Raw genomic sequence first — 288,358 nt, forward strand, 5'->3', positions numbered from 1 at the left:
AGAGGATAAGGGAGATTTTGAATCTCTGCACACACTTTTGGACACTGGACTCTTTTGGATTGTGTGAGGCCCAATGAATATCTGAGCGCTATGTGACAGGCTCGATGGCACAGCTGTGACAAGGGATAAGGGAGATTTTGAATCTCTGCACACACTTTTGGACACTGGACACTTTTGGATTGTGTGAGGCCCACTGATATCTGAGCGCTATGTGACAGGCTCGATGGCACAGCTGTGACCTAAGTGACTAGAGGATAAGGGAGATTTTGAATCTCTGCACACACTTTTGGACACTGGACTCTTTTGGATTGTGTGAGGCCCAATGAATATCTGAGCGCTATGTGACAGGCTCGATGGCACAGCTGTGACAAGGGATAAGGGAGATTTTGAATCTCTGCACACACTTTTGGACACTGGACACTTTTGGATTGTGTGAGGCCCACTGATATCTGAGCGCTATGTGACAGGCTCGATGGCACAGCTGTGACCTAAGTGACTAGAGGATAAGGGAGATTTTGAATCTCTGCACACACTTTTGGACACTGGACACTTTTGGATTGTGTGAGGCCCACTGATATCTGAGTGCTATGTGACAGGCTCGATGGCACAGCTGTGACCTAAGTGACTAGAGGATAAGGGAGATTTTGAATCTCTGCACACACTTTTGGACACTGGACACTTTTGGATTGTGTGAAGCCCAATGAATATCTGAGCGCTATGTGACAGGCTCGATGGCACAGCTGTGACAAAAGTGACTAGAGGATAAGGGAGATTTTGAATCTCTGCACACACTTTTGGACACTGGACACTTTTGGATTGTGTGAGGCCCAATGAATATCTGAGCGCTATGTGACAGGCTCGATGGCACAGCTGTGACAAAAGTGACTAGAGGATAAGGGAGATTTTGAATCTCTGCACACACTTTTGGACACTGGACACTTTTGGATTGTGTGAGGTCCACTGATATCTGAGCGCTATGTGACAGGCTCGATGGCACAGCTGTGACCTAAGTGACTAGAGGATAAGGGAGATTTTGAATCTCTGCACACACTTTTGGACACTGGACACTTTTGGATTGTGTGAGGCCCAATGAATATCTGAGCGCTATGTGACAGGCTCGATGGCACAGCTGTGACAAAAGTGACTAGAGGATAAGGGAGATTTTGAATCTCTGCACACACTTTTGGACACTGGACACTTTTGGATTGTGTGAGGCCCAATGAATATCTGAGCGCTATGTGACAGGCTCGATGGCACAGCTGTGACAAAAGTGACTAGAGGATAAGGGAGATTTTGAATCTCTGCACACACTTTTGGACACTGGACACTTTTGGATTGTGTGAGGCCCAATGAATATCTGAGCGCTATGTGACAGGCTCGATGGCACAGCTGTGACAAAAGTGACTAGAGGATAAGGGAGATTTTGAATCTCTGCACACACTTTTGGACACTGGACACTTTTGGATTGTGTGAGGCCCAATGAATATCTGAGCGCTATGTGACAGGCTCGATGGCACAGCTGTGACCTAAGTGACTAGAGGATAAGGGAGATTTTGAATCTCTGCACACACTTTTGGACACTGGACACTTTTGGATTGTGTGAGGCCCACTGATATCTGAGCGCTATGTGACAGGCTCGATGGCACAGCTGTGACCTAAGTGACTAGAGGATAAGGGAGATTTTGAATCTCTGCACACACTTTTGGACACTGGACACTTTTGGATTATGTGAAGCCCAATGAATATCTGAGCGCTATGTGACAGGCTCGATGGCACAGCTGTGACAAAAGTGACTAGAGGATAAGGGAGATTTTGAATCTCTGCACACACTTTTGGACACTGGACACTTTTGGATTGTGTGAGGCCCAATGAATATCTGAGCGCTATGTGACAGGCTCGATGGCACAGCTGTGACAAAAGTGACTAGAGGATAAGGGTGATTTTGAATCTCTGCACACACTTTTGGACACTGGACACTTTTGGATTGTGTGAGGTCCACTGATATCTGAGCGCTATCTGACAGGCTCGATGGCACAGCTGTGACCTAAGTGACTAGAGGATAAGGGAGATTTTGAATCTCTGCACACACTTTTGGACACTGGACACTTTTGGATTGTGTGAGGCCCAATGAATATCTGAGCGCTATGTGACAGGCTCGATGGCACAGCTGTGACAAAAGTGACTAAAGGATAAGGGAGATTTTGAATCTCTGCACACACTTTTGGACACTGGACACTTTTGGATTGTGTGAGGCCCAATGAATATCTGAGCGCTATGTGACAGGCTCGATGGCACAGCTGTGACAAAAGTGACTAGAGGATAAGGGAGATTTTGAATCTCTGCACACACTTTTGGACACTGGACACTTTTGGATTGTGTGAGGCCCACTGATATCTGCGCGCTATGTGACAGGCTCGATGGCACAGCTGTGACCTAAGTGACTAGAGGATAAGGGAGATTTTGAATCTCTGCACACACTTTTGGACACTGGACACTTTTGGATTGTGTGAGGCCCACTGATATCTGAGCGCTATGTGACAGGCTCGATGGCACAGCTGTGACCTAAGTGACTAGAGCAGTGGTCCCCAACCTTTTTTGCACCAGGGACCGGCTTGAACCAAGACCATTCTTCCATGGCCCAGCAGGGCGGGGATGGAGGTGTGACAGGGGCGGGGCTTTGGTCATAAGGGGGTGGGGCTATGGACGCGGTTGTAGTTTAGCAGTGCATATTTATCATTTAATTATAACATTTTTAATGTGACTCAACTCACCATAGGTTTTGAATGAGTGGGAGCACCTGGTTTGTTTCTCTGTTTCAGTGGGAGCACTGGGCTACTTCTACTGATGACCGTCACTGCTAATGATGATTGGAACCTACAAGGAAATGGAGCATTGAGCACTTAAGAACAATTGTACTGGAGTACTGTACATGCTGATTATTTTCTAATCATCAGAAAATGTATGTGTGGTCCCCCCCGTCCAGCTCTGTGTGGCTCCCCCTGTTGTATGCATGGCTCCCCTGTCCCATCCTGTATACATGGCTCTGCTTCCACTCTCCCATCCTGTATACATGGCTCCGCTCCCATCCTCCCATCCTGTATGCATGGCTCTGCTCCCATCCTGTATACATGGCTCCCCTGTCCCATCCTGTATGCATGGCTCCGCTCCCACTCTCCCTCCCTTGTATATATGGCTCCGCTCCCACTCTCCCGGCCTCCCTTGTATATATGGCTCCGCTCCCACTCTCCCGGCCTCCCTTGTATATATGGCTCCACTCCCACTCTCCCTCCCTTGTATATATGGCTCTGCTTCCACTCTCCCTCCCTTGTATATATGGCTCCGCTCCCACTCTCCCTCCCTTGTATATATGGCTCTGCTTCCACTCTCCCTCCCTTGTATATATGGCTCCGCTCCCACTCTCCCTCCCTTGTATATATGGTTCGGCTTCCACTCTCCCTCCCTTGTATATATGGCTCCGCTCCCACTCTCCCTCCCTTATATATATGGCTCCGCTCCCATTCTCCCTCCCCTGTGTATATGGCTCCGCTCCCACTCTCCCTCCCTTGTATATATGGCTCCGCTCCCACTCTCCCTCCCTTATATATATGGCTCCGCTCCCACTCTCCCTCCCTTATATATATGGCTCCGCTCCCATTCTCCCTCCCCTGTGTATATGGCTCCGCTCCCACTCTCCCTCCCTTGTACATATGGCTCCGCTCCCAGTCTCCCTCCCCTGTATATATGGCTCCGCTCCCACTCTCCCTCCCTTGTATATATGGCTCCGCTCCCAGTCTCCCTCCCCTGTATATATGGCTCCTCTCCCATTCTCCCTCCCCTGTATATATGGCTCTGCTCCCATTCTCCCTCCCCTGTGTATATGGCTCCGCTCCCACTCTCCCTCCCCTGTATATATGGCTCCGCTCCCACTCTCCCTCCCTTGTATATATGGCTCGGCTTCCACTCTCCCTCCCTTGTATATATGGCTCCGCTCCCACTCTCCCTCCCTTGTATATATGGCTCGGCTTCCACTCTCCCTCCCTTGTATATATGGCTCCGCTCCCACTCTCCCTCCCTTATATATATGGCTCCGCTCCCATTCTCCCTCCCCTGTGTATATGGCTCCGCTCCCACTCTTCCTCCCTTGTATATATGGCTCCGCTCCCACTCTCCCTCCCTTATATATATGGCTCCGCTCCCACTCTCCCTCCCTTATATATATGGCTCCGCTCCCATTCTCCCTCCCCTGTGTATATGGCTCCGCTCCCACTCTCCCTCCCTTGTATATATGGCTCCGCTCCCAGTCTCCCTCCCCTGTATATATGGCTCCGCTCCCACTCTCCCTCCCTTGTATATATGGCTCCGCTCCCAGTCTCCCTCCCCTGTATATATGGCTCCTCTCCCATTCTCCCTCCCCTGTATATATGGCTCTGCTCCCATTCTCCCTCCCCTGTGTATATGGCTCCGCTCCCACTCTCCCTCCCCTGTATATATGGCTCCGCTCCCACTCTCCCTCCCTTGTATATATGGCTCCGCTCCCACTCTCCCTCCCTTGTATATATGGCTCTGCTTCCACTCTCCCTCCCTTGTATATATGGCTCCGCTCCCACTCTCCCTCCCCTGTATATATGGCTCCGCTCCCACTCTCCCTCCCTTGTATATATGGCTCTGCTTCCACTCTCCCTCCTTTGTATATATGGCTCCGCTCCCACTCTCCCTCCCCTGTATATATGGCTCCGCTCCCACTCTCCCTCCCTTGTATATATGGCTCCGCTCCCACTCTCCCTCCCCTGTATATATGGCTCCGCTCCCACTCTCCCTCCCTTGTATATATGGCTCCGCTCCCATTCTCCCTCCCCTGTATATATGGCTCTGCTCCCACTCTCCCTCCCCTGTATATATGGCTCCTCTCCCATTCTCCCTCCCCTGTATATATGGCTCTGCTCCCATTCTCCCTCCCCTGTGTATATGGCTCCGCTCCCATTCTCCCTCCCCTGTGTATAAGGCTCCGCTCCCATTCTCCCTCCCCTGTGTATATGGCTCCGCTCCCACTCTCTCTCCCTTATATTTATGGCTCCGCTTGGCTCCCCCATCCTCCCCATCATACTTACCCTCACGTCGCTCAACTTCCTTCCCGTCGCTGCACGTCCCTGCATCTCGCGGCGCTTCAGCTTCTTCCTGTGCGGAGCGGTCACGTGATACCGCTCATTAAGTTCCATGAATATGGACGCCACGCCTATGGGAGATGAGTGGCGTCCATATTCATGACCTTAAATGAGCGGTAGCACGTGACCGCTCAGCGCTGGATGAAGCCGCCGCGGGATGAAGCCGCCGTGGGATGCAGGGTGAGTATCAGCTGCTGCACCGCCCCCCGGCTCCCCTTGTGTCCGCGGACCGGCAAGGGCACTGCAACGGCCCGGTGCTGGGCCGCGGACCGGCGGTTGGGGACCCCTGGACTAGAGGATAAGGGAGATTTTGAATCTCTGCACACACTTTTGGACACTGGACACTTTTGGATTGTGTGAGGCCCACTGATATCTGAGCGCTATGTGACAGGCTCGATGGCACAGCTGTGACCTAAGTGACTAGAGGATAAGGGAGATTTTGAATCTCTGCACACACTTTTGGACACTGGACACTTTTGGATTGTGTGAGGCCCAATGAATATCTGAGCGCTATGTGACAGGCTCGATGGCACAGCTGTGACAAAAGTGACTAGAGGATAAGGGAGATTTTGAATCTCTGCACACACTTTTGGACACTGGACACTTTTGGATTGTGTGAGGCCCAATGAATATCTGAGCGCTATGTGACAGGCTCGATGGCACAGCTGTGACAAAAGTGACTAGAGGATAAGGGAGATTTTGAATCTCTGCACACACTTTTGGACACTGGACACTTTTGGATTGTGTGAGGCCCAATGAATATCTGAGCGCTATGTGACAGGCTCGATGGCACAGCTGTGACCAAAGTGACTAGAGGATAAGGGAGATTGGATTGCTTTTAAAAAAGCAGTTTGCGGAGCAGTGGGTAAACAGCAATGCCAGCCTGTCAGGAAGCCTTAAAAGGCAGCCCAACAACCAACACCACTGATACACCACAATATAGCCTCCCCTTGCACTGCACACACAGTGACTGGTGTGTTGTGCAGGCCAAATTGCTATCAGCAGCAGAAGCAGTTTTTTTTTCTTCTCAGCAGGACAAAAAAAAAATTGGGATTGCTTTTAAAAAAGCAGTTTGAGGCCCAATGAATATCTGAGCGCTATGTGACAGGCTCGATGGCACAGCTGTGACCAAAGTGACTAGAGGATAAGGGAGATTGGATTGCTTTTAAAAAAGCAGTTTGCGGAGCAGTGGGTAAACAGCAATGCCAGCCTGTGAGGAAGCCTTAGAAGGCAGCCCAACAACCAACACCACTGATACACCACTATATAGCCTAACCTTGCACTGCACACACAGTGACTGGTGTGTTGTGCAGGCCAAATCGCTAGCAGCAGAAGCAGTTTTTTTGTCTTCTTCCCTGCCTAACGCTCTCCCTACAGAATCAGCAGCAACCTCTCCCTATGCTAAGATCGGCAGAAGTAAGATGGCGGTCGGCGTGCACGCCCTTTTATACCCCCTGTGACGCCCACCAAAGCAAGCCAATCACTTGCATGCCCTTCTGAAAGATGGTGGTGACCCCTGCCTATGTCATCACGTTGCCCACAGTGTCCGTGGATCCTGATTGGCTGAAAAAGAGCGCAAAACAAACTTTTGAAACGCGACTTTGGCGCGTAAGTCGCCGACCTCGTGGCCGACCTCATCCTAGGGTCGGGTTTCGTTTCATGAAACCCGACTTTGCCAAAAGTCGGCGACTTTTGAAATTGTTCGACCCGTTTCGCTCAACTCTAGTAACGGGTTCAGAGCACAGACATACAGCAGCACATAGCAAAAGGTTCAGCAAGGATGGTAAGTTATTAAGAGTCACTGGGTACGGAATATAACTGGGTATTGCAGGCAAAGTCCAGAGTATGACATATGTCCAGCAGGATAATGTTCAGCGGGCACCGGGTAACAGCTACTAACCAGTATAGAAAACAGAAGTCCAGTTGTAGCGAGCCTCAGGTATGATGAGTCCGGTGGAGATCCAGTATGGGGACCTTCAGTGGGCACAAACACTAACCGGATATGGTAGCCAGAAGTCCAGCGGTATCCAGGGGTCCAGAGAGGTGAAGTTTCAAGCAGGAAGCAGGGTTGTTCCAGAGTCACAAGATCTGGGAGAGTGGCAGGGCAGGAGCACACCAGGAATCAATATGCTCAAGCGATTTGCTTGTGCTTAGGGGCGGGTCTTTATGCAGCTGGGGAGGAAGTGATGTAAACGAAAACTCCATCTTAACTAAGGGCAGCTAAGAGGAAGTGATGCGACAGGACCGAAAACTCCATCTTAACCAAGGGCAAAGTTCATTCAAAACAGACCGGAAAGTCCTAGGATCCTGACAGTACATCCCCCCCAAAAAACGGCCTCAGGACGGAACAGGACCGGGCTTGTCCGGGTACCTCCAATGGAACTGAGCAATCTTCCTAGATGCGTTGATGTTGTCAACGGGTTCCCAGGAGTCGTCCTCGGGTGAATAGCCTTGCCAGCGAACCAGGTATTGCAGCCGTCGCCGATGGAGACGGGAGTCGAGAATGGCCTCAACGACGAATTCTTCTTGGCCATCTACCATAACCGGGGGAGGAGGTGGTACAACACGTCCCTGAAAGGTATTAGGAGTTACCGGATTGAGCAGAGAAACATGAAAGACCGGGTGTACCTTCATAGTCCGTGGTAACTTCAGCCGACAGGCCACGGAGTTCACAATCCCGGAGATCCTGAATGGGCCGATGTATTTTTGCCCCAGCTTCTGTGAAGGGACACCAAGCTTCAGGTTTTTGGTGGACAACCAAACAGAGTCCCCTACCTGGTACGAGGGTGCCGGTCGCCTGTGAGCGTCTGCCGAGTCCTTGTAACGTCGCTGAGCAGTTGTCAAGGTGTCTTTCAGGACCTCCTGAACTCGTTGCAACTCCGTCACCCTGTCTCCAACCGTGGGTACCGGGACTGCGACCGGTGACCTAGGCAGAATACTTGGATGGTAACCCAGGTTTGCAAAAAAGGGTGTTACCTTCGTGGAACTACTCTGGGTGTTGTTGTAGGAGAATTCTGCCAGAGGAAGGAGCTTCACCCAATCGTCCTGTAGATGGCTCACGTAACATCTCAGGTATTGTTCCAGGGTCTGGTTGGTCCGTTCCGTCTGTCCAGTCGTCTGGGGATGGTAGGCAGAAGATAGACACACATTAATTTGGAGTGCAGAACAAAACCCCTTCCAGAACCTAGAGGTGAATTGAACACCTCGGTCAGAGATGATCTGATCCGGGACCCCGTGTAAACGAAATACGTTCCGTACTACCAGGTCAACAGTCTCTGCGGCCGAGGGGAGGCCAGTACAGGGGATGAAATGGGCGGCTTTGGTCAACCGATCTACCACTACAAGGATAGTAGTGCTGCCACTTGATGGAGGCAGATCCACAATAAAATCCATGGAGATGGACCCCCAGGGGTGAGACGGCACGGGTAAAGGCTGGAGGAGGCCTGTAGGAGCCATACGAGGGACCTTGCACCGGGCACAGATCACACATGATGTGACGTAGTTTTTCACGTCTTTCATACAGGTAGGCCACCAGAAGAACCGGGTCAAGAACTCCTGAGTTTTTTGTACCCCCCTATGTCCTGCCACCGTGGAGTCATGAACCAATTTAAGGACTCGAAGTCTTACAGCCTCCGGGACATACAGGCGACGTTCTCGTAACCACACACCATTCCGAAGAAAAAGTGCCACGTCGCTCGGGGGGGCAGCAAGGAATACATCACCATCATAGGCCTGCTTGATGTCCTTCCGTAAGTCCTGGATCACTCCGATGAAGTTGGAATCAGACAACACGGTTTGAGATGATGATGAAGGCACAGGGTCCGAGGTGTGGAGACGGAATAAGGCATCAGCCTTTCCGTTACGGGAACCTGGTCGATATGTGACAACAAAATTAAATTGATTAAGAAAAAGGCTCCACCTGGCTTGCCGTGGGGACAGACATCTGGCAGATTTCAGAAATTCCAGGTTGCGGTGATCTGTGAGTACCACCACTTGTTGTGCCACTCCCTGTAAGTGGTGCCGCCATTCTTTGAAAGCAGACACGATCGCCAGCAACTCCTTGTCTGCAACATCATAATTCCTCTCCGCAGGGGACAACCGTCGAGAAAAGAAAGCACATGGGTGCAGTAAAGCTTTGTCCCCAGTTCTCTGGGACAGAACTGCTCCTAGAGCATAATCAGAGGCATCGACTTCTACAAGGAAAGGAAGTGAGGGGTCTGGGTGAACCAGAATTGGTGCTGATGTAAAACAAACCTTGAGATGGTCAAAAGCCTCCTGAGCCTGGACGGACCACACAAACCTCTGACCCTTCTTGGTTAATGCGGTAATAGGGCGGACAATTTCTGAGAAATTACGGATGAAACGCCTGTAGAAGTTGGCAAATCCGACGAATCGTTGCACCTCTTTGATGGTACCCGGTACCGGCCATTCCAGTATTGCTTTTATCTTGCTGGTTTCCATATTTAGACCCTGTGGAGAAATGACATACCCTAGAAATTGAATATTAGTGCAATGAAATTCACACTTCTCAAGCTTGATGTACAGGCGGTTATCACGTAGGCGAGCAAGGACCGTCTTGACATGCTCTTGATGTTCCTGTAAAGAATTAGAATAAATCAAAATATCGTCCAGGTAGATGACCATGAACTGGTCCATAATGTCCCTGAATATATCGTTCACCAAGTGTTGGAATGTTGCGGGGGCGTTGCAAAGGCCGAAGGGCATGACTAAATACTCAAAATGTCCGTATCTACACCTGAATGCTGTCTTCCATTCGTCTCCTGGACGGATACGGAGCAGGTTATACGCCCCTCGGAGATCTAACTTGGTGAAAATTGTAGCCTGTTGGACCCTTTCTAATAATTCGGGGATCAGGGGCAATGGGTACCGGTTCCGGATGGTGATCTTGTTGAGCTCCCGGTAATCTATGCAAGGGCGCAGGGTTCCTTCCTTCTTCTTTACAAAGAAGATGGGTGCCCCTGCGGGTGAGGTAGAGGGACGAATGAAACCCTTGGCAAGATTCTCATCAATATATTCTTTTAGGGCGTGTAGTTCAGGGGCCGCCAACGGGTACACATGTCCAAACGGTATCTCCGCTCCGGGTAATAAGTCTATAGGACAATCGTAAGGTCTATGTGGGGGGAGCTGATCAGCATTCTGTTTATTGCAGATGTCAAGAAAGTCATGATAGACCGGGGGCAGAACGGGTACCAGTACATTGTCCTCCATAGCATGCGTTGTTGGAGCCGGTTCAGTTGGTTTTACGGCAGGAGCAATCTGGGATGGGAAGGAAATCTCTTTTGTCTCCCAGTTGATGACTGGATTGGTAGCCCGAAGCCAGGGGATTCCTAAAATGACTGGAAAATGTGGAGACGAAATTAACATAAAGACAAGGGTCTGCTGCTGACCTGGTTTGATCATACATTCGAGGGGTACAGTCTCTTTATCCATGGGTCCGGAAGTCAATGGGGACCCGTCCACGGTTTCCATGGTAACTGGTGATGCTCTCTGTTGAGACGGGATACCGTGTTTCCTAGCAAAAGAGAGATCCATGAAATTCCCCCCAGCCCCAGAGTCAATCATTGCAGCCGTAGGAATTAGCTGTTTCTTCCATCTTATTTGTATAGGGAGCGAGCAATGGGTGGATCTCCCCTCAGAGTTCTTAGCTGCAGTGGATAGTACTGTGGAGGGAAATACCGCATCCAGGTGGGAACTAGCTTCGGAGGCTTCGGATTCTATGTCGGTATTATCATATTCGGCTACAGCCGCCAAGATCTTATTGGAACGATTAGGACACCTTGGACAGTCAATAAGGAAATGGTCTGATTTGCCGCAATAAAAACATAGCCGTTCACGGAGCCGATGTTCGCGGCGTTCCTGGTTCTCTCGGTTTTGTACAGAGTCCACTTGCATGGGAACCTCCGCAGGCTCTCGTGGTGTCTTAGGAACAGGTTCCCTGGTAGGTGACGGAAAGTCAGGTACCCGGTTAAGTGCTGCCCATTTTTCCTGTCTGCGCTCTGTTAAACGGGTATCAATGCGCACACAGTGTTGAAGGAACAGGTCAAGATCATTGGGTGATTCGGCACGGGCTAACTCGTCCTTGATGGCACCGGACAGTCCCTTTTTAAATACCGACAACAACGCATTGTTACCCCAGTCAGTGTCCACCACCAGTCTTTTGAAGTCGGTGACATATTCAATCACAGGCCGCTTGCCTTGCCGTAAAGAAAGGAGAGCCGTTTCAGCAGTATTACGGCGGTTCGGATCGTCGAACATCAGTGCCATAGCTGTTAGAAAATCCTCTAAGCAGTTCAACCGCACGTCCCTGGTCTCAATCATCGGGTTAGCCCAGGCCAGGGCACGTGAAGTCAGCATCATGATTATGCATAATACTTTAGATCGATCCGATCGGTAATAGTCAGTATTCACATCAAAGAATAGCATGCACTGATTAATGAAGCCACGGAACTGACTGCGCTCACCATTAAAGCGGAAGGGAGGTAATTTAGGCATACTGGGAGCAAATCCGGGCGAGGTACGGTCGGCCACCTGAGCCTCCATCTTGCCTTGTAGCTACTGCATAGCTGTACCCAGGAACTGGTGGTCATGATTCAGCCGTCCCTCGATATCTCCAAGCCTGGCCTGCACAGCATCCATGTCCTGCTGTAAGGAGTGGATCATGGAGTATAGCTGATCTAATCGTGCCTCTGACATTGCCCCAGCGAAGTCCTCTAAAAATGGCTTGAGTATAATATAATACTTATGTATGGTATAAGGACTTCAATGGCGTAGGGCAATGACGGCAGAGACACACTTAGTGAAGCAAGTGATTTATATACAATTGTGCACAACAAACGTGGAAATACGTAACGGGTTCAGAGCACAGACATACAGCAGCACATAGCAAAAGGTTCAGCAAGGATGGTAAGTTATTAAGAGTCACTGGGTACGGAATATAACTGGGTATTGCAGGCAAAGTCCAGAGTATGACATATGTCCAGCAGGATAATGTTCAGCGGGCACCGGGTAACAGCTACTAACCAGTATAGAAAACAGAAGTCCAGTTGTAGCGAGCCTCAGGTATGATGAGTCCGGTGGAGATCCAGTAAGGGGACCTTCAGTGGGCACAAACACTAACCGGGTACGGTAGCCAGAAGTCCAGCGGTATCCAGGGGTCCAGAGAGGTGAAGTTTCAAGCAGGAAGCAGGGTTGTTCCAGAGTCACAAGATCTGGGAGAGTGGCAGGGCAGGAGCACACCAGGAATCAATATACTCAAGCGATTTGCTTGTGCTTAGGGGCGGGTTTTTATGCAGCTGGGGAGGAAGTGATGTAAACGAAAACTCCATCTTAACTAAGGGCAGCTAAGAGGAAGTGATGCGACAGGACCGAAAACTCCATCTTAACCAAGGGCAAAGTTCATTCAAAACAGACCAGAAAGTCCTAGGATCCTGACAGTAGTTATGTACCTTCCTGGTTCAAGTCTCTCGATCAGCTCATTGACGCGCAGCATCGGATATGGGTCGAACTTAGATAATTATTGCAGAACCTCCATTCGACATCAGGTTTTGGAACAAGGACAATCATGCTAGACCACCAGCTCTTGGATTCCTCAATGACTTAGAGATTTAGCGTACGCTTTACTTCTTTGGAGATCAGCTCTTACCGGGCCTTGGAAATTCAATAGGGCCTTAAGTTCACCCGCACATATCCTCATGTTCTATAGCCTGTGTACACCTCAGCAAATCTGAGAACAGGTCCCTGTTCTGCTGCAGCAATTCCCGGCATTGTTGTTTTTTGGCCTTCTACAGGGTCTCTGCTACTGTAGACCTCAATATCTGCTTCTGGCTTGACTTGCAAACATGGAGTTTCAACAGGCTCTCTGTCCTGCTATTGCTTGTTAAGATTGACATGGTACATATGATACAGTTTACATCTTCCTGGTTGATGAACCTTATGGTTCACTTCACAAAGCTTCTCTACCACCTCAAACCATTTGGTCAGAAACTTTCTCTCTACATTTTGTCCATGGAGCTGAACTGCCTCACCCTGGTTGACAGGTTGTAGCCCCAGCTATAGCCTGTTGTGCCTTGAGGAGATACCCATTTACGAAGATATAAATAAACTGGAGCAGTGGGCAGCAACTAACAGAATGGTTTTTAACGGAAAAATGCAAAGTGCTACATCTGGGCTGTGCAATAAAAATGAAAAAAGCATATACAGAATGAGAGGAATAGGGCTAAGCAACAGCACATGTGAAAAAGACTTGGGTATACTAATAGATCACAGACTTAATATGAGTCAACAGTGTGATGCAGCAGCAAAAAAGGCAAATGCAATTCTAGGATGTATTAACAGAAGCATACAGTCTAGATCACGTGAAGTCATTAGTGCCCTCTACTCCTCTTTGGTCAGACCTCATATGGATTACTGTGTCCAGTTTTGGGCACCACATTTAAAAAAAGACATCAACAAACTGGAGCAAGTTCAGAAAAGAGCGACCAGAATGGTGACCGGTCTGCAAACCCTGTCTTATGAGGAAAGGTTGCAGGATTTGGGAATGTTTAGCTTGCAGAAGAGAAGACTGAGAGGAGACTTAATAGCTGTCTACAAATATCTCAAGGGCTGTCACATTGTAGAAGGATCATCTTTATTCTCATTTGTACAAGGAAAGAATAGAAGCAATGGGATGAAACTGAATGAGAGGATACACAGATTAGATATTAGAAAAAACTTTTTGACAGTTAGAGTGATCAATGAGTGGAACAGGCTGCCACGATAGGTGGTGAGTTCTCCTTCAATAGAAGTCCTCAAACAGAGGCAGGACAGACATCTGTCTGGGATGATTTAGCGAATCCTGCTTTGAGCAGGGAGTTGGACCAGATGACCCAGGAGGTCCCTTCCAATTCTACAATTCTATGATTCTATGACAATGGGCATTACTTTCACAATTCTTTCCTGCATCTGGGTGACGTGCTCGATGATACACCAGTGGGGCGTGACTTAGGCTTCCCAGGTTTCCTTTGTTATATCAAGCAGCCCCCGCAGATGTCGTCCATTCTCAAATGTTGAGAATCTTCTAGTAGATACTCACGGAGAGAAAACAGATGCAGGAGGAGACAGTCCCATTCTTGACCATCCTTTTCTATGACCTTCTTAAGCGTACTCTTTAAGGTATTGTTGAACCTTTCCATAAGGCCATCCATCTGGGGATGTTAAACTTTAGTCTTCAGTTGTGTAATTTGCAGGGCATTACACAGTTCCCTCATCACCGAACTCATAAAGGGTGTTCCTTGGTTGGTCAGGATTTCTCTTGTTAATCCTGTCTTGGATAAAATGTGGACCAACTCGTGGGCTATGCTTTTCGAAGAGGAGTTTTTCAGGGGAACCGCTTCAGGTTACTGGGTAGCATAGTCAAGGATGATCAATATGTATTGATACACACAAGTAGATTTAACTAGGAGGTCGACCAAGTCCATGGCAATTCGCTGAAACGACACCTCCATGATGGGTAATGGAATGAAGGGACTTTGGAAGTGAAAGGTGTGGGCAGTTAGCTGGCAAGTGGGACAGGACCTGCAATACTTTAAGATTTCTTGGTGACATCTAGGTCAATAGAACCTCTGAATGACCCATTCTTCAGTTTTGTCCACACCTAGATGGCCACCCAAGACATGTTAATGGGCCATCTTCAACACACTCCATCTATAGAGTCCTGGTACCAACAATTGTTCCACTATCTCCTCTCTCACATTAGTAACCCGATACAACCAGCCCCACTCGTCATAAAATAGGGAAACCTGGTGTCAGCCCCCGGCTTCTGCACTATACCGTTTATGATAGTTAGACTATTGAACATATCCCTTTGATTTAGGTCCCTATGTTGGGCGGCCCAAAATTTTCCACCCGGTCACCCCTAACTCAAGTATGTCAGCCTCGGGTACAACCTCCTAATCCCCCACAGGGACACAGAAAGGAAACTATCAGAATCTGGGCGCAGTGAGACCTTCTTAAGCGCCACCTGTCTCTTATTGAAGCTGAACTGAGCCCTGTCCTGTCTCCCCATAAGTTCCAAAACAAACCAAAGTCCTGGCCTATGATAACTCGGTGCAATAAATTCTGGACCATGCCATCCTCAAGGGATTCAGTACCTTGGGCAGTCTCAATGTCCACTCTGGTCTGGTCTTTAGCATCCTTGTGAATACAGCTGACACTAACCTTCTTCCCAGGTCAGCTGGAGAGGAAGCGTGGCCCTCACAGGGGTCACGAAACTCCTTAAGTCTAGCAGTCCAGTCATATGCATAGTATAGTCATACGCATAGTATTAACACGGCATCCCAGGCTACAATCCATCTGCTCGGAGGTCAGGGGACAATAGGCGGCTGTATGACCTGTGACATTTCCAGCATAAAGTATCCCCAGCTGGGACCTTCTGTATTACCACCGCCACCACTTTGGACCTTAGATGCCCCACCCCTGTTGGGGAATCCACCCCCTGTTGGGATCCCCAGTATGGGGAGGAGGGTTGCCTTCCCAAGGAACCCTCGACCCCATGATGCCTTTAGTCTAGTCTGACCAGATCATCAGTGCTTCACGGATCTCCCTGGGGTACACAAACTGGTCCATTACCACTCGCTCTAACATTGGCACTGGGAAAGAGGACTCCAGTTGCAACCATTTTTGGACCAAGTGCAGCAAGCCAAACATTTGGAAGTGAGGGGGGTTTGTTGCGGTGATACGCTCAGCAGTGGACCCGTTGTTCTTTGACAGTCATTGTAAACCCAAAGCGGGCCAAAATTTCAGTTTTCAGTTTTGCATATTCTTTGGTGTCTTGTAAGGTTAAATCATAGTAGGCCTTCTGGGGATCCCCCGTTAAGTATGGCACCAGCACTTCCGCCCTTTGCTCTGGCGGGAGTTTCTCCCTTTCAGCGACCCTTTTAAAAACGGTTAAAAAGGCCTCTTTGTCATCACCCGCTTTCTGCAATGTTCTGCAACCCTTCTGGATACAAAAATCATCAGCTGACCTTGGAGTCAGAGCTGACACCATGCCACGGACGGCTTCTGAGATTCTTCTGAGAGGTGTTCCATTTGCCGCATAAGCACCTCCTGTTGCTGCCACTGCTGTTGCTGGAGCTGCTGCACCAATAGGTTATTCTTTTCCTATTGTGCTAGCTGCTACTGCTGGGCTTGGTGCTTTTGGTGCCGCTACTAATGTCGTTGGACTTGGACCAGGTTCTTGATCAGCTACTCCATGCTGTCTGACGTTGCTTTCCTGCTTTAGACAGAACATGCAGTACCTCTGTAGCAGTCACACATGTTTTCTGGAAATATTGCCAGGAGTTCTAACTCCAAATGTGGTAATACTACTCACATGAGTGTGGGATGAGGTAACACAAGAACCGGTTCTACTTAAATGTCCAGGCTGGTTTATTGTTGCTTCATAAATTATGCCACAAGCAAAGGAAAATAAACTGCTTTTGAGTGCATGTATCACTCCGCGATACATACCTCCCATCAACTATGTGTCCGGCAACCATCTTAATCTGAATATATAGTAACCATTATGATGGAAAGCACTGTTCACTATAACTGCAACAATGCCATACTCGTACAAAGGTGGACTTGGTAGGTAGTGATATCCAGATTTTTATTTTTGGGATCGGACAGACAGGTAAAGTATACTCTGCCTTTATTATGCATTCATTTTTTTTCTGTGCTGAAATGTAACGACAGAAAAGCTTTGAGGAACCACAGTTCATTGTGAATGGAATTCATCATTTGTCCCAATTCTCATTTAAATTATGGTAATATTATTTCAAAGATTGCTATTAATATCATGATTGTACTCAATTAGGCAGAGTGCTACATTCAAGGTATTTTAGTGAATTGAAAAACAAAGCTCATTTCGCTGCAGTGGTAACTAGATCATTGTTGGATTTATTGTCTGAATTAGCAAACCTTTTTTAACTATTCTTGTGATTGGAAACATCATTGGATCAGATATGCACAGTAGATTGTAAAAGCCTTTTTATTTAGCTTTAAAAAGTTGGTAAACACTAAACATGCCAGGAATAATGCCAGAGATAATAATAATATTAATATCTGTGACATTTTTTCATGTAAGTTATAATAGCTCCCAAGGCACAAGACATTTCACTACAAATCTAGGTTGTTTGCCATTGTTTACTCTATTCACCGTTGCCGATTCTAAGGGTATTTGCACACACTGCGGATTCCGCTGCGTTTCCGCAGCGTTTTTGGCCGCTGCGGACCCGCAGCAGTTTTAGCTGCGGTGTACAGTACCATTCAAATGAATGGTAACAAAAAAACGCTGTGTAGACGTTGCGGAAAAATCCGCGCGGATTTGCTGCGGTTTTGAAACCGCAGAAAGAAGTGACATGTCAATTCTTTCTGCGGAATCCGCAGCGGGTTCCTATCTCCACCATTGTGGAGATGGTGAATCCGCAGGACCAAACCGCAGGCAAAACCGCAGATAATCCGCAGGTCTTTTGACCTGCGGTTTATCTGCGGTTTTTGCAAAATCCGTGCGGATTCCACAGCGTATGCACACACCCTAAGTTGTCCTGCACTTTGCACTTTGATTTTGCATGTTTTCCTCTTTTAGTCTATGATAATTAAAAGTTAAATTTTATCCCAAACGTTGCATATTTGACTACATTTTTTTGGTACCACCGCTCGCTATATACTTCTTATACCTGAATATGGCAGGTTTCCTTTCAACAGGCAATAATACTAATATATGGATATCTGAAGCTAAATAGGTATTTTTGGATAGGGTGTTCACACAGAAGTGGTATACCCCATCATAATACGGCTTTTAAAGAGCTCACTAAATAAGGACCAAATGGCATCCTGGTGGGAGGTACAAAATGGCAAAATGGGTGAAGGAGGCAACCGATAATTCACAGATTGATGAAATAACTAGTAGGGGAAGAGAAAGTATCCCTTAATAACCTAAACGAGTTGCTAAAATAACATTGAAATTTCAAAAAAGTTTGTAACTGTACCAGACTTCTCCCATAAAGAAACCGGTCTCCACAATAGCCTGGAAAGGATTCCGTTTCATTTGAAGGAATGCAAACACAAATTTTTCATTAGAGACTTGCAAGAGTTTATGGAGAATAAGGCCTACTCTGCGTCAATAGGTCATAACTCTAGAATCCCTGAGACCGACATCTCATACTCAGAGATTGAACTTTTTGACTCAGACATAATATCCAGTCATCAGAGAGGAAAAGGCAGAGGTGGGGGTGTAGCCTTAGGGCCCCGTCACACATAGCGACTCACCAGCGATCCCGACAACGATATGAACTTGTCAGGATCGCTGGTGTGTCGCTACATGATCGCTGGTGAGCTGCCAAACAGGCAGATCTCAGCAGCGATCAGGACAGCGACAGGCGGGTAACAAGCGACGCACGTCGCTTAGTTGCCCGCAGTGTACGTTAAGATACCAGCGCGCTGGTGCAGGGAGCTGGTAACCAAGGTAAACATCGGGTTTCTAAGCGGCGCTTAGAAACCCGCTCTTTACCTTGGTTACCAGCTCCATGCACCAGCGCGCTGGTATCTAACGTACACATCGGGTTTCTAAGCGCCACGCGGCGCTTAGAAACCCGATGTTTACCTTGGTTACCAGCTCAAGCTCGCTGATCGCTGGTCTCCCGCCTGCCACACGCAGCAATGCGTGCTGGCCAGAGGGAGACCAACGATCAAAAAAATGTCCAGGCCATTCAAGCACGATCAGCGATACCCGGCAGGGGGGGCCGGTCGCTGATAAGTGTCACACACAGCGATCTCGCTGGTGAGATCGCTGTTGTGTCACAAAACTTGTGACTCAGCAGCGATCTCGCTAGTGAGATCGCTGTGTGTGATGGGGGCTTTAGAGGTGGTAGAGTTAACAACAGGAGGTCACCACAATGGGATATTTTATTTAGTGTTCAACTACCCGACTCAGGAACCGGCTTAACCCTTTCAACGCACCTTAGAACCAAAAGTGATAAATCTCTCCTCAAGATTTTTATCTAGTGACAAAATGTGTCCTAAGCAAAGGATTATCTTTTGTCATTACCACGGACTATGATTGTTTCAAAACAGTTAAAGATCTCCATCTATTTGTTCACAGACAAAGATGGCAGAAGCATTTCACTGGAGAAACCAATAAACATCTTTGGAATTAGGAATACCAGAGGATCTCTTGCAAGATGTCATATTCCTATTCCACTTGGGAGATCCCGATCTTAATCTTAGGGGAGATGGTCCATTTACAGACTTGAAGAAAAAAGTACTAACATGCCCCCCCAGGTCAGGTATCTGAGCTGTATTTATGTTTTCCTTAATCTGGTCTCCAATGACCTTACGAACATGTTGGTATGTAGTGGGAAGAATGTGTTTTTGTTTGATAACAAGTACTTCCACCAGCTCAGCGGCACAGCGATAGGGAGCCCATATGCCCCCACCTATGAAAATCTTCTCCTGGGCTGGTGGGAAGAAACAGTTGTATTCAATGAATCATCTTCCACTCCAGGTGAAAAGATAGCATTGTGGCTACATTATATAGACAATATTTTCGTCATCTGGAAGGGGACCGAGACTGTGTTTGGCAATTTTGTGCTAAGGTTGAATACGAACAACCTGTGACTCCACTTTTCACATGAGGTCAATCTATCTAATCTTGCTTTCCTTGACGTCTGCATAAAAAGAAATAATGGTGAAATTGTCACAAACAACTATCGTAAGGCAACAGCCACAAATTCCCTCCTGAGTTGGGAAAGTAACCACCCAGTAACCCTCAAGAGGGCCATCTCTAAGGGACAATAACTTAGGGTGCGTAGGAATTGCTCTGAGCTTGGATTTAAGGAACAGGCTGATGATCTACAATGATGTTTTGTAGAGAGAGTTTACCACAAAAATGTTTTAAGGGAGGTTTACAGAGAATCTCTCTGCAAAGATTGAAAAGAACTACTTACCCCCTTCTCTACCAAAAAATGGAATGATATATCCCATTTTATCACTAGGTTTTCATATACAGCAGAGGAAATAAGGAATATACTTAAACACTATTGGCCTATACTTCTTATGGATGGAGACGTCAGGGACACAGTGAGTCCAATCCCTCAAATCACTTAAAGGGACAGTTTGGTCTACAGCCATTATCTAACACATATAGATCCATCTTGGTTGGGCACACAACCTAAGGAATGTTTTAAACATGGGAGATGTAAGTCCTGCCAGTCTATATCACAAGCAAAAGTTTTTAAGAGCAACCTCACAGGCTGAATCTACTCTATTAGACAATTCATTAATTGTCAGACCACAGGGGTAATTTATAAGGCCACATGTGAGTGTGAAAATAAAGTAGATAGGTAAAACAAGAAGAGAGTTCTGGAAAAGAGTGGGGGAACACATTTGAGATATTGTCAATAAAAGGGAGACGGCGGTGGCAAATCATATCAACAACTGTCATCAGGGCAATCCTAAAAAGACTACCTTTGTGGAGACTGACTAAATTAGCCCTCATTTGAGAGGAGGAAACTGGGACAAGATGATCCTTCAAAAAGAGTCCAAATGGATCTTCTGGTTGCAGACTATGCACCCCGCTTGTCTGAATGAGCAACTTTCCTTCTCTTCCTTCTTGTAGATCAGATGGATCTAGGGATAGTTAGACTAAGGAAAGCCACCGTTGAGTGGGGGTGCCAACTATGCAGGCTTTTAGGGTGCCAGCCTCCACGTTAGGTAGGGTACCAGCCAGCAGAGATGGATCTAGGGATGTCTGGCCCACAACTTCCTTTTTTCCTTCTCCCTCTCCTGCCCCCTTGTGGGATCGGTTGTCTTAGCACATGCGAGTTAGGCGAGTACCCCATATATCTATCTCATATTTCATTGATCAGATACCTTATCCTATAATAAAATATGCCTGTTGGCCTTCACCCCTATGTGTGCCTCTTCTGCATGACACCATTTCGTCTGTCTTTTTTCAGTATCAGTCAATACAGCTCCCGTGATTAGGAGCCTACATATTAATCCTGTGGTTTATATTGTGTAAGTAGCAGCTATACACTGTTACGACTTTCACAATCTCCTTGGATGCCCACAGTCTGGGGGCCTGTATGTTAGCGCTTCTAGGTAGGGATATATCCTGTAATGTCCTGGCCCATATTCATGCAAAAATTCTTATAAACTGCATCTATGTGGACAATTGTGCTTCGTGACATTCACCTACCAAGTAGCGCAGACGCTGTGATGCGCACTTTCGTTCCACCATGGCTGATGCATTCACATACCGGATGTCCGCGCTTCCTTGTGGTTCAAATGCCGGAAGTACATCAGCCGCGCACATGAAGTACGCCGTGCACTAGATGGAAGGCGCGCATATATGGACTTACAGCCAGAGACACCATACACATGACGGTAATTGCTCTGGCGACAGGGTCGCATTTATCCTGCAACACTCCCCTGATGGGGGAGTACGTGGGAAAGCGTCCACCATTTTAGACTTTCAGGAATGATTAACTTGAAGAATGATGTGTATTGCCTTCGTTGTCTAGTAAGACCATGGGTCTCAAACTGCATTCCTCGAGGGTCGCAAACCATGCGTGTTTTCAAGATTTCCTTAGCATTGCACAATCAGATCATTATCTGTGCAGGTGATTAAATTATCACCTGTGCAATACAAGGAAATCCTGAAAACATTACCTGTTTGCGGCCCTTGAGGAATGCAGTTTGAGACCTCTGGATAAGACCATTCCATTTTTTCTTATGCAAAATCATGGCAGTAGCTTCTATATGGTAATATTGTGTGGTGGTCATAGGCTTTAGACACACCACTCACGGTACACTACAAATGTGGTATGTATTTCTAACTATATAAATACATTAGGCAGTGTTTGGTCCTATTAGGCACACTACCTAGTTTGCAAGTATATTTAATCACTGTATCTGCCTCTGTGTAAATAAGGGGAACTGAGATATTTTCTCTCTTGCCGCATGCACAACTGAGTCTCTTAATTAGTTTGCAGGTACTTTGTTACTTTTTGCACACAGTGTGGTAATCTACAAGGTGCTATTTTAGACACCTAGGCTTGTCTCTGATCTGGGTGCCATCTTGGGTGTTCTTCAATCCCTGCATCGGGGTGTCACGTGTTGAGTATACTGTTTGACAGGAGAATAGAATTTTGTAAGCACAAGGTAGACTGGCAGCCCAGGTCCGTCCTACCACTGATGAAAAGTATTAGTACCACATAACCTACCGTGTAGACCACGTGTCTGTTCATGTTTGTCCTGCACTTTGCACTTGTTTTTTGCTTGTTTTTATCTTTTAGTCTATTATAATTAAAAGTTAAATTTTATCCCAAACTTTGCATATCTGATTCTAAGTTATACCTATGCTTATGTATCAAGGGATTACAGTACAAATTTCTTTTTCCGCAGGGTTGATCCAACAATAAAACAGAAAACAATAAGGATTTCAAATTCTCAGTAACATAGGTTGTGTTACAACAACCTGCAGCTCAAATGGCAAAATTCAGGCATCCTTTATGTTTTTGGACAGCTATACAAAGCAACAACAGAAGCAAAGATCTGTAAGGACATGCTTTTTACTAATTTTGAAAATAGAAGTCTAATAGTGAATTGCTATTTATGCAGCTCCTAAATATGAAAATGTATGTTTACCTTACATTACATAAAGTTGAATCTATGGTTTAAAGAATATAGGGTATATTTATCATTTCTGTCTAATGATGCATTTACACTGGCCAATTATCAGGATCAAGCGTTCCCATTGTAAGAAAGTGGGCAAGAGAGATGAGTATAATAGAGGTGGGAATCTATTTTCCGACAGAGTTTAAAGATGACACCAAGTCAGGTGACACCTGTGTCGCAGTTACTAATTATAAAAGGTATTGTCGGGCTAAGAAGAAGCAGTTGGTGCCAGAACCTGTACAGCCACCAGAAGTGGACTCATCGTGACATTGGGAATGAATATCCTGAAGGAAGTAGGGCCGTTACTGCCAAACAGTTATGCCCCGCTCATCATGAACGTTGGAGAAGAGAAAGGGCCCGAAGATTTGCTCAGTTCTCCGACAGGTACGCCTACTGAAGGGAGTGCAGTGCCTGGAAGATTTGGTCGGTGGTGAGGAATGCCTGCCCCTGTAGGCCGTTGTGGAGAGACACGGGCCGACCATGGCAGAGTGATCACAGAGGATGAGCAGAGGCCTGGAGGAAACGGGATGGTGAGCCAAGAAGACCCTTACCCAATGCAAGATGGAGCCGTGATGCAGAACACCGAAGGGTGATAAAGATGGTGTCAGTTGCCTGCAGGAAGACATCTGCATTACCCTGGTTTCTGAAAGTGACTCGGTGGAGCTGGTATGCACCATGGAAGTTGAAAATGACGACATTCCTAGAGAAGAAGCAGAGGTAGGACTCAAAAGTAATGTACAGGCCGGTTTATGGAGACGTGACGCTGACGCAACACAGGTTGCGGGAATAAGTTAGACAGATGAAAGATGAGGGACCTGGCAACATACAGTTGCACAACCCTAACAAAAGCCTATAGTGGTTGCTAAAGCACCTCCCTATTGGGGAGGGTGCTTTATATACAAGATGCCTCCCAGTTATTGGCTGGGAAACACCTTTCAGGTGTTCACATTAACCAAATGCCTCCCAACTGATAGCTAGGCGCATTTTACCATGTGCACAAGCTGCTCCTTTAAGAACAGGGGAGCATGAAGGCTGCCTAGACACAGTGCGATGTGCACAGAAGGAGAAGGGAACATCGTGCAGGGGAGCCGGCAATAGCACTAGTGTCAACTTATCCCAGTGACTTTTACACTTTTTTTTCATGACATATTGTACTTGATGCTTATGGTAAATTTAGGTTGATATGTTTTGCATTATCCCTTCAACCCTTTCGGCCCTGAACTGGATGTCACCTTTCTGACCAGGCCAAATTTTACTTTTTTTTTATTTTGAATAACATATCTAGATGTTACTTTGGCATGGCCTACTCAAAGTCCTGTCCAACATCTGTTCCTGGCAAACCAACAACGACGGTTACATGTGGCCTGCATGGGCGTAGAGCCTTCATGGCATGGATCCACACACCCAGCCAGAAACCCCACCTTCATGTAATGTGCTGGGGCGCAATAGATAAGTAAATCTCCCATGGCTACCGCCCGCACCACGTTATATTGACACCATATGTACCTCACAGAATTTTATACCATTGAAGAAAGAATAATCACATTTTTACCACTAAAATGTTGTTTTAGCCCCAAATTTTTAATTTTTATAAGGGTTAATAAGGAAAAATGGACCTCAAAGTTTATTGTGCAATTTCTTTGGATTGTGCCAATGCCCTACATGTAATTGGGAAATACTTTTCAAGATCAGTGGAAAGCTCAGAAGAGATGAGGCGCCATATTGTAGTGCTAATTTTGTTATTTGGTTTGCGGGTGCCATGACCCAGCGAAAGAGCCCTCAATGTGCCAGAAAAGCAGATCCCCCCATAAGTGGCCCCATTTAACAAATTACATGTCTCATTGAATTCATCTAAAGGTGCAGTGATTATATTGACACCACGGATGTGTCACAAGACTTTATACCATTAGGCAGTGAAGAAAAAATAATTATATTTTTACTAATTTTGTTTTGGCCCCAGATTTTCCATTTTCACACATTGAAATGGGTAAAAATGGCACAAAACTTTTCAATACAATCTTTGCTGAACGTGGCAAAATATGTGGCTGTACAATACTGCTTAGAAACATGGTGAGTCTCTGGAGAAAAGGGGTGCTATTTGACTCTTGGAGAACAAATTTTCATAGAAATGTTTGCAGGCTCCATATACAGAGCCCTTAAGTGCCAGAAAAGCAGAATTCCCTTTCAAGTGACCTAATTTTGGAAATTACTCCTCTCTGGAAATTTATCTACAGGTGTAGTGATGATTTTGACTCTATGGGTGTATTCCAGAAACAAGCAGTATTCGATGTTGCTGAGTGAAAACTGCAAATCCACCGTTGTATTGCCCAGTATGCTGTAGTGCCCTTACATTGTAGTGCCCATACATTGCAGTGCCAAGTAAGTTCTCATGCCCGTATATTATGGTGAGCTCATGCTTCTGGAGCCATGAACTCCGTAAATTAAACGGGCTCTCATCGCTACAGAAATGCCAAACATGTGGACGCTAAATGTGGTTTAGGCACACTGTAAGGCCCAGAAAGACAGGGAGAAATTTGTTGAATTTCATTTGGGAGGGCGAGGAGCTGTGAGAAGTTACGCGGGATGCAGTGACGGATAGGAGGCAGTGCAAGGGTTATCAGATTTATTAACAGGGGAATACTTCATGCAGGGAGGTATTTGGTTTAAAAGGGATGTGGCAAATGATACTAGCACAGAATGGGTGCGGGATGAAGTAATAATTGTAATACGTAAAGCAACTGTTCATGAAAGAGTTAACTTATCAGTCCGTCGGCTTCCTGACTGCAGAGTCTTAGGTTCCTATGGTGGCACTTACTCAACTGGCACGTGATGATTCCAAAGTGGAGGGTCGGGCGATGGCGATGAGTCCTTGTTAACTTGTGTAGGGTTCTAGGTTCGTCAGGCGGCGTACAGCGCAGTCTGTAACACTGCGAGAGAGAGACTCAGCTCGACAGTAGCATGCGGGTGAAAAAGGGCACAGTTCAGCATGAGCCGGTCTGTATTAGGCGGCGACCGCGCAGTAACAACTGGTCTGGAGCGCTTGGCACTTTCGGTTGCAGGAGCCAACGGGCCCACGGCAAATCTCTGTCCACAGTCACTGTACCTGGACACAGGGCCCGCGCTGTAACAGTGCTCAGAGGATGGAGCACCAGACTCCCCCTGCGGCGCGCTCTGTCTTCCCGCTAAGTCTCTCCCTCCTTTCCCGTGCACTGGCCCTTTTATCTCAGTCATACCCACCGCTGTCAGGAGCAAAGGTTGGTCCGGGTAGGAAAGCTTTCCCAGGGACAACAATCGTGACAGCCCCAACAGTTCCGGAACCATATTAAACACAGAAAAAAGGAATAGGCCATACAGAAGGCGATCACCGCAAGTGAGAAATTAGCGTTTTAGGAAAAGATTTTTATTGGACATAAATAAACCAACACAGACATTTAAAAACATTAAAAAGTCACCTATGTGACATAGCTATAACAGTCATAGGCTCATAATAAAGCCAACAACCTATGGTAGTACGCCAGATTGGTTATAAAGATGATGTAACAGCCAGATAATCATATAAACAGCATACCAAATGACTGCTAAAAATGTAAAAAGTGCCTCCAAGGAATACAGATATTAATATATTATACTTTTTTGAACCAGACAGAAATACCCAAAAAAGGCCACATGGTCCAGATGGCATAAATATTGAAAGGGTTAAATGATAAAAATGGCGATCAAACAAAACAACCACATAGACGCCATGACTACCCTCTAGTATGACGTGCTTCCGGTATCGGGATGGTCAGTGTGCGCGCTGTGGTATCCTGGCGCATGCGCATTTTGTTTGTTGTGTGATCACCATGACAACCTTGCGTCACGACTTGCTTCCAGATATGCGATGGATAGCGCATGAGCAGTGTATCTAGCTCTGTTCCGGCATCACTACATGCTTCCTTCGGGGTTAATTACCCCCCACGCTAGCCTGGTAAGTGGCGCAGCTGTGTGCTATTGCTCAATTATTGATTATATATAAGGACATGGATAAACTGTATTCACTACCCCTGACGAAGCCACTGCGAGTGGCGACACGCGTCGGGTATCTACTTCACCTGGCTCCACTCCACATGGGTCTCTCTATTTGGCATTACCACTCCATGCTTTAATACATGAGTGGTCTTTTCAGCCTGCAATTTTAACGCTTGCGTGCCTAAAACTGTTGTTCTAGGGTTTGAACACATATATTGATTCCTCTTTGAACCTATATGTACTCTATGTGACCATTTTTTTCTTCTTGGTTATCATTTAACCCTTTCAATATTTATGCCATCTGGACCATGTGGCCTTTTTTTGGTATTTCTGTCTGGTTCAAAAAAGTATAATATATTCATATCTGTATTCCTTGGAGGCACTTTTTACATTTTTAGCAGTCATTTGGTATGCTGTTTATATGATTATCTGGCTGTTACATCATCTTTATAGCCAATCTGGAGTGCTGCCATAAGTTGTTGGCTTTATTATGAGCCTATGACTGTTATAACTATGTCACATAGGTGACTTTTTAATGTTTTTAAATGTCTGTGTTGGTTTATTTATGTCCAATAAAAATCTTTTCCTAAAACGCTAATTTCTCGCTTGCGGTGATCCCCTTCTGTATGGCCCATTCATTTTTTACTGTGTTTAATATAATTCCTCAATATAGGCCCGGGTTGGATCCCGCCATTGTGATTTGACTGTGGTGCCCCCGCCTCTGGTTTCTTGTCAACAGTTCCGGAACCGGCGCAAGAGAGGTACCCCCAGTCCGGTCCATCTTCTTAGAGAACCATAGCGCTTTTCCAGAATCTTTGTGCTACTAGCAACATGTCCAGCATAATAATATTATTATTATTATTGCACCTACTATATATTGGGATAGGATCTTCTAGATGGGAATACCCCTTTAGGGTAAGTTCACACTGGGCGTTTTCGCTGCTTTTTTTTCAGCAAAACCTGATTTCTTGGCAAAAAAGAAGCTGCAGCAAAAACGCAGGTTTAGGTGCGCTTTTGGTGCAGATTTGGTGTGTTTTTTTGTGTCTCTTTGTCCATGCTAATGTCCATGACTTTTCTGGAGAACAAACGCTGCAAATAATGATACCTAAATTTTTGTAGCGTTTTTTCAACATCCATTCAAGCCAATGGGTGAAAAACGCTGTAAAAACGCTGAAAGAATTGACATGCTCTATGTCCAAAAAAAGCAGTAAAGCACAAAATCCTGATCACATAAAAAAAACAATGCGTGTGTATAAGGGGGTGAAGCACAAGAAGAATCAGAAGTGGGTTACCTCCTCTGCTCCGTGCCCGGAACCATATAGCCGGCAGCAGGGTTGCCGGGGGGGGGGGGGGGGGGAAACTACCCATTGATTACCGTTGTCCTGCTTGACTGTTTGATAACCTTGTCTAGTGTTTCATAAACTACATAAGCTACATAAAGATAAGAAAGTTCTATCGGCTCCGACTGAATGGAATGAATGAACAAAAAATAAATCCACAGGTCTCAACTTGAGATGAGCAGGATGCACAGATGACATCGCCCAAGCCCTGAATTATCAAAAACCACGCCGGGGATGCCATAAGGTTTGATATTCTCAGCCTCTGGTCCAGCTGGCAGGTAGCACTGACAATGGACCAGAGTCCCCTGGATACAGTGGACAGTCCCAGATTTGGGTCTACGCCCTGTAGTCTCAGGCCTCTGCTGAATGTCCCTCACTGCCAGTGCCCCTCTGACATTTCCTCTTGCCAGGGAAGGATGAAATAGTAAATGGGTGTGGATTGGGTGTGCCCAGGGGCATGGGCAAAATTTGTCCCGACACGTTTATTAAGTTCCATCCAAGTACTTCATGTTTTGTCTGAAGTATCTCTTTTTAACACAACATGATTGCTTCAGATGTTCAGTTTTATGGATACATTTATTTTTTTAATAGATAAATTATATTTATTTATTAACCCCTTTCCGACAAGGATATTTTCCATTTTTGGCATTTTTGTTTAAAATTTAATTATTTAAAAATCATTGAATTTAGTTATTTAAAAATCATATAATGTGATTTTCGGGATTTTTTTCTTAGATTCTGTCTTTTACAGTTGAAGTCCATCTACGATAAAAATTACAGCTCTCTCTATTCTTTATAGGTGGGAAAACTTGGAAAATCGTGAGTGTATCAAGTACTTATTTTGCAAACTGGAAGTATCATGATATTTCTTTTCTTGTATTAAATATGTTTTTTTTCACATATTCTGCATTGCTTGTAGTTACTCTTTGAGACAAAGCTGGTGGGATAAAAAAGCCCAATACTGCGTTATCCAGACAACAGCGTTATATGGTGTTGCAGCAGTGCTCACCTGTTATTGTTGTGAAAAAAAACCACATCACTTTAGAGGCTCAAGATACAAATCCAGCTGCTGCTGCTCCACGGGTTGGGGGATCCAACGTAGAAATCAACTGTAGGAGATGCGGGTGTGCTTCGCTGCTGGTTGCTATAAAATAAGAAATATCCAGAGACTCCAGGGTCTTTAAGAAATGACTGAGGTGAATGCATTTAGATAAAGCTGCCATCATTTCACAAACTCTCGGGACTCTCTGGATATTTCTTATTCCATACTGACCAGCAGTGCAGCACACCCACAGCGCCTACAATCGTAGACATTCTTTGACATCATAGAAGTGAATATATTACATCTACTATATAATTGTCTAATTCTGTCTGTCTGTAATGGAAATCCCGCCTCGCTGATTAGTTGCGGCTTAACTGCCGCGACCAATCAGCGACAGTTGCTTAGTCGTCGCGGCAACACGGCCGCATCGCTTATTGTACAGGCACATTACAGCCGTTAAAGGCATCACCGCTGCGTCGCTCATTACACATGCAAAGTCCTGTACATATTCTGGAGTACAATACATTAGGTAACAGCAGAACAGTGACTGCAGCTCTGGGTGTAACTTGCGTACAATACATTCGGTAAGAGCAGAACAGTGACTGCAGCTCTGGGTGTAACAGGAGTATAATACATTAGGTAAGAGCAGAACGGTTACTGCAGCTCTGGGTGTAACTGGAGTACAATACATTAGGTAAAAGCAGAACAGTGACTGCAGCTCTGGGAGTAACTAGAGTACAATACATTAGATAACAGCAGAACAGTGACAGCAGCTCTGGGTGTAACTGGAGTACAATACATTAGGTAACAGCAGAACAGTGACAGCAGCTCCGGGTGTAACAGGAGTATAATACACTAGATGGTGGCCCGATTCTATCGCATAGGGAATTCTAGAGTCTCTGTTAAAATAAAAAATAGTTATAAAAATAGTCATATACTCATCTTCCTACGGCCCCCGGACTCTTTTCCGCCTCTCACCATGCTCTTCCGGTCCCAGTAATGCTTAGCGAGAAGGGCCAGAGATGACGTCACTCTCACGAGAGCACGACGTCATCAGAGGTGTTTCACGCAAAGCATTACTGGGACCGGAAGATGCCGGGCGCATGGTGAGAGGAGAAAAAGAGTCCAGGGGCCGTCGGGAGGTGAGTATATCACTATTTTTTATTTTAACAGAGACTCTAGAATACCCGATGCGATAGAATCGGGCCACCGTCTAGTCATTTTATAAGAGGCAAGTTATGTCAATCCCTAATGGTGTGTGGCAGAAAAAGAAGCCCCATGAGTATCTACAGTAAGTCTCTGATGAGCCCTTAACTGCCTCAGCTTTCCCTGGCCACATACAGTGCCTCAACTGTCCAACACAGTTTCAGTCACATAAGTCCTGAAAAACCCAATCCATGCTGGTCTGCTTCACAAAGTTAGAGGCATGTCACATGTGAAGTTCTCAGCAAGCGACCAAGTGATCATCAAGTGGTAGCTAGGGGTCCTGAATCCTAGTTTATAGGGATGGTAATCTTTGTGATGTCTCTATCTACCATAACCTTACTTGTGACATCAACATTTTTATTAATAGCAGGTGAAATATAAGAAAAAAATCACAGTACCATTTATAACGCGCTCCTGGCATCATTAATTACATATGCACACGAAAAGACCATCCATGTGCCTGACATGCCTCTATGAGTAATAAAATAACTGAGATAGTGACAGCCGCCCCAAAAAGAAACTATTACCCAAGGCATCTTCACAGCCCCTGCATCAACACATGAGGTCTTCCTTTTTTCTCCTACTCTCTGATATTGTCAGTTGCAAAACCACCAGCAGTCATTCACACGGGCATTATTAAAGGGAAGATTTTATTTTTAAGATGTGGAAAAAAATGTAAAGAATTAATGTTTACATTTTTGTTAAAAAATATCATTTGTTTATAATTTAGTAAAATAAGAAAAAAAAATTAAAAGGTTTGGTATTTCCACTTTTAAACAATAGGGGGGCAGCTACTGAAATTTGACACAAAAACCTAGTGTACAACTTGCTCACATTATGTCATGATCCAGACCGAGTTGTGGGTCTTGTCTCTCCTTTCCCCGTCTGGTCATTCAGGGGTTAACTTTCTCTGCCTCGTTCCGGGGTCAGGTCTATTGCACTGTGCCAGGTATATTTCCTGCCTTTGGCGTGTGTAGCTGACTCTGGTGAGACCCTGATTTGCCCTGCTGCGTTTAGCTGACTTTGCCCATGTCTGTGTACCCCTCTCCTTCCTGTCCCGACTCTGTGTGTCCCTGTGTTTGTATTCCCTGGTACTTGACTCTGCTTTGGCTCTGACCTGATTCTATCCCTTCCTTCTGGTACTTCTGCTACGACCGGTACTGACCTTTTTGCACTCCTCTGACTCTGTGTGGGATTCCACTTGGTACTGCGCTACTCTCTGGTATCGACCCGGCTTGTCTGCCTATTCTGCTGCCACCTGGTGATAGCCTCGCTGCAGTGCTGCTGGTCTGCTCTGAGCAGGATTCCAGCCCTCTCTCCACTCTGCTGCCATCTAGTGGAGTTTGCGTTAGTCTGCATTTACCTGCAGTGCTGCAGTGTGACACATTATGACTGCAGTAAATATGGGCTGAATCTGCTCACGTGTGTGATGTCACTCCTCTGCTCCCCTTCTGGGTGTTTGCTAAAGGATAAGAGAGGATGAGATTTAGGATCACAGTACGGAGCCATTTTGTTGGTGACTGCAAAGTTATACTGACAAGTAGACGGTCACCGAGGTTGGCAGGCAGCAAGGATTCTATTAGTTGGTGCTGCTCGCTGTATCCTAAACTGGGAAATAAACATGAACGCTCACACACAGCAAAATACACATGCTCGCTCATACACACATACACTGGAAAATACACTCACATACACGCTCACACAGAAAACTACACACTCACACACATGAAAATACACATGCACGCTCACACACACATACACGGTTACACACAGGAAAATACACGCTCACACACACGAAAATACACAAGCATGCTCACACACAGGAAAATACACAAGCACGCTCACACACAGGAAAATACACATGCACGCTCACACACACATACACGTTCATGCACAAGAAAATACACACTTGCGCTCACACACAGGAAAATACACATGCACGTTCACACACACATACACGCTCACACACGAAAATACACACTCGCACTCACACACATTAAAATACACATGCACGCTCGCACACAGGAAAATACACATGCATGCTGACACACACATACACACTCACACACAGGAAATTACATGCTCATACACATGAAAATACATGCTTACACACACGAAAATACAAACGTGCTCACACGCTCATGCTCACATGCTCACACACTTACGCTCACTCTCACGCTCAGCCCGACACCCTCATTACTAAGCCGATCAGTAAACACAAACAAACACAAACCTACACACACATTGTCACCAGCCTATGTAGGAGTGTTAACCGAACAAACGTACATAGGCTGTAACCAGACAGCAACTGTTACTTTTAAAGAAAAATGATAATTGCGTGATTTTAACAACCAGCGGTGGGAAAGGGGCAGATGTTTATCGCCTGGGAAAATAGTAATACCTATGGAGCTTCCTAGGCTATTAATTTCAACTCACAGCTGTATGCTTAGCCTTTACTGGCTATTAAAGTGGGTTAACCCCAAAAAATGACATGGGGTACCCCTATAATTAATAACCAGCAAAGGCTATACAGACAGCTGCAGGCTGATATTAATAGCCTAGGAAGGGGCCATGGATATTGCCCCCCAGGCTAAATACATCAGCTCTCAACCACCCCAGAAAAGGCCATCTATAAGATGCACCAAATCTGGCGCTTATACTCGCTCTTCCCACTTGTCCTGTAGCGGTGGCAAGTGGGGTTTATATTTGTGGGGTTGATGTCACCTTTGTAATGTCAATTGACATCAAGCCCACAGGTTAGTAATAGAGAGGCGTCTATAAGATACCTATCCATTACTAACCCCATAGTGATATTGTATAAAGCACAGACACCCAGAATAAAGTCCTTTATTTGAAATAATGACACAGACTCCTTTAATAATCTTAATTAAACCATACTTACTCAACGCCTAATCCACCGACAGCAATGTCTCCTGCAACAAAAATAAAATAATAAACCACAATATTCCTCACCTGTCCGCCAAGAAGATCCATAATGTCCCATGATGATCCTGATCACCTTGAGAGCAATCACATCAGTGATGTGACTGCTCTCAAAGACAGCTGGCGATACATTGACAGCAGGTAATCGCTCCCGCAGTGTATCACTGAGCTGCTGTGAGAATTCACCGGAGTTCATCAGCTGATCAGCTCCAGTGATCTCCCTTACGGCACCACTGCTGCGTGAGAAAGTTCTCACACAGTGGTGCCGTAAGTCAGAGCCCAGGAGCTGATGTACTCCGGTGAACTCACACGGCAGCGCAGTGATACACTATGGGAGAGATTAGCTCCTGTCAGTGCATCGCCGGCGGCCGGGTAGAGCGGTGGGAGATGTGACTGTTCTACATGTGAGATCGCTGTGGGACACTCAAACTACCTGGACTATGGTGGACAGGGAGTATATGGTGGTTTATTATTTTATATTATTTCTAGGAGACGAGGGCATCAGTTTACCTCAGGTCAGCCAGGGGACTCCGCGCAGCATCACTGATGTCAGTGGTAGTCAGTGAGGCTGCGCGGAGTCCCCTGGCTGATCTGGGGTGAACTGATGAGCATGGGAAAAAGTTCAGAAACATGCCCATTAGTTCATCTCCAGTCAGCCGGGGAAGCTGCGAAGAGATGAACTAATTTATTCTGCAGTGGTTTACAGCGGGGTCGGTCGCATTAGCACCACTCCCCATTGAAAACCAGTTAATCCCTTCTGATGGATTGCAGCGGGGGGACCTGACTGAACAGCAGAGAGGTATGTATATTGTTGCTTTTTTGTTTTATTTTTTTACAGATCCATGTTTTTTTGGATTAGCAGATGAATAAATTTGGTCAAAAACTTGGTGTCATTATTTCATTAAAAGAATTTTAAATTAACGTCTGTGTGTATTTTTTAACCCTTTCCTATTCTAGGGTTAATAATGGAGAGGTGTCTTATTGACACCTCTCCATTATTAACCTGGCTTAATGTCACCTTCTAATAGCAAGGTGACATTAACCCATTATTATTAATCCATTAGCCACCGCTACAGGGCAAAGGGAATAGAGAGGCTAAGTGACAAAAAAGGCGCATCTTATAGATGCGCCTTTTCTGGGGTGTCCGGGGGCAGATTTTTGTAGCGAGGGGGGGCAAAAACAATGTTCCCTCTCAAGGCTATTAATATCTGCCCTCACTCACTGGCTTTCCCTCTCTGGTGGAGAAATTACCGCGGGAGCCCACGCAATTTTTTTCAAAGAATTAACCCCTTAATTTAACACCTACATGTCCCAAATTTTACACACATACCCTAATCTAATTATTAGTCAGGGACATATATAAATCATACTGACATGCAATGGTTTACTGTCTGTAAACCATGTCTCATATCTCGTCGGGTTTTGCAATTATTTTACAAAAGCCGGCAAATGAATTAACGGCTATTCTGCTATCTATCTTTCTCTCAAATATATATATATATATATATATATATATATATATATATATAATGTGTGTGTGTGTGTGTGTCTCTTATATACAGTCATATGTTAAAATTTGGGCACCCCTATTAATGTTTACCTTTTTTCTTTATAACAATTTTGGTTTTTGCAACAGCTATTTCAGTTTCATATATCTAATAACTGATGGACTCAGTTATATTTCTGGATTCAAATTAGGTTTATTGTACTAACAGAAAATGTGCAATCTGCATTTTAACAAAATTTGACGGGTGCAAAAGTATGGGCACCCTTATCATTTTCTTGATTTGAACACTCCTAACTACTTTTTACTGACTTCCTGAAGCACTAAATTGGTTTTGTAACCTCATTGAGCTTTGAACTTCATAGCCAGGTGTATCAAATCATGAGAAAAGGTATTTAAGGTGGCCACTTGCAAGTAGTTCTCCTGTTTGATTCTCCTATGAAGAGTGGCATCATGGGCTCCTCAAAACAACTCTCAAATGATCTGAAAACAAAGATTATTCAATATAGCTTTTCAGGGGAAGGATACAAAAAGTTGTCTCAGAGATTTAACCTGTCAGTTTCCACTGTGAAGAACATACTAAGGAAATGGAAGAACATAGGTACAGTTCTTGTTAAGCCCAGAAGTGGCAGGCTAAGAAAAATATCAGAAAGGCAGAGAAGAAGAATGGTGAGAACAGTCAAGGACAATCCACAGACCACCTCCAAAGACCTGCAGCATCATCTTGCTGCAGATGGTGTCACTGTGCATCGGTCAACAATACAGCGCACTTTGCACCAGGAGAAGCTGTATGGGAGAGTGATGTGAAAGAAGCCGTTTCTGCAAGTACGCCACAACCAGAGTCGCCTGAGTTATGCAAAAGCACATTTGGACAAGCTAGTTACATTTTGGAAGAAGGTCCTGTGGACTGATGAAACAAAGATTGAGTTGTTTGGTCATACAAAAAGGCATGCATGGAGGCTAAAAAACACAGCATTCCAAGAAAAACACTTGCTACCCACAGTAAAATTTGGTGGAGGTTCCATCATGCTTTGGGGCTGTGTGGCCAATGCCGGCACCGGGAATCTTGTTAAAGTTGAGGGTCGCATGGATTTATCTCAGTATCAGCAGATTCTTGACAATAATGTGCAAGAATCAGTGACGAAGTTGAAGTTACGCAGGGGATGGATATTTCAGCAAGACAATGATCCAAAACACCGCTCCAAATCTATTCAGGCATTCATGCAGAGGAACAATTACAATGTTCTGGAATGGCCATCCCAGTCCCCTGACCTGAATATCATTGAACATCTGTGGGATGACTTGAAGCGGGCTGTCCATGCTCGGCGACCATCAAACTTAACTGAACTGGAATTGTTTTGTAAACAGGAATGGTCACAAATACCTTCATCCAGGATCCAGGAACTCATTAATAGCTACAGGAAGCGACTAGAGGCTGTTATTTTTGCAAAAGGAGGATCTACGAAATATTAATGTCACTTTTATGTTGAGGTGGCCATACTTTTGCACCGGTCAAATTTTGTTAAAATGCAGATTGCACATTTTCTGTTAGTACAATAAACCTCATTTGAATCCAGAAATATAACTGAGTCCATCAGTTATTAGATATATGAAACTGAAATAGCTGTTGCAAAAACCAAAATTGTTATAAAGAAAAAAGGTTAACATTAATAGGGGTGCCCAAACTTTAACATATGACTGTATATATATATATATATATATATATATATATAGTGATGCAGTGACCCCTGTGACAGCCAGGGGGCGCTGTATGGGCTGCGCGGGACATGCATGCAGGCATTCTCTTTGTTATGATGGGAAAATGGTGAGCGGCAGGATTATAAATGGCCGACATGTATCACAGGGGTGGGTGCCTTGTGATGGAAGCTGGAATATGTATTAATCAGTAGAGATATACTGCTGAGGATTTGTTGCTGTGTATCAGGGAAGCTTCCAGGTGACTTGGTGTGATGGGTGGGACCAGTCACCTACAAACCCACCCAGGGGCATGTGTCTGAATGCCCAATGTAAAGCCTGTGTGTGTATGCCTGGGTGTGTTGAAAGGACCTGCAATGAGGTCATGAGCCATGTGATTCATACCTCACTTGTGGGTGAGGCTGCAGACCATATAATGTGCCTGAGGTCTGGTCACATGGGAAAGAGTGTGTACCTGAATGATTCAGGGTGCAAGGTCCTGGAGGGTTAGTGTTGGGAGATTCTGGGAGAAGAATCGGATCCCTGGAGCACGTGCTGCGACCTTAGACCTGGTGAGGCGTGAGTGTTGGACGGTCTTAATTGGGGAAGGATGTCCTGAATAGCACCTGCTGATGCCCTGGACCTGGTGGCCGGTGTGTTGGGAGACCCTGTGAGGAGGGTTGGATCCCTGAATAGCACCCAGTGAGGCTTGAGTGTTGGACGGTTCCAAAGTGGGGATGGACGTCCTGAATAGCACACAGACAGGCCACGTGTGTTTGCAGAATCAGTGACGGCACTGCATTAGGGGAGCTACTGTCCGTCTGTGGATCTAGACTGTCAGGTGGCCTGGTGAGCAAGGTGTTTTCTGGGATGGTGATCCCAGTTCGGCAGCTTCCCTGAGAGAGAGGACTACCAAAGAGTCGGCATCTGGAGCAGGAGTTCCTGCGAGGTAACCCCGGACATGGGGATATAACTGTTGGTGCCTGTGATATTCTATGGACATTAATTAACTTTACGGCGTGCGGTCGCCCACGGTAACTGGACAAAGAGGTCCAGCATGTTTAGTGACAGCGTATTAAAGCTGTGTACCAAGGATTGTGATGGCCTATGTGTAAGCATGTGACGTGTAACATGTTCCTCAGCGGTTTATGAAGGCATAATAAACTGCACTAGACTATTTAAGTGGAAAGTGTTCCTGTGTTCATCAATATCGCAGCCAAGTGAGTGTCCCCAACACGAACAATAAGCGCTACCTTACTATATATATATATATATTAATATATATATATATATACCTTGTCATGGTTAGGACATGGTTAATGTCCTGTTCACACAGGGTTAACTTTTGCCGGCCTCTCTTTGGATCTGGGAGGGGTATTTATACTCACTCCAGACTAGGATTCCCTGTCAGCTATACTGTTATTCTGGCTGTGTGTCTGACCCCCCTGGTGTGCGTGGATACGGCATTGCTTGTTTGATTCCCGTGTATGACCCGGTCTGTCCCCTCACTCTGAACTCCGTCTCTCGTTTTGGTACTATTGTCTTCTCCAGTTCTGACCTCCTGGCTTGGCTATTGTTACTCCGTTACAATTTGTCCCTATTGTATCGTCCATTGCCCCTTCTGGTTTTCTGATCTATTGCTACGTTCTGACTATTCGCTCTGTCTAACCCTTTGGTACTGTCCTGCTATCTCGTGCTTTGACCCCGGCTTGATCTGGTTTCCGTCCCTGTCTATGCCCCTTGGTAACTTGTCCCATAGTTACCTTTCTAGGAGTTTCCCTTGCAGCTCCTAGCTCTGTGGAGCTTAGGCCACGCACCCAGCAGTCACGTGCTTCAGGTCCTGATAGTCTGAAGCACACATCGTCACCGCTGCTGCCCTGCTCCACAGGTATCTTTGAGCACTGTTTTTGTACTCAGGACACGCGCACTGGCTCAGTGAGCCACTGCAGTGCAGTGTTCCTGACATTATAGCTCACCATTTCAGTTTTTTTTTTTCTCTGGAAGAAAAAAAAAAGTGTGTTATCCTCATGGATCCCATACAAGCTTTGGCTGATCAGGTCAAGCACCTGACCCAAATGTTCCACAAACTTAATGTGGAACAGCACACGATGGCCCATACCCAACAACAGTTGGTGGATACTGTGCAGGGGGCTGTCGCTGCAGGGGCTCCTAGTGCTGGGGATAGAGATGTGTCATTGGCATCCCCTGAATCTCCGGTCAAATTGCCAGACCCTTTCTCAGGGGATAAAAGGGAGTTCAGGTCGTTCAGAGAAGGATGCAAGCTTTTTTTTTTCTGTGAGGCCCCTCCGGTGATGAGCTCCAGAGGGTGGGGGTCGTCATTTCCCTACTTCGGGGGGCTCCACAGGCATGGGCTTTCTCTCTCTCTTCCTCTGCTCCTGAAAGTATGTCTGTGAATTTGTTCTTTGAGGCTCTGGGGCACATTTATGATGAGCCTGATAGAGTGCCTCTGGCAGAGGATATGGTGATGTGTGTGACACAGGGGAGGCACTCTGCTGAATGGTTCTGCTCAGAGTTTAGATGTTGGATGTCCGAAGTATCATGGAACGATGACGCCCTGAGGGGGTTGTTCCGCAGGGGCCTGTCTGACCATCTGCAGGATGCTCTGGCATTGCATCCTCCTCCTGATACCCTGGAGGACGCCATGATGCAGGTGGTCCGTATGGACCGGAGACTCCGCGCTAGAGGAATGATGCAACAAGAGTCTCCCTTGTACCTCAAATTGTGTGACACTGCACCTGTATCTGAGCCCATGGAGGTTGGGTCAGTCTCGGTTAAGGAGAAAGAGAGAAGGCACCGTAGAGACAATCTACTATGCTTTTACTGTGGAGCCTCTGGACATTGGAAAAGGAATTGCCCCTCCTGTCCTTCTTCAGAGAAACGACTGAGTCTGGGCAACAATCGAGGAGGTTGTCCAGACTCCCAGGTACATTTTTTCTCACGTACAAAAATGGTGCTCCAGGTTGAATTGGAACTTGCTGGCGGTCCTGTTATGACCATCGCCTTTGTTGACTGTGGTTCCTCCATTAATCTGATTGATGCCCAAGTTGTGACTCTTAATAAGATAGGGACAGTCAGGTTAAAATTGTGGCTGTGGATTCATCCCCTCTTACCCGGGATGGAATTTGTTTTATGTCTGAAGTTTTTTCTATGAAAGTGGGTTCCACTCACGTAGAAAATTTAAGTTGTTTCATTATGAATAATCTGTCTGTAGGACTGGTATTGGGAATGCCTTGGTTGCAACGCCACAATCCTCTTATTGATTGGGTGAAGGGGGAGATCACCCGATGGGGATGTAATGATAATGGTCTGTGTTGTAACCCGGTTCCTTTTGTCAATCCAATAAAATCTGTATCTGTGTCATCTGTCAGTCTGGAGGGTATTCTGGAGTACCTGAGAGACTTTGAAGATGTGTTTTCCGAAAGCGGGGCTGAGGCGCTCCCACCACATAGACCATATGATTGTGCTATCGATTTAGTACCTGGAGCCAAATTACCCAAGGCTCGTTTGTTTAATTTGTCTGGGCCTGAGCGCCAAGCTATGAAAGAGTACATCAAAGAAAGCCTTCGCAAGGAGCATATTCGGCCCTCGGTCTCACCCGTGGGGTGGGGTTTTTCTTTGTAAAGAAAAAAGATGGTGGGTTGCGACCGTGCCTCGACTTTCGGGAACTGAACAAAATTACTGTTAAGAACACGTACCCTCTCCCATTGATTCCTGATCTATGCAACCAACTCACGGGGGCCAAATGGTTTTCTAAGCTCGATCTACGAGGGGCTTATAACCTTATAAGGATCCGGGAGGGGGACGAATGGAAAACAGCGTTCCTGACAACTGAGGGGCTGTTTGAAAACCTGGTTATGCCCTTCGGCCTCACTAACACTCCTGCTGTTTTTCAGAACTTTATTAATGTTGCTTTTTCTGACTTGATGGGATGTTATGTAGTCATTTACCTGGATGACGTCTTGATTTACTCTGAAGACAGTCAGTCACACACCATCTACGTATTGTTCTTATGAGACTCCGGGAGAACCATTTGTATGCTAAGCTGGAGAAGTGCTCATTTTTTATGCAAGAACTATCTTTTCTGGGTGTAATTGTATCCGGGGAGGGATTCCGCATGGATCCAGGGAAGGTTCAGGCCATTACAGATTGGGTGCAGCCTCATGACCTGAAGGGGTTGCAGCGATTTCTGGGCTTCGCTAATTGTTATAGGAAGTTCATTAAAGGGTTCTCGCAGGTGGTGAAACCTTTGACGGACCTCACTCTTAAAGGGGCAGATGTAAAAAATTGGTCCGTGGCCGCAAAAAATTCCTTCCTTACATTGATGAAGTGTTTTACTACAGCCCCTGTGTTGGTACAACCAGATTCGTCAAGACCTTTTATCGTCGAGGTCGACGCTTTGGAGGTGGGGGTGGGGGAAGTATTGTCACAGGGCCCCCCTACCCTGACTAACCTCAAACCCTGTGCCTTTTTCTCTAAGAAGTTCTCTTCGGCCGAGAGAAACTATGATGTCGGTAACAGGGAATTGTTAGCAGTTAAATTGGCCTTCGAGGAATGGAGGCATTTTTTGGAGGGGGCCACTCATCCCATTACGGTCATCACTGATCATAAAAACCTGGCCTATATCGAGTCTGCTAAGAGGTTGACCCCCAGACAGGCTCGGTGGGCACTTTTTTTTTCTCGATTTCATTTTACCATCACGTTCTGACCAGGGTCTAAAAATGTAAAGGCGGATGCCTTATCCCGAAGTTCTGATTCTGTGTCCCCTCCAGAACCTCCTTCCTCCATTCTTCAACCGGGAGTGGTTGTAGCCGAAATCTCCTCTGAGGTACAGAGAGAGATTCTGGAAGCACAAGCACAAGCTCCCAGGAATAAACCCCCAGGGAAATTGTTTGTACTTGAACAATTCCGTCTCACACTCCTTCAAGAATTTCATGATTCTGTGTTAAGTGCACACCCTGGTATTGCAGCTACCCGGGGGGCAGTAGCTAGGGGTTTTTGGTGGCCCTCTATGGGTACTGATATAAAAATGTTTGTGAATATTTGTGGGATGTGCGCTCGCTTTAAAAGCTCTCAGGTCCGTCCGGCCGGGGAATTGGTGCCTTTGCAAATTCCGAATTAACCATGGACACACCTGTCCATGGACTTAATCACAAATCTTCCATCTTCCAAGGGCAACTCAGTGGCATGGGTAGTGGTTGATAGATTTTCTAAGCAAGCCCACTTTGTGCCATTACCTGCATTACCATCTGCTGAAACCTTGGCCCGCTTGTTTATACAGCATATTGTTCGGCTGCATGGAGTGCCTGTGAACGTGGTGTCGGACAGGGGTGTGCAATTTGTGGCAGGTTTTGGAGAGCGTTTTGTATGAAGTTGGGGGTCATGTTGTCATTCTCCTCTGCCTATCACCCGGAATCCAACGGACAAACTGAACGCACCAACCAGTCAATTGGAGCAGATTCTGAGATGCCTGGCCTCCTCCAGACAGGAAGACTGGTGTGAGGTATTACCCATGGCAGAATTTGCATTCAACTGTCGGATTAATCAGTCTACCGGAAAGTCTCAATTTCAGGTCAATTATGGGTTTGTGCCGCAGTTTGGGGAATTTTCCCATATGGATTCGGATTGCCCTGGTGCTGAGGGGACGGTACAACAGTTAAAAACCCTCTGGAAGGAGGTGCAGGGGAATATCTCCAAAGCCCAGAAGAAGTTCAAACATTTTGCGGACAGGAGGAGGGAGGTGGTTCCTGCGTTGACAGTGGGGGAAAAAGTCTGGTTGTCCACCCGTAACATCAAACTTAAAATACCCTTTATGAAGTTGGGCCCCAAATTTATTGGCCCTTACAAGATTGTAGAGGTGATCAACCCGGTGGCATACAGATTACAGCTGCCCACCTCCTTCAAAATCTCTAACATCTTCCACAGGTCCCTATTAAAACCTGTGGGGACAGTTAGAGAAGATCCCTCATCCGTGGCTTCACCAGTGTTGGTAGAGGGTCAGCTGGAGTATGAGGTAGGGCGTATCGTTGATTCACGGTGGGTGCGCCGGATACTTCAGTACCTTATTCATTGGAAGGGATATTCCGTTGAGGATCGGTCATGGGTTCCGGCCAGTTCGGTGCACGCTGATCGCATGGTGCGGGCTTTTCATGCTAGATACCCTGAGAAACCTGGGGGTCCAGTGGCCCCCCATTAAGAGGGGGGTACTGTCATTGTTAGGACATGGTTAATGTCCTGTTCTCACAGGGTTAACTTTTGCCGGCCTTCTTTGGATCTGAGAGGGGTATTTATACTCACTCCAGACTAGGATTCCCTGTCAGCTATACTATTATTCTGACTGTGTGTCTGACCCCCCTGGTGTGCGTGGATACGGCATTGCTTGTTTGATTCCCGTGTATGACCCGGTCTGTCCCCTCACTCTGAACTCCGTCTCTCGTTTTGGTACTATTGTCTTCTCCGGTTCTGACCTTCTGGCTTGGCTATTGTTACTCCTTTACAGTTTGTCCCTATTGTACCGTCCATTGCCCGTTCTGGTTTTCTGATCTATTGCTATGTCCTGGCTATTCGCTCTGATTAACCCTTTGGTACTGTCCTGCTATCTCGTGCTTTGGCCCCGGCTTGATCTGGTTTCTGTCTCTGTCTATGCCCCTTGGTAACTTGTCCCGTAGTTACCTTTCTAGGAGTTTCCCTGCAGCTCCTAGCTCTGTGGAGCTTAGGCCACACCCCCAGCAGTCACATGCTTCAGGTCCTGATAGTCTGAAGCACGCATCATCATCGCTGCTGTCAGGTACACAGGTATCTTTGAGCATTGTTTTTGTACTCAGGACACGCGCACTGGCTCAGTGAGAAAGTGCGGTGTTCCTGACACACCTATTCTACGTGTATATATCTATTCTATCTATTCTATTCCAACCTATTTCTGCTCTTTACTGTACGTGTATCTGCCGGCTTTTACTATATCTATCTATATACACACACGCATATATATGTATGTTTTGAAGATTATTTTGTTTTAAAACGATGTGAACAGTTTTTTTTTACAATGCTATTTTAACATAAGTTTTTACATGGAGAGAACTGCTCTATGTAAAACCTCATGTTAAAATCGCTTTGCATACGGATTGCATACACATGTCATACGCATTTCATACGGAAAAATCGCACGAAATCCCATTACATTCGCATGACACTCGCATAGCACTCGTTTTTTTGTCCTGAAATCGAACCGTTTTTTGTTATCGCAAATGGGTATGAGCCCTAAATATGTGATTCTTCAGATGTATTAGTCTAGCCTGATGATGAGACCTGAGTAGTCTGGAAAGCTTGCAATGTGTTACTATCTTTTCAGTTAGCCATTAAAAGGTGTCAACCACTGAGGACTCTCAATTCTAAATATTTTTCTATCTACTGGCTAACACCGTATAAAGATATATATCTTTCCTGTTTGTGAGTTGAAAGAGAGATTTAGAAACTTTTAAGTTATCCAGTTCAGGACCGGGTCATTTTACCCCGTTCCTTAAAAGGCGCAGTTTTAGGTTATTTCAGACATGCCCTTTTAACTGCTTTAAAAAAAAAATCTAATTTGGATATTCAAATACTTTTTACTTCTTTTTTTCACAATGAATTTGTATGTAATTTTTATATGCTTTTTTTGCTGATATTGGGGGAAAATGTAAAGAAAAATTTTTTATCTGTCACATTTTTTATAATTACAAAGGACAGCTAACATTTTAAATAGTGTTCCCTTTTTAAAAAATATATATATATTTTTATATACTGGCCATATTTTTTTTAGATGGGAGTGAGTCTACAAACAGCTATTCAGACTGGCAGTATCCCTATTTTTTTTAATTTTGTTTAATTTATTTATGTTTTTTATGCAAGTTCTACAGCAAATTTGACCTGACCTGTACATGTGACTCACTTTTCTAAGAAATTCTCTGTTAAGACAATGATTAATGTGTTATCTAAGAGCAACTGGGTGAAAAATATGGTACAAGTCACTAAGGTCTTTCACTGACAACACATTGATAAAACTGCCCCAACATGTTTTGCATAGTTACTTTAGTATTCTTCTATGTGAGGTTTTGTCTTCATTTTATGGTAACCATATTCGGTGTATGCCGAATAGACTAAAAAAAATAATAATTTTTTCGACATTTAGCGCCATACTCTCTGAAATGGTATATTATTTCCTGCTATACGCTTTTTTCCTATTCCTCTATACGCCTCTTTCCAGATCAAAGATGTAATATGTGGCACGCATACACAATATACATTTATGTGAATAGAGACAGCGAATGCTTTTATGAGGCTGCACTGACTACAAGGAGACCATCAGACTGTAGAGGGAGTTATTGGATAATATTCCGCGCTGCCGACAGAATGGAGACGCATATCCCAGTATGGTACAGTAAAGTGGTGGTTTATTTCAACGCGTTTCGAAGTATATAACTTCTTCTTCAGGAAAACCACAGGCATCTCATAAGGAGACCATGAGAGTGATAGAGTACGTATATGGAGTGAAATAATATTCCTGTCTCTATGCAAATATAATGGATTTAAATGCTTACAAATACCATGGCACACTTTTAATTCTGGAACAGGCATAGATGCTGATGACAACTACAAAGTTTTGCTTCTATAGAAGTCACTAGTGCGGCCACACTTAGAATACTGTGTATAATTTTGGACTCCAGTGTATACGAAGGACATAGCTGAACTAACTACGGTGGGTGTAGAGAAGAGTGATCAAGGTGTGCACTTGAATATCAAGAAAAGTTATCAAACTTGGGGTTACTGCGTGCCCATGATCTAGTGTTCTGGACGCAGCATATTTTTACTGCGTCCAAAACGCTGCGTTATATATTTCAAGTACAGTGTATAGGATTAATAGAAATCCCATGCCCATTGTGCTTCTTTTTTAGGCTGCATAAAATCACCTGCGGTAAGGGTTTCCGAACCACAAAATATCAATCTCTCTTGCGGAGAAACTGAATCTTATATGCAGAATTTGTCCATAGACTTGCATTAGATGCAGCAAATCTGCAGTTAAAATAAAGCACATGAGTTGGAAGTGCATACATAAGTGTTTTTAGCCTGATTTAACTTAATAAATAAAAGATTTTAAAAAATGATGTGCTTTCCCTCAATTTTTTGATAACCAGTCAAGGTAAAGCAGACAGCTGTGGGCTTATAATGTGGACCATGGCTACTGAGCCCTTTCAAGCCTAAAAATAAAAGCCTGCAGCCACCCCAGAATTGGCACATCACATGAGATGCCTGTCTCTCTCCGATTGCCCTGGTGCAGTGGCAATCGGGGTATTGGTTGCTGCAGTTGATGACAGCTATGATTTGTCAAAAATCACAGCTGCCATCAACACTTGGAGTGTCTATCAGACACCCCTATTACTAACCCAGTAATAAAAATACATACAAAGAAAAAAATACTTTATTTGAATAAAGACTCCACCACACTATCCCTCGTTCACCAATTTATTGAAAAAAATAAAAAAGTCATGCAGGTCTGCAGTAATTAATTGAATCCGATGAAATCCAGAAAAGGATACTTGAAAAACATAAAAACACAGAAATAAAACAAGAGACAGTCCCTCGTTCAAAAACGTATTACCCAAAATCTTCAAACGAAGCTCTACCGTAGTCCATGTTGCCTGAATCTTGCTCTGGCAACTGTAAATAGCAGTAAACTGACTTTCTGGAGTAGCTGTGGGCTTGAATTTTTAGCCTTTCCAGCCTGATAATATAAGCCCACAGCTGTCTGCTTTACCTTGGCTGGATATCAAAACTAGGGGGCCCCATGTCATTTTCTAAATTATTTATTTATTAGGTTAAATCAGGCTAAAAATCTGGCGTAAACACACTTACAATGCATGTGCTTTTTTAAACTGCAGATTTACCACATCTGATGCAAGTCTATGGAGAAATTTAACACAGAAGATTCAGCATCTCCACAAGAGAAATTGACATGCTGCGGCTTGGAAACCTGCACTGCAGTTGATTTTATGCAGCACAAAAAAGAAGCACAGTGGGCATGGGATTTCCATCAATCCTATTCCATCCTATCAAATACTCTGTCCAGAACGCTAATATTACTGATCATGGGCACGTAGCCTATGGGGGAAATCTAATTACAATGAACAAATGAATTAGAGGACAATACAGAGATAGTAAAAACACAAGAATGGTACACTGGCGCTCGAAACCCTGTTAGAGCATTCAATCCTCAGCTGCTGGAAACACAACAAGGATAGTGCCAGAACCTGTCAATTGTATAAAAAACAAATATAGCTAGAAGTGATGCCACGATTAAGGATAAGTGTCTGAATGCACCTTATACAAGCAAATGAGCAACGGTGCTATATACATGCAGAGTAGGCTACATCAATACAAAGTCCATGCGATCTGACTGTGGGGGAAGAAAAGATTACCATATGATAAAAATCATGTGGAGGAAAAAAGGTTTCTCCATGATCACAGTTGAAGCTTTGAGACTCTGAAACTCCCTGCCACATGCTGATGTAATGATCAGTTCACTAAACAAGTCCCAGGAGGTTGCAGGTTATTCTACTATATGCAAGACACAGGACAGTGATCCTGGGAACTAGTCTGATTTCCCTATCTGGAGTTGGAAAGCAATTTTCCCCCTACTTTGCATTTGCTTTGTGTTTTTTTTCCTTCTAGATCAATTTGTTAAGATTGTAGGTTGAACTTTTTGAACGTATGTCTTCTTTCAACTAACCATGAAACTATTCATTTGTATTTTTTTTAGGTTTTCTAACTACACACAGAAGTGAATCTTAAAAGCAAGAAAAATAAGAAATATATCTTTATACCCATACTTTTCCAGTTTAAATTTGCATTACATCTGAAGTGTGTTTAAGTTTAAAGACGTATACATTTTCCTAGACGGTTATGTCCAGATACGTAGATAATATTGGGAAACTTGTGTTCCTGGGGGTCAGATTCAAATTTTTAACACATTCTCTATCCTGGCAACACAGATATGTATTCAATACATGATACAGTTGAGTTGTTAGCATGTTGTCACTGTAAGGGAGGGACAGAACTGTAGTCGTGACACGGATAACCGCAATATCGAAGTCCAGTTATTCCCCTACAGAAAACTGAACTCCTCTCTAGCATACCTGCATCTCCAGATTCAGCGTCCTCTGGGCACTTCCCAGGCAACGACGGTCCCTCTCTCAGGCGACCCCCATCTCTTGATAAACAATAAAAATGTTCGCCTGGTGACAGGTTGCTTAAAAATTTTAATTCTTGGCGGTACAAAGTCCTGCTGAGAACAATGATATTTTATGTGCAAAGAATGATTGTGTCGATGATTGTTCTGTGCTAGAGTTAATGCGACACGAGTTTCTTTTCTTCTTTAATACAGTAAAATAAAGGAGACAGCTCAAAGTTATACTAATAATATTGTGCATTTTATTGATTCTTCATTTACTATACTTATATACTTGAGGTTCTTAGTGCACATTTTGATCAAATTGTGCAAGCCCATCTGCCAACGACAAGGTGACCTCATCAGATGGGGCCCTACACTAACAGACTAACCTATTTATTGTGTTTATACTATTCTTATTATCACCACAATCTATTCATTATTATTACATTATTATTACAGTTATTATTACTTTAGTACTATGAGATCCCTAGAATTAAAGTTGTTGATCCAGAAGAAGGCAAAAACTCCTGGACACATTAAGCCAATTTGTGTCAAGGGGAAAAATTCCTTCTTGACCCTGGGAAAAAGCGATCAGTCCTAAAACCCTGGATCAATCTGCTGATGCCTATTAATGTACTATGCTATTATGCTATTTCGGATATTATACGTACTATAAGAATTTATAATACTATATTACTATAATTATTAAAAAATATATATTTTTTTTAACTCATTATTTCTAAAATTAAGAATATTATTGCTAATATTTCTTTATTTAGTAATAATTAGATCCTATTCCTAATGCTATTGATCCAGAAGAAGGCAAAAAAAAACCCTGGGCACATTCAGCCAATTCAGGCCACAGGCGAAAAATTCCTTCTTGACCCCGAGAAAAGGCAATCAGTCCTAGAACCCTGGATCATACTCGCTAATACCTATTAATTGTGTACTAATTATTGTAATCATTGCCCTAGATACTGTTATTATACTAATATTACTATTATTTATTTTATTTTTAGCTTGTTGCTATTTTACTATTATTACTATTATATTAATAATATTCTATTCTAGATATTTTTAAATTATTGATATTTAATTACCATTATTACTTTCATTTCTTTTGATATTTTACTAAAACTGTAAATTAGATCCCTAATCCTAAAGTTGTTGATCCAGAAGAAGCCAAAAAACCCTGGACACATTCGGCCACTTGGTGTCGCAAGGGGAAAAATTCCTTCCTGACCCCGGGAAAAGGCGATCAGTCAAAAACCCTGGATCAAATCTCCCCTAATATCTATTAAAAATGTACTAAATATTATTAATATTTTACCTCTAATATTATAGTATAATTTATTTATTACTTTGCTAGTGAAATTATTACTGTTATTATCACTAATATTACACTTTATACTATATTATAATACTATTCATCTAGTGCTAATCCTATATAATCTTATTAATACCTTGCACCTTATTCCTAAAGCCGTTGATCCAGAAAAAGGCAAAAACTCCTGGACACATTCAGCCAATTGGTGTCACAGGGGGAAAATTCCTTCTTGACCCCGAGAAAAGGCGATCAGTCCTAGAACCCAGGATCAAACCTGCTCCGGTTACTTTTATGTCTCTAGCATTATTACACAATTAATATTATAGTTTTTACTCTTATTATAATACTACATACTAAATTACCGCTCCTAACATTATAAAAGTCTTTACAATATTTTAATCTAATAATTACTATTTTATGCCTATTGTTTTTATTATTTTTAGATCTAAAGCTGTCGATGTTACTACAGCTGGAATGCTGATTCCATACAGTCCATAAGCACCTCATTGATTTGAGGAGGATGGTCCAGATGATATTCCTCCTTTCTCTGAGGTTGGTGTTGACGTATTAGAGGATGGACTGCTGGCGGATCTTCAGTCCTCGTGCTGGCTGGTTCTGAACTTTTCTGACCCAGTTTGCTGGTTCTTTGCACAAGTCGTTCTTTATCTTCTGAAGCCTTCTTATCATCTTCCTCTTTTTTTCCCTTGGTGTCTTCTGCCTCATCTTCTTCCTTTTCTTTTCCCTTGGTGTCTTTTGCCTCATCTTCTTCCTCTTCTTCTCTCTCTGTGTCTTCTGCCTCATCTTCGTCCAGCTCTTTTACCTCCCGATATTCCATTAATGCTTTGGACATCTTCATCTCCTCTTCATTTGGCTGCTCTAGTGCCATTGATGTCGGCTCAGGTTTATCTTCATCCAAAGGAAAAGGTAAATATTTCTTCTGAGCTGGGCGGTTGGTCGGCATGAGGCGCTGGAAAAGAACAGATTCAGTCAGTTGTCTATCGAGATGTTCCTTCACATCTTTGGACAGAACATGGATGGCATAATATACAATATGATCAGTGACCTCCATCTTGAAGATCGGAGATGGTAGAAATCTGGTGCAGTAAATCAGAAGTTGTTCTCTTACTTCTTTTGTGCTGGGACAAACTGGAAAACACAAGCAGATAATGGAATCAATAACTCAGTGTCCAGAGGCAACAAATCCTTAAAATAACAGGAAAATTCCTTTAACCCAACATCAACGTGACCTGATAGCATAGAAAAGCATACAATCTACCATTGAAAAGTATTTTCTGACTTTCTGCTCAAATTACATTGTGTTGCAATGCAGTGCTGGATTAATGGATGTTCTGGATTATTAAATGCTGGATTAAAAGAATTGTACTTTTTTTTCAGATTAACGGGGAATTATTTTTATTGAAAAAATAATCTCACATGAGAAATGTCCAGGTCCGAAGACACATTCCTGGCTGAGGTAGATATCCTAAAGAAAACCGAATCCAATAAGTGTCCACTTATCACTCATCAGGGATGGAGAATAGGACAAGGGTCCGGTTATAATGAAGATACTGACCCCCAGAGATCTGCGGCTCGATGCCATCCTGTATATATCCTCTGCTGTACAATCCATAGGGAGCACAGTGAATCCAAAAAAGATTTAGTCACAGATCTGATAAAGACACAAACACCGCAGCTTTCCACACATATTCATAGTGAATGTCCCCCTGGTATCGGACCCCATTACTCTCATCCATGTAGGCAATTTGACCACATGGAGCATAGCATTTACTAGGTGTTTGTAGAGTCCCCTCATAGTAGAGGCACCAGTATAGGAAACTGCACATACAAAACATATGGAGCCAAAGTGACTTTATTAACAACACAAAAAGCCTAACCCCACTAACAGTGCCTCAATAATTAATACTGGCAGCAGTGTCCTGTGTAACCGAATAATACAATTCTGCTTTCCTGCGGCCACTAGGGGGAGTGCAGTGCACCAATAATTGTATATTATACTAATAGCTCCCCCTAGTGGCGGTAGATAACAGCCGTTGTGGCAGATTTGCCAACTCTGCCTGGCGTTCTCTCCTATTTTTAGCTGGGGTGAAATCATAAATCTGGATTGTAGGTAACGTAAATGACTCTTCAGAGAGATGAGATCAATCAGTGTCAGTTCCATCAGGTGATGGGATGGGAGCACTAACCGACATCCATCTTCACTGCTCACTGTCCTGTAACAGACTGAGGGTGATTGACAGTTTGCTTTTTTCAAATTCAAATGTAGCGATCCTATTGGCTGCTGACCTTTGTCATGTAACACAGAATTTAAAGGGACAGGACACTGATTTCTCTGCATTTCATGTATGCTATAATTCTGCTTATATTTGCAGCTGTGGAGATAATTTGGGGGCACAGCTTTACTTTTCTATACAGAGTAATTGAAAGTTCGCTATCAATATAATATCAGCACATTATATTCTACATATTGTTATAGAATCAATGTGTCAGGAATGAGTTAATTATAAATTATTTTCAATAACTTCGTATTGAACAGGTTATTTTTCTAAATTTTCCATCTTTTTTATTACACAACAGATGGTATATTCCTACAGTACATCTTTATTACACAGAATCTCCAGTTCTTCCATAGACCTCATTATCTACAAATATAAATTGTAGCTGCTGTTGGCCAAAGCCAGGAGCCCGGCAGAAAAGGACTGTGTATAACTGTAGTATCAGGACCCTGAGTGCGGCGGCTTCTCCACAGGGATGTGTTTCCCATCCACGGCCCTAACACATACACACAGTATAATGCAGCCTTCCCATAGAGTACAATGCGGCCCCAAATAGAGTAAATTCAGCCCCCACATAGAGTATAATACAGCGTCACCTCATAGAGTATAATGCAGCTCCCCAATGCAGCAGACCCTCAAAGTGTAATTCAACAACCCCACACACAGTATAATGCAGACCCCCTACACACAGTATAATTCAGTCTTCCCATAGAGAACAATGTGGCCCCCAATAGAGTATAATGCAGCCCCACCATAGAGAATAATGCAGTGTCCCCTCATACAGTATAATACAGTGCCCCCCAGAGTACAATGCAGTGGCCCCTCAAAGTATAATTCAGTACCCCCAAACACACACAGTATAATGCAACCCCCTCCCATATACACAGTATAATGCAGCCCCCCCTACACACATACAGTATAATGCAGCCCACCCTACACACACACTAATGCAGCCCAACAGTCCAGAAGTATTACATACACTATAATACACTTCCCCTGACGAAGCTGCAGGTTGCAGCGACACGCGTTGGGTGCTGGCGGGCAGTGTGATCTCCCTCGGTAAATATCATGTGATTCTCATTGATTCCTTTTTGTTCTCTTTTTTTTTTTTTTTTTTACATGGATGGAATGATTTTTGTTCATTACAAGGCTCTGTCTGAATACATCATTACTATGTAAAATTGACATTGTCTCTTTTCACCCACATATGTGTATCAGGCACATTGCCTCTTGTGTATTAAGATTCAGGTCCACCTGGCATAATTGTTCACTTTATTGTGAAATCATATATTATATATTGGCTATAGTTTGGACCTTCTTTTGGAGATAAGAGACAAATAAATAAATTAAGTAATCCAATATATCAACTTTCACACTTGCTGGGAGAAAAGAGCATTGTTGAGATTTAATATTACTTGTTACATCATGTCTTGTATGTTTTATTTATATATGCATGCTCTTATTTCACCTGCCCACCCTCTCCATTTTGGTGTTTTTTCATTGTTTTTATCATGTATTCGGCCTTCCTGGCATTTGTTTGATTAATAAAAGTCCTTTTTGCATATCCACATCTGGCTGTGAGTGCGCTTTTTCTGTGCTTCTTTTTTTTTCCTTGGTATCTTTGGCACTGTGCTGCACCCAGCTAAGTCATTCATGTGTTAAATATTGTGGTGCCCACCTAACACACATAACACTATAATACAGACTGTGGTGCAGTGACCGCTGTGTCCGCTAGGGGGCGCTGTGTGGGTGTTCTAGGACAGCCGTATAAGCATTTCCATTGCCCTGATAGGTGTAGGATACTGAAAGATCATAATGATCAGCAGAGGTACTGCTGAGTAGTACGTTCCGTTACAAAGTATCATGGAAGCCTGTGTGTGGCTGTGTGCAATAGGACCTTGGGTGAGGTCATAGCCATGTGATCACCTGTGGGTGTGGTAATGGACCATATAAGGTACCTGAGGTCTGGTCACATGTGGTGAATGCAGGGACCCGATTGGTCCGTTTGGAAGGTCTCGTGCAAAGAGATGTCTGTCTGCCTAACAGCACGTGTGGACGCTGTGACTAATGGCGATGTGTGCCTGACAGTTCCCAGGGAGAGGGAATGAATGTTAGCAGTGTAAAGAAGCATGCAAGGTAACCCGGAGACGGGACTGCAACTGAGAGACTGTATAGCCTGTTGGCTAGATGAAACACAGCCTGTGTGACTAGGAGGGCTATAGGGGAGCAGAGCTCCAGTGTGAAGATACCCTGCTGTCTGCTATGAGACTGTTGCATATCGTTTTGGTTTATGATAATAAATAAACCTCATGGACTGTGATACTGCTTTATGAAAACCTGTGCTGGACGTGATTACTCGCTGCCAAGCGAGTGTCCCCCAACCCTGAATGACAGCGCTACCTCACAAGACACACACACAAAATATTTATCTCCCCCCATTCTCCCACTACTCTGGCTTCTGCAGCACAGAGGCATGGCGCACGATGAAGTGACGTCATCGCGCACCCGCAGAGTCAGAAGCAGAGGGGGAATGATAGGAAAGGGAGCGTCATCTGACGCTCTCTCCATCATTGCTTTCAGCTGTATCAGCATCTATGACACCGATAAGTTGAACGCGGGGGGGAGGGAACCGGCAATACACCATGCCCCATAGCGGCCGTATGGTGTGCCGCTATTAGCGCACATCGCTGGTTGAAGAGTGGGGGCTGATTATAAAAACCCATCAGCGTCCCTGCGTCGTGATTGTAGGGTGCCGATGGGTTGCTGAGACAACCAGGGGTCTGTTGAAGAACCCCATGCCTTTCATGACAGTACTACTGTGAAAGCCAGCTCATGGCTGGCGTTCATAGGAGACTGTGATTTTTGCTGTTTACAGCAATACTGTGATATTGCTTTATATATCACAAGCGATCAAATGATCACAGATTCAAGTCCCCTAAGGAGACTACAAAATACAATTAAAAAAAGTTTTAAAAAATATGGCAAAAATAAAAAAGTATAAAAGTTCAAATTACACCTCCCTTTTCCCCCATTAAAAAAACAACAAAAAATACACATATGGTATTGCTACGTCCGGAAAAGTCTGATCAATCAAACTATAAAAATGAATTTTAACTTTTAAACAACGTAATTAGAAAAAAATAAAGAATGCCAGAATTGTGATTTCTCGGCCACCGCAACAGCGGAAAAAATTCTACAAGGGGTGATCAAAAAACTGCATCTACCCCAAAATGATATCAATAAAAATGTCAGTTCAGGGCGCAAGTAAACTCCTCACACAGCTCCATCACCAAAAATACATTATGTAAAGGTTACAGCTCCCAGAAAAAGGTGAGATAAGCATAAAATGTTTTCTTACATAGTTATATAACTTGAAAAAAGACACAGGTCCATCAAGCTCAAATTACCTCCACCAGTTATGCATTCTCTATTGCAATTATAACTCACATTGCCATTTGTTGTAAGAAAAGAATCCAGCCCTTTTTTTAAATGCTGTTAGAGCATCTGCCATTACTATCTCTTGTGGTCAGGAATTCCACAGTCTGACTGCTCTAACTGTAAAGAACCCTTTGCTATTTAGCTGCTGGAAACGTCTTGCTTCCACATGTGCCCCCAGGTAGTTTGGAAGGTCTTTGGAAGGAATTAAACATGTGCCAATTGTTACACCCCGGGCCGCGCAGCATCGACATACTGACCTCACTTCAGCTTCGTGGCACGTCTCTGGATGAGGGGCACGCCGCTCAGTGTTCCGGCTTCACGGTCGGTCTCTGAACCCGGTGACTCACGCGCGCTCCTTCCTCGGCTTAGGCCGCGCGCATCTCTCGCCTCTTATTCATAATGAAGCTCTTGACCCGGAAGTCTTTCCTGACCTACAGCAGCCATTAATATATCAGGCTTCTTCCTGCTAGGGGAGGCGCCTGATTATCACTTTACTTCCCTGCTAAGTCAGCTAGGTTCCTGCATGGTCGCTCTTTGTACTCAGGTCCCTGTGTGGTAGGGGGCCGGGCTAGGGGGGTGGGCCACTGCTTACCAGATGAGGCAAAGATGAGACGGAGACAGCTTCCACTTGTAACAGTTCTGGATTTATTTGTCGTCCTCCTGACGACCACCAAACACGCACCGCAGCTTCTTTACACCATTGTATCGCCAGGCCCGGGTACCTATTCTTCAGCTCCAGTCACAGTAACGCACCTCGCGGATCTTTCACTGGGGGCTGTCCTAGACCAATCTACCCCCAGCGCTTCACCTGCCCGAGATCGTCTTCCAATCGGTACCCCCGGGGCCTCGTCTGTCTTGCGGTACGTCGAGTCAGGGTCTCCCCCCTGGCTGCCTCTTCTCCTTGCCTGTCCTGCAGTCTGTCGGGTCAGGGCCACCCCCCTGACTGTCTCTCCTTTGTCCGTCCCCCTGGCCGAGCTCTTCTCACTTTCTCCGTCTTCTTCTGAGCTCCTCCCGGGACTAAAACTCTCCTGGAGCCCCGCCTTCTATTTATCCCCTCTCTCACGGGAATTTCCCACCCGGGCTCCTATCTCCCCGCCCCCATGAATAAGCGGATTCCTAAGCCCTAAGCTGCTGTTAAGTCCTGTACTACTCTCCCCTGCCATCTTGTGGTCATTTCACGGTACTGCACTCCCTTTTCTGTCTTTCCCTGCTGTTACCTTTCTAACTTGTCAATCTCTGTCACTAGTGCACAAACCGTCCCCTCCTTCTACCAGTCACGTCTGTCCGTCAAGTCACCTTCCCCACACCTGTGTGTACCCAGGCATGCTTTCCAGTGCACGCTCTGCACTCTCTTGTACTCAGGCGTGCTTTTCAGTATGCGCTCTGCACTCTATTGTGTCCAGGCGTGCCTCCCAATACACACTCTGCGTTCTCTCGTACCCTGCGCGCTTCCGAGCACGCGCTCTGAGCCGTCCTGTACCCAGCGTGACCACGTATTCACCCTGCTAGACACGATCTCTCGCGCCTCCTTGGAGTCGGCCACCTGGTTCTAGCAGTCGTGGTACTTAATTCCCCTTGGTCTGCCCCTGACACTCCCTGTATAGGGGGTGGTCCTCAAAAGGTCAGCTCACCCAGGGTGGGTTGGTATCAACCAGGGTCCACTCCTATCAGGATTCTGTCAGCGCCGGCGGACTGCTGCGGCTGAACAGGATAACTCACCCAGACTACGGGGGGACCCAGGGTCCGATACCGCAGGGAAAATTCTGACACCAGGACCTGCGACACTGAAAGTAGTTTAGCAGCACCAGGACCTACGATCATGTGACCACAGGGGGCGTGGCTTAGCGTCCTGCTGCTGGAGATGGCAATAGAGTTCTATAACAGGAATCCTGGAGTACAGGCTAGGGAAACTGAGATCAGACAAACGGAGGGTCATTCACAGAGAGGGCGGCGCGGTACCAGGGGGACAAGCAGAGAACAGTTAAAACGTAAGCAATGAATCATGCACAGATGTTATGAATGAGTCACCGTAGGAGGCAAAAACAGAAATACTAGCTAAGTCCAGAAAACCAGATTGCAGACCCCTGAACCTATCAACAACAACTAGCAGTAGCCGTGGGGGGTTCCTACGGTGCCCTAGACCCCTCGATCACAGCCGGAGAACTAAATAGCCTAAAGACAGAAAGGGAAATCTAAACTGCCCCAGAGCAGACCCCAAAGCAATAGGCAGCCCCCAACATATGACGGTGAAGCAAGATGAAAAAACACTCACACAGATAGATAGATAGGCTGAGCAAATGATGGGGCCCAAGCTAACTAAATAGGACAGGATAGAAAAGCTGCTGTCTGCAATCCGCCAAAACCCTATCAAAACAAGAGCCAACAGACTGATAGGGAAAAAAGCCCTGAAGACGCTAGGCTTCAAAAAGACTATATCAGTACTCAGGCATTTTCTGAAGACAGAGCAAAAAGGAATTGAGCTCACCCCAGCAGGGAATGGCAGAAATCCAGAAAAACAAGGCAAAACAAAACCAAAACACAAATGCAAAAAGCAGAGCAGAAAACTTAGCTTTTGAGGAGCAGGAATCAGACTGGTCTCCTAGAATACCTCTGAGAAAGAACCAGCAAGGCAGAAGGGCGTCGGCTGCCTTATATCCAGTCAGCAATTCCAGTCACCCAGTCATCATCATCCTGCTCAGGTGCTTGGTAATCAGCCTCACTACCTTCCTTCACCAGAAGAGGGAGTTCATCAGACCTCAATGGTGAAGGGGAAAATGAACTCACAACAGTACCTCCCCCTTGAGAAGGGGTCACCGAATCCTCATCCACGCCACCAGGGCGATCAGGGTGAGCCCGATGAAAGGCACACACCAATCATTTGGCATGAATATCAGAGGCAGAGACCCAGGAATTATCCTCCTGACCATAACCCTTCCACTTAACCAAATACTGGAGTCTCCGTCTAGCCAGACGGGAATCCAATATCTTCTCTACCTCATATTCCATGTTACCTTCAACCAATACAGGGTCCGGAGGTGCCACCCCAGTAACAACTGGTTCAACAAACCTCTTCAACAAGGACTTATGAAACACATTATGGATTTTAAATGTGACAGGAAGAGCCAAACGAAAAGAGACCGGATTAAATCTTGTAAGGTCCAATAAATCTAGGCTTAAACTTAGGAGAAGCCACCTTCATAGCGATATTTTTTGATGATAACCAAACCATATCACCAACCTTAAACTGGGGACCAATGGTCCTATGTCGGTTGGAAAACCGCTGGGCCTTTTCCTGGGAGAGAGATAACTTATCCACCACTTGGTCCCAGATCTGGTGCATTCTCTCCACCACAGTGTCAACACCTGGGCAGGCAGAAGGCTCCACCTGCCCTGAAGAAAATCGAGGATGAAACCCAAAGTTACAAAAAAAAGGTGACATCAAAGTGGCAGAACTAGCTCTATTATTTAAAGCAAATTCGGCCAAGGGCAAAAATGAAACCTAATCATCCTGATCAGCGGAAATAAAACATCTCAAATACGACTCCAAGGTCTGGTTTGTTCTCTCCGTCTGCCCATTGGTCTGAGGGTGAAAAGCAGAGGAGAAGGACAACTGAATTCCCAGCTTGGAACAGAAAGTCCTCCAAAATCTAGACACAAACTGAACTCCTCTGTCAGATACAATGTTCTCAGGAATCCCGTGCAAGCGAACCACCTGTTGCAAAAACAGGGGCACCAACTCAGAGGAAGATGGCAACTTAGGGAGTGGTACAAGATGAACCATCTTAGAGAACCTATCACAAATCACCCAAATAACAGTCATTCTCTGAGAGACAGGCATATCAGAGATGAAATCCATTGAAATATGGGTCCATGGCCTCCTGGGGACCGGCAAAGGCATCAACAACCCACTAGAGCGAAAACAAGGTTTAGACCGGGAGCAAGTCCCACAGGACTGCACAAAATTCCTGACATCACGAGACAAGGCGGGCCACCAAAAAGACCGACTCACCAGATCTCTAGTACCAAAAATACCTGGATGACCAGCCAATGCAGAGCAATGAACTTCAGACATCACTCTCTTCTTCCACTGGTCAGGAACATACAACTTTCCACTGGGACAACGCTCAGGTTTGTCCTCCTGGAACTCTTCCAGAGCACGTCTCAAATCGGGCGAGATGGCAGAAAGAACTACCCCTTCGCCTAAGATGGTAGCAGGCTTGGTCACCACAGGAGAATCAGCAAAGAAGCTCCTAGAGAGAGCGTCAGCCTTGACATTCTTAGTGCCAGGAAGAAAAGAGACCACAAAATCAAAACGTGTAAAAAACAAGGCCCACCTAGCCTGTCTAGGGTTCAAGCGTTTGGCCGACTCCAGGTAAATCAAATTCTTGTGGTCAGTGAGGACCACGACTTGATGTTTAGCTCCCTCCAACCAATGTCTCCACTCCTCAAATGCCCATTTCATGGCTAATAGTTCCCGATTCCCCACATCATAGTTACGTTCAGATGGAGAGAACTTTCGGGAAAAGAAAGCACAGGGATTCATTTTAGATGTTACAGGATCCTTTTGGGACAAAACAGCTCCTGCACCAATCTCAGAAGCGTCCACCTCTACCTGGAACGGGAGTGAGACATCAGGTTGCCGCAAAACCAGGTCAGAAGTGAATCTTCGCTTCAGCTCCTGAAAGGAAGAAACAGCCTCCGGAGACCAATTCAACACATCAGCACCCTTCTTAGTCAGATCAGTCAATGGCTTGGCAATACTAGAAAATTTTGCTATAAATTTCTGATAAAAATTAGCAAAACCCAAAAACTTCTGGAGGGCCTTCAAAGAAGTGGGCTGAACCCAATCATAAATGGCCTGTACCTTGGCCGGGTCCATTTCAATAGTTGACGGAGACAAAATAAATCCCAAAAATGAAATCCTCTGTACCCCAAAAAGGCATTTCGATCCTTTGACATACAGGGAATTCTCCCTCAAGATCCGGAACACAGTCCGAACATGTTCCACATGAGAATCCCAATCCTTGGAGAATATCAAAATATCATCCAGATAGATAATCAAAAATTTATCCACAAAGTCCCGGAAAATGTCGTTCATGAAGCACTGGAAGACAGAAGGGGCATTAGTGAGCCCAAAAGGCATCACCAGGTACTCAAAATGTCCCTCCGGAGTATTAAACGCCGTCTTCCATTCATCCCCATGCTTAATGCGGATAAGATTATACGCCCCCCTGAGGTCAAGCTTGGTAAACCAGCAAGCACCTTTAACTCTGGAGAATAGATCCGAAATCAGGGGTAATGGATACTGATATTTAATAGTAATTTTGTTGAGGGCACGATAATCAATACAAGGCCTTAATGAACCATCCTTTTTGGCCACAAAAAAAACCCGGCACCTAAGGGTGAAGAGGATGGTCTAATATGACCCTTCTCCAACGCCTCCTTAATATAGGATCGCATAGCCTAGTGCTCGGGTACAGATAAATTGAAAAGCCGACCCTTCGGAAATTTACACCCCGGGCTCAGTTCAATTGCACAGTCATAACTCCTATGAGGAGGCAAAGACGCGGACCCATTTTCACTAAATACATCATAAAAGTCCGCCAAATAGTCAGGAACATCATGCGACTGAGGAGAGGTGGAAAAAACCGGAGCCTCACTAAGGGCACACCGACAACCCTAACTCACCACAGACACAGATTTCCAATCCAAAACTGGATTATGAATTTGCAACCAGGGAAACCCCAGAACAATGGTATCATGCAAATTATGCAACACCAAAAATCTGCAATTTTCTTGATGGTCTGGGGCGACCTGCATTACCACCTGGGTCCAAAACTGAGGTTTATTTTTCACCAAAGGAGTAGCATCAATCCCCCTCAAAGGGATAGGCGTCTGCAGAGGTGTCATCGGAAATCCACAACGTTTAGCAAAATCCAAGTCCATTAGGTTCAGGGCTGCTCCCGAATCCACAAAAGCCTTGGCGGAAAATGTGGACAGGGAGCAGATCAGAGTAATTGCCAGAAGAAACTTAGGTTGAACACCACCCACAGAAAACGTGTGTGCACAACGTTTCTCTCGTTTAGGGCAGACAGAAATAATATGCGAGGCATCTCCACAAAAAAAACACAGCTTATTACGCCTTCTGAACTCCTGACGTTGCTCCCTGGACAAAACTCTATCACATTGCATAGGTTCAGACACTTGTTCAACAGGTGGCAACACCTCTCGTGCAGTCCTGCGTTCACGTAAACGCCGATCAACCTGAATGGCTAATGACATAGAATCGTCAAGACCAGAGGGAACAGGAAATCCCACCATAGTATCTTTTACGGCTTCTGATAAACCCTTCCGAAAGAGAGCTGCCAAGGCATTATCATTCCAGGCAGTAAGGACCGCCCACTTTCGGAATTTTTGACAGTACAATTCTGCAGAATCTCGACCCTGGCTCAATGCCAACAGGGTCTTTTCAGCCTGATCAATAGCATTAGGTTCGTCATACAACAACCCCAAGGCTTGAAAAAATGCGTTCACAGTAGTCACAATAGGATCATCTGGTTTCAAAGAAAACGCCCAATCCTGGGGATTGTCACACAGCAAAGAGATGACAATTTTAACCCGCTGCGCGGAGCTCCCTGACGAGTTAGGCTTTAAGGCAAAAAATAATTTCAATTATTTTTGAAATTCAAAAATTTAGACCGATCCCCAAAAAACACATCAGGAGTAGGGATCTTTGGTTCAACAGCATGTGAATGAGCAAGGTAGGTGGAAATTCCCCGCACTTCCGCAGCGAGCTGCTCTACACGATCAGAGATCGTCAGAGATATAGAGGAAAAAATATACACACTTTTTTTTTTACAATTCTTTCCTGCTATTGAGTACCCTAGGATCTGTGGTATGGCTGGTGATTCTGTTATGAATGAGTCACCGTAGGAGGCAAAAACAGAAATACTAGCTAAGTCCAGAAAACCAGAGAAGTTGGCAGCTATCGGATTGCAGACCCCTGAACCTATCAACAACAACTAGCAGTAGCCGTGGGGGGTTCCTACGGTGCCCTAGACCCCTCGATCACAGCCGGAGAACTAAATAGCCTAAAGACAGAAAGGGAAATCTAAACTGCCCAAGAGCAGACCCCAAAGCAATAGGCAGCCCCCAACATATAATGACGGTGAAGCAAGATGAAAAAACACACAGATAGAAAGATAGGCTGAGCAAATGATGGGGCCCAAGCTAACTAAATAGGACAGGATAGAAAAGCTGCTGTCTGCAATCCGCCAAAACCCTATCAAAACAAGAGCCAACAGACTGATAGGGAAAAAAGCCCTGAAGACGCTAGGCTTCAAAAAGACTATATCAGTACTCAGGTACTTTCTGAAGACAGAGCAAAAAGGAATTCAGCTCACCCCAGCAGGGAATGGCAGAAATCCAGAAAAACAAGGCAAAACAAAACCAAAACACAAATGCAAAAAGCAGAGCAGAAAACTTAGCTTTTGAGGAGCAGGGATCAGACTGGTCTCCTAAAATCCCTCTGAGAAATCACGAGCAAGGCAGAAGGGCGTCGGCTGCCTTATATCCAGTCAGCAATTCCAGTCACCCAGTCATCATCATCCTGCTCAGGTGCTTGGTAATCAGCCTCACTACCTTCCTTCACCAGAAGAGGGAGTTCATCAGACCTCAATGGTGAAGGGGAAAATGAACTCACAACACACAGAGATAGCAACGCAGTACAAGGGGCAGTCAGAGAATAGTCAGGTCCAAAGCAAAAGAGTCATACACGGGAATATCAGAGCAGTACAAAAGGAACATGCAGAACCCGTAACAGGGACAGAACCGGATCAAAACCAAGCAAGCACAAAGTATCACAGTCACAAAGCACACTAGGGTCACACACTCGGCCAAGGGTCTGAGTATAAGCGACAAGGAGTGAGCCCACAATGAGGCTATAAAAAGCCTCCCAGAGTCTCAGAGTGAGGCTGTCCAGATTAACCTTTGAACTACCTGATCACACAAACACGGCAGATCATGACAACTCGAGGAGTCGTTACACCAGTCCTTTGTATTAAGCACGCATGTTTTCATACATATGAGATCTCCTCTGAGACGTGTTTTTTTCTAAACTAAGTTAATTAGAATTTTTTTTCACCATTTAAATAAAAAAAAAATTATGCAGTTTCAGGCTGGTGAAGGAGAGCCCAGAAAAAGAATGACCATATGCATTTCTGTCTAAAGCTGGAGTCACATTAGCGTATCACATATGATGCACAGACCCACCCCTATGACTGAAAGAACCTTAGTTGCAGGAAGAACCAGCGCCGACCTACCTCTGAGTGAACGCCCCTAGTTGCAGGGAGAGCCCGCGCCGACCCACTCCTATTACTGAACACCCTTTTTTGCAGGGAGAGCCGGCACTGACCCACCCAAATGACTGAACGCCCTTAGTTGCAGAGAGAGCCAGGGCAGACCCACCCCAATGACTGAACGCCCTTAGTTGCAGAAAGAGCCAGGGCAGACCCACCTCTATGACTTAAAACCCTTAGCTGCAGGGAGAGCTAGCGCCAACCCACCCCTATAACTGAAAACCCTTAGTTGCAAGGAGAGCCAGCGCTGACCCACTCCTATTACTGAACACTCTTTTTCGCAGGGAGAGCCGGCGCTGACCCACCCAAATGACTGAACGCCCTTAGTTGCAGAGAGAGCCAGGGTAGACCCACCCCAATGACTGAACGCCGTTAGATGCAGAGAGAGCCAGGGCAGACCCACCTCTATGACTTAAAACCCTTAGCTGCAGGGAGAGCCAGCGCCAATCCACCCCTATAACTGAAAGCCCTTAACTGCAGGGAGAACCAGCACCAACCCACACCCCTATGACTGAAAGCCTGAGGCTGCTTAGCTGCAGGGAGAGCCAGCACCAACCCACCTCTATGACTGAAAGCCCTTAGCTGCAGGGAGAGCAAGTGGCAATACACCCCTATGACTAAAAGCCGGAGGCTGCTTAGCTGCAGGTGGAGCCAGCGCTGACCTACCTCTATGACTAAACACCCTTAGCTGCAGGGAGAGCTGGCACCGACCCACCCATATGACTGAAAGCCGGAGGCTGCTTAGCTGCAGGGAGAGTCAGCGCAGACCCACCTCTATAACTGAAAGCCCTTAGCTGCAGAGAGAGGCAGCGCCAACTCACCCCTATGACTGAGCGCCCTTAGTTGCAGGGAGAGCTGGCAGAGACCTACCCCTATGACTGAAAGCTGGAGACTGCTTAGCTGGAGGAAGAGCCAGCACCGACCCACTCCTATGACAGAAAGCCTTTAGCTGGAGGGAGAGCCAGAGGTGACCCACCCCTATGACTGAACCCCCTTAGTAGCAGGGAGAGCTGGCGTCGACCCACCTCTATGACTGAATGCCCTTAGTTGCAGGGAGAGCTAGCGCCGACCCACCCCTATGACTGAATGCCCTTATTAGCAGGGAGAGCTGGCCTGGACACTGCTGAAACAGTGCCTGCACCGGAGGTGAGTATAGGTGCTATTTAATTAGGGGGAAACATAGTGATTGAGAAGGGGTTGTCCAAGTAGTGGCCAATGCCCTTAAACGTGACCTAACCATTTCTTCAGATGTTTTCGGTTCTGAACTTTACACGTCGATAAAAAAGTTAAAAAGGCACCTGGTGTCTGTTTTGAATGATTTACTTGAAAACACACTAGCGGATTCTTCATTATTGAATAGTTAAAAAATAAAAGATGCCACATAAATTTAAAAAAAGCACTGCCTGTTTAGGGTTGCGGATCGCACTAAATATAAAATATAAGGAAGTGCAATCGCAACCCGGGGTCCACCGTGCAGAGATGGAAAACTGCTGTTTAGTAATGGCGGAGTAGTAAGTGAACACCGGCGGGTTACCCACTGACCCGGTGTGCACTAGGGCGAACTCTATTACTCCACAGAGCCGCTGAAAGAAACGCCAGAGCCTGTTAACACCACAGGACTTGGCAGAAGGAGTGCATAGCGTAAGGTCACAGGACTCGGCCTTTAGACCACGGGACTGGAGTCCGTCTAGACCGCTAGCGCTCGGCGCCGCGACTGTGGTGCCAGCAAGAGTCACTATAATACCTAACGCGTGCGAGTGTGCCGTCACTTGCCGCGGTTCGATAGGACGCTAGTGTGCGAGTGCTAGGAGCACGGTGGCGGAAGCAAAGCCACCTGTTGGCGCTGACTCAAATACCCTAACTCATGCGTATCAAAGGAGGGGGTAATTTAATGAGTCATTCACCAGACTCATGCATCCATCATCACACATACCAACATTATGAGTCTATACTAGAGCATGGCCAAGCGGCCATGCGAACCTTTTATAGCGGCTTCCTTCCGGGACCTTCCTAGGGGTCCAATTGGAGTAGCTATAGGACCTGAGCACGTGACCTCAGAGCTCCAATGAAAGGACTTCCCATGGGCATGCTCAGTGGGCCAAAATAAGGACTTAGTCCCAAGAGCTGCTCGCTGCTGGCTATTGCAGGTTACCATAGCTGAACCCTGTTTGGCAGCAGTAACCAAGCCAGCAGAAGTAGACTGAGCAAGACACTGGGAACGACGTCTCTGCTGACCAGGCTCCTCTGTGGCTGGAGAGGAATGAGAGACCACAGAAAGCAAGGCCCGGGATTTCTGCTGTGTAGAGGCAGGAACCCGACACCTAATATTACCCCCCTCCTAGGGCCCACTCCCCCCTGTGCCTCGCTATGCTCAAAGGCCGCAATGAGTAAGGGAGCACGAATATTCTCCACAGGTTCCCAAGTCCTATCCTCTGGGCCATGACCTTTCCAGTCCACCAGATATTTTTTGCCCTGTACCACCTTACACCCCACGATGGCGTTCACCTCGTACTCGTCCGAGGACAAGCTTGATGCCCTGGTAGGTGACTCCGAAAACGGGACATGTGAACTGGCTTAAGGAGGGACACGTTGAAGGTGTCAGTGATACCCAGGTGTGGAGGAAGAGCCAGACGGTAGACCACAGGGTTAACCTGCTCGAGGACCTTGAAGCTACCAATAAAGCGAGGCGCGAACTTAGTGGACTCAACCCGCAGCCTGATGTTACGTGCGAATAGCCACACCAAGTCGCCGGGAGCAAAGGACGGAGCGGGGTGCCGGTGAGCGTCAGCGGAAACCCTCATTCTCTCCTTGGAGGCCCGGATGGCATCCTGAGTGCGATCCCAAATGTCACGTGCCTCCACCGCTCAGTCTGCCACCCTAGAGTCAGTGGACGACACGGGTATGGGCACAGGAACGCGCGGATGCTGGCCGTAATTAAGGAGGAATGGGGTCTGACTGGTGGAGTCAGCCACAGCGTTGATCAAAGCAAACTCCGCCCACGGCAGCAAGGATGCCCAGTCATCCTGCCTGGCCGAGACAAAATGTCGTAGATATGTGACCAGGGTCTGGTTGGCTCTCTCTACCAACCCGTTCGTCTCGGGGTGATAGGCTGAGGAGAGATTCAGCTCAATACTGAGCAGATGACATAGCTCTCTACAAAACCGAGATGCGAACTGGGGACTCCGGTCGCTGACAATCTTGTCCGGCATGCCGTGTAGGCGGAAGACATGCTTAATGAACAACGCTGCCAGGCCCCGTGCAGAAAGTAACCGAGAGTGGTACCAGATGCACCATCTTGGAGAAGTGGTCGGTGACAACCCAAATGACCGTGCTGCCACTGGACTTGGGCAGTCCCACCACAAAGTCCATACCTACCATCTCCCAGGGCCTGTCCGCTACTGGCAGGGGGTAGAGTAGCCCAGCGGGCCGCTGCCGAGGGCACCGATTCTGGGCGCAAGAGATGCACGCCTGAATATAATCCCTGACGTCACGAGCCATATGTGGCCACCAGTACGTCCTCACCAGAAGCTCAGAGGTCCGTTTCGTCCCAAAATCTCCACCCACCCTGGAAGAATGAGCCAAAGAGAGGACCTCCGGTCACAGATGCGCAGTTACAAAAGTCTTGCCCGGAGGTACAGACTCAAGGGCGACTGGAGCCACGGTCCTCAGATGGGACTATCAGCCAGGCTCCTCCTCCTCCGATGACACCACGGAGCAGGAGAGAGCATCGGCCCGGACGTTCTTCCCGAAGAAAAAATGCAGGGTGAAGTGGAACTGGGACCATCTGGCCTGGCAAGAATTTAGCAGCTGGGCTGTTTGTAAATAAACCAAGTTCTTGTGGTTGGTGAACACCTGGAAAGGGTGGCGAACCCCCTCCAAGAAGTGTCTCCACTCTGAAAAGGCCAACTTCATTGCTAGCAACTCCCTGTCCCCGATGGAATAATTCCTCTCCGCTGGTGTGAAGGTCTTGGAGAAGAAGCATGGGTGCTTCTGACCTTGCGAGTCCTTCTGGAACAGGACCGCTCAAGCACCGACGGAAGAGGCATCCACCTCCAGAATGAAGGGTTTATCCACATCGGGGCGATGTAGAATGGGAGCGCTAGCAAAATGGGACTTAATAGAGGAGAAGGACTTGGAGACAGGTTCCGACCACAACTTGGGATTTGCACCCTTCTTGGTGAGGGCCACCAAGGGGGCTACCAAAGTCGAGAAGTGGGGGATGAATTGGCGATAGTAATTTATGAACCCCATAGAGCGCTGCACCGCTTTGAGAGAATGAGGTTCCTGCCAATCCATCACCGCCTGTAGCTTGGCAGGATCCATGGCCAATCCCTGGGCAGAGATGATATAGCCCAGGAAAGGCAAGGACTCCTGCTCAAACACACACTTCTCCAATTTGGCATAGAGGGAGTTTGCCCGCAAGAGGTCGAAAACTTTGCAAACATCTCTCCGGTGGGAGTCAATATCTGGAGAGTAGATGAGGATATCATCCAGATAGACTACTACCGAGGTAGTAAGCAGATCCCGGAAGATATCGTTCACAAAGTCTTGGAAGATGGCCGGGGCATTACAGAGCCCGAAGGGCATCACCAGGTATTCATAGTGCCCGTCCCTGGTGTTAAATGCCATAATCCATTCGTCCCCCTCAGGGATGCGAATCAGGTTGTAAGCCCCCCGCAAACACTCTTGCTCCCCGTTGCCTATCAAACAGCTCCGATATCAGGGGCAGAGGATACTTATTCTTAACGGTTATGGCATTAAGTCCCCTGTAATCGATGCAGGGACGTAGTTCCCCACTCTTCTTTTGTACAAAGAAGAATCCCGCCCCCGCTGGTGACACTGACTTCCTAATGAATCCTCTTGCCAGATTCTCCCTGAGGTGGCCTCTGTCTCTGGGAGAGATAGGGGATAGACTCGACCCCGGGGAGGCTCAGCACCAGGCAAGAGGTCAATAGGACAGTCATAGGGGCGGTCTGGCGGAAGGGTCTCCGCCGCCTTCTTGGAGAACACGTCTGCGTACTGTTGATAGTGTTTGGGGAGAGAGGAAAGATCTGCGGGGACTTCGGTGGAAGCAACCTGAACGCACTCCCTCTGACATCTACCCTCACAGTCTTTACCCCAACCGAGAATCCTCCCCGAGGACCACTCTATATGGGGAGAGTGGAACCGCAACCAGGGAACCCCTAAAAGGACCTGATCGATGCCCTAGGGCACGACGAGGAGGGATATCGTCTTCTGATGAGATGGAGACACTGAGAGTATCAATGGGGCAGTCTGGTGGGTAATTTGTGAGGGTAGAGTTGCGCCGTTCACCACCCTGACGGTGACTGGCTTGGCCATCATAACCAGAGGTATTGCATGCCGTTGAACGAAGGCAGAAGACATGAAATTGCCCTCCACCGCCAGAGTGGATGAACCGACCTCAAGCGTTCCCTTAAAGGTCAGCTTGGAGGAAAACGCTGCTGAATCTAGTGAACCCCCTCCTATGTCCACTGCTGAGCAGGCTCCTCTGTGGCTGGTGAGGAATAGGAGACCGCAGAAAGCAAGGCCCGGGATTCCTGCTGTATAGAGGCAGGAACCCGACACCTAACACTGCCAGAGGTAAAAAAAGAAAAGGAGGAAAGAAATCATTTAAAAGTATACTTTTGGGAAAAAAAACCTCTGGCTTGAAGTGTCGACCTCTCGAAAAACACGGAGGGATCGCCCGCTTGAAAAAAAAAGTCGAGTGCACGTAACCTTTGAGCAAGTTTTCAGGCATCTTTTGAAAAGACTCCTAAAACCTGGTAAATAGAGTGTTTTTGTGTCACACAGGCAGTCACTAACTGCATGAGAAAAGGGTACAGTGGCCCTTTAAGAGGAGCAGCACTCCCCCAGCCGCTCCATATTCCGCCTCAGTATGCAGCGCTCGTCCTGCATATATTATGTTCATGACGCAGCTGCAAAAAAATGTTCATGTAAAAACTGCATTCAACTTTATAAGCGGAGACGGCGGATTTGTGTATTTCCGTGTGTAACATTAGAGCGCCGGAGCCTCCTCCTGCCGCCGCCGGTGCCCGCACCAGACCGGGAGGGATGATTACATATTAATAAGCGGCGGCGTCCCTGCACCGAGCCCTCGTTATTCATGCAAATGCCCCATTGTGCGGAGCCCCGGCTACAAGTGCGCCGCTGTGACAGGAATTTATAATGAGCCGTCCCGGGTCACCGGAGCTGTGAGCCCGCCACAAAGGCAGACGAGTAATAACCCCGCCGCCCGGAGCCGCCTGACGGGTGAGTCCTTCTCTACCACACAGGGGTTGGCGGCTTATTACCGGTGCGCTGCAAACGGTCTTCTCAGAAATTGGGGCTTTTTAGTTGCGTTTTTATTAATATGCAATGTTGTTAATTAGCATAATTTATATATTTATGATAAGGGGGGGCGGGGAGCACAGGCCGCCGTTTTGCATGGGTCGTGTTGTGACTGCAGGACACGGGGGAGAAGTGATGAGGGAGGGGCGGGGGATAGAACACAAGTAATGGAAAAAAGAGCGGCCGGCAGCCGAGGCGCGGAGGGATACTCGTGTTATGTGGCGCACTATTTTCTCTCCCGTTAGCAGTGTGTTGCTTGCATTTCTAGCACGCTGTCCTGCAGAGCAGCTATAAGGAGGTCTCCACTGTTAACTCTTTTCGTCCTGGTTGACATTTTAGTTCACATTTTGTTAGATTACATTGGAATTTGGGTATGCAGTAATACGTGCCCTCTGTAGTCCTGGCCCATCAGACTTCTTTCGATTAGTGCATCTCAGTAGTGTAGTAGAATACAACTTAGGCCTCATTAATACCATGTATTTTTGCTGTATGTTTGCTGCTAAACACCCGTTGGGCTCTGCTGCCAGAGAGAGGCCACAAAATTCCGTTTTGGCTTTAGTAATCCATTACCAAAAAAAGTACGGGATACCAGACTAGACTATGATATTTAATTCTGCAAGATCCAGTTAAAAAAAGGGATTTGTTATATATGTTTAAGGGCTCATTCAGACAGTCGCGAGTCATGAAAGGATCTGTCCAGCAGCGGAGATATCACTGGTGCAACCAGGGCCGGACTGGCCTCTGGCAATTTTGGGAAATGCCAGAAGGCCTGTCTGGTCATGGGCCGCCTTGTCTGCTCTGTTAGCAGAATCGGTGTTCTCAAGACACCCATACTGTTAAGAGCTGTGACGGAGGAATCATTAGAAATATTGGTCTTGTAGTAAATCTTGCTTTCCTCCATCCATGGTAATATTAGTAATATATCCCATCTGGAGCTTGGGGACAGGGACAGCACGGGCCTGTGTGATTTCAAATGCCAGGGCTGAATTTTAGCATACATTATTCTGCACAGGGGCCCCTTCTGCCTGTGTCCGCCACTGGATCTATTGGTGCTTCTCGCAAATGGACCCATTATAGTCTACGGTGCTGTTCACATGTCTGTGGTTTGTTATTTTTTGTATACCGGCTAGTATGCGGCAAATTTGTTATTGATTAGGCTCACGGATCAGAATTACAATGATGATATCTGTGTGCAGTCCGTGAGGAACATTTTAAGGCCTTGTTCACACATGAGTATTTGGTCAGGATTTTACATCAGTGTTAGTCATAATCAGGAGTAGAAACAATCAGAAAAGGTATGACAGAAACACGTCACCACTTGTGCATTTTTGGCGAACAAATACTGATATTAAGTACATGCCAAATAATGACCGTGTGAACATGGTCTCATGGATAGGAGAAGCTTTACAGTTTGTTTTCATCATCAGTGAAAAACACTGATGGTAAAATCTGACACATGAACCAAACACGTGAAATTTGGATCCAAAACACTGATGACTAATGGAACATGTTTTTATGCACAAGAAAAATCACTGTTGTCTAAATGAGGCCTTGCATTGAAGTCCATCGGTGACTGATGACTTGAGAGTTGGTTCTCTTCGAGTCGTAGGACCCTTTCCAGCAGTCGTGTACCTGTGGTTGCTGGACAGGAGTCTTGAGAATCGCTTCCTACCTCCTGGCATCCACAACCCTTCTTTTGATTAACCGGTCTGGTGCAACATTGCATGTGCATCATACCACAATGATGATGTCACACCAGGCGGGCTAATCAGAAGAAGAGCCGTAGATGCCATCTGGTAAAAGGTGGCTCTCGGGATTCCCGTCTAGGGACCACAGATTATTGACGTGGCTGATGGACCTAACTCTAATAACCTTGTACATAACCCAAAGAAAGCAAACGTGAAATGTATTTGTTCACAACACACTGTGGGACTCACAGTTTGGCCTTCAGAGCTAAGGTACACACAAAGGCAATGTGTCTACACCCAGGACTTCCATCTGAATCCCCAAGAACCAATCCAGTTGTGCCCCTGACAAAGCCATTAAATAAGGCAAACTGAATCCAAGGGATGAAACTGTTCTGTGAACGTATTTTGCATGGTCCATCTGTTCACAAAAAATGGCAGACTACATTTTCAGGGATTTAGGTGGAAGCCCCAGACAGACATGAATGCGCTGCCGAATTTAGCATGAAAAACCCCAAATACCATGGCAATGGCAAACCAGCTTGCTGGCATCCCCATGCATGTTCCCCAGATACTCCTCCTTAGCTGTGCCCCTGTGCTAGGGCCAATATTTTCATATCCTCCCTGTGTTTTTGGAATATGAGGTGAGCGTACAATCCTTAAAATGTTGCAATGTCCTTGTAGAGTTTGAACCAAGAGCACAATGCTTGTAAACACTAAGTCGCCAATGTACATAAAGAGAAATACCCCAGTGACTTGTACACTGGGAATCAGATTCTGGAAGTCTCTCCGTAGCCAGATATTAAGGATGTCTAGGTTGTTGTTGGCACCCTTACATGTGGAGCATTATGCATGGAAGCAGGAGTTAACACTGAGGGGGAGTGGTGGTGGAGGATGCAGGGAGAGGTCTGCAAAGTGAGCTATAAATTATGTGCTCTTGGGCGGTTGGGAGGGTGAGAGGAGTCCTCTGCTGTGTGTCTGAGGTCTGATTATGTATTCCTGAAGGGCTGAGCTATCATTAGCATGCTACTTACAAGTCTCACACTGTAACCATGCTTGACAGACAACTTGGAGTCTGCTCTGTGAAATGCAGATGTGCGCTGGCCCTGTGCATGCCTATACTGCTTTACAACTCGCTCGCGCTGACATTACAGCACGTCTTTAATGTATACTGTTGTCTACGCAGATGATGAGATTTTCCACAATGATTTTAAAAAGATGTTTACAAGCCCCATTTCAATTAATTAAAGTCTTGGCATTTGGTCTTTTATGATGTCTGTGTGTGAGCTCTGGATTAGGTGTAGCTTTTATAGGACGTAATAAAAAAGGCTGGACTCTTTCTGCTGTAATTATTAAAACCTTCAAGGTTTGTGGCAAATAGCAAACCAGGTTTTCTTTGTCTATGGACCGTTTATTACTTTGCAGTCTGATTATAATTTTAAAATAGAGTAAAAGTGAGACGTGGTTCTTGTGATATTAATGATGTCATAATTAGAGAATTTTTCCAGAAAATTTGATGTTGTAGGGAAAACATAATCTTGCTTAATTTTTTTTATTTTACTGTCCGCATAAAAATACTGCCACTTGTTTCCAGGGTATTTCCTCTTTTCTGCAGGTCAGATGTCAGGTTTGTTGTGTGGCTTGGGACAAAGTCAGCAGAGTCACCTCACCCTATAATAACAAGGTAAATGCAACTTTACTGTATTAGTAGTGGCCTATATACGACAGTGTAATAACCTGCAGGTACGGAGGATGTCGCCACGGATCTGAGACCGACCAAGAGTTAAAGGTTTATTTACAGGGATTTTTCTCTCCACGCAGGGAGGAGCAGTAGGGGGTTAAATGAGAGTGAAACAGTAAAGCAGAACAATGGAGCTGAAGAAAGCAATTAAACGGTAATGCAGCATTAAAACGGTTAAACTCAGATAATTATAACTTATCAGTTCAGGAAAGCTTGATTGAAGGGTCTACTCCCATGTTGACACCGGCAACAGCGGCGCATGCAGCCTCTACAGTCTCTGCTCAAGTTGAAGTTGGGACCTCCAAGGGTTAAACCAGGAAGCTGGGAGCTGATGCGGAACCTGGGTCTCCCTGCTCTGAGTCTCTGTATGATACCTCGCCTGTCTCACCGCAGGAGTGATGCTGCACACACTGTTAAGTCTCTTCACCACAATCAGGGGCTCTGGCTCATCACGGTCCCCGGACTGCGCGCTCGTGTCACTGTCTCAATACTGTCGGGGGGGGGTTTCCTCTGGTCACGGAGGCTACCAGGTCCACGTACTCACATACGGCACCCACAACGCTTTGTCCTTCAGACTCAGTCCTCAGACGGGGAACTCTCCCTCTCTGGGTGCGCGGTTTAGCAGCCTGCTCTCTGTCCTGCGCGCCCTGCTTTCCCGCCCTGACTCTGCCCAGTTTCCTCCTGTCCGTCCTCACTTCTTTCCGGTCACCGCCTCCCACGGTCACATGGTCGGTCCAGGTCAGAAAGTCTTGCGCCCCCCCCCCCCCCGGCAACCCTGCTGTCTGACTAGGTGGTTCTGGACAGGGAGCAGGAGAGGTAACCCCTTTTGTGCTTTTCTTCCTCTTCACCCCCTTACAACAGGATAGTGACACAAAATAATTAGGTAAAGCCACATCTTCTGACATGGCTTGCGTTCTGGAACATAGATCTACAGTATACTCCCTCTCTTGCTACTGTGGTCATGTCCAGCCACCACCATATTGGCCAATTAATTTGTTATAAACTTGCCTACATCCATTACTTTTTTCCTTTAAAATTCTCTTAACCTTCTGGCTCTTATTGACACCTTGTTCCTCCACTTCTGTTGCTTCTCTCGAACGGTGGCTTACATTTTTCATATACCCCTAGACCTGAGAACAGTCAAGGTGGAGATGTTGGTCTGCTTCTTTCATTAAAATGCGCTTTCGGGTCATCACCCCTGTACCCTCAATTATCTTCCTTTATTTTGAGGTCCACACTGTCACATCAGACTTTTCTACCCTTTCTCCCTGCAAGAGGCGGGGGTATACCACACCCTGAGCCCCTCCACCGGTTTCTGGATCACTTTGCCACCTGGCTTCCTCACTTTCTATCTGTGATATTCCCAATCTCATCATGTAGGACTTTAACATTCCAATTGATAATCCATTCTCCTCATCTGCCACACTTATCTTCTATCTCTAAACTCCTCTTTCAGCCTTTCACAGCTTTCTAACTCTCCTATACATAAGGATGGGAATACGCTGGAACTGCTCTTCTCCCACATGTGAATTCTTAGTGCATGATTTTACTAACTGTGCTCTTCTGCTTTCTGACCACAACCTTCTTTCTTTCTCTGTCAAGAACTGTCACCCTGCTCAGAAAAGCCCTACTTACCACATTTTTATAGAAATATACGTGAAACTGAAGAATTTGCATTCGTCGTTTGCCGCAATCTCCTCCGTCTCATGCCCTTACTCAGCGCCCTTGATGAAGCTGAACCCCCTACAGTGCGTACGGAAAGTATTCAAACCCTGGGGGCCTGCAGGGAGGAGGCCCTTGGAGCAACGTGAGCACATTGCGTTGCTTTGAAGGTCTCAGGGAAGCACTCAGAGAGGGGGCAGGATTCTTCGCTATGCCCCCCATACGCTGCGATCATGTTTGATCGCAATGTGCCAGGGGTTAATGTGCCTGCCGGGAGCGTGAGCGGTCCCTGACCGCTCCTGGTACATAATGCCGGGTGTCAACTGACGCAATCAGCAGCTCTCCCCCATGTGTGCCGCTGATCTATGATGACGTTCTATCCTGTCCTTGAGAATGAAGTCCCAGGGCACATGGATGGGATAGTAATGAAAATAAAATGAACTTTTTTGAATTTACCAAATGGCTGCAATGAAACAGAGTGAAAAATTTTCAAGGGGTCTGAATACTTTCCGTACCCACTGTATACACAGAACAACCCAGCACAGAGAGCGGCAACCCTGGCACACACACTTTTCTCCAGCAATGCTGTAGATGTGCCTAACGTTTGTGGAGAATATCCGTTTTTGCTAAAGAAAGTACACATTATATAAGTTTATGCTTAAAACCTACAACTTTGCTCTTCACCTCTCCAAACAAGCCTACTTCTCCACCTCACTATCCTAAAACTTTTTTTTTAGCATTGAGGTGGAAGTAAAATGTGTCAGATTGCGGGCCTCTATCCCCAACCTCAGCGCTGACGATCTGGCAAGTTATTTCAGAGAAAACAATTGACCATATCTGACAGGAAATTTTCTTCTATTTGAAGATTGTTTACTACCATGCACCCAGGGCTGTGGAGTCGGTATAAAATGGATAGCCTCCTAAAATATATAATACTGCACTGTACCCAATGTGTGTGCTGTAAATGTTTTCATACGAATTTGGGAAAGTTATGAAATGTCCTATAAATGTCTGTTCTGTTCCTGATCTTGGCTTTTAGTTGAGATGAATGTGTTCTGACCTTTATGTACATTCTCTGTATTGAGGCAGTGCTGTGGGGTCGGAAGTCAGGGAAATTGAGGAGTCAAAGGTTGGGCTTACCGACTCTACAGCCCTGCATGCACCACTCCGTGATCCGTGCTTTTTTTTAGTGCAACTCGACTCAATATAGCCAGATCGTTAAAACTCAAAGAAAAACTCAAGGCACCGGACGTTATCCAAGTAACCTCTTTATTGGTTGCCACATAGAAAAGTAAGACGTTTTGAACGCATCGGGCCTTTTTAATCCAGATATAGTAAGAGGTGTACACATAAGAACATACCCCGTACATGGAAACACAGTGGACACCTACTCCTCATAACTTCTCCCATGAGTCTAACCTTCCTTGACACAGAAGCACTCTACAAAGATTAAAAAGAGAACAGAAATTAAAACCTAGGAATAATAACATCCAGAATAACTGATAGACCAAAAGTTCACCATTATAATAAAACTGCAAAAAACATATGAGTGTCATAGGTGTAGGTATAGAGATCAATGGATCATTAACATGGTTATTAGCATAGACCGCCATAACTTTGGCAACACACATTTTGGGTTTAAGGCAGTGATCCTCATTACAGGGAGTAAGGAGGCCAGTCATTTGCCAAATCCTTATCTCACGGTAGAGATAGAAAGGGTATACCTAATTTGAATTCTGCACCAAGAGTGTTGATAGGGTGCCGGGGAGAGATCCCTGTGTATGCCCTCTGGCTATCAATAGTATGGTTATGTGACCCATATGACATCCTGGATACATCCACCACACCATCATGATGTATCCAATCACATGATTGGAATGGTGCTGAGACACTCCTACATTGGTGCTGTCATAGGATAGGCCCTTACTCCCGAGAGACATGGGTGTCACTGAGTGCCAGAATACCATCAATTGTTGGGCCAAAAGGTTAATTAATATTTGGCCAGGGAGAAGATTGCATGGCTATAAACAAAAAATGTGCTGTCATATTAATTGTGCTAAAGCTCAAAACAGACATGAAAAAAATAAATTATGGGACAGAAAAAAAGGAATAATATGAAAAAGAAAAGTGAAAGGGGAGAGAAAAGCAGGAATGGGAATGGAATATGTATGAAAAAAGTACTAGAAGAGGATGAAAGACTAGGGAAAATAAAAAGGATAAGGGGAAGCGAGAAGAGGAAAAAAGGAGGCAAAAGAAATGGAAATAGAAGAGGAAAATAAGGAGGAAGAAAAGGGAGGGATGCATTTCATTGACTATATGGTTCATATTATAGATGGCAGAATCTCATATCAATATGAATAGTGCTCTGAGGACAATCGCTTAAATACAAGATGGTCCCATACTTAAATATGCAAATTTCCTCTTCAGAGAGGAAGAGGACTAGAACCCTAGTGCCACCTACTGGAAGTAGCCATCCTAAAAGGTAATATTGACCCTTAAACCCCTTTGAGACAAAGCCTGTTTTCACCTTAAAGGGAACCTGTCAGCAGGATTGTGCTCAGTAACCTACACACAGTGTCTTCTGGTAGTTCTTTATCTTTATTTTCAGTTTTGTGTTAATGATATGCTCGTGCCCTAAGGCGGGGTTGGTGTTATGTGGTGTCTGATTAGGTATTCATAATGCAGACTGCTGATAGGTCACTGATCGCTCACTGACCTGCCCCCTAGTTTGCATAATGAATTGAATATCTGTACATGCTGAATAAAGAAAACAAAACCTTTCTGCAGGCAGGTGCCGTCCGTGGCTCCTCTGCTGCAGTATAATCACATGGTTACTGTGCACTTAATCCCTTTTTCAGATTTACTTGAGCGAAGAAAAAAAAAAGGCATTTTGAAAATGGCACCCGAGTCTCCCGCGCATTAGCAGCTATCGGTTTGTATAGAAATCCGATAGCTGCTGTTGCGCAGGTGTCGGCAGCGCCATCTTGCTGGAGAAGGAAAAAAAATGTCCTACACCGAGATTGCGTCGCCGGCGCCTTCGCAACAGCAGCTATTTCATCTCTATAAGCGGATAGCTGCTACTGTACCAGTGCCCTGGGCGCCATTTTCAAAATATTTTTTTTCCTCGCTCAAGTAAATCTGGAAAACGGATTAAATTAAATGCACAGTAACCATGCGATTATACTGCAGCACAGGTGCCGCGACGGGCACCTGCCTGCAGAATCTTTTTTTTTTTTATTCAGTATGTACAGGTATTCGTTATGCAAACTAGTGGGCAGTTCAGTGACAGGTCAGCAGTCTGCATAATGAATATATAATCAGAGCCCCACATATATGAATCCCGCCTTAGGACACGAACATATCATTAACACAAAACTGAAAATAAAGATTAAAGAACAACCAGAAGACGGATTATTTCAACCAAGGTATCATTGTTAGGGCTCATACTCACTTGCGAGAGACTCTCGCATGAAAACCTGGCACAGCCGCCGGCACTCGGACCGGAGCGTGTGGCTACATGTATTTCTATGCAGCCGTACGCTCCGGTCCGAGTGCCGGCGGCAGTGCCGCGTATACATTCTTTCGCAAGTGAGTATGAGCCCTAATCAGTATAATGGCGCCGACCTGACACTGAGTAGGTTACTGTGCACTTGTAATAAACTGGAGGTACTGAGGATGTCGCCACGGATGCGAGACCAAGAGTTAAAGGTTTATTTACAGGGATTTTTCTTTCCACGCAGGGAGGAGCAGTAGGGGGTTAAATGTGACAGTGTAAAACAGTAAAGCAGCACTGTGGAACTGAAGAAAGCAATAAAACAATTATGCAGCGTTGAAATGGTTAAACTCAGATAATTATAACTTATCAGTCTGGGGAAAGCTTGATTGAAGAGTCTACTTCTCCCTTCTCCCACTTTGGCACCGACAACAGCGGTGCTTGCAGTCTCTAAAGTCTCTACTCTGAATGAAGTAGGGACCTCCAGGGGTTAAAGCAAGGAGCAGGGAGACTATGCAAACCTGAGTCTCCCCTGCTCTGAGTCTCTGTATGATACCCCGTCTGTCTCTCCGCAGGAACGATGCTGCGCACACTATGAAGTCTCTTTACTGCACTCAAGGGCTCCGGCTTGTCACTGCGGTCCCCGGGACTGCGTGCTCGTGTCACTGTCTCTGCATTGTCAGGGGGGAAGTCTCCTCTAGTCACGGAGGCTACCGAGTCCACGTACTCACATACGGCACTCTCAACGCCTTGTCCTTCAGTCTCAGTCCTTGGACGGGGAGTTCTCTCTCTCTCTGGGAACGCGGTGCTGCAGCCTACTCTCTGTCCCTCACGCTCTGCTTTCGCGCCCTCGCCCTGCACATTTTCCTGTCCACCACCCCTTTTCTTTGGTCACTGCCCCCCACGGTCACATGGTTCAGTCGGTCCGGGCCAGAAAGTCTTCCCCCCGGCAACCCCTTTTAGTCTCTTCTTCCTCTTCACCCCCTTACAGACAATCCTGCTGACAGGTTCCCTTTAACCCCTTAGAGACCATGCCCATTTTCGTTTTTGTGTTTGTCTCCCTCCCCTTCTTCCCAGAGCCATAACTTTTTTTCACTTTTCTGTCAATATGGCCTTATGAGGGCTTGTTTTTTGCGGGACGAGTTGTAATTTTGAATGACACCATTGGTTTGACCATATCGTGTACTCAAAAATAATCCAAGTGTGGTGAAATTGTGAAAAAAAAAAAAAAATCCACAAGGGTTTTTTTTTTATTTTTATTTTTTACCATGTTCACCAAATGCTAAAACTGACATGCCATTATGATTCTCCAGGTCATTACGAGTTCATAGACACCAAACACGTCTAGGTTCTTTTTTAATTAATTTTGGAACCAAATTTTTTTTTTGTTAGGAAGTTAAGTGTTAAAAGTTGACCAGCAATTTTTCATTGTTTCAACAAATTTTACAAAACCATATTTTTTAGGGACCACATCACATTTCAAGTGACTTTGAGGGGTCTATATGAAAGAAAATTCCAAAAAGTGAAACCATTCTAAAAACTGCACCCCTCAAGGTACGTAAAATCCCATTCAAGAAGTTTATTAACTCTTCAGGTGCTTCACAGGAATTTTTGGAATGTGGAAGGAAAAAAAATCAACATTTTCTTTTTCTTTCACAAAAATTTTCCTTTAGACCTATTTTTTAACTTTTGCAAGGGTAATAGAAGAAAATGGACCATACATTTTGTTGTGCAATTTCTCCTGAGCATGCAGATATCCAATATGTGGGGGAAATCTACTGTTTGAGCACACAGTAGGGCTTGGGAGGGAAGGCGTGCCATTTGACTTGAATGCAAAATTTGATGGAATAATTAGGGGACGCCATGTCGCGTTTGAAGAGCCTCTAATGTGCCTAAGCAGTAGAAACCCCCACAAGTGACACGATTTTGGAAACTAGACCCCTTATGGAACGTATCTAGATGTGTATTGAGCACCTTGAACCCCCAGGTGCTTCACAGAAGTTTATAATGTTAAGCCGTGAAAATAAAAAAAAAAATCACATTTTTCCCACAAAAATCTTTTTTAGCTACAAATTTTGTATTTTCACAAGGGCAAAAGGATAAAATGGACCCCAAAGTTTGTTGTGCATTTTCTCCTGAGTTCATCGATGCCACATATGTGGTCGAAAACTACTTTCGAGTCACAGTGAAAATCTCAGAAGGGACGTAGCACCATATTACAGTGCAGATTTTGCTGCACTTGTTTGAGGGTGAAATGTTAAATTGACAGAGCCCCTGAGGTGCCAACACAGCAGAACCTCCCCATTCGTGACCCCATTTTACCAATTAAACGTCTCAATGAATTCATCCACGGGTGCAGTGATTATATTGACACCACAGGTATGTCACAAATTTTTAGACCATTGGGCAGTGAAGAAAAAATAATTTACATTTTTAACTCCAAGATTGTGTGTTAGCTCCAAGTTTTACATTTTCACACTGGAAAATAGGTAAAAATGGCACAAGAATTTGTCCAACAATTTCTGCTGAATGTAGAAATACCCCATATGTGGATGTACATTACTACTTTGCCATACGGAGTGACTCAGAAGGGACAGATCGCTGTTTGCCTCCTGGAGCACAGATTTTCATAGACTAGTTTATGGATTACACATAAAGAGCCCCTAAGTGCTAGAAAAAGAGAATCCTCCCTCAAGTGTTCCAGCAAATTCAGCAAATTTTCCGCTCTCAAATCCAAATGACCCCCCCCCCCCCCTTCTGAGCCCCAGTGTGTCTAAACATAAAGCTCCCACATGTTTGGCATTTCTGTAGTGATGAGAGCCCGCCTAATTTACAGGTGCGTGTCTCCAGGAGCATGAGCTGGGCATAATGTACTGGTGACTGCAACGTACTAGTCACTACAACGGCAGTTTGCAATTTTCACTCCGCAACATCCACTGCTGCCTGTTTCTGGTAAACACCCATGGAGTCAAAATCGTCACTGCACCTGTTAATAAATTCCCAAAGGGTTATAATTTCCAAAATTAGGTCATTTAGCTTTTCCAGAGCCTTTGAGGTACCAATAACGTGGAAGCCCCCAATATTTCCGTTAACAGATGACAGATCTGAGTGTGGACTTGCTTTTTTTGTGGATTGAGTTGAAGCTTTTATTGGGAACATTTTACATAATGTTTGGGATCACATTTATGTGGTGCTCTATGCTGAGCATTTACCGTATATACTCGTGTATAAGCCGACCCGTGTATAAGCCGACCCCCTTAATTTTGCCACAAAAAACTGGGAAAACTTATTAACTCGCGTATAAGCCTAGGGTGGAAAATGCAGCAGCTACTGGTAAATTTCAAAAATAAAAATAGATACCAATAAAAGTAACATTAATTGAGACATCAGTAGGTTAAATGTTTTTGAATAGCCATATTGAATCAGGAGCCCCATATAATGCTCCATACAATTCATGATGGCCCCATAAGATGCTCCATACAAAATACACCCCATATAATGCTGCATAAAGGTTAATAATGGCTCCATAGAATAATATGCTCCATAAAGGTTATGGCCCCATAAGATGTTCCATAGATTATGCCCCATATGCTGCCCCATAAGATGCTCCAGAGAATAGGCCCCATAAGATGCTCCATAGATTACGCCCCATATGCTGCCCCATAAGATGCTCCATAGAATATCCCCCCATTTGCTGCACCCATAGGATGCTACATTGAATATGCCCCCATATGCTGCCCCTATAAGATGCTCCATTGAATATGCCCCCATAAGATGCTCCATTGAATATGCCACCATATGCTGCCCCCATAAGATGCTCCATTGAATATCCCCCCATATGCTGCCCCATAAGATGCTCCATTGAATATCCCCCATATGCTGCCCCTTCAGATGCTCCAGAGAATAGGCCCCATAAGATGCTCCATAGATTATGCCCCATATGCTGCCCCATAAGACGCTCCATAGAATATCCCCCATATGCTGCCCCCATAAGATGCTCCATTGAATATGCCCCCATATGCTGCCCCCATAAGATGCTCCATTGAATATGCCCCCATATGCTGCCCCCATAAGATGCTCCATTGAATATGCCCCCATAAGATGCTGCATTGACTATGCCTCCATATGCTGCCCCCATTAGATGCTCCATTAATATGCTCCCTGTTAGAGACTGCGGAACACACCAAATAATATGAAAGGAAATATGAGGTGCGTTCGCAGCCTGGGGTCCACCGTGCAGAGAAGAAACCTGCTGCTGAGTATTGGCAGAACAAAATGGTGGCTAAACGCTTACTTACACGTGGGTTGACTTCACCCAGTGTGAATAGAGGCAAACTCTGTTGCTCCACAGAGCCACTACAACAAAACACCGGAGCCTGTTGAACTCAGAGCTCGGCTGAGTGAGCGCTAATTAGGGTCACAGAGCCCTGTCCTAGAGACACCGGACTAGAGCTCCTCTAGACCATCAGCGCTCGGCGCTGCGGTGCCAGCAAGAGTTAATAATCTATTTAATTGCACCAAGTGCATACAGTGCCGCTTCGGCGGACGCCACTAACCACCCAGGACGGGGAGGAAAGCGCTAGAGGTGCGCACGGCGGTTACAGCTACCTGGTGTGGTACAACAGTGCCCGTGCGGCCATGTGGCTCTTTATAGCCGCATCCTTCCGGGACCTTCCTGACCTTTTCAGATGATCCAATCTGAGCTGGAGAAGGACCTGAGCATGTGACCTCCGATCTCCAATGAGAGATCGTCCCACGGGCATGCTCAGTGGAGCGAAAGGAGGACTTAGTCCCTGGAGTGGCTCGTTGCTGGCCAGCATGCGTTGCTATAGGTGGACCAGAGGTGGCAGCAGCAACCAAGCCCACAGTGCTGGTCTGAGCAGAGCGCCGGGATCGACGAGTCTGCTGAGCAGGCTCCTCTGCGGCTGGAGAGGAATGGGATTCCCGCTGTGCAGCGACAGGAACCCGACGCCTAACACTCCCATAAGATGCTCCATTGAATATGCCCCCATAAGATGCCCCATAGATTATGCCCCCATATATTGCTGCTGCCGCTACTACAGGTATTAAAAAAAAAAAAAAGACATACTCACCTCTTGTCCCTGGGGGCCAGGTGCCGGTGTGCTGAGGAAGCGGAGACCTATGGGGGCCAGGTGTCGCTGCTGGCTCAGGACTCGGCACCTGAGATATTAACCTGTCCCGGTTCCAAAGCTGCTCGCCGCTGTCTGCCCGCCGGGTCCCTCTGTCAGTGACGTCAGGCAGCAGAGGGCGCGCACTGACTACGTCATCGCGCCATCTGCTGCCTGAACGTCACTGACAGGGACCCGGCGGGCAGACAGCGGTGAGCAGCGTTGGAACTGGGACAGGTGAATATAGCATGTACTTACCTCCCCCTGGCGCGTCTCAGCAGCCACGTTCTCCCACTGTCTCCCTTCCTTCAGCGGTCACGTGGTACCGCTCATTAAAGTCATAAATATGCGCATATTCATTACTTTAATGAGCGGTACCATGTGACCGCTGTAGGAAGGAAGGGAGACAGTAGGACAAGCAGGGGAGCTGCAGAAACGCACCAGGGGGGTCAGTATGATCTGACACCCCCGCTCCCCCTCCCCCACCTACCCCCTGACAGCCTGACTATATGACTCGCGTATAAGCCGAGAGGGGGACTTTCAGCCCCCAAAAATTGGCTGAAAATCTCGGTTTATACGCCAGTATATACGGTACTTTGCGGTTTCAATCTAAATCTGAGTGACATGATTCAGATGAAACCCCCGATGGATCCATTCAGTATAGTGAGGCAGCTGAGTTTCTCTGGACTCAGTCTGGCCTCTGTTCCGCAGTGTCGTTTTTTTGTTTTTTTTTCAGAAGTGCGCAAAACTGTGTCCGAAGCCACTTTTATGCAATTCTAAAAAGATGGCCGCCAACGGACCGCAGGTCAGACGGCGTCCACAGTGCCTCCATCTGCCTCATTATAGGGAATCTTCATCTAGAGGTTCTGTCTGAATCATGTATTTCAAAGATTTACACGGCAACCCTGGTGTAAGCGCTCAGCACAGAATGCAGGATAAATGTGTGCTGAGCCTTACTGTGATCTTTGGGCAGAATGAAAAAAATCAATGTGAAGAATTGGTTTTATTTATTTTTTATGCCATTCCTCGTGCGGTATAAGTGATTAGGCGATTTTATTCTTCGGGTCGGTGTGATTACAGCGATACCAGATTTACAGTATGTCGTGTTTTTTGTTTGGCTGCTGTCACACACTAAAAAGCTCTTTTTATTGTGAAAACTAGTTTTGCGTCACCATATTTTGAGAGCTATAATTTTTTTATACAGTTAGGTCCGTATATATTTGGACAGAGACAACATTTTTCTAATTTTGGTTCTAGACATTACCACAATGAATTTTAAACAAAACAATTCAGATGTAGTTGAAGTTCAGACTTTCAGCTTTCATTTGAGGGTATCAACATTAAAAATGGATGAAGGGTTTAGGAGTTTCAGCTCCTTAACATGTGCCACCCTGTTTTTAAAGGGGCCAAAAGTAATTGGAAAATGTACTCCAAGGCTATTTCATGGACAGGTGTGGGCAATCCCTTCGTTATGTCATTCTCAATTAACCCCTTAACGACCAGGGGTATTTTTGGTTTTGCATTTTCATTTTTTCCCTCCCCTTCTTTCCAGAGCCATAACTTTTTTTATTTTTCCGTCTATATGGCCATGTGAGGGCTTATTTTTTGCGGGACGAGTTGTACTTTTAAATGACACCGTTGGTTTTACCATGTCGTGTACTCGAAAACGGGAAAAAAATTCCAAGTGCGGTGAAATTGCAAAAAAAGTGCAATCCCACACTTGTTTTTTGCTTGGCTTTTTTGCTAGGTTCACTAGATGCTAAATCTGACCTGCTATTATGATTCTCCAGGTCATTACGAGTTCATAGACACCAAACATGTCTATGTCCTCTTTTATCTAAGTGGTGAAAAAAAATTCCAAAGTTTGCTAAAAAAAAAAAGAAAATTTGCTCCGTTTTCCGAGACCCGTAGCGTCTCCATTTTTCATGATCTGGGGTCGGGTGAGGGCTTATTTTTTCCGTGCCGGGCTGTTGTTTTTATAGATACGTTCTTTTGATCGTCCGTTATTGCATTTTAATGCAATGTCTTGGCGAACAAAAAAGCGTAATTTTGGCGTTTTGAATTTTTTTCTCGCTACGCCATTTAGCGATCGGGTTAATGCTTTTCTTTATTGATAAATCAGGCGATTCTGAACACGGCGATACCTAATATGTGTATGTGGGATTTTTTTTTACTGTTTTATTTTGAATGGGGTGAAAGGGGGGTGATTTGAATTTTTAGGTTTTTTTTAATTTTTTTTAATTTTTAAACATTTTTTTTTTTTTTTTTTTACTTTTGGCATGCTTCAATAGCCTCCATGCGCAACCTGATCGGCTCTGCTACATATGGGCGATGAGCAGATCGCCCATATGTAGCAGATTTACTGCTGTGCTTTCAGCGCCGTCCACCGGGTGGCGCTGAAAGCCATATGCCTGGAACAACCATAGAGGTCTCATAGAGACCTCAGGTTGTCCAGGCAACATGACGCCGACCCCCGATCACGTGATGGGGGTCGGCGATGAGGACATTTCCGGCCCGGCGGCCGGAAATGCTATTTAAGTGTCCGCTGTCAGCTTTGACAGCGGGATTTAACTAGTTAATAGGCGCGGGAGGACGGCGATTCCGCTCGCGCCTATTGCGGGCACATGTCAACTGTTCATAACAGCTGACATGTCCCGGAGCCCTCATCAAAGCAGTGGAGATGTCTGATGACGGACTGTGTCCGTCATTGGACATTAAGGGGTTAAGCAGATAAAAGGCCTGGTGTTGATTTGAGGTGTGGTGCTTGCATTTGGAAGGTTTTGCTGTGAAGGAAACATCGGTCAAAGGATATATGTGCGCTTTTATTTTTTTTTTATTTACATAAATGTATTTATTGGAAAAATATATATATTTCCTTATTTAAGGATTTTTAAAAAAATATTTTTACACTTTATAACCCGGCAACAGAGGGGTTAAATGCCCACGACCGGTGCTAGCACTGATCGTAGGCGTTGCTGCGGGGTGTCAGCTGTCGCATGCAGCTGACACTTGCATGTGATCGCCGCGGCACTCAGCGTGAGACCTCATGATCGTGTCGCTGTACTAATACTGCTCTTGGCACAATCGTACCTCCCGCAGATCAGTACTAGTACGGCGAAGGTCGCGAAGAAGTTAACAAGCCTTGCCACATATCTTTGGATAGAAGTCAAACCAGAATCTCAATTTGCAAGCACGTGTTTCGACTTGTTAAAGGGTCATTATTGACTTTTAGTATATATACTTTCAGTTGGTGGCACTAGAATTCTAGTCCTCTTCCTCTCTGAAGAGGCAATTTGCATATTTAATTTCCCAGAGTAGCATTGCATGGCCTATAAGTTCCTTACCCTGGCATATGGGGCGTGTAACTTACACTGTTGGGGGGCAACACATATATGCAAATTAAGATTCTGTTTGACTTTTATCCTGAGTCATGTGGCACGGAACCTTCAGAATTTGAAGAGTGTTTGTGTGGAAGAATGGGCCAAAATCACACCTGAGCAATACATGCGACTAGTTTCTCCATAGAGGAGGCGTCTTGTCCTCGCCAACAAAGGCTTGTGTACTAAGTATTAAATAAATTTCAGTAAGCTTGTTCAATACTTTTCCTCTTTATCATTTCTCATTATTACACATAAGTTAATTTATGGACAGCTATGGTTTGATTTCTTTGCCTGCGTGGATTGGATGGGTTGTTACCAGCATCTGGTGAGAATTTAATGTCCATAGCATTTCTAAAAATATATTAACTTAGAAAATTGTTGACTTGTTCAATACTTATTTCACCCGCTGTATATAACCACTATTATCGGCCTCTCTGCAAAGCCATTTACACCCTAATATCACTAACTTTGCAAGACAAGAACACATGAGTGCAGCCAGACATACTATGGTCTGGATATTTTGACGATATTATGAAGTAGGCTATCAAGAAAATCTTGCGTTGCATAGTAGTTTCTGATATCGTTGTTGTACAAAGCCTCCAAGAGACACCGTCAAGATTTTGAGAGGCTGGAGTAGTATATGGGGTCCAGAGTATCAGGCATATCTATCTTTCTTGGACTCCTCAATGTCCCTTTTTTGTCAGTTCATGGTTACTTTTCTCAGAAAGGTGAAGCACTAGGCGCAAAGAACAGCAAATTTAGAACAGCAAATTTAAATGACTGCACAAGTCTAATTTGTGGCCAGCTCTTCTGCAGGACAAAACGGAAACCCTGTAGGACTGCAGAAATTTTAAGGCATGAATCCCAAAAATGTAATACTACCTGGCAGTACTTCTCCCTTCATTTTAAAATATTCTTATGTGATATACAGTATATACATATACACAGTGCTTTGAAAATGTTTTAATATCCTGTGAACCTTTCCACATTGTCTCACGTTACACCTACAAACTTTAAATGTGCTTTTTGTGATATACAAACACAAAGTAGTATTTGTGAAATGCAAAGGAAATGATATATAGTTTTGTCACAACTCTGCCTTGGACTGGGCTTACACTACATGGATGTAACTGAGCGGCTCCCTGGTCTTTACTAGAGCAGGATGGTGAGGTTAGGCTTGAGCCGCAAGTAGCTGCCAGGTACTACTCCAGGGCAGTTCCTGGTACTGCAGAAGCTGACCCCCGGTGTCAGGCAGGACAGGAACTGGATCCCTGGTAGTTTGGACTTTGGTTATGTTTAGATGATACTGGTGTTGGTTCTGACAGAATGGGTTCAAGATCAGGTTCAGGCACAGACTGTACTGGTTCGGGTTATGGTTAGCAGGTGTCACAGACGTGGTTTGTGGAACCATTGTGCCACAGACCGTGGAGAGCCTGGAGGGGTATGACTAAGCAATCACCTGACTGTTCACTAGAGCCTCTGATGGTGAGTTTAGACTTGGCTCTCAATGAACGCCAGGTTCCACTCCAAGACAGATCAACAGTCGCGCAGCAGCTGAACCCAGAAGGACAGACTGGATGGAGCAGCAGGCTGAGGTTGTACCAGAGTGCAACTGACCAAGTTCATATCCAAGTGAAACAGATTGGGTCTGCATCAGAGTGCAACAGGCAGGAATTACACTAGAGTGCAACATTCATGATTTGCACCTGAGTGCAGTGGGGACTGGTATGCAACCTTACACAACTTAGACTGCAAAACAGGAAGGTTGCTCAGGCACCTCCCCAGTGGAGAGGAAGCAATGTGTACATAATGTCCCACAGCCATTGGCTGGGGAGGAAATAGCAAGTGCATGCACTGACCCTTTAAGAGGGTGGGAGTGCACGCGCGTGTGCCCTAAGGACATGGCCAGAGGGCATGGGGAGAACTGACCGCAGCATGGGTGAGTGAAGAGACACACCGGAGACCCTGTCTATCAGAGCAGGACTCCGGCATGGTGCTAACAGCAGGGACGATTCAGGAATACGAGAGACTCAGGTACAGGGTCACAGAACAAATTCAGGATCAGGAAGTTGACAACTAGCTAGTAAGCTGAAGACACCCTTGGAACTGAAGTTGCTCAGGCACCTCCCTACAGGGGAGGGTACCTTAAATACCCAATACCTCCCAGCTATAAGCTGGGGACATTTCTGAAGTACTAGTGCTGCCCATTTAAGAAACAGGGACTACGTGCTCCCTAAGCGCATTGTCAAGAGACCTGCAAGACGAGCGCGGGCACTGGGACTTAGGAGCAACGGCTGGAGAAGTGTTATGAATGAGTCACCGGAGAAGGAAAAAACAAAAATGCAAGCTAAGTCCAAAAAACTGGAGAGGTTGGTAGCTAGCGGATTGCAGACCCCTGATCCTATTCACAACAGCTAACAGTAGCCGTGGAGCGTTCATACGGTGGTCCTAGACGCCTCTTCACAGACGGAGAACTAAATAAGCCTAAAGAAAGAAAGGGGAAATCTAAACTGCCCCAGAGCAGACCCCAAAGCAATAGACAGCCCCCAACTTGTATTGTCAGTGAAAACAGATGAAAACACAAACACAGACAGAAAGACAGGCAGAACAAACGATGGGGCCCAACTAACTAGATAGGAAAGGACAGAAAAGATGCTGGCTGCAATCCGCAAAAACCCTACCAAAAATGTCAAAACACGTCTGATAGGAAAAACGGCCCTGAAGTCACTAGACTTCAAAATCCCTATATCAGCACTCCGATATATTCTGAAGACAGAGCAAAAGAGATTTAACCGATCAGGGACAAAAATGGAAATTCAGCAGAGCCCCAGCCGGGGCTGGCAGAACAGAAAACTAAGCAAATCAGACAAAATCTCATGGAAAAATAACAGAGCAAAACTTAGCTTTAGAAGACAGGAACTGAACTGGAGGCCAGAGCTCAGAGCAGAGAAATCACCAGCAACCCTACAGGGCGTTGGCTGCCTTATATCCACTCAGAGATTCCGGCTGTCCAATCGCAATCCACCTGTTCAGGTGACAGGTTTCTCCCATCCAAATCATTTTCACCACCTCCTTTCACCAGCAGAGGGAGTTCATCGGACATCAAAGGTGAACGAGAAAATGAGCTCACAACAGAGAAGCCACCGAGTGTCAGCGAGCATATCTCAGTCAATGCCGAGGGAAGGAAGGGGAAGCATGTAGGTACACCAGCGTTACAGGTTTTCTAATTATTTTTAAAGCTATAAATCTAAAAATTGTGACGTGCATTTGTATTCAGCCCCTGTAGTCTGATACCTCTTAATATAATCCTGAGTGAGCAATTGTCTCCAGAAGTCAAATAGTAAATTGAGTGCCCCTGTGTGAAATGTATTCTCTGTATAACTACAGTTGTTCTGTGAAAGCCTTGGTTTGAGAACATTAGTGATCAAACAGCATCATGAAAACCAAGGGACACACCAGACAGGTTAGGGAGAAAGTTGTTGAGAACATTATAGCAGAGTTAGTTCATTAAAAAAAATAAAAATAGCCCAGACTTTGAACATTTCATGGAGAAAATTCAATTCATCATCCAAAAATGGATGTAGCAGGGCATAATTGTAAACTAATCAAGACATGCCTTCCACCTAAACTGACATACCAAACAAGTAGCTCACTAATTATAGAAGCAGCCAAGAGACTGGTCTCTGTCGAGGAGCTACAGAGATCCATAGCTTAGTTGGGAGAATCTGTCGACAGGATGGCTATAAGTTGTATACTCCACAAATCTGTCCTTTTTATAAGTGTTGTAGAAGAAAGGCATTTTGGAAAGCAAGCCATGAGAAGTCCTGTTTGCAGTTTGCAAAAAAAGGCATATAGGAGGCACAAATAACGTGAAAGAAGGTGCTCTGCTCAAATGATACCAAAGTAGAACTTTTTGGATTAAATGTAAAACTCTGTGTTGCGGAAAACAAACACTGCACATCACCCTGATAACATCATGCCCACCATCATATATGGTGGTGGCATCATGCTGTGGGCATACTTTTCTTCAGCAGGGACAGGGAAGCTTGTCAGAGTTGATGGGAAGATGAATGGTGTGAAATACAGGACAAATTTAGAGACTGCAAAAGATTTGAGACTGGGGCCTTGGTTCACATTCCAGCAGGACAATGACCCTAAACATACAGCCAGAGGCTACAAATGAAGTGTTTTAGATCAAAGCGTATTCATGTGAGTGAATGGCCCAGTCAAAGTCCAGACCTAACTGCCACTGAGAATCTGTGGCAAGACTTGAAATTGCTGTTCACAAACGCTCACCATCAAATCTCACTGAGCTAGAGCTAGTTTGCAAATAAAAATGGGCAAAGATTTCAGCCTCTAGATGTGCAAAGCTGGTAGAGATATACAAAACTGATGTGGAAATGGGTGCAGGCCTCAGCGTACCTACCCAGTATCCTCCATATACATACAGCAAACTGTGAGCCTCATTCATGGCTTGAGAAGCGTTCATAGTTTGAAGTGCTGAAATGTTGCACATACATTGGTGAATAAAGACCACAGTTTTTACACTATCCCGCGTCTAGAGTGCTGCCGTTTTTTTTTGTGTACAAATGATATGCATACACACAAACAGTCATGAACAAAAGTGTTGGCATCCTTGAAAGTGTTCCAGAAAATTAAGTATTTCTCCCAGAAAATTGCAATTACACACTTTTCATTATAAGCACGTTTATTTCCTTTTTGTGTATTGGAAAAACACAAAAAAACAGCGGGGAAAAAAAAAGCTAAATTTGTCATAATTTCACACACAACCCCAGAAATGGTCTGGACAAATTTGTTAGCACTCGCAGCTTAATATTTGATTGCACACCCTTTGGAATAATTAACTGCAATCAATCGCTTCCTATAACCATCAACAAGTTTTTAACACCTCTCAAGTGGAATTATGGATCATTTTTTATTTTCCAAGTCTCTCATATTTGAAGGGTGCCTTCTTCTAACAGAAATTTTAAGTACTCTCCAAAGGTGTTCAATGGGATTTAGGTCCGGACTCATTACTGGCCATTTCAGCACTATCCAGCACTTTGTTTCCATCTATTTCTGGGTACTTCTTAAAGTATGTTGGTGTCATTGTCCTGCTGGAAGACCCATGACCTAGGATGCAAACCCAGCTTTCTGACACTGGACACTACATTGCAACCTAAAATCCGTTGGTAATCTTCAGATTTCATGATGCCTTACACAGAGTCAAGCGACTTGGGGCCAGAGACAGCAAAACAACCACAAAACTTCTCTGAACCTCCACCATATTTTACTGTAGGGACTGTTATTTTTTATTTTTTTGCAGGCCTCATTTAGTTTTCAGTAAACAGTAGAATGATGTGCTTTACTAGAAAGCTTTATCTTGGTGTCATCTGTCCACAAGACACATTCCCAGAAGGATTTAGGCAAACTACAGTCTACCTTTGTTATGTCTGTGTGTAAGCAGTGGGGTCCTCCTGGGTCTCCTGGTTTAGTGGTTCACTTCATTCAAAATGTCAACGGATAGTTTACGCTGACACTGGTGCGCTGAACCTGCAGGACAGCTTGAATTTCTTTGGAACTTGACTGGGGCTGCTTATCTACCATCATGCATTGCAACCTTTGATCAATTTTTCTCTGCTGTCCACGTTCAAAGAGATTAGCTCCAGTCATATGGGTTGTAAAGACCTTGATTATGTTGTGCACCATGGACAAAAGAATAGATCTCTGGAAATGATCTTATAACCTTGAGATTGTTAGTATTTTATTAAATCTTATTCACATAAAAGCCTTCTTTAATCTGCCATGCCCCATGCTGAATAATATGAAAACTAGTGGGACACTATGTCGTGTTGAGACCAAGATATTTTTTTTCTTGTCAAACTGATGGTTTCAAAACTGTATGGTGTCGCAAAAGTTCAGGAGTACAAAGAATTCACACAGCTCTTGAAAGAGAAGAGGTTACTCTGTGCCCTTAGTAGACATACACATTTCTAACATGACAATTGTTGTACAGAAAAATTGTAAAATCCATAAAGACATCTCCAGGGAGAGTACATATCATTCTCACATTGGACATATGAGATTAAAGGGGTTATCCGGTCCAAATCAATAAGTCTGCAGACAATCTCTTTGCAGACATATGAATCCCCTGAGCGCACACACCATGCGCTCTGGGGAATCTATGGTATCTGAGGCGGGATCGGAGGGTATATATGAATTATAAATATTTCAAGCCAGTGTATATGGCCTCGATTTCACACACTTGTATGAGGCGAGGCTGCACCCTCTTGACGGGCTCTGGCCTGTAGTGTATATATAACGCATTCATAATGTCCGGTCCTGGCTGAGAAATCGTCGATTCCCCGCAGCGCACAGTGTGTGCGCTGAGGGGATTCATAAGATGACTGCAGACTTAGCGATTTTGGACCGGACTACCAATTTAGTTATAACTAGCTGAAGAGCCCGGCGCTGCCCGGGCATAGTAACTAACTGTGGTTAGTTATAACAAATTATAATTATCCTCCATCTCATAGTCCCGTGCCCATGTACCCATCACACATCTTCCATCCCATAGTCCCATGCCCATATACCCATCATACATATTCGCCATCCCATAGTCGAGTGCCCATATACCCATCATACATATCCGCCATCCCATAGTCCCGTGCCCATATAAACGTCAAACATATCCTCCATCCCATAGTCCAGTGCCCATATACCCATCACACATCCTAAATCCCATAGTCCCGTACCCATATACCCGTCATACATATCGTCCATAATTGGGTAAGTGAGAAATAGGTGACACTTCAACTTCCATTGAAGTAGGGCCTCGTGTTGTGAACAGGTAATTACAACAAGGAATCTGATGAAAACCAGCTGTGGTAGATCGGCTCACTCAGCTGTGTTTGGAGGTAGACACGGTAACACTGTATCTTTAAGATCTTTACTGGTTTATTATATATGCTTCATAAACCATGGTGAAGTAAAAATAAAATAAAAATGGCCCTTTAAGCAAATACAGGAAAGCAAAACAAAGTGGTAGCAAAAAGCATAGTTCTTGTGATAGCAGGAATCCGCACGCACAGGATTAGCAAAAAAAACACAGGTCCCCCATTTTGCCTGGCGTCGTTTGTGGCCGCCATCACCCATGACATGCAGTACCTCGTGTAGCATTCACACGAGTTTCCTGGGACCGCTGCCCGCACTTCCCCTGTTCTCAGGGTTAGCACAAAAAACACACTGTTCAGGATAGCGCAGACACGAACACTTCTCTGGCATTAGCCTCTCCAGACACACTGAACACTGCCTCAGGAGGCTGACTATTTAAACTCCAGATCACACTCTGGGGGTAGAAATAACGTGGACAACCTCGCACCTGCTCTATGGTTGTCCACAAAAACCCAGTCCTTAAAATGTCTGATTAACCCCTCTCAACACTTAGTGTGCTGGAGCAAACTTCAGAGTTTTAAATGACAGAAGCTCAGTGAAACGTATCTCCCCTCCAGCACTTTGCCAGCGACTTTGTCATGCAGCCAAAAAGGCTAGGATTCATATACTCGGAGGCAGAGAAGTACATTTCTAGGTCAAAAACTCCTTTGAACAGAGGCAGCATCTCAGACTTTCTGGAGCTAGTAGTCAATGATGATGATTATAAGAGATATATTTTCGACGTTGTAGAGAAGGGATGAATATAATGTATTCACTCACATCACCGTAACGCCATTCTAACACCTCCAACTTAATACCGTTCAGATGGAAGATGCTATCCATACCATGTTACATCTCTATAAAAAGGTAAAATTGTGATAGGAAACATGACAATAATATCACCCGCCTGGAATCTCCAGGAGCGAAGATATCCTGAAAGTTGGGTATCTCATAATCTTTTAAAAGACCTAGCACATCCCACAACCAACCCTCATATGAACTCACCAAGGGGAGGTATGTGGGTGTAACCTTGATCTAATAAAAAGCAGAGTTGGTGTTTCTGTCATTTCTCAGTCCTGGAAGGTTGAGCTTGCTGTAGTTTGTCTGTTTTCAAAATGAATACCATGCTCTGCTAAGCTCTGATCCATGTCTGTGACACAGGTTTAGTACATTTCTTTTGTTATTCCCTGTACAGTGATCTGGTTTTACAATAGGACCCATGCTACAATGTAAGGGCTTCCATAGGATAAGAATGGTCGCCAAGCAGGGACAGAGCCGAAAGGTCACATCAAGGTCAAAATCAGGATCCCTAAGAATAGTTAGAAGCAAGCTGGGGTGAAAACAAGAATACCTTAACCAAAACAGTAGCAGAAGATACACACTTAGCCAGGGGAACACTAAGCTATATCTGGCAGCTTCCAACAGCAACCTGAAAGCCTTAGTAGGTCCACTAAAACTCAGTCCAAGCAAGGAGGGCATTAACAGAGAGACAGCACAGAGACCAACAACCCTGAAGGAGCTGCACAGTTCCCAAGCAGAGACTGGAGTATCTGTCCATACGACCAAAATTCATAGAGGTAGCCTTTATGGAAGACTGGGCAGAAAAAAGCCTTTACTTACAATTTTTGTGTGTAAGGCTTGTTTTGAGTTTGCCAAAAGACATGTGGGAGACAAAAATGTATGGAGGAAGGTAACATGGTCAGATGAGACCAAAATTGAACTTTTTGGCCACCAAGGTAAACGTTATATCTAGTGCCAACCCAACACAGCTTATCAACCCAAGAACACCATCTCTGAGTGAAGCATGGTGGTGGCAGCCTCATGCTGTGGGGATGTTTTTTGGCAGCAAGGACAGGAAAAGTGGTCAGAGTCGAGAGGAAGATGGATGGTAGGAAATACAGGGATATTCTTGAGCCAAACCTGTTTCAGTCTGTCAGTGATTTGAGACATGGACGGAGGTTCACGTTCCAACAAGACGATGACCCAAAGCATACTGCTAAAGCAACACTTGAGTGGTTAAAGGGGAAACGTGTAAATGTTCTGGAGTGGCCTAGTCAATGCCCAGACCTTAATCCAATTGAGAATCTGTGGTCAAACTTGAAGATTGATGTTCACCAGAGGAAACCATCTAAGCTAAACAAGCTAGAACAGTTTTTCCTTGAGGAATGGGCAAAAATCCCAGTGGAAAGCGCATAGACTTATCCAAAGCGACTTTCAAATGTAATTGCCACAAAAAGAGGCTCTACAAAGTACTGACTTTAAGGGGGTGAATAGAGATACACACTGAAGTTTTCAGTTATATTGTAATATTTGTTTGCTTCACAATAAAAAGAAAACCAAATGTTCACAGTTGTAGGCATATTCTTTACACGAACTGATGCAAACCCTAAAAAAAACAATGAAATTCCAGGTTGTGAGGCAGCAAAACACAAAAAATGCCAAGAGTGTAAATAGATTATGGGATAAATGTGATCCAAAATGTTCCCAATAAAACATTCAACTCAATCCACAAAGATTTCCATTGGAAATATAGGGGGCTTCCACGTTACTGGTACCACAAAGGCTCTGGAAAAGCGCTATGGCTCCTCACCCACTGTGATGACACGGCATTTAATCTTAATTAGTCAGACATCTATTTTCAGTAAGCCAGCAGGCATAGACTTTTATCTTTATGTTGACTTGCTTTATTTTTCAGTTGATCAGATGGAAGATGAAAATCTTAGGCCCTATTTACACTGCATTTCTGTAGTACGCTCGGGGGTTGCTCCTGAATCTCCCTAAAAATGGAATTCAGACAAACGCTCAACAGGGCCATCAACTGCAATTACGCAAATGGATTGCAAATTATCTCCATTTTTTGTGTTTTGAAAGCGAACCTGTCAGCAGGATTTTTCTAAGTAAACTACAGACACTGTCAGGTTGGCGCTGTTAAACAGATTAAAATGATACCCGGGGTGAAGAAATCAGTCTTGTGTAATCAGTGTTAGAAGTTTTCATTTAATTAGATGTCCATGCTTCGGGGCTGGACTGTAGGCAGAGTCTTATCTTAATGCTCTAAGCCAGAGAAACCAAGGAAAGACCTGCCCACAGGCCAACCCAAAGCGCAGTCTGTCTCTCTCTTTGGCTCTATGATGATGAACATGTTTGTAATTCAGGGCGGCTTCTTTGCAGGTCTCTCCTTGGTTTCTCTGGCTTAGAGCATTAAGTGCACGGGCATCTCACTAAGGCCAGGTTCATACTGTGTTAATGCAGTCCGTTCAACGCATAGCGTTGACGTACTGCGTTAACGCTACTGCATAACGTTATGCTATACCGCTATTGCAGATGCTTCATCTGCGCTAGCAGTGACGAACCCTCGGACGCTGCAGACCGCGTCCGAGGGTCCGTCACAGAATGACGGCACATCACTAACGCATGCCGCTTATGACATGTGTTAGCAATGCGCTCGTTAATGGCAGCTTATGGCAGCGTTAACAGATGCGTTACATCGCGTTATGCCGCGGTGTAACGCAATCCATTAAACTGACTGCCTAAACGCAGTATGAACCCAGCCTAACTGAAAACTTCTAACACTGATTACACAAAAGCCACAAGAAGGATTTTTTCACCCCGGGTATCATTTTAATCAGTTCACCACTGCCAACCTGACAATGCCTGTAGTTTACTTAGCAAAATCCTGCTGAAAATGTCTGTGTTTTCAGACAAGCAAAGAAACTTTTCAGACCACAATTCTGTGTCAGTCAGCAAAGACGACACTTTCAGAGAAAAACAAAACACGAACATGAGTTCCCTAGAACTGTTTTTGTCACTGCTGTCAGGGGTTCACCAGCCATATTTAGGATGATTCAGGCATAAACCCAGATGCATCATAAAAATACAGTTTGAACAAGGCCTTACATATGTGACAGAAATTATTATTCTTCTTAAACGTATTTGGGCAGATATTAACAGATGGCATATTCTGTTTTGTGCATTGCTATTATAATAGAAGATAAACACCCCTTAGTCTAATATATGCTGGGGAAAAGTAACATCCTTTAGAGCAGTTCCCTAGGTAACGTCGTACATGTGCTGCTACAGTATACAATAGGTGAAATGTATGCATGCAATAATTAGGATCTGAATGACATCCAAGCTGGTGATTCAGGATGCCAATGAAGTAAAAATAACACAAGTGCAGCACTAATGGAATTAACAGCTTCAGGAACACAGAAGATGAGCAAATTTCACAATGAACACTTTTACTTTGCAGTATTTAAAATATTTATTCTACAAAATCAATATACACCTAACAAATGACTATGTATATTGATGCAGTGATGACAGCTAGTCGCCACCTTAGATGCTTTCCTCATTGATGTGGATGTGAATACTTAAATATTAAAGAAGCCCTCCCATCAAAATTGTTATCCTCTTAATATATTGCAATCATCATATTATATAGCACTGTTTGCTTACAGTTGCTCATTTTGCCTTTCTACCCAGCAATTTCTACTCTTCTTCATTAGGTCTATGACATCACGTGATTAAATACTGACTAGCTGAATCCTTCTAAGCTCTTTGTAGAAACAAAAGGTCAATTTTGTTTGCACAAATCATGAGTCACTGCCAAAGTCTATGAGGAAGAGGAGCAACTGAGTCTCTGGTCCCTTTATGACTCATTACCAGGGCCGGATTAAGGTTGGTGGGGGCCCCTGGGCAGAAAATCTGGTGGGGGCCCCCATATCATTAACATTTTAGCCATAACAGTAGAGCGCGAACTGTAGCACTTAGATGTACAATCTAATCTTATCCTCTTGTTCTGCCACATTTCAACCACCACCATCATTGCATTCTCACCCACCACCCCATCATTGCCCTCTCGACCATCACCCCATCATTGTCTTCTCCCCATCACTGCCTTCTCCATCACCCATCACTGCTTTCTCCCCATCACTCCCATCATTGCCTGCTCCATCACCCCATCACTCCCATCATTGTCTGCTCCATCACCCCCATCATTGCCTGCTCCATCACGCCATCACTCCCATCATTGCCTTCTCCATCACCCCATCACTGCGTTCTCCATCACCCCATCACTGCCTTCCCCCATCACTCCCATCATTGCCTGCTCCATCACTCCCATCATTGCCTGCTCCATCACCCCATCATTGCCTGCTCCATCACCCCATCATTGCCTGCTCCATCACCCCCATCATTGTCTGCTCCATCACCCCATAATTGCCTGCTCCATCACCCCATAATTGCCTGCTCCATCACCCCATAATTGCCTGCTCCATCACCCCATCATTGCCTGCTCCATCACCCCCATCATTGTCTGCTCCATCACCCCATCATTGTCTGCTCCATCACCCCATCATTGTCTGCTCCATCACCCCATAATTGCCTGCTCCATCACCCCATCACTCCCATCATTGCCTTCTCCATCACCCCATCACTGCGTTCTCCATCACCCCATCACTGCCTTCCCCCATCACTCCCATCATTGCCTGCTCCATCACCCCCATCATTTTCTGCTCCATCACCCCATCACTGCCTGCTCCATCACCCCCATCACTGCCTGCTCCATCACCCCCATCACTGCCTGCTCCATCACCCCCATCATTGCCTGCTCCATCACCCCATAACTCCCATCATTGTCTGCTCCATCACCCCATCACTGCCTGCTCCATCACTCCCATAATTGTCTGCTCCATCACCCCATCATTGCCTGCTCCATCACCCCCATCACTCCCCTCATTGCCTGCTCCATCACCCCATCACTGCCTTCTCCATCACCCCCATCATTGTCTGCTCCATCACCCCATCACTGCCTGCACCATCACCCCCATCATTGCCTGCTCCATCACCCCATCACTGCCTTCTCCATCACCCCCATCATTGTCTGCTCCATCACCCCATCACTGCCTGCTCCATCACCCCCATCATTGTCTGCTCCATCACCCCATCACTGCCTGCTCCATCACCCCCATCATTGCCTGCTCCATCACCCCCATCATTGTCTGCTCCATCACCCCATCACTGCCTGCTCCATCACCCCCATCATTGCCTGCTCCATCACCCCATCACTGCCTTCTCCATCACCCCCATCATTGTCTGCTCCATCACCCCATCACTGCCTGCTCCATCACCCCATCACTGCCTGCTCCATCACCCGGCCCCATCACTGCCTGCTCCATCACCCCCATCATTGCCTGCTCCTTCACCCCATCACTGCCTTCTAGACCATCACTCCCATGTCCCATCACTGCCTCTGCCTGCTCCATCATACACACAGATATACACACACACAGACACAGACATACATACATACATACATACACTGATACACACATACATACACACACAAGACACCACCTCTCTCCTCTCACCTGTCCTCCGCAGCATCGCCAGCGCTTCCTCCCTCACACAGCAGCGGCCGCTGAATGATGACGTGTGAAAACAGGAAGCGCGGCCTCCGGGCAGGAAGCAGGACGGACCCTTGCCGGCCGCTCCGTTCCTGCTATTCACTGACGGCGTCTAATATTTATCCTCGCGCTGCGTTGGCGGTCGCTGCCCAGTGGTGGGGGCCCCCTTAGAAGCTCTTGTGGTGGGGGCCCCGGGGCTGAAGCCCCGCCTGCCCCTCCTATAATCCGGCCCATTACGCTCTTCAGCTCCTGAATATCTGTTTCTACATAGAGGAGAGAAAAGAGAATAACTAACTGGGTAGAAAGGCAAAATGAGCAATTGTAAATACACAGTGGTATTTAATATGATGAATGCAATATATTAAAGGGAATCTGTCACCAAAATTTACCCATTTAACCCCTTCACGACATGCGCCATACTAGTGCTGCACATGTCGTGTCTCCCCTTTTGATGTGGGCTCCGGTGATGAGCTCATATTTTTTCCACAAAAAAAACAAGCCTCTCGTGAAGGCCTCTGCATGGCGTTACTCACATGGTCAGATTTGTCAGATTTGAAGAATAGAAAAAAACTAGGAGAAAAAGACAGCGCAATAGGGTTTTATCTAAGGGAGATAAAGCTATTTAAATAAGGTTATACTAACGTTGTGTATACACAACTTTCCAATCTCTTATACATCCAGCTGCTGCAGATCCGACTGGTCTTGAGATCAGGAAAACACACTTGTTAGTCCATTTTGTATTTTTGTTTTTTTTTTTCACTTGAGACTATGAATTCTTCTTTTAACTTCATTTAACAGGACACTGAGTTCGGTGTAACATAAGATTAGAACATTTTCAGGTCCTAAATTCAAATCCATTTTACCTACACACAAATATTTATTTTTACCTTTTAACCCCTTCCCGACCTGTGACGTCACGTAGGCGTCATGAAAGTCGGTGCCAATCCGACCTGTGACGCCTATGTGGCGTCATGGCGAGATCGCGTTCCTGCGGATCGGGTGACCGGGGTAACTGAAATGTCACCCAACCCGCAGGTACAGGAGGACCTGTACTTGACCCTGGGGGGGTGGCTTTGCCCCTCCTTGGCTATGATCGCTCTGATTAACTGTTGAAAGTAAAAGAGCCAATCAGAGCAATTGTAATATTTCACCAATGAAATTTGGTGAAATATTACAATTCAGCCATGGCCGATGCAGCAATATCATCGGCCATGGCTGGAGACCACGATCTGCCCCCACAACCGACTAACAGCGGAGATCATAGTAACATAGTAACATAGTAACATAGTAATTAAGGTTGAAGGGAGACTTTAAGTCCATCTAGTTCAACCCATATCCTATCCTAACTTGCCCTAACATGTTGATCCAGAGGAAGGCAAAAAAAACCCATGTGGCAACAGTAAGCTTCACATTGGGGAAAAAAATTCCTTCCCGACTCCACATACGGCAATCAGACTAGCTCCCTGGATCAACGCAATATTAAGGAGACTAGTGTATATACCCTGTAATATTATACTTTTCAAGAAAGGCATCCAGTCCCTTCTTAAATTTTAGTAGTGAATCACTCATTACAACATCATATGGCAGAGAGTTCCATAGTCTCACTGCTCTTACAGTAAAGAATCCGCGTCTGTGAGTATGCTTAAACCTTCTTTCCTCCAGACGTAGAGGATGCCCCCTTGTCCCCGTCACAGGTCTAAGAGTAAAAAGATCATTAGAAAGGTCTTTGTATTGTCCCCACATATATTTATACATTGTAATAAGATCACCCCTAAGCCTTCGATTCTCCAAACTAAATAACCCCAAGTGTAATAACCTGTCTTGGTATTGCAGACCCCCTAGTTCCCTAATAACCTTGGTCGCTCTTCTCTGCACCCGCTCCAGTTCAGCTATGTCTTTCTTATACACCGGAGACCAGAACTGTACACAGTATTCTAAGTGTGGTCGCACTAGTGACTTATATAGAGGTAAAATTATGTTCTCCTCATGAGCATCTATGCCTCTTTTAATGCATCCCATTATTTTATTTGCCTTTGCAGCAGCTGCTTGACTCTGGCCACTAAATGTGAGTTTGTCGTCCACCCATACACCCAGGTCTTTTTCAGTGACTGTTTTGCCCAGTGTTTTACAATTAAGCACATAATTATACAACTTGTTCATTCTACCCAAGTGCATGACCTTACATTTATCCCCATTAAAGCTCATTTGCCATTTATCAGCCCAAGCTTCTAGTTTACATAAATCCTCCTGTAATATAAAATTGTCCTCCTCTGTATTAATTACCCTGCAGAGTTTAGTGTCATCTGCAAATATTGAAATTCTACTCTCTATGCCCCCTACAAGGTCATTAATAAATATGTTAAAAAGAAGCGGGCCCAAAACTGACCCCTGTGGTACCCCACTGCTAACCGTGACCCAGTCCGAGTGTGCTCCATTAATAACCACCCTTTGTTTCCTATCCCTGAGCCAGCTCTTAACCCACCTACACATATTTTCCCCTATCCCCATTGTTCTCATTTTATGTATCAACCTTTTGTGTGGCACCGTATCAAAAGCTTTTGAAAAGTCCATGTACACCACGTCCACTGCATTCCCTTGGTCCAGTCCGGAACTTACCTCTTCATAAAAGCTTATCAGATTAGTCTGACAGGAACGGTCTCTTGTAAACCCATGTTGATATTGGGTCAGAAGGTTATTCTTCTCCAGATACTCCAGTATAGTATCTCTTAGAAAACCCTCCAGGATTTTACCCACAGTTGAGGTTAAACTTACAGGCCTATAATTTCCAAGTTCAGTTTTTGTCCCCTTTTTGAATATTGGCACCACATTTGCTATACGCCAGTCCTGTGGCACAGACCCTGTTATTATGGAATCTTTAAAGATTAAAAATAGTGGTCTATCAATGACTGTGCTTAATTCCTGCAGTACTCGGGGGTGTATCCCATCCGGGCCCGGGGATTTGTCAATTTTAGTGATTTGTAGACGCCGCCGTACTTCCTGCTGGGTTAAGCAGGTGACATTTAATGGAGAATTTTTATCCCTGATCATGTTATCCATCATGGGATTTTCTTGTGTAAATACTGTTGAAAAAAAGTCATTTAGCATATTGGCTTTTTCCTCATCCTCATCCACCATTTCACCCAGACTATTTTTAAGGGGACCAACACTATCATTTTTTAGCTTCTTACTATTTATGTAGTTAAAGAATATTTTGGGATTATTTTTACTTTCTCTGGCAATGAGTCTCTCTGTCTCAATCTTTGCTGTCTTGATTTGCTTTTTACAGAATTTATTTAATCTTCTGTATTTATTTAATGCCTCATCACTACCTACTTGCTTTAATTCTCTAAATGCTTTATTTTTATCTCTTATTGCGCCCCTTACAGCTCTATTTAGCCATAGTGGTTTCCTCCTATTTCTCGCATGTTTATTCCCATACGGTATATATTGTGCACAGATCCTATTCAGGATGCTAATAAACGTCTCCCATTTTCTTTGTGTATTTTTATGTCTCAGGATATCGTCCCAGTTAATTGCACCAAGATCATCTCTCATCCGTTGGAAATTTGCCTTCCTGAAGTTTAGTGTCCTTGTAACCCCTCTACTACACATCTTATTAAAGGATACATGAAAACTTATTAATTTGTGATCACTATTACCCAAGTGACCCCCAACCCTTACATTTGATATGCGGTCTGGCCTGTTGGATAATATTAGGTCTAGCAGTGCCCCCCCTCTTGTTGGGTCCTGAACCAGTTGTGAAAGGTAATGGTCTCTCATAGTAGTCAAAAACCTATTACCTTTGCTGGAACTGCAGGTTTCGGTTCCCCAATGTATTTCAGGGTAGTTGAAGTCCCCCATAATAATGACTTCTCCTTGAGTCGCTGCTTCATCTATTTGCTTTATGAGGATATTCTCTGTAGCTTCCATTATTTTTGGAGATTTATAACAAACCCCTATCAGTAATTTATTATTTTTCCCCCCTCCCCTTATCTCTACCCACAGGGACTCTACATTTTCATTAGATTCATATATATTATCACGAAGGATGGGTTTTAAGGATGATTTTACATATAAACACACGCCTCCCCCTCGCTTATTTGTACGGTCATTTCTGAACAGACTATAGCCCTGTAAATTAACCGCCCAGTCATGGCTCTCGTCCAGCCATGTCTCAGATATCCCCACCATGTCATAATTATGTTCCAACAACATTAACTCCAATTCCTCCATTTTGTTGGCGAGACTTCTGGCATTAGTATACATGCACTTTATGTATCTCTCTGTACCTCTATTCTTTCTTAAATTATTAACTGTTCTAACCCCACCCCCCATGCCACCCCCACCCCCAATGTCATTATTTGTGCCCAGGTCTCTATCTGCACTGTCTTCCCCTCCTATAAAAGGAATACCCTCCCCCCCGTCCCTAGTTTAAACACTCCTCCAACCTTCTAGCCATTTTCTCCCCCAGCACAGCTGCACCCTCCCCATTGAGGTGCAGCCCGTCCCTAGCGTAGAACCTGTAGCCAACTGAGAAGTCGGCCCAGTTCTGCAGGAACCCAAACCCCTCCTTCCTACACCAATTCCTGAGCCACTTATTAACCTCCCTAATCTCCCGTTGCCTCTCTGGCGTGGCACGTGGTACAGGAAGTATTTCCGAAAATACCACCTTGGAGGTCCTTGCTTTAAGCTTACAGCCTAATTCCCTGAAATCATCTTTAAGGACCTTCCACCTACCTCTAACTTTGTCATTTGTGCCAATGTGCACCATGACCGCTGGATCCTCACCAGCCCCTCCCAGTAATCTGTCAACCCGATCAGCGATGTGTCGGACTCGAGCGCCAGGTAGGCAGCACACCGTTCGACGATCCCTGTCTTTGTGACAGATTGCCCTATCTGTTCCCCTAATAATTGAGTCTCCCACTACCAGAACCTGTCTGGCCTGCCCTGCTCTCCTTTTTCCCCCCTTACTGGAGAAGACACTCCTCCGGCTTTCAGAGGACATGCCTTGCTGCAGCAGTGCTACTCCTGCACTAACACTCCCCTCATCTGCCAACTTTGCAAACTTATTGGGGTGTGCCAGATCAGGACTAGCCTCCCTGGTGCTCTTCCCTCTACCCCGCCTTCTAACTGTCACCCAGCTAGCTGCTTCATTGTCCTGCAGCTCCAACCTAGCATCCCCCCCTCATCTATCCCATTGAGCGTCTGCTCAGTGAGCAGAAGACTCCTTTCCATATTGTCTATGGATCTCAGTGTTGCCAGCTGTACATTTAGATCCAGTATCTGGGCTTCCAAATGCACAACGTGCTCACATCTTGCACAGCAGTATGCACCCTCGACCGGCTGTTCAAGGACTGCATACATGCGGCAAGACGTGCACTGGATGGCATTGGCAATAGTGGAGCACATCCTAATGGGGATTGCACCAGACAATAAGATAAGCAAAAATAAATTAAAAAAAAAAAAAAAAAAAGTATTACTATAACAGCAATTCAGTAAGACCTCCCTTGGAAACTCTCTGAATCTAAATTCACTGAATTTCAAGTCACACACTTACCACAGTTCGCACTTACGCTCAGGTCACACTCAGCTCGTTCACACTCGCTCAGGAAGAAGATTTAAAAGAGTTTTTTTTTTTTTTTGTTTTGTTTTTTTCCCCTTTCACCAGCACACCACCTTGCTGCTCAATGCACTTCCAAAAGGAGTTGAGCCCCAACCAGCTGCCCCTTATAAACCCTTAATTACTGTATGAACTCCCACCCTTAATTAACCCCTTGTGAATATAGTTACACCTCTAGATTTAAATGCAATATAGTTTACCCTTAAAAACACAGATAGTAAAAGAAGAGATTAACCCTGAAGAGAGAAAATATAGGTTAAACAAGCCCCCAAAGCCCCCCAAAAATTGAACAGGTAGAAAGCACTCAGCAACCTACAATTCAGCAACTCACACAGGTATTTGTTATAGGTTTTCCAAATACCTCTTCACTGAATTTCAAGTCACACACTTACCACAGTTCGCACTTACGCTCAGGTCACACTCAGCTCGTTCACACTCGCTCAGGAAGAAGATTTAAAAGAGGTTTTTTTTTTTTTTTTCCCCTTTCACCAGCACACCACCTTGCTGCTCAATGCACTTCCAAAAGGAGTTGAGCCCCAACCAGCTGCCCCTTATAAACCCTTAATTACTGTATGAACTCCCACCCTTAATTAACCCCTTGTGAATATAGTTACACCTCTAGATTTAAATGCAATATAGTTTACCCTTAAAAACACAGATAGTAAAAGAAGAGATTAACCCTGAAGAGAGAAAATATAGGTTAAACAAACCCCCAAAGCCCCCCAAAAATTGAACAGGTAGAAAGCACTCAGCAACCTACAATTCAGCAACTCACACAGGTATTTGTTATAGGTTTTCCAAATACCTCTTCACTGAATTTCAAGTCACACACTTACCACAGTTCGCACTTACGCTCAGGTCACACTCAGCTCGTTCACACTCGCTCAGGAAGAAGATTTAAAAGAGTTTTTTTTTTTTTCCCCTTTCACCAGCACACCACCTTGCTGCTCAATGCACTTCCGCCGTCAGTATTTCCTCCTTTCCGTCCTGTCCTCCACTCCCTTCTTCGGCCCTCCACTCCCCCTTCTGTCCTCCGCTCCCCCGCTGTCCGATTCCACTCCCTCCTTCCCCCCCGATACCTCCCGGTGTCGCTCCCGGAGTCCCTCCATCTCCAGACCTTCCCCCATGGGCGCCACCATCTTCCGGTAAAAAAATGGCGGGCGCATGCGCAGTGCGCCCGCCGAGATCTGCTGACCGGCACCTGGCAGATTCCATTCATTCCAGGTACATTTTAATCACTGTGATAGGGTCTATCACAGTGATCAAAATAAAAAAAAATAGTAAATAAACCCCCTCTTTATCACCCCCTTAGATAGGGAAACATAATAAAATAAAAAAAAGGATTTTCATTTTTCCATTAGGTTTGGAGTTAGGGTTAGAGTTGGAATTGGGGTAAGCGGTGTGTTGGGGTTAGGGATGGGATTAGGGTTAGGCTTGTGTTGTGGTTAGGGTTATGGTTAGGGTTGGGATTAGGGTTAGGGGTGTGTTGGGGTTAGGGTTGGGATTAGGGTTAAGCTTGTGGTTATGGTTAGGGGTGTGTTGGGGTTAGGGTTATGGTTAGGGATTAGGGTTAGGTGTATGTTGGGGTTAGGGTTGGAATTAGGGTTAGGGGTATGTTGGGGTTAGGGTTGGAATTAGGGTTAGGCTTGTGGTTAGGGTTATGGTTAGGGTTGGGATTAGAGTTAGGGGTGTTGTTGTGAGTTCATTTTTCCCCTCACCATTGAGGTCTGATGAACTCCCTCCTCTAGTGAAAGAAGGTAGTGAGACTGATTACCAAACACCTGGGCAGCTGGTTGATGACTGGGTGGCTGGAATTGAGGACTGGATATAAGGCTGCCGACGCCCTTCTTCCTGGCTGGTGATTTTCCTGCTGGATTCCTGGAGACCAGTCTGATTCCTGCATCTCAAAGCTAAGTTTTTCTGCTCTGCTTTGTACTCTTCAGTTTTGTTTTTGTTTTGCCTTGTTTTTTGGGAATTCTGCCCTCTCCGGCCAGGGGTGAGCTGGATTCCATTTTTGTCTCTGATCTGTTGATATTTTGCTCTGTCTTCAGAATATACCTGAGTGCTGATATAGTCTTTTGAAGCCTAGCGACTTCAGGGCCTGTTTTTCCTATCAGTCGGTTGGCTCATTTTGATAGGGTTTTTGAGGATGGCAGACAGCAGCTTTCCTATCCTGTCCTATACAGTTAGCTTGGGCCCCATCATTTGCTCAACCTATCTTTCTATCTGTGTTAGTGTTTTCATCTTGCTTCACCGTCATATGTTGGGGGCTGCCTATTGCTTTGGGGTCTGCTCTGGGGCAGTTTAGTTTTTCCCCTTTCTGTCTTTAGGCTATATAGTTCTCCGGCTGTGATCGAGGGGTCTAGGGCACCGTAGGAACCCCCCACGGCTACTGCTAGTTGTTGTGGATAGGTTCAGGGGTCTGCAATCCGATAGCTGCCAACCTCTTTGGTTTTTCTGGACTTAGCTGGTATTTTGTTTTTTCCCCCTTCGGTGACTCATCATAACAGAATCACCAGCCATACCGCAGATCCTAGGGTACTCAATAGCAGGAGAGAATTGTAAAAAAGAAAAAAAAAAAAAAAAAAAAAAAAAGTGTGTCAGAATTTTTTTTTTTTTTTTTTTTTGTGCATATTTTTTTCTCTATATCTCTGAGGCCGTAGGGGGAATTTTTCTCTCAATGGAGATGAAGCAATTGTCTGATCGTGTGGAGCAGCTCGCTGCTGAAGTGCGGGGAATTTCCGCCTATCTTGCTCATTCACATGCTGCTGAACCAAAGATTCCTTCTCCTGATGTATTTTTGGGGGATCGGTCTAAATTCTTGAATTTCAAGAATAATTGTAAATTAATTTTTGCCTTGAAGCCTAACTCGTCGGAGAACTCCGCGCAGCAGGTTAAAATTGTCATCTCTTTGCTGCGCGGCGATCCCCAGGATTGGGCGTTTTCTTTGAAACCTGATGATCCTATTCTGAATAATGTGAATGCATTTTTTCAAGCCTTGGGGTTGTTGTATGATGAACCTAATGCTATTGAGTCTGGCTCTAGGAGTTTCCTTGCTGATTCTCCTGTTGTGACTAAGCCTGCTACCATCTTAGGCGAGGGGGTAGTTCTTTCTGCCATCTCTCCCGATTTGAGACGTGCTCTCGAAGAGTTTCAGGAGGACAAACCTGAGCGTTGTCCCAGTGGAAAGTTGTATGTTCCTGACCAGTGGAGCAAGAGAGTGATGTCTGAAGTTCATTGCTCTGCATTGGCTGATCATCCAGGTACTTTTGGTACTAGAGATCTGGTGGGTCGATCTTTTTGGTGGCCTGCCTTGTCTCGTGATGTCAGGAATTTTGTGCAGTCCTGTGGGACTTGCTCCCGGTCTAAACCTTGTTCTCGCTCTAGTGGCTTGTTGATGCCTTTGCCGGTGCCCAGGAGGCCATGGACCCATATTTCAATGGATTTTATCTCTGATATGCCTGTCTCTCAGAGAATGACTGTTATTTGGGTGATTTGTGATAGATTCTCTAAGATGGTCCATCTTGTACCACTCCCTAAGTTGCCATCTTCCTCTGAGTTGGTGCCCTTGTTTTTGCAACAGGTGGTTCGCTTGCACGGGATTCCTGAGAACATTGTATCTGACAGAGGAGTTCAGTTTGTGTCTAGATTTTGGAGGACTTTCTGTTCCAAGCTGGGAATTCAGTTGTCCTTCTCCTCTGCGTTTCACCCTCAGACCAATGGGCAGACTGAGAGAACAAACCAGACTTTGGAGTCGTATTTGAGACGTTTTATTTCTGCCGATCAGGATGATTGGGTTTCATTTTTGCCCTTGGCCGAATTTGCTTTAAATAATAGAGCTAGTTCTGCCACTTTGATGTCACCTTTTTTTTGTAACTTTGGTTTTCACCCTCGATTTTCTTCAGGGCAGGTGGAGCGTTCTGCCTGCCCAGGTGTTGACTCTGTGGTGGAGAGAATGCACCAGATCTGGGACCAAGTAGTGGATAAGTTGTCTCTCTCCCAGGAAAAGGCCCAGTGGTTTTCCAACCGGCGTAGGACCGTTGGTCCCCAGTTTAAGGTGGGTGATATGGTTTGGTTGTCATCAAAAAATATCGCTATGAAGGTGGCTTCTCCTAAGTTTAAGCCTAGATTTATTGGACCTTACAAGATTTTGGAGATTATTAATCCGGTCTCTTTTCGGTTGGCTCTTCCTGTCACATTTAAAATTCATAATGTGTTTTATAAGTCCTTGTTGAAGAGGTTTGTTGAACCAGTAGTTCCTGTGGTGGCACCTCCTGACCCTATATTGGTTGAAGGTAACATGGAATATGAGGTAGAGAAGATACTGGATTCCCGTCTGGCTAGACGGAGACTCCAGTATTTGGTTAAGTGGAAGGGTTATGGTCAGGAGGATAATTCCTGGGTCTCTGCCTCTGATATTCATGCCGAAAGATTGGTGCGTGCCTTTCATCGGGCTCACCCGGATCGCCCTGGTGGCTTGGATGAGGGTTCGGTGACCCCTCCTCAAGGGGTAGGTACTGTTGTGAGTTCATTTTTCCCCTCACCATTGAGGTCTGATGAACTCCCTGCTCTAGTGAAAGAAGGTAGTGAGACTGATTACCAAACACCTGGGCAGCTGGTTGATGACTGGGTGGCTGGAATTGAGGACTGGATATAAGGCTGCCGACGCCCTTCTTCCTGGCTGGTGATTTTCCTGCTGGATTCCTGGAGACCAGTCTGATTTCTGCATCTCAAAGCTAAGTTTTTCTGCTCTGCTTTGTACTCTTCAGTTTTGTTTTTGTTTTGCCTTGTTTTTTGGGAATTCTGCCCTCCCCGGCCGGGGGTGAGCTGGATTCCATTTTTGTCTCTGATCTGTTGATATTTTGCTCTGTCTTCAGAATATACCTGAGTGCTGATATAGTCTTTTGAAGCCTAGCGACTTCAGGGCCTGTTTTTCCTATCAGTCGGTTGGCTCATTTTGATAGGGTTTTTGAGGATGGCAGACAGCAGCTTATTGACAGGGGGCTGCCTATTGCTTTGGGGTCTGCTCTGGGGCAGTTTAGTTTTTCCCCTTTCTGTCTTTAGGCTATATAGTTCTCCGGCTGTGATCGAGGGGTCTAGGGCACCGTAGGAACCCCCCACGGCTACTGCTAGTTGTTGTGGATAGGTTCAGGGGTCTGCAATCTGATAGCTGCTAACCTCTTTGGTTTTTCTGGACTTAGCTGTTATTTTGTTTTTTCCCCCTTCGGTGACTGATCATAACAGGGTGTGTTGAGATTAGGGTTGTGGTTAGGGTTATGATTAGGGTTAGGGGTGGGTTGGGGTTAGGGTTATGGCTAGGGGTGGGATTAGGGTTAGGGGTGTGTTGGGGTTGGAGTTAGAATTGAGGGGTTTCCACTATTTAGGCACATCATGAGGTCTCCAAACGTGACATGGTACCACCATTGATTCCAGCCAATTTTGCGTTCAAAAAGTCAAATGGTGCTCCCTCCTTTCTGAGCCCCGACATGTGCCCAAACAGTGGTTTACCCCAACATATGGGGGATCAGCGTACTCAGGAAAAATTGCACAACAACTTTGGGGATCTAATTTCTCCTGTTACCCTTGGGAAAATAAAAAATAGGGGCTAAAAAATCATTTTTGTGGAAACAAAAATGATTTGTTATTTTTACAACTCTGCGTTATAAACTTCTGTGAAGCACATAGGGGTTCAAAGTGCTCACCACACATCTAGATAAGCTCCTTGGGGGTTCTAGTTTCCATAATAGGGTCACTTGTGGGGGGTTTCTACTGTTAAGGCACATCAGGGGCTCTGCAAACGCAACATGATGCCTGCAGACCATTCCATCAAAGTCTGCATTCCAAACCTGTACTACTTCCCTTTCGAGCCCTGACATGTGCCCAAACAATGGTTCCCCCTCACTAGGGTACTCAGGACAAATTGGACAACAACTTTTGGGGTCCAATTTCTCTTGTTACCCTTGTGAAAATAAAACATTACGGGCTAAAAATCATTTTTTGGGGGGGGAAAAAATGATTTTTTATTTTCACGGCTCTGCGTTATAAACTTCTGTGAAGCAATTAGGGGTTCAAAGTGCTCACCACACATCTAGATAAACTCTTTGGGGTCTAGTTTCCAAAATGGGGTCACTTGTGGGGGAGCTCCAATGTTTATGCACACGGGCTCTCCATACGCGACATGGTGTCCGCTAACGATTGTAGCTAATTTTCCATTCAAAAAGTCAAATGGCACTCCTTCCCTTCCGAGCCTTGCCGTGCGCCCAGACAGTGGTTTATGACCACATATGAGGTATCGGTGTACTCAGGAGAAATTGCCCATCAAATTTTAGGATCCATTTTATCTTGTTGCCCATGTGAAAATGAAAAAATTGATGGTAAATGAACATTTTTGTTGGAAAAATTAAAATGTCCATTTTTACCTTCCACGTTGCTTTAGTTCCTGTGAAGCACCTGAAGGGTTAATAATCTTCTTGAATGTAGTTTTGAGTAGCTTGAGGGGTGCAGTTTTTAGAATGGTGTCACTTTTGGGTATTTTCTGCCATATAGACCCCTCAAAGTGACGTCAAATGTGAGGTGGTCCCTAAAAATATGGTTTTGTAAATTTTGTTGTAAAAAGGAGAAATTGCTGGTCAACTTTTAACCCTTATAACTTCCTAACAAAAAAATGTTTTCAAAATTGTGCTGATGTAAAGTAGACATGTGGGAAATGTTATTTATGAGCTATTTTGTGTCACATAACTCTCTGGTTTAACAGAATAAAAATTCAAAATTTGTAATATTCTTTTTTCTCTTTTTTTTTCTCCCTGGTAAATTTTGACACATCAGGTGTCTATTTGTCTTGATGTTCCTTTGTCCACGGTGTACAACAAAATCAAGAAGATTACAACCTATGGCACTGTAGCTAATCTCCCTGGATGTTGATGCCAGAGTAAAATTCATGAAATTCTATGGGGTATTGTTAAGAGGAAGATGAGACACCAGACCCAACGATGCAGACGAGCTGAAGGCTGCTATCAAAGCAACCTGGGCTTCCATAACACCTCAGCAGTGCCACAGGCTGATCGCCTCCAAGCCACGCTGCATTGATGCAAAAGGAGCCCCGACCAAGTATTGAGTGCATTTACTGAACATACATTTCAGTAGGCCAATATATTGGATTTTAAAATCATTCTTCAAGCTGGTGTTATAAATTATTCTAAATTACTGAGATCATGACTTTTGGGTTTTCAAATTTCCAAACTTTTGAATGGCCTTTTCTTAACAATCCTTTCAAGGCTGCGGTTATCCCGGTTGCTTGTGCACTTTTTTCTACCACACATTTTCCTTCCACTCAACCTTCTAATAATATGCTTGGATAGAGCACTCTGTGAATAGCCAGCTTCTTTAGCAATGACCTTTTGTGGCATACCCACCTTGTGGAGTGTGGCAATGACAGGACATCTGTCAAGTCAGCAGTCTTCTCCATGATTGTGGAGCCTACTGAAACAGACAAAGGGACCTTTTTAAACACTTAGGAAGCCTTTGCAGGTGTTTTTTGTTAATTATTCTAATTTACTGAGATAATGACTTTTGGGTTTTTTATTGGCTCTAAGCCATAATCATCAACATTAACAGAAATAAATACTCGAAATAGATCACTCTGTAATGACTTTTATATTGAATAACTGAAATAAATTAACTTTTTGATGTTTTCAAATTTTGTGAGAAGCACTGGTATATAATTTCACAACTCTCCTACATATTCTAAACTTGCACCTTTAAATACCTTTCATGTAGAGTTTATTGCTGAGCTTGTTTAACCTAATAAATAAAAAGAATTAGCAACGTGACCCCATTTTACTTTTTTAAATTATTCATTTATTAGGTTAAACAAAAATAAAAAGCTCAAAAGTGAACTCCACTAAAGGTTACAAGTTTATTATATGTAGGGCTATTGTGAAATTATATATCTGCAGGATATCTATCACCTATCTATGTCCTTATATAAGATTGCTTTATTATTTGTGACAACTAGATTTAATTTACATAGAGTATTCTTATACTGTATAAAAGATGATGTTAAAAACGCATTACATACGGACGCTAAGCAAGAAAAAAACGCACACTCCCATGATATACGGAATCAAATGCGCATGATACTTGCTAACTTTTCTGGCTGAGAATTTGAGCGATATTATATACGCAGCTGTGAGTGAACCATTATTCATAGCATTACATACCAAAAAGAGAAAAACAAGCGTCAAATATATAATAAAAACGCATGTAAAACATGCACGTAACCTAATTTATCAAATGAGTACTGAAATGCTTCAAAAAAATCTGTAACATCTGAAGTCTCCAAATATTCGTATCGGGAACATAGCCTAAGAACGTGTAAGACAATGTGCTGATGGAATGAGGCACTAAATTGCATTTTATAGAAGGTTATAAAAGTTTGACACAACACGTATGCTCTTCATGTAATAAACGGTTACAGCCGCCTAAGTAATGATTGTGATTACTATGTTTTACTATCAAGTAGGATTGTTCCACTTGGAAATTGGTTCAGTATTAATTTAGTGTTGGTTAGGCCTCATTCAGACTTCAGGTTTTTATTTCACGTACGAGAAAAACGGACCAGGTTTCAAAAATTTTCATCAGATGGACATCCAAGTTTCATCAATTTTTCTCTGTTGGGGAGAAAAAAGGTTTCTCCTATCAGTGTGTAAAAAATGGTCAGCACACACATAGCATCCAACTGCTGTCCGATTATTTTTTTCTTTATTTCACAGACTCATGTACTTGCATTTCCAATTTTCATCTCACACAGGGACTATTATTGGATATGTCTGAGATTTTGCACGGACCACTCAGTCTGACTAAAAAAAAAAAATCTGACGTGAACAGCCGCATAGAGTTTCATAGGTATGAGTACTATCCTTGAGAAACAATAGTAGCACTCGTACGAGAGGAACGGACGTCTGAATGAGGTCTTATTCTAAACAAAATGACTGAAAGTAGACACCGTTTCTTAATTTCGCAGTTTTTTGGGTTGAGAATAGACATACAATTGTCCTCAAAAGTTTACACACCCTGGTGATTTTGACCTGATAACATGCACAGAAGTTGACACAAATGGGTTTGAATGGCTACTAAAGGTAACATCCTCATCTGTGACCTGTAACAAATGCCAGGAAAATTGTTCGGGATGCAAAGAAAAACACACAAATAACCTTAGCTGAAATACTGGACTCTCTGAAAACTAGTGGTGTGGCTGTTTCAAGGTGGACAATAAGGAGGCACTTGAAGAATAATAGGCAGCATGGTTGAGTCACCAGAAGAAAGCCAAATGACCCTGATCAAAAGTTCACATACCCCATTTCTTCATACCGTGTATTGCCCCTTCTAACATCAATGACAGCTTGAAGTATTTTGTGGCAGTTGTGGATGAGATTCTTTATTTTCTCAGATGGTAAAGCTGCCAACTCTTCTTGGCAAAAATCCTCGGCAGTCTAGAATTAACTGCACACTTGAGATCTACCCAGAGTGGCTCAATGATATTGAGGTGAGGAGACTGAGATGGTCACTCCAGAACCTTCACTTTGTTCTGCTGTAGGCAATGACGGGTCCACTTGGCCTTGTGTTTTGGATCGATGTCATGTTGGAACTTCCAAGTACGTCTCATGCACAGCTTCCAGGCTGATGATTGCAAATTTGCCACCAGTATTTGCTGAAAACATGCTGCATTCATCTTTCCTTCAACTTTGACCAAGTTTCCTGTGGCTTTGTAGCTCACACATCCCCAAAGCATCAGCGATCCACCTCCATGCTTTACAGTAGGAATGTTGTTCCTTTACAGTAGGAATGGTGTTCATAGGCCTTGTTGACCTCTCTCCAAATGTAACGTTTATGGTTGTGGCCAAAAAGTTCAATTTTGGTCTCATCACTCCAGATCACCTTTTCCCAGAAGTTTTGAGTCTTGTCTCTGTGCTGTTTTGCATATTGTAGGTGAGATTTTTTTGTGGCATTTGCACAGTAATGGCTTTCTTCTGGTGACTCGACCATGCAGCCCATTTTTCTTCAAGTGCCTCCTTATTGTGCATCTTAAAACAGCCACACCTGTTGTGAATACTTTTGACTAGGCTTCTGAGTTTGGGCTCCCTCTGGTGGTTGCTGCTGGTAATAGAGCTGGTCTGGCTGACAGAAGTCAATCACCTGATTGGAGGTCAGGTGTTACAGGCTGGAGTGATTTAAGTGAGCAACCTTCCCTCAGCTCTTGCCATTGATTTAGTTTTCTTCCTGAGCATTTTGGAAGTCTGCTTGCCTCCTTGTTGTGAGTTCATTTTCCCTTTCACCGTCGATGTCTGATGAACTCCCTCTTCTGGTGAAGGAAGGTAGTGAGGCTGATTACCAAACACCTGATCTGGTAGATGATGACTGGGTAACAGGAACTGCTGACTGGATATAAGGCAGCCGACGCCCTTCTGAATCGCTGGTGATTTCTCTGCTGGATTCTTGGAGACCAGTCTGATTCCTGCTTCCCAAAGATAAGTTTTTGCTCTGCTATTGAACTTATTAGTTTTGTTTACCTTGTTTTTTGGAGTTCAGCCATCCCCGGTCGGGGGTGTGCTGAGTTCCATTTTTGTCTCTGTTCAGTTTGTCTCTTTGCTCTGTCTTCAGAATTTACCTGAGTGCTGATATAGTCTTTTTTAAGTCCTAGCGACTTCAGGGCCTGTTTTTCCTATCAGACGGTTGGGACATTTTTTGGTAGGGTTTTTTACGGATTGCAGACAGCAGCTTTTCTATCCTGTCCTTTTTAGTTAGCTTGGGCCCCATCGTTTGCTCAACCTATCTTTCTATCTGTGTTAGTGTTTTCATCTTGCTTCACCGTCATTATATGTTGGGGGCTGCCTATTGCTTTGGGGTCTGCTCTGGGGCAGTTTAGATTTCCCCTTTCTTTCTTTAGGCCTATTTAGTTCTCCGGCTGTGATTGAGGGGTCTAAGGCATCGTAGGAACCCTCCACGGCTACTGTTAGTTGTTGTGGATAGGATCAGGGGTCTGCAATCCGATAGCTATCAACCTCTCCGGTTTTCTGGACTTAGCTTGTATTTTTGTTTTTTCCTCCTTCGATGACTCAATCATAACAGAATCACCAGCCATACCGCAGATCCTAGGGTACTTAATAGCAGGAAAGAATTGTAAAAAAAAAAAAAAAGAGTTTGTCAGTATATATATATATTTTTTTTTGTGTAGATTTTTTCCTCTATGTCTCTGAGGCCGCAGGGGGAATTTTATTTTCTCTCTCAATGGAGATGAAGCATGTTATGATCGAGTCACCGTAGGAGGCAAAAACAGAAATGCTAGCTAAGTCCTGAAAACCAGAGAAGTTGGCAACTATCAGATTGCAGACCCCTGAACCTATCAACACAACTAGCAGTAGCCGTGGGGGGTTCCTACGATGACCTAGACCCCTCGATCACAGCCGGAGAGATACATAGGCCTAAAGAAGGAAAGGGGAAATCTAACTGCCCCAGAGCAGACCCCAAAGCAATAGGCAGCACCCACATATAATGACGGTGAAGCAAGATGAAAACACTTACACAGACAGAAAGACCGGCTGAGCAAAGACGGGGCCCAAAAACTACCTAGATAGGAACGGATAGGAAAGCTGCTGTCTGCAATCTGCCAAAACCCTATCAGAGACAAAAGCCAACAAGCTGATATAAAAATGGCCCTGAAGCAACTGAGCTTCAAAAACTAAATCAGCACTCAGGTACATTCAGAAGACAGAGCTCACGGAACACTGCACACTCCAGCAGGGAGTGGAAGAATCCAAAAAGCAAGAAAAACAAAAACAAATCTTAGATGCAAAAGGCAAAACAGAAAACTTAGCTTTAGGAGAGCAGGAATCAGACTGGGGTCCAAGAGTCCACAGAGAATTCACCCGCAGGGCAGAAAGGGCGTAGGCTGCCTTAAATCCAGTCAGTGACTCCACTCAGCCAATCGTCCTCATCAGTCCCAGGTGTCTGATAATCAGGCTCACTACCTTCCTTCACTAGAATAGGGAGTTCACCAGGCCTCAGTGACGGAGGGGAAAATGAACTCACAACAGAAGCAATTGTCTGATCGTGTGGAGCAGCTCACTGCTGAAGTGCGGGGAATTTCCGCCTATCTTGCTCATTCACATGCTGCTGAACCAAAGATCCCTGCTCCTGATGTGTTTTTTGGGGATCGGTCTAAATTTTTGAATTTTAAGAATAATTGTAAATTATTTTTTTCCTTGAAGCCTAACTCGTCGGGGAGCTCCGCGCAGCAGGTTAAAATTGTCATCTCTTTGCTGCGCGGCGATCCCCAGGATTGGGCGTTTTCTTTGAAACCTGATGATCCTATTCTTACTAATTTGAACGCATTTTTTCAAGCCTTGGGGTTGTTGTGTGATGAACCTAATGCTATTGATCAGGCTGAAAAGGCCCTGTTGGCATTGAGCCAGGGTCAGGATTCTGCAGAGTTGTACTGTCAAAAATTCCGAAAGTGGGCGGTCCTTACTACCTGGAATGATGGTGCCTTGGCAGCTCTCTTTCGGAGAGGTTTGTCAGAAACCGTAAAAGATACTATGGTGGGATTTCCTGTTCCCTCTGGTCTTGACGATTCTATGTCATTAGCCATTCAGGTTGATCGGCGTTTGCGTGAACGCAAAACCGCACGAGAGGTGTTGCCACCTGTTGAACAAATGTCTGAACCTATGCAATGTGATAGAGTTTTGTCTGGGGCGCAGCGTCAGGAGTTCAGAAGGCATAATAAGCTGTGTTTCTTCTGTGGTGATGCCTCGCATATCATTTCTGTCTGCCCTAAACAAGAGAAACGTTTTGCACACACATTTGCTGTGGGTGGTGTTCAACCTAAGTTTCTTCTGGCAATTACTCTGATCTGCTCCCTGTCCACATTTTCCGCCAAGGCTTTTGTGGATTCAGGAGCAGCTCTGAACCTGATGGACTTGGATTTTGCTAAACGTTGTGGATTTCCTATGACACCTCTGCGGACGCCTATCCCTTTGAGGGGTATTGATGCTACTCCTTTGGCGAAGAATAAACCTCAGTTTTGGACCCAGGTGGTAATGCGGGTCGCCCCAGACCATCAAGAAAATTGCAGATTTTTGGTGTTGCATAATTTGCATGATACCATTGTTCAGGGGTTTCCCTGGTTGCAAATCCATAATCCAGTTCTGGATTGGAAATCTTTGTCTGTGGTGAGTTGGGGTTGTCGGTGTGCCCTTAGTGATGCTCCTGTTTTCTCCACCTCTCCCCAGTCACATGATGTTCCTGACTATTTGGCTGACTTTTATGATGTATTTAGTGAGAATGAGTCTGCATCTTTGCCTCCTCATAGGAGTTATGACTGTGCTATTGAGCTGAACCCGGGGTGTAAATTCCCCAAGGGTCGGCTTTTCAATTTATCTGTATCCGAGCACGAGGCTATGCGATCCTATATTAAGGAGGCAATGGAGAAGGGTCATATTAGACCATCCTCTTCACCCTTAGGTGCTGGGTTTTTTTTCGTGGCTAAAAAGGATGGTTCATTAAGGCCTTGTATTGACTATCGTGCCCTCAACAAAATTACTGTTAAATATCAGTATCCGTTACCCCTGATTTCCGATCTATTCTCCAGAGTTAAAGGTGCTTGCTGGTTTACCAAGCTTGACCTCAGGGGGCGTATAATCTTATTCGCATTAAGCATGGGGATGAATGGAAGACGGCGTTTAATACTCCGGAGGGACATTTTGAGTACCTGGTGATGCCTTTTGGGCTCACTAATGCCTCTTCTGTCTTCCAGTGCTTCATGAACGATATATTCCGAGACTTTGTGGATACATTTTTGATTATCTATCTGGATGATATTTTGATCTTCTCCAAGAATTGGGACTCTCATGTGGAACATGTTCGGACTGTGTTCCGGCTTTTGAGGGAGAATTCCCTGTATGTCAAGGGATCGAAATGCCTTTTTGGGGTACAGAGGATTTCATTTTTGGGATTTATTTTGTCTCCGTCAACTATTGAAATGGACCCGGCCAAGGTACAGGCCATTTATGATTGGGTTCAGCCCACTTATTTGAAGGCCCTTCAGAAGTTTTTGGGTTTTGCTAATTTTTATCGGAAATTTATAGCTAGTTTTTCTGGTATTGCCAAGCCATTGACGGATTTGACTAGGAAGGGTGCTGATGTGCTGAATTGGTCTCCGGAGGCTGTTTCTTCCTTTCAGGAGCTGAAGCGAAGATTCACTTCTGCTCCGGTTTTGCGGCAACCTGATGTCTCACTCCCGTTTCTGGTGGAGGTGGACGCTTCTGAGATTGGTGCAGGAGCGGTGTTGTCCCAAAAAGATCCTGTGACATCTAAAATGAATCCTTGTGCTTTCTTTTCCCGAAAGTTCTCCCCATCCGAATGTAACTATGATGTGGGGAATCGGGAACTGTTGGCCATGAAATGGGCATTTGAGGAGTGGAGACATTGGTTGGAGGGAGCCAAACACCAAGTCGTTGTCCTTACTGACCACAAGAATTTGATTTACCTGGAGTCGGCCAAGTGCTTGAATCCTAGACAGGCTAGGTGTCACGTCACCGCCAGACTCAGGGCCTGCTGTCCCGGCCTCGGCCAGTAGGAGGCGCCGGACTATCACATCGCCGTCAGACTCAGGGCCTGCTGTCCTGGCCTCGACCACTAGGAGGCGCCGGACTGTCCTATCACCGTCTGACCCGTGGCCTGCAGTCCCGGCCTTGGTCTCTGGGAGGCGATGTGCTTCAACCCCGAGTGGTGGCGGCGATAGTCATGAGGCTCCTGCGCAGGCGTCCGCTGGACGCAGGCTTCGCTCCTCGGTCAGTCATGAAGGGGCTGGTGCATCACCATCCAGCCTGGTCCTGGGGGCGGTCCGGATGACATCATCAGCCCACGGGCCTGTGAGGGATGACCTGATCCCTCAAATACCTTGGGACTGCTCTTGCAGGCCGCCGGATATATTCTTGGTTCCCCTGCGTGTTACTGTGTGTATTACTGTTGACTGACTCTGACTTTTGCCTGGACTTCTGACCCTTCTTCTGCCTAACGATTCTGTACCTCTGCGACTCTCCTGGTTTATGACACTGACTTCGGCCTGGATTCTGACTCTGCTTCTGCCTAACGATTCTGTACCTCTGCGACTCTCCTGGTTTATGACACTGACTTCGGCCTGGATTCTGACTCTGCTTCTGCCTAACGATTCTGTACCTCTGCGACTCCCCTGGTTTATGACTCTGGCTTCGACCTGGTATCTGTCTTTGCTGCTGTCTACCGTTTTTATACCTTTTCTGCCTGACTGGTTTAGTCTCGGATATCATTGCCTTTTTGTCCTGTGTTGGAACACCTGTCTGGCGACCGTCCTGCTCTGGTCATTGCTCCTATTCAGACAGCACCTCCTGGGCTCTGCTATAAATCCAGATCCCTGTATAGGGGTAAAGGGTATCAGTGTTTCTCGGGGTGTTGTCTGGCTGCAGCCCAGACCGCAGGCAGACGTCACACTAGGTGGGCCTTGTTTTTCACATGTTTTGATTTTGTGGTCTCTTTTCTTCCGGGCACTAAGAATGTCAAGGCAGACGCCCTCTCTAGGAGTTTCCTTGCTGATTCTCCTGTTGTGACTAAGCCTGCCTACCATCTTAGGCGAGGGGGTAGTTCTTTCTGCCATCTCTCCCGATTTGAGACGTGCTCTGGAAGAGTTTCAGGAGGACAAACCTGAGCGTTGTCCCAGTGGAAAGTTGTATGTTCCTGACCAGTGGAGGAAGAGAGTGATGTCTGAAGTTCATTGCTCTGCATTGGCTGGTCATCCAGGTATTTTTGGTACTAGAGATCTGGTGAGTCGATCTTTTTGGTGGCCTGCCTTGTCTCGTGATGTCAGGAATTTTGTGCAGTCCTGTGGGACTTGCTCCCGGTCTAAACCTTGTTCTCGCTCTAGTGGCTTGTTGATGCCTTTGCCGGTGCCCAGGAGGCCATGGACCCATATTTCAATGGATTTTAACTCTGATATGCCTGTCTCTCAGAGAATGACTGTTATTTGGGTGATTTGTGATAGATTCTCTAAGATGGTCCATCTTGTACCACTCCCTAAGTTGCCATCTTCCTCTGAGTTGGTGCCCTTGTTTTTGCAACAGGTGGTTCGCTTGCACGGGATTCCTGAGAACATTGTATCTGACAGAGGAGTTCAGTTTGTGTCTAGATTTTGGAGGACTTTCTGTTCCAAGCTGGGAATTCAGTTGTCCTTCTCCTCTGCGTTTCACCCTCAGACCAATGGGCAGACTGAGAGAACAAACCAGACTTTGGAGTCGTATTTGAGATGTTTTATTTCTGCCGATCAGGATGATTGGGTTTCATTTTTGCCCTTGCCCGAATTTGCTTTAAATAATAGAGCTAGTTCTGCCACTTTGATGTCACCTTTTTTTTGTAACTTTGGTTTTCACCCTCGATTTTCTTCAGGGCAGGTGGAGCGTTCTGCCTGCCCAGGTGTTGACACTGTGGTGGAGAGAATGCACCAGATCTGGGACCAAGTAGTGGATAAGTTGTCTCTCTCCCAGGAAAAGGCCCAACGGTTTTCCAACCGGCGTAGGACCGTTGGTCCCCAGTTTAAGGTGGGTGATATGGTTTGGTTGTCATAAAAAAATAACGCTATGAAGGTGGCTTCTCCTAAGTTTAAGCCTAGGTTTATTGGACCTTACAAGATTTTGGAGATTATTAAGCCGGTCTCTTTTCGGTTGGCTCTTCCTGTTGTCACATTTAAAATTCATAATGTGATCCATAAGTCCTTGTTGAAGCGGTTTGTTGAACCAGTAGTTCCTGTGGTGGCACCTCCTGACCCTATATTGGTTGAAGGTAACATGGAATATGAGGTAGAGAAGATACTGGATTCCCGACTGGCTAGACGGAGACTCCAGTATTTGGTTAAGTGGAAGGGTTATGGTCAGGAGGATAATTCCTGGGTCTCTGCCTCTGATATTCATGCCGAAAGATTGGTGCGTGCCTTTCATCGGGCTCACCCGGATCGCCCTGGTGGCATGGATGAGGGTTCGGTGACCCCTCCTCAAGGGGGAGGTACTGTTGTGAGTTCATTTTTCCCTTCACCATTGAGGTCTGATGAACTTCCTCCTCTAGTGAAGGAAGGTAGTGAGACTGATTACCAAACACCTGGGCAGCTAGATGATGACTGGGTGGCTGGAATTGAGGACTGGATATAAGGCTGCCGACGCCCTTCTTCCTGGCTGGTGATTTTCCTGCTGGATTCTTGGAGACCAGTCTGATTCCTGCATCTCAAAGCTAAGTTTTTCTGCTCTCTTTGTACTCTTCAGTTTTGTTTTGCCTTGTTTTTTGGGAGTTCTGCCATCCCCGGCCGGGGGGTGAGCTGAATTCCATTTTTGGCTCTTATCTGTTGATATTTTGCTCTGTCTTCAGAATATACCTGAGTGCTGATATAGTCTTTTGAAGCCTAGCGACTTCAGGGCCTGTTTTTCCTATCAGTCGGTTGGCTCATTTTGATAGGGTTTTTGCGGATGGCAGACAGCAGCTTTCCTATCCTGTCCTATGTAGTTAGCTTGGGCCCCATCGTTTGCTCAGCCTATCTTTCTATCTGTGTTGGTGTTTTCATCTTGCTTCACCGTCATTATATGTTGGGGGCTGCCTATTGCTTTGGGGTCTGCTCTGGGGCAGTTTAGTTTTTCCCCTTTCTGTCTTTGGGCTATATAGTTCTCCGGCTGTGATTGAGGGGTCTGGGGCACCGTAGGAACCGCCCACGGCTACTGCTAGTTGTTGTGGATGGGTTCAGGGGTCTGCAATCCGATAGCTGCCAACCTCTCTGGTTTTTCTGGACTTAGCTGGTATTTTGTTTTTTCCTCCTTCGGTGACTCATCATAACAGTAGGGTTTTTTACGGATTGCAGACAGCAGCTTTTCTATCCTGTTCTTTTTAGTTGGCTTGGGCCCCATTATTTGCTCAACCTATCTTTCTATCTGTGTTAGTGTTTTCATCTTGCTTCACCGTCATTATATATTGGGGGCTACCTATTGCTTTGGGGTCTGCTCTGGGGCAGTTTAGATTTCCCCTTTCTTTCTTTAGGCCTATTTAGTTCTCCGGCTGTGATCGAGGGGTCTAGGGCATCGTAGGAACCCCCCACAGCTACTGTTAGTTGTTGTGGATTGGATCAGGGGTCTGCAATCCGATAGCTACCAACCTCTCCGGTTTTCTGGACTTAACTTGTATTTTTGTTTTTTCCTCCCTCGGTGACTCAATCATAACACCTCCTGCTTCGTCCTGCACCTTTCAGATAAGTTATTTGTCTGCCTGAATCTTTTTGAATTTGCTCCATCTTTTGCTTTTCTTTGATTTCTGCCTTGCTGGTGTGAGTCCAGCCTGGTTCCCTGCTGGGACCTGTGCTGGACTCTGTTCCATATGCCATAGCTCATGTCAGTCTTGCAGTATTTCTAATCCCCTGTTATATCAGTATCTTTTGTTTGCGTCCAGTTACACCAGAGTTCTGATTTAGTGGGGGAGAGGTTGTGTGGCCTCAGTATTTTTGCATATCAGACGTGTTGGAATTTTTCTTAGGTTTTTTTGCGTGATTACAGACAGTATCCTTTCCTGTCCTATTCTATCTAGACTGTTTGGCCCCCATCATTTTCTTACTCTAATTTCCGCCTGTGTTTTGTGCCTCATCTTGTCTCACCGGCAATATATGTTCGGGGGTTATCTATTTGTAATGGTCAACGTGTGACTGGACACACCGCCTCCAGCAGGGCGAATTTATATGACACACGCGACCCTGGATACACCGCCTCCAGTAAGGCGAATTTAAATAATAACACATGCAGCCGGATACACCGCCTCCAGCAGGCGAATTTCAGAAATATACGTGAAACCGGATACACCGCTTCCAGCAGGGCGAATTTAAATAATAAGGGGAAACAATTACAATGGTGGGCCCTGCGATAGGGAACGGGGACGTGGAGACCTCCTGCACTCCCCTGAGTCAGTGTTTCTACACTCCTATCGATCCCTAGGCCGGTTCCGCACCGGGCGCCTCTCAGGATACCTTTAAACCCTAGCTCACCCTGCACCTATCCCTCACTAGTGAAATGGCCGATGCAGAGACTAATCCCACCACTGCACTGAAACACACATAAAGGAAAGGCACAAACAGGGAAACACCACTTGGCTTTGCTCTGTTGCTCTTGCTCCCAGCAACAGAGTTCACCACCAGAATGCAGCTTTCCTCCTGAATAGCTGCCACTAAGCTCTGTCAGAGCTGCAAGGAAATCTCCTCTGACTCCTTCCACACCAGGACTCTGACTGTGCTGCAAGGAACTCTCTCTAGCTCCTTTCTCCACCAAGGATGGTTGGAAATGAACACTATCACCAACACCAGTGAGAGCACATGACACATCTTTATAGTTAAGCCAGAGGAATCACACCTGTTAGTGATTCCCGTGTAATAACGCTAACCACCACCGGGGGCAAACTAGAACAAAAGACACCACTGTGTAATAATCCTAATGGCCACCGGGGGCAAAACCAAGCTTAAGCACACAGCTTAAGGGAAAAAAGGTTACATGTGCTTTTAACTGTCATCATCCAACCTGGATCATGACACTATTCCTTTGGGGGTCTACTCCGGGGCAGTTTAGCTTTCCCCTTTCTCTCTTTAGGCTTAGTTAATTCTTTGGCTGTGCCGAGGCGTCTAGGGCATCGTAGGTACGTCCCACTGCTAATTCTAGTTGTGTTGTCAGTTTAGGGGTCTGCAATCCGCTGAGTTACCAACCTCTCTGGTTATCTGGTTGCCTCACCTATTCAACTGTTATCCTCCTCGGTTACCTAATAACACAAACCCTCTAGTTTTCAGAGAGTCCTGTATTTCAGCTGATGTTATTTGTGGGTATTTATTTGCATCCCGAACAATTTTCCTGGCATTTGTCACAGGTCACCGGTGAGGATATTACCTTTAGTAGCCAGTCAAACCCGTTTGTGTGAACTTCTGTGCACATTATCAGGCCAAAATCACCAGGGTATGTAAACTTTTGATCAGGGACATTTGGATGTTTTGGGTTGTCAATATGATTTAAAAAGAGAAAACACAGTAGTTTGACAATATATGGCTTCACCCAACCACTAACCATGAGTGGAGAAAAAGTTTTGTTGTTATCATTCATATTCTCTTGAAAAAAGGCCAAAAAAGCAAAAATTCTGTCGGGTTATGTAAACTTTTGAGCACAACTGTAAGTACATTAAGGTCAACCTTTAACCTAACATGTTGATCCAGATGAAGGCAAAGCCTCATGAGGCAGAAGCCAATTCCTTCACAACTCCTCATATGACAATCAGACTAGTGATCTCTAACCACTGATTCTGTTGATATTTTAGTAACTTTTTTTAACTTTTTTATGTTTATTTGCAGTTGTGATATTCAATTCTTTGCAGTGAAATGGATATTACAGAATCCGTTCATCAACAGGAGACTGCACAAGTTACATCAAGCACTGAGTAAGGGTAACTTGTCATGTTCTCTTCATTGTTAGTGAAGAAGTACACATCTGATTGATACATCTTGTGCATTGTTTTCCATAAATACTGCAACTCTTTTGTGGGATCCATCTTGGGTTTTGTTAAAGGTAATCTGTCACCCCATTTTAGCCCAATAAGCTGCGGCCACCGCCATCAGGGGATTATCTACAGCATTCTGTAATGCTGTAGTTAAGCCCCCGTTGTAACCTGAAAGATAAGAAAAACACGTTAGATTATACTCACCAGGGGGCGGGGACGAATGCGGTGGGTGTTGCCGTCCTGTCCGGCGCCTCCCATCTTCATACGATGATGTCCTCCTCCTTGCTTCTCCCTCGGCTCCTGCACAGGCGTACTTTATCTGCCCTGTTGAGGGCAGAGTAAAGTACTGCAATGCGCAGGCGCTGGGAAAGGTCAGAGAGCTCCACAGTACTCTGCCCTCAACAGGGCAGATAGAGTATGCCAGCGCAAGAGCCGAAGGAGAAGCAAGGAGGAGGACATCATCATATGAAGATGGGAGGCGCCGGAAGGGACCGCGACACGCATCGGACCGAACGCCGGGGTGAGTATAATCTAACTCTTTTTTTCTTATCTTTCAGGTTACATCGGTGCTTAGCTACAGCATTACAGAATGCTGTAGATAAGCCCCTGATGGCAGTGCCGGCAGCTGATAGGGCTAAAAAGGGGTGCCAGATCCCCTTTAACACTTACCATGTGCTTTTCCCTCCAGGACTCCACTTGGTAGTGACAGGGACAGTCACACTAGTTTGTTAGGCACCTCACCACTGCAGGGCCTGTGGACTTAACGGATAACACTAATTTTATATATCCTTTCCTACTGCTTTATATCTATTTGACTCCCCTGATGAATCCCCACCATTGGGGAAGAAACGTGTAGGGAGCTTTTCTGTCTATTTTTCCCCTTATCAGTGGGGGTGTCCACTACAGGATCCACTTGGGGCCTGTCCTTGTTAGGACAGGAGTAACGCTGGGGCACGACAGGGAGTGTAGGGGAATACACTAACACTGGTTTTCCCATGTCTCAGCTCCCCATGAGTGGATCATCTCTCCAGCAGGATACGCCCTGATGCTGGAATGCTATATCTAATACCAATGGTGAGACCAAACCATTTTTTATTGAGCACTGGTTCACATGAGCACTTTTTTGTAATGTTTTTGTGTGTTATGTCCTTATAATGGTTCATTAAAGGTTAGGTTTTAATTTACTTTATGTGGGATACTCTCTAGGCTGTGTGCAACTTTTATATAGGTCGCAAGTTTCATCTTGAAAGCATCAAGAAACTCGATCTAGTGATATTTTAACCAATCATATTGATCGTTTTGATTTCTGGGTCATTTTGACCTTTCCTGACAGAATACTACACTAGTTTAATCTTGCGTGTTGGGAAAACATTACCTGCTGATATTTTATGAGACATTACAGGATTAGTTTCAACATTGTGTAATATTACAACATGGCATTTTCTAATCTGAAAGTGGTTTTCCACTATAATTGTGATAACCTAGCCTTAGGCCAGTTTTCCGATATCACCTCTGGTGGCGGGATGTAAACTGTGCACAGAGCTGGATCACCAAAGCTTCGCACACTCTGTAGTGATCGGAAACCGCAACTCCGATTCCATTCACTTTAATAGGAGCAGAGCTGCAGGACACAAGAATGGCTACTACACAATGCATGGAGCTGTGCAATTCCACCTTTTACGTTCGACTGCCAGAGCTGATGACAGATGATCACGGGGGTACCAGGTATCATCAATATTGTAACGGTGAACAACCCCTTTAAGCTAGGTTCATACTGGTGTTGGGGCATTTACTTTAATTAGATCCTTGACCGATTCTAAAGTTTCTTTTACTCCTCAAAGAATCTGTGGCAGAAGTACAAGGCGTATTCTGCCAGATCTGTATCAGTAGATCCTCTTGCAGATTGCCTCCACTGTCATTCATTTTTGTGTGGATTCCACTTTAAACCGTGAGTGTTCTGCAGATTCTAAAAGCCTTAGTGCTCAGATTTGTTTTCCTCTGTATGTGAAATGTCAGGTAATTTGATGAGGACTTGGGTGTGTGAACGCACACCTAATCCATCCTTCAATCCAGTGAACATACCCAAGATGTAACCATGGGGCCTGAACCAACCTTAGTGGGTTTTTCTATAGAAATCTTTTTTGTCATTGATCGTAAGGGTGTGCTCACAGTTTTAGGGGCTTTTTTTCTGAGTTTTTGGAGTGCAAGCTCTCCAAAAAGCAAGAGGAGTTAAAAAACATGAGTTTTGGAGAGTTTCTTCTCTGAGAACTCAGTGTAAACACATTCTAATACTTTGTTGTCAGCTGCTGAAAGTTATTTTGCTTCTTTTAATCTGTTGAATGCAGGCGTGTGCACCCTGCAGTGGGGAAACAAATACGATATATGCCCTTTTACTCGCCTTTGAAAATTACTGTTCTTTGTTAATGTTGTACTCTGATTAATACATACATTTGTTTCTCAGCATGCGGGAGGCGTGAGGGACTCCAATAACCACAATGGATACTGCTACTGTCAAAAAACATGATTCGCCACCTACAGTCAATGAACAGGTAATAATATTACATTCATAATAAATAGCAATTTCACACCTTCTGGATCATTACATACGCCTTGGCTGCTATCAATGAGGCTATTAATGGTTGACGAATATTCTGCCATATTCTGAAGGCACTTTAGTACGCAAATAATCGAAATCGATGACGTTCCCTGATATACATGATGGGAGACAAGTCCAGGGACGCTGCAGATTATGGTGACATGTTTAGGTCACGCAGACTGCTTACGGTAACATGAACAACATGCTGCCAGGCATTGCAGACGGCAGACTTTGGAGAAATAACTTTGGAGGCCATACCCGTGTGTCCACAACCAAATTAATATAACGCCAATTTGTTTGAGTACCTGGAATGAAGACAAAAGAGGTCCAGGTACCATATATTAGGCCACACCATAATCCCAGTAGTAGGACCGATGTGATGTTTGCTCATGAAGGCCTCATTAAATTGATGCTCAAGTGGTCTTCAGACTAATCTCCGGCTATCATTGTGTCCAAGTCAAAAGCGGGACTCCTCACTGACGACGATAGCCCTCCATTGGCGTTTTGCTCTGCACCGTGATCACCTTTGAAATCAGTTGCATGAACTCAATGGAACACCTGCATCTGAATGTTTGGCTCGTAACCCAATGTCGTGCAACCACCTTTTGATGGTTTGTGTAGATGCTTTAGTCTTAGCATGTGATGTCCAATTTCACTTAAAGTACAGAATGGATCAATCTTGGAACAAACAGGTGGTATAGCCATTTCACCAAAATGTCCCAGGAGCAGTGCACATCTGGAATGTCATTGATCAGCAATTGCAAATGGAGCTGCCAGCAGTGGATCTTAATGAATTGCCCAAGTGCATTCAACATGGCAGGACATTTCTTAAACAACCATTAATAACCTCATTGATAGCAGCCAAGGCAAGTGTGTGTATTTCTGCACTTGTCGCCCATACTCAATACTGAATAAATCAAGATGTTTGGAAAATTTTGTTACCATTTTTTAATTCTTAGTAAATCACTAACGTCAATAAATCCTGTGTATTCCATAATTCCACAACATTTCCTTCTTGGTGTTGTAATTGTAATCTTCAGCTGTGTAAGGTGTTGTTTTTAGTCATACTTATAACTTAAAGGGTTGCTTTACTATTATTTTAACCCCTTCCTGACATCTGACGTACTGTCCCGTCCATGGGACCCGGGCCCCTATGCCCATGGACGGGATAGTACATCATAGCGATCAGCTGATTATCACAGCTGACACCCGGCACTATGTGTCAGGGGCAGTCACGGACTGCGCCCGGCACGTTAACCCCTGGCACACTGCGCTCAAACACGATCGCAGTGTACCGGGGGGTTTAGGGAAGCATCGGCAGGGAGACCCCCGCAGCAGCGCGATGTGCGATCCAATATGGTGGCGGGCACCTTCGGGGGCCTGCCGGGAGGAAGCATGCTGCAGCGCCTGTCACATCGCTGATCTGTCACAGCGCTGTGTGACAGTCAGATCGGCGATCTGATACATGACAGTGATGTCCCCCCTGGGACAGTGTAATAAAGTAAAAAAAGTGTAAAAATAATTTATTAAAAAAATCGCTAAATAAATTTTAAAAAAAATAATAAATTCATTTTTTGGAAATAAAAAAAACCAATAAAAGTACACATATTTAGTATCGCCGCGTCCGTAGCGATCCCCTTAAAAAAAATAAAAATAAAAACAAAGCAAAAAATAATGCTTTATTATCATACCGCCGAACAAAAAGTGCAATAACGCGCAATCAAAAAAGACGGATATAAATAACCATGGTACCGCTGAAAACGTCATCTTGTCCCGCAAAAAACGAGCCGCCACACAGCGTCATCAGTGAAAAAATAAAAACGTTATAGCTCGCAGAATACAGCGATGCAAAAATAATTATTTTTTTATATAAAATTGTTTTCATTGCATAAAAGCGCCAAAACATTAAAAAATGACATAATTGAGGCATCGCTGTAACCGTACTGACCCGAAGAATAAAACCGCTTTATCAATTTTACCACACGCGGAACGGTGTAAACGCAACCCCCAACAGAAATTCATGAAACGCTGGTTTCTGTTCATTCTGCGACCCAAAAATCGGAATAAAAAGCGATCAAAAAATGTCACATGCTCGAAAATGGTACCAATAAAAACGTCAACTCGTCCCGCAAAAAACAAGACCTCACATGAGTCAGTGGGTCAAAATGTGGAAAAATTATAGCTCTCAAAATGTGGTGATGCAAAAACTATTTTTACAATAAAAAGCGTCTTTTAGCATATGACAGCTGCCAAATATAAATGCCGCCGTAAATAGTAAATCAAACCCCCCCGTTATCACCCCCTTAGTTAGGGAAAAATAATAAAATAAATAAAAATGTATTTATTTCCATTTTCCCATTAGGATTAGGGCTAGGGTTAGGGCTGAGATTAGGGTTAGCGGAGTGTTGGGGTTAGGGTTGGAGTTAAAATTGGGGGGTTTCTACAGTTTGGGCACATCTGGTGCTCTTCAAAAGCAGCATGGCGTCTGATCCCAATTCCAGCCAATTCTGCGTTGAATAAGTCAAATGGTGCTCCTTCCCTTCCAAGCTCTGCCATGCGCCCAAAAAGTGTTTTACCCCACATATGGGGTATCAGCCTACACAGGACAAATTGCAAAACAACTTTTGGGGTCCAATTTCTCCTGTTACCCTTGGGAAAATAAAAAAATTGGGGACTAAAAGATCATGTTTGTGGAAAAAATATGATTTTTTTATTTTCACGCCCGGGCATTATAAACTTCTGTGAAGCCTTTAAGGGTTCAAAGTGCTCACCACACATCTAGATAAGTTCCTTGGGGGGGTCTAGTTTCCTAAATGGTGTCATTTGTGGGGGGATTTCCACTGTTTAGGCACATCAGGAGCTCTCCAAATGTGACATGGCGTCCGTTCTGAATTCCAGCCAATTTTGCATTGAAAAAGTCAAACGGCGCTCCTTCCCTTCTGAGCTCTGCCATGCGCCAAAACAGTGGTCCCTCCCCACATATCAGGTATCAGCATACTCAGGACAAGTTGCACAATAACTTTTGCAGTCCAACTTCTCCTGATACCCTTGGTAAAATTAAAAAAAATTGGACCTGAAGTAATTTTTTTTGTGAAAAAAAGATAAATGTTCATTTTTTTTTTAAACATTCAAAAAATTCCAGTGAAGCACCTGAAGGGTTAATAAACTTCTTGAATATGGTTTTGAGCACCTTGAGGGGTGCAGTTTTTAGAATGGTGTCACTTTTGAGTATTTTCTATCATATAGACTCCTCAAAGTGACTTCAAATGTGATGTGGTCTGTAAAAATAAAATGGTGTTGCAAAAATGAGAAATCGCTGGTCAACTTTTAACCCTTATAACTTCCAAAATTGGTTACAAAATTGTGCTGATGTAAAGTAAACATGTGGGAAATGTTACTTATTAAGTTTTTTGTGTGCCATATGGCTACTTTCACACTTGCTTTTTTTTGCAGCGCGTTTTTTTCGCAAAAAAAGCATGGAAAAAACGCATACAAGCGCAAACAAATGCTGCGTTTTTTTCAAGCATTTTTATGCGCATGCAGGAAAAAAACTCAGCGTTTTTATGCCTTTGCATGCGTTTTTAGTGCGTTTGAGTTTTTTTCCACATTGTTTGTCTTCACCCAAATAAGGATTTGGGGTAGGGTTAGGGTTTATGGTTAGTAGGGTAAGGGTTAGGATTAGGGGTAGGGGTTATGGTTATGTTTAGTAGGGTTAGGGTTATGCTTAGAGTTAGTAGGGTTAGTGTTAGGGTTAGTAGGGTTAGTGTTATGCTTAGAGTTAGTAGTGTTAGGGTTAGTAGGGTTAGGGTTAGTGGTAGGGTTAGGGTTAGTAGGGTTAGGGTTAGTAGGGTTAGGGTTATGCTTAGAGTCAATAGGGTTAGGGTTAGTAGGGTTAGTGTTATGCTTAGAGTTAGTAGGGTTAGTGTTAGGGTTAGTAGGGTTAGGGTTAGTAGGGTTAGGGTTAGTGGTAGGGTTAGGGGTAGGGTTAGGGTTAGTAGGGTTAGGGTTATGGTTTAGGGTTAGTAGTCAATATAGTAAAGCTCATCCCTAATGTTGACTTAAAAAAACGCATGCTTAAAAAAACAATAGACTGTAATGTTAATTTATCGGCAAAAACGTGTGCATACGTGCGCATGCGTTTTTTTTAAGCAGTCGGCGGACCAAAAAATGCAACATGTAGCGTCTGGACTTTATGGACGCACACCTTAAAAAAACGCAGCGCATGAAAAACGCATACGTGCGCATGCCAACGTGTACGTATGCGCACCCATGTTAAATATAGGGTGAAAAACGCATGCGCACGTATGCGCAAAAATGCAGCGCAAAAAAACGCAAATGTGAAACCAGCCTATCTCTGTAATTTAAGAGCATAAAAATTCAAAGTTGGAAAATTGCGAATTTTCAAAACTTTCACCAAATTTCCGTTTTTTTTTTTCACAAATAAACGCAAGTTATATCAATGAAATTTTACCACTAACATGAAGTACAATATGTCACGAGAAAACAATGTCAGAATTACCGGGATCCATGGAAGCGTTCCAGAGTTATTACCTCATAAATGGACAGTGGTCAGAATTGTAAAAATTGGCCGGGTCATGAACGTGCAAACCACCCTTGGGGGGTAAAGGGGTTAATGATTATCTTTCCTTTAAAATAGCTCAATGATTATATAAATGTTGATAACACAAAGTCCCAATGTATACATGTCTCTCATTCTAGGAGCTCACAAAAGGTGATATAATTTCGGTTCACTATTTTGCAAATTCAAATTTTAATCATGCAATATATAGAAAGTGACATTGGAAACATATTTTTATGGCCTATGAATGCACAAGATGTTAGCTGTCAGGAAGGCTGCCTGCATGATATATGAGAATTATCCCATTATTAATAGTTTGTTGCGTTAGGTTATGTCTGTTTGAGCATTTGTCACCACGCTCCTCTTTACCTTGCAGGTGATTGTGATGTCCGGTCATGAGACTATTAGGGTGTTAGAAGTAGGTGTGGATAACCCAACACAACCTGAAGAGTCTGGAAAGGCCTTGGACCCTCCAGTAACTGAAACTTCAGTCACTAATAATTTGACAAGGGAAACGGTGCTATGCCAAGCGGAGAATTCAAGTGCAGAGTCTGTAGGTATGGATCTAGGGTGTCAATCTAAGAACGTCACTTCTACAGTAGTATATTACAGTTTCCTAATTATGTAGAAGACCACAAGAAGACATATGCACTCATCCGGATTTGCAGAGGATCACCATGTGAGACTCTGAAGAATAGCTATCGCCCTGTTCGTGGGTTTAAAAAAAATAAACGATAATAAAGCACAGTGTTTACAATGGAGGGAGGAACCTTCATAGCCACAGAACTATGTTTGCAATTTGCAGAATAGGAGGTCAGGTACAGAGTGACAAACCCCACACTACACATCGGTGGGCAGGTAGAACATGACAGACCCTGCACTACACATCGGTGGGCAGGTAGAACGTGACAGACCCTGCACTACACATCGATGGGCAGGTAGAGTGACATACCCCACACAATACATAGGTGGGCAGGTAGACAGTGACAAACCCTGCACTACACGTGGAGGACAGGTAGAGTGGAAAACCCTACATTATACATGGCGGGCAGGTAGAACATGACAGACCCCACAGTACACAAGGAGGGCAGGTATAGTGACGTACCCCACATTATACATAGCTGGACAGGTAACATAGTAACATAGTTTTGAAGGCTGAAGGAAGACCTTATGTCCATCTAGTTCAGCCTATTTTAATGCAGCTGTTTTGCATTGTTGATCCTGGGGAAGGCAAAAAACCCACAGAGTAAAAGCCAATTTTCTCCATAGGGAAAAAAATTCCTTCCCCCTAAGCTGGGTCAACTATCTACCTATAATATTATGTTATTCGTAACCTTCTATACTGTTACTCACAAGAAAAGCTTCCATTCCTTTCTTAAATTCATTCAGTGAGTTGGCCATCACCACTTCCTCAGGAAGAGAATTCCAGAGCCTCACTGCTCTTACTGTGAAGAACCCTCTTCTATGCCGGTGCAGAAATTGTCTTTTCTCCAAACGAAGAGAATGCCCCCTTGTTCTTGTCACAGTCTTTGGTACAAACAGTTCATTGAAGAGATCTCTGTATTGCCCTCTGATATACTTGTACATATATATTAGGTCTCCCCTAAGTCTTCTCTTTTCTAGAGTAAATAGACCTAATTTTGATAACCTTTCTGGGTATTTTAGTGAACCAACTCCATTTATCATTTTAGTAGCCCGCCTTTGAACCCTTTCAAGTTCAGTAATGTCTTTCTTGAGCACCGGCGTCCAAAATTGCACACAATACTCCAAGTGTGGTCTGACGAGTGATTTGTACAGAGGGAGAATTACTATATGTTATCATCTCGTGTCCCCAGACCTCTTCTAATGCATCCCATGACCCTATTTGCTTTGGTGGCAGCTGCCTGACATTGGGCACTCCAATTTAGCTTCTTATTGACTAAGATGCCAAAGTCTTTTTCCATGTCTGATTTCCCCAGCAGTTTCCCATTTAGTAAGTAATTGTAGCATCTATTTCTCCTTCCCATGTGCATAACCTTACACTTATCTGTGTTAAGCCTCATTTGCCATTTTTCAGCAAAATTCTCCAATTTACTCAAATCTGTCTGTAGTTGCAAACTGTCCTCCTTTGTGTTAACTACCTTACATAGTTTTGTATCATCTGCAAATACTGATATTTTACTGTGTAAGCCATCCACTAGATCATTAATAAATATATTAAATAGTAGGGGGCCCAATACAGAGCCCTGTGGTACCCCACTAGTAACCCTGGCCCAATCTGAGTATGCACCATTAATAACCACTCTGTTTTCTATCACTAAGCCAGCTACCTACCCATCTACACACATTTTCCCCTAGCCCAAGATTTCTCATCTTACTTACCAATCTTTTATGTGGGACAGTGTCAAATGCTTTAGAAAAGTCGAGATAAATGACATCCAATGATTCTCCTTGGTCCATTTGAGAGCTTACATCCTCATAGAAGCTGATCAGGTTAGTTTGACAGGAGCGATCCTTCATAAATCCATGTTGATATGGAGTTAAACATTTATTAACATTGAGATATTCCATAATGGTATCCCTTAGAAACCCTTCAAAAATTTTACCCACAACAGATGTTAAGCTTACCGGCCTATAGTTTCCAGGTTCCCTTTTACACCCCTTTTTAAATATTGGTACCACATTTGCTTGCCGCCAATCAAAAGGAACAGACCCTGTTTCTATAGAGTCTTTAAATATAAGGAATAGAGGCCTGTCTATCACATTACTTAACTCCCTTAATACCTGAGGGTGAATGCCATCAGGGCCTGGTGACTTGTCAATTTTAATCTTACTAAGGCGGTTCTGCATTTCTTCCTGGGTTAGGCAGGTAATACTTAATGGGGAATTTACATTATCACTCTGCATTTCCCCTGGCAAATCCTTTTCCTGTGTGAACACTGTTGAGAAAAAAGTATTTAAAACATTTGCTTTTCCCACATCGCTCTCTATGATTTCACCCTCATTGTTCTTTAAAGGGCCGACACCATCAATTTTAATCATTTTACTGTTTATATAATTAAAGAATAGTTTGGGGTTTGTTTTACTTTCCTTAGCAATGAGTCTCTGAGTTTCCACTTTTGCGGAATGTATTTGTTTTTTACATATTTTATTTTTTTCTCTATAACTTTTTAATGCTTCTTCATTGCCTTTTTGTTTTAGCTTCTCAAATGCCTTGTTCTTGTTATTTATTGCCCTTTTTACATCCTTATTTAGCCACATTGGTGTTCTCCTGTTCCTAGCCCTTTTATTTCTGTATGGTATGGCTAGCTCGCAGTGGGTGTGTAAAACTGATAAATATTTCCCATTTATTTTCTGTGCTCCTATTTTTGAGGACATTGTCCCAATCAATTCGGCGAAGGTCCTCTCTAAGCTGATCAAACTTTGCTTTCCTGAAATTCAGCGTTTTTGTAACCCCCTTCCAGGGCACCTTACTGAAGGACAAGTGGAATTGTATTATATTGTGGTCACTGTTCCCTAGGTTCCCATGGACTCATACTTCTGTTATTCTATCTGGCCTGTTGCTTAAAATTAAGTCCAGAAGGGCTGTCCCTCTAGTTGGGCCTTGCACAAGTTGTGACGGATAATTATCCTTGGTCACTGACAGAAATTGGTTTCCTTTCTGAGATACGCAGGTTTCAGTTTCCCAGTCTATGTCGGGGTAGTTGAAGTCCCCCATAATAATCACTTCATTGTGATTTGCTGCTTTGTCTATTTGTTTCAATAATACATTTTCAGTGGTTTCTGTTATATTTGGTGGCTTATAACAAACCCCTATGAGGATTTTATTACTTTTCCCTCCTTGTATCCCCACCCATAGAGACTCCACCTCTTCATTTCCCTCTTGTATATCTTCTCTTAGTGTGGGCTTTAAAGTGGACTTTATATATAGACAGACTCCACCCCCTTTCCTTTTTTTACGATCCCTCCTAAACAAATCATATCCTTGCAAGTTAGCCGCCCAGTCATAGCTGTCGTCTAACCATGTCTCAGTTATTCCTACTATGTCGTATTTTTCCTCATATGTTACCAACTCCAGATCTTCAATCTTATTGGTCAGGCTCCTTGCGTTGGTCAGCATGCAGGAAAGAAGTTTTGCTTCCTTTTTCTTAGCTTCCTTCTGAGTACCCTGTAGAGGTAGAGAGTGACACACCCCGCACTACACATGGGTGGGCAGGTAGAGAGTGAGAGACCCACACACTACACATGATTGAGCATGTAGAGAGTGACACACCCTACACTACACATGGACATGGTTGCGCATGTAGAGAGTGACACACCCTACACTACAGGAAAGATATATATCTTTGTACCGTGTTAACCGTGTTGTAATAGTCTAGCCTGATGAAGAGACCTGAGTAGTCTGGAAAGCTTGCAATGTGTTACCATCTTTTCAGTTAGCCATTAAAAGGTATCAACCACTGAGGACTCTCAATTTTAAATATTCTTACACCCTACACTACACATGGTTGAGCATGTAGAGAGTGACACACCCTACACTACACATGGTTGAACTTGTAGAGAGGGACACACCCTACACTACACATGGTTGAGCATGTACAGAGTGATACACCCCACATTACACATGGAAGGCAGGTAGAGACTGACGGACCACTCACTATACATGGAGGGAAGATAGAGAGTGACAGACTCTGTTGCACTATACGTGGAGGGATGCAATATTCGTACACTAACAAAGTGTTTTTGCTGTGCCGGAGTGTGACCTTGGGAAAAGTTGTGGTGAGCAATCATCTATGTCAAACTGTTCGGTAGGGTCAAATTTAGATTTTCTTTTAAACATTGCAGATTCACTAGGCGGTTTTTTTTTTGGCAGAAAAAAAGCAGCGTAAAAAAACGTTGGCTTTGGTGCGTTTTTTGCTGCATTTTTTATGTGTTTTTCAGGGTTCCAAAGTATAGCTTTGCTTCCACCACAGAAGCATGAACACAGGTCACCAATGCAAGACATGTGTTCATGAAAAAATGCACATACAAATGTAACATCTGTGGGTGGTGAGTTAGTCTGGAATAATTTGTCTACGGGCTCTTTCAGACTTCAGGGTGTCCAGTACGTGGGGTGACAGTTTTCACACGTACCGTTGACACTTACAGTGAAGGAAATAATTATTTGATCCCTTGCTGATTTTGTAAGTTTGCCCGCTGACAAAGACGTTTCCAGTCTATAATTTTAAGGGTAGGTAAATTTTAACATTGAGAGACAGAATATCAAAAATAAAATCCAGAAAATCACATTGTATAAATTATATAAATTTATTTGATTTTGCAGTGAGAAACAAGTATTTGATGACCTACCAACCATTAATAGTTCTGGCTCCTACAGACCAGTTAGATGCTCCTAGTCAACTCGTTACCTGCATTAAAGACAGCTATCTTACATAGTCACCTTTATAAAAGACTCCTGTCCACAGACTCAATTAATCAGTCGCACTCTAACCTCTACAACAAGACCAAAGAGCTTTCTAAGGCTATCCGAGACAAGATCATAGACCTGCACAAAGCTGGAATGGGCTACAAAACCATAAATAAGACGCTGGGTGAGAAGTAGACAACTGTTGGTGCAATAGTAATAAAATGGAAGAAATACAAAATGACTGTCAATCGACATCAATCTGGGGCACCATGCAAAATCTCACCTCGTGGGGTATACTTGATCATGAGGAAGGTGAGAGATCAGCCTAAAACTACACAGGGGGAACTTGTTAATGATCTCAAGGCAGATGGGACCACAGTCACCAAGAAAACCATTGCTAACACATTACGCCGTAAAGTTTTATAATCCTGCAGTGCCCGCAAGGTCCCCCTGCTCAAGAAGGCACATGTTCAGGCCCGTATGAAGTTTGCCAATGAACACCTGGATGATTCTGTGAGTGATTGAGAGAAGGTGCTGTGGTCAGATGAGACAAAAATTGAGCTCTTTGGCATCAACTCATCTCGCCTTGTTTGGAGGAAGAGAAGTCCTGCCTATGACCCTGTGACATCGGCGGCCGTGCCCGCCGATGCCCCTTCAGCGGCGGTGCCCGCCGCAGCTTCCTCTCACCTGCGTCCCCCTGTCCGCGCGCTCTTCCGCGCTGCTCACCGCTCTGCTACGGGTAACCGCGCCGGCCTTAGGCCGCGCACGCGCGTTCCCCCGGCCTCTTCTGTTGGTAGGGGGCGTCGCTAAGGGGAGGGTCTGTAGGGCGCACTTCCGGTCTCCGCATATATCAGGCGTCTGCTCTATTCTGAGGGCGCCTGGTGATTGTTTGTGACTTTCAGCACCCATCGGCCATACCTTTTCTAGTGTACCCTGCCTATCCTTGCTGTTCTCATTGTCTGCCCTTTTCCTGGTCCATTTCCGTCTGTCTGTCTCCTCCCCGTGGTCCCCGCTGAACCTTTCCTGTAGTCTCCTAGCCATTACCTTCCGCCTTTCCACCCCGCTATTCCTGCTCTGTCTGCCTGTCCTCCGAGTCGTCCCTGCTGGCTCCGGCTGTCGCGGTTCCGCCCCCTGCGGTCCTGCCCCTAACGATCCCTGTACAGGGGTCGGTCTTCACCAGGTGCGCTCGGCCCAGGGGCTCCGGATCCGCGACCCAGAGGGTCCACTCTTGGACGTATTAGCCAGAGGCGTCACAGTATCACCAGGCCATGGATCCCGCCGGTGCCGCAGCCGCCACACAAAAGGAATTGCTTTTTCTTCGTGAAAATCAGACCCGGATAATGTCCTTTATGAAGTCTATGGACACCCTGTTGTCCGCCCTGCAGACCTCTGACCCCGGGCACGCTCCCCTCTTAGTCAGCCTCCAGCAGGAGCTCGCGCAGCAGCGCGACGCTCAATCCCACATCTTAGGTTACATGGCATCCGTGGATGATCGATTGCTTGCTCTGCAATCCTCTGCTGCCGCTGCAACTTCCTCCCCGGACGTAGTCTCTACTCCGGCTCCCCGTCTGGGTAAACCCCCCAGGTACAGCGGAGATCCCAAGTTATGCCGGGGTTTTCTAAATCAATGCAGGCTACATTTTGAGCTGGCCCCCCTTCAGTACCCCACTGACCGCGCCAAGGTGGCGTTCATTGTGTCCCATCTCGAGGGTGAGGCCCTGTCCTGGGTGAACCCCTTGTGGGAGAGAGATGACCCCGTAGTGTTAAGTATACAGACCTTCTTGGAAACCTTTCGCAAGGTATTCGATGAACCGGGTCGCTTAGCATCCTCCACGGAGGCCCTTTTTAACCTCCGCCAGGGTTCCCTCACAGTGGGGCAATACGCCATCCGCTTCCGGACCCTCTCTTCAGAGTTGGGGTGGAACAATGAGGCTCTTGTGGGAGCCTTTTGGAGAGGCCTCTCCAGTAAGATCAAGGATGAGCTTGCCGGGCGAGACACCCCCACCACTCTGGAGGACCTTATTTCGCTGGCCACTCGCATTGATCTACGCTTTCAGGAGCGCGCTCGAGAGGCAGTCGGAGAGAGAAGGTCCTTTAGGCTGTATCAGGCTCCTGTCCCCCGTTTCCCCGTATCTCCTGAGCCTATGCAGATTGATCGTGTCAGACTGTCCGAGCAACGCCGCAGGGAGAGGATGACCAAGGGTCTCTGCCTGTACTGTGGAGGTGCCAACCATTTTGTGCGTTCTTGTCCGGAGAAGCCAGAGAGGTCGGGAAATGCCTCCACCTAGGTCAGGTAAGAGAGGACCCCCTAGGTGATCAAAATTCCTCTCTTCCCCTTACCCTTTCAGCTTTGCTAATTACAGGTCGGGAGCGTGGATCTGTGGAGGCGTATGTGGACTCGGGTGCTGCCGGTAATTTCATCCGCCAGGAGGAGGTTGACAAACTCCAGATTCCGGTGTTGGTATTGAAGAACCCTCACGCTATTTCCTCCGTTGATGGTAAACCTTTACCCGGACTCATCACCATGGTTACCGTCGAAGTAGACCTCCAAATCGGAGCTCTCCACCTCGAAAAGATAGCCTTTTATGTCCTGCCACAACTAGCCCATGCTGTTCTTCTAGGGCTACCCTGGCTCAGACGGCACGAGCCGGTGATTGACTGGCGCTCTGGGGAAGTTCTCCGTTGGGGGCACTCCTGCCAGGAGCACTGCCTACGGGCTCTCACTCGTCCCCGTCCATGCTCGAAGCCTGCCGACCTTCCGGGCCTACCCGCACCCTATCACACGTTTGCCGATGTGTTCAGCAAAAAGGAGGTGAACTCCTTACCCCCTCATCGCTCCTATGACTGCCCTATCGACCTGGTTCCCGGAGCCACTCCTCCCAGAGGGAGAACTTATCCTTTGTCCCCAGCAGAGACCTCGGCTATGTCGGAATATATACAGGAGAATCTGGCCAAGGGGTTCATCCGGAAGTCCTCGTCCCCTGCGGGCGCAGGTTTCTTCTTCGTCCGGAAGAAAGATGGGTCCCTGCGACCCTGTATTGATTACCGGGGCCTGAACAACATCACTGTTAAAAACCGGTACCCGCTCCCGCTGATTCCTGAACTCTTCGACCGGCTGAGGGGGGCCAGAATCTTCACGAAGTTGGATCTGCGGGGAGCTTACAACTTAATCCGAATCCGAGCGGGGGAGGAGTGGAAGACGGCCTTCAATACCCGGGACGGTCATTATGAATACTTGGTCATGCCGTTCGGTCTCTGCAATGCTCCGGCGGTGTTTCAGGAATTCGTAAATGAGGTGTTCCGGGACCTACTCTATTCCTGCGTGGTGGTGTATTTGGATGATATCCTCATTTTCTCGACCGACCTCTCCTCCCATCGGAGAAGTGTACGCATGGTCCTGCAGCGCCTTCGAGAAAATCGTCTTTACGCCAAAATCGAGAAGTGCCTCTTCGAGCAAACAGCGTTACCCTTCTTGGGGTATATCATCACGGATTCCGGTCTTAAGATGGATCCGGAGAAGCTGTCCGCGGTACTCCAGTGGCCTCGTCCAGTTGGCATAAAGGCCATCCAGCGTTTCCTCGGCTTCGCTAACTATTACCGACAGTTTGTACCCCACTTCTCTACAGTCACCAAGCCCATCACGGTCCTGACCCGTAAGGGGACGAAGTCTAACGTCTGGTCTTCCGAAGCCGAGGACGCCTTTCTTGCTCTGAAACGCTCGTTTGCCTCTGCTCCGATCTTACACCGTCCAGTGGCTAGTAGGCCCTTCATCCTGGAAGTTGATGCCTCCTCCACTGGAGCTGGGGCGGTTCTCTCCCAACAGGCTCCATCTGGACGTCTAGTCCCCTGCGGGTTCTTCTCCAAATCCTTTTCTCCGGCGGAGTGCAACTACTCCATTGGGGACCGGGAATTATTGGCCATTAAGATGGCGCTGGAGGAATGGCGATATCTGCTCGAGGGGGCAGTGCATCCCTTTACTATCTTCACGGACCACAAGAACCTGGCCTACCTGCAATCTGCCCAGAGACTCAACTCCAGACAAGCCAGGTGGGCTCTGTATTTTTCCCGTTTTGAGTTTAAGCTCCACTTCCGGCCCGGCAGTAAGAACATCAAAGCTGATGCGCTTTCCAGGTCTTTGCAGCCACCGGAGAAGGAGGAGGATCCATCATATATTATCGAGCCGGCCAAAGTTATCTCCGTGGCCCCCGTGAGATTCTCTACCCTTCCGCCTGGCAAGACCTTCGTCCCTTCAAACAAACGTCTGGAAGTACTGCGCTGGGGACATTCTTCCAAGGTTGCTGGGCACGTTGGGATTAAGAAGACTCTTTTGCTTCTTTCCCGGTATTACTGGTGGCCCTCTCTCCACCAGGATACAAAGGACTTTGTAGCCTCCTGCAGGACTTGTGCTCAGAACAAGGTTCCAAGGACTCTGCCCTCCGGTCTCCTTCATCCGTTGCCTGTGCCAGAGGCCCCTTGGCAGCAAATCGCCATGGATTTCGTGACTGATCTGCCTCGCTCTGCTGGATGTACTACCATCTTAGTCGTCGCAGACCGCTTTTCCAAGATGGCCCACTTTATTCCCTTGGTCGGACTGCCATCTGCTCCAAAGTTGGCCGAGATCTTTATCCACCACGTGTTCAGGCTACATGGTCTTCCTCTGCGAATCGTGACCGATCGAGGGGTCCAGTTTACTTCCCGATTCTGGAGGGCCCTCTGTCGGCTCCTGGGCACGTCTCTCGACTTCTCCTCAGCGTATCATCCTCAAACCAACGGCCAAGTGGAACGGATTAATCAAATTCTGACCACCTACTTACGCCACTTTTCTAACGCCCATCAGGATAATTGGGTCTCTCTTCTACCTTGGGCGGAATTCGCTCATAATAATCATTCCAGCGAATCAACGTCCAAGACACCGTTCTTTGTGGTAACTGGGCTAAATCCTGGGGTTCCATTGCCCTTTTCCGCATCGTCTGGAGTTCCTGCAGCAGACACTCTCGCCAAGGAGTTTTCGCAAATTTGGAAGGAGACCAGAGAGGCGCTCGAGGTAGCCAACATCCGAATTAAGAAACACGCGGACAAGAGACGAAGGGATCTACCCCCGTACCATCCCGGGGACAAAGTCTGGCTTTCTACCAAACATATCCGCCTGAAAGTCCCTGCTTACAAATTAAGTCCTCGGTACATCGGGCCTTTTGAAGTACTTGGGCGCATTAACAAAGTAGCCTACAAATTGAGGTTGCCGGCATCACTCCGGGTCCCTAACGCCTTCCATATCTCGCTCCTTAAACCTGTGGTCTTGAATCGGTTCCAACCAACCTCCATGTCCCCTCCCTCGCCAATTTGTTCTAACAATGTCTTTGAGGTAAAGGACATTCTGGCTATGAAAAGGGTCAAGGGTAAGACTCTTTTTCTTATCGACTGGAAGGGTTTTGGCCCAGAGGAGAGGTCCTGGGAGCCCCGAGAGAATGTCGATGCCCCCCTTATCATGAAAAGATTTCTGACCAACCTCAGAAGGAGAGGACATATGGGAGGGGGTACTGTGACATCGGCGGCCGTGCCCGCCGATGCCCCTTCAGCGGCGGTGCCCGCCGCAGCTTCCTCTCACCTGCGTCCCCCTGTCCGCGCGCTCTTCCGCGCTGCTCACCGCTCTGCTACGGGTAACCGCGCCGGCCTTAGGCCGCGCACGCGCGTTCCCCCGGCCTCTTCTGTTGGTAGGGGGCGTCGCTAAGGGGAGGGTCTGTAGGGCGCACTTCCGGTCTCCGCATATATCAGGCGTCCGCTCTATTCTGAGGGCGCCTGGTGATTGTTTGTGACTTTCAGCACCCATCGGCCATACCTTTTCTAGTGTACCCTGCCTATCCTTGCTGTTCTCATTGTCTGCCCTTTTCCTGGTCCATTTCCGTCTGTCTGTCTCCTCCCCGTGGTCCCCGCTGAACCTTTCCTGTAGTCTCCTAGCCATTACCTTCCGCCTTTCCACCCCGCTATTCCTGCTCTGTCTGCCTGTCCTCCGAGTCGTCCCTGCTGGCTCCGGCTGTCGCGGTTCCGCCCCCTGCGGTCCTGCCCCTAACGATCCCTGTACAGGGGTCGGTCTTCACCAGGTGCGCTCGGCCCAGGGGCTCCGGATCCGCGACCCAGAGGGTCCACTCTTGGACGTATTAGCCAGAGGCGTCACAGACCCAAAGAACACCGTCCCCACTGTCAAGCATTGAGGTGGAAACATTATGTTTGGGGGGTGTTTTTTTTCTGCTAATGGCACAGGACTACTTCACCATATCAATGGGAGAATGGTTGGAGCCATGTACCGTAAAATCCTGAGTGACAACCTCCTTCCCTCTGCCACGACATTAAAAATGGGTCGTGGCAGGGTCTTCCAGCAAGACAATGACCCAAAACATACATACAGCCAAGGCAACAAAGCAGTGGCTCAAAAAGAAGCACATTAAGGTCATGGAGTGGCCTAGCCAGTCTCCAGACCTTAATCCCATAGAAAACTTATGGAGGGAGTTGAAGCTTCGAATTGCGACAGCCACAAAATCTTAATGATTTAGAGATGATCTGCAAAGAGGAGTGGACCAAAATTCCTCCTGACGTGCACAAACCTCATCATCAGCTACAAAAACGTCTGACTGCTGTGCTTGCCAACAAGGGTTTTGCCACCAAGTATTAAGTCTTGTTTGCCAGAGGGATTAAATACTTATTTCTCATTGCAAAATGCAAGTAGATTTATATAATGATTTTCTGAATTTTATTTTTGATATTCTATCTCTCAATGTTAAAATTAACCAACCCTTAAAATTATAGACTGTTCATGTCTTTGTCAGTGTGAAAACTTACAAAATCAGCAAGGGATCAAATAATTATTTCCTTCACTGTACATAGATCCATTCAGCTGCAAAATGTCCCGCACACTGATAACATATGAATGACATCAGTGTGACACGTATCGGCGCCTGGGAATCAGCGGTACAGTTTGTGCTGTTCCCTGGCGCCGGGTGCTGAAGACAACCCGCATCACTGTCCCCTGCTCGCGCTGCAGTCAGTGCTAGCAGGGGGAAATGGTGAGAGTTGTATTCAACTGTTAACAGCAAGAACAGGCGGCCATACTATAAATAAATACTTTTTTTTTTTTTTTTATGATGTGGGGTTCCCATGTATTTTTGATAACCAGACAGTCAAAACTGCAACTCTCAGCTGTCAGCTTTAGCAAGGTTGGTTATCAAGAATAGAGGGTTCCCCACACCATATTTTTTAATTATTTAAATAAATAATTTTCTAAAACGGCATGGAGTTCTCCCCCATTTTTAACAACCAACCAAGCTAAAGCAAACAGCTTGCCCCCCATCAGCCTAAAAATAGCAGCCCCTAGCCACCCTGAAAAGGTGCTTCGATTAGATGCACCAATTTGGCGTTTTGCCTGGCTCTTCCCACTTGCCCTGTGGAGGTGGCAAGTGGGATTCATATTTGTGGGGTTAATGTCACAGTGAACTGCGGTGAACTCAGTGACTTTTTCTCACAATGAGGGTTGCAGCCCACAGCTGTGAGGTTTGCCTGAATAGTTATCAAAAATACAGGGTAACCCCATGTCACTTAAAAAAAATGTATTTATTTATAACTCAGACGGTGGCTGTTGAATACTCCTATCAGCTGCCGCCTGCTCTCGCTGTTTACAGTTGAATACAACTCTCAACATTGTCCCCTACTCGCGCTGATTGCAGCACAAGCAGAGGACAGTGATATGAGTTGTCTTCAGCACCCGGCGCCTGGGAACAGCGCAAACTGTACTGCTGATTCCCAGGCTGCTGTACATGTGAATCTGTTGCAGGACACTGTTGCTACACGCATTAAACACATGTACCCAGACACTTTTTTTCCAGTACTGGAAATATCAGGACATGTGAAAGAGCCCTATGACACTGGCAATGCATTGAGTTTGTAGGACACTGTTCACTTTTGCACTTTGGTCTGCAATTGAGTTGCTCAGGCATTGTTCAATCTCACACCTTGGTTGGCCAATGTTAACTTTATACACATCACTAATTTAATAAAACTGTACTAATCCAAACTGCCATCTCAGGTAACCAAGACAGGATGTTAAACCGCCATCCATTACTTCCAATGGGTGAAAAATGCTTAAAAATTGCTGAAAGAAGTGACATGCTCTATTGTGCAACAAAACAATTAAATCACAAAAAACAAGCTGTGTGCATGAGATTTCTGAAATCGCATAGACTTTGCTGGTACTGTTAAACACAGCTGAAAATTAACATAAAAAAACACCTTTGTGTGAATATAGCCTTATTCGGGTATATTGTGATTTGGTGTTCCCTCCCGGTCACACTCAGACCCCTGATAATATTTCTGTATCATCAAACTTGTTAGTGGAACAATATTGCAGGCCAAGGCATTTCCACTTGAATTTTAAATGGAGACCTGACAACAGATTCATGTTGCCCGAACTTCTGGCAGCATAAATCCGAGTCAAGCTTCTGGGAAGGACTAAACATTTCTGATGACTAATCCAAGGGGCTGGTCCATGATTGTTTCTCCATTCCCTGCTCACCTAGACTGATAGGTTTCTCTATGTGTGTGTGTATATAGGGAGAGACCTCTCAGTGTTGGGAAGCGAGGAGGTGAGAAGATCTTCAGGACTGGTCAGCCGAGACACATAGTCTCCAGCGGCTATTCTGATCAACAGTCTTTTGTCTTCTAGCTCCACTTTTTCTAAATATAAATCTATCATCAGATTGCTAATGTTTGTTTTTCCTTTTTTTTTTTTTTCTTTTTTGTTTCCCTCTTTGGACGTGAAGTGAAATCTTCAGCCGGACTGGTCGCTCCTTCTGTGCCAACACTTTTCACTCATGCCGCAAACCATCCTCAGGCGACCCTTGCATCTTTTGCTTTACAGACTGCCCCCCAGGTGAGATGTAAACCTTTCCCCCTAGTAGTTTATAATGGGACATGTTTATTGTGTATGTGGTAACAGTGCGGCCTGATATTGGTGGGTCATAAACATTCTTAGGGAACATAGCATCTTTATATATTGATGCACCAAGAGAGGGATTTTATGGACATTATTATTATTAAATAGGTTTTCCCACAAGCGGCCGTTTTTTGAGGAACCCACTGTACCCCTTTATAGTTAGTTGTGTATTTTAGGTAAATAATAAGGGTCCGGGGAGCCTCTTCAGCCACTTTATTATGTATGAGTAAACAGGTCAGTGTATCATTTCTTCACCATTTTTAAGTCTTCTATTAGGGGGAATGCCTCTATTTGTTTGATGAAAATACTAATTGTTTGATGAAAGTACATGAGACTATTCAGATTGGTTGTTTTTCTTTAATCTAAAATCTAAAAACATATACAGAGCTTAGAAAAATGTTTTACTCTGTCGCCTTATTGGGGGACACAGAACCGTGGGTGTTATGCTGCTGTCCACTAGGAGGCGACACTATGCATAATCTGAAAAAGATTAACTTTGGCTCCTCCTCTGCAGTATACACCCCTGGACGGCGTCAGCCTTCTCCAGTTTTTGCTTAGTGTCGCAAGGAGGCACACCTAAGATTTTTTTCTCTCTTCCGTTTTTTTCCTTAATTTTTTTCAACGGATTACAGATGAAGAAAAGCGGGTCTCCAGTGAGACCCCCGGCATGCCTCCCTCCTCGGTCCCCTATTAAGGGGTACCCGGTTGAGGTCGAGATGGCTCTTCCCCATGTCGCTCCTTCCCCAGTCCCTCGGGTACTGGTTTGAAGTCGAGAACCCCCCCCCTCCTTCCCCAGTTTCCTTGGGCTCTGGGTTGAGGTCGAGGGTAGGACGAAGCCCCCTGACGGTGACAGCAGCACCCTCCCTAATCCCCCTCTGGGGGCATTAGGTCGAGACACCGCAGGTAGAGCCTGTACCAGGCACCATTCGGCCACTTACATGTCCAGGGACCCCGGCCCAGCTGCGGGCTCCTGTTTGGACCGGGGGAGGTGCAGGCAGGCATGGCACTTGTCAGAGACAGGGCTCCCGACACCCCTGTCTCTGCGGCAGCACCAGCTGCATAGCGCCTCAAAGGGACCCCCCACAGGGCCCAGGTGGCGCTCATGTCCCCACTGCTAGCCTACCGTTCAATCCGGGGGGGTCTGGTTGGAATCCGACCCTCCCCCAGACAACCGCGCCGTCCTGGAGCCCTTCTGGGCATGAGCTATCAAATTTAGGCCGCGGCTTCGGCCTAGCCGAAGTCGCCGCCTTATTCCCGCCCCCCGGCCCGCCCCCCGGCCCGCCCCCGGATGATGAAAAATGACACTACAGTGTCATAGAAGGGGTGGATCGAGACAGGAAGGGCGCGCTTTTACATAGCTCCGCGCGCCCTTTTCAGCTCTCCGCCCCCTTCCCCCTCCACCTCAGAATCCGGTGGCCATCTTGCTGCACCTGAAGAAACTGAAGGCAGCACAGCAGTCTCTGGGGGGCACAAGAGGATTTATCAGCGCTGGACCTAGGGGGAGCACCGGTGGGGTAAGATCACAGCTGGGTTCTTTGTACTCAGCTGTGAGTTCCTGTAACCTATAACGCTCCCCTACTCCTCTGCGTAGATACACCTGTAGGGCCTCTGCGAATAGTTACTATGTCGGGCTCAAAAAAGGACCAGGCAAGACTGCTTTTGCGCAGTCTGCACAGCCTGCAAGGCCACTCTCCCCAGCGGCAGCACGTACCCGCACTGCTGGGACTGTACCCAAAGAACAGCAACGCTTCTGCGGCCGCTACTGCGCCAGAATGGGCGACTCAGATGTCGCAGTCTATAACAAAGTCTATAGATAACCTGACCTCCTCACTACTGCAGGCTCTGCAGGGTCATGTCTCGACTATGAACGATACCCAGCAAAGGGACGTCCGGTATCAGGAACAGGCCACTTACGACATTTTGAGACGTAAGCGGACCCACAGGTCGCGTTCATCTGCGTCCTCACATAGCACTAGGTCGTCCCCCTCCAGGGAGAGACAGTGGCTACAGGTCACCGAGACCGTCCCCTGATAGAGAGAGACAATGTGGATCTCCACAACGATCCCAGACCACACAAGACTCAGAGGGCATATGTGACTCCCAACTCAGATAACGAAACAAGGAACGCTCTGCTCCCTTGTCCCCCTAGCAATGCTGCGCTAGTTGAGGATATAATCTTTTCCATCCTTCGGGTGCTATCCAACCCCTGAAGTACCAGAATACAAGATTTCCTTTGAAAGTGTTCAGAAACCATCTGAGGTCTTTCTTGATCACCCGGAATTTCAAAAAAAAAAAAAAACTTTCTAAGCATTTTTCGCAGCCTGAGAAAACGCCAATCGCAAATACTTGAAAGCAAAGTACCCCTTCCCACAGAAGGACACTAAGGATTGGACAGATCCGCCTAAAGTGGATCCTCCAGTCTCTAGGCTGACAGCAAACACTTCTCTCGCTGCCTGACAGCTCAACCCTCAAGGACGCAGCAGACAGACAGGTAGAACGCATGGCTCGTTCAATCTTCGAGGCGGCAGGTGCCTCTTTAGCTCCTGCATTTGCTTCAGTTTGGGCAGCCAAGGCCATTATGGCCTGGGCTGATCTATTACAACAGGGCCTCCAAGCTTCAAATCCTCAGCTGGCGGACCAGGCGGTGCAAATTGCAGTAGTCACAGATTACATGGTCCATGCAGCGTTGGATTCTGCAAGAGGGGTAGCGGAAATAGCATCAAATGCCATCACAATTCGGCATATTCTCTGGCTAAGACAATGGAAAGCGGATGCGGCCTTAAAAAAGTCCCTAACAAATCTCCCGTACTTCAGGGGCCGACCTTTCGGTGAAAAGTTGGATACAATGATATCCAATGCTACCGGGGGTAAAAGTACTTCCCTCCCTCAGCTGAAACCAAAACACACGTTTAAAAGACGTAATCAATCTCGTTTCCGATCCTTTCGGAATTCTTCAGGCTAGTCATAACAGTTCCCCTCTCAGGGACAACACACAGACGGCACAGAGGCCGGACAGAAACTGGCAGTCAAAAGAAAGCCAGGCAGAATCCAAGGGAGGGAAAGCTCAGACTTTTCATTCATCATTACTCATCCCCTCCGGAAAACACCCCACTTGTAGGCGGACAACTGCTACTCTTTCAGCAGGTCTGGCTGCCTATTACAGAAGACAGGTGGGTCAAGGAAATAGTGTCTTCAGGATACAAGATCGAGTTACTACCAGCCCACCGCACAGGTTTTTTCTCTCTGTCCCTCCAAAACCTCCACTCAAAGCTCAAGCCTTCCATCAAGCGGTTTCATCCCTCCTGCAAGCAGGAGTCATAATACCGGTTCCAGCAGACGAGCGCTTACGAGGGTTTTACTCCAACCTGTTCGTGGTGCCCAAAAAGGGAGGCAGCGTCCGACCCATACTAGACCTCAAGCAACTGAATAAGTATGTTCGAGTTTGTCACCTTCGCATGGAATCCCTCCGGTCAATCGTTGCGTCCATGGAGGAAGGAGAATATCTCGCCTCCATAGACATACAGGACGCATACCTGCATTTACCGATTTCTTCGCCCATCAGAAGATTTCTCAAACTCGCAATCAACCAAGACCATTACCAGTTTGTGGCCCTCCCGTTTGGTCTCGACACGGCTCCCAGAACATTTACAAAGGACATGGCAGCTACCATGGACGTTCTGCACTCCAGAGGCATACTAGTCGTTCCATACCTGGACGACCTCCTCATCAAGGCCCCCACCTTCAAGGACTGCGAGGTCAAAGTCTCAATCACGATCGACACTCTGTCGCCTGGGATGGTTAGTCAATTTACAGAAGTCCTCGACTACCCCAAGTCAGTCTCTGACCTTCCTGGGGATGCTATTTGACACCTCCAGGGGTCTGGTGATCCTCCCCAGGGACAAGGCACTGGCCCTCCGTTTGGGAGTTCACACTCTCCTCCGCGGTTTCCCCCGATCTCTCCGGTATGCCATGAGCGGACTGGGCAGGATGGCAGCAGCAATGGAGGTGGTACCATTTGCCCAGATTCACCTCAGACCCCATCCTCAAGTCCTGGGACAGGAATCTGTTCTCCCTCAAGAGAGAGTTCCGGTTATCAGCAAAAACCAGGAGGTCCCTGCACTGGTGGCTCCAGCCAACCTCGCTTGCAATGGGAAAATCCTTTTCTCTCCGGTCACTGAAAGGTTTTGACCACCGGCGCAAGCCTTATGGGTTGGAGCGCGGTACACCTACATCACAGAGCGCAAGGCAAGTGGTCACCAATGGAAGTGACCATGCCCATCACCATCCTGGAAATTCGGGCCATCTTCCTGGCATTGAAAGCCTTCCATCACTTGCTAGCAGACTCTCATATCAGAGTGCAGTCGGACAATGCCACGGCGGTGGCATACGTGAACCATCAAGACGGCACCCGCAGCATCCAGGCGATGAACGAAGTAACACGTATCCTACACTGGGCGGAGAATGCGAGGTCGGTACTCTCTGCGGTCCACATTCCGGGTGTGGACAACTGGGAGGCCGACTATCTCAGCCGTCAAGGAATGGACTCGGGGGAGTGGTCTCTCCATCCCGAAGTTTTCCATCAGATCTGCCATCGTTGCGGGACCCCGGACGTGGTTCTGATGGCATCCCATCTCAATGCCAAAGTTCCCAATTTCATGGCCAGGACGCGCGATCCGCAGTCGCTCGGAGCAGATGCCCTGGTTCAGGACTGGACCCAGTTCCAGCTTCTGTACATTTTTCCACCCCTTCCCCTGATTTCCAGAGTCCTGAGGAAGATCAAACAAGAGGGTGTTCCCCACCATCCTATTCGCTCCAGACTGGCCCAGGCGTACATGGTACGCCGACGTAGTGAAACTCACAGCAGACGCTCCCTGGCGTCTCCCCACACGTCCCGAACTTCTGTCACAAGGCCTGTTCTTCCACCAGAAATCAGGGGCTCTCAATTTGACTGCGTGGCCATTGAGACCTGGCTTTTGACCCAAGCAGGTTTTTTATCGGACGTTGTTAAAACCATGATCAGGGCTCGAAAGCCAACTTCAGCCAAAACTTACTATCGTACCTGGAAGGCTTTCTTCACATGGTGCGAATTTCGTGGGCACATCCCACTCCCCTATTCTCTTCCAAAGGTCCTCGGTTTCCTTCAGTCAGGCCTGGACGCCGGGCTATCCCTGGGCTCGCTTAAGAGCCAGGTGTCAGCGCTTTCAGTGCTCTTTCAGAGGCATTTTGCTAACAAGCCGCAAGTGAAGACTTTTCTCCAAGGGGTTTCTCGATTGGTTCCCCCCTACAAACATCCGTCGGAGACGTGGGACCTCAACCTGGTCTTGACAGCACTACAGACACCTCCTTTTGAACCCCTAAAGGAGGTCTCACTCCGCTTTCTATCACAGGAAGTGGTTTTTCCTGGTGGCAATCACCTCGCTACGCAGGGTGTCCGAACTTTCAGCTCTTTCCTGCAGACAACCCTTCCTGGTTTTTCATCAGGACAAGGTGGTTCTCCGTACAGTGCCATCCTTCCTTCCGAAGGTTGTGTCCACCTTCCACCTCAATGAGAAAATCTCATTACCATCTCTTTGCCCGGTTCCCGTTCATAGAGTGGAGAAGGCTCTGCATACGCTAGACTTTGTCAGGGCATTGCGTATTTACGTGTCTTGGACTGCTCCCTTCCGGAAGTCTAATTCACTTTTCCTTCTTCCAGAAGGCGTTCGCAAGGGCCTACCGGCTTTCAACGCCACCCTTGCTAGGTGGATCAAGTCCACCATTCAAGAAGCTTACCGCCTTAACAATTCTGCTCTTCCGGCCGGTATCACGGCTCACTCTACGCGGGCGGTAGGGGCCTCTTGGGCCATTCAGCATCAAGCCTCGGCACATCAAGTGTGTAAGGCAGCCACTTGGACTAGCCTGCAGACATTTACAAAACACTACAGAGTGCATACCCAGTCCTCAGCGTATGCGAGCCTGGGTAGACGGGTCCTGCAGGCGGCAGTACCCCAAATTTAGGGAACTGTCAGTACAATATTCGTCCACTGCTTCCCACCCAGGGACTGCTTTGGGACGTCCCACGGTTCTGTGTCCCCCAATAAGGCGACAGAGTAAAGGAGATTTTTGTGTACTCACCGTAAAATCTCTTTCTCTTAGCCTTTAATTGGGGGACACAGCTCCCACCCTGTTGCCCTTGCGGGCCGTTGTTACGTTTGGGTTCTCATATTGTTTGAGCTCGTTTATGGTAGCCTTCTTACAGGCATGGTTATGTTTCTGGTATATTCCTCCTAATGCTTTTGCACAAAACTGGAGAAGGCTGACGCCGTCCAGGGGTGTATACTGCAGAGGAGGAGCCAAAGTTAATCTTTTTCAGATTATGCATAGTGTCGCCTCCTAGTGGACAGCAGCATAACACCCACGGTTCTGTGTCCCCCAATTAAAGGCTAAGAGAAAGAGATTTTATGGTGAGTACACAAAAATCTCCTTTTTTTTCAATAACAGAAAAAAATAGGGTCAATGATTGGGAGAAACCATAAATAAATAAAAGGCCCAATACTTGCCTGTAACATCTCCAGCACCAGTGCTCCTGCTAGTCTTTATATACTCTACTACAGCAATAATATGCCTGACTACCTGTGTGACCATTGCAGTCAATCACTGGACTCAGCAATGTACTTTTAAGGTCATTGGCTGTAGTGGTGACGTGGTTCGTGGGGCACAACATGGCTGCAGGACTTTAAACAAGGACCAGTCTGGTAACGATGGCCTGTCTGACGAATCTTGTGACTACTGTACTTCAGCCCATCAATAATTTGTGGGGTTTTCCTATAGAAGTGACCAAGCCAGCACTGATCAAACTTTTTTGGCATATCCTGTGTATATACCATGGATGTCTACAATGGGAATAACCATTTAAAAGGGAACCTGTTATATGTTCATAAACACTATTTATCTGCAGACCTGCACTTAAATAGCATATAAATCCCGTATAACCGGCTTATTGGAGCATCTGCTACAGGGCAGAAAATGAGGTTTTATTCTCCGTGCAGTGCCTCTATTCCTATCATCGGGGTGGTGCTGGGGGAGCAGTCATTGCTCACTATAGAGAGGATGTCTGGAATCACTCCCCTGCGCTTAGATTGACAGTCTTCTCTGCAGTGTGTTTATGCAGCATTTGTATGTAGAACGGGCTGTCAATCAAAGTACCAGGGAGTGATTACAGCCACACTATCATTGTAGTGAGCAGTGACTGCATCCTGCACCACCCCGATGACTGGGAGAGAGTCATCCCTTTTCTCCCTGTAGCCGCTGCTCCACTATATCTGTAGGTAAGGATTTCCAAGTTCCCCTTAAAGTAAAGGGAATACAGAAAACTCCTGCTTAGACCTCGTTCAGGCCTCCATAAGTTACGTAAAGAAATCGTTGTTAATCAATGATTAATCAAGATTCAGATTCAGCAAAGATTTCTTAAAGAAATGTAAAATTTAAACTATTTTTGTCTTAAGGTCTTCACTCAGGAAAACTTAGCAACACTTTTCACAGGCGTGATGGCTCCCACAGGGACAGTCAGTCAACCTGTTCTTATCCCCATCACTATTCCTGGTCAAATGACCGGCCAGCAGGGTCTCGCTCTATGGAACTTCCCCACCGCAACGCTAGCCACTATTCCTGGATTAGCAGCTGCTCCACCTGCTGGTGGAATGTTCAAACTGCCTCTAGCAAACTTGCAAGGTAAGAAGAGTCGGGGCCTATTGCTTCTCATTGTTTTCTATTTCGACTTGTAATACTTTTAAATTTTGTTGTACAAGATCTTTAAAGTGTTCTTGTTTTTTTAATATGTTCTTCCCAATTTACACTTCCTACCGAGCGGTGGAGGTCCAGATGTTGGGACCCTTATAAATCGGTAAAAAATTGCTCAGTAAGTGCACTACTCAGCAGGCAGAACCGCTGAGCTCCTGCATGAGAACGCTTACAGAGAGGTGTGCTGGAGCAATAGAAAGTTTTATCCCATACTCTGCCCTGTGCACCCACACTCGCACAGAAAATGAGTGATTCTACTTACAAAGATGGTTTTTGAACACTTGACCAGAGTTTGATCCGAGTGTCAGCTTAGTGTGATCCGATTGTCTCAGAAGGTAGAATCGTATCAGAGGTGAGCAGAAGATGGAGTACAAGATTTCCCCATCTATTGGGGGGTATCTGCACTCGGATGTCCTCATTTAGGCAGCACTCTGATCTGCACTGCCGCATAGAATAATATTGGTCCTAGTGCTATCCTATAAAACCTCTGATAGTACTCGTTTGTTGTATACACGTGTGAGCATGCCCTACAGGGTTTTCACAGCCATCGGAAAAACTTTCTAATCAGCTACGGTACATATGTGTAAAAATCAAGATACTCAAATCTCCCGTTAAGCAAATTGTTCCCTGGTCCAGAAAGGTCTCGTTTACCCTGCTGCCGAAATGACATGTCATCCAAACATGGGACTCCAGCAGTCAGTCACTAAACTAAACACATTGCAGCCAGTGATTGGCAGCTTTGGTCGTAGTCGACCCCTCATCAGTGCAGTGGTATAAAAAAAGGCTAGTGCAAGTACAGAACATTATCTGCGGGGATGGGGGAAGGGAGGAGGGTTAAAAACAGAGTAAGTCTATGCTCTCGTCTACATCCAATGCAAATTCTGTATTATGTGATGGGAAGCGTTGTGCAACACGCAGCGTTGTTTTTCTACCAATAATAGAACAGGCCACTAGGGATCCGGCTGCTGTGACCCTCCTAGATAACAAGAATAAATGTCCTCACGTCCCCCCTGTGAGTGGGCTGGCAGTGCAGATGTGCTCATCGCTCCATTCACTGCTGTGCTGTATAGCCTGAGAAGCTCAGTAATGCAGCAAATATTCTACAGTTTTGCCTCTACATATTTCTGTAGCGACTTTTTTATTTTTTGACTAATTTGGCTGCATAGATCTTTTTCTATGCAGGATAAATTATAGTATTTTTTAATGTTATTTTAGGTTATATATGAAGTACTGTTTAATTTACATTTTTTGTGATAAAATTATAGGAATTTTTTTTTGCTATTCATGCTTTATGTAATTTTCCAGGTCGCTATGGTCACGTGGATACCTAGTGTGTGTATGTTTTGGTGGGGGAGTTGTTATAAATATGTGATTAAAATTATATATATATTTTTTATATTTTTATCAGGGTTTTTAGGGTAGACTTTTTATCTATTTACTTTTTTACTACTGTATTTCGCTGAAATTTTATAAATATTTTATGTCATTTTATCACTGGCTGCAGTAGTAGCATTGACTTTAGGCCGGGGTCAGACAAGCATATGAAAAATCTTCTGATTTTCATCCAAAAAACACGGCTGATTTTTGATGTGTATTGTCATCCATGTGTCCATATTTTTCAGCACTGTTTATACATCAACATGTACAAGACTAAATGCAGTTTCCTCAGTTAATAATGGCAATGTATCTGTGACAATCAGATGCAATATGGATGTTTGGTATCTGATTTTTTTTTTAATTTTATTTTGCACACACGTAACCTTGAATGGATTAATCTCATCCGATACATGGAAGAGAATAATACATGCTTCGATTTTTGCTTGAACTGGGCAATCAGTCTGAAAAAAAATGTCATCTGAATAGCCCAATTGAATTACATCGGTCAGTGTGTGATCTGATTTATACTGGTGCCACACACGTCCATATTATACACTCCTCAGAGTGAGCCCTTAAAGGAACCTGACCCCTTCTCCTGGCCCTACCCCGATCTGCCACCATGTATCTCTTGCCATCTTTATACTCTTTTTTGCAAGTCCTTCATATTGTCTTATGGCATATAAAAAAAAACCAAAAAAACAATTTTATAACTCTAATGGTGATTTCCTAATTAGTGTTAATGTGGTTTTCCCTAGAAGCCAAGGTGTGTATATCCGCAAGCTCGGACTGGCCCATAGGGTAACAGGGGAATCCCCCGGTGGGCCCCTGTGCAGATCTGGGCCCCCAACCCCACTGTAATGGCAGTACTTGGCATAATTCACTTGATTCACTCTGTACAGAAAAAAGCAGCATCTCATCATTCATTCACCAAACTACCTAGCTTATTATATAGATATATAGATATATTTGTGAACACGGGGAGTGTAATATTTGTATGCAGGTGAAAAGTGGGCCCCCCAAAGTCAATGTTACTGGTGGGCCCTTGGCTCCCCAGTCTGACACTGTATATGCGACTTGCACATTGTCAGGGAGTCAAGATTTTCAAAGAGATTGCTGGAGGTAATGCTGCTCTTGTAAATCATGTCACTCACACCTACAGGGGTATGATAACACGATTAGTGGGGCGATTAAAAAACAACGTCCCCACTACTAGTCACCCAATAATTTGCATATTGCCTCCAGAGTTATAAATTTGTTTTTTGGATTATGCTAAAATCAATAAGGAAATTAAAAGGGCTTATCAGGTCGGGTATGCAGGTAGCAATAAATGTATTGTTGCACCTTAGGGGCCTGGAGAAGCTATCATGTTCCCGTTAATCCTGCTCTGTAAGTTTATAATGGTGCTTGGTTGTTATGAGTATGGTGTAGATGACGTATGTTATGGTGCATATGTTGCACCAAATTATAAGCAATTTTTTGTGGAATTTTTTGTTGGTCTTGGACAATGATTTTTATATTTTAAAGGGAACCTGTCATGTGAAAAAAACACTATTAACCTGCAGATATGGGGTTAATCTGCTGGTTAATAGAGTTACAAACATGTCCAGCACTCACACTTAGATCCCCACTGCCGGGAGGAAATAAACTTTATTCCTCCATGTAGTGTTCCGGCTTCAGCCACAGGGGCGGCGCCGGTGTGGGTTCAGTATAGAGTGGTGGCTGTAACCGCTAATTCCAACCTTGACAGACAGCAGCTCAGCATTACGGTCGGCTGTCAGTCTGTGCCGGCGGCGCGGTTACAGCCGCAGCTCTCTATACACAGAGCGGTGACTGACTCCGTGGTGGCTCCGCTTCTGTGACTGAAACCAGAACGCTACCAGGAGAGATATATTACCCTGAGGAAGTTGCTGAGCTCTCCGAAACGCGCGTCGGGGTAGGCCGGTTTCACCCTGCTTCCACAGTTCCCAGGTAATGCCGCAAGCCACAAGACCTCCTGATTATCGGCTCTGATATGAGCACTTGCTCTATGACTGTTTCTATGTCGCTACATTGGGGAGTCTCTTCTGGCTATAAGCTGTGTATATGAGCATTTGCTCTGCACTTGTGTTTGTTATATGCCACACTGACCTTACACTGATGTTTGATATATGCGCCCATGACCTTTCATAAAAGTTTTTACCTCATAATGGTCTCTGACATTCTGTAGGGCTGGCTAGCCTGGGTCTGTGTGGATGAGGTATCCGGCTCTTATTTGCCATTTGTGCACGCTATCTTTTTTCCCCCTGTTTCCATGTACCGTAGCGTCCATATTTTATATGCATTGTTAATAAAATTCTATTTTTATGGGACCTTTGACTGCTTGTTTTTTTGGTTTGTTCCTTATTAAGGCTGCAGTTGTCTTTCACAAGTCCTAAACATTAATATTTATATGTGGTCTGTATTTCATTTTTTAAATCATCCTGCTATTTTGGTTACCACATATATTATGTGTACCACAATTGTATTTGGGATATATTTCAGCAGGGTCTAAGTGCAGGTGCCGAGCAGTTTGAAAATGCTATTACGGTAACTTGCATTTTTTTCACGTGACCGGTTCATTTTAAGAATGCAATAGTCTTTTTCTGTTACAGTAACAGGTTCCTTCCTAATAGAGATTCATTTGTGTTATTTGTTTTATTTCACCTTGTTTTACAGCAGCACCAGTCCTAAATACTGCCCTACAAACCCCCGTTCAGGCAGCCCCAGCCCTCCAGACTATTTATCAGACGCAGCCAGCAGTCCAGGCCCAAGCTGCTCTACAGGCCGCTGTACAGCCACAGGCAGCACTACAAGTCCCAACAACTCTGCAGGCCCAAACAGCCATGGTGTCCAGCAACGTAGCCAAAGCAGAGCCTCCGACACATCTTACTGTCCAGCCTGCAAGCTTCACTTTTAATCCAGCAATTGTAAGTATGTAAATCATGAATCTAAAAAAATGAGACCTCCTCCTCTTACCTCCCCAACTTTCCAGATTTTTAAGATGTACATATTTATGTAGAATATCTGAAAATTAATGAAGAAAAATAATTTCAATAATTTTCAAGCAGGAAATGAAAACTTTATTAAAATAACAGGCAAACAAATAGGCAATCCCTGCAAGTGTTGCGGCTGTCTAACAGCCATGAGACATGCGGCCGAGGGGACTCGAACAATATTTTTGGAGCATGCTGAAGACACTAGGTTAGCCCTCAAGCATGATCAGATAATACCTTATCTGAGCACGTTCTCTTATCTCTAGTGAGTGTTATGACATCCAGTACCTTTGCTGATTCCTCTGGTCAAATAACAGTTTTTGTCAAAACATTTTTAAACTGTAAATAACTCTGGTGGTCAATATCATCTCGTGCCCATGTAATAAGATGTATCTGGGCAAGATGAAGTGATCTTTACAGTCAAGAATATCAGAAGATGCAAGAGAAATTAGAAAAGCGGATGATAAATTAACCTCTTGCCCCACACTTTATTCATAATCATGATAAAAAGCTGCTAGCTTTTCTCTACATGACCATTTATCAATTGCAAAAAAAGCTGCAGGGGTGGGGATATGGACCGAACCCGTATTGCAAAAGGAAGCCATGTGGATATACACACAGAATACACTTGTACCACATGGATTACATTTTGAGATTACATTTTTTTTTTTTTTTTACAAAAGGCAACCCAAAAAAAATCGTTAACACATTACTTTTCTTCAGAAATATATAATTTTCTTTTTTCTTTTTATGTTTACTTTCCCTATTAATTCTTTTGAGTGTCATTAATTTATATTGGGTGCAATTTTTATGGTATTCGTCCCTTTAGGTAGTTGATCTATAAAGCTGATCAGTCACTATGTTGAGAAATTTTGCATGGACTAATGGCCTCTGTATGATGTCGCTGGGGTTACATATGCTGACTCCTGCTAATTAGATGCGCTGCCCACCATTGTCAGAGGACCATTGAACAGCCTTTGTCTTTCCAGTGTGGCCCCTTGCTGATGGATTGTCTAAAACTTTATAATTGTCAGACTGCACTGTCCAGGAATGGTATGATCTGTGCATTCACAGTAAGGGTGCTTTCACACTGCATTGTGGCAGCCATTGGTTGGTCCCGACAGTGCTTATGTCCGAACGGGATTTGGGCTTATGCATCGACAGCATCATAGACTATAACGGTGCTGACAGCGTGAACATGCACTCTATCTTGCATAATTTTCGGACGTGTATGACTACTGGAGATGGCCACTCAGACTCTACTGCATCTGAGTGTCCGCCTCGAGTAGCCATTCACGCCCGACAGAGCACACATTGGCTCTGTAAACACCGTTATAGTTTATGGCCCCGTTGGCACATACACTAGAATTGAGTCTTGCGGGGAGGTTCAGACGTAAGCACCGATGGGACCAACAAACAGGTACTAGAACGCAGTGTGAAAGCACCCTAAGTAGCTTACAAGGGCAGGTTCCTGAATAGATGACTAAACTGCTCAGCCTCCTCTTATTTTACATGAGATGATGGGACAAGGAAGGGTATGATGATCTGTGAATTCACAGTCAGGAATTTGATGATTTCCTTGACAGGACCTCTGTTAAACTATCACCTTCTTATTGGCACCTAATGAAGACTGGACTCCCCCATTTGTTATTCATTCATTTATTCAAGGGTCTCCATCTAATCTCCATGCTTGTCGAAGGTGTGAACATTGCACTATAGAAAACGCCCTTTCCTCACTTCCAGGATTGCTTTTGAATGCCGATTCAGATATTTACAGCAGTCACCTTATAATTGCATTTAAGCCTCTGGCCCCTTATGCTTGCCCACAGACTGCATGATTAAATTTGTTGTTTAGTTGGTGACTATTTCAGCTCTTAGAGGGTTAATCACTAAAGTTGGCTAAATTTGTAAATCTTTATATATAATTACTACTTGCAAATTATTATATTTTTAATTTTTGTATTCTAAATTGGCCAATGACCATTCATTTTTTGTATATGCACAATTTTTCTAGTAATGCATTTAATGTTTGGAGGGTTGAGGGGATTTTTTAAATAACAAAATGTGTACTAATTAATTATTTATCCTCTGGAATTTATTGGTATGCTTGTTAGTTCTGAACTGTTTTTTTTATCTACTAATTCGTATACTAGAAAAGCACCCAAATAACATCCTGACTGCCCATAGACTTAAACATCTGGGCAATTTGCATTATACTCTTTAGTGACATTCTACACAAGATTGTGATGCAGTGGAAGCAGAATGCTGGCTGTCAAACACAACTGGACTCCCCGTAGCATAAAGAAGGAACAGAGAGTTTATTACCTTCATTGCTTTCCCAATTGCACAGAATTCCACTGATAGTGCTTCCTTCTCAGGACCCAGTGATCATGTGATCTCTGGGATTAGGGAGTAGGGAGTAGGCAGGAGATGCTGTCATAGAATCGTAGAGTTGGAAGGGACCTCCTGGGCCATCTGGTCCAACCCCCTGCTCAAAGCAGGATTCGCTAAATCATCCCAGTCAGATGTCTGTCCAGCCTCTGTTTGAAGACTTCCATTGAAGGAGAACTCACCACTTCTCGTGGCAGCCTGTTCCACTCATTGATCACTCTAACTGTCAAAAAGTTTTTTCTTGAGGAACAAGTCAGATCTGCAGCCAGAAGGCTAAATTTTCACTACAACTGGTGCTAATATATCAGCCCAAGTTACGGGGAAAATCAGATTAAAAAAAAAATTTAATTTTTAAAGTTCCCCCTAAGATTTTTTTATGATCTTATGGGAGCACATTGCGTAAAATAAATGGATAAAGACAAAATGTATAAAAAAGCTGTTAAACCAAATCGCTGTGATTGATATATAAATATAATTGCTACAGATAGGGGAACAAATTTGAAAAATTTATTTCAGTCACCCTTTGTGGGCATAAAACATCAAGAAAGAAAAATGCAAAAGCTATTTGAATATTTTTATAAGAAAATGATTTACTACTCTTTAAACCATATGAACAAAAAAACCCTGGAAAATGTCCCCTCTCAGGATCGATGGAAAGTGGCCCAGTCTTGAACTGGTTAAAGAATCACAAATCCATTTGTATCAGTGTACGGTCTCTTCCTTTTTTTATTTGGTTGAATACTTTACACAGCAAAGTATTTTCTACAACATTGTCAAGGGTTGGGATGTATTAGGCAGTAAGTGAGCACTCAGGTCTTGGATGTTGATCTGTTGTAAGCTACTATGCCAAGGCTTAAGTTGTAATGACTAGATGACTTGGGCAGAGCATCACAAAACCAGGGATCAAACATAGGAGTATGGAATGACTGGTAGGTAGCCCACCTGGTCTGATCCCATAAAAAGAACTATTGTAGCACAACTTCCTGAGAATGTAACACTGGCTGTCAAAGAACAGTTTTGGAACACACAGTGCTCGGCCGCAGAGCTTTCCTCTCAATGACCTTTGTTTCAACAAACAGCTTGGCTATTCGTTTGTGCAAAACATTAAATGAATTGTCCGTTTAAAAAAAAAAAAATCTAAAGGTACTGTCACACTTAGTGATGCACCAGCGATCCCAACCAGCGATATGACGCGATCAGCGATAACCAGCGGGGGAGCGGTCGGAGGTAAGTATCAGACATAGCGATATCGCTAGCAATATCGCTATAACGTCACAAAAACCAGTGACGTTATAGTAATATTGCTAGCGATATCGCTACGGGTACGTGCACACGCTGCGGAATCCGCTGCGGATTAATCCGCACGGATTTTGCAAAAACCGCAGATAATCCGCAGGTCAAAAGACCTGCGGATTATCTGCGGTTTTGCCTGCGGTTTGGTCCTGCGGATTCACTATCTCCACAATGGTGGAGATAGGAACCCGCAGCGGTTTCCGCAGAAAGAATTGACATGCAATTCTTTCTGCGGATTCAAAACCGCAGCAAATCCGCGCGGATTTTTCCGCAGCGTCGGCACAGCGTTTTTTTTTCCCATTCATTTGAATGGTACTGTACACCGCAGCTAAAGCACGTACCCTTAGTGTGACATGCCCTTATTGCTTTAAAATAGCATTAATTTATAATGTCTGTCTTTTGCAGCCAAATAGCGGCCTTGGCAGTCAAGCCAAGGCACAGAACCGCTGAGGTCAGTGATTGGCTGCAGCAATCATTTGTTGTAGATGAGGTATCACTGCTGCAACCTTGGCGGGAAAAAAGGGGAAAAAATATGGAGGAGCAGTGACCATGCTGGAGCACCAGGGGCTTTATGATGAAAGTAATGATTATTTTAAAAGGAATCTGTCAGCAGGTTTTCGCTATGTAGTCTGAGAGCAACATGATGTGAGACAGGGACCATGAATCCAAGATTTACCACTTACTGGCCTGCTTGCTGTCATTTTGATAAAATCAGTCTTTTCTCTGCTGCACATCTAGCAGATCTCTAAATGCTGAACTCTGCATAACCCCACCCACACCACTGATAGGCAGGTGATAGGCAAGCTGCCTATCTGTGTGTGGCGACAGCAGGGTTATATAGAGCAGGAGCACTACGTGAGAGAACTTGTCTTCTAGTGATAATCTCCTATTGATAAAACACATCTATTTTATTGAACTACTAATAGCAGCCCAGTAAGTGACACATCACTGGAATCCGGGTCCCTGCCTCTACATTGTGCTTCTTATAAATAGAAAAAAAACTGCTGACAGATTCCCTTTAAGGGTGTGATCACACGTTGCATTTTTCCAACCTTTATCCCACGTGTTTTTTTGTACGGAGAAAACGCTGGATTTTACAATACCAGTAAATGAAATTTCTAAAATATCATTCACATAGTACGTGTTTTTTCCTTGCATTTTTTGAAATGTCAATTCTTTCAGCATTTTTTTTTCAGTGTTTTTCAACAATTCAAATTATTGGAAAAATGCTTTAAAAAAAGCGCTTATTGTACCCCAATATTTTGGCTGTCATTATACCAGTAATAGGGAGCTTTGGGTGTCACTACTGTGAGTGGATCAAGAAAAACACATCCAGCCCATAAACGGCAGCGCTTCCCAGGACTCACATCCAAAGATGATATTCCATATTTTTTTATTTCATAGGTTAAAAAAGAGATACAACGCGTTTCGGATACAGTGTATATCCTTCATCAGGTATCATAAAAACACAGTACAAATCCTAATAGTATAAAATTCAGTTTCACTTATATATAGTAGCAACCTTTTATCCCAGTCTCAGAAACTTGATTTAGGGTATGTTCCCACGTAGTTTTTAGTCTCTGTGGATTTTGTAGAGAAAACCGCAGGAAATCCGCAGGACAAAGTGCTGCGGTTTTTCTGCGGATTATCTGCGTTTTTTCTGCTGTTTTGCCCTGCGGTTTTACACCTCATAATGGATGAGGTGTAAAACCGCAGCGTTTCTGCACCAAACAATTGACATGCTGCGGATTGTAAACCGCAGCAAAACCGAGCGGAAAAATCCGCAGCATGTGCACAGCTTTTTTTTATTTCCACAGGAAATAAAGGTACTGTACAACGCAGCAAAATCTGCTGCGTTTCTGCAGAGCCAAAAACGCTGCGGAAACGCAGCAGAATCCGCAGCGTGTGCACATACCCTAAGGGTGTGGACCAAGTTCAGGAACACAGTTCAGGAACACACCCACTGATTGATCCAACCTTGACAACATGGATGCAAGACAGAAAAGAAAAAAAAAAAAAACCCAAAAGGAAAAAAAACCCAGAGAGAAAAAAAAAAAAAAAGCAACGTTCAAACTCTCTCTAAGATATCATTCAATCCATTTGGATATAATGTTCCCAGACGATATATCCAAAACGTTTCTTTCCGGTTTGAAAGAGCATTCCTATTTGCAACACCAGAGGGTATCTGCTCCACCGGAGTTACTTTTATGTTAAAAATTTTGTTATGTTTAATTAGTAGATGCCTTGAGAGACTATGTTTTAAAAAGCCGTTTTTTGCTCTATTTCTGTGACCATTAATGCGGGACCGCAGTGTCTGCACAGTGCGTCCCACATATTGCAAACCGCAACTGCATGTGATTACATATACAACAAAATCACTGTTACAGCTGAGTCTTTGTGAAATCTCAAAGACCTCACCAGTACTATTACATTTGATGGTTTTAGCCCCGTGATCTAGGATCCCACAGGTACAACATTTTTTAGAAGTGCATTTAAAAACTCCGGTTCCTTGAGAAACACCACATAAAATTTGATCCATACTTTTTATAGTTTTTTCCTTTTGAATCCAACTGTTTTTTTAATTTACTGGGGGCCACCAAATTTTTCAAAGTTTTCCCCCTTCTATATGTAATCCCTGGTTTATCAGGGAGATGTTTTCCCAAAACAGGGTCACGCTTCAAGATATACCAATATTTTGAAAGCACAGTTCTTATTACTTTATTTCCCCTATTGAATGTGGTCACAAAATTCAATTTCCAGCGATCATCACTTTTTTCTTTACCAATGGTCAAATTATCCCCCTTCCTATTTTTTCCTTTTAAACATTCCTCCTGTGTTTTTACTTTGTTATCCCTATATGCACTAATTATCAAGTTTTTTGGGTATCTTTTTTCCTTAAATTTTCTTTTTAGAATTTTAGACTGAGCTACATAATCAGATTCTCTCGTACAATTCTTTCTTATACGAAAAAATTGGCTGTGGGGTATATTAACCTTCCACTTCTTGTAATGTGCACTGTTAAAATCTAAAAAGCCGTTTGAATCCACCTTTTTGAAGTGGGTTTTTGTAATAATTTTTTTCCCACTATGGCTGATCTCTAGATCAAGAAACACCATTTTTTCTTTATTAATTTGTGATGTAAAGGTAATCCCCCAGGTGTTATTATTGAGCTCCTTTATTAACTGTGCCGCTTCCTCCTCTGTCCCCTTCCATATAATAATCAGATCATCAATGAAGCGCTTATAAAGCCTTATTTTGTCATTGAAAACACGCATAGAGAGTGACGATGAGGACTCGAATCGCCCCATGAATAAGTTTGCGAAACTTGGAGCGACCCGAGTCCCCATCGCGGTGCCGAGCAACTGTAAATATAGTATGCCTTCAAAAATGAACACATTGTGTTCAAGAATGAATTTGAGACCCTTTGACAGAAAATCTTTGTTCAGGGAGCATCTCTGTCTTTGCTAAATAAAAACCCACCGCATTTACCCCCATTTCGTGATCTATGTTGGAATATAATGAATTTACATCCAACGAGATAAAGGAATAGTTTTCTTCCCATTCAATATCCCTCAGTTCCTCGATTAATTGTGTGGAATCTCTCAAATATGAAGGAAGAGACTTTACCAGATCTTGTAAAAACAAGTCAATATAATGAGAAAGGTGACAAGTCAAAGACCCAATTCCTGATATAATCGGTCTGCCAGGTGGTTTTTCAGGGTTCTTATGCAGTTTTGGTAAATGATAAAATAACGCCATGGTTGGCGCAGAATTTGTTAAAAACTTTTTTTCTGTTTTATTAAGAATATTTCTCTCATAGGCTTCCTTGATCATATGGTGATAGTCCCGGACAAAGCATTGTGTGGGATCTTCTTTTAAAATTTTGTATTATCTCATATCAGACAATATGTTCAATGTTCAAAGCTTCCTCAATATAGTCAGGATTTTTGAGGATACATAATCCAAAGCTATATTAGTCTTCTATCAGGTGAGTGCATAAAATTGTGCACCCTTTAAAGACTACAATATTGTGTTTACGCACTTAGGGCACCGCGAATTGTCTGTTCTTCTCTCCCAAACAGGGTTTTTTTTTGCACTACTGTGAGTGGGCAGGAGATGTGGCTTGCAACCCTCTCTGAGCTGAATGTGGCTCTCAATGGTCAGAAAGGTTGGGGACCTCTGCTCTAAAATATTAACAAACTGTGGCCAATAAAAATGTTTTAGCAAAGGGACAACTGTTTTAACATGAGAACAATCAGCACCTGTGTTAGGCTATGTGCACACGGTGCGTATTCTGTGCATGCATTTTCTGTGCAGAATTCACGAAATCCGCAGGTCAAATGACCTTCATTTTTCCTGCGGATTTCTTCCTGTTTTCTTGCGGTTTTTGTGCGGTTTTCCACTGGGGTTTTCCACCTGTGGATTCCTATAGTGGAGTAGGTGGAAAACTGCAGGAAAACCGCACAAAAGAAGTCACATGCTGCTTTTTTTTTTCTGCACGAAAACCGCGCGGAAAAATCCACAGCATGTGCACAGCGGTTTTTTTTTTCTTTCATAGTGTTTAATGGTACTGTACATCACCTGCAGTTCTGCTGCAGATCCGCAGTGGCAAAACCACTGCGGATCCGCGGCAGAATCCGCACCGTGTGCACAGGGCCTTAGATTTCCTGCTTTATGCAGAATCTTTCCATGTTTTCATGGTATGACTATCTGACAACTTAAAATTCTTTTTACAAGGACACATAAAGCAATATTCCAATTTGTCTCAGAGTAGTTTTGTAGAGCCACATAAGGCTGTGTGCACACGATGCAGATTTGCAGCGGTTCCGCAGCGGATTTTACCGCGCAGAAACGCTGCATTTCTGCATTGTGATGTACAGTAGCCTTAAAATCAATGTAAAAAAAAAACGCTGTGCAGACACTGCGGATTTTTCCGCGGTACAAAATCCGCAGCATGTTACTTCTTTTGTGCGGTTTTCCATCTCCCCTGTCACCAAATCCGCAGGGGGAAAACCGCGATGGAAAACCGCACAAAAACCGCATGAAAACCGCATGAAAAATGGAAGAAATCCGCAGGAAAAATGCAGGTCATTTGACCTGCGGATTTCTTCCATTCTGCACGGAAAAATCTGCAGGGTTCAAAACTCCGTCTGCACTCAGCCTGAAAGTTACTACAATTCACACTATGTAGAACCAAATGACCAAATCAATAACCCCCATCACATGCCATCTTTCCCAGACTAGAGAAATGTTGATTGTGTTTTTTTTCCAAAAATAATTGTTTTTTTTATTTTCTTCTTTTCTATTTCTAGATCAGTGCTGCATCAATAGGAGGGCAGACCCAGCTGCTGAACTCCCTGGCTGCTGCTCCGATTATTGCTAATGCTATTCCAGGAGTACAGGGCATCACTAGCCAGATTATAACCAATGCTCAGGGCCAGGCAAGTACTGCTGTGACTTTACTTTTCCAATTCCATTATTTGAATGTACATATAAAACTATAAAAAATAAGTATTTGATCCCTCTGGCAAACAAGACTTAATACTTGGTGGGAAAACCCTTGTTGTCAAGCATAGCAGTCAGACTTTTTTGTAGTTGATGATGAGGTTTGCGCACATGTCAGGAGAAATTTTGGTTCACTCCTCTTTGCAAATAATCTCTAAATCTTTAAGAATTTGAGGCTGTTGCTTGGCAACTTGGAGCTTCAACTCCCTCCATAAGTTTTCTACAGGATTAAAGTCAGGAGACTGGCTAGGCCACTCCATGACCTTAATATGCTTCTTTTTGAGCCACTCCTTTGTTGCCTTGGTTGTATGTTTTGGGTCATTGTCTTGCTGCAAGACCCAGCCACGACCCATTTTTAATGTCCTGGCACAGGGATGGAGGTTGTCACTCAGGATCTATCATTCTGTAAAATATTATAAAGCCATTTCTGAAGCTCAGGGACTTGCCTCAGTTAAGGTCCGTGTTCATGACTCCACCATAAAAAAGAGACTGAGCAAAAATGGCCTGCATGGTAAAGTTTAAAACCACTGCAGAGCAATAAGAACATAAAGGTTTGTTTCAGTTTTGCCAGAAAACATCTTGATGATCCCCAAGACTGTTGGGAGAATACTGTGTGGACTGACGAGACAAAAGTTGAACTTTTTGGAAGTTGCATGTACCATTACATCTGGCGTGGAAGTAACACAGCATTTCAGAAAAATAACATCATACCAACAGTAAAATACGGTGGTAGTGTGATGGTCTAGAGTTGTTTTGCTGCTTCCGGATGTGGAAGACTTGCTGTGGTAAATGGAACCATGAATTCTGCTGTCTACCAAAAAATTCTGAAGGAGAATATCCGGCCATCTGTTCATGACCTCAAGCTGAAGTGCACTTGGGTTATGCAGCAGGACAATGAGCCAAAACACACCAGCAAGTCCACCTGTGAATGGCTTAAGGCTGGTTTCACATTAGCGTTGAAACAACACTGCGCACTGCGTCGGTAAGCCCCGCCCCGATCCGGCTCCCTGCCCGCCCCATCCGGGATCACCGCCTACTTTCGCATTTGCACGCATTCGATCGGCGCACCCTATCTTTAGCATAGGGTGCGCAGATCATGCGCTGCCAGTGTGAAAGTAGCGTGCTGCGCACTTTTGACGGTGCGCCGTGCGTGCCGAAATGCAACATGCTGCATTTCGGCGCGCACGGCGCACCGTCAAAAGTGCGCAGCACGCTACTTTCACACTGGCAGCACATGATCTGCGCACCCTATGCTAAAGATAGGGTGCGCCGATCGCATGCGTGCAAATGCGAAAGTAGGCGGTGATCCCGGATGGGGCGGGCAGGGAGCCGGATCGGGGCGGGGCTTACCGACGCAGTGCACAGCGTTGTTTCAACGCTAATGTGAAACCAGCCTTAGAAAAAACAAAATTAAGACTTTGGAGTAAAGGTTGTTGACCTTAATCTGATTTGAGATGCTGTGGCATGACCTGTAAAAAGGTGGTTCATGCTTGGAAACCCTCCAGTGTGGCTGAATTACAACAATTCTGAAAAGATGAGTGGCCACAATTCTACAAAATGTTGTAAAAGATTCATTCCCTGTTATAACAAACACTTGAATGCAGTTGTTGCTGCTAAGAGTGGCCCAACCAGTTATTAGGTTTAGGGGGCAATCAATTATTCACACAGGGCCCTGTAGGTTTGACTTTTTTCCCTTAATAAGAAAAAACTTCATTTCTATACAGTATTTTGTGTTTTTGTTTGTCTAATATTTAAATTTGTTTTGTGATATAAAACAATTATTTGTGACAAACATGCAAACGAATAGGAAATCAGGAAGGGGGCAAACACTTTTTCACACGACTGTATATATGTACTGATAGTACAACAGTGCTGTGTGTATATATGTACCGTTAGTGCAGTAGTGCTGTGTGACTGCTGCAGAGCTGTGTGTATATATGTACCGTTAATGCAGCAGAGCTGTGTGTACTGTATATATGTACCGTTAATGCAGCAGAGTTGTGTGTGTGCTGCAGAGTGGAATGTGTGTATAAATGGTGTAAGGTCACATTCACATGTTCAGTATTTCGTCAGTATTTTACCTCAGTATTTGTAAGCCAAAACCAGGAGTGGAACAATCAGAGGAAAAGTATTATATAAACACGTCATCACTTCTGGATTTTCCATCCATTCCTGATTTTGGCTTACAAATGCTGATGTGAAATTCTGACCATGAGAACATGGCCTTAATGCAGCATTGTTGTGTGTGGTGCAGAGTTATGAGAAATTTTATTTAATAGGAAATATATTTTTACTGTTTCCTGAGGTCTTAAACTTGGGGTGCATGATATAGTCTGAAAAATACTGTAGGTTTATCTCATTGCTTGTACGTTCACTTTAAATGCCTGTTTTAGAATTTTATGATAGGGAACTGCTGTAGGTGTACTAATACTCTCCTACAAATAGCTTACTGTGTCAGAAATTACATAAATTCAATCCAATATTACAAATCCTTTACAAAATTATGTTTTCTGTCAAATATCTTTGATATCTTCCTTGTAGGTTATCGGCACTCTTCCATGGTTGTTGAACTCGCCAGGGATCACTGCAGGTGCTGCAACTGCTGCCGTACAAGCACCGAATGTTGTGCAAGCTGTAACCCCCCAGCTTTTATTAAATGCCCAAGGACAGATAATAGCCACTCTGGCTAGCCAAGCCATCCAGCCAGCAGCGGTACGGAAACAGGCCTCACAAGACCTACCAGCTAAAACTGAACATCAGGTAATATTATATGTAGAAGATACAAGTATACAGACTGCCAGTACCTGCAAGGCATGTGGTCATTTACATTATTTTAGAATAAATAAGCCCAAATTCATGAAACCGATTATGCCAGAATGATTTGCATAAATAATTTTGAAAAATGTTTGCACAACGTTGAGTTGCAACTTTTGGCGTTTTTCATGTCTGTTTATCCCAGCCCTTCCAAAATAGGTGGATCTTTAGTGTGATGGGGCACGGCGGTTGCGTGACTCGACAGCTTATCTAATTCCTGACGAGCAGTGGAGTTCCTTAAGGCCCAGTCACACATAGCGATCTCGCTAGCGAGATCGCTGCTGAGTCACAAGTTTTGTGACACAACAGCGATCTCACCAGCGAGATCGCTGTGTGTGACAGCGATCAGCGAGCGGCCCCCCTGCCGGTATCGCTGATCGCTGCAAGAAACTTCTGGACATTTTTTTCGTCGCTGATCTCCCGCTGGCCCTCACGCATCGCTGCGTGTGACAGGCGGGAGACCAGCGATCAGCTGTAAAATAATAAAAAAAAAAATATATATTGTTATTCTCACCTTTCGGCGTCCCGCGCAGCATTCCCGCCTCTCTCCACGCTCCGGTCCCAGTAATCCTTTGCAAGAATGACCGCGAGACTTCGCGATCCTGCGAGAACGGACGTCATCGCGGTAATTCTCGCAAAGGATTACTTGGACCGGAGCGTGGAGAGAGTCGGGAATGCTGCGCGGGACGTCGGAAGGTGAGAATAACAATATTTTTTATTTTAATTCTATTTTTTACATGGATCCATGGCATCAGCGCTAACGAACACAGCGATGCCGCGCGCTCGGCGTCGCTGTGCTAATCGTTGGTGAAGCTGTCTGTTTGACAGCTCACCAGCGATCACATAGCGACTTACCAGCGATCCTGACACGTTGATATCGTTGTCGGGATCGCTGGTAAGTCGCTATGTGTGACTCCAGCTTTACACCAGAAATCTCACTCCAGTTTCTAGCTGCAGTAATATTTGTGGCAAGGCGCATGTTACTTGTTAGGTGCGCCTAATTCATTATGAGGCGTAGACCTCTTACAGGGAAGGTGCCACGATTTTTATTTTCGTAGTCATAACTATTGATTAATTAAGTTCACTGTTTTAGTTTGTTTTGTTTTTTTCTCTTCAGCCACTGGGGACTGCCACTTTACTTTTGCTGATGTATAAAGACCATTACACACCTTAAGTCTGTGTGCCCACGTTGCGTTTTTTTAAGCGTTTTTTATGCGTTTTTCGGGGGCAAACCGCATCAAAAACGCTTAAAAGAAGCATCCCATTCATTTTAATGCATTTTGGCCTTTTTGTGCCAATGGATGCGTTTTTTACCGCTAAGGAAACACTTAGCGGTAAAAAACGCAGCATGTTCATTAATTTCCGCTTAGGTCCGCGACTATTTCCAATAGTCCAAAATACGCACGAAAAAAAACGCATCAAAAACGCGCGTTTTTTTGCGCAAAAATGCAAATACCGCGTTTTCTGGGAAGGAGACCCGTTTCCTGAGCGTTTAAAAACGCTACTGTGGGCACATAGCCTAAATACGGCAGCCTCTAGGCATAAGACTCTGCGGTCCGACCACATCTCCTGCATTGCGGCTACCTCAAGCTGTGACCTGGGCACACCTACTGGGCTGTCCCAGGTCACAGTTGTGAGAGGAGATCGCTGCCATTTTGTTGTAGCAAACAGGAGCTGCCGGAGAGTGGAAGTGTTGAGAGCAGAGGTCCGGGGTGAGGTGATTATCATGAGCGGTGATCAGCAGTCTGCAATTAGTAGCACATTACCAGGCTGCTGATCCTTGCTGTGACCCCAGTGTTCAGCGCACAGCAGAGTAATTATCACCCTGCTGTGTCATGATCACTGACACAGCTCTGCTATGGCACTGTGACGCCTCTGAAGGAAGCATACATTACCATACCAGAGCTGTGTATGCAATGCCATGGTACGTGATGCGCCCCAAAGCAGTGGAAGACTTTGGGGTGTGCATTATACTATATGGATGACTATGAGGTGCATTACATTGTATGGAGGACTTTGGGGTGTGCATTATATTGTACTGAGGTCTACGGCTGTGCATTATACCATATGGATAACTATGGGGTGCATTATACTGTATGAATGACTATGGGGTGTGCATTATACTGTTTTGAGGGCTATTGGGGGCTATTATACAGTGTGGAGAGCTGTAAAGGCCATTATACTGTATGTAGCCCCATTACCCATTATACTGTATAGAGGGATGTGTGCGGGTTCCCTGTCTATCTGACAGCCAGGCATCAGACCTGCTCCCTCTCGACAGCAGGAACATTAACCATGTGCTATAAATTTTACAATCATGTGACTAGAAAACTCTCTCATAAGTCAGATAACCTCCAAATCCCAGTTTTGTATGGTCCATGTGGCTTTATATTTCTGAGTAATGGTAAAAATAGCTTAGATGATTACCATCGGGTTATAGGTTTAGATCCTTCTCCTTAGCTATTATGTACAAGGTATGGGATAGCCGAAAAAGTATGCTAGAAGTGATGGGTTCTACCAAATTTACTCCAGTCCAGAATAACCTAATTTTACCTGAATTATTTCATTTAAAAAGATTGCAGAGCGCCAATGGGTTGTCATGATAGTCCAGGGTCTGCAGAAGTACCCCGATTCTGTCATTGCTATACGCCTGTGAATGTCGGCTCATCGCCAGCGTTCATCGGAGATTGTGATTTTTTTTTTTCCTTTCTCTAGCACTGCTATGTATAGCACAAGTGAGTGGATGATTGCAGCTTGAAGTCTCCTAAGTGGACTATAAAAGCACCACTCCAGCGTTTTTGTTTTTCAGCTCTGGAGTGCTTCTTTAAATATAAACCCCTGCTCCTGATGATTTACTCACCCTACGGCATCTTCACAATTTTTTTTGGTGCTGCTTCAGTCCCCCCCTGCACTTATGAGCCCAGCTTCTGACGGGCTGGAAGTCAGAACCTATGTCGCAAGAGTCTATAGGTACTGTCTCACTTAGCGATGCACCAGCGATCCCGACCAGCGATATGACGCGGTCAGGATCGCTGGTGCATCGCTAAGTGGTCGCTAGTGCGCTGCCACACAGGCAGATCTCACCAGCGACATAGCAGCGGTCGGGAGTCCGCTACTTATCTGTCAGACGAGGCGATCCTGACGTCCTCCCGCCCGTGTCCACGCGTCGCTCGTCTCCACAGCAGGAAGCGGACGACGAGAAACTGTCCAGGACGTTCTCGCGCGATCAGCGATAACCAGCGGGGGAGCGGTTGGAGGTAAGTATCAGACATAGCGATATTGCTAGCGATATCGCTATGTGTGACGGGGCCTTAGGAGAAATCCTACAAGAGACAAAATGAGCAAAACCCCTGCTGTAACTGAATAAGTACAAGGCAAAAGTGCATTTAAATAAGACAGGGTTCTTAGTAATACTGTTTTTTCTCAAAAATAGCATAAAAGTCATCCCACCGTCGACAAGGTGACCCTGATCGGGACGGTCCTATGCTGTCTAATATTAAAAACTTCTTTTTTTTCATACAAATTTCGTAATTTTCACCACTTAAATGAAAAATAAACTATACATGTTTGGTATCTGCGTACTCATACTGACCTGGGAAATCATATTGCCAGGCCAGTTTTAACTTATAGTGAACATGGTAAATAAAAAAACACAAAAAACAATTGTGGAATTGCACTTTTTTTGCAATTTTTCACCGCGCTTGGAATTTTTTTTACTGTTTTCCAGTACATTATATTGTAAAATAAATGGTTCCATTCAAAAGTACAACTTGTCCCCAAAAAACATAAAGCTATGTTGACGAAAAAATAAAAGTTATGGTTCTTGGAATTAGGGCAGGAAAAAAACAAAAAAATGGAAAATCTATCCCACAAGCGTTTCTATCAATACCTGCAGTTAAGACTCTTATCTCTCAAAATAAACAATCACCTGTCATAATTTGAGAACATTCAGTCATTGATGTTGTCGTCTCCTAGGACACTATCTCTAAGAGGGCTAATTTAACAGAACTATATACAAATAAATAACCGAAGGTCGGTTTAAAAATAAGTGAGTCAACAAACAAATATTGTTGATTCAGACTGAGACAGATACAATGGAGGTGAAGTCTAAATGGGAAGTGGAGCTGGGAGATATTTTTTTGGAACAATGGAGAAAACCCTGGGATTAGTTCAAGGACCTATCACAAATGTATCTTGTCCATAGGCTGTGGTGACGTAACTGTCATGCAGGATCACCTTAAAAGGTATTGTGTGGTCGTCTTGTAGCACCATTAAGGACTCTGGAAGCCACATCTGTGTCAGTTTACTATCATTGGTTGCACAGCACAGAAAAACAAAACCATAAACGTAAAACCCCTTGCTTTATCCAGGCGCTAAATACACAATGTGAACCAAATTGCAAACAGATTTGAAGAGCACTTTAGAGAGTTGTATAATTCTCAATCGAGCCACACTGTGGAAGAAATTGATGAGTATTTAGACCAGATTGAGTTTCCTAAACTTTCTTGTTAAGACCGGGAATTCTTGGATAGAGACATCACCTTGGAGGAAATCCGGGAGGCAACCATATCCCTGCCTAATGGAAAAACTCCTGATCCTGACGGTATGCTCACGGAGCTATATAAAAGATAGTAAGACCAGTTGGGGCCAGTTCTGTTGCAGATCCTTTCTGAAGCAATCCTTTTATGATGCCACTATTGTAGTGATTCCAAAGCCTGTCAAGCCTACTGAGGAGTGTGGTTCTTATCGTCCCATATCCTCGCTCAATACTGATTATAAAATTCTTATGAAACTCATTGCTAATAGACTGAAAACTGTAATATTGGGCATTGTACATTAAGAGCAAACTGGTTTTATGCCAGGAAGGTCCACCTCCTCTAATATTAGAAGAGTACAGGTCCTGACGCAGATAGACCATAAATATAAAAGACCTTGGGCGATAGCCTCTTTAGATACTGCAAAGGCCTTTGGTTCATTGGAGTGGAAATTCTTGCAACTGGTGCTTCTGAAATTTGGTTTCTCAGTCAAATTTTGCAAATGGATTGAGCTGCTTTATCGTATGCCGAGAGCTAATATACTGGTGAATGGCGTGCTATCGGAATATTTCAATCTGAGCAGAGGGACCAGACAGGGCTGCCCACTATCCCCAATGCTCTTCGCACTGGCGATTGAACCAATTGCACTTAAAATTAGACAGGACCATTTGGTGGTGGGAATAGATATAAATTCTAGGGTGAATAAGGTAGGATTGTATGCTGATGACCTGGTGCTCTTTATGGATGGAATTGAACAGTCCCTTCCTAGAGCGACTGACCTCATTAATTGCTTTGGAGAATTCTCGGGTCTTAAAATTAATTGGAGCAAGTCGGTAGTTATGCCGATAATAATATAAGAGTACCCGTGTTGTTTGGTTTGCAAGTAGTACAGAAATGTAAGTATTTGGGCATTGTAATTAACCAAAATCCGATTAAAGACCTTGGAGACAATATATACAGTACCCCCTCGAGGATATGATGAAAAAAAAAGTTTATGATATGGTCTCGACTTCCCCTATCTGTAGCAGGTAGAATTGGATTAATTAAAATGATAATCCTCCCAAAGTCTTTAAATATGTTATAACATACATCAATTAAGGTCCCCAAGGGTTTCTTCAAGAAAATGCACAGCTTGATGGCAGCGTTTATATGGGGCTCATCTAGACCTAAAGTAAATATTGGTTCCCTGCAAAGGCCGAAAAGGCAGGGTGGATATGCGGTACCTGACCTTTTTTTTGTATTATCTGGCTGGTCAACTACTATATTTAAAACATTGGTTTCTCCATGATGGACTCAATAATGCAGAGGCTCATCTCATTCATTTTCTCGGGGGGCACACACCATGGGCGATATTGGACGGTTCATCCAGCCACCTCAAGGCCTGTTGTTTGCACATAGTTTGGCAATACAGGTTTGGCAGGAAAGTAAACATACTTTAAGGTTTTCCAATCAGGTTGGGGAGATTCAGATATGGGATAATCCTGAATTTTACCATCTCCAGAATTTACATGATCCAAATTTCTGGAAGCAAAATGGTATAACAACGCTCAATCAGGTCTTTGAAAATCAATTTTTATTATCATTTGAACAATTTCATATAAAATTTGGAATCCCTCATAGAGAGATTTATAGATATCTGCAAGAGGGCAATAAAACATCCAAACTTCTTATCTATAAACTGTTCCAATATTTATGGTCATAACTGTTCATCACTCTCCCATGATAGTTCTGCTTCAGTCACTTGTCTTATCTATTGCGTTGTTTCTGTGCTGTTTTGTGCATAAATATGTGACTCTTCAGATTTTGTATTAGTCAATGCCTGATGAAGAGACCTGAGTAGTCTCAAGAAGCTTGCAATTCATTGCTATCTTTTCAGTTAATAAAATAAAACAAAAATAAAAAAATAGGCAGCACTCCAAATTAAATGTGAAAAAATTGGATACTTTACTGATCCTCAGGTGGCGACGTTTCAATGGTGACCCGTCTTTTTCTTTTGATTCATCTTTTCAGTTAGCCATTAAAAGGTATCAACCACTAAGGACTCTCATTTCTGAATATTTTTCTATGTTAACATATTAATTATAATTATTTTGTATTAATATTAATTGCATCACTTATTATTGAGCAGAATTAAGTATCCATATATCCCCCTATATACCGTATGAGCCGGCACACGGCCCCCTATATAATGTATGAACCCACACACAGAGCCTTATATACTGTATGAGCCCCCACATATCCTCCTATATACAGTATGAGCCCCACATATCCTCCTATAACTATCCTCCAGGTAACTATGACACAGTGGGAATAATCGAGACATGGTTAGATGAAAGCTATGACTGGGCAGTTAACTTACAGTAATACACAAGCCATTATTTCTTATATTTAGGGACTCTATAACGACTGGGTCTGTTCCACAGAAGTAGTGCATAGAAATGTGGTACCAATATTGAAAAAGAGCTCTAAAAGTGAACCTGGAAATTATAGGCCAGTAGGTCTAACCTCTATTGTTGGTAAAATATTTAGGTTTTCTGATGGATGTTATTCTGGATTATCTCAATGAGAATAACTGTTTAACTCCATATCAGCATGGTATAGAAAAAAGACGACTGAGGGCGATCTAATAACCATGTATAAGTATATAAGGGGACAATACAAATATCTCTCCGAGACTCTGTTTATACCAAGGAATGTGACAGTCACAAGGGGGCATTATCTGTGTCTGGAGGAGAGAAGGTTTTTTCCACCAACATAGAAGAGGATTCTTTACTGTTAGGGCAGTGAGAATCTGAAATTCACCCTAATTGGTGGAAAAAGAGGCTTGCGGCTCCGTCTCCACCAATATATTCACCACTGTCTGCATCCCGAGGATGTGTAAAGCTGTGACAGCAGCGGCAAAAAAATGGCGAATGGGGGAGGACACTATGCGGCCCATGGGCCACTGTTTCAGTCCTTCAACTGCCTCGGTCCATGGACTGGACTTGAACAGCCAGAGGGCTGGATGTGGCAGGTGGGCCGCACTTTCCCAGGTCTGGTCTATAGCAACCACTGATACTTGCAGTTTTGAAGCACTCTGCCTGTGCAGGCTCCTCTCAGAGAAATTTGGCTTTGCTCCCTCCCCAGACTGAAAGACTAAGGTGAACACCTAGCCTGGTTATTTGTACAGCTAGCCAGGTTCAGCTCATCAGAACCTGTAGTGCTAGGATTTAACCCTGTCACACCCAGCAATACATTACATTTCCCACCCTCTTGCAAAAGTCTATGGGGTTGAGCACTATAGTTCATCAGACAATGAGTACATGATGACCCTTCAACATTCTCATGGAGGCTGCTGGCCCGGTGCTGAACTGTAAACCTAAAAGGTTAGAGGGCCAGAAAGCGCTGTATCACCCTACTAGTCTAGTCATTCTGCTTCCATTTCAGTTGTGCATGGTCAGTGACGAGGTGAAACTCTCTTCCCAGCAGATAGTACCCTAGAGATTCAAGAGCCCACTTTATGGCTAAGGCCTCTTTTTCCACGGTTGCATAATTTTTTTCTCATGATCTTTTAATTTCCAGCCATATACAACACCGGGTCCTCTTCCCATCAATCACCCGTGACAAAACTGCCCCTACCTCAATGTCTAAAGTATCAGTTTGCATAGTAAAGGGCTGTTGAAAATCTGGACAGACTAACACTGGTTAGGAACATAGGGCTTGTTACAGTGACTGAAACTCTTTCTGCCTCTGGTGTCCATTCAACCATTACAGAGCTCTTCCCTTTTGTGAGGTCTATAACAAAGATTCCAATAGATATGAACTTTAGTATGAACCTCCTGTAATACCCTTCAATCCCCAAAAACACCTGTTCCTGCTTTAGATTCAGGGGTCTAGGCCAGTTCTGTATGACTTCAGTGTTCTTTAACTGATATTTAATTAGACCTCATCCAATGGTGTACCCCAAATACTTGGCTTTTTCTAAACCGATTGCGCATTTCTTGGGGTTTGATTTTTTTTTTTTTCAGTACAAGAAAAACGGACTGAGTTTCATCAGTGATTTTCATCAGTTTTTTTCACTGATGAGAAAAAAAAGTTTCTCAACCTCCTATCTGTCATTGAGAAATAGGCTTCACACGGATGGCATCTAAGTGCTGTCTGATGTTCCGTTGTTTTTTTTTGTTTTTTTTTCACTGATCCATAAATTTGCAATGCCAATTTTGATCCAGCATTTGCATCAATATCTTACATGTCTCTGTGATTTTGCACAGACCACTTGATCCAAGGAAAAAATCTAACGTGCCCCATACAGGCCTACCTATGTGTGCTATCCGTGGAAAAAAAAAGGATAGCACTCGTACGTGAAGAACTGACACATGAATAAGCCCTAACTGTTAAGCCCCTGTCTCACATAGCGAGATCGCTAGCGAGATCACTGAAGCGTCACCGATTTTGTGACGCAACAGTGACCTCGTCAGCGATCTCGCTACATGTGACACGCAGCGGCGACTGGCCCCCCCGCTGGATATCGCTGATTGTGCTCGAATGTCCTGGGCCATTTTTTCGTCGTCCCGCTGGCCAGCGCGCATCGCTGTGTTTGAGCCGACGAGCGACCTCGTTGGCGACTCAGAACTCAGGGACGTTTTTTATTTTTAGATATTTGTGCTTTTTGCTTTTTGTTTTCTCTGGTTAATGGTCATGTGTTAATATGCACTTACATTGTGAAATACACATTAACTTTCTTTCTCAGTTCAGACTCCAGTTTTTTATGCTTAGTCTAAGGCCTGGTCGAGACTGAAGCCTGGAGTGAAGAAGCCAGAGAATGAGAACGACAGGGAAACGGGAAAAGAGATGTGGCAGACTATGCTATGGGGATGGCAGGACAGATGAGTGGTCAGATGATTTTTTTTTTTTTTACAGTTTGCAGGTCTTCTGCTGTACAGCAAAATTGCAGCCACAGCTGGCCATCATTATGCTGAATTCACAATCAGTATTGTGGAGAATATGAATTTTTGGAAAATTTAAAGAGAATTTAGCTCCACTGGAATACATTTTTTCAACTCTAATGACAGTATGAGGAATATCACTCACATAAAATTCATTTGATCAAGAACCTGTTTTCCTTATGTTTTTTTTTTTGTTTGTTTTTTTCTTTTAGCCTGTTCAGCAAATCCAACCTGCTCCTACCATAACACAGCCATCAGTGGTTGTTACAAATCCATCTCCAGCCAACTCGTCTACTTCTAGCCAAGTCCATGTCAGCTGTCCAGAGCCCCCAACTGTGAGCCAGCTTGTGTCAAGTAAGTAGACCAAGTTATCTACCGATGTGCTTGCTACATAGCTGAGACTAGTCAGCCTTAACTCTGTAGCCCATTCCTGTCCTGCGCTGTATATGTCAGGTGCTGACAGCTGTGCCTTATTGCTTAAATATTCATGCCACTTTGTTCAAGGGTAAACCAGTTTACATCATGCAATCAACTGCTTATGGAATGACTTTGACAGCTACCGCCCGAAGTCAATAACTGGGACTATAGAAAACTCAAAAAAGATCGCAGCAATTCACAGTAGCCTATATGCCATTTTGCATTAGAATGCAATAATTTGTAAATATGCATAAAAAGTCATATTTGGAGCTAGAAGTCTGACCCAAGCAAAGGTTGATTTGCTGCAAATTAAAACTCCTGATGTGTAGATTCATTACATGCCTTATGTCTTTATCTACATGTACATATCAGATATTCTACAGAACTTAATGCCAAAGATGCCAGAAAAAAATGTACCTCCCCCCACCTTAATTTGAGGACTTTTTACTCCAATTGGTAAAAGAGCTGATAACCAAGGGAAAAGTTCCTGTATTCAGAGCCTCTTACTGTCACAGAGGTGTTGGGACTTTGGGCTCTTACCAGGTCCCTAGAACTAGGGGCACACTGATCTATCCATGTCCCTAAAGGGCCTGTCACACTAAGAGATATCGCTAGCAATATCGCTATAACTTGTGACGTTATAGCGATATTGCTAGCGATATCGCTGTGTGTGATACTTACCTACAACCCGCTCCCCCGCTGGTTATCGCTGATCGCGCGAGAACGTCCAGGACTGTTTCTCGTCGTCAGCTTCCTGCGGCGCTTCCTGTTGTGACGACGAGCGACGCGTGGAGCCGGGCGGGAGGACGCAGGATCGCCTGGTGTGACAGGTAAGTAGCGACCCCCGTCCCCAGCGATGTCGCTAGTGAGATCTGCCTGTGTGGCAGCTCACTAGCGACCACTTAGCGATGCACCAGCGATCCTGACCGCGTCATATCGCTGGTCGGGATCGCTGGTACATCGCTAAGTGTGACAGTACCTTAAGATTACTCCTCAAGGTGGAGATGCAGAGTTTTCGTTCCCTGCTATGCTCCTATACAACAAAAACAACAACTCCAACCACGAACTATACCTCCAACTCCAGAACCAGGCAGTAAGAACTGACACTGGCAATACCATAACCGTTGCTGTGTACCAGATACTGAAGAGATCGACAAACCAAGAGAATCGATAAGCTTTGCTATCTGAAATTCCAAATTCCCATCAACAATGACCGGGGAAGGTGGTGGTAAAGATAGTTCAGAGGACTCAATATACAGTGCCTTAGGAAAGTATTCGGCCCCCTGGAACTTTTCAACCTTTTCCCACATATCCTGCTTCAAACATAAAGATACCAAATGTAAATTTTTGGTGAAGAATCAACAACAAGTGGGACACAATTGTGAAGTTGAACAAAATTTATTGGTTATTTTAAATTTTTGTGGAAATTCAAAAACTGAAAAGTGGGGTGTGCAATATTATTCGTCCCCTTTACTTTCAGTGCAGCAAACTCACTCCAGAAGTTCATTGTGGATCTCTGAATGATCCAATGTTGTCCTAAATTACTAATGATGATAAATATAATCCACCTGTGTGTAATAAAGTCTCCGTATAAATGCACCTGCTATGCGATAGTGTCAGGGTTCTGTTTGATGCACAGAGAGCATCATGAAGACCAAGGAACACAACAGGCAGGTCCATGATACTGTTGTTGAGAAGTTTAAAGCCGTATTTGGATACAGAATGATTTCCAAAACTTTAAACATCCCAAGGAGCACTGTGCAAGCGATCATATTGAAATGGAAGGAGTATCACACCACTGCAAATCTACCAAGACCTGGCCGTCCCTCTAAACTTTCATCTCAAACAAGGAGAAGACTGATCACAGATGCAGCCAAGAGGCCCATGATCACTCTGGATGAACTGCAGAGATCTACAGCTGAGGTGGGACAGTCTGTCCATAGGACAACAATCAGTCGTACACTGCACAAATCTGGCCTTTATGGAAGAGTAGCAAGAAGAAAGCCATTTCTCAAAGATATCCATAAAAAGTGTTGTTTAAAGTTTGCAGCAAGCCACCTGGGAGACACACCAAACATGTGGAAGAAGGTGCTCTGGTCAGATAAAGCCAAAATCGAACTTTTTGGTAACAATGCCAAACGATATGATTGGCGTAAAGGCAACACAGCTCATCACCCTGAACACACCATCCCCACTGTCAAATGTGGTGGTGGCAGCATCATGGTTTGGGCCTGTTTTTCTTCAGCAGGGACAAGGAAGATGGTTAAAATTGATGGGAAGATGGATGGAGCCAAATACAGGACCATTCTTGAAGAGAACCTGTTGGAGTCTGCAAAAGACCTGAGACTGGGACGGAGATTTGTCTTCCAACAAGACAATGATCCCAAACTGAGCTCGAGCTGTTTGCCAAGGAAGAATGGGCAAGAATTTCAGTCTCTCGATGTACAAAACTGATAGAGACATACCCCAAGTGACTTGCAGCTGTAATCGCAGCAAAATGTGGCGCAACAAAGTATTACGTTAAAGGGGCCAAATAATATTGCACGCCCCACTTTTCAGTTTTTGAATTTCCACAAAAATTTAAAATAACCAATAAATTTCTTGTGTCCCACTTGTTGTTGATTCTTCACCAAAAATTTACATTTGGTATCTGTTACGCCCACAGGGCATGAAGATGTATAGTGGACCCACTAGACCACTGATGGTGCAGTGGTAGCTGTATACCCGATACACAAGAGACAGGAGAAGAGCTTCAAATAAACTAAGGATGTTTATTAAATAAAGCAAACAAATGGACAAGGTGCCTGAGGGAAGAACCCTCTGGACCACGACACAGAACCACGTAGTGGAGCACCGGGCATGGTGTACCCCTATACAGGGGCAGGGGAGTTCAGTTCATTTCCCGCTTCTGGTGGTCCCTCTAAGTTGTTGGATGTCACCCTTGACTTCTCCTCGGCCTATCACCCACAATCTAACGGCCAAGTGGAGAGAGTGAATCAAGTCCTCATAAACTATCTGCGACACTTTGTGAATGGTCACCACAGCGACTGGGCCAACCTGCTACCATGGGCGAAGTTTTCATGCAACAATCATGTCGGTGAGTCCTCCTCTAACTCCCCGTTTTTCATTGTTTATGGACAGCATATTAGGATCCCGACTCCACTGCCTCTTGCTTCCGGCAATCCTGCAGCTGAGTCCCTGGCAAAGGACTTCTCAAAGGTCTGGACAGAGACCAGGACCTCAGTGGAGCAGGCATCGGTTCGGACCAAGGAGCATGCGGATAAGAGACGTCTGGATCCGCCACCTTACCAACCCGGAGATAAGGTATGGCTGTCTTCCAGGCACATCCGTCTTAAGGTCCCTTCTTATAAACTGGCTCCTCGTTTCATCGGTCCCTTTGAAGTGCTCCACCGGATCAACGATGTGTGCTATCGTTTGAAGATGCCAGCCTCCTTACGGATCCATAACTAGTTCCATGTCTCCCTGCTGAAGCCAGTTGTTCTCAGTCGCTTCACCCAGGATCCAGGTAAATTTCCTTCTCCTGTCAGTTCCGAGGATGTCTATGAAGTGAGGGACATCCTGGCCATGAAGAGAAGAGGGGGCAGGTCGCTCTTTCTGGTTGACTGGAAGGGATAGGGTCCTGAGGAGAGATCCTGGGAGGGAGCCTGAGGAGAACATTAATGCCCCGATGCTTCTTAGAAAGTTCCTGGCAGGTTTGAAGAAGGGGGAGCGTAAGGGGGAGGGTACTGTCATGCCCTCAGCCGCAGGCACGGTCTCTGCTGCGCAGGGAGACCGGCACCTATCTCGCAGCTCCACTGCTACTACTCACCCTGTCCGTGGCTCCAGACAATCAGCGGCTCCTTTCTCTGCTAAGAACTTGCATCCTCTTGGCAGATCTCCTGGTTATGCTCTTAGGAGGCGCGCCCCGCTTCCTGCACATTATTAAAACAGCAAGGCACCTGTTGTCTATTAGGGCTGTCTGTGCTGTGATGCTTGGTGCATGAAAGGCATCCTCCCTAAAGAGGGAGTTGCCTGAACAATGTGTTCATTCTGTGGGATCGCTGCCTCCCACTCAGGCCACACTCTGCTTTGCTCTGCGTTCTAAAGGCTATTGCAATATTCTAATATCTCTGTCTCCTCAGAATCCTCTGCTGGCAGTTCCCGCTCCTGGATCCCTCTGGACACTCCGGTTCCTACCCCAGACTGACCAAAGGCTCTCCCACTTGGAATCATCCAGTTACCATCGCAGGCTAGATTAGCCTTTCTGTGTTTACTCAGACCTTCCAGGTCTCTCACCACCTCCTCTATACGGTCTGTATGGGTCGTCCCTCTGGTCCGGGCATCGCGGCATTAAGGTCATCTGGTGTTGCGACGGGGGAGCCTGTCAGAGACAATATGGAGTGGAAGTCCGTGAAGCCGAAGGACATGCTGAATGAAGAGCTCTGCGAGTTTAGGAGCGGAAGGAAGACCGGAGAGCGGAGTGAAGTGTCCCATCTTGGAGAACCGGTCAACAACAACCCAGATTACTCTACAACCAGATGATGCTGGCAGATCCGTGATGAAGTCCATGGCAATGTGTTGCCAGGGAGCAGACGCAATCGGGAGCGGAAGGAGGTGACCGGCAGCAGTTTCTTGGGTGTTTTATTACGAGCACAGGCGGGACAGCCTGCAACGAAGTCCAGAACATCTTGGCGCAAGGTGGACCACCAGTAGTATCGAGATATTAGTTGTAACGTCTTCTTTTGACCGGCGTGTCCGGCCAGCTTAGAAGAATGACCCCAGCGTAGAACTCTCCTCTTGTCTTTTTCAATTACAAGAGTCTTACCGGGCGGGATCTGTGACAAACTGACTGGAGCCATCGTGATCTTCTTGGATGGTTCAATGATATGCTGAGGCTCCTCTTCAAGGTCGTCTGACAGGAATGACCTGGAAAGTGTATCGTCTTTGATATTCTTCTCTGCAGGGCGGAAATGGAGAGAGAAATTGAAACAAGCAAAAAATAAAGACCAACGAGCCTGGTGAGGGTTGAGTCTTTGAGCTGACTGGAGGGAGGACAGGTTTTTATGATCTGTGTAAATGATGACTGGAAGAACTGCGCCTTCAAGCAGATTGTCATGGTCCAGTCCGGAGTTTATCTTCTGCTGTCTTCACTCCGGACTGGTCATGCGGGGGTTAATCTCAGCCTCGTTCTGGAGCTAGCTGGGCTATTTCAATCCCTCACAGCCTGCTGACCAGTGTTAGTGATAGCTCAAGCTTGCAGTTTAGAGCCGCTGACCCTTGTACCCTGGTGATCCTCCTGCCTTTGACTGATATTCACGTGTATGACCCGGACTGATTTCTGACCCTGTCTCTTGGTATTCGCCTCTGCTGTTACGTTCCCTCTCTGCCATCTGACTCCCTGGCTTGTACCCCAACCACGTATTTCGTCTCACGTTTTGGACCCCGTGCTCATGTTCTGGTTTTCTGACTCTCGGCTTTGGTATTTTGACTACGTGTATTGCTGCTCCTTCTGGTACGTCTGCTCCTACTAGTTTCTGACTCGGTTCGTCTGACTATTCTCTCTCGTTACCTGTGGCACCTGTGCTGTTGCTCAGGGTTGCTGCTCTTAGTGTGTAACCTCTCTTCCCTCACCAGCTCCCCCTGGTGGAGGTTTCACTACACAGATATCGCCACTCTTCTAAGGCTAACTTAATTGCCAGTAACTCTCTATCCCCAATTGAGTAGTTACGTTCGCAGGGTGAGAATGCCTTGGAAAAGAATCCACAGGTCACCATCTTACTGGTAGACAGTTTGTGCATGAGGACCGCTCCGGCTCCAGATGACAAAGCGTCCACCTCCAGGAAAAACTGCTTGCTGATCATTGGTCTGTGAAGAGCCGGAGTAGTAGAGAAGGCTTGTTTAAGGGAAGTGAAAGCCGACTCTGCCTCAGGAGTCCAATCCCTTGGTTTGGCACATTTACAAGTCAAAGCGGTGAGTGGTCTTACCAAGGAGAAGTGAGGGATAAATTGCCGATAGTAATTGGCGAATCCCAGAAACCGCTGTATGGCCTTGATTCCCTCAGGTCGGGGCCACTTAAGCATGGCGGAGACATTCTCTGGATCTATCTCGAGACCTGTATCAGAAATGATAAAGCCAAGAAAGGGTAAAGACATTTCTCAAACTTTGCGTAGAGGCGATTCTCTCTCAAACGTTGAAGAACGAGACGAACATTCCTCCTGTGAGATGGTAAGTCGGGAGAAAATACCAGAAAATCGTAAAGATAGACCACTACACAAACATAGAGCAGGTCACGGAATATGTCATTGACAAACTCCTGGAAGACGGCGGGCGCATTGCTTATTCCGAAGGGCATCACCAGATATTCGTAGTGACTATCTCGCGTGTTGAAGGCGGTTTTCCACTCATCCCCTGATCGTATCCTGATGAGGTTGTAAGCCCCACGGAGATCCAACTTGGTAAAAATCCTGGAACCTCGAAGACGATCAAAGAGCTCTGGAATTAAGGGAAGAGGGTATCTGTTCTTTACCGTTATTAAATTGAGACCACGGTAGTCTATACACGGACGAAGAGATCCATCTTTCTTCTTGACGAAGAAGAATCCAGCTCTAGCCAGAGAATAGGACTTCTGGATAAACCCTCGAGCCAAATTCTCCTTGATGTAATCAGACATGGCTTGGGTCTCAGTGGGTGAAAGAGGGTAGATCCTACCTCGAGACGGAGTGGATCCGGGGATTAGGTCGATGGGACAATCGTAAGGCCTGTGCGGGGGAAGAGTTTCGGCCTCCTTCTTGTCGAATACATCTGCGAAGGACCAGTAGGCAGCGGGTAACCCGGGTAAGGCTGCAGGAGGACGCGGGCTTGAACCAGGCCGTACGGGTACGAGGCAGTGATTGTGACAAGACTGACCCCATCGAAGGACATCTGACTGCTAATCCAGGATGGGTTCATGATGGCGCAGCCACGGAAGACCTAGTAGAAACGGTGGAGAAAGATTCGGTAACACAAAGAAGGCAATTCTCTCCTTGTGGTGTGCTCCGATTTGAAGCTCCACCTCATCGGTGATACCAAGAATGGGATCTTTCAGGGGTCTTCCATCTACGGAGATGATGTGCCGGGACGGCTGCAGAGGAGTGATAGGGATCCTGATCTGCCTGGCCACTGCTTGCTGGATGAAGTTACCACCAGATCCAGAGTCCAGATAGGCCATCTCGGAGAACCGCAACTTTCCGAAGATCACCTGTATGGATATAGTTAGTGGAGGTGAGGAATCATTCTTACCTAGGGAAGTCCCAGGCGGAAGAGTTTCTCCGGCCTCTCCATTCCACTGCATGGACAGGGAGCAGGGCGTCCACCATAACGATGCGGATTCCTAGCGGACATTTTTTCCTGCCTATTCCTCTTCACCTTGACGCGATCAAGCTCCATGAGTTCATTCCTAGAAACCGGAGCAGGACAAGACGGAAACCAAGGTTTCGGTGAAGAAGATGCAGGATGATGAAATCGCTTCTCGAGAATCCTCTCCCTGCAGCGCTCCTGGAGACGCAGTTCAATTCGAATGGCGAGGGATATGAGATCATCCAGGGTCTCAGGTAGGTCCCTGACCGCCAATTCATCCTTGATTCTTCTGGATAATCCTCGCCGAAAGGCTCCGACCAAAGGCTCATTGGTCCACTGGAGCTCAAGAAGCCAGGGTACGGAAATGGATGGCATACTGACCAACAGAGAGAGAGCCCTGTTGCAAATTGAAGAGAGACTCCATAGCAGATGTGGCACGACCAGGCTCATCAAATATCTTGCGGAAGGTGTCCAGAAATACCTGCAGATCAGACACAATGGGATCATTCCGCTCCATTAGGGGGTTGAACCAAGCTAAAGCCTCTCCCTCCAGGTGTGAGGCTAGGAAAGCCACCTTGGCCATGTCAGTCAGATAACGCTGAGGCGAAAAACAAAAATGCAGCAAGCATTGGTTGAGAAATCCTCTGCACAACTTGGGGTCACCATTGTAACGAGGAGGTTTGCAGAGACGAGGACTGGGTCCTGTAGAGGGCACAACCATAGGATGCAGAACTGGAGGCTGAAGGACTGGGGATGCAGCAACCAGCAGTACTTTAGTTAACTGGTCCTCCACGGAGGTCATGTAGTCCAACAAGCGGGTCTGCATCTCTAGTTGGTGAGTGAGTTCCAGATGGAGCTCTGCTAGCTGGGTGGCGTTGGTGGGCTCGGCAGCCTGTAGAGTAAACAGATGGGTATCTAAAGTTTGCATAAAGGCCACTAGCTGATCCTGACTCTGTCGAAGCACAGCCAGCTCACCCTGGGCTGAGTATCGGTATCAGCGGAGTCCATGGCCTGAACAAACTGTTGCGCCCACAGGGCGTGAAGATGTATAGTGGACCCACTAGACCACTGATGGTGCAGTGGTAGCTGTATACCCGATACACAAGAGACAGGAGAAGAGCTTCAAATAAACTAAGGATGTTTATTAAATAAAGCAAACAAATGGACAAGGTGCCTGAGGGAAGAACCCTCTGGACCACGACACAGAACCACGTAGTGGAGCACCGGGCAAGATGTTCCCCTATACAGGGGCTCCCCCGTCGCAACACCAGATGACCTTAATGCCGCGATGCCCGGACCAGAGGGACGACCCATACAGACCGTATAGAGGAGGTGGTGAGAGACCTGGAAGGTCTGAGTAAACACAGGCTTATCTAGCCTGCGATGGTAACTGGATGATTCCAAGAGGAGTGCCTTGGTCAGTCTGGGGTAGGAACCGGAGTGTCCAGAGGGATCCAGGAGCGGGAACTGCCAGCAGAGGATTCTGAGGAGACAGAGATATTAGAATATTGCAATAGCCTTTACAACGCAGAGCAAAGCAGAGTGTGGCCTGAGTGGGAGGCAGCGATCCCACAGAATGAACACATTGTTCAGGCAACTCCCTCTTGAGGGAGGATGCCTTTTATGCACCAAGCATCACAGCACAGACAGCCCTAATAGACAACAGGTGCCCTGCTGTTTTAATAATGTGCAGGAAGCGGGGCGCGCATCCTAAGAGCATAACCAGGAGACCTGCCAAGAGGATGCAAGTTCTTAGCAGAGAAAGGAGCCGCTGATTGTCTGGAGCCACGGACAGGGTGAGTAGCAGCAGTGGAGCTGCGAGATAGGTGCCGGTCTCCCTGCGCAGCAGAGACTGTGCCTGCGGCTGAGGGCATGACAGTATCTTTATGTTTGAAGCATGATACAGTTGTGGCCAAAAGTATTGACACCCCTGCAATTCTGTCAGATAATACTCAGTTTCTTCCTGAAAATGATTGCAAACACAAATTCTTTGTTATTATTATCTTCATTTAATTTGTCTTAAATGAAAAAGCACAAAAAGAATTGTCCTAAAGCCAAATTGGATATAATTCCACACCAAACATAAAAAAGAGGGTGGACAAAAGTATTGGCACTTTTGAAAAATCATGTGATGCTTCTCTAATTTGTGTAATTAATAGCACCTGTAACTTACCTGTGGCACCTAAGAGGTGTTGACAATAACTAAACCACACTTGCAGCCAGTTGACATGGATTAAAGTTGACTCAACCTCTGTCCTGTGTCCTTGTGTGTACCACATTGAGCATGGAGAAATGAAAGAAGACCAAAGAACTGTCTGAGGACTTGAGAAACCAAATTGTGAGGAAGCATGAGCAATCTCAAGGCTACAAGTCCATCTCCAAAGACCTGAATGTTCCTGTGTCTACCGTGCGCAGTGTCATCAAGAAGTTTAAAGCCCATGGCACTGTGGCTAACCTCCCTAGATGTGGACGGAAAAGAAAAATTGACAAGAGATTTCAACGCAAGATTGTGCGGATGTTGGATAAAGAACCTCGACTAACATCCAAACAAGTTCAAGCTGCTCTGCAGTCCGAGGGTACAACAGTGTCAACCCGTACTATCTGTCGGCGTCTGAATGAAAAGGGACTGTATGGTAGGAGACCCAGGAAGACCCCACTTCTTACCCCCGAGACATAAAAAAGCCAGGCTGGAGTTTGCCAAAACTTACCTGAAAAAGCCTAAAACGTTTTGGAAGAATGTTCTCTGGTCAGATGAGACAAAAGTAGAGCTTTTTGGGCAAAGGCATCAACATAGAGTTTACAGGAGAAAAAAAGAGGCATTCAAAGAAAAGAACACGGTCCCTACAGTCAAACATGGCGGAGGTTCCCTGATGTTTTGGGCTTGCTTTGCTGCCTCTGGCACTGGACTGCTTGACCATGTGCATGACATTATGAAGTCTGAAGACTACCAACAAATTTTGCAGCATAATGTAGGGCCCAGTGTGAGAAAGCTGGGTCTCCCTCAGAAGTCATGGGTCTTCCAGCAGGACAATGACCCAAAACACACTTCAAAAAGCACTAGAAAATGGTTTGAGAGAAAGGACTGGAGACTTCTAAGGTGGCCAGCAATGAGTCCAGACCTGAATCCCATAGAAGACCTGTGGAGAGCTCTAAAAATGGCAGTTTGGAGAAGGCACCCTTCAAATATCAGGGACCTGGAGCAGTTTTCCAAAGAAGAATGGTCTAAAATTCCAGCAGAGCATTGTAAGAAACTCATTGATGGTTACTGGAAGCGGTTGGTCGCAGTTATTTTGGCTAAAGGTTGTGCAACCAAGTATTAGGCTGAGGGTGCCAATACTTTTGTCTGGCCCATTTTTGGAGTTTTGTGTGAAATGATCAATGTTTTGCTTTTTGCTTCATTCTCTTTTGTGTTTTTTCATTTAAGACAAATTAAATGAAGATAATAATACCAAAGAATTTGTGTTTGCAATCATTTTCAGGAAGAAACGGAGTATTATCTGACAGAATTGCAGGGGTGTCAATACTTTTGGCCACAACTGTATGTGGCAAAAGGTTGAAAAGTTCCTGGGAGCCGAATACTTTCGCAAGGCACTGTATTTTCTGAGTAGAGATTGGTTAAATACATTATGAATCCTAAAAGTGGGTGACCAAATGAGGCGAAATGCTCTCTGGTTTACACGATCAGTTTGCCTATTAGACTGTGGATGAAAGGCTGAAGAAAATGAAAGATGGATCCCCAAATGATCATAAAAAGCTTTCCAAAATTTACCCTCCCCGGTCAGAAACAATATCTGTAGGAATCCCATGTAACTTCACAATTTGTTTGATAAAAATGTGCGCCAAGGTCTTGGGGTTAGGTAACGCGGGTACCGCTGTGAAATGAGACCTCTTGCTGAATCTGTCCACCACCAATATTACTGTATTACCTGCCAATACGAGCAGACCCATGATGAAATCTACTGACAAATGAGTCCAAAGTCTACTGTTAATCGCCAATGGTTGAAGAGCCCCAGAAGGACGAGAATGAGGGTTCTTTGAATGCACACAAACACTGCAGGCAGCTACATACTCCTGAACATCCTGGTGCACCCCAAACAACCAAAAACTCAGAGTAAAGAGATCTGTAGTAGCTTTACTACCAGAATGCACATCCAAGACCAAGCCATGATCTTTGAATAAAACTTTAAGACAGAGATTCACAGTAACAAGCAGTTTACCTAAAGAACAGGACGCAGGTGCATTCCCCTGAGCCACTACAACCTCCCTCTCCAGATCACAACATATAGTTGCAATAACAACCCCTTTCTGTAATATAGGAACCGATTCACAATTACCTCCACCCCAGGAAAGCAACGAGATAAGGCCTCTGCCTTAATGTTCTTATTCTCTGGCCTATACGTCACAAAAAATTTGAATCAGGTGAAGAACAATGTCCATCTTGCCTGTCTAGATGTTGGAAGCTTAACAAATTCCAAATATAAAAGATTTTTGTGATCCGTGATTACTATGACCAGGTGTACTGCTCCCTCCAAAATATGTCGCCACTCTTGAAAAGCTCACTTTATTGCCAAGAGTTCCCTATTACCAATGTAAGCTTTTCTTAGCGGACGACAGTTTCTTTGAAAAGTATGCACACTGATGCTATTTACTTGGAGATGTGCTGTGCAACAATCCAGCACCCCCCCCTCCACTTCAGACACCTGAACATCTACAATGAACAATGAATGGCTGATGTCAGGCTGTATAAGAATCATCACAGAAGCAAAACATTTCTTTAAGGTATCAAATGCCTCACTGGCCGGACTGCACCGTTTGGAATAGTCCATCCCTTTCCTGGTCATATCCGCCAGAGGTTTGACCACTACCAATAAGTTTTTGATGAACTTACGGTAGTAGTTGGCGAAACCTAAAAACCTTTGTAATGCCTATAAAGGGAACCTGTCTCCTCATTTTTAGCTATTAAACTAGTTCCAGGGTGCTGTTAGTGATGCAATGTGCTTCGGGACAGTCACGGCAATGAAATGCAATTCTGCGGGCATGCCTAATTTCAAAAGTACACTGAAGGATCTATGACTGAAAAGATAGTCACCACCCCTATGACTGAAAGAAAAGGAATGTGAGGGAATTATCTAATGATATAAAATGTTTTTTAAATCTAATACTTCGAGCTTTTCTTTGACACATTGCATCACTATCAGCACACTGGGACCAGTTTAGACAAAAAAGTGGATCCACCAACTGGATTGCAATAAAAAACCTCTCTTTTATTTCACATCATTAAAAAATAGTCCAGTCAAGTTAAAAACAGGATGACATTCTGACGCGTTTCTGGCCGAAGCCCTTAGTCGTAGAACATATTCTACGACTAAGGGCTTCGGCTAGAAACATGTCAGAATGTCATCCTGTTTTTAACTTGTCTGGACTATTTTTTAATGATGTGAAATAAAGGAGAAGTTTTTTATTGCAATCCAATTGGTGGATCCACTTTTTTTGTCTATTTATCCAGTGGTCAAACGGACTTCAGATCCTAACTGCAGTATTGGAGGGTACATATTATTCACATGGTGAGGCATAATTCCATTTTTTTGTTTTGTTTTCTTATTGAATGGGACCAGTTTACTAGCTAAAAACGAGGTGACAGGTTCCCTTTAAATCCTCAGGATGATACCAATCCAGTACCTTCCTGATTTTTGCCGGATCCATGCGAAAACCTGTGGACAATAACTAATAACTCAGAAAAGGGATCTCCTGAACCGAGAACATGCATTTCTCTGGTTAGACAAATTATTGTCTCTGAGTATCTTTAAGTCCTGCCTGACATATACCTGATGTGACTGGAGGTCAGGTGAATAAATCAATATGTCATCAAGATAAATTACCACAAACCTACCTGCCAGGTGACTAAGAATGTGAATTACAAAGTGCTGAAAAATGGTGGGAGCATTAGTCAACCCAAATGGCATCACAAGCTTTTCATAGTGTCCCTCAGGTGTATTAAAGACAGTCTTCCACTCATCCCGCTTTTTAATTCGAGCGAGATTATATGTCCTCCTGAGATCCCATTTAGAAAACCATTTTGCCCTGACTATCTGGATAAAAAGGACCAGAATGAGAGGGTGACGATATCAATCCTGGACCATGATCCAATTATATCTGCGGAAATCTAGGCAGGGGAGCGTAACACCCATCTTTTTTCTTAACAAAGACAAAAATCCGCTCTCAATTGGAGATGAGGAAGGTCTGATATGGCCCTTTGCCAGAATTTCTGCGATATAGTCCTTCATGGCCTGCCTCTCTGTACCAGAAATATTATATAACCTGCTTTTAGGCAGCTTGGCCCCAGCAATAAGATTACCAGCGCAATCATAAGGACAATGAGGAGGGAGTTTTTGACACCCAAGTTCTGAAAACACATCCTTGAATTCAGACAGGTATTCCGACAGAGACGGAGTATCCACCCTGGCTAGCAGGGTACTCAAGAAGTGTTCATGACAGTACTCACTCCACCTTACCACCTCTTGAGTCTGCCAGGCCACTACGGGATTGTGCAGAGTAAGCCAAGGTAGTCCAAGAACCTCAGGAGAGGGCAAGCCCTCTAGCATACAGCAATCAATTAACTCCATGTGCATGGCCCCTACCTGCAGATGTATAACTTGAATGACCTGAATAAAATACCCCTGGCTCAAGGGTGCAGAGACAATGGCGATTATGGGTATTGGTCTAGACAGTTTATGTGGCTTGAGAACCTGGTCTTGAACGAACCGGGGTCAATCAGATTAAAACCCGCCCCACTGTCCACAAAGGCTGAAATAACCACTTAAATTTTGCCAAGATGGATCTCGTCTGGCAATAAAAATTGAGACCTACGCACAGTGGAAATACAGTATGTACACCCGGGTTGCTAACCTCCCCGCAACCCGGGCTCCTTACTTTTCTGGCAGCTGTTGGCAATTATGTATGGAAGGACAGGTACCCACAACATGACCCTTCCCACCACAGAAAAAGTATACTTTCCCATTTACACCAAACAGCTGAAGGACCTATAAAATGAGTCACCCCCCTCAACTGCATGGGTTCCTTGTTTGACTCAGCCTTGGGTTCCCTTGACCCCTGTTCCCCCCCAAAAAAAAAATTGAGGTGTTTATTTATGTCTCTGGCGAAGACGGCAGTCCACATGGATTGCCAGAGACTTGGCCGCCTTCAGTGAAACCGGGGTCTCACACAGGACAAAGGCAACCTTTACTCTCACAGAGACTCCGTAACAGAACTGGCTATGGAGCTATGGAACGCGAGGTCATTTCACTTACTATCCGTGGACCACCTACAGAACTCTGAGCAAATGAGCAATACTCCTCTGCTGGCCAGTCTCCCTGCTGAAGCTAACGTAGTTTACATTCGGCCAGTGAGACACGGACGAGGTCATCGTGTGTATATGTGTGCATAATATCTGTCTGTCTGTGTGTGTATATATGTGTGTATATATATATATATATATACACACATATATACACACACAGAATGCAAAAATGCATTTCTTTCAAAAATAAGGACATTTCTAAGTGACCCTAAACTTTTACACTGTAGTGTTTATATATATATATATATATATATATATATATATATATAAACACTACAGTGTAAAAGTTTAGGGTCACTTAGAAATGTCCTTATTTTTGAAAGAAATGCATTTTTCTCCAATGAAGCTAACATTAAATGATTCAGAAATAGTCTATACATTGTTAATGTGGTAAATGACTATTCTAGTTGCAAACGTCTGGTCTACTTTGTGTTTGCAAACTGTGTAAGAAGGCTAATGGATGGTTAGAATACCATTGAAAACCCTTGTGCAAGTATGTTAGCACAGCTGAAAACAGTTTGGCTGATTAGAGAAGCTATAAAGCTTATATATATTAGAGAAGCTTTGAGCTAGTTGAGAATCTGGAGCATTACATTTGTTGGTTCCATTAAACTCTCAAAATGGCCAGAAAAAAAGAACTTTCATGTGAAACTGGACAGTCTATTCTTGTTCTTAGAAATGAAGGCTATTCCATGCGAGAAGTTGCCAAGAAACTGCAGATTTCCTACAACTGTGTGTACTACTCCATACATTAGTCTATAGTTTGAGAAATCGACGCCTCACAGGTCCTCAACTGGCAGCTTCATTAAATAGTACACTCAAAACGCCAGTGTCAACATCTACAGTGAAGAGGCGACTTCACTGGCCTTCAGCGCAGAGTGGCAAAAAAAAACCAAATCTGAGACTGGCTAATAAGGCCATGTGCACACGATGCAGATATCCAGCGGATCCACAGCGGATTTTCCCGCGCAGAAACACTGCATATCCACATTGTGATGTAAGTAGCATGTTAGTCAATTGAAAAAAAAAAACGCTGTGCAGACGCTGCGGATTTTTCCGCGCGGTTTTCTTGTGGTTCAAAATATGCAGCATGTCACTTCTTTTCTGCGGTTTTCCACCTGCTCCATTCTCCAAATCCGCAGGGGAAAACCGCACAAAAAACGCAAGAAAACAGGAAGAAATCCGCAGGAAAAATGCAGGTCATTTGACCTGCGAATTTCTTCAATTCTGCGCGGAAAAATCCGCAGGGCTAAAAAGTACATCTGCACTTAGCCTAAAAGGAAAAGATTAATATGGGCAAAAGAACACAGACATTGGACAGAGGAAGATTGGTAAAAAGTGTTCTGGACAGACGATTCCAAGTTTGAGGTGTTTGGATCACACAGAAGAACATTTGTGAGATGCTGAACAACTGAAAAGATGCTGGAAGAGTGCCTGTTATGTGATGGTCTGGGGATGCTTTGGTGCTGGTAAAGTTGGAGATTTGTACAAGGTAAAAGGGATTTTGAATAAGGAAGGTTATCACTCCATTTTGCAACGCCATGCCATACCCTGTGGACAGCGCTTGATTGGAGCCAGTTTCATCCTACAACAGGACAATGACCCAAAGCACACCTCCAAATTATGCAAGAACTATTTAGGGAAGAAGCAGGCAGCTGGTATTCTATCTGTAATGGAGTGGCCAGCGCAGTCACCAGATCTCAACCCCACTGAGCTGTTGTGGGAGCAGCTTGACCGTATGGTACGCAAAAGTGGTCATCAAGCCAAACCAACTTGTGGGAGGGGTTTCTGGAAGCATGGGGTGAAATTTCTCCAGATTATCTCAGCAAGTTATCTGCTAGAATGCCAAAGGTCTGCAATATTGCTACAAAGGGAGCATTCTTCGTCAAAAGCAAATTTTGAATAAGAAAATTATTATTTCAAATAAAAATCTTTTTTTCGATCCTTGTCAATGTCTGGACTAGATTTTAAATTCATTTGGCAACTCATTTGATTAGTAAAAGTGTGAGTTTTCATGGAAAACACAATTGTCTGGGTGACCCCAAAATTTGTGAATGTGTGTATGTATAAATATACAGTATATATAAGATATAATTATGGCTCAGAGCCACCTCGGTACCTGAGGAGTGAGGATGTAATTTAAAGCAAACCTGTCACCAGTTTTGTGATATAGCAACTAAAATTATCGCCTTATTCAGCGTCTGCACTGCATTTCCTAAATCCTTATATAACTACCTGACTCTCCCGAAAAAAATGTATTAATTTCTTTTGCTCTGTATGGTTATGTTTTCGGTCCTGTTCGATGGGAAATTTAAATAGATTTTTCGGGGGTATACATGGGGAGTCAGGGGGTTATATAAGGATTTTGGGAATGCAGCGCAGACACTGAGTAAGGTGATATTTTTGGCTATGTCACAAAACTGGTGACAAGTTCTCTTTAAACTAAAGTTTACAGACCTCCTTGAAAACATCTCTTGAATCTCAGAAAACCTACCCGGTAGAGCGATCTTGGTCTACACAAGGGGTTGCCCGAGAACTGTGGGCCCTAAACCTGAAGTGTTTGCGTGCTGTAAAATAAGTCTGCCACCTCCAGGCTGTTTCTGCAGTTGCCCTGCCATAGGAACCACCGGATCCATAAAAGGATCAAATAGGTATGGGCCAGTGTCACAAAGGTGTTGGAACTTTGGGCACTTAACAGATCCCTGTCCCCCCCCGGATTACTCCTGAAGGTGGAGACACTGGGTTCTCATGCCTTGCTATATCTACCCTGATTTGTTCCCTCCCCCACCCAGGGTAGTGGGAAGCTGAAGTGTACAGAAACGCACTAGTCAAACAAAGGAAGACGGACAGGGATAAATGAATATGCCAGCCATACAAAATACACACACCAATACCAGAGTGGGACACGGGAGTTAAGGAAGGGAAAAAAACAAATGGTAGAGGATAAGGATGTGCACACAGACAAAACTCCAAGTAATACTCTCCTTAGCAATCTCCAAACAACAACTTCAACCATGACCTACACCTCCATCTCCAGAACTAGGCAGTAAAAACTTACATTGGCAAACCCTAAGTGCCAGAGGTGAGCGTATATAGCAGACTGGAGTGGCCAACACAGAACATCTAACTAAGACAAGTAGGAAAGCTCCAGGAGCTTTTCCTGAACAGATTAAACCTTGCACTGCTAGCAACGAAAAAACTGCATTGTTTAATACAATGGTGAAGCACTTGTAACCAGTGCAGGAGTACGTGATAGTCTCTCTCTGTAGCGGTATCCCCATGACACTTACTCCCTCATCACTGGTGGCTGTACAAAGGAGAGATGACAGAAAAAGGCTGTACTTATTATTCCAGGTGTTGCTTGTAAGTTATCCCTCCTTACACATACACAGAATCATGAAGAAAAACTATTCATAACTATTTATGCTACTCCCCAACTTAAAGCGAGTGCTACAACCCAAATATGTCTGTTATCATTAGAGCTTTAATATGGGCTTCAATATGATACCAAGATTTAAGCCCCATACACTTTACGTGCGGCTAGTGTTTTTATGAAAGATTTATAACATATTCTTGGCAGAGTAAGGATTAAAAAAATATTCTCTATGCTCAGAGCCGCACTCTGGAAACTACGATGAAGATGGAATAAATTTGGAAGAAATACGTGAATTTGCCAAGGATTTTAAGATCCGGCGTTTATCTCTTGGTCTGACACAGACGCAAGTGGGTCAAGCACTGACAGCCACAGAAGGACCTGCTTACAGTCAGTCAGCCATCTGTCGGTAAGGTTCAAGGTTCATTGGCAAAGATTTCAATGTATAATACAGATATTTTGTTTTTTGATACTTGGTGACCTGATTTAATAACATGGACTAATTCTCCATTCTTTGTCTGAATTTGTTTTGAGCTCCTCCATTGAGTAGCTGGATGACATCACATCTTGTCAAGCAGCCTTAGGGTAAGTTCACACTGGGCGTTTTTGCTGCTTTTTTTCTACAGCAAAACCTAATTTCTTTGCAGGAAAGAAGCTGCGGTAAAAACGCAGGTTTAGGTGCGTTTTTTGGTGCATTTTTTTGGTGTTTTTTGGGTCTCTTTGTCTATGCTAATGTCCATGACTTCTCTGTAGGAAAAAAAGCTGCGAATAATGATACCTGCGTTTTGCAGCGCAGTTTCAACACCTATTTAAGCCAATGGGTGAAAAACACTGCAAAAACACTGAAAGCAGTGACATGCTCTATGTCCAAAAAAAGCAGCAAAGCACAAAATCCTGATGACACAAAAAAACGTGTGTGCATGGGATTTCTGAAATCTCATAGGCTTTCCTGGTACTGTGAAAAGCAGCTGAAAATTAGCATAAAAAAGCAGCAAAAACGCCCAATGTGAACATGCCCTTATCGCGCTGTCTAATTCTTGCAGATAACATATGCCTTTTCTCACAGTGAATGAAATTTGTTGGCTTACAAATAATGAGGTTAAAAACACATCAAATACTGAACTTGTGCACATGGCCTTATAGTGACATTAGTTTATTAAATGTAACACTGTGTTACCAAGGTTTTGTCCCTCAGACAATTTTGAGTGTTCCTGATAGATTTTTTCATGCTGATTTCAGAAATGACTTCAGATTTTTCTTATCACGTAAGGTTTTTGAGAAATGATAAGAAACATAATAATATTCTGTTAGAATTCTAAAAACTCATATATGAACTTTTTCTGAAACAGTATAAAAATCGCTGATGTACACATATGCAAGCAATTATTATGCGAATTCCACGCAGGCACAGTGAATCATTCGGCTGACCGTGTACAGAGAATACCACATCTCCTGGGCAGGGGAGGAATCAAAAGACAATACTGACATACTTAGACCATGGCTGAATGTATCATGACCTTCAATGCCGTTCGCTGTCCCAATGATATGGAGAGAGCAGAGAGATCATGTAACAGATTGCTACTTCTGCCTTACATAAGACCAGTGCCACACGATGAAAGCCTTCGTGTTCCAAAGCCGCCCAAAGTATGGACAATGGAGGATAACGAAGATGAACTAACAATGTCAGTGGAAAATGAAACTGCTGCAGACCCAGACTTTGAGCCTTCTACATCTAATCCACATCTGTTCAGTCAAGCTTATCTGAGTGACTTGATCATAGATTTGAAATTGTCAGAGGCAGGCAGAACTATTGAGATCAAGGCTACAAGAACGGAATCTCTTATTACCAGGAACAAGACTTTCTGTTTTTCACAGTTTTTCTCAGTCGTCAAGATGACCTTAATCAATTTTTCAACCATGTCGACAGTTTAACCTCTTGCAACGACGTCTTGGGGTTGTTTGGTGCTCTTGGATGCGAACATGACCCGAAGGAATGGTGACTGTTCATTGACTCGTCAGTTTTAAGTGTGAAGGCTGTTTTACTACACAACAGAAATATCTATCCTTCTATACCTATTGGACATGCCGTACACATGAAAGAAACGTATGAGAATATGGAGTTACTGTTGACCCACATTAATTATAGAAATTATAGCTGGAACATATGTGGTGATCTAAAAGTTGTTGCACTTCTTCTTGGACTGCAGCTTGGATATACCAAGTATTGTTGTTTAATTTGTGAGTGGGACAGTAGTGCATTTCTCGTGCACGATTTCAGAAAGGACTGGCCACTCCGTGAAAACCTGGTTGCTGGACAGAAGAATGGTAAACATAATCCTCTCGTTGATCCAACAAAGATATTTCTCCCTCCTTTGCATATTAAACTTGGGCTTATGAAGAATTTTGTCAAAGCAATGAACAAAGAATCGGAAGCCTTTTCTTACTTGCAGCAGAAATTTCCAAGAATAAGTGATGCAAAGATCAAAGAAGGTATTTTTATTGGCCCACAGGTCAGAGATATAATGAATGACAGTAGCTTTGATGGTCTTTTGTAAGGTGCTGAACAAGTGACATGGAGAGCCTTTAAAGATGTGACCTTCCACTTCCTTGGCAACAGCAGGGCACCGAACTTTGAACAATTCGTGGACAACATGCTCACAGCATATCATTTAATGTAATGCAATATGTCACTAAAAATGCATTTTCTACATTCTCACTTGGACTTTTTTCCAGCCAATCTTGGTGCCGATAGCGATGAACACGGTGAAAGATTTCACCAAGACATTGCGCTGATGGAGAAAAGGTGCCAGGGAAACTGGAGTACGTGAATGCTAGCTGACTATTGCTGGAATCTTATTGGAGAAGCATCTGACATGGATTATAAATGATAGTCATCTGCAAAACACTTTTGAACAATTGCTTTTGCTACTGACATCGATGCACATGTATGTAGTGTCTCGGACGTCATAATGTAGACTATAAACTGCTGTTTCTTAACCTTTTACTGTCAGCTGATCGTGGGTCATCGCTGCATTACCATCACAACTAGAGGTCTCCTCGAGACCTCTATGGTTGTTGATGGCAGATTGTTATGAGTGCCACCCTGTGGTCGGCGCTCATAGCAAGCCTGTAATTCTGCTTCATAGAGGTGATCTGAGCATCACCTCTGTGTAGCAGAGGCGATCGCGCCATGGCAGCTTCTAGCCTCCCATGGAAGCTGTTGAAGCATGCCAAAAGTTTAAAAAAAAGTGTTTTAAAAATATAAAAAAAGTAAAAGTTCCAAATCAAAATAAAACAATAAAAAAAAAATCAAACCTACACATATTTGGTATCGCCGCATTCAGAATCGCCCGATCTGTCAATAAAAAAATAATTAACCTGATCGCTAAATCAAAACGCCAGAATTACGTTTTTTTGGTCGCCGCGACACTGCATTAAAATGCAATAATGGGCAATCAAAAGAACGTATCTGCACAAAAGTGGTATCATTAAAAACGTCAGCTTGGCACGCAAAAAGTAATCCCTCAGACAACCCGAGATCACGAAAAATAAACACGCTATGGGTCTCGGAAAATTGCAATTTTTTTTTTTTTTTTGCAAACTTTGGAGTTTTTTTTCACCACTTAGATAAAAGAAAACCTAGACATGTTTGTTGTCTATGAACTCGTAATGACCTGGAGACTCATAATGGCAGGTCAGTTTCAGCATTTATTGAACCTAGCAAAAAAGCCAAACAAAAAACAAGTGTGGGATTGCACTTTTATTGCATTTTCACCGCACTTGGAATTTTTTTCCTGTTTTTGAGTACATGACATGGTAAAACCAATGGTGTTGTTCAAAAGTATGACTCATCCCGCAAAAAATAAGCCCTCACATGGCCATATTGACGGAAAAATAAAAAAGTTATGGCTCTGGAAAGAAGGGGAGCAAAAAATGAAAAATCGAAAAAAGAAAGCTCCGGTCATGAAGGGGTTAAAAACCTTATGTGATACAGACTTTTGGAGCACATATTCAAGTTCAGCATATCAAAATCTATAAGATGCAATAAAATTTTTTCAGTGGACAAGAACTTCCCTGAAATTTGTTGCGTAGTGTAATCTGAATGAAACTGTTTGTTTTTAAGGCCGGGGTCACACTGGCGAGCAATACGGCCGAGTGAGAGGCGCTAAAAGCACGCATTAGACACGGACAAATGATTCTCTATGGGGTACCTCGCACCAGCCGTATATTTCTCATCCGTATTCTACGCTCCGTGCCAATCGCAGCATGCTGCGATTGTCAGCGTACTACGCCCGTAGTACGCCAATGCAAGTCTATGGGTGCGCAAAAAATATGGATTACACACGGACCACACATGTGACTTGCGAGAAATACGCACCCGGTGTCTTTTATAAAAGCCGGCAATTCAGTGCGCTATACAGTAAACTCACACTGACAGGTTTAATAAAGAAACGAAAGAATAGATATAGACACATAGAATACACATATATATATATATATATATATATATATATATATATATATATATATATATATATATATATATGCATTCTATGTGTCTATATCTATTCTTTGGTTTCTGTTAGAAACCCTGTCATAGGGCTCCATTATATGTCCATTTTGCAAGCCTGCGAGAAAATCTCGCCATACGGATGGATTACATACGGATGCTGACATGCGCAAAATACGCGACCGCACCTTGCTTATGGATGACATACGGAGCACTGTTTAGGGGCCATTCATCCGTATTACGCATGTAAAATACTGACCGTATTTTGCGTCGGTTAGTGTGACCCCGGCCTAATAGTGAGGGCTTGTCCTAGATCAAATGCATATAACAAACAAAAAGTGTCCTACAGGAGGCAGAGATGAGTATATGATAGAATTTGCTGCGTCAATTCTCCCAACTCTTGGGGTTCCTGATTATCAGCGTGTCTAAATGGGCTAGCAATTACCCGACATACGAGAAAAACACTCAGTCATCGGCTGAGATGATTTTTAAAGTACCTTTAAAAGTCAGTGTTCTGAAGGGCAGCACATCATCCTGTGTAACCAGTTGATGTGCTGCAGAGAACATGTTCCTCTATGCTCACAGAACGATTGCTTTAATGGGGTTGTCCGGTCTTCTGATAAAACTCTGCACTCACTGTCACTGTAGACTTCCTAATCCTTGCAGCGTTTGTGCCATACTATGTTAAGATTCTACAGTGCGAGTGAGAGAGTGCGGTCATGTGAATACAAGTAACATATGTTATTTGCACACATGTAGTTACGTGCAGTCTAGACTCCATTCAAACTAATTGCATAAGGCCTAGTACGTTTAGTTGGATTGTGGCTGGAAGTATGCAAATTACATACTTGCTGCCACGTGATTGCCTGCTCTCACCAGCAATACCGGAAAATCCTGACTGCATGCATTGCTCGCACTGTAAGGATTCGGAAGCCTATGGTTACATAAAGTGACTGCAGATTTTTAGTAGAAAACCAAACAACCCGTTTAACTGGACAGTCTGCACTTTCATGTGCACAGAACAATGAACAGGCTATAGAGTATAAATCCCTCATTTGCATTCATGCTTGTTGAACTCGTACTGGAAAAAAAACAAACAACCTTAAAGCCAGTGGCGGATTATAATGAGGTCAATCTGGGCGGTAGCCCAGGGCCCAGTGGTGTGGGGGGCCCACCAGCCCAGGGTAAATTGTCCCATTATAATCCACCGCCATGGCCCCCCATGTACCGACGCCATCCTCGCCCTCCCAGACAAGCCCACTGGCCACTGCAGCCGCTGCCCCTCACTCATAAATCGCCGCTCTGTGAGCACAGGACCTGTGATGAGGTCACAGGAGGGGAGGAGTCAGGGGTCACATGATAAGAGGCTTCAGTCCGAGACCCCTGATCATGTGACCCCTGACTCCTCCCCTCCTGTGACCTCATCACAGGTCCTGTGGGCACAGCCCTCGATGTACTGTATGCAGGACTCTGCTGTGCAGGACTGCAGGTTGTCGTGCTGGATGAGGGAAGTATGTATGGGGTCAGGAGTGGTTTACAGGGTGGATGTAGCAGAGCTGTGTGCGAGGTGTACAGAGCAAAGCGCATGTGTACAAGGTTTACGGAGTGGAGCCATGTGTGTACAAGTTGTACAGAGCAGAGCCACATGTGTACGAGGTTTACAGAGTGGAGCCGTGTGTGTGTTTGAGGTGTACGGAGCGGAGCCGTGTGTGTACGAGGCATACAAAGTGGAACCGAGTGTGTATGAGGTGTGCGGAGCCATGCGTGTACAAGGTATATGATGGGGAGCATTCATACCTCCCAACTGTCCCAGATTTTGAGAGTCTGCCCCACTGCGCCGACCGGGAGCTTACTTTTCCCGCGGACACAGTAGTATACGGCGGAGCCCTGAGGAGCACTTGAAATCTCGCACGTGACGTTCCATCGGAAGTGACGTGCTGGAGGCTGGCCGGAAATGAGGTAATTTCAGGAGGAGATTGTGACGGAACCATGGAGGCACTTCAGGGAATGCTTCAGATCCATCACCGTGTCCTCCAACAGCGCGGACAGCGGGATCGCCTTGGACTCGGGGATGTCGGCCATGTGAGTGGATCATGATATGTCCTGCACCAGGAAGCTCAAGTGGGCATTACAATGGGAGCCGGGCTGCTATAGTATCTTTATAGAATCTTTCTTTCTCTCTCTCTGTTCTTTCTTTCTGTCTCTGTCCTTTCTTTCCCCTCTTTTTCTATCCCTCTCCTTTCTTTCCCCTTTCTTTTTTCTCTCTCTGTTCTTTCTTTCCCTTCTTTCTTTCTCTTTCTTTCTCTCTCTGTTCTTTCTTTCCCTTCTTTCTTTCTTTCTCTCTCCCTCTCTGTTCTTTCTTTCCCCCTCTTTCTTTCTCCCTCTCTGTTCTTTCTTTCCCCTCTTTCTTTTTTTCTCTCTGTTCTTTTTTTCTGTCCCCTTTTCTTTCTCTGTTTCTCTTTCTTCCTCTCTGTTCTTTCTTTCTCTCCTTTCATTCTCTCTCCTTTTTTTTCTCTTTGTTTTCTTTTTTCTCTCTCTGTTCTTTCTTTTCCTCAGTACCAGTCAGTGTGCCCACAGTACCAGCCACTGTTCCAACAATGCCAGCCACTGTGTCCTCCTTACCATTCAGTGTGATCAGCAGTGCTAAATGGGTGTGGTTGGGGCGTGGACATGGGTGTGACGAGTTGTGAAATGGGTGTGGCGGGGGTTGGTAACCAATCATCATAGTGGAAGTCGTCTGTTTCCATCAACTTTGTTATATGTGGGCAGTGGGCACCTCTAGTAAGGTGGGCACGAGATGGCGGGTCTTGTCACCTCTGCCTCACACATAAGTTATTATGAGGTGTACTTTATTCCTGCACATTTCTTTCTTGGCCTACTGAGAGAAATGTTTTGACTAGTTGAAAGTTATACAACCTGAGGATTGTGCATGTGTGCGCTGCCCGCATGTAGCAATATGTGTGTGTGTGTGTTTATATTTACTTACTCCGACCCCTATATAAACCCTGCCCCTCCGACCGCCGTCCACTTTCCCATGCTCCTGTTCCAATCCTGGGGTCTTTTTTGTCCCCCCTTCGTCCTCCACATGCTGAACATCTGGGACATGACTAACATTGTGCAATGTGCGCTTGTTCGTCGCCAGATGCAGCGTCGTGTCCAGTGTGTGAGGAGACGGCGACTTGTCTGTGGCGTTAACCCCTCTGCTGCCATGTTGGGCACAGCTGTGATGAGGAGCGTCTCTTCCTGTGTATCCGACCACAGGTTGCACATCGGAGGCTGCTTCTATCTGGGGAAGTTCTTCATGAAGCAGAAGCCTCTGTGTGACTCATGTGAAGTAACTTGTCTGACAGGTCATGGGTCCAGGTCAACAGATGATTGCAGCCTATTAGCTGGTTTCGATGTTAGGTACAGGTGAGTCAGGACTAGATGTTGGGTGGATGCCTTCCAGTATTTGTAATGCCTCATGCACACGCTGAGTATTTGGTGAGATTTTACCTCAGTATTTATAAGGCCTCGTGCACACGCTGAGTATTTGGTGAGTTTTTCTCTCAGTATTTGTAAGGCCTCATGGACACGCTGAGTATTTGGTGTTTTTTACCTCAGTATTTGTGAGGCCTTGTGCACACGTTGCGTATTTGCTGAGTTTTTTACCTCAGTATTTAACCCCTTCCCACCCCTTGACGCACCGTATGCGTCATGAAAACTAGTGACTTCCCGACCCTGTCACTTGGGGCCCTGGCTACCCTTAATCCACCCTTGCCTAAAACTATGATTCTTTGGTCAGTATTAGCAACATAGATATTCTTTAAGACCGTTTTGATAAATGAGGCAAACCGATCCTTGTATGTAGTTACCCCATTAATATGCACCCAAGTACTGAAGTTCACAGCAGGCAATAATGCGAAATGTCCCATGTATTGAACAATGTAAAGTGAGCGCTAATGTCATCAGTTACTATGGTTATCCGTATAATAATTTGTTGACTCATTGCCTTCTCCTTCCTAGCTGTGATTATGTATAATTACTCCCACATAGATGAGTTTGTGTCTACAATTCTCGCCATACAATAAAGCTCAATATTGCTCTGCTACAGCAGTAGGACTGATAATAATAAATAATAATAATAATCTTTATTTATATAGCGCCAACATATTCCGCAGCGCTTTACAGTTTAACAGTTTCAAAACACAAGTCATAAGTAACAACGTTAACAATACAATAATTAAAGCAAAATAAGACGACCCTGCTCGTGAGAGCTTACAATCTACAATGAGGTGAGGGAGATAAAAAGTACATGTGTGTATTTACAATTATGTATTTACAATGAAGGTCCAGCCATCTTGAGGGAGTGAAGGATGGATGGAGATAGTGAATGGGCTACACACGCACACTTGCACATAGAATTACTTTGATTAGTGAACGTGATAGGCCGCTCTGAACAAATGTGTTTTGAGGGAGCGCCTAAAACTATGCAAATTGTGGTTAGTCCTAATTTCTTGGGGTAGAGCATTCCAGAGGATAGGAGCAGCACGGGAGAAGTCTTGGAGTCGGGAGTGGGAGGTACGGATTAGTGCAGAGGTTAGTTGAAAGTCGTTTGCAGAGTGCAGCGATCGGCTAGGCCGATAGACAGAAATGAGGGAGGAGATGTAGGGGGGTGCCGCTCCGTGGAGAGCTTTGTGGGTGAGAACAAGTACTTTGAATTGGATCCTATAATGAATGGGCAGCCAGTGTAATGACTGACGAAGAGCGGACACGTCCGAGTACCGATTGGCCAGATGGACGACCCTGGCTGCTGCATTAAGTATGGACTGATAACAATGTCCCTCTCTTAGGATATGTTCACACATACCGTATACTGTGGGCATATATTGTACCAGCAAAGTGGATGACTATTTAATAAATCTCATCCATACATTGCCAAATCATTTCCACACTGAAATTGACATGCAGTACATATTTCAATCGATTATTTCTGTGTCATTATACCACTGATTTCACCCTTAGCGAAGCAAGGGAAGAAATGCATTGCAAAAACGGCATGTAAAATATTTTGTTGTAAAATGCACGGCAGATTTTTTGGCTCGAGTGCTGAAACATGTGGACGTAACCTAAATAGTAACATTGAAACAAATGTAAATCTGTTGGGTGATGCGTACTGCCCGAACAACGGCTGCACCAAACAGGGACAGGCTCTATTATTGCAGAAGAGCTGGACAATCAGTATGTCACATTTCATAACTTTTTGGCTGCCAGCTGTGGCCAGTAGAAAAAGCATAAATGGAGGTCTGTTTATGTAAAAAAAAATCCCCAAAAACTATGACATGTTTATTAATACTCACCTACCAGTCCCAGATGAGATCCAGTGTAGGCCACTGCAAGGACCGCGCAACCACAGAAAGAGTATTTTGGATTTTTTTTTTCCCATTTTTCAGTACATTTTATAGTAAAGTGAATGGTGTCATTGATGATTACAACTCGACCCCCAAAAACAAGCCCTCATGACTATGTTGATGGAAAAATGAAAACAATATGATATTATGATATATTATAGTGTTGTTAAAATATGGAATTCAGGCTGCTGCCAATTTCTGACCTAAAGTGAATGAGCTAATCCTAATATAGTAAACTTTTGCTGTTAATACAGTTATGTACAATTGTATACTCTGTATAGTGTCTTCCTACACTTTTCTTTGTTTGAATTTATTACAATCAGCTTAGATCACTACAGTGAACCCCTGTGCAAAGGTGTTATGCAGGTGTAGAAAAAATGCTGCAAAATAAATATGCTTTAAAAAAATAGAAGTGTTAATAGTTTATTTTTATCAATTAACAAAATACAAAGCAATTGAACAAAAGAGAAATCTAAATCAAATCAATATTTGGTGTGACCGCCATTTACCTTCAAAGCAGCAACAGTTCTTCTAGGTACACTTGCACACACTTTAAGAAACTCAGCAAGGAGGTTGTTCCAAACATCTTGGAAAACTAACCACAGATCTTCTGTGGATGTAGGCTTGCACAGATCCTTCAGTTTAATCATGTAATCACGGACAGGCTTAATGATATTGAGATCAGGATTCTGTTCTTGTTTACCATGAAGATGAAAATTCTTTAATGGGTTGTCCAAGTTTTTATCCTATTCTGTGTGTGTACCTAGGTTGCAGACTCCTGATAATATTATACTCCCTGTCAACGTTCTGCACTGTTGCCTATCTATCACACTTGGGTATGTAACCAGCTCTCTCCTGATTCTGGAGGAGCTGGTCACACCCCGTCTAGAGTTTTCCTGATGTGGCAGCAGTGGCTTCACTCAGATGATTGAATTATCCAGATCAATCAATTGTTAGCAGGGTGAAATTGAAATTGAACATGGAACAAGGAGGTAAAAGTTTAAAACTCCTTCCTCCACCGTTCAGTCCCCGGGAAACGCTCAAGAACCTCCCAGGACCTTTGAGTCACATAATAGCTTCATGTGATTGGAAGAAAGAAGTAAGAAGCTGCTGCCAAACATCTGTTGAGTCTTACAGTCCGATTTTATGATGGCTTACCGAAGAGGTGGGGGCAGTGGGCTGTCAGAAAATGTCGGTGGTGAGCGGAGTCTGGAGGTGAACATTTTCCCAAAGGCCACCACAGGGAAATCAATTGGAAGTTTGAGGATTCCATTCGCCGACGACATTTTGTGACAGCCCAGGGCCCACAGCCTCACAGACTAGTAGCGCTGAGACTTCCCCTCTTCCTAGCCGGGAACCCACAGCATTGTTTCACTTCTGCACTTCTGCCATGGCCATCAGCCTTCTGCAGTAGAGACTCTGCCTCCTATGATCCCCATCCCTCCGGTAATCTTATATTCGGATTAAAAGACTCACCTCCATTTTTCTCCCAACTTTGAGGGAAGAAAAGTACACCTTACAATCTGAAAAATATAGTATATTACATCCTATATTATGTAAAGGATGTAGTACATATATTTAATTATATTATATATATATATTCATTACATCCTGTACATATTATGGGGTGTAATATATTATAATGTAATGACATCAGCTGCAGACTTGACACAAAAGTCTGCAGTGACTCTATATGACTGTAGACTGTCAAAGTATGACAGCATGCGGTGTGCACTCTGTCAGGATTCCCTAGATCAAACAGGCATTCATATGACCGCATGTATGCAATTTGCATACTTATGGTCACGTGTCGTATAGACTTGCTCAACGTCTCTCAATAGATCTACAGATAGGTCCATATATATTTGGACAGAGACAACATTTTTCTAATTTTGGTTCTAGACATTACCGCAATGAATTTTAAACAAAACAATTCAGATGCAGTTGAAGTTCAGACTTTCAGCTTTCATTTGAGGGTATCCACATTAAAATTGGATGAAGGGTTTAGAAGTGTCAGCTCCATAACATGTGCCACCCTGTTTTTAAAAGGACCAAAAGTAATTGGACAATTGACTCCAAGGCTATTTCATGGACAGGTGTGGGCAATCCCTTTGTTAAGTCATTCTCAATTAAGCAGATAAAAGGCCTGGAGTTGATTTGAGGTGTGGTGCTTGCATTTGGAAGGTTTTGCTGTGAAGGAAACATGCGGTCAAAGGAGCTCTCCATGCAGGTGAAACAAGCCATCCTTAAGCTGCAAAAACAGAAAAAACTCATCTGAGAAATTGCTACAACATTAGGAGTGGCAAAATCTATAGCTTGGCACATCCAGAGAAAGAAAGAAAGCACTGGTGAACTCATCAATGCAAAAAGACCTGGGCGCCCATGGAAGACAACAGTAGTGGATGATCGCAGAATAATCTCCATGGTGAAGAGAAACCCCTTCACAACAGCCAACCAAGTGAACAACACTCCAGGAGGTAGGCGTATCAATATCCAAATCTACCATAAAGAGAAGACTGCATGAAAGTAAATACAGAGGGTTCACTGCACGCTGCAAGCCACTCATAAGCATCAAGAATCAAAAGGCTAGACTGGACTTTGCTAAAAACATCTAAAAAAGCCAGCACAGTTCTGGAAGAACATTCTTTGGACAGATGAAACCAAGATCAACCTCTACAAGAATGATGGAATGAGAAAAGTATGGCGAAGGCGTGGTACAGCTCATGATCCAAAGCATACCACATCATCTGTAAAACACGGCGGAGGCAGTGTGATGGCTTGGGCATGCATAGCTGCCAGTGGCACTAGGTCACTAGTGTTTATTGATGATGTGACACAGGACAGAAGCAGCCGAAAGAATTCTGAGGTATTGAGAGCCATACTGTGTGCTCCGATCCAGCCAAATGCAGCCAAACTGATTGTTCGTCGTCTCATACTACAGATGGACAATGACCCAAAGCATAAAGCCAAAGCAACCCAGGAGTTTATTAAAGCAAAGAAGTGGAATATTCTTGAATGTCCAAGTCAGTCACCTGATCTCAACCCAATTGAGCATGCATTTCACTTGTTAAAGACTAAACTTCAGACAGAAAGGCCCACAAACAAACAGCAACTGAAAACCACCGCAGTGAAGGCCTAGCAGAGCATCAAAAAGGAGGAAACACAGCATCTGGTGATGTACATGAGTTCAAGACTTCAGGCAGTCATTGCCAACAAAGGGTTTTCAACTAAGTACTAGAAATTAACATTTTATTTACAATTATTTAATCTGTCCAATTATTTTTGGTCACTTCAAAAACAGGGTGGCACATGTTTAGGAGCTGAAACTTCTAAACCCTTCATCCAATTTTAATGTGGATACCCTCAAATGAAAGCTGAAAGTCTGAACTTCAACTGCATCTGAATTGTTTTGTTTAAAATTCATTGTGGTAATGTCTAGAACCAAAATTAGAAAAATGTTGTCTCTGTCCAAATATAAATGGACCTAACTGTATATCCAGTCATGGCCCGAAAGTGTTGGCAACCTTGAAATTGTTCTAGAAAATTAAGTATTTCTCCCAGAAAATTATTGCAATTAAACATGTTTTGTTATACACATCTATTTACTTTGTGTGTACTGGAACAACACAAAAAAAAAATAAGAGAAAAAAAAGCAAATTGGACATAATTTCACACAAAACCACCAATATGGGCCGGACAAAATTGTTGGCACTCTCATCTTAATATTTGGTTTCACACCCTTTGGAATAAATAACTGCAAACAACAAGCTTCTTATACCTCTCAACTAGAATTTTGAACCACTTCTCTTTTGCAAACTGCTCCAGATCGCTCATATTTGAAGAGTGCTTTCATCCAACAGCAATTTTAAGATCTCTCCACAGGTGTTCGATGGAACTTAGATATGGACTCATACCTGGTCACTTCAGAACTCACAAGCGCTTTGTTTCCATCCATTTCTGGGTGCATGTTGAAGTATGATTGGGTCGTTCTCCTGCTGGAAGACCCATAACCTAGTACACAAACACTGGGCACTACATTGCGACCCAAAATCCTTTGGTAATCTTCAGATTTCATGATATCTTGCACAAAGTCAAGGCACCCAGTGCCAGAGGCACCAAAACAACCCCAAAACATCTCTGATCCTTCACCATATTTAATTGTAGGTATTGTGTATTTTTCAGATCGCATTCCATTTTCGGTAAACCGTAGAATGATGTGCCCAGAAGGATTTTGGCTTACTCGCATACATTTTTGCAAACTGCAGTCTGCCATAGCATTCATTTTATTCAAATGTCAACAGATAGTTTACGCTGACACTGATGCACTCTAAGCCTGCAGGACAGCTTGAATTTCTTTGGAACTTGATTGTGGCTGTTTACCATCTAAACTATCCTGCGTTGCAACCTTTCATCCATTTTTTTTTCTGCCATCCGTGTCCAGTGAGATTCGTTACAGTGCCATGAGTTGTAAACTTCTTGATTATGTTGATGTTGCACACCATGGACAAAGGAACATCAAGATCTCTGGAGATGGACTTGTAACCTTGAGATTGTTAAGATTTTTTAGCAACTTTGGTTCGCAAGTCCTCAGACTGTTCTCTTTTCCTATTTCTATTCTCCCTGTTTAATGTGGCACACAGACACACAATGCAAAGATTGTGTCAACTTCTCTTTTTATCTGGTTTCAGGTGTGATTTTCAAATTGCCCACACCTGTTACTTGCCACATGTGAGTTTGAATGAGCATCACATGCTTGAAATAAAGTTGTTTACCCACGGGGGCGTGGCTATGCCGTGAACGGGAGAGGACGCTGGCTAGGAGAGCTCCTCGTCATCCTGCTGGATCCTGGACCCCTTCCTGGAGGCTTACCTGACGCTGGCTGGACCCCCTTGGACCTCGGGACCCCTTGGGTACCCCGCGGCAGATCGGGAGGCAATTTCTGAGAGCGGGCGGCGGAGACAGGAGCAGGTGGCTTATCCCCTACGAGGCGGCGGTCATCTTGGATGCGCAGCTCAGCTACTGAGAGCTGCAGCGTCGGCTTACACTGCTGCACCGCCGCCGGGCAGTGAACATACCGGCTGACAATCTTGAGGGGGTGCGCGGTGAGTGCCCTGAAAAAGTGGGCCCTGCGTGGTATCCCTCTTCTATTAATTGCTCACTGCGCTGGCTGGCGCCATCACTAAGGGAGGCTCTGTACACCCTCCCCCATTGCAGCTGTCTCTGTGGGGCCCCCTCTCCTTCCCCTGGCCACAAGGAACTGTGCTGAACGAGGCTGGCTGCCGTCCTCATAATCCCTGTGGCATCCCTCTGTGGCCTAAATTACAATTAACTATTACCAGCCCTGCTGTAACCCCCATCTGTGGTGGGTGATACCCAGATCACACGTTTTCAGCTGGTTCATTAGACCGCACTGCAGATAACCATGAGCCGACTTAAAGGGTCAGGAGCGGCGGAAAGACTGAAGGAGTTTGTCAGACCTGACCCCGCTGAAAGTGCACGACATAATAGGAGCACTTCCTCTCAAGTTCAGTGCAAAAATTGCCCTTCTGGGGGCGAGGAGGAGATGGAACAGGAGGAATTGACCCTTAAGCAGGCATCTGAGCAGTTGATGCAAGCTATCTCTTTGACCAGGACAACCCTGACTGAGAAAATTGAGGATGTTTACACGGAGGTGGGGAGACTTCGTCAGGATATGCAGGCCATGAAGGGACGCATTACGGAGGTGGAGACAAGGGTGTCCAAGGTGGAAGATACCATTACACCTATGGAGGCTAAATTAACAAAGGTGGCGGGCTCCATAAATGCTTGGAAACAGAAGGCGGATGATTTGGAAAACAATGCGCTGAAATAATATCCGCATCGTTGGGCTGCCTGAGCGCTCGGAAGGTCAGCATCCTGAGCAGTTCCTGGAAGATTGGCTTAAGACCTCCCTGGGAGATGAATTCTCCTCAATGTTCGCTGTTGAAAGAGCTCATAGGGTCCCTACAAAACCCCTGCCTCCGGGGGCCCCGCCTCGACCTTTCCTGGCACGCTTGCTCAATTGTAAGGACAGAGATACCATTCTACAGCTTGCACGACTAAAAAGTCCTATTAAGTTCAACAATGCTGTCGTTTTCATCTTTCCAGACTTTTCCATGGATCTGCAGAAACAGCGGGCACAATTCATCGAGGTCAAGAAACGGCTCAGGGACAGAAACATTGTATACTCGATGATATATCCGGCCCGACTTCGGGTTGATCATGAAGGTTCCTCCGTCTTTTTCACAGATCCAGCGGAGGCGAATGAGTGGCTGCGGTCCCATAGGGGATCCCCTGCGAAGGAATCCTAATGTGGCGGCTGTTACTTCGGATCCTTTCAACCAAAGGTCTAATTGGAGCTCAGTGATGATATCCCCTTGTTTATTTTTTGATGGGGGCGTGATACTGTGCTCCTATGTTACTGGGTTTCTGTTTTGTTTTTTCTCTTTCAAAAGTTTTATTTTTTACAGTTATTTAGGTAAATGCCATAGCCGATGCCAATTTTGCTATCTGGGTGGGATCTCTGCACTCGGTTCGGGCACCATTATGCAACATATCCAGATGGACGGGAATGGGTTCTGAGTTGATTTGTATGACTTGGAACGTAAGAGGCATAAAAACCCCTCGAAAGAAAATTAAGGTGTTCTCACAAATTAGACACTACCGTCCTCACATTGTGGCTTTGGTGGAGACGCACCTGATCAGGGACACGGTTCGGTGGGTACAGAAACCGTGGGTGCAATGGTTTATACATGCTTTTCACACCAGCTGTTCAAGGGGGGTTTCACTGTTAATTCATAAAGATGTTCGGTGGGAGACTAGGGAGGCCCGGAAAGACCCTGAGGGACGATTTGTGTTTGTGCATGCGCTGATCAACTCTCAGAAATATGTTATACTTTGTATTTATAATCCCCCTCCGGCCAATATATCAAACATACAGAAGGCATTGAGCTTTGCTTTGAATTACCCAGATGCACATGTCATTTGTATGGGAGATTTTAATTTGATCATGAACAGTCATCTTGATAAATTGAGATTAGATGATGTAGTACAGCGTGGAGTCCCCCCCCCCCCCCCGGGCACATCCCAACTGTCACAATTCATAGTGGGTAGTGGGTGGCTGGATCTTTGGAGAATACACCATCCGGGGATAAGGGAGTATACTTGCCATTCCTCCACTAAAGGCTCTCTGTCTCGCATAGACTACATTTTTGGATCCAGCAGTCTGGCGGCGTGGTGAGATGATATTAAACATGGAAGTAGGGGGATTTCAGATCATAACCCAGTTATTCTTAAGCTTAAATACGGGCCATCGACCAATAGGATAACATGGAAGTTGAACCCTTTTTGGCTGAAGTTGATAACATCGCCTGATAGAACGATAGATCAGTTACGTTGCTTCGTCTCGTCCCACCCTGAACCCCGAAATATTAATGTATTTTGGGATGCTCTTAAAGCTTATTTACAGGGTTGTTTATCCTCTACGATCTCTTACATTAAGCGGGTGACATCGGAGGAGGATGGCGAAATGGAGCGACGTCTGAAAGATTCGGAGGCAGCCTATATAGCTGATCAAACTAACAATAATAGGGTAGAATGGCTGACTGCTCAAAGGTTATACGCTCAATATACCTACACCAAAGCGAAACATAAATTATTTTTTGCTCGACAATCTTATTTTGAGATGGGGAATCAGGCAAGCAAATTTTTGGCTTACTTAGTACGACAGCATAATGTGACTAACACAGTTCTACAGATTCGTGATCCGGGGGGTACTTTGGTTTCCTCAACTGAAGAGATGCTGAAATGCTTTTCTGACTATTATGGTTCACTATACAATTCTAAGACTGATGTGGATGTCCCGGAGTGTTTAAATTATTTGTCAGATATAGAGTTTCCTACTCTGAGTCCTTCCCAACAGGCCTTTATGGATGCTGAGTTTACTCTGGAGGAGGTAGAGAATACCATAAAAGACATGGCCTCCAGGAGGGCCCCTGGGCCGGATGGATTTCCTGTGGGGTTGTATAGGAAATACCAGGATATACTGGCGCCCCTTTTGTTGACAGTGCTTTGTGGGATTTGGGAGGGGGGATGCATGCCGGAATCCTTTTATAAGGCCAATTTAATAGTTCTTAAAAAGGAGGGGAAGGACCCTTTAGATTGTGGATCTTATAGGCCCATTTCACTAGTAAATGTGGATTACAAGATTTTTACAAAAATTTTGGCCAAAAGAGTGAACTCAGTCATATTAGATCTTGTACACTGTGACCAAACTGGTTTTATGCCTGGTAAGAGCACCTCCATTAATATCAGACGAGTCCAGTCAGTGGTCCAATATAGCTCTCTAGTACCAGATAATGAATGGGCATTGGCATCGCTGGATGCGGCCAAGACCTTTGACTCTCTTGAATGGCCTTTTCTCCGTGCATGTTTGCAGAGGTATGGATTTGGTGATAGATTCCAAAAATGGGTCAGTGTTTTATATATGAAGCCCAAGGCCCGGGTTATTGTGAATAGCTCTATATCTGAATCATTTTCACTGCATAGGGGAACTTGTCAGGGGTGTCCCCTTTCCCCGGACCTTTTTGCTCTTGCTATTGAGGCACTGGCAATTCGTATAAGATCTTCCCCCAATGTTGCTGGTATAGAAATAGCAGGTTGGACGGACACCATAGGCCTATATGCTGACGATATGGTGATATTTATGGACAAAGCGGAGGAGACTCTGACAGGAGTTATCACTACTATAAATAAATTCAGTAAATATTCTGGCCTGTACATAAATTGGGAGAAATCTGTTTTGATGCCTCTTTCCCACGCTCCAAAGCCAAGACTTGAGACTCTCTCCTTATTGCCTATTGCAACCAATTTTAAATATCTGGGTGTCTATATTTCTCAAGGTAGTAAATTTGATCTGCAACTCAATATACAACCATTGCTGGAGACAGTCAGAGGTAAATTCGCGACTTGGGGTAAACTTCCACTGTCTGTAGCCAGACGTATTAATTTAATTAAAATGATATTACTCCCCAAGCTTAGTTACTTTCTTCAACATAGTGCGGTAGTGGTGCCCAAATCCTTTTTTGCTAATCTGAATTCCCAGACCACATCCTTCATTTGGGGGAAAGCCAGGCCTAAACTTAAATTAACCACTCTACAGAGGCCCAAGAGGGGGCAGCGTTACCAGATTTCTTTTTATATTATTTGGCTGGACAGGCCAAGGCCATAAGTACATGGATGCATGGAGGTCATCTCCCAAATTCTGAAAGTCATTTACCCTCATGCTGCACAGATTAGTTGCCAACTGGGTTTTTTGGAAATGAGGAAAATAAATGTCTCAAGACTGTTACCCCTGCTTTGTCTGGCACGATCGGTATGGAGACAGATTAAGGGGGTGGTTGGATTTGGGGATATCATAGCTGAAATGCCCCTATGAAATAATGACTACCTCCCGGTGCTACTTGAACATCCATCCGCCGAGTTTTGGGTTCAGTATAGTGTCTCTACGATAGGTGACCTATATGATCATGGAACTTTGGTGTCCTTTGAACAGTTACAAGTTGGTCTCAGTGTCCCGAGATCCCAGTTCTTTCGTTAGTTACAACTAAGGTCAGCATTTCAATCGCACATAAGATATGTAGGTATAAATAATGCCATTTCGTCTCTACCCTTGATAGGGATCCTTAAATCACAGGGCCCTCATGGCCTCATCTCCTCTCTGTATACATATATGTTGTCAGTGGGGACAGAATGTGCCTTAGATTCCGTTAAGAAGAAGTGGGAAAGGCTCATCCCAGATACACAGGGAGAGGAGTGGGAAGAAATCCTGAAGTCGCCAATCTGGGTATCTCCGTCTGCCAACAACCGGATGATACAATTGTATATCATTAATCAATCATATTTGACTCCAACTCGACTTTTCAAGATGGGCCGATACCCGTCATCGGAATGTTTGAGATGTCACTCAATAAATGCAGACTTTATTCATACGATCTGGTGCTGTCCTGTTGTTGCGCAATACTGGAGGGAGGTGACATCATTATTGACATCTGTGGTACAAACCCCTGTTTCCCTTGAGCCGCTGATCTATTTGGAGTGTAGGATGAGGAGGCGTGGGGTCGCTATGTTGGGATTTTTCTACGGGAGACACTGTTCATTGCCCGAAAGGTACTAGCATTACGGTGGATGGGGAATTCACCTCCTTCTTTTGGGTCCTGGATCACTTTGGTAAATTCGATTATCCCATATGAACGTACGCTGTATCACAACAGAGGGTGCCCGGGTAAATTCGAAAAGATTTGGGAGAGGTGGAATTCCTCTCACCTTACTTTGCAGAGCGGGGATGTCGCACAGTAAACAGCTCATTATATGGCAGTAGGCTGCGGTATAGTTTGTTTTTGTAGGCGTAGGCATGGTTTAGAAGCTAGGCAGGCTTCATCATTGGAATAATAACAAAAAGCTATTGTGATTTAATTGGTATTATGTTTTGCTTTATTTATATACAACTGATGCACACATTATGCTTTACATTTCAGGTTATCTGAACATATGTATGTTTTGTATCAAGCTTAGCATCATATACTAAAATGTGTGTATTGTATAACTGCTTATGGTTTAATAAACGAATTTAAAAAAAAAAAAAGTTGTTTACCCACAATTTTGGAAAGGTGCCAGCAATTTAGTCCTGTCCATTTTTGGGGTTTTGTGTGAAAATATGTCCAATTTGCCTGTTTTTTGTATGTATTCAAACAGCACTATAAAAAATGGAAATAAGTTTAGGTATAACAAAACATGTGTAATTGCAATACTTTTCTGGAAGGAATACTTCAAAATGTCAAGGGTGCCAACACTTCAAGCCATAACTGTACATACAGTGGGGGAAATAATTATTTGATCCCTTGCTGATTTTGTATTAGGGAGATTATCAGAGGTCTTGTATGTCTTCCATTTTCTTATTATTGCTCCCACAGTTGATTTCATCACACCAAGTTGCTTGCCTATTGCATATTCAGTCTTCCCAGCCTGGTACAGGGCTATAATTTTGTTTCTGGTATCCTTCGACAGCTCTTTGGTCTTCACCATAGTGGAGTTTGGAGTCTGACTGTTTGAGGTTGTGGACAGGTGTCTTTTATACTGATAACAAGTTCAAACAGGTGCCATTACTACAAGCAATGAGTAGAGGACAGAGGAGCCTCTTAAAGAAGAAGTTAAAGTCTGTGAGAGCCAGAAATCTTGCATGTTTTAGGTGATCAAATACTTATTTTCCACCATAATTTGAAAAATAAATCTTGTTAATTCAGACAAGGTGATTTTCTGGATTTGTTTTCTCATTTTGACTCTCATAGTTGTGGTCTATGTTATGATTAGGTAACTGAGGAGGATAACAGGGGAATAGACTAGGCAATCAGATAACCAGAGAGGTTGGTGACTTAGCGGATTGCAGACCTCTAAACTGACAACACAACTAGAATTAGCCGTGGGACGTACCTACGATGCCCTAGACGCCTCGGCACAGCCAAAGAATTAACTAAGCCTAAAGAGAGAAAAGGGAAAGCTAAACTGCCCCGGAGTAGAATCCCAAAGGAATAGATAGCCCCCGAACATATATTGCCGGTGAGACAAGATGAGGCACAAAACACAGGCAGAAAATAGAGTAAGCAAATGATGGGGCCCACACTGTCTAGATAGGACAGGAAAGGGTACTGTCTGCAATCATGCAAAAAACCCTAAGAAAAAATCCAACACGTCTGATATGCAAAAATACTCAGGCCACACAAACTCTAACCCACTAAATCAGAACTCTGGTGTGAACTGGACGCAAAACAAAAGATACTGATATAACAGGGGATTAGAAATACTGAAATGACTGACATGAGCTGTGGCATATGGAACAGTGTCCAGCACAGGTCCCAACAGGGAACAAGGCTGAACTCACACCAGCAAAGCAGAAATCAGAGGAAAGCAAAAAATGGATCAAATGCAAAAAGATTCAAGCAGACAAATAACTTATCTGAAAGATGCAGGGCAAAGCAGGAGGCAAGCAGACTTCCAAAATGCTCAGGAAGAAAACCAAATCACTGGCAACAACTGAGGGAAGGTTGCTCACTTAAATCTCTCCAGTCTGTAACACCTGACCTCCAATCATCCTCCTCAGGTGATTGACTTCTGTCAGCCAGACCAGCTCCCTTACCAGCAGCAACCACCAGAGGGAGCCCAAACTCAGAAGCTAGGTCAAAAGTGTTCACAACAGGTCTATCTATGATGTCAATTACAGGTCTCTCTCATATTTAAGTGGGAGAACTTGCACAATTGGTGGCTGACTAAATACTCTTTTCCCATACTGTATACCTTAGCCTGTATGCCTGTATACAGCAGCATTCACGATACGCTCCCACCCCAATGCGCGTTTCGGCGTACCTTCAGGGAATGTTGAAACGTGCATCTCGGTGAGCTCATATCTGTGATGGTCAACGTGTGGTTGGACACACCGCCTCCAGCAGGGCGAATTTCTCTCACACGTGACCCTGGATACACCGCCTCCAGTAAGGCGAATTTAAAAAATAGAACGTGCAGCTGGATACACCGCCTCCAGCAGGCGAATTTCAGAAATATACGTAAAACTGGATACACCGCCTCCAGCAGGGCGAATTTAAATAATAAGGGGAAACACCAGGGAAACTGATACAATAGAGGCCCCTCATTGAGGGAGGGTACTGTCATGATCCAGGTTGTATGCAGCATCTGCATACTTGCAATAATAGAACCAGTGTCTGACTTCTGCTGCCTGGGGGATGTGCAGTAGGAATCGTTTGTCCGATTCCTTATTGTGTGGCAAAATAACATTGGAAGCCGCAGCGTCATACATTACATACTACTATCTCCAGATCACGTGTAATGGTTCAATGTGGAAATACGAGCCATTCTATCAATTTAATGCAACGATAACAGCTAAGATGTATTATGAAGATTTGCAGCAGCTGAAGTGTGCATTATGAGGTTATGCAGCTGCTGAGGTTTGTGTGGCTAACATACATCTATATATATAAAAATGTATGTGTGTGTGTGTGTCACCAACCAATCACGAAGCATCTTTCATTTCACCAGAGCTGTTCAAAAGAAGCTCAGCTCTGATTGGTTGCTATGATCAACAGTTTTCCTTGCAAGCAATCACTAAGCATTAGGGATGAGCGAGTACTGTAGTATTCAGACTCGCTGTACTCGTTACGAGTACCTCCTAATACTCGAGTACTCGTATTGAGTACCGAGTCCAATGTAAGTCTATGGGAAATGTGATTAATGGGCGGGGACTGTGATGGACTGGGCGGGGACAGTGCGAAGACTGTGCCAGGTTATGCGGGACTGTGCCGAGCTGTGCGGGACTGTGCTGGCCTGTGCGGGGACTGTGCCGGGCTGTACGGGGCTGTGCTGGCCTGTGCCGTGCTGTGCGGGACTGTGCAGGGCTTTGCAGGTACTGTGCGGGACTATGCTGGGCTGTGTGGGACTGTGGTGGGCCGTGCTGGGCTGTGCGGGGACTGTGCCGTGCTTTGCGGGACTGTGCAGGGCTTTGCAGGTACTGTGCAGGACTGTGCTGGGCTGTGTGGGACTGTGGTGGGCCGTGCTGGGCTGTGCGAGGACTGTGCACGGCTGTGCGGGGACTGTGCGGGCTGTTGCGAATATTGCGAGGCGAGTAGTGAAATACTCGCGAGGATTCGAGTACCGCATTACTCGCCAAGTACCGAATCCTCACAAGTATGCTCGCTCATCCAGTGTCGGACTGGGGTACCAAGGGCCCACCAGTAACAATGACTTTGGGGGCCACTTTTCACCTGCATACAAATATTACACTGCCCTTCTTCACAAATTTATATAAATCTCTATATAATAAATTAGGTAGTTTGGTTGATGATGAATGATGGGATGATGCTTTTTTCTGTACGGAGTAAAATCATGTGAATCATGCCAAGTACTACCCATATAATAGGGTTGGGGTCCCTGTCTGCACAGGGGCCCACGGGGAATTCCCCTGTTCCCCTATGGGCCAGTCCAAGCCTGCGCTCATCCCTACTAAGCATCTCTCATTTCACCAGAGCTGGTTAAAAGTAGCTGAGCTGTGACTGGTTGCTATGACCAACAGTTTTCTCACTGCATGACAACACCTCAGCAGACAGTGACCAGGTGGGAGAAATCTAGCATCCCCGGAAACATAAACTCCCAGCCATTGTCTGCCCCCCAGAAAGGAGCACAGAGCTCATGACAGAAATGAATCCCCCCTCCCGTGGATCACTGGTATGCAAGTTAGGGCAAATCCACTCTGCGCTTTGGTACTGACCCCAGGCCTCTCTTAAAGGGATCCTAGGTATGGAAGTCAGGGCAATTGCCTTCAAATGCTCTGGTACTGACCCCAGGCTCTCTTAAAGGGATCTCCTGCACGGAAGTTAGGGCAAATCCCTCAGAGCTCTGATTCTGACCCCAGGGTTCTATTAAAGGGATCATTGGTATGCAAGTCAGGGCAAATCCATCCGGCGCTCTGGTTCTGACCCAAGGCCCCTCTTAAAGGGATCCCCGATATGGAAGTCAGGGCAAATGCCTTCAAATGCTCTGGTACTGACCCCAGGATCTCTTAAAGGGATCTCCTGTACAGAAGTTAGGGCAAATCCCTCAGCGCTCTGATTCTGACCCCAGGGTTATATTAAAGGATCATTGGTATGTAAGTCAGGGCAAATCCAATCAGCGCTCTGGTTCTGATCCCAGGCTTTCTTAAAGGGATCCCCGATATGGAAGTTAGGACCGTTCCACTCGGCGCTCTGGTTCTGACCCCAGGCTGACGGGATGATGTGGGATATTAGGGGTAGTAGTCTGGTGGCTCTGGCTGACGGGATGATATGGGATATTAGGGTAGTAGTCCGGTGGCTCTGACGGGAATGATGTGGGATATTGGGGGTAGTAGTCCCGCGGCTGTGACGGGATGATGTGGGATATTAGTGGTAGTTGTCCGGTGGCTCTGACAGGATGATGTGGGATATTAGGGGTAGTAGTCCGGCGGATGTGACGGGATGATGTTGGATATTAGTAGTCCGGTGGCTCTTGTCTGATGGGACGATGTGAGATATTAGGGGTAGTAGTCTGGAAGCACTGGCTGACGGGATGATGTGGGATATTATAGTGAATGTGGCTATGCGGAGTGGGCGGGGCTATACACTCATCTACATATATTCATTATAATTTGTTATAACTAACTGTAGTTAGTTACTATGCTAGTGTTATATACAGTATATTACTATGGACGTATGAGAGGATGAGGATTGCTCTTCTGTCATTTCCAATGCTGGCATGAATGATATAGGTCAGTGTTGGGGCAGATGCTAGTGGGCGGGCAGAGGGGCAGTGCTGTACATTGAGGTGGGGGCGGGGCTACCTCTGGCTGGGAGCTTAAAAAAAAAGCCCATGATGCTGCCTGGTCTGAGAGCGGAGAATATAAACAAACTGGTTGCCGGTAGTGAAGTGATATTCAAGAAAAACGAAAGGTAGAAACAAAAAAGAATATATAGGGGTTTTACATATTACAGTACAGCACATACAGCACAGATTGGCTTAAAAAAGAATATTTGGATTTCGGGGTCAAACAACCTCTTGGTGTATGTTCCCACGGTCAGTAAAAGCTGCGGGTTGGACGCTGCGTACCTCCGCAGCATCCAACCCGCACCGTCCAGATGTTACAGCATATTGGATGTGATTTGAAGACATCCCACCTCCACTATGCGTACATGGACGCCTCCGGCTTCCCTGCGGAGACGCACATGCGGCGCGTCTTTCCAGACCGCAGCATGTCTATTTATGTAGCGGAGACGCTCAGTCTCTGCTGCGTAAATTACCCATTCACCATCATTAGATGAGGTAAAACCGCATTATCTTCGTAGTAGCATGCGTGTTAAGTGCGGGAACGCAGTTTACTACGCATATGTACTACGGTAATTTAAATAAAAGTGTACCTTGTTTCAGCCGGAAGGTCGTGTACACTGCAGTTCTCGCGATGAGCTGAGCTGATTGCGAGAACTGCCATGCACGTGACCGCTGGGGACAGGGTTATCTCCGGTCACTAGCTAAGTTCTCACGATCAGCTGATCGAGAAAACTGCAGTGCACGTGACCACCGGGGACCGAGTTATCTCCGGTCATCAGCTTAAAGCTCAGCTGTGTTCTAGATGTCAAAATGCCACCATTCAGCCAAAGGCATCCAGATGTAGCAGAGCTGGGCTCGTCATGGGACAGTATGTATATCTTCTCGGTGGACAGGTAAGAATATTGTTGCTTGTTTATTTTAATTCTCTTACAGGAGACGAGGGCGTTGGTGGAATAGGCGATGCAGTAAGTTTGGTTTAATTAAGATCTATTAAAGGAATCTGTGTCATTATTTCAATTAAAATACTTTATTCTGGCTGTGTCTTTATTTACCATGTAACTATAGGTAATGGATAGGTGTCTTGTAGACGCCTCTCCATTACTAATCCGTGGGCTTGATGTCACCTGACAATACAAAGGTGACATCAACCCCACAAATATTACCCCACTTGCCACCGCTACAGGGCAAGTGGGAAGAACCGGGTAAAGTGCCATGGGACCAAAATCCATGGGCCTCGCCAGCCTGAGAATACCAGGCCACAGATGTCTGCTTTTTTCCTTGGCTGCTTAACAATAATAGGGGGACCCCACGCTATTTTAGGGGATACCACTATTTTTGCTAACCATGCAAGGTAAGCAGACTGCTGCAGCCTGGTATTATCAGGCTGGTAAGGTTCATGGATATTGGATCCTTACCAGCCTGAAATACCAGTCCCAGTAGTCTGCTTTACTCTTGCTTGTTAGCAAATATAGGGGAACCCCACGCCATTTTTTTTAAATTATTTATTAAAAGTAGGGGACCTTTCTCTGTGCCTTCCTCCACTTCCTGTGTCATGTACTTCTGGCTGTGTCAAAAGATTCACCATTATTTAAATTAGTACAAATGCGTAGTAAGCTGCGTTCCCGCACTTAATATGCATGTGGCTAGGAAGATAATGCGGTTTTACTGCATCTAATGAAAATGCATGGGTAATTTATGCATCTCTGCTACATAAATTGGCATGCTGCGGTCTGGAAAGACGCTCCGCATCTCCGTCTCTGCGGGTGAGCTGTGGGCATTGGTGCACGCATAGTGGGCATGGGATTTCCTGAAATCCTATCCACTATGCTGTAACAGCTGGATGCTGCAGCTTTTACTGACAGTGTGCACATACCCCAATATATCTAGAAACAGGAAATCACTTTTTTTTCCTTTCCAGAAGCCGTATTTTTCGCACTATAAGGCTGGTTTCACATTTGCGTTTTTTTTCGCGGTATTTTAGCGCTAAATAGCGCATGCGTTTTTTTTCCCTATACTTTGCATGGGATGCGCTTATGTGCGCATACACATGCGTTTGTACGCGTTTTACCGCGCATGCGTTTTTTTGCGGTATGCGCTCGGGCGCACAAAATGCAACCTGTTGCATTTTTTTAGCGTCCGACTTGCCTCAAAAAAAACGCATGCGCGCGCAATGCGTTTTTTTACAGCAAGACACCCATTATAAGTCTATGGTGAGCATATGTGCGCATTGGCATGCTTATGTATGCGTCTTTTTGCACATGCGTTTTTTTTTTTTACCATTAGTTTAGACAATGGAATTTAGGGGTTTGGGTTAGAGTTAGGGTTAGTTAAGGGGGTTTAGGGTCAGGGTCAGGGTTAGGGTTAGGATCAGGGTATGGTTTGGTTAAGGGTTAGGGTTAGGATCAGGGTATGGTTTGGTTAAGGGTTAGGGTCAGGGTCAGGGTCAGGGTTAGGGTCAGGGTTAGGTTTAGGGTCAGGGTTAGGGTCAGGGTTAGGGTCAGGGTTAGGGTCAGGGTTAGGGTTAGTTAGGGTTTGGGTTAGGGTTAAGTATGGTTTGGTTAAGGGTTAGGGTCAGGGTTAGGGTCAGGGTTAGGGTCAGGGTTAGGTTTAGGGTCAGGGTTTGGGTTAGTTAGGGTTTAGGGTTTGGGTTAGGGTTAAGTATGGTTTGGTTAAGGGTTAGGGTCAGGGTTAGGGTCAGGGTTAGGGTTAGTAAAGTCATGGTTTGGGTTAGTGTGAGGGGCCACCTAATGTTGGAAAAAACGCAAACGCGGTAAAAACGCACTAAAAACGCATACAAACGCATAAAAACGCTGCGTTTTTTTCATGCATGCTCATAAAAATGCTTGAAAAAAACGCAGCAGTTGTATGCTTTTGTATGCGGTTTTTTGCGGGGAAAAACGCGCTGCAAAAAAAAGCAAGTGTGAAACTAGCCTAAGATGCACCGGACCATAAGACGCACCCCAAATTTTCAGAAGGAAGATAGAGAAAAAAATAATAATGTGGGTCCGTCTTACAGTCAGGGGTCCGTCTTACAGTCCGAATTCAGCTTACCAGGGAAGCGATCCGGCACAGGTGGAGGAGTGGTCACAGGGGTTATTCAGTGGTCCAGGCTGGTGCGGTGGCGGCGGCTCTGTGCTGGGGCAGTTGGGCTGTGCTGGGGCTGGTGGGCTGTGCTGGGGCAGCTGGGCTGTGCTGGAGCAGCTGTGCTGGGGCAGATGGGCTGTGCTGGGGCAGCTGGGCTGTGCTGGGGCAGGTGTGCTGTGCTGGGGAAGCTGGGCTGTACTGGGACAGGTGGGCACTGTGGTGTGGTGGTGGCGGCGGGCTGTGCTCCTGTGCAGGGGCAGCGGCTCCTTTGCAGGGGCAGCGGCTCCGATGCAGGAGCAGCGACTCCGCCGTCATTTCTTCAAAGCCCGGAGGCCCCCGCAAATCCGTTGCTGGCTGCCGCCATGTTGCGGTGGTCTCCGGGAACATGGACGCCGGGAAGATGGCCGCCGGTCCGGGGACAGCGCATGCTCAGGTTCAGATCTTGTCCCGAGATCTCGGGAGACGAGATTCAAATCTCATCAACGAGATCTGAACCTGAGCATGCGCCGTCCTCGGACCAGCGGCCATCTTCCCGGCGTCCATGTTCCTGGAGGCCACCGCAACATGGCAGCAGCCAGCAACAGATTTGCGGGGGCCTCCGGGCTATGAGGAAATGCCGGCGGAGCCCCCACGGAGCACAGAGAGCCGCTGCCCCTGCACCGGAGCACAGCCCGCCACCACACCACAGAGCCCCGTGGCACCAGCCTCCAGCCATGATCGGAGGTTAGTATATTGCGGCCATAAGATGCACCCCCCACTTTCCCCCAAAATTTTTGGGGAAAAAAGTGCGTCTTATGGTCCGAAAAATACGGTGTATTACTTTTTTACTGCAATTTTTACATGAAGATCATTTTTAGCCAGTCCTCTCTGAACAATCGATGGGAGTAGCTGGGTCCCACTGGTTGTTTTTAGTTTTGTGCTGATGGCACTGCTGGACATTTGATTTTGAAAAGAGGTAAGTATTATCTTTGTTTTATCTGCTGCACTAAGTTTCTTTGGCTGACTACCACGTCTACAGTCCTCAACATTGCCAATGTCTTGGAGCATCTTCAAAAGAGCCTGAACAGCACATCTTCAAACCCTAGTCTGTGTTGAAATCTTTGCTGATGCACTATAACTACCTTTTATCTTTTTGCTGTGCTCAGTCTTGCTATGGTGTATGACCTGTAACATGAAACTGTCTTCCACAACCTCACCTTTTGTAGCAGAGTATGGCTGCTCCTTTCACAGTTTTAAACCTTCTACACTACTGTTTCTGTTTAAATTAATTACTGTGTTTTAGCCTTCTAATGGAAATTATGATCATTCTCACTTGTTTGGTTAAGTCATACACGTAACTGTAATTATACAAAATCCCTGTATTTATACAAGTGTACCTAGGAGAATGTATGCTGTTTTGCGGGCAAAGTGTGGTCACACCAAATATTGATTTGATTTTAGATTTCTCTTTTTTTCATCCACTTTTTGGTTTGCTAATTTATAGAAATAAACCAGTAACACTTCTATTTTTCAAACCTGCCTAAAATGTTTGCGCAGTACTGTATATTTATTTATTGTATTTCTTCCATAGGTTTGAGAAGCTAGACATAACACCGAAGAGTGCTCAGAAGCTGAAGCCAGTGTTGGAGAAATGGTTAAATGAGGCAGAAATGAGGAACCTGGAGGGACAACAAAATTTGATGGAATTTGTAGGTGGAGAGCCATCGAAGAAGCGAAAAAGGCGCACATCTTTTACTCCCCAAGCTGTGGAGGCCCTTAATATTTACTTTGAGAAGAATGCACTGCCCACTGGCCAGGAGATCACAGATATTGCTAAGGAGTTAAACTATGACCGTGAGGTGGTGAGGGTGTGGTTTTGTAATAGGCGCCAGACTCTGAAAAACACCAGTAAGCTGAACGTCTTTCAGATCCCCTAGAAGGTGATGAATCAAACCCCCTACCACCACCTTGTCGCCAGCACTTCATCCTCTCCACATATGGCAGTGGAAGAGCCCTCTTTCATTCATCTCTCAAGCACTTTGTGGCTGTATATATGCTTAATCCATATTATAGCCGGCTGTTTCCTCCATTTTAATCCTTGTCTCATGTTTTTATATTACAGAAACCTAGAGTGGTAAAGGCCATCGCAGCCCGATCCTTCTGGTGATATTACGCACGGTTAACGTACTCTGTGTAACCATGAAGCCAGATTGATTTATTGTGGGACAAAACTTGTGGACTTCTTTGACAATATTAACCCATTAATGTTGCTGAAGTTCATTTTTGTGATTATGTGGAGTTCCACGTTAAGCTCATTGTATGTGTACTCCTGATCCAAGTCCTTTTTTATACCAGAAACCTCCTAATTCTATGTGTTACTCATTCACGTATTCATGCTTTACATTTTATGGTATATTCCAGTTATTTGATTTTATGTCTACTTTTATGTATTTTACTTTCTACTTAGTAGAAAAAAACAACAGGTACTCAACTTAAAGAGGTTGTTTTGACGTAAAGCTACACACAATTGCCCCATTAGTTTTAGAAACTAACTTCTCATATATATTGCATAGATCTGTAAGTTTGATGGAGCCAGTGTCAGTCCTGATTTGAAACAGCATTCTAAAGCCCCCGTCACACATAGCGATCTTGCTAGCGAGATCGCTGCTGAGTCACAAGCTATCAGCGACCGGCCCCCCTGACGGTCATCGCCGATCGTTCCTGAAAGGTCAGGACTTTTTTTGGGTCGTTGGTCTCCCGCTGGCCAGCACGCATCGCTGTGTGTGGCAGGCGGGAGAGCAACGACCAGCGATCAGCGCCCTGGTAACCAAGGTAAACGTCGGGTTTCTAAGCAGCGCGCGGTGCTTAGAAACCCGATGCGTACCTTAGTTACCAGTGCGCTGATGCAGGGAGCTGGTAACCAAGGTACACATCGGGTTTCTAAGTGATGCGCGCCGCTTAGAACCCCGATGTGTACCTTAGTTACCAGCTCCTTGCATCAGCGCACTGGTAACTAACATACACAGCGACGCGCCCGCTCACCGTCGCTGGTGAAGCTGTCTGTTTGACAGCTCACCAGCGATCATGTAGCGACTCACCAGCGATCCTGACAAGTTGATATCGTTGTCGGGATCGCTGGTGAGTCGCTATGTGTGACGGGCCTTTAGTCTCTACATTTATACGATTACATTAAAAAAAACTCAGACATCCATATAATGATGTCCTTTCAAGACTCGTTCATCACCCCTAAAGACTAAAGGAGATAATTGGTGTAAATTAACTGGTTTTGCGCAGTTCAGATTTTTTCTATAGTTATTTTGATCAGTGGTTGCGAATCAATCAGTTCCCATCTTCTCTACACACCACAAATGAAGGGCACACAGTAGTGCAAATCCGCCAAATTTTCTGTGCAAAAACAGAACCTTTATTCCAAATGCTCACAAATTGTGTAATAAAAGAGCACTAATCAGTGTAAAACAAGTGCATGGCACGCTGATCAGTAATCCAGACATATGGTTTCGCCCACACAGATTTCTTCAGTAGCATAAGTGTGCGTGATGGAAACCCTCAGTCAGGTTTTAATCAACGTGCATGCAGATTAATTTGGAATCAAAGTTCAGTTTTTTACCCTGAAATTCTTGTGGTTTTGTATACTAGGAAATGACATGTCAGAGGTGAATAGTGAAAGTGGGAGCGGACTGCTTTACAACCACTGACTAAGGTACCTACAAGGACTGAAGTGCGGCATGCCAGCTGTTTCACGTAGAATGTTTACCGTGGTCTTTTAGAGGATATCATCTGAATTTGAGTTTCTCCTAATGTAGTTGTCTCTTAGACTGCCATCTAGAACAGTGCTTCTCAAACTTTGACATGAAAACCTTCTAAAACAGACCCTGACTGATGTCTGGGTCCTTACCAGCTTTTGTGGATTTTCATACTAAAAATAGAGAAAATGCTCTAAATTGAAGTTAACATCATAGTAAGGATAAAATGAGTCAATTATATTGCTGCATAGAATTATTATTATTATTATTATTATTTATTGTTATAGCGCTATTTATTCCATGGCGCTTTACATGTGAGGAGGGGTATACATAAAAACAAGTACAATAATCTTAAACAATACAAGTCATAACTGGTACAGGAGGAGAGAGGACCCTGCCCGCGAAGGCTCACAATCTACAAGAATGAAAAGACTTTGCAGAATATGATCACTTATATCAGGGGTGGGGAACCTTTTTTTCTGCCAAGGGCCATTTGGAAATTTCTAACATCAGCCGTGGGCATATTACACTGCCAGTCTCCTCAAAGCGGGAGATTCATCACTGCTCATGTTACATTTATAGAACCCAGGCAGTGGAAGGTCTGCTGTATACATCATATAGGAGACACTATACTGGTATATATGCATCACATAGACTGTATCTTCTGTGTATAGATAACATAGGAGACACTGAGGAAGTGTATATATAACACATAGGAGACACTGGGGCTGGGACATATACATCTCATAGAAGGTACTGGGCTGCATCTGCTGCCTCAGTTATCAGGACGTGAGCGTACTAACTCCGCCTTCAAAGAAGGTCCTGACACTTGCACTGGCCATCATTGGGACATAATCCTTCATTGCACACATGGTAGTGTTCAGCAGTAAATGCTGCTTGCAGTGTAAGGAGGAATAAAAGGTCCAGCGGCCCAGTTTTGCCTGCCCATTAATTCCTCCTTACACTGCACACACTGACACGTTTGTGGCACATGCCATGAAGCAATCTGTCTGGTGGCTGGAGGTAATGATATGGGCTGTAAATGGCCCGCGGGCCGGAGTTTCCCCACCCGTGACTTATATGAACACTGCTTCCCCAGCTATGCCTCGCCAACCTCTAGCTTTTGCCGTGCTGGTAAGGACAGTCTCACAGTTTAGGAAGCACTGATTTACACCCAAGATTGATCTTGAATTGCTATTTTTTTCTTACCGTCTGTCATGTGGCCTAACATACTTGCCCCTACAGTTTTCACCATAAAGCTGGAATATCTGGACTGGATTGAAAAAGTCGTCATTCAATGCACTTGTTTGAAAACATTAAATCAACACATTCCTCACTATTTTCATTAGGCAGACATTAACTTAAGCCTTATGTAACTATTACGTTTGAGTCATGAGTAACATAAAATTAATATTGTTACTGTTGGTTCAGTATAATACAGTGCAAGGGCAATAACCCATCCGACACATGCATGCCCTGAACACATGACAGCAGTAGTGTGCGTGGATTTATTGGTGTTGTCTGGTGAAAAAAAGTTTCCAGCTATCCAAAGGACAGGTGATAACTCATTGATCGATGGGGGTCCAACCACTGGGACCAGAACCGATCCATGTACCAGGGCCCTTTTATCCCCAGTAGCATGGAGCAGCAGTATTCATGCTTAACCGCTGCTGCATTTACTCCCTATGGGGCTGCCAAACGCTGCTCCGCTTCTTCCGGCATCCTGATAGAGACTGTTTATGAATGGAGGGGCGGTCTGCTGATCTGTGTAGGTCTCATAGGTCCGACCTCCACTGATCAGCAAACAATCACTTGTCCAGTGGATAGTTGGTAATATGTTTTCACTAGATAATCCCCTTTGAATCAAAAAAGCAGTTGTACAGATTAATGTAGACGTATTTACTTTTCACTGGCCAACCCCTTTAAGAGGTACCATGAGATATATGTTTCTACCATTGTTCACATATACAGTATGGCTCTTTCTGAGATTTCTTTATATGCATTAGCCATGCCAATGTCTTTTTAAAGTCTTGCTTTTATAGAAAATAATGTTCGTAGTGCTAAATCTTGTATTCCCGAAAATCCTGAGACTTGTTCCAATGCAGCATTGGCGTAGAGTCGCGTTGGATTTCATTTGAATAATTCAGTTATATTTACAGTGTGTGCTACAGGCAATAAAGCTTATCCATTAGAATATACCAACCGGTCAAGGATTGAAAAATAGGATATATTTGATTGAAAAGTAAGAGTTACAATTGTATAAAGATAGAGACCTAGATATCTCCTATTTTTCAAATATATAAAGTATCAGCTATCAATGCACATTTACAGCTTTAACAGATATTTTAAGATGAAGCATATTACTAAACTGTTTACATTTCCCGTCTGCTGTGGTTGCACAATTTCTTTATTATTCAAAATTGTTACATGACATCACAATGTTAAGATTTATGGGACAGTTTTATTTATGAGCACCAGACATGAAGAAGAGTGCTCACAAGAGACTTAGAACATCATGTGGTGGTTATTTTGCAATGTCACAAGAACACGTGTGTTTACGAACATGTTAATATAATGTTTTATATATAAAAAGAAAAATAGCGCAACTTTAGAGATGTTTTGGTTTTTTCATTTATATTTTTAACCCCTTCACTACCAAGGGTGGTTTGCACGTTAACTCCCGGGCCAATTTTTACAATTCTGACCACTGTCCCTTTATGAGGTAATAACTCTGAAACGCTTCCATGGATCCCGGTGATTCTGACACTGTTTTCTCGTGACATATTGTACTTCATGTTAGTGGTAAAATTTCATTCAAATAACTTGTGTTTATTTGTGAAAAAAATCAGAAATTTGGCGAAAATTTTGAAAATTTCGCAATTTTCCAACTTTGAATTTTTATGCTCTTAAATCACAGAGATACGGCTCACAAAAAACTTAATAAGTAACATTTCCCACATGTTTACTTTACATCAGCACAATTTTGGAACCAAAATTTTTTTTGTTAGGAAGTTATAAGGGTTAAAAGTTGACCAGCGATTTCTCTTTTTTGCAACACCATTTTATTTTTAGGACCACATCACATTTGAAGCCACTTTGAGGGGTCTATATGATAGAAAATACCCAAAAGTGACACCATTCTAAAAACTGCACCCCTTAAGGTGCTCAAAACCACATTCAAGATGCTTATTAACCCTTCAGGTTCTTCACAGAAATTTTTTGAATATTTAAAAAAAATGAACATTTAACTTTTTTTCACAAAAAAAATAATTCAGGTTCAATTTTTTTTATTTTACCAAGGGTAACAGGAGAAATTGGACTGCAAAAGTTATTGTGCAATTTGTCCTGAGTACGCTGATACCTGATATGTGGGGGTGGAACCACTGTTTCGGTGCATGACAGAGCTCAGAAGGGAAGGAGCGCCGTTTGACTTTTTCAATGCAAAATTGGCTGGAATTCAGATCGGACGCCATGTCACGTTTGGAGAGCCCCTGATGTACCTAAACAGTGGAAACCCCCCACAAGTGACCCCATTTTGGAAACTAGACCCCCCAAGGAACTTATCTAGATGTGTGGTGAGAACTTTGAAACCCGAAGGGCTTCACAGAAGTTTATAACGTACAGCCGTACAATTAAAAAATCATATTTTTTCCACAAAAATGATCTTTTCACCCTCAATTCTTATTTTTCCAAGGGTAACAGGACCCTAAAAGTTATTGTGCAATTTGTCCTGAGTACGCTGATACCCCATATGTAGGTGTAAACGACTATTTGGGCGCATGGCAGAGCTCGGAAGGGAAGCAGCGCCATTTGACGTTTTTGGCTGGAATTGAGATCGGACACCATGTCACGTTTGGAAAGCCCCTGATGTACCAAAACAGTGGAAACCCCCCACAAATGACACCATTTTGGAAACTAGACCCTCCAAGGAACTTATCTAGATGTGAGGTGAGAACTTTGAACCCCCAAGGGCTTCACAGAAGTTTATAACGTACAGCCGTACAATTAAAAAATCATATTTTTTCCACAAAAATGATCTTTTCACCCTCAATTCTTATTTTTCCAAGGGTAACAGGACCCTAAAAGTTATTGTGCAATTTGTCCTGAATACGATGATACCCCATATGTGGGTGTAAACGACTATTTGGGCCCATGGCAGAGCTCGGAAGGGAAGCAGCGCCATTTGACGTTTTTGGCTGGAATTGATATCGGACACATGTCGCGTTTGGAAAGCCCCTGATGTACCAAAACAGTGGAAACCCCCCACAAATGACACCATTTTGGAAACTAGACCCTCCAAGGAACTTATCTAGATGTGAGGTGAGAACTTTGAACCCCCAAGGGCTTCACAGAAGTTTATAACGTACAGCCGTACAATTAAAAAATCATATTTTTTCCACAAAAATGATCTTTTCACCCTCAATTCTTATTTTTCCAAGGGTAACAGGACCCTAAAAGTTATTGTGCAATTTGTCCTGAATACGATGATACCCCATATGTGGGTGTAAACGACTATTTGGGCCCATGGCAGAGCTCGGAAGGGAAGCAGCGCCATTTGACGTTTTTGGCTGGAATTGATATCGGACACATGTCACGTTTGGAAAGCCCCTGATGTACCAAAACAGCGGAAACCCCCCACAAATGACACCATTTTGGAAACTAGACCCCCCAAGGAACTTATCTAGATGTGTGGTGAGCACTTTGAACCCCCCAGTGCTTCACAGAAGTTTATAATGCCCGGGCGTGAAAATAAAAAAATCGTATTTTTCCACAAACATCATTTAGTTCCCAATTTATTTATTTTCCCAAGGGTACCAGGAGAAATTGTATCCCAAAAGTTGTTTTCCAATTTGTCCTGAGTACACTGATACCTCATATGTGGGAGAAAACTACTGTATGGGCACACGTCGGGGCTCGGAAGGGAAGGAGTGACGTTTTGGAATGCAGACTTTGATGGAATGGTCTGTGGGTGTCATGTGCATTTGGAGAGCCCCTGATGTGCCTAAACTATTAAAACTCCCCACACGTGACCCCATTTTGGAAACTAGACCCCCCACGGAACTTATCTAGATGTGTGGTGAGCACTTTGAACCCCCAAGTGCTTCACAGAAGTTTAAAACGCCCGGGCGTGAAAATAAAAAAAATCATATTTTTTTCCACAAAAATGATATTTTTGCCCCCCAATTTTTTATTTTCCTAAGGGCAACAGGAGAAATTGGACCCCAAAAGTTGTTTTGCAACTGATACCCCATATGTGGGGGTAAAACACTGTTTGGGCGCATGGCTGAGCTTGAAAGGGAAGGAGCACCATTTGACTTTTTCAACGCAGAATTGGCTGGAATTGAGATCAGACGCCATGTTGCATTTGGAGAGCACCTGATGTGCCCAAACAGTGGAAACCCCCCAATTATAACTCCACCCCTAACCCCAACACACCGCTAACCCTAATCTCAGCCCTAACCCTAGCCCTAACCCTAATGGGAAAATGGAAATAAATACATTTTTTAAATTTTATTATTTTTCCCTAACTAAGGGGGTGATAACGGGGGGTTTGATTTACTATTTATGGCGGTTTTTATGTTTGGCAGCCATCACACACTAAAAGACGCTTTTTATTGTAAAAATAGTTTTTGCATCACCACATATTGAGAGCTATAATTTTTCCATATTTTGACCCACCGAGTCATGTGAGGTCTTATTTTTTGCGGGACGAGTTGACTTTTTTATTGGTATCATTGTCGGGCATGTGACATCTTTTGATCGCTTTTTATTCCGATTTTTGGGACGCAGAATGAACAAAAACCAGTGTTTCATGAATTTCTTTTGGGGGGTGCGTTTACACCGTTCCGCTTGCGGTAAAATTGATAAAGCGGTTTTATTCTTCGGGTCAGTACGGTTACAGCGATGCCTCATTTATGTAGTTTTTTTATGTTTTAGCGCTCTTATGCAATGAAAACAATTTTATATAAAAATTATTTTTACATCGCTTTATTCTGCGAGCTATAACTTTTTTATTTTTTCGCAGATGATGCTGTATGATGGCTCGTTTTTTGCGGGACAAGATGACGTTTTCAGCGGTACCATGGATATTTATATGCATCTTTTTGATCGTGTGTTTTGCACTTTTTGTTCGGCAGTATGATAATAAATCATTATTTTTTGCTTCGTTTTTTATTTTTTAAGGGGTTTGCTAAAGGGGTTAACTAATGGGACAGTATTATAAGGTGGGTCGTTACGGACGCGGCGATACCAAATATGTGTACTTTTTTTTTTTTATTTTTTTTTTATTTCCAAAAAATGAATTTATTAGGGAATATTTTTTTTTTTTTAATTTATTTAGCGATTTTTTTAAAATTATTTTTACACTTTTTTTTTTTAACTTTATTATATTGTCCCAGGGGGGACATCACTGTCCTGTGACAGATCGCTGATCTGTCACAGGCATAGACGCAGACTTCCTCATGCCTGCGCTTTGCAGGCACTGAGGAAGTCTGCTCCCTGCAGGCCCCCGAAGGTCCCCGTCGCCATCTTGGATCCCTCCCTGCCGATGCTTCCCTTTAACCCCTGGTACATCGCGATCGTGTTTGATCGCGGTGTGCAAGGGGTTAACGTGTCGGAGGTGGTCCGTGACCGCCCCTGACACATTGTGCCGGGTGTCAACTGTGATAATCAGCTGACACCCGGCCACGATCAGCGGCGCTCACCACGTGGGCGCCGCTGATCGCTATGACGTAATATTCCGTCCATGGGAATTAGGTCCCAGGTCACATGGATGGAATATTACGTCCATTGTAGGAAAGGGGTTAATAATAATAATTTGTAAGCAGGTTTAGCTGTGTAATCCAAGAGCAGCATGATGTAGGGGCAGAAATCCTGATTCCAGCAATATGTCACTTGCTAGTCTGCATGATTTCAATTTTATACAAACACTTTTTTTCTCTCCTAAGGCCCTGTCACACATAGCGATATCGCTAGCAATATCGCTATAACGTCGCTGGTTTTGTGACGTTATAGCGATATTGCTAGCGATATCACTATGTGTGATACTTACCTCCGACCGGCTCCCCCGCTGGTTATCGCTGATCGCGCGAGAACGGCCTGGGCCATTTCTCGTCGTCAGCTTCCTGTGGCGCCGGCGAGCGACGCGTGGACGCGGGCGGGAGGACGTCTTCATCACCTCGTCTGACATATAAGTAGTGACCGCTGCTATGTCGCTGGTGAGATCTGCCTGTGTGACAGCTCACTACCGACCATTTAGCGATGCATCAGCGATCCTGACCGGGTCGTATCATTGTCGGGATCGCTGGTGCATCGCTAAGTGTGACAGTACCTTTACAGACCTAGCTGTGTTCAACATAGTGAGCTGCAGGTAAAGCCACCCACACCAGTGATTGGTAGCGTTCTGTGTACACCGTATATTGACAGAAAGCTGCTAATCAGTGGTGTGGGCAGGGTTACACAAGCAGTTGACTAGGAGGCATAAGACACTTCGCCCTTTAGTGATAATCTGCTGATATAACAGTGATTTTATTGAGGCATCAACACATAGCCCAGAAGGTGACACATCACTGGAATTAGCATATCTCTCCCTACATCATGCTCCGCTCAGATTACATAACAGCCTGCTGACTTATCCTTTTTGAATAGAATGTGAACACGTTTACTATAATATATACAGCATATGCGTGTGTGTGTGTGTGTATGTACGGCCGGGGTCACACTGGCGAGGAATACGGGAGAGTGAGAGGCGCTAAAAGCCTGCATTAGACATGGACCAATGATTCTCTATGGGGTCACTCGCACCAGGCGTATATTTCTCCTCAGTATCCTACACTCCGTGCCACTCGCAGCATGCTGCGATTGTCAGCGTACTACTCCCGTAGTACGCCAATGCAAGTCTATGGGTGCGCAAAAAATACGGATTACACACGGACCACACATGTGACTTGCGAGAAATACGCACCCGGTGTCTTTTAGCAAAGCCGGCAATTCAGTGCGCTATACAGTAAACTCACACTGACAGGTTTAATAAAGAAATGAAAGAATAGATATAAACACATAGAATACATATATATATTTATGCATTCTATGTGTCTATATCTATTCTTTCATTTCTTTATTAAAACTGTCATAGGGCTCCATTATATGTCCATTTTGCAAGCCTGCGAGAAAATCTCGCCATACGGATGCCATACGGATTACATACGGATGCTGACATGTGCAAAATACGCGACCGCACCTTGCTTACGGATGACATACGGAGCACTGTTTAGGGGTCTGTCATCCGTATTACGCATGTAAAATACTGACCGTATTTTGCGCAGGTAAGTGTGACTCCAGCCTCCAGGTGCTTCTCACAAAATTAGAATATCATCAAAAAGTTAATTTATTTCAGTTCTTCAATACAAAAAGTGAAACTCATATTATATAGAGTCATTACAGACAGAGTGATCTATTTCAGGTGTTTATTTCTGTTAATGTTGATGATTATGGCTTGCAGCCAATGAAAACCCAAAAGTCATTATCTCAGTAAATTAGAATACTTTATGACACCAGCTTGAAAAATTATAATCCAAAATGTTGGCCTACTGAAATGTATGTTCAGTAAATGCACTTAATACTTGGTCGGGGCTCCTAGCGCATCAATTACTGCATCAGTGCGGCGTGGCATGGAGGCGATCAGCCTGTGGCACTGCTGAGGGGTGATGGAAGCCCAGGTTGCTTTGAGAGCAGCCTTCAGCTCGTCTGCATTGTTGGATCTGGTGTCTCTCATCTTCCTTTTGACAATACCCCGGTTAAGGTCAGGTGAGTTTGCTGGCCAATCAAGCACAGTGATACTGTTGTTTTTAAACCAGGTATTAGTACTTTTGGCAGTATGGACAGGTGCCTTTTGGGTTTTCATTGGCTGTAAGCCATAATCATCAACATTAACAGAAATAAACACGTGAAATAGATCACTCTGTGTGTAATGACTCTATATAATATGCGAGTTTCACTTTTTGTTTTGAAGAACTGAAATAAATTAACTTTTTGATGATATTCTAATTTTGTGAGATGCACTTGTTATGTATGTATATATGTATGTATATATAACCCAGCTCCTTGAAAAAGTATTCCTACCCCGTGAACTTTAACACATTTTTTCATGTTGCGTCCATAAACTTAAGTGTATTTTATTGGGGATTTATGTGATACTTCCCACTTTGTGTTGGTATATCAATGAAGTGTAAAGAAAATGATACAGGGTTTTCTGAATATTTATTTTAAAAATATAAATAAATATAAATCTGAAAATTGTGACGTGCATTTGTATTCAGCACTCCTGAGTCAATACTTTGGAGGACCACCTTTTGCTGCAATTCTGCTGCAAGTATTTTGGGGTTGCAATCCTTTGCAGACCTACAGTCGATGTCCTGCTGGAAGGTGAACCTATGCCCCAGTCTTAAGTCTTTTGCAGCCTAACAGGTTTTCCTCCAGGATTGCCCTGTATTTAGCGCCATTCTTCTTTCCATCATCTCTGACTAAGGCCTCTTTCACACATCAGTTTTTCGCTGTCAGGCGTGATCCGGCTATTTTTACTAAAACCGGATCCGGCTTTCCCCCATTGATTTGCATTAGCGCCAGATGGCCATGCGGTTCATCCGGTTTTGACTGGATCCGGCAATGTGTCTCAATCCGGCGTCTGGAAAAAACGGCACCTGTAACGTTTTTTGTCTCCGGCGAAAAAGCCAGACCTGCCGGATCCGGCGCTTCCGGCTTTTTCACACAATGAAAGTCTATGAGCGCCGCAATGCGCCGGATCCGGCCAAAGCTGAATCCGGTGGCCAGATCCGGTATTTTTGGTCTGAGCATGCTCAGTAGCCCTGCCCACAGCAAACATATATAAAACCATGACAGTGGGACCCTCAGCCACAGCCCACATGCCAGCCAAAAGAGGAGCCAGCCGTAGGAGAAGGCAGGAGACTACTGTACCACCAGCACCACCCTGAATGGAGCCAAGCGACCATGCCGAACAAGCGGAGGAGAGTCCACCAGCAGATGACAGACGGTAATTATCACATCCCCCATTACTCCAAACTAGGGCCATTGAATATCAATATATTCATTGGCCCTTTGTTTCTCTTTATTCACCAGCAGAAGCCACCCTACAGAAGCAGCAGCACCAGCAGCAGCAACAGGAGTGGAGTCTGGCCAGCAGCAGGACACCACATCTTCTTCTGGGAGCCCTCCCTCGTATCGTCAGCGTTTAACGGTAAGTTTTTATTTCCAAAATCCATCATCTCTGGAATATATGTCTATTAATTGGCTTTTATGTCAAAACAGGAATCACAAGCTGAAGAGGATCTCCCAGAAGAAGAACGAAGGGGTGGACAGATACCTGGAGTGGGCTCACAATTGGTAAGTTTCCTGCATCAAATGCAGAAACACAACATCACACTACACACAACACATAGAAATCAATGTAGCGCAGACATCACACAGCAAACAACACATATGCCTACATCCAAGCACATAATTTTATTTTTTCTTTTCTAGTTTCCCAATCTGGTGCTCGGCCAAGAGGTCCACGCAGTGCCTCCCAGGGTCGTCGGCGACAGCAACGCGGCGGTCACCAGCGTGTAAGTATAATATTTTTGCTTAGGTTTTTTTTCCCTTTTTATTTCATTTCTTAAGTGTGGAGGCTAATTTTTTTTTTCTCTTTTTCTTTAACAGCCTTCACAGCGTGCTCCCGACTCTGACGGTGAGGGGATTGATGTGGATCACCTCATCGATCTGGTCAGAGAAAGGGAGCCGCTATGGAATATGGCTGACCGCCGGCATGCTGATCTTATTGTTACCCGACGGCTCTGGGAGGAAATCTGTTCGTTCCTTGTGGACCGCTGGGAGGACCTCGATGCTCGGGCCCAGATTCAAGAGCGTAAGTATATACAGTTCAGGTTGCTGATATAAACCAGGGTTTCCCGAACTCCAGTCCTCGTGGTCCCCATGGGTCATGTTTTCAGGATTTCCTTTTGAGCAACACTATGGAAATCCTGAAAACATGACCCGTGGGGGGCATGAGCACTGGAGTTTGGGAAACACTGATGTTGTATACCAACCACTTTGTGCTTTCTCATTTCAGGGGAGAGAATTGTGAAGCGGTGGCGGTCTGTGAGGGATCGTTTCAAGAAGGAGATCAACAAAGAGATGCGGGCCCTGAATGCATCTGGAGGACGTAGGAGCAAGTACAAGTACGCACGAGCCCTGTCGTTCCTCCGGGCAACAATGGTCACCAGAAGGTAAATATGAAGCATCCCATGTAAAAAAAAAATGTTGACATGTGTAATTTTTTTTCAGCCAGGGCCAATGCCATGTGTCTATATTAATTGTATTTGTTTCTCTTTATTCCACAGCACGGTGACCAGCACTCGGGAGCCTGCATGGTTGGACCCTTCTGAGGCGATCCCTCAGGAGACCGCCACCGAGGCACACTTCGACCACCCTGGGCCATCAGCACCTTCCCAGCCTTCCCTCACATTCGATCCATCTCTCCCATCCACCAGCGCAGGAGCATCGTGGCCACCTACAGTACATGAATCGATTGGTGAGGAGATCGCTTTCCCTTTACCCCACCCTTCTGCCGCTGCCACCTCTAGTACACCTGCGGGTACTGGGCGGCAGCGGCAGAGGGGTCAGGAAAAGAGCTATGCGCCAGAGTTCTTGCATCTGAATGCATCTTTCCAGAACTGTCTAAAAGCCTTGTCAGAGCAAATCCCCGCAGGCTTTCAGCAGATCAACTCCGCCAATCTGGAGTTGAAGACACTTCTGCAAACCATGCATTCAGAAGCAATATCTTCGCCAAACCACACCTTTTTCAGATCTGTTGTGGAGCGCATGGAAACGCTCTCTCCTAGCCAGCAGATGCATGTAATGCATTCGTGCCACGGTGCTCTACTGCAGGTTACCTCCCAACCTCCTCCCACCACAGTAGTTCCTCCACCTGCACCACCTCCAGCCACTGTCCCTCCTCCCCCTCCTATTACATACCAGCCACCTCCCCAGTACCAGTCATCTCCCCACTTCCAGTAACCTGCCCCATACCAAACTCCTTCCCCGTACCAAACGACTTCACCGTACCACTTCTCAACCACATCTTCTACTCCAGTCCCTGCCCAACCCTCCACTCCACCACCCACCACCTGTTCTGCCTCCCACATGTCCATCCATTCTATTGTTTGTTCCACACCTTCACCTCTAACTGTTCCTTCCCTACCACGATCCCAGTCCTCTCTCCACACTCCCAGTGTCGAAGTGTCCCGCAGCCCCTCCAGCAGTATTTCCACCCCACACTAAACAAATTTATAAATGTGTGTCTTAAAATAAAAATGACCAATTTTCTGGTTTGAAAGCTTTATTAAAAAAGTTAATTGAAATTTCCAAACAGTTTATGAAAAAAAAAAATTTTTCAATAAAGTTAAATTATTGTTTTATACTGGTTGTCTGTCATTTTTTTCTGCGGCGAAATATGGTATAACAAAAGGTAAAATACAGGGTAGAGAAAAGGTAAAAAGGTATACAAAACCAGGTACATAACTGTGCGTAAAAGGTTAAGAAATTTTACATTTTGGCCACAGTTGTGTACCTGGTTGTGTTTTAGGCAAAGTATTTAAGCTTTTACAAAAAGTTGTGTATCTTGTTGGGGATTTCCTAACAATGTACACAACTTTTGTGAAAAGGTGAAATACTTTACCTAAAACACAACCAGGTACACAACTGTGGACAAAAGGTAAAAATTGTTAAACCACGACAAGATAGACAACTTTTGGTTGGCAAAGGTATATACTGTTGGTACAGAAGGTACACAACTTTGGTTAAGGGCAGAAATTTATCAAACTCTGTCATCCTGCCAGTCTATTCTTCCTTGAGGTGACATAAAGTATTGTGCAAAATTGTCCCTCATTCGTGAAACCGTCACAGAACTTCTATTGGTGATGTTCTGGTAATCTTGCAAGGTGGTTTCTTCAGAGGTGTCCTCAATGGAAATGGGTTCCTTGCACATAACAAAATTGTGAAGGACCACGCAAGCTTTGATCACCTCTTCCACAGTTTCAGTCTTGAGGTTGATCGCAGTCAATAGGACGCGCCATTTGGCTGTCAGAATACCAAAGGCGCATTCCACCATTCTTCTTGCTCTTGTGAGGCGGAAATTAAAAATGCGTTTTGTTCTTGTCAATCCTCTGCTACAGTACGATTTCAAAAGGTGTTCTGACAGCTGGAATGCTTCATCCCCTACACAGACAAAAGGCATAGGTGGGCCAGATGTTTGCGACAGCGGTCTAGGGGGTGGAAACTGGAAGGTGTTTCCATAAAGTCTACGCCCCATGGCAGACAGTTTGAAAACTTGAGAGTCATTGGAGCGGCCATAGGCCCCTATATCAACAGCAATAAATGAGGACAATGGAGAAATATTTCTTGTAATTGAAATATCCCGATCCTGCTGGCTTTACAATACGGATATGTTTCCCGTCCACAGCGCCCAAGCAAATCAGAAACTGACATATCTGTAGAAACTTGTCAGCAATTTCAATCCACCTCTCTGTTGTGGGCTCTGGTAAAAACTCATCAACTAAAGAGTCCCACAGTACACGGCATGTGTACTTCACAATTCCAGATATGGTGGAAATCCCAAGTCTGTACTGGAAATGGAGTGACGAAAGGGATTCTCCAGTTGCAGGAAATCTGGGGGAATTAAAAAAAAAAATTAGTTCAAAATCAGAGCATTACATACCAAAACTCAGCTCTAACTTGGAGACACAAACTACCACCAACAAGATTCCCGTGAAAGTGTGCTCTGATGCGAGCAGATCCAATAAATGTGTCTTTACCTTAAAGTCACCATCAGACGCTCTGCAGGTGAAACGGAAAAGCGGCAATAGGTGTCAGATCTTCTTATGAGGTCCAACAAGTAATCAAAATTCTCCATTTTCATCCTAACATATGCAAAAAATGTCTCCGGGTTTCGTCTAAGGTCCATGCAGAGTGTAGAATAGACCCCATGCGTCATTCTCTTGGCTGTGATGGGGTGGATCCACAAACGGCGTTGACATCGCTGATGCATGATGTGCTGCTGTCTCGCTCTCTCCTTCTCCAGAACAATCACCCTCAAACGATTCGCCTCCGCTGTAAAATCCACCAAATTCTTCAAAATATTTCCAAACACAACATCCATCTTCGCCAGTCATTTGCTCTTCTCTCCAACCTGCACTTTCTCCTCTACAACCTGTCAAAGATGGGCTGTAGGAACACGGTATATATAGGTTTTCAGTAGCCAATCCCGTTTGGAAGCCCCCAAGGGGCGTTTTTAAAAACCGGATACGTCGTAATCCGTCGAAAAACGGATGAAACGGATCCGGTTTTTGGTCGGATGCGCAAGACGAATCCGGCACAAAACCGGATCCATCACATCCGGTTTTACATAACATTTGCAGATCCGGTGCTCCGGCGCAACGCCGGATCGCGCCTGATGACGAAAAACTGATATGTGAAAGTAGCCTAACTTCCAGGTCCCTTCTGTAGAAAAGCATTCCCACGGAATGATGCCGCAACCATCGTGTTTGGGGTGGGAATGGTGTTTTCAGGGTGATGTGCAGTTTTAGATTTCCGCCACAGATAGTGTTTTGTATTTTGCAACAAGTCTAGTTTGGTTTCCTCTGATCAGAGCACCTTCTTCCACTTGCTAGCTGTGTCCCCTACAGAGAGTGTGGAAGAAAGTGCTTTGATCAGATGACATCAGATTTAAACTTTTAGAGCTAAATGCAAATCGCTGTGTTGTAGAAAACAAACACTGCACACCACCCTGAAAATGCCATACCCACCGTCAAACATGGTGGTGGCAGCAACATGCTGTGGGGATGCTTTTCTTCAGAAGGGACAGGAAAGCTTGTCAGAGTTGGTGAAAGAGTGACGGATATAAATCCAGGGCAATATAGCAGGACAACACCCCTAAACATACTGCCAACATACTGCCGGAGCTACAATAGAATGGATTAGATCCAAACATATTCATATATGTCAATGGTCTAGTCACAGTCCAGACCAAAATCTCAGTGAGAATCGGTGGCTAGACTTGAAAATTTTTGTTCATAGACGCCTTCATCCAATCTCACTGAGCTAGAGGGGATTTGAAAAGGAAGAATGGGCAAAATTTTCTGCTTCTAGATGTGCAAAGTTGGTAGAGACAAACCACAAAAGACTTGCAGTAGTAATTTCAGGGAAAGCTGGTCCTGTAAAGTATTGACTCAGAGGGACTGAATACAAATGCACATTTTCTGATTGATATTTTTTTAATATTTGAAAACCATGTATCGTTTCTTTTACACTTCAAATACTTTCTACTTACTATTGATATATCACTCAAAATCACAATAAAACACATTTAAGTTTGTGGATGTAACGTAAAAAAAAATGGGAGAAGTTCAATGTGTATGAACAGTTTTTTCCAAGGCACTGTATGCACATTTTGCAAGTCATTGCTCTAATGGCAGGTATGGACTGGGGCTGAAATTCAGTCCTGGCATTTGAAATCACACAGGCCCATGTTGGCACTGTTCCCAAGCTCCAGATGGGATATATTACTAATATTACCCCGGATGGAGGAAATCAAGATTTACTACAAGACCAATATTTCTAATGATACCCGTGGCCTGCTGGGGTAAGTAACGGAGTCAGCGACTTTGTGCTCCGTCACAACTCTTAGGCTAAGTTCACACGTAGCGGAACTCTCGCGGAAATTACCGCGAGAGTTCCGGAATTCCATTCCGTGGGCAAATCGCATTTTAAATTCCCGCGATTTTCCTGCGGAAAACCTAGCATTTTGCAAGCGTAATTAGCTTGCAAAATGCTAGCGTTTTCCAAGCGATCTGTAGCATCGCTTGGAGAACTGATTGACAGGTTGGTCACACTCGTCAAACATAGTGTTTGACAAGTGTGACCAACTTTTTACTACTGAGGCCGCCTATGCAGCATCAGTAGTAAAAGATAAAATGTAAAAAATAATAAAATAAAAAATGGTGTTATTCTTACCTTCCGACGTCCCGCACAGCCTTCCCGCCTCTCTCCACGCTCTCGTTCCCAGTAATCCTTTGCGAATATGCCCACGATGATGTCCGTTCTCGCGGGATCGCGACGTCTCGCGGTAATTCGCGATGACCGCGAGAACGGACATCATCGCTCACAAAGGCTTACTGGGACCGGGAGCGTGGAGAGAGGCGGGAAGGCTGCGCGGGACGTCGGAAGGTAAGAATAACACCATTTTTTATTTTAAGTTCTATTTTTTACAGGGATATGGTACCCAAAGCCCGGAGGACAGTCTCCTCTCCTCTGGACCGTGGGTACCATCCGCAATTGTTCTGCTTACTTTTCGCATGGTGTGCACAGCCACATGCGGGAAGTAAGCGGAACAATGCATTCCTATGGGTGTGGGATCGCCGCAATTCCGCAAAATTAATGAGCATGCTGCGTTTTCTACCGTGAAGCGATTCCGCCGCGGTTAAAACCGCAGCATTAGCACAGCATTGCGGAATCCCATAGGAATGCATGGGATGCTTATTTTTCGCGTTTTCGCGGCAAAATCGCGCGGTTAAAACCGCCACAGAAATGCGAAAAAAAAGCCACGTGTGAACTCAGCCTTAATAGTATGGGTGTCTTGAGAACACAACGTAGCAGACAAAGCAGCCCACAACCAGACATGTCCTTCTTGCATTTGCTAGATGACCAGTCCAGCCCTGTCTAGTGGTAAAATAGACAAGAAAATGAAGCAGATAGTTTGATTTTTAGTATCCTACTGTTTTGTGTATACAGCTCCTGTACAAATCTGTGTGTCTAAATTGTTGCAGACAACAAATATACCCTGGAGGAGATTTGGGAAAGGGTATAAAATATGACAAAGAAAATGTGGTGTGAACTTAGACAAGATAATCTTAACATTAGACTTTGATAAATGTGGCACAGTTCAAGACTGGCTAGTCTAAGCTTGCACGGTCTAAGAATTAGCCTGATTCTCCAGTCATGTGTTAAGGCCTCCATTCTTGTGAGACTAATGTGTGCTGAACTCACCGATATTGACGAGTTCGGCTGACTGTTGTAGTGTATGGGGACAGTAGCCGACTGATGGCCGCAAGAGACGTTGATTGTGCATGTCCATTTTCGAACTGCCAATCGCATTGTTCGTTTTCAAATTGCCGATTGTATTGTTCTCCCAGAAGCAAGCCACCGGCAGCGGCTTTCTCATAGAAAACCCAGGTGCCATCGATCAAACGGGCACTACTATGCATGGAAGTATCTAACAATCGTCCGACAGCAATCTAATGTGTATGGCCGACTTTACTCCTTCTGCTTCCATTTTGTGATAACCTCAGGGTCAGATGGAAGGGAAAAACACAATACTGTTTGTTTAGGTTTTGTTTGTGCACTTAGCCTTTATATGTAAAAAAAAATTAAAATTAGAAAAAAATTTATGAATTTTTAATAGAGTTGAGCAGATCAATTCATGGGACTCCGGTCCATTGGCCAGGTCATTAGTCTCTGACCACTGCACGGGAGGCTCGTGAATCTCTTACTTTGTGTGATCGTCTGTGTGGCTTTTGATCAGCCGGCGTGGCCTGAAGTTATCATTGCAGTGTGACGCACAGATGTTGCTGCACAAGCTTGGTAAATGAAATGATGCATTGAAGACTCATGAAGGTAAGAAATTTGCAAGCCTCTCAGCCTATGACCAAGACTACTGACCTAGCCAATGGACCAGAGTCCTGCGAGTCGATCTACTTAACTCTACACTGCGTTCCAAATTATTATGCAAATTGGATTTAAGTGTCATAAAGATGTAATTTTTTGTTTTTCAAATAAACTCATAGATGGTATTGTGTATCAGGGCTCTTTGGATCACTGAAATCAATCTCCAATTCCTGTGATAATTAGTTTACCAGGTGAGCCCAATTAAAGGAAAACTACTTAAAAATGATGTTCCACATTATTAAGCAGGGCACAGGTTTCAAGGAATTTAGGAAAGAAAAAGGATCTCTCTGGTGCGGAAAAGCATCAAATAGTGCAATGCCTTGGTCAAGAGATGAAAACATTAGATATTTCCCAAAAATTTAAACGTGACCATCGTACCGTTAAGAGATTTGTGGTTGATTCTCAGCACAGACATGTTTGTGCTGATAAAGGCAGAATGAGGAAGGTTTCTGCCAGGCAAGTTCATCGGATTAAGAGAGCAGCTGCTAAAAAGCCATTACAAACCAGCAAACAGATATTTAAAGCTGCTGGTGCCTCTGGAGTCCCTCGAACCTCATGGTGTAGGATCCTTCAAAGGCTTGCTGTGGTGCATAAACCTACTATTCAGCCACCTCTAAAAAGTGTTCACAAGCAGAAATTGTAGCAGTGGGTCCAGACATACATGAAGACTATTTTTCATACAGTCTTGTTTACTGATGAGTATCGAGCAACCCTGGATGGTCCAGATGGATGGTTGGTGGATGGCCACTATGTCCCAACAAGGCTGCGACTTCAGCAAGGAGGAGGAGGAGTCATGTTTTGGGCCGGAATCATGGGGAAACAGCTGGTAGGGCTCTTTAAGGTTCCTGAAGGTGTGAAAATGACCTCTGCAAAGTACTGTATATAGAGTTTCTGACTGACAGCTGTCTTCCATGGTATAAAAAGCAGAAATGTGCCTTCAGGAGCAAAATCCTCTTCATGCATGACAATGCACCATCTCATGCTGCAAAGAATACCTCTGAGTCATTGACTGCTATAGGCATAAAAGGAGATAAACTCATGGTGTGGCCACCATCTTCCCCTGACCTCAACCCTGTAGAGAACCTTTGGAGTATCATCAAGCAAAAGATCTATGAGGGTGGGAGGCAGTTCACATCAAAACAGCAACTCTGGGAGGCTATTCCGACTTCATGCAAAGAAATCCAAGCAGAGACTCTCCAAAAACTCCCAAGTTCAATGGATGCAAGAATTGTGAAGGTGATGTCACAGAAGGGTTCCTATGATAGCATGTAACTTGGCCTGTTAGGATGTTTTGGAGTTAAATAGCTTTTTGTTCAGTGAATGTGACCTCCTAATGCTGCAAATTCCACAAATGAACATTTTCAGTTCTTTAAAACAGATCAAATGTTTAGAAATTCTACTGTGCCTAATAATTTGGAACAGTGCAATTTGAGTTTTTATTGATTTTGGAGATTATACTGTTATCATTGGGAGGTTTCTTCAATAAAATTTGATGTATACTCTAACGGGTGATGACTTTTATTAGACTGACTGTCATTTGTACCGACTATTTAGGAAAATCAGAGAAAAATATCATTTGCATAATAATTTGGAACACAGTGTAGTTAATGATGCAGATGTGTATACATAGAATCATAGAATCGTAGAGTTGGAAGGGACCTCCTGGGCCATCTGGTCCAACCCCCTGCTCAAAGCAGGATTCGCTAAATCATCCCAGTCAGATGTCTGTCCAGCCTCTGTTTGAAGACTTCCATTGAAGGAGAACTCACCACTTCTCGTGGCAGCCTGTTCCACTCATTGATCACTCTAACTGTCAAAAAGTTTTTTCTAATATCTAATCTGTGTCTCCTCCCATTCAGTTTCATCCCATTGCTTCTAGTCTTTCCTTGTGCAAATGAGAATAAAGTTGATCCTTCTACAATGTGACAGCCCTTTAGATATTTGTAGACAGCTATTAAGTCTCCTCTCAGTCTTCTCTTTTGCAAACTAAACATTCCCAAATCCTGCAACCTTTCCTCATAAGACAGGGTTTGCAGACCGGTCACCATTCTGGTCGCTCTTTTCTGAACTTGCTCCAGTTTGTTGATGTCTTTTTTAAAATGTGGTGCCCAAAACTGGACACAATATTCCAGATGAGGTCTGACCAAAGAGGAGTAGAGGGAAATAATGACTTCACGTGATCTAGACTGTATGCTTCTGTTAATACATCCTAGAATTGCATTTGCCTTTTTTGCTGCTGCATCACACTGTTGACTCATATTCAGTCTGTGATCTATTAGTATACCCAAGTCTTTTTCACATGTGCTGTCACTTAGCCCTATTCCTCCCATTCTATATATGCTTTTTCCATTTTTATTGCCCAGATGTAGTACTTTGCATTTCTCCCTGTTAAAAACCATTCTGTTAGTTGCTGCCCACTTCTCCAGTTTATTTAAATCTTTTTGAATCCTCTCTCTCTCTTCTCTAGTATTAGCTATCCCTCCTAGCTTTGTGTCATCAGCAAATTTAATCAGTTTACCCTCAATTCCTTCATCTAAATCGTTGATAAAGATGTTGAACAATACAGGGCCCAGGACAGAGCCCTGTGGTACCCCACTTGAGACATTCTTCCAACTGGATGTGCAGCCATTTACGACCACTCTTTGGGTCCGATCACTAAGCCAGTTATGAATCCACCTAACAGTTGCCTTGTCCATTCCATACTTAATCATTTTTTCAATAAGGATTGTATGAGAGACTTTGTCAAATGCTTTGCTGAAGTCAAGATATACTATATCTACAGCATTTCCTTGATCCACCCAATCAGTGATACCGTCATAGAAGGAAATTAAGTTAGTCTGACATGACTTATTAGTTACAAACCCATGCTGACTCTGTTTAATCACTTCATTCTTATCCAGGTATTGACATACATGTTGTTTAATAATTTGTTCAAAGATCTTTCCTGGTATAGAAGTCAGACTCACCGGCCTATAGTTACCTGGGTCCACCTTCTTCCCCTTTTTGAAGATAGGAACAACATTTGCTCTTCGCCAGTCTTCTGGCACTTCTCCTGTTCTCCAAGAATTTTCAAAGATTATAGAGAGGGGTTCAAAAATTTCTTCTGCTATCTCCTTCAGTACTCTGGGGTGTAATTCATCTGGACCTGGAGACTTGAATTCATTTAGGCTAGCTAAGTGTTTCCTCACTATCTTTCATAGCATGTGTATGAATATAAAGTAGCATGAATGTATAGAAGGTTACATCCTTCACTGCTACAACAGATGCCAATGGAATCAAGTTTAAGGCTGTGTGCCCACGTAGCGATTTTTAAGCGTTTTTGCCGCGATTTTCGGTGCGAAAACGCTGCGAAAACGTTTAAAAATCGTGTACAGAACGCCCCCCCATGCATTCCCATGGCATTCCGCACATGCTGTGCTAATGCTGCGCTTTTTTCCGCTGCGGATTCCGCACCCATAGGAATGCATGAGAATCGCTTACTTCCCGCATGTGGCTATGCCCACCATGCGGGAAGTTAAGCGTCTCATGTGCGGTTGGTACCCACGGTGTGGAGGAGAGGAGACTGTCCTCCAGGCCCTGGGTACCATACCCCTGTAAAAAAAAGAATAAAAAATCGGGGTATATTTACCTTCCGACGTCCCGCGCTGCATTCCCGACCTAAGCGTTCCCAGTAATGCCTTGCGGCAAGGCCCTGTAGTGACGTAGTCTCGCGTGACTCTAGCGGTCTCGCGAGATCGCTATAGCAACGCGAGACTATGTCATCACAGGTCTCGCAAGGCATTACTGGGAACGCTGTGGCCCGGGATGGCAGCGCGGGACGTCGGAAGGTAAATATACCCCGATTTTTTATTTTTTTTAGCATTTTAACATCCTATCTTTTACTATTGATGCCGCATAGGCGGCCTCAATAGTAAAAACCTGGTCACACTTGTCAAACACTATGTTTGACGAGTGTGACCAACCTGTCAATCACTTTCCAAGCGATGCTTCAAATCGCTTGGAAAGTGCTTGAATATCGCGGCAAAATCGCTATCATAATCGCGGTGAAATCGCGTGGAAAAAAACGCGATTTCTGGGACGGAGTCCGGTTTTTGGTGTGCGTTTTAACATGCACCGTGGGCACATAGCCTAAATGGGCTTTCCAAATTCCTGCAAATGTTGGCCAAGGGCTTATGATGAAATGACTCATACTCATCTGAAGTATCCCTGTCACAGGTGTGTCAGGGGCCGCAAATAGTCACACTGCATCTGGCTGCAGAGAGCCTCTGCGGTTGGATTTGCAGACACCTTCCTAATCCTTCTGATTCTTGGACCCAGTGGAAGCCTCCCCCTGGCTGTAATTGACACATCTGGACTGGGTGTTTACAGACTTCCTTTCTGCTTCTGGGAATCGCTGGTGATATTACCATTTTTCCCTGTTGACACTTGGAGCTATAGTAGTCAGCTATCTTCCTCTTTGGTGTTTGGAGGACGTCTGTGTTACCTCTCTGAGTCTACTCAAGATAACTATTCCCCTTGTTTGTCTATCCCATCTGTCTATAGTTGTAGTGGGGATCAACTAGTGCATACCCCATCCTTCCCTAAGCAGGGCTTATTACCAGGACCAGGCAGGGATTAGGTTCCTGCTCGGTGATAGGTGCAGAACATATATAGGGACATTTAGGGCAGACAGGGAAACTTTAAATCTGCCTAGGGGTCTCCACTCCCCCCCTCCCTAGTGTTGGGCTCCCTTCCCCTTATCCCTTCGTGTTGCGCTTAGTCTTCCCACACTGTGCGTGACAATCCCCTGCTCTGATGTTCTCGTTGGCCTTTATTTACCTGGCTGCAGTGATGACATGCCTATCCACACGTGACCATGGCCATCAATGGCAATTGGCGGTCTCATACTGGACAGAATTGAGATCAGTGATTGGCTGCAGCAGTCACATGCATACACGAAACATAAAAACTGCAGCTTAGGCTTAATTCACATTAGTATTTTTTTTGAACAGTGCATCGTGCGCAATAGAAACTTATGCAAAAAAAAAGCATCATGCGTTTTTGCATGCGTTTGCGTTTTTTATGCGCATTCGTTCTCTAGGGGTTAAAACCAGTGTCTACACATTTTTATGCCAAAAATGCATGCCTGCGTTCCCATAGACTGTAATGCGTTATTTTGTCGCATTCCGTGCGCAAGCGGTTTTTTTACACCTTTTGGCGTCTGGCGCGCCTTGGCGCACACCTTGAAAAAACTCATGTGCACGAAAACGCATACAAACGAGTGCAAACGCAAGACCATGCACACGCCATGTTAAACATTGGTACGCATAGCGCATACGCATGGACGCGCACGATGCGCTGCGCAAAAAAAGCGCTAAAGTGAAACCAGCCTAAGTAAACAAAAACGAGTGAGGAGAACCAGAGTGTCAGCATTTCCGGATGTATCAGGTAAATATAAGCACATTTATTATTGGCTACATTTTTAGTATTTTTGGAAAATCCTTTTACTCATTTCTAGTGACATTTATGTATTAAGTGAATTTACATATTTTTTCAATTGTTTTCATTTTCTTTTATCTTTAATGAAAACTTGTCATAAAAATGTTCAAGGTAATATATTTGCTTTTATAATCACGTGTAAATGGGAAGCACAGGTACCCAATGACTTTGTCGAACATGAATCTGCTGCCACCATAATAGATTTTTACAGTGTTACAGCCGTCCTTATGTACTAAAAGCGATAAGTCTGTTCTCTTGAACTAGTGGCATAGTAGGACAAGAAAGAAAATAAAAGAATATACAGGCGATAAATGTTCCCCTTTATTCCAGAATGCATTTATCGCGGTTAGGTGGGTGTGTTACACTGAGCAAGTATTAATACTAGAGATGAGAAGATCGATTTGCGGAGAATCAAGTTTGAGATGAATTTCCTTGCAATTTCGAACACTTTGCGTTTCAATTTATGAGGATCGGAAAGAAAAACAATATATGCCCACTGCCATTTCACACTCTGCTGAAGACTCTGAGCATGCTAATGGCGGCAGGTGTGCGGGCTTCCCCATAATGCCCTGCAGCAATTAGTTCACATGGGTCTAGCCCAGCCGATGGGTGATGTGAAGGGGGAGATATCACTGCCAGTATACAAAATAGGGTTCTGTCAAGGAACGACATTTTATGCTTGAACTGTGAAAAGATAGGCTCTTAGAACAAACAGCATAGGGATAGAAAAAGGACTAATGTGATTGTGGTTTACTACTTCATTGCTGGTGTACCAGAATGAAGATGGGAATCATGGTATCAGGCTGTGAATTCTAATCCAAATATTCAAGCGTTATACAAGGAGGTAGCTGTGTCGTCACCCAATGTGACTTATTGATACGTAGTATACTGCAGTAACAGCACATTTAATCCCTTCACGACCTATGACATATAGATACGTCATAGGTCGTGTCCCAGCATTTGATGCGTGCTCCAGCACTGCTGACAGTATACTCTGACAAGTGCATAAGGGATAAGATGCGGAGGCTGCAATGAATTATATGTCACATCAGTAATTTAAATCATTGCAAAATGTAGCCTCCGTCATTGATACAATCAACTGGAGTTAGACGGTGCAGAACACTATCTCTTACACTGCCATAACACTTAAAGTTGTACATAGCGGAATTTCCAATCTGTCACTGACACCTATTTCTTTTCTGCCTCTTCACCCCCAGGGTGCTCAGGGTTAGGGGACTAAGGAACATACTACACCAGAAAAACTTCTTCCAGTTCATTTTTTAGAAGAGATGAACAATCAACTTTTGATCCTGGAAGGCATGATGCCAGAGGAGATGGAGAATACCATTCTATTACAAAGCAGTGTTGCAGGTTCTGTGAAGTGTGGTGGTAGGAACACAGTCAGGAATATTACAGTCTAAGCAAGAGCAGATATCGATATGGTAATTAGGCAGTGGTGCAATGAGCACTGGGCATTTCACACTTGCCAATTAGGGAGGATGATGATTCTGTGATGGACAACATCTGGAAACCAGACTGGTCAGGAGAACGTGAGGTTATCATAGAAGGAGGCTACTGTAATTGGTGATGCAGACGACATGCAGCAAAAAGATCCTTCGGGCCAAATCAGCTGTCGGCTCTCAAGCAAGTGATATCGCAAGTCCTGTTGATGAAGGCGGCTCTACAGCATCTGAAAAGTGTACTGGCGATGGGGGTGAGTCCAACATGTTGGCTTGTTACGTTTGGTAGTTCTTTTGCACGTTGCCGTCAATCGATTCTTTGGCATTCTGCGGGCTCTGCAAAAGGAAAATAAGCCATGCATATCCTAGGATGTGTAGACTACTAACTATGTGTCACGATCCAAATTGGATCTGACAGATTAAATGCACAAAGTAACCTTTTTTTTTCCTTTGGCTGTGTGCCAAAGGTGGTTTTGCTCCGGTGGCCATTAGGGTCATTGCACTATGGTGATTTCAGTTGTAGTTTTCCCCCTCGGTGGCCATTAGGGTCATTGCACTCTGGTTACCTTAGTTTGTGCACGTGATTATGTAACAGGTGTGATTGCTCTATAAAAGGGTATCAGGTGTGTTAATCACTGTTGGTGATAAGTTCCTCATTTGCAAGCAAGCCTGGGTAAAGAATGGAGCTGAAGGATAGTCACGGGCAGCCCAGTCAGAGTGCTGGAGTAGCAGCTATGGTGTCTGCAAGGAGGGCTGGCATGGATTGGTGGAGTGTCAGCTATGGTGTCTGCAAGGAGGGCTGGCATAGCTTGGTGGAGTGGCAGCTATGGTGTAGAGCTGCACTCAGAATGCTGGACTCGGTTGCGGAAAGCTGGACTCAAAATGTTGGACTCTTTGGCAGAAAAGCTGGACTCATTTGCTGGACTCTGTTTCTGGACAGCTGCACGCAGGTGTGGACTCTGTTTGCTCCAAGGCTGCACTATGGTGCTGAGAAGATCCGTTGCTGGACAGTGCACCCAGATGTCGGACTCGGTGGAGGAAAAGATGCACGCAGGTGGTGGGCTCTGTTGCTGGGAGCATAAGCAACTGAGCAAAGCTGTGGTGTTCCCCTGTTTTGTCATTTTTCCTTATGTGTGTTTAGTGCAGTGGTGGGATTAGTTTCTGCACCGACCATTTCCCTAGTGAGGGTTTAGGTGCAGGGCGAGCTAGGGATATTAGGTATCCTGATCGGTTCCCAGTGCGAAACCGGCCAAGGGAACGTTAGGAGTGTAGAGACACTGACTCAGGGGAGTGCAGGAGGTCTCCATTTCCCCGTTCCCTATCGCAGGGCCACCATTGTTATTGTTACCCAGGTTTTCCCTATTCCCTTGTCTTATTGTATTAGTTACCAGCCTGCGGGCCACGTCACATAGGACAATTACACGTGCCGTGTCCTGTTGTATCAGTTACCGGCCTGCTGGCCGTGTCACTCAGGACGGGGCACATGACATTATCACCAACCCTACTTTTTTTTCTGGTTAGCCTCAGGCCATGTTCAGACCTGTGAGTATTAGTATTTGCTGCTGGGCCTCACTGAGGTGACTGAGGAGCTGCATGGTGTGTTGAAGCAGTTCAGCAGCAATTATCAGGGTCTGGGGCCTCCCGTTTGGCTCAACCAGGAAATTAAATAGTGGCTGGCAATGAAGCCCCTAGAGTCACTGCTGGGGAGCTGGACTTGCTCTTACAGGCGGACGTACCCAGAGAGGTGGGTGGAGTTGGTCCCCATGGTGCTGTCTGGGGTTCCCCGAGGTGAAGGTGTACATCACGGTAGTGAGCAGACTGGTGTGATAGTCCGCGGGTCTACGCCAAATCTTCCATACCACCGAAGTAGCCGCCCCTCCTTGTTCGGAGGAAGGCGACCAGGGAGTATATTTTTCCTCCATTTCACAGGCCCCTCCCTCACCGGTGTGAGCAGCAGGTGTGCTGCGGGGGAGTAGGGGCAAATCTCAACCCTCGCCATTAGCCAACCCTGGGAGGCGTTGACCTCATGGTGTAAGGGGTTGGAGGGTGGTGTTCCCTTGGTGAATAGCGGGGGTGTGAGTGTGGTGACACAGGGGGACGCCTCTGTTGTCGATCCCAGAATGAGTTCACCGAAATATGACAAACGGGTGTGTGGCAATGGGTGTTCAGGTCCGGACCTGTGTGTGAACGAGCATGTATGGGTGGCCACCAAAAAACATCTTGGAAGTGTGTTGCGGAGTCTTCCCAGCTCATACCGAACATACACATACATAACTCATTCCCCAGGTTGGCGCTTTGGAGATGAGTGGTACCTCCAGAACGTGCTTTGCCAATACCAGCGGTGCCTTTGCCATAGATCTGAAGTGCAGGTAGTGATTGGGGTGAACTCTGGATCTAGGCATCTCCGCTGTAGGTGGTGCCGTGATGAGGAGTGGTCTTGAGGGTCCAGAGGCCTCTCATTAAGGGGAGGGTACTGTCACGATCCAGGTTGGATCTGACAGATTAAATGCACAAAGTAACCTTTTTTTTCCTTTGGCTGTGTGCCAAAGGCGGTTTTGCCCCCGGTGGCCATTAGGGTGATTGCACTATGGTGATTTCAGTTGTAGTTTTCCCCCCGGTGGCCATTAGGGTCATTGCACTCTGGTTACCTTAGTTTGTGCACGTGATTATGTAACAGGTGTGATTGCTCTATAAAAGGGTATCAGGTGTGTTAATCACTGTTGGTGATAAGTTCCTCAGTTGGAAGCAAGCCTGGGTAAAGAATGGAGCTGAAGGAGAGTCACGGGCAGCCCAGTCAGAGTGCTGGAGTAGCAGCTATGGTGTCTGCAAGAAGGCTGGTATGGATTGGTGGAGTGTCAGCTATGGTGTCTGCAAGGAGGGCTGGCATAGCTTGGTGGAGTGGGAGCTATGGTGTAGAGCTGCACTCAGAATGCTGGACTCGGTTGCGGAAAGCTGGACTCAAAATGTTGGACTCTTTGGCAGAAAAGCTGGACTCATTTGCTGGACTCTCTTTCTGGACAGCTGCACGCAGGTGTGGACTCTGTTTGCTCCAAGGCTGCACTATGGTGCTGAGAAGATCCGTTGCTGGACAGTGCACCCAGATGTAGGACTCGGTGGAGGAAAAGATGCGCGCAGGTGGTGGGCTCTGTTGCTGGGAGCTTAAGCAACTGAGCAAAGCTTAGTGGTGTTCCCATGTTTTGTCATTTTTCCTTAGGTGTGTTTAGTGCAGTGGTGGGAATAGTTTCCGCACCGACCATTTCCCTAGTGAGGGTATAGGTGCAGGGCGAGCTAGGGATATTAGGTATCCTGATCAGCGCCCGGTGCGGAACCGGCCTAGGGAACGTTAGGAGTGTAGAGACACAGACTCAGGGGAGTGCAGGAGGTCTCCACTTCCCCGTTCCCTATCGCAGGGCCACCATTGTTATTGCTACCCAGGTTTTCCCTATTCCCTAGTCACTCAGGATGGGGCACGTGACACTATGGCTTTGTATCACCACATGAAGCAACATCACCTGCTCATTTCAAGATGGCCAGCAATCACAGCAAACCTGAAGTTGTCCTCCTCCCCACACTCCTTTTTCTGTCACCTAAAGTAGTACCTGTGTTAGCGTGGGTGGTCTGGAGAAGGAACCTCCAGGAGTGGACCCTCTGGACCGTGGCACCGAGGGGCCCCGGGCGAGCTGCCAGAGGAACCGACCCCTATGCAGGGACCGTTAGGAGCAGGCCCAGGGGTTCGAGTACCACGGTAGCTGGTACCGAGAGGGGCGGCTCAGGATGGACCGGAGTAAGACTGAGACTGGAGTAAAGAATAACAGAACAAGTCTGGAACCAGGAGGCTGGAATGAAGAGAGACAGAAGACTGGAATGAGGAGGAATGACAGGAGTAGGAACACTGGAGACTGGACTGGAGTAGGACGGCAAGGACACTGAAGGCAGGACTGGAGTTGGACAGCAGGAACACTGGAAGCTGGACAGGAGCAGGACGGCAGGAGCACTGGAGGCAGGACTGGAGTAGGACGACAGGAACACTGGAGACAGGACTGGAGTAGGACGGCATGAACACTGGAGACAGGACTGGAGTAGGACGGCAGGAACACTGGAGACAGGACTGGAGTAGGACGGCATGAACACTGGAGACAGGACTGGAGTAGGACGGCAGGAACACTGGAGACAGGACTGGAGTAGGACGGCAGGAACACTGGAGACAGGACTGGAGTAGGACGGCAGGAACACTGGAGGCAGGACTGGAGTAGGACGGCAGGAACACTGGAGGCTGGACTGCGGACGAGAACAAGGAACACAGGTAGCAGAACTGAGAGGCTGCTGCAGGGAGCAGCTGAGCACGGAACTGCAGGAGCAGAGAGCACACGATGAAGCGAGGCCAGAGTGCTAGGAAACACAACGATCAGGCGCCTCCCTCAGGGGGAAGCGGCCTGATATGGCCCCTTCTGGTCAGCCATTGGTCCAAAGGTGCTTCCGGGTCAGGGCACAGCCGGAGCATAAGAAGTAGGAAGGAGGCGTGGCCGCGGCCTATGGCGCATACGCATAGCATGCAGGGAAGGCATCGGTCGCGAGCCCGTCTCAGGTGACCGCCGCGGCCATCGGGTGGAGAGAGACGTGAAAGGTGTTCGGGATCCGGAGCGAAGCAGGCAACCTCAATTTGTAGGTGACTTTGTTAATATGTCCCAGAATTTCAAACGGACCGATGTAGCGTGGACCCAATTTGTAGGAGAGCAGTTTTAATCGGACGAATTTGGAGGAGAGCCAGACCTTGTCCCCAACACAATACGGAGGAGGATCCAACCTCTTTTTGTCCGCATAGTTCTTCATCTGATCAGCGGATCTCTTGAGTGATGTGTTGGTCTCAGCCCAAATCTTAGAAAATTCAGAGGACAAGGCATTGGCCGCGGGTACCTCGGAGGCAGGAGTTATCGGAAGAGGGACACCAGGATGTCTGCCAAAAACAATGAAAAACGGAGACTTGGCCGAAGACTCACCAGCATGGTTGTTATAAGCGAACTCTGCCCAGGGGAGTAAGTTGACCCAATCGTTCTGGTGGGCGTTGGAGAAGTGACGTAAGTACCCCGTAAGCGTCTGGTTGGTACGCTCTACCTGTCCGTTGGACTGTGGATGGTAGGCCGAGAAGTCAAGGGAAACGTTCATGAGCTTACAAAGCGAACGCCAGAACTTGGAGGTAAACTGAACCCCTCGGTCAGACACAGTGCGTCGAGGTAGTCCGTGAAGTCTGAAGATTTGACGAATGAAGATTTTGGCCAGCTCCGGCGCTGAGGGAAGACCGGGCAGAGGGACGAAGTGAGCCATCTTGGAAAAACGATCCACAACCACCAGGATGACTGTGCAGCCCGCAGAGCAGGGTAGGTCGGTGATGAAATCCATGGCGATGTTCTCCCAAGGAACCGTAGGGACGGGCAACGGAAGCAACAAGCCGGATGGAGGTCTCCGTGGCACTTTGTTTTTTTGCACAGGATGGACAAGAAGCCACAAAGTCAAGTACATCTTGGCGAAGCGTGGGCCACCAGTAGTGACGCGTGATAAGGTCAAGGGTCTTCTTAGTTCCAGCATGGCCGGCCAGTTTGGAGGAGTGCCCCCATAGAAGAACCTTTCGCTTGAGATTCTCTGGCACAAGCGTCTTGCCAGGTGGGGAAGTAAGCCAGTTCACCGGAGCCATGGTGATGATCCTAGTGGGATCAATGATATGCGAAGGTTCCTCCGTGGATTCATGTGGCTGGAAGACCCTGGACAGGGCGTCGGCTTTGGAATTCTTGTTGCCAGGACGGAATCGGAGCTCGAAATCAAATCGGGTGAAGAATAAGGACCATCTGGCCTGGCGAGGGTTAAGTCTCTGGGAAGACTGGAGATAGGCCAGATTCTTGTCGTCCGAGAAGATGACAAAAGGATGGACAGCTCCTTCCAGGAGGTGGCGCCACTCCTCCAAGGCCAACTTGATGGCCAAAAGTTCCCAGTCGCCGATCGAGTAGTTACTCAGATGGAGAAAAGGCCTTCGAGAAGAAGCCACAAGGGTGCAGGCGACCGGAGGCGGTTCTCTGGGACAGTACCGCCCCAGCACCCGTCGAGGAAGCGTCTACCTCGAGTACAAAAGGTCGATCACTCTCAGGGCGATGCAGGACCGGAGCCCTGGAGAAAGCCCGTTTTAGGATCAGAAAGGCCTCCTCTCCCCCAGGAGACCAATCCTTGGAAGTAGACCCTTTACGGGTGAGCGCAGAAATGGGTCTTGTGATAGCGGAGAAGTGGGAGACAAATTGCCGGTAATAGTTGGCAAACCTGAGGAATCGTTGTATCGCCTTTAATCCGACGGGGCGAGGCCATTTGAGGATGGCAGACAACTTCTCGGGATCCATCCTTAGACCAGCGTCGGAGATAATGTATCCCAGAAACGGCAGAGAGGTCTGTTCGAAGAGACATTTCTCGATCTTCGCATACAGGCGGTTCTCTCGAAGACGCTGAAGCACCAGGCGAACACTCTTTCTGTGGGATGAGAGGTCCGGCGAGAAGACGAGGATGTCGTCTAAGTACATGACCACACAGGAGTACAAGAGATCCCGGAAGATCTCATTGACGAACTCTTGAAAGACTGCAGGAGCATTGCAATGACTGAAGGGCATGACCACGTAATGACCATCTCGAGTGTTTAAAGCGGTCTTCCACTCGTCACCTGCACGGATACGGACCAGATTGTAGGCTCCTCTGAGGTCCAGCTTGGAAAAGACCCGAGCACCTCTGAGATGGTCAAACAGGTCCGGAATGAGTGGAAAAGGGTACCTGTTCTTGATGGTAATCTTATTCAAGCCCCTATAGTCACTGCACGGCTGTAGAGTTCCGTCATTCTTTTTGACGAAGAATCCGGCTCCCGCGGGCAAATAGGATTTCCGTATAAAACCTTTGGCGAGGTTCTCTCGGACGTACTCGGACATGGCGGTGGTCTCTGCGGGAGACAGAGGGTAGATTCTGCCCCTTGGAGGGGTTGAACCGGGAACAAGTTCAATTGGGCAGTCAAACGGCCGGTGTGGAGGGAGAACCTCCGCTTCCTTCTTATCAAAAACATCGGCGTAGGAACTGTAGGCTGGAGGAAGACTCGGGAGGTCTGGAGATGACTGAGGAGCAGCCACCAGGCGGACAGGAGTCAGACAGCGAGCTTGGCACGGGCGCCCCCAGTGGAGTATCTCCCCAGAAGACCAGTCGAGAACAGGCTGATGAGTCCTTAACCAAGGAAGACCGAGTAGAATGGCATGAGAGAGCTTAGGCAAAAGGTAAAAGGCTATCTTCTCTCGATGTAAGGCTCTGACTTGCAACTCCACCTCTTCAGTGGCCAAGGTGACTGTCACTTGTAGCGGTTTGCCATCCACGGTGGCAATCTGAATTGGGTTACATAGAGTGACTGCAGGAATTTGGTATTTGTCCACCTCTTCCGGCCGAATGAAGTTACCCGCTGAGCCCGAATCCACGTAGCCAATCTAGGAACCACGCCTCCCTCCTGAGACCAAAAGCACAGAAATCGTAAGGGGTTGAGAGGGATCATCATCACCTAGGAAGGCCTCTCTTACCTGACCTAGGTGGAGTCGTTTCCCTGTCTCTTAGGACAGGTGCGGACATAGTGTGACGAATCACTGCAATAGAGGCACAGACCTTGTGCCCGTCTCTCTCTCTGACGCAACTCAGCCAACCTGAGACGGTCTATCTGCATGGGCTCACCCGAAGAGAGGGAAGAGGACCCAACCGAACGGGAGCTGGCAGACCGGGTGAAAGAAGAAACTGACCTGGAGGACCACCTGACTCCCGAGCGTGCTCCAGGAAGCGCAGGTCAATGCGGGTAGCCAGCGAGAAAAGGTCCTCTAAGGTGGACGGGGTATCTCGACCTACGAGTTCATCCTTTATTCTACTAGAAAGACCGCGCCAGAATGCCCCCCACCAAAGCCACGTTATTCCAGCCGAGCTCGGAGTGCGAAAGCGAATAGCGTACTGTCCGACCGTGAGAGAGCATTGGTGTAAGTTAAAGAGTGACTCTGTGAGAGAGGCTAACCGACCCGGCTCATCGAAAACCTTACGAAATGTATCCAGGAAAACCGGGAGGCTCGAGACGACCGGGTCGTCACGTTCCCAGAGCGGGTTTACCCAAGACAGGGCCTCTCCCTCCAAATGGGACATGATGAAGGCCACTTTGGCCCAATCCGAGGGATATTGCTGCGGCAGCCATTCAAAGTGGAGGCTACACTGATTTAAGAACCCCCTACAGAGCTTGGGATCCCCGGTGAAACGAGGCGGCTTGGTGAGGCGGGGCGTCGGGAGAGCAGTAGATGCGGGAGGAGGAGTCGGCACTGCAGTGGCAGCCTGGAGGACCGACAAGCGACTATCAAAGGAGGCCATGTAGGACAAAATGTGGGCTTGAGTATCTTGCTGCTGACCCAGCTCCTGTTGGAGGCTAGTCAGCTGAGTGCATTTCCAGGATCGGCCACCTGTAAGGCCGACAAACGGGTGTCCATCCACTTCATGACTGACATAATGCGACCCTGATTCTCCCATAGGAATAGCAACTCTTTCTGGGTAGCAGCCGTAGTACCGGTGGAGTCCATGGCCTGATCGTACTGTTAGCGTGGGTGGTCTGGAGAAGGAACCTCCAGGAGTGGACCCTCTGGACCGTGGCACCGAGAGGCCCCGGGTGAGCTGCCAGAGGAACCGACCCCCATACAGGGACCGTTAGGAGCAGGCCCAGGGGTTCGAGTACCACGGTAGCCGGTACCGAGAGGGGCGGCTCAGGATGGACCGGAGTAAGACTGAGACTGGAGTAAAGAATAACAGAACAAGACTGGAACCAGGAGGCTGGAATGAAGAGAGACAGAAGACTGGAACGAGGAGGAATGACAGGAGTAGGAACACTGGAGACAGGACTGGAGTAAGATGGCAAGGACACTGAAGGCAGGACTGGAGTAGGACAGCAGGAACACTGGAAGCTGGACTGGAGCAGGACGGCAGGAGCACTGGAGGCAGGACTGGAGTAGGACGACAGGAACACTGGAGGCAGGACTGGAGTAGGACGGCAGGAACACTAGAGATAGGACTGGAGTAGGACGGCAGGAACACGAGGCTGGACTGCGGACGAGAACAAGGAACACAGGTAGCAGAACTGAGAGGCTGCTGCAGGGAGCAGCCGAAAACGGAACTGCAGGAGCAGAGAGCACACGATGAAGCGAGGCCAGAGTGCTAGGAAACACAACGATCAGGCGCCTCCCTCAGGGGGAAACGGCCTGATATGGCCCCGTCTGGTCAGCCATTGGTCCAAAGGTGCTTCCGGGTCAGGGCACAGCTGGAGCATAAGAAGCAGGAAGGAGGCGCGGCCGCGGCCTATGTCGCATACGCATAGCATGCAGGGAAGGCATCGGTCGCGAGCCCGTCTCAGGTGACCGCCGCGGCCGTCGGGTGGAGAGAGGCTGCGGCGTGGGAGTGGAGGCCGACTGAGTATGGCGGAGCGGTGTAACAACCTGGTTGGTGACTTCATTGCTGCAATCATCTTCATCCTCCTCTACTGCATGCCATTCTCAAAGAAAACCTCCTTTGCATTGGCAAATATCCATCCCTGATTGTGGGTTGAGAAAACAAGCGTATACTCCCATTCTTCCTTCAGCCAACTAATCTTGCTGCCTCACCAATTCGTGGATACTTTCAAGAAATTATGTGTTCAGTCTCACTGGAAAATACTAACCCGCCATTATTTCTCACAGAACGGTATGTGTGCAGAACGTAGGCCGCTCTCTGTACTTGTCTTTGATTTCGAAAGTGCACTGTAGATACCTTGAATAACAACTATGGATAGGGGCTGTACATGAGTTTCACAGCTTACTGGGTGCATGTTTTCAGCGGCAGCAATGCACCACTCCATCTGGAACAGGTGGGGAGGTCTCCACGACTGGGAGCTTCATCTGTTTCCACCACCAGGCAATGGTTCTTTATCTCCTACACCATCTCCGGCTCTTGTTCAAGTGACTTAACTCCATCCCCAACAACTACAGGGAATATTATTAAGTCCACATACCAACAACATTTTTTTTTTTCAGATCATGTAAGTCAGCCTCTTTGAATAGCCACTGTTACAGGATTAGGCAATTGGCTCATGGGATCACCGTCTCCTGGGCTAGATAGGCACTTCAGGCACTCCAAAGCACAGTTCGCACCAGGAACGTTTGGAACAACTGGCCGCAACTAATTTCTTTGGTTCCGTATAACAGCAAAATAAAATGCAAAGGATACAAAATAAATCCTAGGCTGGCTGCTAGCTAAACGGTCAAAGTCCTGACTCGCCATGGCTGGGCCTAGTGCACAGCTCCTAACCAAACAATAGCTTTACTCACAGCAGTTTTCCCGGGAGCAGAGAGAAAGTGATCATCTTGTAGACTCTATGCCCCTTTATGCCATATCTGAGCATTACAGGTGATTAGCCACAATCATTCTAAACACCTGGAGAGGCTAAATGAAGCAGGGAAAATACAGAGTTCAACCTCACTGGTTTAGTTACACAGTATATGACCGAAACCTAGGGTCACACACTTTCACCCTTTTCACTGTAATTCTAATTTCATTCTGATGTAACTATCACCCTGTTACATATCTCCCCCCACCTTGTGTCGACCTTGGAGGTGGAACACTCTTAACTCCTAAACCATAGACTCTGGACATTGCCAAACTGAGGTCCGGGTTTATGCTGTACAGAAAAACTAAAATGTTTTAGCACGTTTCTATGAACTGGAAGTTCAGACAGCACATCCCTAGTGTTCTGTATAAGCTCCTTTACCTCTTGCACCTGATAAAATGTTTGGCATTGAAAGAAAATATAGAGGGGTGCTCACTGCACAGGGTAGGTGCTCTGGAGAAAAAAAAAGTTGATGAATTTGATAAACTCCGGCACTCAAATGATGTCTCAGTTTTTTGAAGCGAAAAAATATAACAAAAATATTATAGATAGTAAAAAGCAATACAGATACATGTAAATTAATGTTTCGGCATAATGTTGCCTTTTTCAAGAAATGTCTGTTTCTGGGCAAACGACAGTCTCCGGGTGACAGAGTATGAAATCCACGTGTGCCGTAACCATTGTTTGTGTGTCTTTTAAATGTAAATTGACCTGAGCAGGTGAGGTTCTCCGGGTGACAGAGTATGAAATCCACGTGTGCCGTAAATTGACCTGAGCAAGTGAGGTTCTCCGGGTGACAGAGTATGATGGGCCTAATATAATGCTCCACACATTAAAAAAGAAATCAAACACTCACCTCTCCCCATTCCCCACTGCTCCCGTCTCTTCAGCATCTTCTGACTCTCTGCACTGCTCATAGAGGGCGCGTTGTAGTGATGTCATCGCACCTTCTGCCCTGAGACGTCACAGAAAGTCAGAAGATGATGAATAGGGGGCGTGGCCTGGGCTCTGAGCATGTAGGCAGCGAGAGCTCTAAGCTCCCACAGTCACATTCTAAAGTTTCAAAATAAGCGTGCATAGGGTTAACCAAAATAACCTTGCTGGACCCTATTTTATTTATGAAGTTTGGGTGCCCATTTTGAGACAAAAAGCAGGACTCTGGTCCAAAGAGGACTGAAGAAATAAGCTTTTACAAGTCTGGATGGCTGCGGTGCAGCAGAAGCTGAGGGACATCACTCCACATCACCTGCCCTCCTGTGAAGAGACCGGAGTGCCAGTGCAGGCTTTACTGAAGCCAGGATTGATCTGGAGGATCATTATTGGTACTGAGGACTTTATTTGGACCCCCCGGTAAGGCACAACGTAAATCCAGCTGTCTGCACGGCTTTCTGTCTGTGGTGTGTGGAGGATGTGGCTGTGGCGGAGGGATACAGACTCCTGCATGTTCATCCCTGCTGATTACACCTGAGTGCCGCTGAATTCTGACTGCTGTAACATCAGGGTGAGGTTAGCGGGGACAGAGGAGCTTCCCTTGACATATTCTAGCGTGGCACGCTGAAGAGGAAAGCAAAGACACCGGCGGGGACTCTTTCTTTGCCAAGGAGCTGAAGGGCGGAGGGATACCACCGGACTTCTAGGACCAGACCCCGGAATCGGCCAAGAACAGCGCTATACAGCCTCATAAAGGACCGGATCAGAGGTGACTAGCACCGGGGGAGCCACTAAAAACAGCTGAGGTGAGGCACACCTGAAATCCGGTCACTAGAACCTGACGCTGCACACTGATCACAGCCGCAATAGAACTCAATGGGAAGTAGTTCCGGCTGTGTCCAGCCTGTCAGCGTTGCAGAAACCTGACATCACAGGCCCCGCAGCACACAACAAGTGGTCCCCGGTACTACAGGCTCAGCTATACCCCAAAACTGTGCGGCGCAGCAGGTAGTCATCACCAAGAGTACTGAGGAGAAGGATATAGATTGTGGGGAGGGCCCTCACTATCCCTACACAATAAAGGAATACTGACTATTCTGCACTTACCAGCAGCGCAGACTTATAATACAATAGTGACCGCAGTTTCTGGCTGGTGGCCCCGGTGCCCTATTCTCATCTGTGCAGTGCACCATAATAGAGGATTATCCACTCTTCAAGCAAGGATCAGAGCTACAGTGGACTGTTTGCATTATTATTGAGGAATTGTGTGACTTTTGGCGCTCTTACTAAGGGTTTCTCAGTTGACTCCTTTTCTGAAACTTGTTTTTAGACCATTTTACTTAACTTGTCTGATTGATCAAGGGTCATAAATCTGAGGCCAGGGAAGGCTGCATGGCAAATTAAGATGCTGTCAGGCAGGGGCAGAATTAATAATAGCTCACACAGGGTGATGAGGCACAATTTGGGGGCATATTCAAAATCCTATGAGGATATCCCTAATGTGTTAAGCCCCACAAAATCTAGGTCACCTTTGAAAAGAGGTGAGCCCAAAACACCTTATATAAAACAATCCCATAACCCTGCACCTCTCAAAGCTGCAAAAGGGGGATCAGGTATCAATAACCCATTGAGCAAAACACTGCCTAAAACACAACCTGAAACACTTCAAAAAAAGAAAAATTTGGGGGGACACATTAAAACTCCTCCTCCAAATCAGCTCCTCATGGAGGAAATGGACACTTCCAAATCAAACAAAAGGAAGGGCCCAGACGATCAGGAAAACACCAAGAGTCTTTCTTCTGAGAACTCCGACAGTGTCTCAGCTGACTATACCCCAAACACAAGCCCTGAAAGGCAGAGGCCTAGAAGGGACACTGGAGGTCCATTTCCTTCGTTTGAGGTTTCTCCTCCATCCATCAACCTGGGGGAATACAAGGGGTCCAATAAACAAGCCACCGGAGGATTCATGGCAGATCTCTTCCAGTCCTTCAGTGATGCCCTAAAAATAGGGTTTGAGACTCAGGCTAAGGCCCTACAGGAAACTTGCAGGAATCCTAGCCAAAAGGTTGAGAAATATGAGGTAAAGATGGTACAGGCGGAGAGGGACATAGTCTACCTCTCAAAGGAAAATTCTCTCCTCAAAACTGAGGTTATTTCCCTTAAAAACAAATTATCGGATCTGGAGGACCGAAGCAGGAGAAATAACTTAAAAATACGAGGTATTCCTGAGTCGGTCTCCCAGGCAGATCTTTCAGATTACACTAAAAATTTATTCAAAAAATGATCGCCAAAATTAGAACTAAATATTGATCGTATACACCGCCTCCCACGTCCAAAAGGGGTCCCACAGGAAAAGCCTAGGGACACTATCCTCAGAGTCCATTTTTTTGAAACAAGGGAGAAGGTTCTAAAATCTCTGAGAAAGAGAGAGGTTCACCTCCAGAGCCATATAAAGATTTAAAGATTTTCCAAGACTTCTCCAAAGAGACAATGGATGCAAGAAGGTCCTTCAGAGATTTGACCTCTAAACTTAGAGAGCTCAGTGTCATATAGATGGAGTTTCCCTACCAAGCTATTATTCTGATATAATGACAAAAACTACCCCATCTACACTCCTCACGAGGGTCAGAAGTTCCTTAAATTTCTGATGGATGACCCAGCATTTAGGGATAGGGATTAGGACTGATTTTTATCTTATGTTTGAATTTACATGGTGTATACTATTAATTTCCTTTTCATGAATATGAATATCTTGTGATCCGTATTTACGGTTTATTGATGTCACTGTGGGAACTTGCCAGTTAATTTTTTCTCACTTTTTCCCCCACACTAAGGTGAGACACCAACCGGTTTGGAGTCCTCCAGGAGAAAGCTCAAGTTCCTAATTTTTTTTTTCTGTATTTCACTGTTTTGCTTGTTTCCATTTTTCTGTTTTGATATTGCACTCTAACGATGAAAATCTTATCATACAATGTTAGGGGGCTCAACAGTCCGAATAAGAGGTATGCGGTATGGAAGGAGATCAACCGAACCCATGCCGAATTGTTATGCCTTCAGGAGGTTAAACTGGCCTCCGATCAACACCCGATCTTCCAGCACAAGAACTTTCCACACATGGACAAGTTACTGTCCACAAAGAAAAAGACTGGGGTCATTACACTGGTAGGTGGCACCGTTCCTTTTCAGCTCATCAAAGAGATACCAGACTCGTTGGGCAGATTTCATATACTCATATGCTTACTCCATGAAAGGCCATGCACAATAGTGAATGTATACGCACCTAACAAGGGACACATTTATTTCTTGAACAAGCTAATCAAAAAAATAGACAAAGTCAAAACAGGTGATCTGATCTTACTAGGCGATTTTAATATTGTCCCAGATAGTAGCATGGATTCATCCTCATTAGTTCGCCACAAGGTTCCAGCTTTGAAAAACTTTTTAATTTAAATGAGCTTTATGATGCTTTTTGTTGCTTGAACACATTGTCTCGTGAGTATTCCCACTTTTCAGATGTACAAAAAGGGCCTGTCACACTAAGCGATATCGCTAGCAATATCGCTATAACGTCACTGGTTTTTGTGATGTTATAGCTATATCGCTAGCGATATCGCTATGTGTGATACTTACCTCCGACCGCTCCCCCGCTGGTTATCGCTGATCGCGCGAGAACGTCCTGGACCGTTTCTCGTCGTCAGCTTCCTGCTGTGGAGACGAGCGACGTGTGGACGCGGGCAAGAGGACGTCAGGATTGCCTCGTCTGACAGGTAAGTAGCGACCCCCGACCCCTGCGATGTCGCTGGGGAGATCTGCCTGTGTGGCAGCTCACTAGCGACCACCTTGCGATGCACCAGCGATCCTGACCGCGTCATATCGCTGGTCGGGATTGCTGGTACATCGCTAAGGCTAAGTGCACACGTACCGGAACTCTCGCGGAAATTACCGCGAGAATTCCGGAATTCCAGTCCGCGGGAAAATCGCATTTTAAATTCCCGCGGAAAAACTAGCATTTTGCAAGCGTAATTAGCTTGCAAAATGCTAGCGTTCTCCAAGCGATCTGTAGCATCGCTTGGAAAACTGATTGACAGGTTGGTCACACTCGTCAAACATAGTGTTTGACGAGTGTGACCAACTTTTTACTACTGAGGCCGCCTATGCAGCATCAGTAGTAAAAGATAGAATGTAAAAAAAAAAAAAAAAAAATACTGTTATTCTTACCCACCGACGTCCCGCGCATCCGTTCCCAGTAATCCTTTGCGAAAATGCCAGCGATGACGTCAGTTCTCGCGGGATCGCGACGTCTCGCGGTCATTCGCGATGACGTCGCGCGAATGACCGCGAGACTTCGCGATCCCGCGAGAACGGACGTCATCGCGAGCATTTTCGCAAAGGACTACTGGGACCGGAGCGTGAAGAGAAGCGGGAAGACTGCGCGGGACGTCGGAGGGTGAGAATAACAATATTTTTTATTTTAAATTCTATTTTTTACAGGGATATGGTACCCACAGCCCGGAGGACAGTCTCCTCTCCTCCGGACCGTGGGTACCATCCGCAATTGTTCTGCTTACTTTCCGCATGGTGTGCACAGCCACATGCGGGAAATAAGCGGCACAATGCATTCCTATGGGTGCGGGATCGCCGCGATTCCGCAAATTAATGAGCATGCTGCGGTTTTTACCGCGAAGCGATTCCGCCGCGGTAAAAACCGCAGCATTAACACAGCATTGCGGAATCCCATAGGAATGCATGGGATGCTTATTTTTCGCGTTTTCGCGGCAAAATCGCGCGGTTAAAACCGCCGCGGAAACGCGAAAAAAATGCAACGTGTGAACTCAGCCTTAGTGTGACAGTACCTTAAGGCAGCATCTAGAATCAATCTACTTACTAATATATTTACTTTAACCAAAATTAAAGATATACGGTTCATGCAAAAGACCATCTCGGATCATACCCCGGTTCTCGCTGAGTTCCTCGTGGGTCCTCCCTCTGACAAGCCATTCCGCTGGAGACTTAACCCAGCCTTGTTATATATACCAGAGTACAAGCAAGAGATAGAAAACGTTCTCTTAAACTACTTCAAGGAAAATGTATCTGGTGAAGTAGATCAGTTCACGGTCTGGAATGCCCATAAGGCGGTCCTGAGGGGATGCCGTATGCAGATCCTCTCTAAACATAAGAAGAGAAATAGGGAAAAAATTACAAACCTACAGGCCCAAATTAATGATCTAGAAAAAAAAAAAAAAAACAACTTGAAAGTTCCTTCCCAAACCATCCAGGCTGAGATTTTGAGACTCAGACAGAGTCTGAGATCTGAAATCTACCAGGAATACGATGCAGCCATCAAAGCATCTAGGTATAAATCGTATACATCTCTCAACAAGCCTACCAAGTTTATGATGAGGAAATTAAATAGAGAATCAAAAAAAGGATAAATAAGATTGTATCTCCCTCGGGTGATCCCAAAATTCACCCTAGGGACATTGTCAACTCGTTTGCAGATTTCTTTAAAAATCTTTATAACCTAAAAGATGACCCCCAAACACCGGTGGTTAACTCGAATTTTGTGGATTCTTTTCTACAGAGTATCGATTTATCAAGAGTTGATGAGCTGGACTTGAATTATGTCAATAGCCCTTTTACAGAGAGTGAAATAGTTGACGTTATCAAGAAACTGCAGTCCCAAAAATCACCAGGGCCGGATGGCTTCTCTGGGGAATACTATAAATCCTTTTCAAAAATTCTGGCTCCACAGTTGGCTTCTGTCTTTGGTCTGGCATCCTCTCGGGGTTCCTTCCCAAAGGAGATGTTAGAGGCAACAATTGTCATGATTCCAAAGGAGGGGGGAGACCCCGAGAGGATACAGAACTATAGGCCAATCTCTCTCATAAACAGCGATATTAAAATCTACTCAAAGATCATCGCAAACCGACTAAAAAACATCCTTCCACGTCTGTTGGCGGATGATCAAATAGGGTTCACAGAGGGCCGCCTGGCCTCTGATGGGACTAGAAGGGTGTTGAACCTGATAAATTTAGCTAACAATTCGAGAACCGAGAAACTGCTTTTCTGGAACTGGACGCCGAGAAGGCGTTCGATAGACTAAACTGGCTATATTTAAAAACAACTCTCGCTAGATTGGGCTTTGACGAGAAGTTTCTATCAACAGTCTTCCCCCTATACTTGGGTCCTAGTGCCAGGATCTATGCAAACAACTTCCTTTCTGACTCATTCGACATTACTAATGGCACAAGACAGGGGTGCCCCCTGTCTCCCCTTCTATTTGTGCAAACTATAGAGCCCCTAGCCGAAAAAATTAGATTAAACAATGATATTAAAGGCTTTGAACTGCCATCACGAAATTTTAAAATCGGGTTATTCGCAGATGATCTCTTCCTCACACTTCTTGATCCCGCAAATTCCATTAAAGCCCTTTCAGATGAACTAGAAAAATTCTCTAGAGCGTCCTATTTTAAGATAAACCCACACAAATCCAAATTTATAACTCTAAACATGAAACAATCCGAAATTAACAAAATAAAGACTCAATCCCAGTTCATTTGGGAGGAGAAGGAGATTGTCTATCTAGGGATTAGAATAGCAGGATCAATCCAAGCCACAGTTAGTGCCAATTTAGACAGCATTATAAAGGCTATTACAGGCAATCTATCCTTTTTGGCTCAGTTAGAGACTTCCATTTTTGGGAAGATACTGGCAATCAAAGCCTTTATCCTTCCCAAAATTTTATACATATTTAGGACTTTGCCAGATAGCTTTCCGCGCCAAACCATTGATAAAATTCAAGAGCTCATCCGACTATTTATTTGGAAAGGTAAGAAAGCAAGAATATCTGCAGACTTACTTTATAAAAATAAAAAACATGGGGCCGCAGGACTGCCCAACATATACGCTTATTATCAGGCCTCACTTATTAAACAGAGCTGGCACTGGTTTATGGAAAACACGACACATCCGGCTTGGTATGGCTTGGAGAGAGATGCTAGTGATAGAGGTTCCACGCGAAAGCTTTTCTTTTACTTCCTTCTGCAAAAGCACAGTGCGAACTCATCGCATCCTATATTTCGGTCGATAATCTCAGCCTGGAGGGAACTCATTAAGCCGACTAAAAATATCAAAAAAGCAGAGCAAATCTTAAAACTACCCCTATCTTCATTTGCACTGATGGATGATCTCCCGATGCCGGAGGTATGGGGGAAATCTGGAATCAAAAAGGTGGGGGATGTTTTTAGTGGAGTTCTTGAAATTCAGTGAGATCAAGGCTAAATATAATCTACCATCATATGAGCTGGTCTTTTACACCATGTTGAAAGACAGAATTTTGAAAATCATAAAAGGGAAGACTTTAAATTATGAAATGCTAACTTCACTGTTGTGCAACCTTAAAAATAAAAACCTCTGGAGTCTGCGTAATTTGTATAGATCTGTCGTCAAGGACCTAACGAGCCACAAAAACATATACATGAAGAGATGGGAGTCTGATTTAGGTGCTGATATCCGTCTCGAGAATTGGAACGATGCCGTCAAATTCACTTACAATTCCAACATATCAATGGGTCTTCACGAGGGTTATTTTAAACTGTTAAATAGGTGGTACTATACCCCGACAAGGTTATCACATATTAACACAGAATTATCTTCCTTGTGCTGGAGAGGCTGTGGACATCAAGGGAACCTCTACCATATATTTTGGGGTTGTTCAAAGATCAAAAACCTCTGGTTCCAGGTCACACAGCACATTAACCTCATTGCTAAGGACTTCACAATTACGCCTGAAAGAGCACTTCTTTCATTAGACATGGAACAGTTTGATGATTTGGTAAGATACATTATCATACACATCCTCTTAGTGACTAAAGGTACTGTCACACTTAGTGATGTACCAGCGATCCTGACCAGCGATATGACGCGGTCAGGAATGCTGGTACATCGCTAAGTGGTCGCTAGTGAGCTGCCACACAGGCAGATCTCACCAGCAACATTGCTGGGGATGGGGGTCGCTACTAAGCTACTAAACTGTCACACTAGGCGATCCTGACGTCCTCCCACCCGGCTCCACGCTCGTCTCTCCACAGGAAGCTGACGACGAGAAACAGTCCTGGACGTTCTCGCTCGATCAGCGATAACCAGCGGGGGAGCGGGTCATAGGTATCAGACACAGCGATGTCGCTAGCAATATCGCTATAACGTCACAAGTTATAGCGATATTGCTAGCGATATCGCTTAGTGTGACAGTACCTTAAGACCATGTTAGCACAATGGTGGAAGAAAGTCGAGGTTCCTAAGTTTTCGGACATACTTGATAAAATAGGCCAACATAGTGATTTAGAACTCAGATTTGCGATTAACAACAATCACATCCACAAATATACAAAAAAATGGAAGACCTGGAACAACAAATTCCATATCAAATAGACCTATTCAGAGGTATTATATTTTGAGGCCTAAACATGGCCGTTGTAGTACCGGGATGTATCTCCTTCCTAGAATGATACCCCGTAATAAGGATTGGCAATTTTCTTTTCCTTTTATTTTGTTATTTGCTATATGTTATTTAATGCCTATTTGTGGGTTCTCTAGTTTTAAATTTTTTCCGTACCTGTACAAGGTTCTTTACTTCCCATTCCCTTTTCCTACCTTCCTTCCCTTACCCTGTTTAATTACTGAAAACCAATAAAGTTATTTGAAAAGAATACGATGAACAGACCAAAGCAGTGGGGAACGGGAAGAGGTGAGGGGCAGTGCCGGCACTGACATTGGGCTCCCCCAAATCACAGGCCCCATAGCGTGCTGGTGTCCTTGATGGCAAGTGGCCCTTTCCATTCTTCCAGGGCCCCGGCACTTGACCGGGTGTGCCGGGTGGTGATGCCGACCATTCGCGGATGAGTGAAAAGTTTATGCACCAACAGCTGATGCCAATGATTAACTCGGTCATAATATCTGTCTGCCTGACCTTCCATTGACTGTCGTTTACAGTTTTTCTGCCACCAGTGCTGATGAACTGCACTCAGCTGGTCATCTACTCACTGTCCATCATAGAAAGCAGAGGAAAAAGACGAGGAAAAGGTCCAAAAATAGAGTGAATAAGTAAATTTTATTATATTAATAACAGACCAGTGAGGTAAGGGTGGGGGAACACCAGAAAAAAAGGACACATCACAAGGGACAAAAAGGTTTGTACAATATATAATAAAATGGTAGAAATTAGTAAAAAAAAATAGCAGCAAGAAAATAGCAGCAAAATACAGCAGAAAAAGATTGGAGTGTATTGAATAAATTATGCTGTGCCTGTGTGCAGAGTTGCAAATATTGCAGCCTGAATAGCATTTAAAGGGGATATCTACATGCTGCTGAAGTGGAGCAATACCTGGTAATGAATATACAGTATATCCAGGCATATGAAGATAAGGTGAGAGATCAAAAAATATACATAAAGTGCTTGTGCAGAGAGTAAATGGGCTTGATCAATCACATATATTCAGGTCATAACACCTTGTTGGGAATGCCATGCTGAAAAGATAAGTACTCCATATATACCTTAAGTATGTGCAGTGTGTCCCTTGGATGCGATCACCCTGATGCGCATTTCGGCACACATCAAAATTCACAATTGATTACCTCAAAAGTCACAAGCTGAATGTTTTACCATGGCCCTCACAGTCTCCTGATCTGAACATCATTGAAAATCTGTGGCTAAATCTCAAAATTGCAATGAATGCAAGACAACCCTGGAATCTCGCAGAACTGGAAGAACTTTTTAAGGAACAATTGATGAAAAGCCCTCAAACAAGAATAGGAAGATTCTTGGCTGCCTCCAAAAAAGCATTTACAAGCTGTAATACTTGTAAAAGAAGGTGCTACTAGATACAACCATGCAGGTTGCCAAAACTTTTGCATTGACCATTTTTCCTTTTTGGAATTTTTAAAATGTAAAATATATATATATTTTGCCTAAAATACAGAGGAAATGTGTCATGTTTATCTTTAGCCCTTTTAGAAATCAACTTGCTTAACTGTTCACAATAACAGTCATTTTGGCCAAGGGTGCCCAAACTTTTACATGGCACTGTATATATGTGATTTTATTCCAGAAGCACTACCTCATGGACATGTGCCAGCCTGGCTGATCCCATATTCCTTCACAAAGACCTTCAGGTCTGGCTAACACTAAGATTCATGCTTAACCACTTCTCGAAATTTGACATATCCATACGTCATGGTTGGCTGATACTTACTGAACTTTGACGTAAGGATACGTCATGACGATCTCCCGTGCACAGGAGCTGTGCACGGTTGATCGTTGCCGGGTGTCGGCTCATTCTGACAGCTGACACTTGGTGCCAGGAGCGGTGGCCGCACTGATTCCAACAATTTATCCACCTAAAGACTACGATAACGATCGCAGTAATTAGCAGGGAAGCAGAGGGAGGAAGCCCCTATGCCATTGGATAGGCGCCTCTGCAACATCATCACGAGGGGCTGATCATTGCCATGGTGAACTGATGTCATGATCACCAGAGCTAGCAAACTTGCAAATTCACACTCAGTGTATGATTTAGCGTGTCAGTCTGACAGTGCTGACAGTTTGTAAAGCAAATCAATGCTCCTGCGCAAAAGTTAACAAGAAAAAATGTACCCCAAAATGTGTTGTGCAATTTCTCCTCCAACTATTTTGCATGACATAACTCTGATTTATCCCCTTTCTGACACAGTACGTAATAATACGTCCCTGTGCCTATCTGACTAATGTGAGGCAGTGACCAGTGTCGCAGGTAGGGGTCACTGTGTGTTCCCCCCATGATGTGCACGGAGGTGTATGGAGGCCATGAGAGTGCATTGCAGTCACAGGCGTAGCTGTGATTGCAATGCAGACAAAAAATAAGTGTTAGTCCTGGGCATGCTAGTGTCCAAGGTAGAGTTAGGGAAAACCTGCTGGGTTTTTTTTGTATTTTGAAACAGACTGCAGGGTGGTATTTGTGCAGTCCATTTCATTCTCTGTCAGTGCAGAGCTGACAGTTTATACAGCTTACTTTCGTTAACATATTCTTTCATAGCGGTCCGCTCAGGCCCCGACAAATTCTAAAGGCGAGCTTGTGGCAACTTGGCGTTAGGAATAAGATCAATAGCACAATGATAGTGACAATGGAGAGGTAATATCTCCACCTCTTTTTCCGAGAACACATCTCCGAAGTCCTTCAGGTACCCCGGAAGACCCTCCAGACTAACGGAGCATATTTGTACATTTTTTAGACATTTCTTGAAACAATTGGGGCTCGATCTCATAATCTCCTTCTGACACCAATCAATAACCGGATTGTGAATCTGCAACCATGGAAACACCAGTACCAATTCAGCAGGTAAATTATCCAATTCAAAACAGGAGATGGATTCAGAGTGGAGTGCTCCCACTTGGAGAGTGAAATTCACCATTGCTCTCTTTACTAAATTGTGAGCTAATGGTGTCTTGTCAAGTGCAATGATTTGAATGGGTCTTTCTAAATTAACTATCCCTAACTTCAGAACCAGTCCTGAATCAATAAAGTTAGCAGCAGACACACAGTCAATAAATGCCAATGTTGATAACACCTGGTTGTCGAAGGAAATCATATTTTTCAGTACATTATCAGAGGAAGGAAAAGGTACCGGGAGTCTAGGTGACCTCCTCAGCCGTCACCCAGACTTAGATGTTCTCCCGATAGTTTAATAGCTTGAGGATGAGTTGGGCAATTCTTACGAAAATGTCCAGATCCACGAAGACCATAGTATAGACAGAGTCCAAGATCTTGTCTCCTTCTTCTTTCCGCAACACGAAGACTGGCAACTCTAACCTCGGATAAATGGACCTGCTTCGGGGAAGTATAACTTGCAGCCTGCTGTTCACCACTTCTCTCACGAATTCTGCTGTCCATTTGAATGGCCTGAGTCATGGCCTCCATCAGAGAACAAGGGGCGTCATGGAAGACCAGAACATCCTTGAGTGTCTCGGAAAGACCTCTTTGGAACTGGCACCTGAGAGCAGCATCATTCCATAGAACTTCGGTGGACCACTGCCGAACTCAGTACAGTAGTCCTCAGCTTTGCGACCCCCTGTGCCAGGTTCATGATCTGAGCCTCAGGGACCTGGATTCTGTTGGGTTTGTCATATATCAGAATTAAACTGTCAAAAAAGGCATCAACAGAAAACCTTTCTGGGACTTGAGGGGACAAAGAAAATGCCCAGGTCTGAGGACCGCCTCGCAGTAAGGACATGATTATTCCCACCCGCTGGAACTCCTTCCCTGAAGATCAGGGGCACAGGCTATAAAAAAAATTACAGCTCTCCCTGAATATCCAAAACTGGTCTTTCTCTCCCGAAAATTTATCAGGGAGGGATATCACAGGTTCGGAAAAGAACAACTGTACATCAGAGGGTACTGACGACACAGCCACAGCAGGCAGTGTGGGCTATGGAGGGTCTTCATCAAGTTATTTATCTAACCTTGCAACTGATATTGTGATGACTCCAGACTCTGGCAATCCTTCGCCACATCCTGAGTCATCTGCATCAAATTTGCCATGTGGTCACAAAGCGTGTGAACAGGATCCATACTGGGGAAAAAGAAAACCGTATTGGCCAGACTTAATGTGACGCCAGTCACTTCTCACGGCCAATTCGTGAGTCAGTGGTCAAGGAGTCCAAGGTTAGAAGGCAGAAGGGTACGTCATAAACAGAACAAAGACATAAAAGCGTAGTAAGGCAACATTCCGAGGTCAAAGTACTGGGAGGATAACGCATCAGAGCTGAAGGGGTTAAACAGGTGAATGGTCAGAACAAAGTCAAAGGTCAGGCAACAGATCAAGCATACAGAACTCAAGACACAGCAAAGCACAAATCTCACAGACTGAATGTACGTCTGGCAGAGTTCTGGGAGACACAGCACAGTTAAGATGCATGGCAATTAACTGGAATAATGAACACATGGAGAAAGCCGACGCCTCTGTCTCAGATTGGATAGCTGAGCTGTCAATCAACACATTGACAGCTCAACACGCCCGTGTACCAGACTGGATGGCCAAGCTGTCAATCAAAGTACTGACAGCTTAAGCACACCCCTATGCCAGATTGGACGGCTGAGCTGTCAGTAACTGCATCCCTGACACCCTAATCCTTACAATTATCTGCCCTTCCCTCTTACTCACCCCCCACCCACCAGACCTCATCTGCAGACCTACTCCTAAGGATGCTTTCACACTTCATTTAGGCACCGTTCAGTGGTTCCTGTCGAAGCTTATGTCCGAACCGGGGTTCAAAGGTATTCACCAATGGGGCCATAGAATATAATGGGGCCAGAAGAGTGAACATGCGCTCTACCATGCATCATTTTTGGGTGTACACGCCTACTGGATGTGGACACCCAAAAGATGTCTGCAACGTCTAAGGCCTCTTTCACACAAGTTTTTTTCAATCCTTCGAATTTTGAAAAAAACGGATCCGCCGACTGATGCCGCTGGATCCGTTTTTTTCTCATAGACTTGTATTAGCGACGGATTGCCGCACTTTTCATCCATCGTTCGATGGATGGATCCGTCAGAAATTCTTTGTCCGTCAGCCGGAGACAACGGACATAGGAATGTTGTTTGCCTACGTCGAAAAATGGGACAGCAACGGATTCGTCGCTGTCTGTTTTTTGCTAGAATGGAAGCCTATGGGCAACGGATCCGTTGCTGTCTGACATATGATGGAATCCGGCGATGGATTCTTTTTTTTTTACTGCGCATGCTCTGACACTGTGTGCCTGTATGGTGTTTGCGGGCTATGTGTGTGCGTGTGTGGCGGGGTTATGCAGGGGTCTGTGGGGCTGTTCAGGGGTATGCGGGTCTCTGCGATTTTTGCTAGAATGGAAGCCTATGGGCAACGGATCCGTCACTGTCCGACAAATGACAGAATCCGGCAACAGATTCTGTTTTTTTAACTGTGCATGCACCGACACTGTGTGCGTATATGGTATGTGCGGGCTATGTGTGCGTGTGTAGCGGGGCTGTGCATGGGTCTGCGGGTCTGTGCGGGCGTCTGTGCGGGACGATGCGGGGCTGTGCGATTTTTGCTAGAATGGAAGCCTATGGACAACAGGTCCGTCGCTGTCCGACAAATGATGTGACATTACAGCGACAGATTCTGTTTTTTAACTGGTATGCGCCAACACTGTGTGCCTATATGGTGTGTGCGGGCTATGTGTGTGCGGGTGTGGCGGGGCTGTGCGAGGATCTGTGCAGGACTATGTGGGGCTGTGCGATTTTTGCTAGAAAGGAAGTCAATGGGCAACGGATCCATCGCTGTCGGACAAATGACGGAATCCGGCAACAGATTCCATTTTTTTTTAACTGCGCATGCGCCGACACTGTGTGCCTGTTTGGTGTGTGCGGGCTATGTGTGTGTGGGTGTGCGGGGGTATGGGGGCTGTGCGGGGGTATGCGGGGCTTGCGAGGGTCTGTGCGGGGGTATGCGGCGCTGTGTGGGGGTCTGCATGTGTGTGTATTTGTGTGTAGGCATAGTCCGATTGGACTACAAGTCCCATCGGGCTACGCCTGCTACAGTGACAGTGATTTATTGACACAATAGCTGAAGAGCCCGGCGCTGCCCAGGCATAGTAACTATCTGTGGTTAGTTATAGCAAATTATAATTATCCTCCATCCAATAGTCCCATGCCCATATACCCATCATACATATCCACGATCCCATAGGCCCGTGCCCATATACCCATCATACATATCCACGATCATCATAATGAGGGGCGGGGCTTGATACACACACACTTTTTCCCCATTATGTAGATAGGGACAAAATTGTTTGGTGAATTGGAATGCGCTGGGTTAAAATTTCGCCTCACAACATAGCCTAGGACACTCTCGGGGTCCAGACGTGTGACTGTGCCAAATTTTGTGGCTGTAGCTGCGACAGTGCGGATGCCAATCCCGGACATACATACATACATACACACACTTGAGCTTTATATATTAGATTAGCCAATGATGGGACAGTACTGTAGTAGTCCCATCATCCGGCCAATGTGTTGAATGTAAAAAAAAAAAAACAAGCAAACCTAAACATACACACATATATAGTTCATACTCACCATCTACACCTAATCCCTGAAGCCCTCGATCACCTGTAAAAAAAATTTTTTAAATATTAAACCAACAATATACTCCCTGTGTCCAACGTAATCCAATTAATACGATTCTCCCACGACGATCTCCCATGGAGAGCTGTCACATCAGCTGATGCGACCGCTCTGCAGGGGCTCCAGTGATACAATGACGGAGATAATCCTCTGTATTGTATCACTCCGCCGCCGCCGACAGGTCACCTGAGTTCACCTGTCACTTTGTGGCACTACCGTAAAGCGAGAGGCTTATCTCCGATAACACACTGCTGGAGGGTTATCTCCGGTCAGTGTGTCATTGGGGGCCTATAGAGTGGTCACATCTGCTGATGTGACAGCTCTATAGGGGAGACCTTCGTGGGACAATCGTTATTAATGGGATTATGTCAGACAGGGAGTATAATGTATTGTTGGTTTGTTTTTTTTATTTTTTTTGCAGGTGATCAATGGCTTCGACTGGATAGGCGTAAAATAAAAATTGTTGTGTTAGGCACATCATGGGGTCACCAAACGCAACATAGCGCCACCATTGATTCCAGCCAATTTTGCCCACTGTGCCCAAACAGTGGTTTATTTCAACATATGGGGAATCAGCATACTAAGGACAAATTGCACAACTTTGGGGGTCTAATTTCCCCTGTTACCCTTGTGAAAGTAAAAATTTTGGGGTGAAAACATTAAGATTTTTTATTTTCAAGGCTCTGTTATAAACTTCTGTGAAGCACTTGGAGGTTCAAAGTGCTCACCACACATCTAGAAAGCTCCTTGAGGGGGTCTAGTTTCCAAAGTGGGGTCACTTGTGGGGGGTTTCTAATGTTTTGGCACATCAGGGGCTCTGCTCCTTCCCTTCCGAACTCTGCCATGCGACCAAACAGTGGTTCCCCCGGCCCTACCTATGGTACAAATGGCGTATCAGCGTACTCAGGACAAATTGCACAACTTTTGTGGTTCAATTTCTCCTGTTAACCGTGTGAAAGTAAAAATCTGGGGGGTGAAAATATCATTTTGGTGGAAAAAAAAGGATTTTTTATTTTTACGGCTATGTTATAAAGTTTAGTGAAACACTTGGGGGTTCAAAGTTCTCACAACACATCTAGATAAGCTCCTTGGGGGGCTCGACTTTCCAAAGTGGGGTCACTTATGGGGGGGTTTCTACTGTTTAGGCACATCAGAGGCTCTGAAAATGCAACATGGCGCCCGCATCAAAGTCTGCATTTCAAAACATCACTACTTCTTTTTCAAGCCCCGACGTGTGCCCAAACAGTACCCCCCCACATATGGGGTATCAGCATGCTCAAGGCAAACTCGGCAACTTTTGGGGTCCAATTTCTACTGTTACCCTTGTGAAAGTAAGAAATAGCGGGCTAAGAAATCATTTTTGAGGAAAAAAAATTATTTTTATTTTCACGGTTCAGTGTTATAAACTTCTGTGAAGCACTTGGGGGTTCAAAGTGCTCACCACACATCTAGATAAGTTTCTTAAGGGGTCTAGTTTCCAAAATGATGGTCACTTGTGGGGTTTTCCACTGTTTAGGCACATCAGGGGCTCTCCAAACGCGACATGGCGTCCGATTTCAATTCCAGACAATTCTGCATAGAAAAAGTCTTTTTTTTCCTTCCACATTGCTTCATTGCCTGTGAAACATGTAAAGGGTTAATAAACTTATTGAATCTGGTTTTGAGCACCTTGAGGGGTGCAGTTTTTAGAATGGTGACACTTTTGGGCATTTTCTGTCCTATTGACCCCTCAGTGTAACTTCAAATGTGAGGTGGTCCCTAAAAAAAATGGTTTGGTCAATTTTGTTGCAAAAATGAGAAATCGCTGGTCAAATTTTAACCCTTATAAGTTCCTAACAAAAAAATTTTGTTTCCAAAATTGTGCTGATGTAAGGTAGACATGTGGGAAATGTTATTTATTAAGTATTTTAAAATGTGACATATCTCTCTAATTTAAAGGGAGTCTGTCACCCCATTTTTGGCCTATAAGATGCGGCCACCGCCATCAGGGACTTATCTACAAAATTCTGTAATGCTGTAGATAAGCCCCCGATGTAACCTGAAAGAGAAGAAAAACAAGATAGATTATAATCACCGGGGGGCGGTTGCGGTCCGGTCCAGCGCCTCTCATCTTCTAGAGATGACGTCCTCCTTCTTACTTCTGCCGCGGCTCCTGCGCAGGCGTACTTTATCTGCCCTTTTCTGGCACCTGCACACTGCAGTACTTTACTCTACCCTCAACAGGCAGAGAATTACACCTGCGCAGGAGCCACGGCAGAAGTAAGAAGGAGGACGTCATCTCTAGATGATGGGAGGCGCCGGACCGGACCGCGACACCCATCGGACCGGACTGCGACACCCATCAGACCGGACTGGATCCCTGGGTGAGTATAATCTAACGTGTTTTTCTTATCTTTCAGGTTACATCTGGGGCTTATCTACAGCATTACAGAATGCTGTAGATAAGCCCCTAATGACGGTGGCCACATCTTATAGACCAAAAATGGGGTGACAGATTACCTTTAAGGGCATAAAAAAATTAAAGTTTGAAAACTGCAAAATTTTCGCCATATTACCGCTTTTTTTTTTTATAAATAAATGCAAGTCATATCGAAGAAATTTTACCACTAACATGAAGTACAATATGTCGCGAAAAAACACTCAATCAGCGGGATCTGTTAAAGCTTTCCAGAGTTATAACCTCAAAGTGACAGTGGTCAGAATTGTAAAAATTGGCCCGACCATTAAGCTGCAAATTGGCTCTGTCACTAAAGGCCCCGTCACACATAAGGATGCACCAGTGATCCCGACAACGAAATGACCTTGTCAGGATCGCTGGTGCATCGCTACATGATCACTGGTGAGCTGCCAAACAGGCAGCTTCACCAGCGATCAGCACCAGCGAGGATGCTGGTCTCTAAGGTAAATATCGGGTTGCTAAGCGGTGTGCGTCACTTAGTTACCCGATGTGTACCTTAGAAACCTGCGTGTTCGCGCCGGGAGCTGCCAGCACACAGGTTTCTAAGGTACACATCGGGTAACTAAGTAACGCACACCGCTTAGCAACCCGATATTTACCTTAGAGACCAGCTCCCAGCGCCTGCTTAGAGCGCTGGGAGCGTCGCTGTTGGCTCCCGCTGCCACACACAGCGATTCGCGCTGGCCAGCGGGAGAGCAATGATGAAAAAATGGCCCAGGACGATGCTGCACGATCAGCGATACCCGGCGGGGGGGCCGGTCGCTGATCCCCGTCACACACAGCGATCTCGCTGGTGAGATCACTGTGGCGTCACAAAATCAGCGATCTCGCTAGCGAGATCGCTGTGTGTGACGGGGCCTTAAGGTTTGGTTAAAGGGAACCTGTCAGCAGGATTGTGCACAGTATCCTACTCAGTGTCAGGTCGGCGCCGTTATACTGATTAAAATGATACCTTGATGATTGGTTGATGAAATCTGTCTTGTTGTTTAATCTTTATTTTCAATTTTGTGCTAATGAGATTCTCGTGACCTAAGGCGGGGCTGGTGTTATGTGGGGCTCTGATTAGCTATTTATAATGCAGCCTGCTGACAGGTCACTGCTCCCTCAGTGACTCGCCCCCTAGTTTGCATAATGAATATCTGTATGTATTGTAAAGCAGCGGTGTCCACACTATGCAGAGATGAGGCAGTGACCCAAGCAAGTTCAAAAACAAAAATGTGTTTAATGTCCAAAAAAACCTCACACATTGCACAACACGATGTATCCTCCGAATCGCAGCCGGGTAGCAACAAAACAGTCCGTGGCCAGTAGGGTGACCGGATCTCATATGGGGGGGAAAAAATGTCGTAATCTTGTTCGTCTGGACCCCACAAAACGATTCCCCTTTCCAGATATTGAGATAGCCAAAATTTCAGCTCGATCAAACGACGTTAACCCGTGCCGCTCGTCGCTCAAAGTTTGAAAAAATCCAAATTGAGGTATTTTAAGATTTAGGTATTTTGCATAGTCTGTTAGACTATAAAGAATGTGACAACAACATTGCAGAAATAGCCCTGACCAAATTTTCGAACCATTTGTGGTATTTGAATGTAGAGTTGGTGGGATTATCGTTTTTTGATCTCACCATTACAGACAATGAAAAGTTGTTAATGGCTAATAAATTGCTCAGTAGCACAGATGAACCATCAGAGCACGCTATCCTACATGAGTTGATAATTTTACATAGTTATCTAATCTATTCTAGAGCTTTTGTTAAAGTAGTTTTTGAAACGTCAGAATATAATGCTCGCCATTTGCTTACAACTTGCAGGACATATTGCTTTTGTTCTTCATCTTTTGTCAGAAGGTCGTTAAAGTCGGTTACTTCCTACCTCTTTTAATTTTTCTTTCCTAACTTTTGGATTTACAACCCTAGCGTACTCTGATGGTTCATCTGTGCTACTGAGCAATTTATTAGCCATTAACAACTTTTCATTGTCTGTAATGGTGGGATCAAAAAACGATAATCCCACCAACTCTGCATTCAAATACCACAAATGGTTCGAAAATTTGGTCAGAGCTATTTCTGCAATGTTGTTGTCACATTCTTTATAGTCTAACAGACTATGCAAAATACCTAAATCTTAAAATACCTCAATTTGGATTTTTTCATACTTTGAGCGACGAGCGGCACGGGTTAACGTCGTTTGATCGAGCTCAAATTTTGGCTATCTCAAAATCTGGAAAGGGGAATCGTTTTGTGGGGTCCAGACGGACAAAATTCTGACATCGATTTTTTGCGGTCACCCTAGTGGCCAGTTGCCGTGAGCGACCGCACTGCCCAGGTATGCAAGGGGTGCCAGACCTTTTGGCCCTGTATTGCCTCACACAGGGAACGCTCTGCAGACCACTGCTCTGTGTCTGTGCAAGCCAGAACTGAAACACCCAAAGCTCTTCCTGCAGGGTTTTTCTTTCCTTTTTCCAATCTGTGGCCACAGGCCACTTATAAGACCTGAGCTGAAGGAAATGGACCGGACCCCACTACCTTCCTGCAATCCGTTTCAAAAATAAAAGCCCATACCGGGTTTTCCTGAATAAACTCCTTGGTCAAAAGTAACTTGACCAGGTTCAACATGACC

The 288,358-nt window shown here is 45.0% G+C and overlaps 1 protein-coding gene across 4 annotated transcripts; it reads left to right on the forward strand.

The window, feature by feature from the left end:
• Positions 1 to 69,154: 69,154 nt before the first annotated feature.
• Positions 69,155 to 234,635, forward strand: POU6F1 (POU class 6 homeobox 1). 4 transcript variants are annotated; one of them, XM_073576735.1, is made up of 13 exons: positions 69,155 to 69,519; positions 126,082 to 126,167; positions 127,841 to 127,952; positions 128,689 to 128,776; positions 133,779 to 133,959; positions 147,596 to 147,705; positions 155,253 to 155,478; positions 159,619 to 159,869; positions 168,932 to 169,060; positions 171,666 to 171,884; positions 181,611 to 181,752; positions 200,121 to 200,289; positions 229,852 to 234,635. In XM_073576735.1, exons 4-13 carry the CDS (start codon positions 128,723 to 128,725, stop codon positions 230,195 to 230,197), a joined length of 1,827 nt encoding a protein of 608 aa, XP_073432836.1. In that variant the 5' UTR covers positions 69,155 to 69,519; positions 126,082 to 126,167; positions 127,841 to 127,952; positions 128,689 to 128,722; the 3' UTR covers positions 230,198 to 234,635. The 4 variants fall into 4 exon arrangements, with proteins under 4 accessions (XP_073432836.1, XP_073432837.1, XP_073432835.1 ...); XM_073576736.1 differs by lacking the exon at positions 127,841 to 127,952 and having other exon boundaries at positions 126,082 to 126,173; XM_073576734.1 differs by lacking the exon at positions 127,841 to 127,952.
• The last annotated feature ends 53,723 nt before the right edge of the window (positions 234,636 to 288,358 follow it).

The sequence above is a fragment of the Dendrobates tinctorius genome, unplaced genomic scaffold, assembly GCF_039654945.1.
Source record: "Dendrobates tinctorius isolate UK_male_01 unplaced genomic scaffold, ASM3965494v1 ptg000051l, whole genome shotgun sequence".
Lineage (NCBI taxonomy): Eukaryota > Metazoa > Chordata > Amphibia > Anura > Dendrobatidae > Dendrobates > Dendrobates tinctorius.

What these genes read in the sequence shown, in the direction of transcription:
- POU6F1 (XM_073576736.1), top strand. Translation starts at nt 128,723, where the DNA reads ATGGATACTGCTACTGTCAAAAAACATGATTCGCCACCTACAGTCAAT. An exon ending in TGTGAGCCAGCTTGTGTCAA is followed by an intron (nt 181,753 to 200,120) that starts GTAAGTAGACCA and finishes CTCTATGCTCAG; the next exon opens with AGCCGCACTCTGGAAACTAC. An exon ending in AGTCAGTCAGCCATCTGTCG is followed by an intron (nt 200,290 to 229,851) that starts GTAAGGTTCAAG and finishes TTTCTTCCATAG; the next exon opens with GTTTGAGAAGCTAGACATAA.